Below are 288,358 nucleotides of genomic sequence, written 5' to 3'. Positions count from 1 at the left end.
GACCTGGTTACCCAGCAGGCCTTGCAGCAGTTCTGATTAATAAGACCCTCAGTCCTCCACCCCGGACGCCAGGGAGGCCTCTGCTTTTGAGGAGCTCCATTCACATTGCCCCAGAGGGACAAACAGTGTTGACAACAGTCAGACCTGTCTCCTGGCGACAGAAAGTTCCCAGCTAAGGCCTGGGACAGAGAGCTCTGCCGGCCTCCTCAGGCCTCAGGCTCATGTCTCCCCACCGTGGTCCAGGGTGGGAGGGTCAGGCCCCTGCCTGTCATCTATCTGTACCTGGCAAGTCGTCTCCCAGTGCCCTGGGAGCAGCTCCTGCATGAATCCTTCTGGCCCAATGTTGCCTATGTCAGTTACCCATCACTGTGTAACACGTTACCCCGAACAACAAACATTGGTTACAGCTTGTGTTTTCTGGGGGCCAGGAATTCGGAAGTGGCTTAGCTGGGTGCTCTGGTCTAGCGAGGTGTCTCTCATGAGATCGCTGTCGTCAGAAGGCTTGACTGGGCCTGGAGGCCCTGCTTTCCCAGTGGCCGACTCACAGGGCCAGCTGTCGGTGCTGGCTGCTGGTGGGAGGCCTCGGGCCCTCTGCAAGGGCTGCTGCCCTCATGGCAGCTGCCTCCCCCCCCGAGTAGGACGGAAGCTGCAACGCTGTGTGACTCAACCACAGAAGTCACATACCGTCATTTCTGCAATATCCTATGGGTTACACAGCCCTGTCCGGTGGGAGGGGCTGCACAAGGGTGTGACTGTCAGGAGAGAATCTCTGGGACCCACCTTGGAGGCACGTGGGCAGTCGATGGCAAGTAACAGGGAAAAACTTCTGTCTATTTGCCCACCCTCCAGTCATCCGGTGTGCCAGGCCCTGTGCTAGGCCTTGGTGTGCAGGGGTGAGGTAAGCAGAGAAAGAACTCCATCCATTCAGAGAGTTCACTAGGTGGGCAAGCCCTGTGAGCCACGCAGGATGAATAAGCTGCACAACCTCGACAGAGCCTCCTTAGCCAGGGCCTCACACACCAGCCAAGGCCTCACATACACGGCTGATGTGTCAGGAGTACTGGGACAAAGGGCAAAAGGACCTAGGAGAGAGAGAAAGCTCCCGGCCCTGCAATCAGGGAAGGCCCCAGGAGGAGGTGGCGTTTGAGCTGGTGTAGACGTCCAGGACAACTAGGCAGGTGGGGGACAATGTCACACAGGGGTCAGGGCAGATGGGGGGCTCAAGCCCACGCCTCCTGAGACACACTCCCCAACTCCTACTTGACACAAAGCAATTGTTCACGCACTGTGTTGTGTGCCATGGCCTGAGCTGGACACTGGGATCCAGCAGTGGATGAAACAGCCCTCACAGTGTTTCAAAGTATGGTCCTGTGTCAGGGACAGGGTCTGGAGCTGGCTTTGAGATGATTACTAGTAGTAAAAGGAGCTCTATTCCGGTCAAGCAATGTCCACCCATCATCTGATTGCAGTGGGCACGATCATATCCCCATTTGACAGATGAGGAAACCAAGGCTCATGGCTGGAAGGACTGGCCAAGGACACGGAACAAGGCCTACTCCCAGGCCTTGTAAGTACGTGCCTGGGGCCCAGACAGATGCGGGTGCAGCAGCCGGTGGCCTGGCTTTCTGGGATGCGCTGGGCTACAGGTGCCGCCCCTCCTACACCACGAGCAGGAGATCCCTGCAGGCCCAGGGCTTCATGACGTGGGAGGAGGGCGGTATGGAGTCGTGTGGCTCAGCCTCTGTGGTCAAGGTCAACCTTATGACCAATTAGTGGGGCCCGTGAGTCACATGGGGAGGGATTTTGGGGGATTGCAGTGGAGCAAAATGTCCCTGGGACTGACCTCCTTCCACAGGGAGAGCTGCAGAGGCCCTGGGCTACTGGGGGGCTCCTGGGGGGCTGCCCCAGCTTCAGAGCCCCAAGTTCAGAGCCCCGCACAGATTCCCCCCTCTTCCACCCCCCTACACTTGCACAGACCACAGTGGTTAAGGCCATCACGGCTGAATGAGCACCTTGGCGAGGCAGGCATCATGCTGAGTGCGTTACAGGCATTACTCCACTGAGCCCCCACGGCCCTCCATGCAGTGTGTCCCCATTTCACAGACAAGGGGACTGAGCTCAGTAAGGTCAAGTCAGTTACCCAAAGGCACAGGCAACCCAGAGGCAATGCCTGTCAAAATATACCTGCAAAACACCCGCTCTCTCCGTCCTTGCCACCATGCTGGTCCCATCTTCTTGCATCACTCGCCTGGACGAGGCACAGGTGGGACAAAGGATGCTGAGACATCTGGGTACATTGGACAAGTTGAACACACACCTCTGGGCGCCTCTCAGTCTTCGCAAAGGTAACCAAGTCTTGAACTTGGTGTTTCTCGTTCAAATGTATTTTTATTCTTTTACAATTAATACTTATGTATGTATCTACAAATAACATGTACCAAAGGTCGTGTGTGTCTTTAATCTTTCTATAAAGAGGACCACACGAACGCTCTCTTCCGGAACTTGCCTTTTCTCCCTCCGCAGTGTATTTCTGAGGTTCAGCAAACTGGTACACGTAGCTGCAGGATGTTGATTCTTCACTGATATACAGTGGTCCACGGAAAGGCTCTTACATAAACTGCTGTTCCTGCTTCACTTCCAATGGTTCAGGCAGGTGTGATTTTGGTTCTCTTATTACAGATGAGAAAGCAGGCTCAGAGAGATCAAGGAGTTTGTCTGGGATTAGCCAGCCTCTGAGGGGCAGAAACCTCCCTACTGAGCCCCAAATGATGTGGCTCACAGCCTCCTTTATATTAAGATCCACAAACAGAAGGGGAAGAGACCATGCAGCCAGGCTAGCACTGAGGCCATCTCAGCCCTCGGGGGGCAGCCAGGAGGGGGCCTTGACATGATGTCCCCTGGGAAGGTAGCCCAGGGACACAACACACAAGTCACAGGGGGACTGCCTGGCTCCATAAGACACCTCCTGCCCGGGTTGCTGAAGAAGCCGGTCCTGAGCCAGACTCCACTGGAAGCCTCAGTTTCCTCAACTGTAATTTGGGGATAACCATGGTACCTGCTCAGAGGGAGGCTTGAACATTGTTTAGAGCATCTGATATTTAATGATCCCGAGGTGCTTCTACTCCAGTTTTGTCCAGATTGATTGACTGATCCATTCATTCATTCAACGAGCATGTGCTAGGCCCCTCCCTGCCCTGGGCCAGGTGCTTAGTGCAGCTCTGAGGGCCCAGTGTCTATGAGAATGAGGGGTCAGGAGGGCACAGCCGCAAGCCATGGCAGACGGCGCTTTAGCCACGGACCGTGAGCTGGCTGTGCGACCCTGGGCCGCCCGGCTCTCTCGGCTCCTGTGGGAGAAGATGTGGGAAGTGCCCTGACATGCATCTCCCCTCCCCGGTGTGGGCAGAGCACAGCCGGCAAGGGCGCCAGGGAGCAGCCTGGAGCCCAGGGCCGCTGGCTGCTGGCGCTGTCCCCAAACTGGGAGGGCCCTGGGGTGCGGCGCGGACACAGCCGGCGGTCAGCTCACGCACCAGACACGGGGTCACGTCGCCCCAAGGATGGGGCTGAGGAAAACCCCTCCCCTGCCGTCTCCTCCGCCCTCCGCCTCCCCAGGAGAGGCAGCTGCTTCTCACAGGGTTTCCACAGCCCGCACCCCACACCCACCCACCAAAACCTTCAGCCCTTGGTGCCTGGCACAGGCCCCGCCCACCCTGCCAGGGGCGGCCGCTGTCAGGGGAGCCTGCCCACCCCCACGTCATCGCTCGGGCAGGAGACACCGGCTTGACACAAGCACGAACCGGGCACAAGAGCCAATTCAGGTCACCCTCAGAGACAGCTCAGGGCTCAGACCACAGCAGGCCCTGCTGGAAATCTTATCTGGGGTGTCACCAAGTGCCAAGGGCCCTGTTGGTCCCTTCCACCCTACCCTGTTGCTTTATCTATTTCAACCTCCATCTTTCTCTGCCTCCCATGTCCCCAGCGGCTTCAGAGTGACCCATCGTGAGGCGATTCAAGGGACCCACCCTCGAGGGAGATACGGCAGGCTGACGCAAGAGCTTGGGAATTGGGTCAGATAGCCTGGGTCTGATCTTGGCACTGCTACTCTCGGACCAGGATGGTGGTCTGCCCAACAATTCACATTAAATAGGTGGGCTGAGCTTTCTGCCAAAATTTTCCAGATTTGATTCATGTCAGAGCTGGAAGAAGCTTTGGGGTGAAATCATGTCCCAGATGGGGAAACTGAGGCACAGGGTGAGTCAGGGATTGCCTGTGGTCACCCGGCAGAGCTGGAGCGAGTGTCCAGGCCTCCTGCTCTCTGGGTGGTCCTGGTAGCAAGATCGCAGAATCAGCCATTTCTCCAGAGCAGACACACACGTAATCGGCATCTTCTCTGTCTTGCCCTGCCACTGGTCGGGTGGGAACAGAGATTATAACAGTGCCAGCAGGGAGAGAAGGAGGTCCATGGCCCCTGCTCTGTGCAGCACTGTTCTAGACACTTCTACCTTGAACTCACTCGATTTCACAGCAGCTCTAGGAAGCAGATGCCACTCTCCCCATTTTACAGATCAGAAAAGTGAGGCACACGGAGACTAATGCCAGGAACTTGGCACCTGGTGGCCCCCAGAGCCCTGCTCAGGAGTAGGATTAGCTCCATTCCTACGAGGAGGGGTCTTGCCTCGCCCAGGGCCACACAGCTAAAACTCCATGCTCCTGGGCCTCAGACCTTGGGTTTGAGAAGGACAGAAGAGCGGGATGTGTGGGGCCGCTGAGGGCGCAGGCCAGAGAGGGGCTGGGGCGCGGACATCCCAACCAGGCCCCAGCCTTGGCCTTCAAGGATGGGCGGGGTCACGGAGGCCGAGACAAGGAGGCCCACACGTGGCGCCGCCCCTGACCTCCTCCCCTGGAGGCCTGCGTGTTCTCCTGCCCTAAGGCTTCAAGGAGCCTGTTCTTCACCAAGCAGAGTCCTAGGCCCTCGGCGACCAGCCCCTCCTGCAAGCCTGGGGTTTGACTGCTGTTTCAAGGTTCTGCTGCTCTTTCTAGGTTTAGCTGCTGTGGGAACTGGAGAGAAGGAGAGGGGGTGCCAGACTCCAGAAGCCCTGTGGATGGCCCACCCCTGAGCTGGTGGCAGTGGGAGGCACTCCTTACCCCCTCGCACCTGCTGAGTGATCCTGGGCAGGACTCAGAGGCCTCAGTTGTCCTGGCTGTTGGACAAGGTGGTCTCTGAGATGTTTCCAGCTGGCTAGTCTCTGTATTTGGGATGCTTGAATGTCTGGGAGGGAAAGAGCCATTGATGTATGCCTCATTTATCTCAGAGATGGAGAGAGAGAGACAGAGGGGCAGACACAGCCGGGGACAAAAGTAGAACAGAGGAGGCACACAGGTAGAGGTGTGGAGCTGGGGGTGAGAGCCATCAGAGTTTGGAGAGGGGGGCACAAGTGAACCCGGCCAGTCCTGCCCCGCCCCGAGAGCAGACACAGGGCCCCTAACCCAGGGGCAGCTGGAGGCAGCCCAGCCTGCCAGGCCCTCTTCCCTGCCCACCACATCCGGCTTGGGCCTGGCAAGGCCTTGGGGTGGGAGAAAGGGAATAGAGGGGCAGTGTCAGCTGTGAACCACTCCATTTCCCCCAGATCTGCCTGGGGAGTCAGAATTCAGCAACTGCTCCCTTCTGCGTGTCAGCACAGGACCACCTACTCACTGGCCTTGCTGCCCACATTCTCTGCCCTTAGTGGAATCCACTGTCCGAAAGCTGCGTCCCATCTCTGGACCGACGTAAGGATGGTTTTCACTGCCTAGGATGCTTTGAACCCCTGTTCCTCCTTACGTCAGATCCTGTCATGGTTCATTTTACATGTCAGTTTGGCTGGGCCACAGTGCCCAAATATATGGTCAAACGTCATACTAGATGTTTCTGTAAGAGTGTTTTGGGATGAGATTCACATTTAAATTGATGGACCAGGAGTAAAGCAGATTTCCCTCCATAATGTGGGTGGGCCTCATCCAATCAGTTGAAGGCCTGAAGAGAACAAAACGACTGACCTCCCCTGAGCAAGAGGGAATTCTGCAGCAGATAGTTTTCGGACTTGAACTGTAACACTAGCTCTTCCTGGGACTCCAGCCTGCTGGCCCACTCTGTAGAAGTAGGACTTGCCAGCTTCCATAATCACATGAGCCAATTCCTTAAACTAAATCTTTCTCTCTCTCTATACTTTCTATTGGTTCTGTTTCTCTAGAGAGCCCTGGCTCATACAGATGCTCTTCAAAGGACACCTTCTCCAGGAACTCTTCCTTGATCCCTAAGCAGAGTCTTCGCCTTTCCTGGTGTATCAGAGCCCTTCCTGCTGCCTCAGTTCCACAGCATTTGTCACACCATATCCCACTGAATTGTAAGGCCCCGTCTCCCTCACTGGGGGGTGAGTCCTGGATATTAGGGACTGGAGACAATTCACCCAGGTTCTCAGCACAGCCCAGCACTGGGTCTAGCACAGAAGAGCTGCTAGCTGGATGCATGGAAAGATGAATGGATGAATGCGTGACGGAAGGAAAGTAGGAAAGAAGGAAGGAAAACTGGATGAATAGATGGAAAGACAGGTGGGCGGGTGGACAAAAGGTGGCGTGTGGGTAGGTGGACGGATGTGTGAATGGATGGAAAGATGGAAGGAAGGATGGGTGATGGGTGGATAGATAGGCAGATAGGTCTGCGGATGGATGGACAGATGGATGGGTGGGTGGATGGATGGGGTATGTGTGTGGATGGGTGGAAGGATGAGTGGGTAGGTAGGTGGATGGGTGAATGAGGTCAAGTCCCTGTAGTCAAGGAGCTCCCAGGTGGGTAGGAGGGTTACCCTTGCTCACGGTTCACTTCCACCCCAAGCAGAAAGGGGCCCTTGAGAAGAGCCTGCAGATTCCCCAGGAAGCGATCTCCCCTTAGTGGGAGTCCCATTCAATCCCTTCTACAGAGACTCTATTAGGTAGCTGGCCTTGTGGGTGTAGGGTTTGGAGTGTTCCATCCTTGGACTCAGTTCTGCTTTGTCCCAGCTGTGTGGACTTGGACAAGTCACTCTTGCTCTCTGGGTCTCCTCAGAGATCATATCACCCAGTGGCCAAGTGCATGAGTTCTGAAGCCTGACTGCCCAGCTCTGTCCCTCCACCTTCCCCTGCCTCGGTCTCCCCATAAGTAAGCGGGGATAATGCCAGCCCCTTGCCTATGGCGTTGTTCTGAGGAGTAAATGAGTGAATACACATAACGTGCTTGGAACAGCGCTTGGCACACAGTTGTTACCTACGTCACAGTGCAGCTGGGAAAGGAAAATGAGATCATGTGGGTGAAATGCTTGGCTGGGTGCCTGGAGTGTGGGAACCACACCATAAATTATGTTTCCTTGATCTCTAACATGATCCTGTTTTCCGGGTAGGGAAACCGAGGCTGTGAGAGGACAAGCAGCTTGGCCAAGACCAGGCAGCATGTCAGTGGTAGAAGCCAGGATCCAGACCAGGCCCAGCCGACCCCCGCCGCCCGGTCTGTCCAGAAAGCCCGAGGCTGTGAAGTAGGAGAAAGATCTCAGCGGGTGACGGGCTGGGGCTAGCACAAGAGGCCTCCGGGCTGGAGGCCCAGCCAGGAAGGCAGGAGGCATATCTGGGGAACCACACGTCACAGGGCCTGGCCAGGGGACCCTGGCGGCAGCAGGAGGGCTTTGGGAGGGACGACGGCAGGGGAGGAGCCGCTCAGAGGTGGGGTCTGGAAGCTGTGCTCCAGGGCTCTGGCCTCGGTGGAGGTGGGATGGCGGGGCACGGCTCTCAGGCTGTAGAGATGGGCACGTGGTGGTGGGCAGGTGAGAGGCACCGGGCCACCCTGCCAAGGTAGATGTGTGCAGAGAGCGAGAGATGAGGTGAATTTTTCCATACGTGCTAAGACTGAATACAGTGCCGGAAACGACGTGCAAAAGGCAGGATTGTGTCCCGTTTCATTCTCAAACAGATGATGATGCCAGTAATACAGTCATGGGGGCATGAGGGTGCACCAGGCCTGTGGCTCAGGGCACCACCAGGATAACCCCGTGAGGAAGCAACGGTTACTATTCCCACTTTGTAGATGCAGAAACTGAGGCACGCAGAGTCGAATGAGCGGGTAGCCCAGGTCTGGCCTGCCTCTGCTAGCCTTCCTTGCCCCAGTCCACCTGCCAGGTAGCAGGTAATGTTCTTGGTTCCATACTGTGGGATGTCAGAGGGGTGGGAAAGATGGGTGGACAGGAAGGAGCGGGAGGGTCCCGGCTGGAAAAGGCTGAGCGTCGGGGGAGTGAGCAGAGGAGCGTGCAGGGCACGGCGGAACCTTCTGGGGCCCTGCCGTCCAGCGTTTGAGCCACTTCTCAGCACAGCGCGATGCCCATTTCCGGGATGAGAGCTAGGTATCTTGCCCACCTCACAGATGAGGGAACTGAGGCGTAGGTGAGGGTCAGAGGGAACCCGGGGTTTTGGAGGCAGGGTGGGGGCAGTGCTGTTGGGAGGAGGGTGGTGGAGGAGAGTGAAGGGCCTGAGAACTGCTCCAAGTAACAGGACAAAGCCTGGGAAACCTGATCGCTTGTTTACCAGCCTGGAGATTAACATTGATGCTGCCAGGGAGCTTACAAGGGAGGCGGGCAGGTAGCAGCAGGCCTGCCGGAGCGGGGCAGGCTGGCGTTTTCCAGGCCGTGCGTGATGGCTGCAGTCACTAGTCCCAAGCGTGCTCTATGTCAACTTACTTCTTAAACTGTCTTCACAGAAAGAGGTAACCCTGACCGTGCCCTGGGCCCGGCCCTGGGCACTGCATACACATCAACCATCATAACAGCCCTCAGGACAGACAGGGGTCCTGGGGTCATCCTCGTGCTGTACAGGCAGGGCAACTGAGGCGGGAGCTGCCTGAAAGCACAGGGCAACGGAGGAGCGGAGCTGGGACTCGAACCAGGACCATCTGGCCCCAGGGTCCCTGAGCTCAAGCCCTCTGCTGCCCGACACTACTGCTTAGGTCAGCATATTTAGAAAGGAAAAGCCACGTCACACCTTAGAAACGGCTGCTATGAACAGAAGGTACCAGAAATACAAATAAAAGCAAGACAGAATAAGGTTTTGTAATAATTTTTTCTAGACTCTGTTACCTGGGGGAGCTCAGAGCCAGAGACCTGCTTTCGGTTTGCTAAAGGACAGAATAGCCAGTGGCAGAGAGGCATCCAGGATACCCCACCCTGCGCTGAGCCCTCACCTTGGTCAGAAGGACTGAAGGCATTAGCTTAGCAAAGGGAAGGGCTCTCACACAGTGAGATTCTTCTCGAAGGCCATGCCCGGCTCTGAATCCATAGCTTTTTTTTTTTTTTTTTGCAGTACGCGGGTCTCTCACTGTTGTGGCCCCTCCCATTGCGGAGCACAGGCTCCGGACGCACAGGCTCAGCAGCCATGGCTCACGGGCCCAGCCGCTCCGCGGAACGTGGGATCTTCCCAGACCGGGGCACGAACCCGTGTCCGCTGCATCGGCAGGCGGACTCTCAACCACTGCGCCACCAGGGAAGCCCTGAATCCATAGCTCTTTTAATCTCTGAGACAGCCCTGAACATCTCCACTTAACAGGTGACAAAATGGACGCTCAGATTTGTTGGTCACTTGCTTGAGGTTGCCTGGCCAGGGTGGGGTGAGTAGGGGCTGCCCAGCCTGCCTGGATTTCTGCTCAGACTCCCACAGGCTGGCACCTCGTCAGGACCTGTCCTTTCCGCAGGTGCCTGTGGGGCGACCGTCCCTTGCTCAGTGTAGGTGGCTAGGCCAGTGCAGCTTAACCCTAACCCTAACTCTAACCCTAACCCTAACCCTAACCCTGTGTGTGAGTCAGGGCCAGCCTGGTGTCGGGAAGCCAGCGAGGCAGGGAGGGTTCTGGGGAGCCCATGGCCAGAAGAGGGGAGACAGAAACCCACTGAGCATGGACCCTTCAGAACCACATACACACCATCTCCAGGATCTCGGGGAACCAGGCTTTCATGTGGGCCTGCCTGAGAGGCAACGAGGATTGCCTGCTTGTGACAGATGAGGAAAGTGAGGTTCGCGGAGGGGAAGTTTGCCCAGTTAGGACAGAGCAGAGCCAGATTTAGATCCTTATCTGTGTGGCTCCTGATTCTTGGCCTTTTTCTCAGCATCATCGCATCCCTTCAGGCGGACAGTGCCGAAGATCTCTTCCTTCCAAGACTAGAGCCTTCGGTGGCCTCCACTCCTTTCCTTCCTTCCGACCTTCCTTCCTTCCTTCCTTTCCCCCTCGCTCCCTTCCTTCATTCATCAAGGACTCCCTGTGCCTACATGGCTGGCACTCCATGGTGCCAGGGACGTAGCACAGGTTAGACACAGCCCCTGCCCTCCAAGAGCTGTCTGGTAGAGAGATGAACACCCAACTCCATCTTCTCATGAGAGAAGGCCATGAGTTGGCCCAGGGAGGTAACTAACCTAGCCTGAGTCAAGGAAGGCTTCTTGGAGGAGGTGGAGCCGACTTAAGTGTGAAAGGAGGAGGGAGAGCGGGCTTGGTACCAAAAGGCTGGAGCTTTGCACACCAGGGAGAGAGCGTGGACCTCAGCCTGCGGGGGAGTGGGAGGATGCGCATGGGGAAACCAAAAAGCCAGCAAGACCCACTCCCCCCTCCTCAGAAAACAAGCACCCCTCCAAGGGACTGGGAGCCCAGAGGTCCTGAGCCCCCTCCCAATCTGATATCAAGTCCTCACCAAGCACGTGGCCCTGGGCTGGGCCGACAGCAGGTGCCCATAAAAAGTCTAGTCACAGAGCCGCAGAGCTGGGAGGACCTTCGTGTGTGTCGACACGTGAACAAAGGGGAGACGGAGGTCCAGAGAGGGCACTGGACTTGCCCAAGGTCACACCGCAAGATGGTGACTGACATGGGCTCATACCCTTCAGGCCCCAGCCCCCACTACCACCTCAAGGAGATTGGCCGTCACTGTGTTTCTCCACAGAATTACTGGGCACCTGCTCAGGTCCACACGGATCTTGAGGCCTCAGGGATGAGTGATGATGATGATGATGATGATGATGAACTACTAATAATACCACTGGGAATAGTACTACTATTGCTCTCCCGGGCACCTGCCGTGCCAAATGTTTCACATGTCTGCTACCCGCCATACTCACAAACTGTATGAGGTGGAGAGAGGCCCAGAGAGGTAACGTGACTGCCCCAAGGCCCCACAGCAGGTAAGTGGCCAAGCCAGTATCTGAGCTCAGGCTGTCTGGCTCTGGAGCCCCCCATGGAATCATGACTCTCTTTGTCCTCCTAAGCCACAGTAGCCTCTTAGAGACCCCACAGTACATCAGGACAGACAGGCGCATCTACTCTCTAATTATGTGGAAGATGCCCCACTGGAGAAGAGGGCGGCTCAGGTGATGACGGCCAGCCACACCCCCTGGAGCTTGGCATCACCTCCAGGTATTGACGGTGCCGTGTCCTCAGGTTTACCTTTTCCTGAATAAGTCTTGGCCCTGAACTTGTAGATGTGCCAAAGGAGAGAAGTGACTGACAACCTTGGCCAGGCAGGGCCAGCCCCCAGCCAGCGCCCAGCTCTCAACGTCATTGCATGCACCCTTCCAAACTCCCCGCCTGGTGATGGCCTGGGGGTTGGCAGGCGGGGCTCTCAGCCTGCAGGTGTGCTCTGCCCACACCTTTCTCTACCAGCCTGTCGGAATGTAGAGCCTCGCAGGGCCAGGAGGCCCAGGTGTGGTGGGTGAGGCCTGGGCAGGGTGGGGAGGGAGGTGTCCTGTGGGGAGCTGGGGGTGGCACTGGAATCAGTGACCGCTGTGTTTGAACCCTGGTGCTAAACTTCCTAACTGGGAAATTCTGGACCAGTGTCCATACCTCTCAGAGCCTCAGTTTCCTCATCTGTGAAATGGGGATGCTGATGCCAACCACACAGTGTGTGTTGTGCGTATTGAAATGAGAGAATGTGAAAAACGAGCAGCATATGTCAATTAGATCTAAATAAAGGTGGAACTTAATTACTTAACTAATTTGAAAATTATAATAAATAAAGAGAAAAGCAACTAGCTAGTGCCAGGCATGTGGTAGATGTCCCAAAATAATGGTTTCCATCCCTGTGTGAACCTAGACTGCTTTCCAGCCTCATTCAGTATTCAGTCTGGATTAGTGGGAATAATGGCTTGTAGGCTTGGGTTGAGGAGGCGTCTGAGGACCAATCTGGGATCAACGGGGAAAAGGTCTCAGTGAATGATGTCTGTCACGGACCCAGGAGGGAGCAGAGGTGTGTGTGCCATGGGTTTCCCATTCTCTTTCCCCCCTCCCCCCGCCTCTTCATGCCTCTCTCTCGCTCTCCAGTTTCTGTTGGCTCCACTTTCAAAACACATCCAGGAACCCATCACTTCTTGCCACATCTACTTGCTGCCACCTGCTCCAGCCACCATAATCTCTCTCGCTTCCTCCCTTGTTCCTTCCTTGCCCTTTCAGCCTCTTCTCACAGAGCCCAAAGGGATATTGTTAAAGTCAGCCCTCATCCTTCCTCTGCTCAGCCGCCCCCCGCATGGCTCCCACCTCATTTGGGATAACAGCCAAAGTCCTCATAGTGGCCCACAAAGCCTGTGCAGTCTGAGCCCTGTTACCTCCAAGACCTCACCTTCCACCATGCTCCCCTGGTCTCTCTGTTCCAGTTGCACTGGCTCCTGGTTATTCCTCCGAAGTGCAGGGACATCCCTGCCTCAGGACTTTTGCATTTGCTTCCCCCAGCCTGGAAGGCCCTTTCCCCAAATACTCACATGACTCTCACTTCCTTGGCTCTGTTCAGTGCAGGCTTCCCCCTTTTTAAAATGGCACCCCCATCCCTAGCACCTACATACCCTCAGTCTCTTTCCTGATTTATTTTTCTCTGTAGCGCTTACCAAATCCTAGCATGCCATATATTTTATTTATTTATTTTTCTTACTATTTATCCCCCTCTAGCTCCACCTCTGTGCTGAAACTCTACCTTCCAGAAGCCCTTCTTCTCCCTGGACCCTGGGCCCTCACATATGCTGTTCCATCTATCAGGAAAGCAACCCTTCCCACCTCCCATCTGGATGGTTCTCCATCTTTCGGGTCTCTGCTTAGACCTCACGTTCTGTTTCTGGAACAGTCCAGATAGTGAGCCCTCAAGGGCAGGGGCCACATATATCATGGGCATCATTGTGTCCATGGTGCTTCCTGGGCCCTGGTATACAGGTGGTGCTCAGTAAATGCTCAGTGAAAGTTTCACTCACACTTGGAAGCAAAAGAGCTCCTAAATCCCTCCCTTCTCTGTCTGCACCCTTGCTCTCATCTTGGGAGGGAGCTCCATTACTACTAACCGTGAGTGCTAACTGTACAGCCTGTCAGTTTCTTCATGAAGCACTTTTGTCTGGCGATTCCCTAACTGCTCCGTGAGACCAGCAGCTCAGGGTGCTATTGGGAGCGGCTCAGAGAGGTGAGGGAACATGATTCAAGTCACACAGCTTCACCTTTCCTGGCCAAGGAGACAGAGCAGGTGTCACTGCTGGAGGCCCAGGGAGACCCACATGGCACAGCCGAACGCTCAAGGGTGAGGGAGTCCCACAGCTGTAACAGCCAAGATAGGGTGTCACTGGCTAAACCATGGGGTCTGAAGATTCCTCACACTCTGGAAATCTGAATTATCTGGGCCCAACTGGCAAAGGAAAGAGGAAGCAGAACTCAGGGTGAAAGAGAAGAGAGGAAATCTGGGTCGGTTCTGCTCACACCAGCACCCTCAGCACCATCTTACGATTTCCTTCTGTAACCTCTGCATGGAGTGTGTGCATGCCAGAACAAATTGGACCTCCCCCCGGAATATTCCAGGCCTTTCCTGTGGTTGGAAAGGTGGATGCCAGGTAGATCCTTTTCTCCCAACAAGCCTCAGAGGACGTGATCCTTAGTGGGCCAGGTGTACTTGGAAAATTTCCCATCTCTCCTGCCCCAGACCTCTTTGAAGTCACTTGTGGCCCATCTTACTTTTTCAGCAACACAGGGGAATTTTCAAGATCACTAACATTTAGAGCTTTAAATTGTAAATGTTTCCAATATACACAGAAATCTTCCCATGACACCTCATGCGCTTTGCAGACGAGACTAACACTGCTAAACTTTCCTGACTGAGTCAGAGCCATACTGCCTACCGAAGCACTAGCTGTAAGTCAGTGAGGTCATGGACACCAGACCCTGCACTGGTGGCCCCAGCTGTGTGCTGAGTTCTTACATTTTCCTTCCCCCTCTTTTTGTTTTCTGTTTTCCAAGAATAGCCACAACATCTTCCATTGCGCGGGCTCTTCTTATGATATGGCTCTGACACTCCTCTCTTTGGGGGGTAAAGTCCACATGTTCTCTTCCCTTGGGTCTGGGTGGCCTGTGGCAAAGACAGAGTGATGCTGAATGGCTTCCAGTGCTAGGTCATAAAGGCAAGGCACCATCCATCTGGTCTTCTTCCTGACAGCCACCATGCTGTCAGGAAGCCCAAGTCACCTGTGGAGACCCACATAGGGAAGATCGAAGGCTCCAGCCACTTGAGCTGAAGGATGAACTGGAGTTGACCAGCAGAGGGGATGGGGAAAGGGCATTCCAGCAGGAAAAGGGAACAGCATGTGCAAAGGCTCAGACTCAGAGGCAACAGAGAGCTTGGCACACCTGGGCAGCACCAAGAGGTGCAGGGTGGGTGGAGCATACAGTGGAGACCGGAGGTGATGAAGAGTCTGTGGCCAGGTCACAAGAGGACTCCAGAAGCTGGCTGAGATGGAGGGACTGGGGAGCCATGGAGGATGGTAACAGATGATCACAGTGCTTTATAACGATCTACCTGGTTTCGGCTGGGTGGAGAATCCACTCAAGGGGCTGAGCCGGGAGACAGGGTGGGAGGGAGGAAATGAGCACCACTGGGGGCCTGGACTACAGTGGTGGCAGTGGGGGTGGAATGAGAGAGCTTTAGAGAGGGGTGTGAGGGGCAGTGGCACCCAGTGGGTCTCTTGGCCAGGGCCAGGTTCATTGTGTTAATTACTAAAGCTGGTGTGGTGGCCTGGGGGGAGGGGAAGGGAGTGCATCAGTGGGTGTGCTGGCCTCTGACCCATAGGATGGCCACCTGGAGTCAGTCTCTGGCAGCAGGACAATGACTCAGGGTCAGAGCTGTGGGCTCTGAATCCCAGAGGCCTGCAGTCTAGGCTGCTTGCTGTCCCTCCCCTATCACAATCAGGCTGACAAGTGTCGTTATTGAGTGCCTCCTGCATGTTAGGCACTGGCAAAGGGTGTTACACTCTTCTCTCTTGCAATCTTGGCGGCCTTTCTATGAATATGAGGTAGGTGCCCATTTTACAGATGAGGAAACTGAGACTCACAGAAGTTAAGCGACCATCCCAAGGCCTCTCAGTTCGGAAACAGTAGAACCGGGATTGGAAGCCAGCATCTTACAGGGGCTGTGTAATCCGCCAGCCTCGGGGAAGGTGGATGTGCAACCAGGACCTGCGTTTGTGGATTTGGGAAGAGCTTTTGGTGGGAGGATGCAGGCTCAGAGACATTTCATTGCAACGTCAACAGGAATGGGCCTGAGTCAAAGCCTGGACAAGCCAAATTCCCCAGATTTTGTTTGAAGACATGATCCCACTGCTGAAAGAGGAATAAAAGGTTGGAGAGCCAGGCCTGTGCTGAGCTGTGAGCGGCAGAGGGGTCCAGGCCAGATCAGGGGCATGCAGCCAAGCCTCCAGCCCAAGAGCGGCTCCTGGAAGAAGTTCTGCCCCAGCACCTGCTGCCTCCTTGCTGACTCCTGGTGGAGTTGCAGCTTTCCAGAAGTTCTCAGCCTGGGGTCTGGTCTCGAATGATTACATTGTTCCTGTGGGGCTGAGGGGAGCTGAGGGGGCAAGGGTTAGAGCTGCATGGGTTGCAGCTCTCCCGTCAGATGCATCTCCCCTGGGTATGAGCCCCCATCCCCTGTACCTGTCCTGCCAACCTGGCTGCCTGGCAGATCTCCTGGGGAGCTTTTTTTTTTTAATATAAATTTATTTTTTTTTGGCTGCGTTGGGTCTTTGTTGCTGCATGCAGGCTTTCTCTAGTTGTGCCGAGCGGGAGCTACTCTTCATTGTGGTGCGCGGGCTTCTCATTGCGCTGGCTTCTCTTGTTGTGGAGCTCGGGCTCTAGGCGTGCGGGCTTCAGTAGTTGTGGCTCATGGGCTCTAGAGCACAGGCTCAGTAGTTGTGGCACACGGGCTTAGTTGCTCTGTGGCATTTGGGATCTTCCTGGACGAGGGCTCGAACCCGTGTCCCCTGCATTGGCAGGCGGATTCTTAACCACTGCGCCACCAGGGAAGTCCTTCCTCATTTGATTCTGACGTGTGGCCAGCACTAAGAACTGGTGTGAAGAGCACTGCCTTTGGAGTCAGATACGTGTAGGCTCAACTCCTGACCCTGCTTCCGTGCTGGGTGACCTTGGGCTTGTTTGGCAACCTCTCTGAGCCTTCATCTCCTCCTTCTATCAGGAATGACACTCCATTACGGGGCTGAAGGGATTTATCATATAATTTGGGCTCATCACCTAGTACTTAGGGCTCAAAAAAAAAAACAGCAGCTAAGGACTTCCCTGGTGGTCCAGTGGGTAAGACTCTGTGCTCCCAAGGCAGGGGGCCCGGGTTCAATTCCTGGTTGGGAACTAGATCCCGCATGCCTGCCACAACTAAGAGTTTGCACGCCGCAACGAAGATCGCACTGAGCCCCGACGCAGCCTAAATAAATAAATATTATTTTAAAAAGGTAAGTAAAGTAATCATGCTCATAGTAACATCGACCTTGCTGAGTAGAAGGGAACCGTTTGGGATTTAAAAGGAGCATGTTAAAAAGGCACTTCCGGAGCAGAGCTCAGAGGCTGAAACCATTAAGTTGAAGTCCCATCACAGCAAGACGTGCTTCATATTTTCCTTCTCCTTGAAGTTTCTGAAATGAACGCCATTATTGCTGACGTGGGCGGTTAATTTGATGTCTATGTGGGGTTTCTGTCTGGAGGAGCAGGAGATCCTGCAGTGTTTGATGTTTCCGGAGAGATAGGCTGAGGCTTTGACTGCTAATCAGAGCCCCCTCTGGCCCAGCTGTGTCCCTGCAGCACCCCTCCTGGGTAGCAGGATGGAGGAGAGGGGGTGGGAGAGCAGGACCCTCGCCCGTCAGGCACATACCACGTGTCAGGCGTGTCATGAAAAACCACACGTAACAAGCCCCTGTCTGGCACTCACTACGCTCCACATTCTGTTGTAAACATGTTACATGCATTTCCTCATGTGATCCTCAAAATAACCTTACGAGGAGAGCATTGTTATTCTCCATTTTGCAGATGGGGAAACTGAGGCACAGAGCAGTCAAGCATGTTGTCCAAACTCACGCATGTTAAGTGGCAGAGGCAAGATGTGAGCCCAGGCCTGCTGGCTTCATGGAGCACGTGCTCAAGCGCTCCTCTGGGCTGTCTGTCATCAGTGTGCTCCCAAACTTGCTCATCAGGCTGCACGCCGAGGGTGAATGCCAACGCTCCACGGAGGAGCAAGCCAAGGTTTGGGGGCTGAAGCCCCAGGGCCACTGGCCCGCAAGATGCAGAGCTGGGATTTGTCCAGGCCTGTCTGACTTCAAAACCTGTCTTTGATTAGTTGTCCATTTTATACACAGTAGTGTGTATATGTCAATCCCAGTCTCCCAATTTCCCACCCCCCCGCCCCGCTTTCCCCTCTGGTAACCGTAAGTTTGTTTTCTACATCTGTGACTCTATTTCTGTTTTGTAAATAAGTTCATTTGTACCATATTTTTAGATTCCACATAAGGACCTACTGTATAGCACAGGGAACTTGTCTCAGTACTCTGTAATGACCTATATGGGAAAAGAATCTAAAAAAGAGTGGATATATGTATATGTATAGCTGATTCACTTTGCTGTACACCTGAAACTAACAGAACATTGTAAATCAACTTTACTCCAATAAAAATTAAAAACAAAAAACAAAAAACCTGTCTTTGACCATCTGTGCTCCTGAGTGTATGTGTTATCATTCTTTCATTCACTCATTTGTTTGTTCATTCATCTCTCTCTAATCGACAGTTATTGAGTACCTACTGTATACTGGCCTTGGTCTGGGTGCTGGGAAGACAGAGATGAGATAGGCCCTCTGCCCCCAAGGCCCTCCCAGGCAGTGGGACAGACAAACTTCCCAGAGTTTGTCTGTCCCAAGAAAGAGACTGATTCTGTTTGCGGCAGTCTGAGAGGGCAACCTTAAGGAGGTGGGCATCAAGGGATGAACAGGAGTTCACCAGGGCCTGGCTAGGGGGAGTGAATCACCTCGCAAATCACGGCCACAGGTGGCAAAGGTGGTGAACTTTGCTAAGGGGGATGCAGTAGAGAAAGACAGCGCTGTACTTGGATCTATGGTGCTGGCTCCATCACTCCCTAGAGGAGTGACCATGGGCAAGTCACTTCCTTCTAAGCCTCAGTTTCCTTTTCTGTATAATGGGGGCCCTAATGTCCACATGTCAGGCCCACAACCAGCTGATCACCTGGCCCTGCCTTTCTTGTTTGGAAGTGCTTATCTGGTCTCTTCCTCTGTACCATGCTTGGGCTGGGCTCTCAGTCTGGTTCCCTCCCCAATCTCCCAGCTTCCATGCTCTCACCTGTCCAATCCATTGGGAGCTTTCTGGGACACATTTCTGACCATGGCACTCCCCTGCTCAACCTCTGGGGCTCCCCATCACTCTAAGATAAAACACAGGTCCTTAGTGCTCTGGGCCTTGGAAAGCTGGCCAAACCTGCCTATCTGTCTCCTCACCCATGCAGCAGGAGGCTCGTGCTTCAGCCACAGAGCACCTGTGCCCTTCTCTGAGGAGGCCACACTGTTGTCATGCCTCTGGGCTGCAGCACATGCTGTTCCGTTGCCCAAGATGCTTGTCCTTGCTGTCTCTGATGAAACACCAACCACCCAGGTTAACAGCTATGGAGATGAGATCTGAGGGGAGGGACCACGGAGTCTGGAAGGATGGGGAAAAAGGAAAGGCAGTGAATTTTGTCAACACCTTTTGCCACAAGCAGGGTTCTCATATAATCTGGCAGCCAGACCCCAGGCCTCAGGGGTGGGCACTAGGTCACCAGGAGGAAGCGAGGTGACCGGGCAGGACCCACAGTAGTTTCCCAAGCTGTCAGAAATCTGGAATGGGCGGTTCTGTCCTTGCCTGCGGTCGGGAAGATATTCAGCCAAAAACAAACACTCTCATTCCTGACTAAGGGCGACGTCAAGGACCCTCTAACCCAAAGAGAGGGCCTCGCCCGGAGGGTTGAGCCTGGCCACATCCCTCCTCCAGGAGGCCCACCTGGACCATGCTGTGCGATGCCCCATTGGTCACTCCTCTTCTCTCTGCTACTGCGTCTGTTGCTTCCTGCTCAAGGGAGACAGGACCGCACAGAGAGCTCTCCGCACACTAAGGACCTTTCCTTCAGGTTCTACTCAGGGACTGTTTTCAAGGTGCTGGAGACGTCTGAAGAGGGAAACATTCTGCAAGCAAATGGACCCCTCGGGTGGGAGTAGCCTCTTCCTGGAGCTTCATTTGATGACATCCCTCAGTTGCCAACAGCCAGGAAGGGTTTTTCCCAGGAGAAGTGGGGGCTCCTGAGAGCACAGATGAGCAGATTTGGGAGGGATCTGATCCAGGACTGCCTTTTCCTGCCTCCCTGTCCATCCTCTGCTTACATACCTCCTGGGATGGGATGCTCACTTCCTGGCCAGGAAGCCCACAATTCATTCGGAACCGGCTTCCCCATAACTCCCCCCTTCCCTGCCTCCATGCTTCTTGGGCTTCCTCACCCTGGAAACGGCTCTGCAGAGGCTTGAGGCTGGCAGCCAGCTCCCTGCCACTGCCCTGCCCTTGGGCAAGCGGTTTCCTCTCTTTTCCCTCTTCCTGGAGATCCTGATGGTTTTCCACCCTGGCCTGAGCAACTTCATGCCTAGGTATCCGGGCTGAGCTGAACTAGGAAGCCAGGAGAGTTGGGAGCGGTGAAGCATGGTTAAGGGGGCAGTTTTGAGCCCTACAGCCATGGGTTCTAATTCCTGGCTTTGTGTCTTAAACTCCCTGAGCCGCCACTTACTCATCCGTCAGGTGGGAACAATGAAGCATCTCGCTCACAGGGTCATTGTGAGGATTAAAGAAGACAAGCTGTGGGAGACTTTTCAGTGCCTCCCCCTGCTTCTGGGCCTCTTGGCCAGCCCACCTCAACCTCCTCCCCAGCCCAGCCCTCCACCGGCACTCAGCCGGAGGGGACGATCACTTCCTCCCAACATGCTCTGCTCTTTCCAGCCCCCATGCTGTTTCCTCTGCCTGGTGCACTCCTCCCCCTTCTCGGCCTGCCAACCCCCACTCATACTTAAAGGAGGGCACCAGTTCCAGAGCCTTCCTTTCCTCTCTCTCAGGCAGAGCAAGTCTCCCTCTGTCCTGCTCACCCACAGTCTCCACACTGGAGAGGTTTCCAGGCAGGATAACTGGGAACTGGGACTTGAAGATTGTCCTATGCCCAGATCACATGACTCTGCACGAGACGCTTCTGCCCCCTGAACCTCGTCTGGCCTCATCTGAGAAATGGGGTCGAGAACCAAGTTCTTGTTCTGTGCTTTTGCACGTCCTGTGAGCCACAGAGGTGACCCTGGTGTGCAGGTGCAGCTGTGCAATAGTGAATTTCCTGGAAAAGAAAAGCAATTTGGGCCTAACCCTCAGGGCCTGAGCAGTGGGGTTACGTAAGTTCCAAAACTTATTTTTCCCTGTAATTATGGCAAACTCCTGGAGCTCCGAGTGAATGGGCCCTGGCCTCAGTTCTCGCTTCTGCGCTTGTTGGGACACACCCCAGAATTAATTTAATTACTATCCTGGGCCTCCTTCCAGGTGGGCCCTGCCAGGGCACCTCCCTCTGGATTTCATTAAGTCTCTTGTCAACATCGCCCGCTCAGGGCCGCTGGCTTCCCTTGAAGTCAGCCCACGGAGCCACAGCAGGGACGGGCGCCTGCCCCAGCCCCACATCATGAATTTTGTTTACACTCTTCTTCACACAGATTCCTCCCTTAATAGCCCTGGAGCCAGGAGGCTCTCTGGCAGTGAAGTGGGAGGCTGGGGTCTGGGTGGAGGCGCAGAGGCAGCTCCCCTGGCAGTGTGGGCGGTGGCAGGACAGTGCCCACTAGAAAGAAGCTAGGGTTTTAAGGAATAGAATGCAAATTCAGCTGGTGCCACGAAGGGAGGGAGCTAAATGGTTCTGGAAGCTCTGTTCACTCTTCTGTGTCAGCAGGAATCCATGGAGGAACTTCTGAGCACAGATGTAGGCTGAGCCCTGATCGTGGTCTCACATGACTCCTCATCCCAGACACAGCCTGGTTATAATGTAGCCTCAGACATAAACTAAGCTCTGATCCTGGTCATGACCCGGGCCTTGACCCCAGTCACAGACTGAGCTCTGGTTCTGGCTCCAGAATGAGCCCTGATCCTAGTCACAGTCTAAGGCCCGAACTCGTTCCCAAACTAAGCCCTAGTTCTGTTCATAGACTTACCCCTCATCCCAGTCATGAACTGAGCCCTGACCCTAAGTTGTAGCCTGGGCCCTGACCCTGAAAACAGACTGAGCCCTGATCTTAGTTCCAGGCTGAGCCCTGATCCTGGTCATAACCTGGGCCTTGACTCTGATCATAGATGGAACTGGGTTTCAGGTTGATGCCTCATCCTGGTCACAGGCTGAGTCCTAGCTCCGGCCATAGACTTAGGCCTGATCCTTGCCTTGGATACAGCCCTGACCCTAACCACAGACTCATCCGTAATCCTGGTTCTCAGAATGAACTAAGCTCTGATCCTGACTGGATACTCAAACCTGACCTTGCTCCTTGTCTGAGCCCAAACATTAACCCTACTGAATCCTAACCCAAGTTATAGACTGAGTCCTCAGTCCTGTCCCTGATCCCCTGACCCCTAGGTGACCTGTGACCCTAGCTCCTAACTGAGCCCTGATCCTGGTCATAGACTGAGCCCTGACTCTGTTTCAAGACTGAGCTCTAATTCTGTTTCTAGACAGGGCGTGAACTCGATCCCTGGACGACTCCCAGTTCTGGTTTCAGACTGAGCCCTAGCTCCAGCCCCATGCTGAGCCCCAGTCCTGGATGCTGCCAGACCACACCAAGTTCTCAGATTCTACCTTCTCAAGACTACGCCTTCCAAAGTGCAAACCTGCCCCTAGAAGGAACCAAGGCAGACCTTAGTGCTCATCTCTCAGTCAAGAAAAGGATGTCTCTGAAGAATGGACCATGAAAGCAGCTTTGAGAGGTGAGAGACAGAGGGAGGCAGAGACAACTACTTCCCAACAAGAAACTGAGCTGGGCAGGTGGCTCTCCTGGAGGAGTAGGAAGGGGGGAAAGAGAAAATAAGGTGTTGTGGGCAGGGGATCAGACTGCTCCAGGCCTCCACTCTAATAAGGACAGGGGCCGGGAGTCCTTAAATGTATCCAATTGAGAATTTTCCACTCACCCATCCACCCATTCACTCGACAAACACTTACAGGGCACCCAATGAGTCGGGTTCATCCGTTCCACCATGCACTCAGGAAGCACATGTTATGTGCAGTAGAGCCCACATTCTGTCTGGTGGGTGTCTCCAGGGTTGTAAATCACCCTCTGCCCTCCCGCTTACACCAGCGCTCCTATGGTGGGTCCCTGCAGCTTTGGAAAATGAGTCTGAGAGTCAGGGAGAGGTGGCAAGTCACCTTCCCTCTCCGGGTCCTCTTCCACTAGATGAGCAGTTGTGCGGGGTGAAAAAGATGACAGGAACACGCCTAAAGCAGTATTACACATACAGTCAGAGCTTAATTAATGCTGCCCCTTCCTTGACTGCTGGGGTTCCCGGGAGGATGCAGTCACTAACGTTACCCGTAAAATTGTGAAATAATGGAGACAGAGGTTGCCCAGTGGAAGGCTGCAAGGCTGAGCCTCAGTCTCCCCATCTGCAAACATTAGGGTTAGACTTGACAGTTCCTCCATTCTGACCACCTTTGGATGCTGGTAGCTGGATTTCAGGGTGAAAGGCGATGGCAACCTTCAGGCCCCAGACACCCTACATGTGGGTGTGGTTTCAGTGCTCTAGATGTTAATCTGCTGCCTGCCAGAGTCCAGGACAGTATAAACCCTGCCCAGCAAACTCTCCCCATGCCGGGGGTCCACAGACAGTATCGGCACAGCACAGCTGACCAGCCTGGAAGTCACCAAGGTCATGCTGGCCTTGACCCATGTTCAGTAGATTTTGGGGTAGCCTCGGGAAGTCACTACTCCCACCCGGCTGCGGGCCGCAGTTTCTCCATGCTCTCTGGGGCAGTGGAAGGAGCACAGACCTCAAAGGGCTGACGGCCTTGGGGTGAATCCTAGACGCTGCAAACCAGCTGGGTGACACCGGCTGACTTAGTCTCTCTTAGTCTTAAGAGTCTTAGTAAGTATTGTTTTAGTCTTCTCACAGGGAAGCAGGTGGATGAGATGTCACTTTAGGACTGTGATTGACAAGTGGAGGGGATGGAGACCCCGGCTCAGGCAGTGCAGAGTACACAGCAGGCGCACTATTAATGCAGACAGGCGTCATCACTACTGGGCTCAGATTTATACACTGTGGTTCATGGGGGTGTGCGTGGGCGGCTGGAGGCAGAGGGAGGAGGACAGGCTGACAGGTTTGGGATCTTGTGCTACTTTTTCCCCAATGGGCTGCTTTGTAAGAATTTATTCGAAGAAAGAGGACGGAAGCTAAAAGTTATTATCACAAAAAAGGCCAAGACCACTGGGTTAGATGACTTTCCAGGGCTGAAATACCATGATTGACAAAAGACCTACTGCATGCAGGGTTGGGGGGCAAGGAGAGACTCCCCTGGACCTGACTGTGCTCAGGGTGCTTTGGGGCCACGGCAGAGAAACATCTCCCCACAGGGCCCACCTGGGATGGGACAACACTGGCGGCCGCCCCCTAAAATGCCTTCTCTGTCTCAGCCCCTGCTCCACGCTCCACCTGATGGGCAGACCGGAGGATTACCAGCCAGAAGGGCCTGCTTCTGCTCCCCACATCTCACAGATGGGGAAACAGGCACAGCGGGGGCTGGGGGGGGCCGGAGGGGAGGGCGTGATGGGACTCGATGACGGAAGATCAGAACCTGGACTCACCGGCAGGGCTGGCAGCTCCAGAACCCTGCACTGGCCCCTGACCCGCTCGACCCCTGATAGCTGGGCGGCCCCTGGACAGTCACCTCTGTGGCTGTACGTCAACCTCACATGTCACTCAGAGGAATCCAGGCTCAGGCGCTTGTTTGTTCTGAGTTTTTTTGTTTTTTGTTTCTTGCAGATGTTTTGTTCTTAATTGTGGCCAACTCCAACTTGCCGTGGTTAAGCCAAAGCGGGAAGAGATCTGTGGCCGGTGTTTGACCCAGGAAATGGGGGAGCAGCCATGAATGAGGAGGAAGGGAGACCATGGTGGATGGGGGTCAGGGGAACTCATGTTTATTGAGCACTTACTGTGTGCCAGGCACTTGGCACTGTGCCCTCAGGTGGGTATGACTGTCCTTATTATATGGATGAGAAAAATGAGGAGAAGTGCCTCGTTAGCTGTAGAGCCAAGACTGGCATCGAGGTGTGTGTGGCTCCCTGTCTAGTGCTTTTTGCAGGGCCTGTGAGTCCCTGTGGGCCTGGAGCCACTTCCTCCAGCCTAACATGGTGGGCGGGGTGTGGAAACAGACACCCAATTCAGTCTAAGAAGGGAAATGAACACTCCATCCATTTTAGGGTGGTGAACCCTGTAGAACAAGGCAGCTTAAACTTAGTATATGTGCAGTGGCTCAGAGTGCAGGGTGTGGACCTGAGGACACAGGTATCCCTGTGATTGGACAACTATTTATAAGGCACCTACTATGTGCCTGGCCTCCTGCCAGGTGCTGGATGGATGAATGGTGAGCTGCACCCTTTGAGGGTAGTTGGGTGCTTTGGAAATAGACAGTGAGGTGGGAGGCTAGAACACTCTGTGGGGTCCAGAATTCAGAGGGGGTTGGAACCCCTGACCCCTCCTCACAGGGCTGCAGATGTCAGCGAACCAGAGCCCCAGAATTACCCCTTTGGTCCCTTCTCCCATGATGCTACCCATGAGGACACCATATAGTCGCCTGCTATGTCACATTGCTCAGCGCTGCCTGTCTCTCTCTCTTTAGGCACTGACACTTGGAAAAATGTCTCAGTGATCTACTGATGAATCACAACCACCCCAAAACCTAGTGGCTTAAAAGAGCAACCCCTTTTTAGCTCTGCTCTCTGATCTGGGTTCACCTGGGCACTTCTGCTGCCGTCATTTGTCTCTCAGGCAGTGGTAGACCCTTGGGCACTCGTGGTGGAAGATGGGGTCCCTTAGGTTGGGGCAGTGGCTATTGGCCAAGCCACACATCTCCAGGGGGACAACCTGGGCTGCTCATTGGACGCAGCCTTCCCAGAGCAAGCCTTAGTGTGCAAGCATCTTCTAAACTTCTGAGGTCCCATTGGCCAAAGCAATTCACACTTGTTACCTCTTGTCTTTTTGACGATAGCCACCCTAACAGGTGTGAGGTGATATCTCATTGTGGTTTTGATTTGCACTTCCCTGATGATCAGTGATGCTGAGCATCTTTTCATGCACCCGCTGGACATTTGTGCGTCTTCTTTGGAAAAATGTCTATTCAGATCTCATTTGAACGTAATTATCTCTCTCAAGGCCCTACCTCCAAACACAGTCAACATTCTGTGGTACTGGGGTTTAGGACTATAGCATATGAATTTGGGGGCACACAATACCCCCTTTAAGCTTACAGTCTGATGAGTTTTAACACATGTATACACCCCTGTAGTAAATGCCACAAAGATACAAAACACCCATCCCCCCAAAGACATCACCCTCAGGTTCCTCTGCAGACAGCTCCCACCTCCCACTAGTGGTCCCACTTGGACCACTATCCATTCCATTTGCCTTTTCTAGAGTTTAAGATAAATGGGATCATGTGGTGTGTACTATTTGGGGTCTGGCTTCTCCCACTCAGCAGAATGATTTGGGGGTTCACCCGTGTTATGCACATCAATGATCTGTTCCTTACTGCTCGGTAGTGATGCTTTGGGTAGATGGACCACTGTGTGACCACTCACCAGCTGAGGGATATCTGGATGGTTTCCAGATTGGGGTTATTAAGAATAAAGCATCTATTGAGACTTCCCTGGTGGTCCAGTGGGTAAGACTCCATGCTCCCAATGCAAGGGGCCCGGGGTTTGATCCCTGGTCGGGGAACTAGATCCCACACGCCTGCCGCAAGTATAGATCCCGCATGCCACAACTAAGACCTGGCACAGCCAGAATAAATAAATTTTTTTAAAAAAGAATAAAGCCTCTATAAACATTTGGGTCTAGGTCTTGTGTGGCCATATATTTTCCTTTCTCTTGGGGATCTCCACCTACGACAGGCTGAATTGCTAGACTGAACGGTAGCCAACGTTTCACTTTATACTGTTCTCAGGGTGACTGTGTCATCTCACGCTCCCACCAGCAGCGTCTGGGAATTCCATTCGCTCTGCCTCCTGGCCAGAACTTGACGTGGTCAGTCTTTTCACTTTAGCTCCAAAAGTACTGGTACCTTGTTGGGGCTTAATTTGCATTTCCTGGATGGCTAGTGATGTTCAGCATCTTGCCATGTGCTTATTGGCCATCATATATCTTTTGTTTTGTGCATTTTTTTAACTGGGTTGACTTTTAAAAATTGTGGTAAGAGATATATAACATAAAATTTACAATGGTAACCATTTTTAGGTGTGCAGTTCAGTGGCCTTAAGGACATCCACGCTGTTGTGCAGCCATCACCACCATCATCTCCAGAACTTTCTCATCTTCCCAAACTGGAACTCTGTCCCCATTAAACACCAAGTCTCCCTCCCCCTCCCCATCCCCAGGGGGATTCTGCTTTCTGTCTCTATGGATCTGACTGCTCTAGGGACCTCCTATAAGTGGAATCCTACAGTATTTGTCCTTTTATGACCAGCTTATTTCACTGAGCACAATGTCCTCCAGGTTCATCCGTGTTGTACCAGGTGTCAGGACTTGCCTCCTTTTTAGGGCTGAATTCTATCCCATTGGATGTATGACCACATTTTGTTTACCCAGCCATCTGTCAATGGACAGGTTTTAGCTATTGCGAATAATGCTGTGATAAACATGAATGTATAAATAGCTCTTAGAGTTTATGCTAATTGGGTAGTCATTTCATTATCGAGTTATAGAAACCTTAGTCTCTAAGTAACATCCTAGTTATCAGCTATCACCTTAGTTATCTATTAACTGCTTGGTGTTTCAGCCAACACCTTAGTTATCAGCTAATACTTAGTTATTAGCCAACCCTAACTTTTAGCCAAGATCTTGAAGATGGGCTCACACCTTGATCGTAGTTAACTCCTGGCTTTTTAGAAAATGTTTTTATTAGCAACTAACATCTTTTTTTTTTTAATTGAAGGACAGTTGACATACAATATCATATTAGTTTCAGGGGCACAACATAGTGATTTGACATTTATGCATTATAAATTGATCACCAAGATCAACATTTGTTTCCAGCTAAAGCCCTTACTTTTCAAGTGAATGCTTTGGTTTTCAGCTGCCATCCTCTTTTTCAGCTAACACTGCAGCCGGGGTGAGACCCGGCTTAACTGGGAAAGGAGCACAAGGGGCTCAGTAAGAAAACGTGAGGACTTTGAAGGCAAAGCCTCCGTGTTGATGAGGGAGGTCCTCAGCATGTTCTTTCCTCAAGTGAACTATAAACCAGGGAGAGGACGAACCCTGTCTTGTCCTCTTGATGCTGTCTGCGGGTATTGAGCCCCTCGAGGGGACCAGCCCCTGTTCAGTACATATTTAATGACCCAAGTACAGGACCGTCCCTAGCTCTGCTGTGGAAGGGCGGGTAGGAGAGCGCTGAGCACCTCGGGCCTCCACGTCTCCTTCCAGCAAATGGGTGGCTGCAGCCAGCCCCACAGCGAAACCCTAACTCAGGGTGAGCATGGGGACAAACGTGGGCCCAGCCTTGGAGCTCACGGGAGGGCGGGAGGGAAAGACAGAAGCGGCAGAGCTGCCGAAGCGGGTGAGGATCCCAGGGGCTCCGGCCAGCTGGGCCATCAGTCAGGGAGCCATAACACTGGCTTCCTCGGTGGCTCTGCAGGGGCCAGGGAACAAAGTCCCCCCAGGCCTGTCACACCCCTGTCTCCCCGTCCCTCTCCTCCACACATCCCTGCCCCCTGTAATGCTGTCATGCCCCAGCCCCCGCCACTAACACTACTCTGGTGCACAGTTCTGTGCCTCTGCAGTCAGTACCCAATGTCCAGAATGCTTTTTCCTTTTCTCCAAAAAACCTTCTGCAGCCTTAGTTCAAACGTCATTATCACCTCCGGGGACCCTTTCCTGGGGCCAAGTCTCTCTTGGGAATTTTTTTTTTTTTTGGTAAGGGCCTTGATGGGATCTGAGGCTCTGCGGCTATAAATAGGATCTGACTCCGGACCGCTCTCCATTAAACTTTTTTAATGAATGAATAAGTGAGTGAATATGTGAATGAATGAATAAGAATGAATGAATGAGTGGTAAGTGAGTGGGTGGTGGGTGTAAGGCCACATGCCTTCTCCCAGGCACAGCAGACCTTGCTCTGTCCCAGAAGTACATCCTGGTGACACACCACGTGTTACACGGAAATACCTGGAACCCAGTCCCCAGGACCAGAAGTGCAGCCGGCCCTTCTGATGCTTCTGTCCTGCCGATCCCTGGCATCTGGGCTCTGCTCCCTGCTCTGGCCACCATCCCAAGGCTGCATCTTGCCGGGGTCAGATCCGGGTTCCCTGCCTTAGGTGAGCAGGGCATTGGGGGATCACGCCTTGGACCCTGACATCCTCTGGCCATGGGCATCAGAACAACAGCATCCTCCACTGGGCCCAGTCTGCAGGGACCCCGAGGGCGGCTCTGAGGACCCAGCCCAGCCTTGCATGGCTCCCAGCACAGCCTTGCATTCCAGAGTTTGCTGTGTGAGCCTGGGTGGCTCATGTGACCTCTCTAGACCTACATCTGCTTCACTCACACATCTGCATGACCTGCCCACGCATGCGGGGCTCCCTGACCTCCTCTCCTACTATTGCCCCATTGGCCTAGGGAAACATCCCACTGGTTCCCACTTCAGGGCCCTTACACTGGCTGTTCCCTCTGCGTGGAATGCTCTTCCCAGATCTTGGTCCCTCCCCGTCTTTCTGTCTCAGTCCAAAGATCACCTCCTCAGAAGGGCCTTTCCTGATGGCTCCAGAAGGTGAGAGGTCAGCCCAGCACTGCTGTACCTTCACTCCCTGGGTGGTCTCTGCGCCTGGGAGGGGACCTCTCCTATCTGTCGGGCCCAGAGTCTCACATCCTGAGCATGTGGGGAGCACAGGTCACTGGGCTTCAGGACCCTGGACCCTCCATCTGCCGTGGGCTAATGGTTAAACCTCGTGATAAAACTATCTGCCATTTATTGATGCCCCTAAAAGGATAGCATTGTAAGCCTGGTTTTACAGTTGAGGACACTGGACTCAGAGAGGGGTGTGGATTGTCCAAGGCCACCCGGCAGTCGGGGCAGAAGGCTGCACAGCCATGCTCTGCCTGCACCCCTAGCCACCTCTCCTTGCCAAGTCTCTGTCCCTCAGGCTTCCCAAAGACTTGACCTTTCCTCCATAAAATAGGCCCCAGATTCCATGAAGCAAGGCAATGGGCAGCAGAGGACACAGCCTGTGCCCAGGAGGAGGTCATGTGACTGTGAATCAAGGACCTAGACCAAGGTCCCCTTGGATTGGCTGGACTCTGAATTTCTATTCCATTCTGTGTCTGTTGTCCCCCTCCATCTGGGAGTGCCGGAGGCCTGGATGTGGTGTGGACGGAGTGCAATAGGAAGACCGTCTTGCCCTGTTTGTCCCAAACACTTCCCTCCTGGACATTCACAGTCCCAGCAGAGGCTATAGGAGGTGGGAAGGAAAGCGTGTGAGTGGCGGACATGGCTGCTTTGGCTCGTGGAAGCCCTGCTGGGCTTGAGGAGCAGGGATGAGAAAGAGGAAAGAGGGGGAATGGGATTCCAGGGGCCTCAAATGCCAAGCACAGGAATGTGGGCATCGGGAGCCATTGTGACTACTTGGTAGCTGCTTCCTGGAGGAAGGAGACCTTGGGAAAAGAAAACTAAGGCCCCGGAACTCTCTTCCCTCGGCAACCAGTCAGCAGGAGGGGAAAGGGGTTGACCCTCCTGTGCTAGCAGCCTCCAGGCATTGCCGGAAACAGTGGGTTCTTTCTTCGGGAAGAATTCAGTAACAGAACACCGAACACCACCACCCCCACCCCCACCCACACCCCCGCCCTGTACAGCCCCTGCCGGAGGGGGCTTTGTAAGGGGTGGGCAGAGAAATAAGCACAGCCCCGGCAGCCACTGCTCTGGGAGGCTCTGTAATTGGAAATATTCTCTGGCCTGTCCCAAAGCCAGAGGGCAGGGATCCTGGGGGCCGAGATAAACCTGGTCTGCTCCTCCCCACTGGGGGTGGCACATGCCTGTGGTTTGGGGCACTGGAGGGCCCAGTCCTGCTGGATTCTTGGCTATAAGTGCCAGAAGCTAACGCAGTTGCCCAAGGATGTAGGGAGTGGTCCTGACAACAGACATGCTGCTTGCACCCCCAAGGCAGCCACTTCCTTCTTGCTCACTCACGGTAACAACCCATTTCACAGATAGGGAAGTGGAGGCCCAGAGAGGGCACCTTGTGGGTCTGCACATCTGCACCCTGTTGATGTTCCCGTGCCTGACCTGGGGCTGCTTCAGCCCATGTTCTTGGGACGGAGAAGGAAGAACACACAGCGGCAGTTAACATGTCAGCTAAGGGGTGATGCTCTCAGCGCTCCCCATCGCGCCCCCATAGGAGGTCAGGAAGACAGGTTATGGGGTTAAAACAAGGCTTGAAAATCATTACTCCAGTCTATTGCTCTCAAAGTGGGGTCCTGGGACCACCACCTGCAGCATCTGGAACTTGCGGAAAATGCTCCTTCCTGGGCCCGCCTACCCCTCGGAGTCAGTGCCCTGGGGGTGGGGCCACGACCAGGGTGTTAAGAAGCCCCTGGGGCCCCAGTGCTCCTCCAGGCTGAACCCCTGCTCTAGTAAAGCTGGGGGACACGGAGGCCAGGAGGTCTCCCCTTGCTCACAGCAGATCCCAGGGTCGGCCCTGGACATCCCTGGCTCCGGGCCTCCCTCCTCTGACTCCCCTAGTGTGGACTTCTCTCTCAAGACAGTGACCTCTTTGGCCTGGAGAGTAACTCCCTGGCATTAGGAGCAAAAGCCCCCTGAGGGCAGAAGCCATATCTGATGGTCTCTCTCCTGCGTCCCCATCACAGGTGTGTGCTTATTAAACTAACTCTTACTAACAAGCTATTCTACGCACTTGCGGCACTGACCACCTCGCTCTCCCCAGCGCTGGGCAAGGTGCTCCCCGGTTCCTCCTGGGCACAAGCTGGGTGGGGAGGACAGCGCGGTCAGCTGTGCCCCTTGGTGGACACCAGGATGCTCTAGCCCATGGTGTCCACTCCCGCCTGCTATTTGTCCCTTTGTCAGGATCTCTTCCTTGAGGACCTGAGGATAAACTCAGAGATCTCTGATCCATCACCTCTGCCCTCGCGTGATAATCACACCCATTCTGCGGCCCCTCCTCTCCCCCAGCGCGTCTGCCTGTCAAGGATGTCTCCGGTTTCAAAGGGCAGCCCTTCCACCCGAGACAGGACTCTGAACCTCAAAACTCCTGGAACCATCACTTGACCTCCTGGGGGGACACCTGCCCACCTCTCTTCAGGCTCCCTTTTTTGTGGCCTCAGGGTCTCCGATGCTCTCACTCCATGAGTGGAGTGGCTTTCAAACTCAGAGCTGACTCTGGACCCTGGGTCAGGTGAGGGATTCAGAGGTGGCTGCAGTCTGGTGTGTGTGCCTACCCACCTCAGGGCCCGAGCAGTACACGAGCGCGTGATAATCCCGGAGTGTGGGGCTCGGCAGTCACTTGACCCTGAAACACCTCATCTAACCTGTGCCAGAGAAAGGGATTAGGCCGTGTGGGAACCAGCACTGGGGGCGGCACTAAACGGCTCTCTCCTCCCTGCTCACTGCCCTGGGTCTGGTCGATCGTACCAGCCTCCCCCAGGCTCTCCGCCTCCAGCCTGCCCTCAGCACAGCTGCCACCGCAGCACACCACGGCTAGGGTCCCTGTGGGGAACCTGCTCTCTCCGGGACACAGCCTGAGTCCTCAGCCCGGCATTCAAGGCCCCTGAGAGTCCAACTCGGCTGGCCTCTTCTCCCACAGGCCCTTCACGTGCCCAGGGACCCAGGGTGCAACACCCTGCCAGACACACAGGCTCATCACCTTGCAGGCCTTGCCCTGCTGCGTCCGCTACCTGGGACACACCCTCCTCCTGCTGCCCTGGGCCACTCACTCAGTCAGTAACTCATCCCTCCCCCGCCCCCCCCCCACCCCCCACTGAGCCAGCGCCTTCTGGGCGACAGGCTGTGGGTGCTCTGGGTGCTCTGCGGCTGAATAGCAGAAACCTGGTTCCTGCTCTCAGGAGCCTCCAGTCCAGGGGGCGGGACTGACGCGGGCCTCCCAGGGAAGTGAGGCAGGGGTGGGTGTGCACTGGGGAAGGAGGGGAGGGAAGAGCATTGCAGGCAGAGGGAACAGCCCTTGCAAAGGCCGTGAGGCGGGAGGGAGCAGGTCATGGCTGCCCTCATGGTTGTGCGACCAGGGCAGTCGCTCAGAAGAGCTCCGTGCTTGGGGTTTAAAGCTCCCAGTTGCTGCTTTGAAATTCCTAGCGATTTTATCTTTGAATCTGTGTTGCTGAAGTCCGATATGGAGCTTGCATTGGGGACCTACAGCCTCCTGCCACCTCCCAGGCCATTAAAGGTCCTGCCCACGACCCATACCCTGCACCCCAGGCCCCGTGCAGTGACCGCTGATGCCTTTTCCCCAGGGCCTGGGCACGGGCACAGAGAGGGTCAGGGTCACGAGCCCACAGTGTCTCAGAGAAGGGCAAAGCAGCAGTGTTCTGGCCCCAAGCGGGCAGCACCAGAAAGCACCTGGGGGACTCACTCCAGCAGGGGGTCAGGGTACCTAGTGTAGAGAACACTGCCCAGTAGGGAGTGCACAAGACCCTGAGGGTTGAGGTGGCAGCCCGGGAAGGGGAGATGTTTGGTCAACCACCCTTGGCATGGTGCGCCAGTCAGGCAGCCCGCGGGAGGGGAACCTGGGACTTGGCGGGCGCATGAGCACTGAGTTGCAGAGTGAGGCCCCAGGTGTGGGTGTGGGTCCCCCAGGAGTCTCTCTGTGCCCAAGAGAAAGCAAGATTGAGTAGCAAATAAAAAATACCATGTAGGGTCGAGAGAGAGATGGGTGAAGAGAGAGACAGAGACAGAGAGAGAGATTGCGGAAGAATGGAAAAGTTTATATCTTAGTCCCTTTAGTGATACGTTATTCCCGCCTTTGAACAGGACTCTCCCCAATTATGCAGCCAGCCCTGGGGCAGGACACATTCGAGGAGCTCAGGGCGGGCGCAGTGGCTGGACAGAGGGAGATGGTCGGGGAGCAGAGTGCTGCACACCAGGCCTGTGCTGGGGGTGCTTAGAAAATCCTCTCCCCAGGCAGGAGTGGTCAGAGGAATTCAATCCTATTTCACAAGTGGGGAAAACGGGGCCGGGGAGAGAAGGGCCTCTTTCCCATGGCGTGCTCTGGGAGCCCAGCCAAGCTGCAAACCAGATCGTGGGGCACAGCCTTTCCTGGGAGGCAGGGCGGCCTCAAACCCAGGTGCTCTTTGGGTTCCAGTCATGGTTGGGGAGTAGCAAGCGGGGGAGGGGGTGGTGGTGACACAGATAATTTGGGGTCAGGAGCCTGCCCCAAACACCCAAACAGTCATTCTGAGCTTGCCCATCAGATAAAGGCTCGTCTTACACCACATCTCTCCGGCTGGTGCTGATGCAGCCACCGCTCAGCCAAAGGCAGGGGTGACTTGCAAAACAAGAACACAGCAGGGAGGACGCTTGCGGGGTGGGGTGAGGGGGGAGATTTGTTTTCCTTCTGACCTTCCTACCCACCTCTGGCTTCCCAGGGCCACGCTTTTCCGGCGAGAGAGACCAAGACCAGCATATTGCAGGCAGACGGTTAACCTACTCCTGCTAAGGTTGTAGGTCAAACACAGGACGCCCAGTTAACTTGGAATTTCAGATAAACAAGCAAATTTTTTTGGTATTAGTGTGTCCCAAATAGTGCATGGGACATATTTATACTAAGAAAGTATTTGTTGTTTATCTGAAATTCCAATTTAGGTTAGTATTTTTTAACATTTTTATTGGAATATAATTGCTTTACAATGTTGTGTTAGTTTCTACTGTATAACAAAGTGCATCAGCTATATGTGTACATATACCCCAACATCCCCTCCCTCTTGCGTCTCCCTCCCACCCCACCACCCCTCTAGGTGGTCACAAAGCACCGAGCTGATCTCCCTGCGCTATGCAGCTGCTTCCGACTAGCCATCTATTTTACATTTTGTAGTGTATATTTCAACGCCACTCTCTCACTTCATCCCAGCTTACGCTTCCTCCTCCCCCCCCCCCCCCCGTCCTCAAGTCCATTCTCTATGTCTGCATCTTTATTCCTGTCCTGCCCCTAAGTTCATCAGATAGGTTAGTATCTTTTATTTTTATTTCCTAAATCTGGCAACTGTACGCCCACTCAACCTGCATGCTTCACCTGCAAACAGTAACCCTGAAACAATCTTATCAGCCCCCCCAGTTCAAACCCAGGCGAACACTGTCAGGAAGCTCCAGATGAGAGTGACGTAGAAATCACATTTTCCCATCAGTGACATGAGGCGCAGAGAGCAGGAGGTGTTGCCTGAGGTCACGTAGGCAGAGGGTGTCTGTCCTGGTTGCTTGGGTGGCGCTTGGCACTTTCGCACGTACCTCGGGCCACCAGCTAGGTGAGTTTGGAGTTGCTGCTTCCATTTGCAGAGAAGGAAACTGAGGCCCAGGGAGGGGGATGGGCTTCCTGGGGCTCACGGGACGTCTAACCCCCTTCTAACGCAAGACCTGATTAATTAACCCTGACCTTCACCCAAGGCTCCAGCCTCTGCTTTGGTGGCTAAGGATGTGGGGTTCAGGGACATAGATGTGGGTGTGAACCTCAGCACCTCCTCTCACTGGCTGAGTGACCCTGGCCAGGTGCTTCCTTCCCCTGAGCCTCCGTCTTCTCTTCTGTACAATGGGGATAACGACATGTGTACCTCCCAGAGGTGGTGAAGATGGAGTGAGGGAAACCTGTGAGGCCAATACCTGTGGACGGCGAGCAGTAGCTCCGTCCCTGGGTCTGGCTCCGGAGGCCTCCCCCGACTTCCAGGCTGTGAATTTCCCTGGGGGCCTGCAGGGAGAGGCCACCCCCCCACCCCCCGCCAAAGCAGACACAAAGCTAGTGCAGAGAGAGCCGGGAGCCCCAGGGTCCACAGATCCCGCCTCCCCTCTCCTCCCCGCCCCACCTCTTCTGTGTATTCCGCCCCTACAGTCACCCTGGCCAAGCTGTCCCCTCCTCTCATGCCTGTTGCCCACCTGAGCTGTCACCTCCTTCAGGCTGGAACCCAGAGCTGCACTGCTTCTCTTAGACGGTTCACATCTAGCGAAACTGCAACAGCCATGACAATCACTACCCTACACGTACCAGGCTGTTCCAGCTCCAAGCAGCTCAAGTGGACAGAGTCACTGAATTTTCACAAAAGCCCTAGAACGTAGATCCTATTTTCATCCCCACATCACAGAGAGGGTCATGCAGCTGGTCAGCAGGAGAGCAGAGACCTGAACCTGGGCAGCGCGGCCGTGGTCTGTGCACCAGTCGTGGCTCTGCTGCTTCTCTCTCACCACCACTGCCCCGCCCCCAACACAAGCCCAGACGTAGTAGGTGCACAAGAAATACTCATCAGATGCACAACCAGATGTGTCACATCAGATCGCACCTTGCCCTTCCTGGGTCTGTTTCCCTGACAAAATGTTCACTTCTCGAGGCTGGGGACTTGATCACTTGTCTCACGACCAGCACAGAACCTGGTACACAGTAGGTGCTCAATAAATGCTTGATGAATAAATGAAAGAATGAATGAACCAGAAGAGACAGTTTGGGGCCTACAAAGACAAACAAGGAGGAAGGCGGCCGAAAATGCTCCCTGCGAATGAGGCCACGGTGAGCAAAGCCTGGACCCCGAATTCATTCTGATGACCCTTCATTACGCCCCCGAACAGCTGGCAGTGCAGGCCGCAAGGGGTCTATGCCCAACTGAAGAGGCCGTGCCGAGTGTGCAGAGAGGGTGTCCTGTCCAGCACACTTCACATTCCGTCGCTTACTTTTAGTTTTTTAAAAAACAGCTTTATTGAGATATAATCATGTGCCATAAAATTTGTCCACTTAAAATGCACAGTTCAGCGTTTTTCAGCATAATTAGAGCTGTGCAGCCACCACTTCAATCTAATTGTAGAGCATTTCATCAACCACAGAAACCTTACACTCATTTGCAGTCATTCCCCATCGCTCCCTCCCTCCCCCCAGCCCTAGGCAATCACTCATCTACTTTCTGTCTCTACAGACTTACCTATTCTGCATATTTCATATAAATGGAGTCATACAGTGTGTGGCCTTTTGTGACTGGCTTCTTTCACTGAGCATGATGGTCAAGACTCATCCACACTCTGACCTGTGTCAGCACCACACTCCTTTTTATGGCTGAATAATATTCCATTACATGGATAAACTGCATTCTGTTTATCCATTCATCAGTTGATGGACATTTGGTTTTTTAACCACTTTTTACTATTATGAGTAATGCTGCTATGAACAGTCATGTACAAGTCTGTGTGGACATACGTTTTCATTTCTCTTGAGTGTCTGCTTAGAAGTAGAATTGCTGGGTCATATGGTAACTCCATGGTTAACATTTTGCTCCCTCTCAATCTGGGGGGAAAAAGAAGAATAATCTTTCTTGAACAATTTTAAAATGCACTCCAACACCTAAAGGAGTCCTGTAGCTTCTGCAAAGCTGAGCCAAGAACCCAAATAAAGTGTCTCTGAGGGGATCAGGCACCTCAGTGAGCCATGTCAATTCAGATCCCAGCTTTGTCTCCTGATATGTGACTTTGCCCACGTGTGTCCCCCTCTCTGGACCTCAGAGTCCTTGGCTACAACTGGGAGATTTTCGTGTAGAGCTTGAAGGGACTTTTGTGAGGATTAAATGAGATAATAGGTGAAGACCACCTGGCACGCTGCAGGGGCTCCATACAAGGTGGTGAATGTCAGTTAATGCAGCAAACACATGTTGGTTTGTGCCCCAAGCTGGACACAGTCATTTTATAGCTGGGAAGACTGTAAAAGGCCTGGGAAGGACTGGGATTTTCCCAGAATCAGGGCATTCAGTGCAGGCACAGAGGGCCCTCCCTCTCCCTCAGACACATTTTAGGCAAAGGAGGGGTCGGGTCAGAATGCCCAAAGACACGCTGAAGGTTTTTACCTTGAGGCCCTCTCCTCCTGCCAACTAAAATGATGAGCTGTGCCTCAGTTTCCTTATCTGTAAAATGGAACTTCCCTCATCAGGGTGGCTGTGAGGATTAAATGAGATCATAGAGGTAGAATTAAGCTCTAGCACCTGGTGTGTATACAAAGTGTTTAGCAAATGGGAGCTGTTGCTTCCAGCTCTTGGGAGGGACGCAGGGGCAGCATGGGGGGAAAGTAAGAAATAAAATGAGAAGTGTGCAGCAGTGTCATTTACAAGAATCGCAAACCCAGGCACAGCCATCACAGCGGCTACAATGAGGAAGACTGTCGGCACCACGCTGGCGAGGATGTGGAGTGGCTGGAATCTCACACACGCCAATGGGGGTGCAAAATGGGGCGGGCACTGTGGAAACCACTGGCAGAATCTACCACAGCTGAGTGTCCACGCACATGGGACCGGCGGCTGCCCCCCAGCTATTCACCCAGCAGAGACGTGTGCCGTGATCACTGAAGGTGGGCTTCGAAAATGCACAGAGCTGTCTGTACCAGGTCCAAACTGGAAACGCCCACGCCCAGTGGCAGGAGACCGTGAGCAGGTTGCTCAGAGGACTCCAGACAGCGGCTGGGACGGCTCTACACCAACCTGGATGGATCTCACAGATGTGCTGCTGGGCAAAGGAGGCTAAAGGGGAACCTGGCCCGCGTCCCATTGGTAGGAAGTTCAAGCACAGCCTCACGGACTCAAGCGGCAGAAGTCAAGAGAGCTGCCCCCAATGGGCTTCTGCAACACCCATTATATTCTGCTTCCTGACTGGAGAGACACAGGTGTGCTCCGGTTGTGAAAGTTCACACAGCTCTCCCAGTGTCATTTCTGCCCTTTTCTGTATGAATGTCTTAACTTTGAACAAGTTTGCTGAAAAATAGAAGTGTGTGCATTTGGCAAGAAGGCACCCCAAGGGGCAGGCACTCCACTCTGCAGGAGGTCACCCACGATGGGGAAGATGGCAATGCCCACAAGAGGGGACAATGACACAAGTATGGGGGCGCAGCTCGCACCCCGGCTCGGGGTGGGGACGTTCATTCGGGCTCGGCACTGGGCTCTAGAGGGACTGACGATGACATCCTAGAAGAAAGAAGAGACAACCCTTCTCTGTCCGGGCCACACTTTCTTACCCAGTGTCTGCTGGGGGGACATCACACACCTGCAGCCACAGGGCTCGCCCCGCAAGCGGGAGTCACCGTATCCACGGTGCTGATACTGACTGCGGCTCCTTGGCGCTGCTTTGCGCCGGTGCGCGGCTAGCCTGTGCACACCCAATGCTCCCTTTGTTTCCGTGGGCAAAAGGCAGGTGGGTGATGTAGCACAGTGCTCAAGAGCTTGCGCACGGACACTGACAGCCTGTGTCCTGACTGCAACGGGCAGCATCCTTGCTGTGCAAAGGTGGATACGTCGCTCGAAAACGGCCTCTGATTCATCATCTCTAAGTGCGGTCCTCGCCACCCAGGGCTGCCCCAAGGACTGGCCAGGCGAGGCATGGGTGCTCAGCCGGCGAGACCGCTCAACAGGGATGGCCCCGTCGTCATTAGCGGGACAGGGGCAGTTATTACTCCTGTTGTACAGATGGAGACACTGAGGCTCGTAGAGGGCGCATCTGCCACTGCCACACTGAAGCCGGCGAGCAGGCCCGTCTGCATGAATCCGAATGCCTCGGCCAGGCCTCCTCTGGGCACCCCAGGGAGGACCCTACCCCCCCAGCCGCCCCCCCAAGTGGCAGGGGGAAGAGTGGGACCTGATCTCAGCTGCTCCCTTGCCTCCTTCTGAGGCCCCAGGCGACCGACCTCTTCCCGCCATGTCCTCGAAGCCCCTTCCTCCGACTCCGGGTGGGGGGTCCGCACGCCTAGGGTTCGGTCCTCGGGGCGGGTAGGCTCTGCCCTGCACACCCTCATTCATCAAATGACCCAGACCCTGCCCCAGGGTTGCCAGAGACTCTCTCGGGGCCTCCCGGGGTCTCTCGGGGTCTCAGTTTCCCTCCGTCAAATGAGGTTGAGGTGTGGCCTCTCAAAGTCCCTCTGGCGTCCTCTTATGTCCTAAGCATCTCCTCAGGAGCTTAATTCAGAATTCAGCCAGCAGGAGGACCCCAAACCGCCACGTGGCCGCCTTTCTGGGGACTGGATGGAAGTTTTTATTTCCAGAGAGGAGGACGCTCGCGGGAGCTGCTGGCGCCCCGAGCGGGGCTGCAAGGGGGAGTCGGGTGGGCCCTGCTTCCGACGCGGGGAAGCGGGGAGGCAAGTGAGCCCACCTCCCACAGACAGACAGACCGACCACACGCCCAGCTCATCACCCACACCCTCTTTGCCCGTCCTACTGCAGCGAACAGAAATCTCCTCCACCCCAGGGTGGACTCGGGGGAAACCTATAAAGGGAGACCCAGACATTGCAGGGGAGGCGGCTCCCCGAGCTCGCTGAGCCAGCTCTTGGTTCCCAGGAAATGGGGCCAAAGTTACGCTAGTAGGGAGGACATGGAGTTTCCCAACAAAAAGCCAGAGGAGCGGGGGCGGCTGGTGTGCGTGTGCATGTGTGTGTGTTGGGGGGACACAGACAGAAAATTTCTCCACGTGAGGGACAGTGATCCCTTCCTTCATTTTGCGACTTTCAGGTCAGAACCAGCAACACTGCCCAACAGTCACCAGGGGGTGTGAACCCTGGACCGCCCCGGCTCCGGGATCCTGGGGAGTTGCCTCCCTTTCCTCCATTGCCTCATCTGAAAGGTGCAGACCACCACAGTGTCACCTCCCAGGGCTGCGGGGGGCTCAGATGAGCGGAGGTGCACGTAAGGTGCTCCTGGCAAGGGCGGCCTAAGGGTTTGCTGTCATGATCGTGATTACGTTAGGTCAAACATCCTCCAGCCTTGAGTGAGCACACAGCCCCCATTGACGTATGTTTATTTATGAAGCATAGACACGTGTTACTGAACTAGCACATTCCGTCCATTATAAAACACATACTCAGAATGGAATTTTTAAAAGGATCACGAGTGGATACGAGCGTTACCATCTTTTCTTTGCTCCCCCTGCCCAGCCCAGAGCTCATCCTCCACCCAGAGAGACAGCTGAGGGGCTGGCCAGGGGTTGGTAGCCCAGACCCCGTCCCTTGGGCTCTGGGACCAGGCCGTGAACCCTCTAGGACGGAAGGCAGCCAACCTCCCGCAGGAGGAGCCCAGGCAGGCGTTTGTGTTTTCTTTAACCTGTAAGCCTTGTACCAGGCACGGTTCCAAGCACTTCCCCTACATTAATTCCTCAACAAGGAGAGTTTCTATGTTAACTTTGTTTTAGCAGATGGGGAACTGAGGCACAGAGGGGTTAAGTAGCCTGCCCACATTCACACTGTGGAAGGAACAAGCCACACCTTAAGCCAAGACAGGCTCCAGAGCCCGGGCTCTCATCCACGCTAACCGTGGCCGGCCTCCCCTCGGGCTCTCCCCGAGGGCCTGCTGCCTTAACAACAACAGATGCAGAGACGGAGGTGGAATGAGCTGCCCTGAGCCCAGCTGGGAAGTGGTTGGGATTCAAACTCAGGTCCCTCAAACTTCCAAGCGGAGCTCTTCACCACCCGCTGAGCTGCCTCAGGAGACCCTGTTTTGAGAAAAGCACAGGAAAGGGAGTCCTGAGGCCTTATTCTAGCACCGACTCTGCCAACGGCTCACTCAGGCAATTTCGGGCAAGTCCCTGCAGAGGGTCTAAGTTTCCTTTGCCCTCACGGCCACACCCTGCACAGGCTGAGTTGTCGGCCCGTTTTACAGAGTGGGAAGCAACTTGCCTGAGGTTGTACAGCAAGCAACTGGCAGTCCCTGGATTTGAACCCGGGCCGTCAGAGCCCTTCTCTCTAATACAGCGGGTTGGAGGAGAGGAAGAAGCCTCCACCGCAGAAGCTTTAAGAAATGGAACTAAGATATGAACAGCAACAGTTAGGACCCAAGGCAGAGTGTGCCTGGCAAACAGTAGGTGCTCAGTAAAGGTCTAAGGAAGGAAAGCAGGAAGGAAGAGGGCCACAGTGGACTCCAGCCGGGCAGGCACCAGGCTTCTCACCAAGCAGCTGGCCCTGCCAGGTCCCTGTGAGGACAGGAACCTGCAGTGTTTGGGGGCCATCCCAGATGCACGGTTCACAGAGTGCACCTATTAGTCTAACGAGGGCAATGTTCTCCACCCTGCTGGCTGCCAGGCGGCTCCTCGGTGTGCCCAGCCCGGGCTCAGGAGAGGTCTCTGTCTTCCAAGGGCAAGGGCAGGGCAGGACTGGGCCCTGTGGAGCCTCCAGAATTCCAGGCTCAGCCCCATTAGAGGAGCCACACCTCCCGCTGTGCCCGCTGGTACCCACCTACCCACCCGGACTGCAGAAGCCACCAGCGGGGGGGGGTGAGGCGGGCTGTGGAACACGGATGCTTCCCCTCACACCGCGTGGAGAGCAGGGGGCACAGGCATCCCGGGACCCATCCCACAGCATCCTTGACCTCCTCAGTTTGCACATCCCTGGGACGGGAGGCTGGCCACCTCTCAAGAGTCTCGGTGCTGCCCTGCAGGGCAGCGGAACGAGCCTGAGTTGGCTGCCTCAGAGCACATGGAGGCTGCAGCGTCAAACAAACCTGGGCTCAAGGACTTAATGTCTCTCTTTCTCAGTTTCCTGATTTTGAAATGGGGAGAAAAATGGCATCTATCTTGAAGGGTGGCTGTGAGAATTGAACAGGTTAGCATATGCAAAGCACGGAGGACAGCGCCAGGCACGGGGTAGTTGCTCTGCAAGCGCTAGTTATCACTGCTGCTGCTGCTACCATTTCTACACGTGTGACCATCGTTCCGCTTTAGCCACTTACCACCTGTCTCCCTCTGACCCTCAGGCCTCTTCTGAGAAACTGGGATAATTACTCTTCCTGCCTCATGGGGTTGCTATGAGGATTAGACGTGCTAACACCTGCTCACTTAAACGACCACACAGTGCCGGGCATATAACCAGTGCTCCGTATCATGACCCTGGGGCCTAGGGTCAGAAGAGTTCAAGTCTCCATACTCATTGCTGTGTCACCCGGGGCAACTAACTTAACATCTCTGAATTCTGGTTCCTCATAGCTTGGGATACAGCAGGTGGTCCATAAACGTGGTCCCTTTACTGCCTTCTCGGGTGTGTTCCCACACAGAGGCCCCTGCCTGCAGGGTGGCCCCAGAGGTCACTGAGACTGCAGAGGGGCCACCTAATCCACTGGAGGCTCCCCAGGTGAAGGACGCCCCTTGCTTCCCCCAGGAAAGCCCACAGCCATGGCAGCCTCTCAGGCTCAGAGAGGAAGCACCTCCAGTACCTAGAAGAGGGCATTTGAATTAAATCCCAGTGGGGTCAGAGGGCAGACAGGACTCCGCGAGGCTTCTGTGAGGCCTGGGCGCCCAGGCTCTTGCCTGCACCTCACACCCCACCCTCACCTGGTTACCTGGCTCCCGCTCACTCCCTTCATCTGCCAGGAAGGCGTGACCCAGCCCCACTCTGCCAAGTCCCCACACTCCACTCTGCCCTCCTGGCCTTACATCAGGCACCGGTCAACGCCTTCACACACAGGACGGCGCCAAGGAGGCCCTCATCCACACTGAGACTTCCCAAGGTCACGCAGCTGGCTTCCGACCCCGAGTCATCTGCCCCTAGGTCGTTTCTGCTCTGTTAGACTCTGATCTCACCTCTAGCTCTATCCAGGGCACACAGCAACCAGTGGGGCGGACGCCAGCTGCAAACAGCCAACTGGCCGTGTCGGGACAGCCCAGCGGCACCCTGCGCGTGTGCGACACTCCAGCCTGGCCCTGTGGCTCTCTGTGGATGGTCTGGCCTCCTCTCCCAGGTCCTGTCTCCCTGAGGCCTGGGCCACGGTTAGTCCCTGCCTAACCCCACAGCCTTAGCACAGGGTCCTGCACATGGCACGTGCTGGGTCCCACACCAGGGGCAGGGGACGCTGCGGTTCCACGTCCCTGTCCCTCAGGGGGCTGACCCCGTGGTAGGCGAGGTGGTCAGCAACACGAACACAGCTGCGTGAGACGACTGAGATGGTGGAGCGCAAGGACGATGTCCGCAGGGGCTGGGAGGGAGAGTGCGGGGTGTGGCTGAGGGCCTTTGCTATTTAGATGAGTGGTCAGGGAAGGCCTTTCTGGGAAGGAGACAGTTATGCAGGTCCTGGAGGCGAAGAAGGAACCAGCCAGGGAAGAGTCAAAGGGAAGGGAGATGCAGGCAGATGGAACAGCTTGTGCGCACCCCCTGAGCTGAGGCTGAGCTTGGGGAGTTGGTGGGTTGGAGGGAAGGAGAGCCTGGGGCAAAGATGCCATGAAGAGCCCTGGGCCAGGAGCTTAAACTGTCTGTTAGGATGACTGGAGGGTCAAGCAAGGGAAGCGACAGCACCTGATTTCTATTTTGAAAGAATCCATCCGGCTGCTGAGTGGAGAACAAGTTACAGAAGGGGCCCCAGAGACGAGGGAGGGAAAGATTTCCTCCAGTAGCTTGAAGTACGTAAGGTTTAACTTCACAGCAGACTAGAGCAGCACGTGACCCTGTTCCTCTAAGACAACGGGACTTCTGGAAAACTGAACTTTTCGAATAACAAAGCGGAAGAAGAATAGTGGACTCCCGCCAATCAGCAACGACAATCTACAGAGCACATAAGCACACAAGCCACGCAGAGCTGCGATCACTGGCCAAAGTTCCAATAAGTTCTAATAGCTATAAATTCAACTGAAATAGTGGTTCACATTTCAAAATCAGATTCCATGTAAAAATCTGGGTTTCTGGCTTCTTTGGAACATTTCAGAACTCTGACAGCTGCGGGTCTGCACTTGGTCAGGGTGCAGTGTCAAGGCCACTTCTTTCAGCCGGCGCATGTGACTCAGTTTGCTGCAGTCCCCACCTCTCCTTACTGCTCCCCAGCCCAACTGCTGGTTACTTGTATGGTCCACAAGGCATCTGAGTTTGTGATTCCTGTCTTTGTTCTCAAACATTTAAAGGTCTAATAATTCCAAGGTTTGGTGAGGCTGTGGAGTAACTGGAATTTTCATCCTCAGCTGTGGCCGTGTAAATTGCAAAGAGTTGTCACTTTGGAAACTATTTGGTAATTTCTAGCGAAGCTGGAATTATTTTGTAAATTGAAGACATGCATTTAGCACAATCCAGCAATTCCTATCCTGGGTTTACACCCTAGAGGAGTTTGTACCCATGCTCACGAGAGGACACGCACAAGCACTGGGTGCCCTCACCTGGAAATAACCCAGGAGACAAACAAATAACAGGAGACAAACAAACTGTACTACAGCTCCACACCAGACACCATACAGTCATGACAGTGAATGGGGTACAGCTACGTACAACCTGAGTGAATGTCAAAGACACAATGTGAGAGGAAACAGCAAGTTTCAGAAGAATACAGACAGAACAATTCCATTCCATTTATATACCGCGCCCAAACAGAACAAGAAAAATTTAAGCAATTGAAACCAAGCAGGGTCCTATGGGGCCCTCCAGAACACAAAAGCCTTTCCGGGTCCCCCATTTCTTATTTGCACGATAAAGGCTTCGCCTCCTAGACCTTCCAGGGTACCAGAGGGCAGATTCAAACAGTTACCAATCAGGGAAGTAAGGGAATGCAGAAACAAGGGAGGAGCAGTCAAGAAACAATAGTGTAGCTATTAAAGCACAATCCTGGTTCCTCCTCAAGGGATATACTTAACAATATCTTTGAATTCTTCTGCAGGAACTAAGGCCCCACCCAGGTGGAGGATGGTAACTTCAGGCTGAGCCCAAGATCCCCGGAATACCGCCCTGCTACTTCATCACCGAACAGTCAGAAGAAAGTCACACACCCTGCAGCCCTCACCCCAAAGTTTGCTTATTAATAATTTTGCCCTGGACCGCCTGGAGGGGTGGGATGGGGAGGGTGGGAGGGAGGGAGATGCATGAGGGAAGGGATGTGGGAACAGATGTATATGTATGACTGATTCACTTTGTTATAAAGCAGAAACTAATAAAAAAAAAAAAACTTTGCCCTGAAAATCATCAGGGAGTTCGGGGTTTTTGAGCGCGAGCCGTCCGTTCTCGTTGCGTTGGCCCCGCAATAAACCTTTCTTTGCTCTAAACTCCGACGTTTCGGTTTGTTTGGCCTCACTGTACATCAGGCCCACGAACTTGTGTTCAGTAACAGAATTGGGCAGCGGTGGTATGATTAAGAGGAAAAAAAAGGAATAATGAACACAAAATTTCAGCTCCTGCTTTTTCTGAGGGAGGGAGGAAAATGCGCAGGTTCTAAGATAGTGATAACGCTGGATTTCTTAAGCTGGGCGGCAGACACGCACAGCCTGCTCTACTATCATTAGTTTAAATTCTTGTGAACCATACAAATTATTTCTGAATTTTTAAACTTTTTAAGATATATTTTGTTGAAGACAAATATAATTAGGGGAGAACGAACTGCGTGCAACTGAGGTGCTCACTTCAACGCATTTTTATATTTGTGTTTGCCTTTGTAATTATCCCTTGAGCAAGACGTGGAACGTTTTCAGCCCCCCGCAAACTTGCCTTGGGCCCTTTGCAGTTCCTCCTCATCCTCAGAGGCAGCTGCTGCTCTGCTTTGTCTCCACACAGGTTTGCTCTGCGTGTCCTAGAGTTGCGCAGAAATGGATTTGCCCAGCACGCGTGTCGTCTGGGTCTGGCTTCTCCCTCTCAGTGTGCTTCTTTGGAGAGTCACCCATGTGGTCATCAACAGTTGATGCCTTTAACTGCTGAGCCCTGTCCATTGCATGGATGTTGCACAGCGGACCCATCCACTTGCCCGGGGATAGACACGTGGGTCGTGCCCAGGTTTGTCTAACGTGAAGAAAGCCACTGCAAACGTTCTCGTACAAGTCTTTGTATACCCATGTGTTTTCATTTCTCTTGGGTAAATAGCTAGAAGCAGAGTGATTCAGTCATTCCCTGGATGTCTGCTTAGATTAAGGCAACATAAAAGTCTCCTTCGTTGCCTTGCCTTATAAGAAAGTTCCTGACTGTTCTCCAAACTTTCTGTACATTTTCTGTTTCCTCCATTAGAGGATGACAGTTCCCGTTGCTCCACACTCTCACAGCACTTGGTGTTGTCAGTTTCCACAAAAAAAAAAAATTTTTTTTTTTGTCATTCTGGTGGGTATATATCATGGTATCTGGTAATAATTTTAATTCTATTATTTTGTATTTCCTTGGTGTTGACCACGACTTTATGTGCTTATTGGCCATTAATATGTCTTCTTTTGTAGTATCTGTTCAGGTCTTATCCCATTTTTTGTTTCGATTGTTCATCTTGTTACTGTTGATTTCTAGTTATTTATATGTTCTCGGAATAAGTCCTTTGTCAGACACACACACAGAGTGAATATTTTTTCCCAGTATTTGTCTTGCCCCTATTAGGTTTGTCAATGGTGTCTTTTTTTTTTTTTTTTTTGGTCAATGGTGTCTTTTAATGAGCAGAAAATTTGGATGAAGTCCAATTTTTAGTTTTTTCTTTTAAGGTCAGTGCTGTTTGTGTCCTGAACAAGAAACCTTTGCCTTCCTAATGTAGCAAAGATACTCAGCTCTGTGTCCTCTGGAATCTTGGTTCTGCTTTTTACATTTAGGTCTATGATCCATTTCAAACTGCTTTTTAACATGTAAAAAGCTACGTATTTTAATGTATACAACTCAATGAGTTTGAGGATAAGTATACACCCATGAAACCATCACCACCATCAAGGCCATGTACATATCCATCACCTCCCAAAGTTTTCTCCTGACTCTATTATTATTACTATTTCCAAATTGACTTTTGTCTGTGAAGTGAGGTGGCAGTGGAGATTCCTCTTTCTCCACTCTGATATCCCATTTCCACATTTGTTAAAAGTGCTTTCCTTTCCCCATTGATTTGACTTAATAACTTGCTTTATTATTTAAAAATTATTGGGCTTCCCTGGTGGCGCAGTGGTTGAGTCCACCTGCCGATGCAGGGGACACGGGTTTGTGCCCCGGTCCGGGAAGATCCCACATGCCGCGGAGCGGCTGGGCCCGTGAGCCATGGCCGCTGAGCCTGCGCGTCCGGAGCCTGTGCTCCGCAACGGGAGGGGCCACAACAGTGGGAGGCCCGCGTACCGCAAAAAAAAAAAAAAAAAAAAAAAATTATTATTTTTTCAACTGTTGTAATCCTCTTCTGTATGTGCATACTTACATTACAAAAATAACCTCCAACTGAGTGCCTCCTCTGCGGAGGCACTGTGCTCAGTGCTGTGGAGAATGTAGTGACCTGATAGCCCTTCCCCACCCTTGATGAGCTGACAGTCCAGCAATGAGACCGAGGTTTCTGACTTGTGACGAGGGGGTTGTGCTGTCTCATATTCAGAAAGATACAGGTGGAGGAGAATTGATTGAAACCAGTTGCCTAAACACAGGCTGGGGAGGCCTTCCCGGGGATGATGTTCACATGAATGAGATCTGAAGATCTTAATGGGACACAAGCTCAACCCAAGTCAAGAATTTAAGGTAACTTAAGATCTCATTCACTGCCTCCATGGTATATACACAGTTTTTACTGTGTTCAGAAGAGAGGAAGGGGTCCTTCCCCTGTACAGCTCATAACTTCTTCCCTGTTCAATCTTGTTTGGGGGTCTTTGGCTCATCTCTGGGAGAGGGACAGAGCAGACAGGAAACATCAGGAAGGGGCTACAGAGCAGGGAGAGGGCTGGGGGTCCTGTCCTATGAAGGGCAGGAGAAAGGTGGGCCTGAGGCCCAAAGGATAGAGCCGGGACACTTCTATCTCCCAGGTAGGCACAGGAGAAGGACCCCAGCCCTAGGACAATAAGTTTTATCCTAGGTGGGGATTGTCCAACCTGTCGATAGGATTCCCAAGGGGAGGGGTTGGCCCTAAACCTCGACAGGGCCCCTCTCCCTGTGGTACATCATTCAAGGGCTCCCAGGCTTCCATCCCTCCACGCTAAGCTCCGCTGACATGAAAGGACACCTCTGTCCTTGAGCTCTGTGGCCACGGGTCAAGGCCTGAGATGGAGACACAGCCCTTCCAGGCTATTTACTGGAAGGACACTTGGTTTCCCTTCAGGTCCTGGGGCGCTAAGCGGGAGGCCCAAGGAAGCTCTGTGGAATGTGCCACCAGCCCCCTGGCTCTGCCTGGAATTTCATGGGGACATTTTGCAGTCACTAAACTTAGCACTGACGGCCTGTGGCCTCTGGGTAGGCCCAGGCGTGCCTGAGGCTGAGAATGAATCACAGGGAGTTGGCAGGAAAAAAATTCAATGGGCCAGGCTCTGGGGACACATCTCAGTCTGCGGGGAGGAGAGGGTCCTGACAGGCAGTCCTTAGACCCTTGGGACCCCTGGGGTCTGTCCTGTCCTGTTGCCTTTGGTCCAGAGATTCAGTCCTTATCCCCCAGAAAACAGTCCATACTCTCTGGGGAGAGGGTCTGATCAGAGTCCTTTACTCCACAGAGTCCACGTACATTTACTGAGGGCCTACCATGTGCCAGGCACCTTGCTACATCCTGAAGATACTGTGGGGCTTTGACAGAAATTGTCTTGCCCTCTGGAGTTTAGATTCTCCTGAGGCAGGCAGACAGGTTCAGCCAAACGGGGCTGTGGGAGCTGAGAGGAGGAGTCCCAACCTGGGAAATCCAGGGTGGTTTCCCGGAGAAAGTGGCATCGAAATGGAGACCTGGAGGGGGAGGGGGAGCTCGGCTGGGGAAAGGGAGCACAGGCTGCTCAAGCAGAGAGCCAGGCCAGGCTGTGGTGACAAGGGGGACGTGGGGCTGTCCTCTGATGCCCAGCCCAGTTGCTTCCCATGACAACTTGATGCCACTTTGACTTTTTGCCTGCTCCCTGGCCTGCCACGCAGGAGAAAGAGACCATTCTTTGGGGTTGGACAGGCTTGGTCTGGAATCCCGGCTCCCACTTCCTGACTGTGCAACCCTGACTGTGCACTTCCTGACTGTGCGACCCTGGGCAAGCCAGCTCATCTCTCTGAGCCTCAGTTTCCTTTTCTGTAAAATGGGGATAAAAGCAGGTCTTCTTTCCTAGGGTCGTGGTGAGCAATACTGACGTGAACATGACTGCGCAGGTCACAGGGCCTGGCGCTTAGCAGATCCTTGATAACGGCAGCTGTCTCCATCTGGCCTGTGGTCTCTACCCCCATCAGCCAGTGAGCCTCCTGAGGGGCAGAGCAGACGTCCTGGCCTAGGGAGGTGGGGGTAGATGCCTGCCGGGCAGGAAGCTTTGTTTCCCACACAGTGCCTGGCAAGTTGCTGAGGAGGTGCCCGGAGTGCAGGGGAAGGTTGTCCAAATGCCTGGATTGGAGCCACTGTCCACCTACCCAGCCTGCTCAGCACCCTGGAGGACAAAGAGGTCAGCCTCTCTTCTGTGGCCAGCAGCTGTCATTGACAGGACCCAAGAGCTGCCTTTGGCCTCTCTTAGACATGGATGTGGCCCTGGTGGCTGCCAGCCCTCCGATGGACAGGGACAGCCTTCTGCCACCCTCACTCTGGGGACTGGCATGCACCATTGACCCACATCCGCCAACCCATCCCATGGGCTTACGCAGGCCCGAGGCAGGTGTCTGGAGCCCCTTTGCTTTTGCTGTCTGCCTGCTCCAGCAGAATCTCTGGGTGGGAGGTGGGCGGCTGGCCTCGGGGAGCTCTGACTTGTCATACCTTCCCTCGGGGCTGTTAAATTTTATTTTTAGGATTGATTGAGCACCTCCTGTGTGACCCAGAGTTATCTCATAAATCTTCTTACCCCAACAAGCTGAGAGGTCAGGATTATCCCCTCAGTTTACAGATGGAGGATCACACGCAGAGAAGTGAGGCAGCTGCCCCGAGGTCACACAGCCAGGAAGGGGACGCGGCTCAGCAGGCTGTCCCGGTGGGAAATGGTCACCCCCAGCCAGTAGGAGGCAGAGACCAGGTTGGAACCCAAGCATGTGAACTGGGTCCAAGGGCTTCACAGAGCCAGGCTGCCCTTGGGGTCTAGCAGTGGAAATGGGCCAGAATGTGGACCCGGTTCCCATCCTGCCCTGCGGCCTGCATCGGCAGCACACACGGTAAATGCCTTATAAACAGGGTGGAATGAATGGAAGCCCGAGGGGGTGAGTGGAGATCCCCTGTCAGTGCCCTTGGCTGAGTGACTGGAACAGATACTGATAGGTCAGTCTGCCCCAGATGCTTTCTTACTGTCATGCCAAATGGCACCCATCCCAATGCTGTGCTGGCAGGGGTGTATTGGTCTAGGGGTTGGCACTAACTGGACCAATCAGAGCCTGCCCTCCCTGGTCACCCATGATTGGCCCAGGCATAAGCAATCAAAATTGGGCCAATGAGTCCCAACTCAGGAATGTTTTTTTGAATTTGGGACCCAGAAAGTTGAGTTCAGATGCTCTAAAATGTGAAACTCAGGGGCTGGGGCAATTATGTTTCCACCTATGCAGCTGTAGTGAAAGTGACAATTGTCTCCATTAGGACAGCTTTCACTTGCAGAGTCAAAACAAATCTGGCTTGATAAATAAAGTTATACTTTTCTCATGTAATAAGAAATCTAGAGGGAGGTGACCACAGGCATTGGTTCAGTCACTCAGTGGGATTACGGCTGGAATTTTGTGATTTTCTTGCCTTTCCCTCCTGGCTGTAAGATGGTTGCTACAGCTCCAGGCATCATATCTGCACTCAAGTAAGGATGAAGGGGAGGAAGGCTAGGCCAGCTGTATTTTATGCCTTTTATCAAAAAACCCAGAAACTTTTCCAGAACCCACAGCAGATGTCTGCTTATGTCTCACTGACCAAAACTTTGTCTCATGGCTGCAGCAAAGGAAGCTGAGAAAGAACATTTAGCTGAGCATATTGCTGAACCAAATAAGGGCTCTTTTAAATGAGAAGGGACGCTGGGTGGACAACTGCCCACCTCTGCCCTGTGACAGTCCTCAAGCAGAGATGCGTGATGCACAGAGAGTTAGAGTGGCAACTGGGTGCCTGATTCTAGGTTTTGGTTCAACCTCCCCCCGACCCTGTGGATTCTGTGATTGCCTTAAACTCTACTTTTTGGACTGAGCTGGTTCCAATGGGTTTTCAAATTAGCCCAGGAGCTAGTCTAGAAGCCAGGTCCATGGCCCCCTTCTAAAGGCAGCATCTGCCTGGGAGCCTGTGCCCATCAGGGGCCATGATTTGGGTCATGTGATCACGTTACCATGCCAACAATGGTTGGGCTACTAATCTGGGCCCTGGGACCTGGCATAGCAACGGTCCCTCTTGGGGAGGGAAATGAAATATGGTGTCTTGGCCCCTGGTTTCCTGAAGACAAAGGAAGGGGGCTCCAGGATGTGCCAGTGTGTCAGGTGGCAGAAAGCAGTCACTTCCCAACTGGGAGGAGCAAGAACTGTGAAGGACTGGAGGGGCATCACTAGGAGAACACAGGAGGGGGCCAGGCTCAGCTCTGGGAGCCTCAGTTTCCTCACCTGTCAAATGGGACCACTAACAGTTCTCATCTCTGTTGACTGAAGATTAAATGAAGTCATGTAATAAAGTGCTTGGCATAGGATCTGGAACATGATAAGTGCTCAATAAGTAGTAGTTTTAACATTACTATTATAGTAGATACTCAGGAAATATTGTTGAAAGAGAAATAAATTATACCCTAACATTAGCCTTGCTACAGCTTGGGGTCCAAAGACATGGAGTGCTGTGTGCTGGCCTGGGAGGCAAGCAGTCAGTAACCCCCAACCATCATGGGCAGGTTCTGGTCAAGGGCAGCACGATGACTCCTTGTACTCTCTCTCCGTAAACAGCAGGTGACCTTCACCACCAGGATGTGCTCCCGGAGGAGCTGTTGGACTGTCTTGGGTTGTACAGCCCAAGAGAAGCACCCCTTGACATCTGCACTCAGTGAGTGACCATCACTCAGAGAGATGGTCTCCCCACAGTGTTCTCAGTAAAAGGCACCTCCACTGAGTACAAAGGTTGGGCATGTTCGGCAGAGCCTCCTCTTCCCTCACTCCTTATCTATCACAGGTCCCAGGATTTTACCCCTGAAGAGCTCTCAGCTCTGCACACCTGTCTCTGCTTCCATCCCCCTACATGGGGTCAGGTCAGCTGCTGTAACAAACAGCCCAGATTTCATGGCTTAGCACGGTCCGATGAAGGGGGCTCCGCTCCACACAGCCATTCAGCAACCCAGGCTCCTTCCAGCTCGTGGTTCTGTCATCCCCTGGGCCTTGGAGTCCTTCCCAGAGCCTTGGCATGAGGTGTGAGGTGAAGAGAAACAACCTGAAGGATTGTATGGGAGTTTTATGGCCGGGTGGGAAGTGGCCTACATCACTTCCTGCCACATTCTACTGGCTACAAGTAAATCACATGGTCCCTCTGGACTGCAGAGGGTGCTGGGAAGTGTAGTCCAGCTGAGTGCCCAGGAGGAACAGGAAGTAAGGTGAACACATAACCTTGACTCTCCAGAAATATGCTTATCCACACCCCTTCATCTCTTGCCTGGGCTCCCTGCATCCATGTTGGCCCCCTCCAGGCTCTTCACAGGGCGGTGGGAAGGATCTTTTCCAAGACCAGATCTGATCATATCATTTGTTGGCTTCAAACCCTCCAGTGATTTCCCATTGCTATCAAGATAAAGGCCAACGCCCTTTCCTGCAAAATCATGTACGGACTGGACTGGCTGTTGCTGTCTTCTCACATGGGGCTCCCCACACTCCGTTTCTCATAAATAAAAATCTCTGATTTTTCAACATGGGAAATTAAGTGATTTTCTAATTCAAGTTTTGCTAATTCAGTAGAAATAAATGGTCTTTATTTTTTCTAATTAAGCTGAGGATCTTTTTTTTAAATTTTGGAGTTATGCGAAAGAATAGAATATGTTTGGGATTTTTTAGGAACTCAAATTCTGGGCTTGTTTCATCTTTCTCAGGTCAGGTAGTGTTGAACTAACTGTCTTTCTGAATCCTTCAGCGAACAGAGAGAACAGACTATCACCAGGCCCTGCTGCCCAAGGTCCCTTGGAATCTAACTGTAACCATCTTAGCAGCTGCAAGGGCTGGTGGGCTGGTAAACTGGCTCCCTGGAAGGAAGAAAGCGCTGACCTCCAGTGTTTGCCAATTTCCGTGGTGCAAAGACGTCCACTGGTGGATTCCAAGCTACTGGGTGACATCACTGAATGCAGAGTTGGAAAGAGACATGTACATGGACTCTCACACGCTAGTAAGATCAGGCTCTGCCACGGGTTCCAACCCAGAGACAATTCCCCAAACATGCTGTGCATGGTCTCACCTCCAGACCTTTCCTGATGCCATCCCCTCTGCCTGGCATATCCATTCATTCATTTATTCAACAGGTATCTACTGAGTGCTTTCTGTAAATCAGGCACCAGGCCTGCACCGAGAAATCGTCTCACTAAAGGCTGAGCTCAGGACTTTAGCAGGTGCTAGAGAAATTCTATTGTGCTAATGAGGTAACTGAGGCTGGATGACATGATGTATCAATCTGGATCACTGAGTTGGAGAGTGGAGAAGCAAGGATTCAGCCTTTGCCAGTGAGAGTCCAGCCCAGTGCTTAAGCGTGCTAGTCTTCTGCTCCTTCTCTGCCTGACAAACTCCTGTTCACCCCTCAAAGCCCTGCTCAAGTGTTACCACCTTTCTGAAGCCCTCCCTAGCCCCTGATAGACTTCTTATGTCAAAGCAGATTTAGACATGATGTGATAGAGAAATAAGGGGGGATGGGAGGGAGATTTGCTAGGGACTGAGGGGAGAGGGTGTACAGGGAAAGACCAGGAGGTGATGGAGGGAGAAAGCAAGGAGGAAGCAAGAAAAAAAAGCAGCAAATGAGATGTCACATGGCTGCCGAAGATGTTAAGTAGACCAGAAATTGAGTCATGGGTCTTCACCAGCCTTGTGCAACATGCTGCCCGGGAGTCGCAGACTCAAGTTGCTACAGGGGCCTTGCAGAGGACAAGAATAAGTAAGACCGACCAGATTTACAAGGCAGAAGGAGTAGTGGAGACAGTGCGCTGTCCAAAGGGGTCAGCCATTGCTCAGGTCCAGCTGCCTGTGGCTAGAAAAGCCCATTTCCACCCCTTCCCACCCCCACCCCCACCCCAAGCTCAGCCGTCTCAGCCAGTCTGTTTGCTGATTCCCTGAATCAGGTTGCATGGGGAGTGCAGCCAGCAGTCTGATGGGGCTGGAGGTGAGACAAGCGAGGGATCCAGGGCAGAAATTTAAAGAGGCACCCACCACTCCCCCTCTGATTCTGCGGGGAGATTCAGAGAAATCCAGGGTGCTTTAGGGTGCAAGTCCAATCAGAGAACCAGAAGGCAACACCTTCCATCTACACACCACACACACACACACACACACACACACGCACACATTAGGGGAACCACTGACCAAAACCACCCACCCTGACCAGGCACAATAGTAACCACTTGCATGAGTTATCTTACAACTGAAAGTCCTGGTAAGGAACGCAGAACTAACAAGCTACCACCAACCAGAAGAATTTGGGAAAGCTCAAAAGGAGAGAGGAGACATAAGTCCATATGTCCTACCAACCAACCTCCCAGAGTCCTTTGTGCTGGAATCCATCTTGGCTGAGTGATGCATGTGCCACCAGCAAGGACCCTGAGTCAGAATGATTGGCCAGAGACAACCCGGAAACTAACCATTACCATAAAACCTGACTGCGAGCCACGTGGCAGGGCAGTTCTCCTGGATTCCCTCACCCTGCTGCTCTCCGCCCGGGCGCCCCTTCCCCATAAAGTCTCTTGCTTTGTCAGCACGTGTGTCTCCTTGGACAATTCACTTCCGAGTGATAGACAAGACCCCACTCTAGGGCCCCGGAAAGGGTCCCCTTTCCTGCAACACACACACACACAAACACATTGTTGACCTATGAGAAAACTGAGGCCCAGAGAGAGAAAGGCCTTTGTCTTTGCTGTTCCCCCTGTCTGGAATGTTCTTCCAGCCTCATTGCCTAGCTTGCTCCCTCTCACCACTCGGCATCACCCCCTCCATGACTGCCCTGCCCACATGGTGCTCAGTACCTCGGGCAGCGAGGGAGAGTCAGGACTGGAGATTGCACTGGCTCTTTGCTTCCTGGCTGTGTGGCATTAGGCAGGCTGCTCTAGCTGCTCTGGACCTTGTTTCCACTTCTGCACCTTGGGTTTAAGGCATTCCTTTTTTTTTTTGCCGCGTGGCTTGTGGGATCTTAGCTCCCCGACCAGGGATCGAACCTGTGCCCCCAGGAGCGGAAGCGCAGAGTCCTAACCACTGGACCGCCAGGGAATTCCCACTAAGACCTTCTTTAAGAACACTCATCAAGATGAAACGAGATGCTTGTACAACACTTAGCACAGTGCCTGGCCCAGACTGGATGCTGGACACACGCTGGTTAAAATGAAACTCCGAGAAGTAGTGGGCGTTAAGGTCAGCCAGGTAATTAGGCTGGACTGCAGTCAACTTGGAGCGCCCAGCAGAGAGTGGGTGGGCAATGGGGAGTCATTGACAGTTCTTGAGCAGGGGAGTGACTGGCTGGCAGGGGAGTGTCACGAAGCTTATTCTGGCACCGACCGCGCTGTTTATCAGTGTTTGGGTGAGGACCTTGGCTCCAGTGGAGATGTGAGCTGCCCACGAAAGGGGCCCAGTTAAGCCCTGGAACAAAGGCTTTTCAGTAGCCTTTGTGGAGCCAGATTCCTGCTGTCCAAACCACCCAACTTCCTGCTCCCAACCTGCTGGGAGCTGCGGGAGGCGCCTTTATCCTCCGGTAATGAGCCAGGGAAGAGATGCTAATTCATCTGCACTCCCTGGGCTACTCCCGAGCCCCATGTCCACCCAGAAACCTCTGCCAAAGGTCCCTACACAGGCTAGTAGTTTAGCTAGGCAAACAAGGCCCCGAAAGGGCCCATTTTAATGGTTAAATGTGCCATTAACCCTTTGTTTGCACTTCAAGTTCCAACAAGCTTTAGACAGTCAATCTGACATTAACCCCTCATCTGCGGGTAAGGTTTCACATCCACCTGTGGGCACCTGACAGCTATCAAAGGACAGAAATTAGCTGGATCTCCAAGTGTAAAATCCCAAAGTCTCAGTCTTATCTAACCCCTCCCTTTGTTGTTAGCAAACTGCCACCTAGCGAAGATAAGGAACAGTTTCAAGGTCACCTGGCTAATTTAGGGTCAGGGTTGGGATAGAGCTGACTTACTCGATTGTCAACTTTTAAGGTACACCGTACAATAAAATTGATTTGCAATAAAACCTTTGTAGAACTGGCAGACAAAGGGGCGCAAAGTCAACGAGGCTTGTTTTCAAAGCCTATCTTTGAGTCAGCAAGATTTTAAAAAAAAAGGCTCTTTATACCATGATACCAAGTTCATAATTCAGAAAGACTATTTTTATTAATCTGGCTGGTTTTAAAGTTGAAGACTTCCATCTTCTTGAAAGTTACTATTTTTAAGAGAATAACTGAGCTTGGTTCCTAACATTTATGGCAACGGTTTGGCAAAGGATCTACAGTTTCTGTAGGTGGGCTGAAACAGCTACTCGAGGTCACCAACTGGCTGATGACTTAGCAGTTACCATCCAGCATGTCTTCCCGCCGGCCCTGTGGGGCTCAAAACACACAAGTTCAAGGGAAGAAACGGGTCCAGGGCAAGCTCCGCCCATCTCCCCACTGGGCACATGTCTGTGCTTTGCATGGGTCTTTGTGGGGCAGGAGAGTGAATAAGACTCAGCCCCAAAATCAAGAAACTCAGGACCATCTCCTTATTCAAACCAAAAGAAGCTCACATTCTATGTCCCAGCAAGTCTACCTCTGGGCCTTCTGGTCTACCCCCAGGAAATTTTGCATGGGTACACAAGCAAGTTCAGGGCGGCATGCTTGCAGTGACAAAGATCAAGAGCAGCCTAAATGACCTTCAAATGGCTTTAATAACAAAGGGTATGTCCAAACAATTCAGCGAGGCAGGCGCTATAAGAGTGGCGTGCAGGACTTCCCTGGTGACGCAGTGATTACGAATCCACCTGCCAATGCAGGGGACACGAGTTCGAGCCCTGGTCCAGGAAGATCCCACATGCTGCGGAGCAACTAAGCCTGTGAGCCACAACTACTGAGCCTGCGCTCTACAGCCCGCAAGCCACAACTACTGAGTCCGCATGCCGCATGCCACAACTACTGAAGCCCATGTGTCTAAAACCCATGCTCTGCAACAAAAGAAGCCACTGCAATGAGAAGCCCGTGCACCACAACGAAGAGTAGCCCCCGCTCCCCGCAACTAGAGAAAGCCCACGCGCAGCAATGAAGACCCAATGAAGCCAAAAATAAATAAATAAAATAAATAAATAAACAAACAGAATGGAGTGCAGCCCTGCACACCAATGCAGAAGGATCCAGAGGTATTGGCAGGCAAGAAGAACAAGAGATAGAACCACTGGGGGCATTCATGCCGGAGAAAAGAAACGTTCACTTACCTGAGTGTGTATGTGCAGAAAATATCTCTGGGAGGACAGGAACGAAACAAACGGGTGGTCTCCAGGGAGGGAGAGTCCACCTAGGGAGAGAAAGAGTCTGGCTTTTAGTTGTAAACATTTTTTTTGCAGCTGGCAGTTTTGTTCACCGCGTGCAGGCATTGTCTTTTAACTAAAAAAGAGTTACTTATCCAAGAGAATCGAAAATATATGTCAGTGCAAAAACTTGTGCACAAATGTTCACAGCAGCATTAGTCATTATTTTGTCTATCATTAGACAAAATGTAGAAACACCCCAAATGCCCATCAACATGAATGGATAAAGAATGCATGGATAAAGAAAATGTGGTCTATCCCTGCAATGGAATATTTTTCAGCCATAAAAAGGAATGAAGCACTGATATAGGCTCAACATGGGTGAACCTTGGAAACATTATGCTAAGTGAAAGAAGTCAGACATTAAATGCCATATATTGTATGAAATAACCAGAATAGACAAATCCACAGATAGAGAAAGCAGATTAGTGGTTGCCTGGGGGAAGGGGAAATGGGGAGCGACTGCTAATAGATATTGGGTTTCTTTTTGGGGTGACGAAATGATCTAAAGTTATATAGTGGTAATTGTTGCATAACTCTGTGAATATGCTAAGAAACCATTGGATTGTATACCTTTTAAAAATTTTATTTTTATTTTTATTTATTTATTTTGGGGGACACAATGCGTGGCTTGCAGGTTCAGGATAAAGAAGACCTTTGCTGGGGGAAGCAGGGATGACTTCCTGGAGGAGGCATTAGAGTTGGGCCTCTTTTCAGGTGACTATAGAATCTGTTGTCTAAATCAGGATATTTTGGGGCTTCCCTGGTGGCGCGGTGGTTAAGAATCCACCTGCCAATGCAGGGGACGCCGGTTCAAGCCCTGGTCCAGGAAGATCCCATATGCCGCGGAGCAACTACGCCCGTGTGCCACAACTACTGAGCCTGCAGTCTACAACCCACAAGCCACAACTACTGAGCCCGTGCGCCACAACTAGTGAGCCTGCTCTCTAGAACCTGTGAGCCACAACTACTGAAGCCTGCGCACCTACAGTCCATGCTCCGCAGCAAGAGAAGCCACCGAAATGAGAAGCCCGCGCACCACAGTGAAGAGTAGCCCCCACTCGCTGCAAGCAGAGAAAAGCCTGCGCGCAGCAGCAAAGACCCAACGCAGCCAGAAACAATAACAATAAATAAATAAATAAATAAAGCAGGATATTTTTGAGTCTATAGGGGATGTTATTAAAAATTACATTAGGACAACAGGTGTAAACCAGGACTGTGGTAGGTCAGTCAGATTCCATGGTCACCTTGGTCTTAAAAGATGGTGAGAATTTGAATATGCAAGGATGGGAGGGGTGGCGGTAAGAGTATATCAGATGGAGGGAAGAGCAGCTGCGGAAGCTCAGAGGTGGGAAACTACCAGATCATGCAGAGAAGGGCTGAGTCTGAAGACACGGGAGTCTTGGGAGGCTGGGAAGAGCCTCAAATGAGAGTCCGAGTTGTTAGGAGTCCTCAGCCAAAGTCCACTGAGACTGGACCCCTGTGGTCAAATCAGGGGTCTTCTGGAGAAGGGGGCTGCCCACTGTGCAGGGAAGCACAGACCATGCAAACCCAAACCAGGAAACCAACTAGAGACAGTCGCTTTGCCCATCAGCCTGGAGCATGAAGCCAGCTCAGCTTAGGAGGCCAGACACCCCACCAATTCACCTGCTGAGGTGGGCCTGCACCCCTGGGAAAGCAGGCCTTTCTTCACTCCATTGCTCAGTTCTGATTAGAATCTGGAAGCCAATGCAGGTGTCAGTTTTGTTGCTAAAACCTCAGGCACTTTTTTTTTTTTTTTTGCTTATCGTTATTTTTGGAAAGATGTGTTGAAGATATCAACTTCCGAATCAAGTAAAAGCTGGTTTTTAGTTACTTAATCCCTTGGAAAGATGTTGATCATCATTTGTTTTTCTTGTTAAAAAACATTTTAAAGAAAGGTGTACAGGGCTTCCCTGGCGGCTCAGTTGTTAAAAATCCGCCTACCAATGCAGGGGACACGGGTTCGAGCCCTGGTCCGGGAAGATCCCACATGCTGCGGAGCAACGAAGCCCATGCGTCACAACTACTGAGCCTGTGCTCTAGAGCCCATGAGCCACAACTACTGAGCCTGCGTGCCTAGAGCCCGTGCTCCGCAACAAGAGAAGCCACCGCAATGAGAATCCTGAGCACCGCAACGAAGAATAGCCCCCGCTCACCACAACTAGAGAAAGCGCACGCAGCAACAAAGACCCAACACAGCCAAAAATAAATAATAAATAGACAAATAAATTTATTCAAAAAGAAAGGTGTACATTTGTGGGGGAGGGAGTAGGAGAAGCATTTACAGCAAAACGCTGAGGTCTGAGTACCAGAGGAATCCGATGTTTAAGCCTTTACAAGCCTCTGGGGGCTGCGTGCTCCCCTCCAGGTGCTCCAGGCTCCCTGGGATGGGACCCCCCTCCTTTGCAGCCCCCTCTCCCTGCTCCCTGTCTCTCAGAGCAGCTCCGCCCCAGCAGTCCCCCAGCTCTTCCCTTCAGCTCTAGGATCGCTCCTCTCCCCCTATTTGTTGATTTCCTCTCTGCTCCTCCACTTGTCAGGAGCCCTGGCGCTCAGTCCACGGTCCTTTGCTCTTCTGTCCACGTGCACCTCTTGGTGGCCTCCTGAGTCTACATGGCGATCACCCCAAGTGTGCATCTCCTACCACCACCACCCCCGCTCCAGACCTGTGTGTCCAGCTGCCTTCAGGACATCTCCCTGCCTTGTCTAGTGGGCATCCCAAACCTTACTTGTCCTCAGTAACCCGACCCCAAGTCTACTCTTCCTTCATTTAGGTCAAAATCTTGGAGTCACCTTTGACCCCTCTAGGCCAGATCGTATCCAGTATCTGACCACTTCTCTCCTCTTCCCCAGTGACCTCCACGTCCAAGGTACCACCATCTCTCCTGGATTATTCCAACAGTCTCTTAACTGGTATGAGACAGAGATTCCAAATATGTGAGATCCAGTTCACCCCTGAGTATCCATGGAGCTATGTCAACCTCACTATGCCTCTACTGACCTATCCATAAAATGGGAAAGACACGTACTCCAGAAAACCTCTACCCAAAGAAATGTTTTAGGTCATGAAACATTGTTAAATATGGCCTGTATTCAAATAAAAGAAAAGGAAGGACTTCTCTGATGGTCCAGTGGATAAGGCTCCGTGCTCCCAATGCAGGGGCCATGGGTTGCATCCCTGGTCGGGGAACTAGATCCCGCATGTGTGCCACAACTAAGAGTTTGCATGCCGCAACTAAGAAGGCTGCATGCCGCAACTAAGAAGTCCGCATGCTGCAACTAAAGATCCTGCATGCTGCAAATAAGACCCGGTGCAGCCAAAATAAATAAATACTTTAAAAAAAATAAAAGAAAGGAGGAGAGGGAAAGAGAGAGAGAGAAAGAGATTGAAGACGGAGAAAGGGAAGGAGACAGGGAGGAAGGAAGGAAGGAAGGGAGGGAGGCAGGGGAAACTAGAACAAAGCCACTTGTTGGAACTCTAGTTTCCCAAATCCATTGCATTCCTTTCACCATCTCTAGCGTTTGGACAACTCAGAAGTCCTTCAATTTGCACACGTGCCCGGGGGCTTTGAGAGCCGTGTGGTGCCCTAACTCTGAGAGCTGTCCGAAGAACCCCACCTCCTGACCCCAGCTCTGCCGCTCCCACCGTAGGCAGTTTTCCAGGTTTAGAGAATGCCTTCTCCCTGTGGACACAGACCACACTCCCCAGGAAGGTGAGGGATCAATTCATCTACGTGGACTCCAGGGAAGAAAGACAATCCTAGGTATCCCCACGTGAGAAGGTGACCCTTAGGCACTGTCCGACCAAAACCTGAACAACAATGCACCACGTCACACCCTTGCTTGCAACTCTGCCCTGTGGGAAAGCCCACATTCCTCAGCCGGCCTCCCCAGAACCCCCTGAGCCTGACCCGGCCAGACTCAGGGTCCCACAGAGTTTGGGGTGTATAAAATGATGCTGGTTCCCATGGAGACACTGGATCCCATAGCCCGGCTCCCCCAGCATGCCAGACCGCAGCAAGGCTAAGTCTCTATTTGGTCTGCCGTGTCTCTAACCCCTCTCGGACAATCGTGGAACTATTTCAGTGGAGGAGAGGGCAGGTCTGGCTCGAGCCCCAGCAGGCAGCAGCCTCCAGCTGGAAGTTAGTAGCTTCCCTTTGTCTCAGCATCTTGACTTCCAGTCACCTCTCTTTTTCCAGCAAAGTGATGCTCACTTTCTAGTTGACATAACACCACGAAGTTTCCCTTTGAAATAAATTTATTCATTTAAAAACATAAGTGAGTTCTTGGGAGAAAATCATGAGGTCAAAACAGTGCAGGTGGCGTGTGGATGAAGTCATGGGGGCTCTTGGTGAGGCCAGCGTCTGTGGTCCTCTGCATAGACCAGGCTGCGTCCTGCCTCTCTCCCTCTGTCCCTGCTGTGCCTCCGCCTGGACCATCCTTTCCACCTCTTCCCCCGATCTCTGCTCCTTGTTACTGTTCCAGTGTCTGCTCAAGCGTCCCGCCCCAATGGGCCTTCCTCGGCCATCCCTGCTCTCCATCACCTCGTCTCTTTATCTTGCTCTATTTTTTTTCTGAACACTTGTCACTTCCTGACATATTATATACTCATGGGTTCATATGCTTGTTTTCTGTCTCATCCATTCAGCACGTAACTTGCAGAGAATGTGTTAGTTTTGCTCATGGCTGTAACCCTGGCCCCTAGAGTAGTGCCTGCTTGTAGCATGTGCTCGATAAAAGGGTGCCAACTGAACAAAAGACCAAGCAGAGCAGGTAGGAAGTGATGAGGGGCAGTGTCCACTGGCCATCTTATAACTCTTCTCCCAAAGACACCCTTGGAAAGACCTCTCCTCTCCAGCACACAAATTGAGCAGGCATACGGCTTCCTCTAAGCCTTGAGCCCTACCTTCCCCACCTCACCTCTGCAGAGCCCTGAGGTCCCTGCATTTGGCCCTGCCGTGGGCAGAAGTGGTCGGGCCTGGGGGGATGGAGGTGCTGTGACTTTGCTAAGGATGCTGCCATGAGAGGCGGGGAGGGGTTGGACTTGAGAGCTCTGAGTCAGATTTCAAGGAGCTCTTGTCTGCTTGGTTCCCACCACCATTCCCTACATGGAATGTACAACTCCCAGGAATTTTTTTCTCCAGTGAGGTGACCCCGGGAAAGGCAGGCAGAGCCTGTGGGGAAGTCATGATGATGATGATGATGAAGAGGAGGAGGAGGAGGAGGAATTATTTCTAGACAGCATTAAACCAGTGTGGTAAAATGTGTGTGGTGAAGTCTCTGCCCTGCAGAATCTCCATCTACCACTAGGGCTGTAGGACAGGGTTGGTCAAGTTGATTTCTAAGGATACTTCCAGGTCTAAATGAGGACAAGGAAGCTGTTAGAAAGACTGAGGCAGAAGAACATGTGTGAAAAGAAAAAAAAAGATGAGAGAGGGAGAGAGAGAGAAATATCATATCTCTGGAAGCACAGACATTCCACAGTTAAATCATGCCTCTCTCTCCTAATCCTAAATTCTAGCCCAACCGTAGGCTGATGCTAGAAATTCTACCACTAAAGCCTCAGCCCTCTCCCTCATATACTTTTTCTGAGGGGCAGGGCACTCATTTTTTCTCTCCCGCAGATACTTTTATCCTTAGGAAGGGTGTAACTCTAAACCACAGATGAAATAGCTTTTAACTTTGCTGTGTGGAGGATGGCTATCTGGACAACTGTGTTGAGAAGGATCCTGAGGTTGTGTTTAGACTCAATGAGGAAAAATCCTCTAATTGATTAGCAATGTCTGCTGAGGGAAAGGGAAGGAGAAGCAGAGGCATGAATACCACTCATCTGCCCTTCCCAGCTCTGAGTCAGGAGATGGGGGCAGGGAAGTAAGTGAGAAAGTGGAGAAGGGATGTCTTTTTCTCAACCTTCTCTCATGATATATAAATTATTTTATCCTGCTATCCTATACTATTCTTTCTTTCTTTTTTTAACCTTCTTGGGGAATTTAAAATAAATTTTACTTGTAGGTATTTTTTTTTTTTTTTTTTTTTTTTTTTTTTTTGCTGTACGCGGGCCTCTCACTGCTGTGGCCTCTCCCGTTGCGGAGCACAGGCTCCGGACACACAGGCTCCGCGGCCATGGCTTGCGGGCCCAGCCGCTCCGCGGCATGTGGGATCTTCCGGGATCGGGGCACGAACCCGTGTCCCCTGCATCGGCAGGCGGACTCTCAACCACTGCGCCACCAGGGAAGCCCCACTTGTAGGTATTTTTGGAAAAAGTAATACATAAATATAAATAAGCTCAGGACTGCTCAAGGTGGACAGTCTAATAGGAGACTCTCACCACAAAAAGCTGGCACCTCCCCTGCCCACAGAGGGCTATACATCAGGGTGAGTATAATGCGAAGGGGACCAGTCCTCCTGAGAGTCTGCAACCTGGCTGCCATCCCCAGCAGATGGCCTCCCAGGTTAACGTGTCCTGTGGAGACCACAGCCAAAACCTATTGGATATTCAGGAGGTTCTGGGGACACATAGCATGGGCGGGGCACACTCCCAGCTGTAACCACCCCAGGCCAGACCACCATGTGAGGGTCCAGGCTCCAGTAACTGAGGACAGGGTGGGAGTCAGGTGACCTGTGGTTGAGTCCCAGCTTTGCCATCAACTTGCTTCTTGACAAACAGGGAGACTGAAGTACAGGAGGAAAGGGCCTATTGTCCTGGGTCACATAGCAAGTTGGGTCCAAATCCTCCCAGTGCCCTCCTCTTAGGTCTTGAAGGTCATATGGATTCTCAGAGTCTCTGAGTGAATGGGAGTGAGGGTCTCTTAGGCTCAGATGGAGACACGTATGAAGAACAGCACATGTCCCTCTCACCAATCCTCCCTGGTGCACATGGCAGGCATCAGTAATCAATCATGGCAGTGTTTGCCCTTGACTCAGATACAGGCTCACAGTCCTGCTCAGAACAAGCTCTTGGGAGCACCCACCAGACAATGGGCATTGAGACCAACCTGTTTGCTATTTCTGTCTGAGTGGAAGTTGTCCCACAGGAAGGAGGAAAAGAAAACACGTGCTGGGCACTTTCTAAGTGTCAGCCATTCTACACCAAATAATGCCAACTTTCAAAAATTAATTTCAAGGCAGGGTTGTCAGTCTCATTTTACAGATGAAGAGACAGAAGCACAGGAGCAAAGAAACAACCCAAAGGTCCACCAAGAAGACGCTGGAAAAATAAACCATGGCACCGCCACAAAAATGGAATACTCTGTAGCTATGAGAAAGATGAGGTTGATTCAGATACCTGTAGGGGAAGTATCTCCAAGATACATTGTATCAGTAACCTATTACAACGACCAAGCTGCAAAACAGATCCTCCAAAACTCTGTGGCTAAAAACCACTACAAATTTAGCTAATGGTTCTGAGAACCTGAGGGTCAGCAATCAGGTTGGGCTGCTCTGGGCAGTTCTCTGGGCTCCTACACACACCTGAGGCCAGGTGTGGGTTGGGTAGGCGGCTTTGCTGGTCATGGCTGGGCTCTCCACTCTCTGGGGCCTTGACTGGGGCAACTGAGCTGACATCTCTGCTCACGTGTCTCTCATCCTCCAGCAGGCTGGCCTAGGCTTATTCCCATGGGTCAGCAAGGCTCCAGAAGAGTTAGCAGAAGCATGCAAAGCTTCTTGAGGCCTAGCTCGGAACTGGCACACCATCTCTTCCACCACATTCTTCTGGCCAACACAAGGCATCTGGGCAAGCCCAGGTTCAAGGCAGGGAGAACTAGACTCTGCCTCTTGATGGGAGGAGCTGCAAAAGCACGAGAGAGTGCACAGAGACAGGGTTGTGTGAAGGACTGTAGCCATTTCTGCAATCAACCACATCTATTAAGCCACATAAGCAAGCTGTGAAATCATGTGAAACATTGGTCTCCTTCAGGGAGTAGAAGCGATAGGGATGGGCAATTCGGATCTTCTCTTGTATTTAGCATGTGTCCTTTCATGATGTTTTATTTTTGTTTCAAAAATGAAACATTTTGACTTAAAAGAAGTTATCCTTCAGGTGTTTCTTCAGACTCATGAAATGATACATGTGCAGAGAAGAGGGCGCTGGGGGTGTCATCTAACACTGTTTGCTGTACTGAGAGGTCCAAAACCCCCTAAGTGAACACCAGTGGTTCCTGCTTCAATAGCCATCCAGGGCTCCATATAATGGAATTCTGTTCACCGTAAAACAAGAAGCAGACAGCCTGAAATGTTCTGCTAAACTGCAGGACATATGCAGTGAAAGCAGTGAGTATGTGCCCATTCATGTGAAGGGTGTATAAACTCTCTCTGGAAGGTACACAAGACAGCAGCAGTGGCTGCCCAAGGGTCAGGGGTGAGGAGGGAGCAGCTTTCTCTTCACATCCTTTCATACCCTTATGATTCTTGTCACATGAATATGGCTCCTCTTCCAAAATAGATAGAAGTTTTAAAATGATTTGTTTTTAAAGCAAATCTAGTGAACTATTACATTTACAATGGATAAACAGCAAGGTCCTACTGTATAGCATAGGGAACTATATCCAATCTCTTGGGATAAACCATAATGGAAAAGAATATTTCAAAAAGAATGTATATATGGGTAAAACTGAGTCACTTTGCTGTACAGCAGAGATTGGCACAGCATTGTAAATCAACTATATGTCAACTAAAAGTATATATATATATATGTATAAAAAAAGGAGGACTCTAAAAAAACAACAAAAAAGTAAATTTAAGTTTTAGAAAGAAATAATTCTATTTAAAATGCCTGGGGGAAGGGAGACAAAGGATGACATAGATTTTGTTCCAACCACTGACTCACTCTTTGACCCAAGGGTAGGTCATTGGCTATCTCTGAGCATCAGTTTCCACCAGCAACAGAATGGGACAAATCTCCCTGGCTCACTCCCAGGTCACTGTGAGCAGGGCCATTGTGTTAGCCAACTCCGTGGGTGCCATTCACATCACTGTCCATGTGACTGGGGCCCCTTGGCATTGTGCAGTGCACAGCATAGGCAACTGGAGGAGGCAGCCTTGATGTGAGGCTGAAATGGGCTAAGGGTGGGGAGAGAGATCTAGCTCTCTCTAGGGTGAGAAGGGTGTGCATGCTTGAGTGTTCAGAATGTGACAGTGCATTCCTATAAGACAGCGTGGACTTTCTGCTGACATATGTCCTGTGGACACTGGCTAAATAGATGGGACGATCACTCTGTGCCCTCCCAGGCTCAGGCTCCTGGGTCTTCTAGGAACCATGCCTGAGACAAGCAGGGGCCACACTGCAGGCTGCTGAGGACTCACACTCCACCTCTGGGGGCCCAGGCGAGCTGTCTCCTCAGGCCCTTCCCATGCTGGCTCGGAGTCTCTATCCCCAGGGTCGGGATGCAAGAGAGGAATTTCTCACACACCAAGATGCCTCCCACTTTTCAAACTGCAGAGATGGTGGCCCAGTCAGAGAGCAGTGGGCTTGAATCCCAACTCCAACACTATCCTTGGGACCTCTGAGTCTCAGGTAAAGGCCACAGTAGTGGATGGGGGAAGATATCTGAGTGCAGAGGACCCCAGCCAGCCAGTCCCGGGCCAGTGCCTAAGGGCCCCAGCTGACCCCCAGGCTGATCCTCAACTCGTGTCCCAGCAGCCCAGCACTGCGGGTCAGAGAGAGCCACACAGCTGATATCAGGCACACGGGAGGCTGCACAGCACTGCAGGGCCTCACAGCCAGCTTCAGGGTTAGGAGGCAGGAGCCTCCCATCCACCCCCTTCCAGGCGGCAGACAGCAGCCTCAGCCTCTCAGTTGCTGTGTGACTTTGCGTGACACCCCCATCTGTCCCAACAGATTCTGATGATCCAGTTTTCTGACAAGCCCTGGGGGCTTTCTAGGCTAGGACTGGGGCTGAGGGTCTGTGTGGCATGGGAGTGAAGCGGGGGTTTTCAGGTGGGCTGGGGCCAGGACTCGGAGACTTCGGACAAATGGGCAAGGTGTCAAACCCTCAGAAGTGTAGCAGGCCTCCCTGGGAGCCTCCTAGTCAGGCCTCCACAGTTCATGAAGGGTCGGGCCAGCAGATATAGGGGAGATGGCAAGACTGCCAGGCACCTGGTAGGGAGGGAAGACAGGTGTCTTCAGCAGGCTGACCAGCCTGAATCTACAAGAGAAGCACATTTACAAGAAGTGGCTTTTTTGGGCTCCTTCATCTGAGCCCAGAGGCAGGAAGCAGGTTCAGGACACCATGCAAGTGGTGGGGGGCTGGTCCTGAGCCCCACTTAACATTCCTCTTGTCCGCTGCCCAGCTGTGAGCCCTTGGGCAAAGCAGCCACTTCCCTGGCATAGCCTTGGAGCCAGAATGATCACCCTGTGGTCACAGACCATAACTGTCCTACCCGATTTAGGGACAGGGATGGGTGAGGAGATGCCTCATCACAGGTGAGAGACCCCTCCAGGAATGGCCAGTAGCAATCATGTCTGGGAGTTCGTTCAGTCATGGGTTCGCGTCCCGTCTCTGCCACCTGACCAGCTTGTGTCTTCACAGGCAAGTGACTTCACACCACTGAGGCTCAGTCTTCATCTGTGAAATGGGGATGATATAAATACCCTCCACAGAAGGGATGTAGGGCTTTAGCATAACCCTGCATGTGGACTGCTTATACAGAGCAAGGCCTCAGTAAGCCATAGCCCCATCAGGATCACTGCTAGCCATTGCTTCATGATTATGAGCAGTAATAGTAATCATCACATGAGCCCCTTGCTCTGCCTTCATTTCCTTATCTGTAAAATGGGGACAGTAAAAGGGCTGACATCACAGGGTTGCTGGGGGGATTCTATGAGCAGAGTGTTTGGAAGGGTGCCTGGCACAGAGTGAGCACTCAGTAAATGTCTGGCATTTTTACTATTACTGTTTCACCATCGCTGTTGTTGTTGTCATCTTCTTAGCCCTGGAAAAGCTCAATAAGCCAGCACAGTCTCCTCCAGGAAGGACGCACTCACGTGCCTACACTGGGAAAGGGAGGTTCCCGGAATAGAGGTCCCTTGACCAGGTCAAGCTCCCCCTCCTCCAGCCCAGATGCGGCTCTCCCCGCGGGGCGCATCTGCAAGCATCTGCTCGCATCTGCTCCTGCCCAGGAGCTGGCAGCGGCCGGGAGCGGGGAGGCAGGGGCTGGGAGCACGCGGGGCCGCACGTGGCCGCCCGCGCCCGGCCGTCTGCGCGGGGAGGGTGTGGCCGGCCCTGGCCGCCGCCGGAGCCGGGCCTGGGGCGCCTCTGGGCGGTCTCGGCCGGCCCCGCGTTAGCGTCGGCCCGGTGGGCGCTGGGGGACAGCAGCGCGGGGCAGCGAATCCCCGCCCCGCGCTCGCCAGAGCGGCGGTTCTCCTTCCACCTACAGCCGCCTTCCCAGAACCCCGACTCCCCAGGTCGTAGCGTCCCGGGGAAACGCGAAATCGTCTCTTTTTTCTGTCATCCCCAACATCGTCAGTTACTCCCGTTGACTCTCTTCCGAACCGAGTCCAAATCCAGCCGCTTCTCCACAGCCCCGTGGATTCTGCGTGTCCAGCCACCACCCTCTCTCCCCCGGACTATTGCAGTATTGTCCCCGCTCTCACGCGTGTCCTGCCTGCTTCGCGGCTGGCACTGCCACAGCTGCCGGTGTATTTGTTGTAAGCTACTTTTTGTGTTAAAAGGGCAGAAAAAGAGTGCGGATTGTTTGCGCTTGTATTTGCGTAAGGAAGCCACCCTGTCCTGGTAGCGACATGATGGAGACAGTTTAGAGGTGGAGCTCAAAGCCTATAGCGTTTGGGGGCCCCTTTAAGAAAAAGAATAGAAAATTAGGTACAATAGGTGAGATTTAGAATGAGAAAAGTAATCATAGAAAATTGGAAATTTTAGAAAGCCGGCAAACGCCACAAACATCACAAAACGCAGAGAAATAACACAATACTTGTGTTAGTCAACTACCTGAGATGCCTTTATAATCCTTTTCCCCCAGCATTTCATCGATCACCTTTATATGATGACACTTTCGTCATATTATCTATAAGGAATTAAAAGATAACCCAGCCTTTTCCCTAATGATGAGCCCTGTTGAATTGTTTTTATTACTACAGACTGTTCAGGAACATTTCTTTTAGTTTCACAACGTGTACTTGTAAGTGTTTTATATAAACACATAGATTTTAGCACCACTGTCAGATTTAGAAAAACGTCCAGCAGGGTCATATATGACCTGTTACAGACCGCTTGGTCGTTTGTAGCACAGCTATAAGTTTGTGCCCTAAAAACACAGAAATTCTGATAAATTGCATTTCGTGTGGTCATCCCAAAAGAGGGAAAAAAATGTACTGTGTTTTAATTGTATATGCTGCATTATCCAGTCTATTCCTGCAGGAGAGAGCTTTGGTTTGGACCAGGCATCCACAACAGCACCGAGAAGCAAATCCTCCATTTATAGTTTCACATGTCTGATGATGGGAAGAATTTTCTACAGAGTGGTTTCTGGCTCCTTGAATTTCAGGCCTGGTTTTCCTTCACCTTCTGCATGCTTTCTGTGCTGGGTGACACAGAGCATCTTCATATGGTGATACGAACTCTGGACCCGTATCTCTGAGTTACAATCCAGGCCAGTGGCCATGGGCAGCTTGTAGGGGGTTCCTGAAAGCTGTCTTCTACACCAGGATGGCCGGCAATAATGTAACCATACTTTCAACCACATACGCTTATCTCAGTAAACTCAAATTAAATGTATCTCCAACTTAACTTCCCCTAAGCTGGATCCCCCAAATACCCACAGCCTCTCCAATACCACTCAACATGAGAGAAAGAGGGATGGATGAGATTCATTGTAGAAAGAGAGGGCTTGGCTGCTTGCAGGTGAAACATATTACTTTTGCAAATTTTGCACACATGACCGGTGAACATAGCGTTGGGCCCCACCTGGGAACAAGCAAGGAGCCCGTGTACAGGAGAAACCCTGAAAACATTTTCTGAGTGCTATGGTCTGAATGTGTCCCCCGTGCCCAAATCCATATGTTGAATCCTAACCCCTAAACCTGATAGTATGAGGGGGTGGGGCCTTTGGGAGATAATTACATCATGTGGGTGGAGCCCTCATGAATGGGATTAGTGCTTTCATAAAGCAGATCCCACAGAGCTCCCTAGCCCCTTCCACCATGTGAGGACACAACGAGAGGTCTGAGACCTGGAAGAGGGCCCTCACGCGACCGTGCTGGCACCTTGATCTTGGACTTCCAGCCTCCAGAACTGTGAGCAATACATTTCTGCTGCTTATAAGCCACTTGGACTATGGTATTTTGTTATAGCAGCCAGAACAGATTAAGACACTGGGCTTTATAGTAAACCCAGCTCCGGAACACAGGCTCCTCATCGGTAAAGTGGGGATTATGATAATAAAAGTACCTGTGTTATGAACAAATTATTATATGCAAAGCACTTAGATCCATTTCTGGTATATAGTAGGTGCTTATTAAACATTTGCTGGATGAATGACTGATGAAAGAGACTTGTAAACTGTAAAGTAAATGACATTCAAGTTCTTTAGTCCAGTTAACAGTTGGCATAAGCCAGACCAATTCACTGAAGCCCTTGCATGGCAGATTTGTCAAAACCTGGTTTTAAGAAGAGAAGTACCTTTATGTACAGCAGCAGCTAGGGCTGGGGCTCTCCCAGGGGGTGGGGCTGGGAGCATCCCAAGGATGTGGTTATTTAGCCTCCATTCACAGCCTCAGGGGTGAGGATCCCACTGCATCTGGGGGCTCCTCCCACCCATGACTCCCACACCTGCTCCCTGTGGCCCCCTCCACCGTCAAAGAGAAGAGGGCCCAGCCCAACAGGCAGAGGTTCCGAAAGATGAGAAAGATGGAAGGCTCAAGTCACACTAACCTCGAGAACAGAAAGAATGAGAAGTTTTACGCTCCCCGTAGGACAAGCAAGGGAATGAAGAAAGCACATAGGAGGTCATCTAGTGGAAGAGGAGAAAAATGGACAAAAAGAGCATCAGTCCCTGGGGGAGAGAGGGAAGCGTGAGGGAGCAAGGCGGGGGGAGAGACAGGCTGGCGAGCTGGAGGAGCAGCTCTCTTCATTCTGCCCACAGACATTGTTCCTGTGCCAACAGCTATTCACTAGACACCTGTGCTTTGGGATACAGCAGTGAGCAAGGCAGACAAAACCCTCTGCTCTCAAGCAGCTTAGATTTTGGTGATGGAGACAGAAAATAAACAAGTGAGCAAAGAAATAAAGCAATAAAGACGTGCAGAAAATGAAGACAGTGAGGTTGTAGGAGGCGCCAGGGGCTACTTTACACTGAGGGGCAAAATGTGTGCTGAGACCTGACCAGTGAGAAGGAGCCGATGACGGGAAGATGAAGGAAGAGCATGTCGGGCAGAGGAACAGCGAGTGCGGAGGCCCTGAGGTGGCTGTGGCCTGGCCTGTTGAGGGAAGAACGTGGAGTGGAGGGAGCTGGGGAGACTGGCGGGGGGCGGCGGGGGGCATGGGCGCAAGCTTAGCCTGGAGGGCAGGGAGTCAGGATTTTTTTAGCCAGGATATTGACTGATTTTTGTTTTAAATGTATAGGATTTCAAAGAAAATACCGCATTCTACTGTTCAGATGGCCTGGGTACTTAGAGTGGTTCTGGGAGAGAAATCAAGCATTTATAGAGCACCCACTGTGATCCAGACTCTGGCACAGGGTCCTTCATGGCCATTTTTTCCATTTGCCTCTTAAATGGCGATGGAGCCACCTGATTTCCATTTTTCAGCTGATCCAACCGCAGCCCAGAGAGGTGACATGATTCATCCTGTGTGGGAGAGCTGGAAGGTGGCTGACCCCTAGTCTGGCCCATGTTTTACTAGAACACAATTTCATAGCCCTTCCTAAAATGGGTGTGAATTCTTTAACGTTAATAAAGTGATCTGTCTGCACTTTATTATCTCCTGTGCTACATGAATGTTATCACCTCTTTTCAATGGCCTGGGAAATATTTCTGAGACCTTGAATGACTAGTCACAGCTCTGTAGCTGCCTTTTATCCTTGGTTTCCAGCGTCTTCCCTCTGAGCAGGATCGCTGTGACCTGAACTCCGAGTTTAGATCCAGCCAGCACCAGTGGAAAGTAGAGGCCGCTTGCCCATCCACTGCCTTTGTGCAAATCAAGTGGTGCTGGGAAAACTGGATAGGGACATGTAAAAGTATGAGATTAGATCACTCCCTAACACCGTACACAAAAATGAGCTCAAAATGGATTAAAGACCTAAATGTAAGGCCAGACACTATCAAACTCTTAGAGGAAAACATAGGCAGAACACTCTATGACATCAATTACAGCAAGATCCTTTTTGACCCACCTCCTAGAGAAATGGAAATAAAGACAAAAATAAACACATGGGACCTAATGAAACTTAAAAGCTTTTGCACAGCAAAGGAAACCATAAACAAGACCAAAAGACAACCCTCAGAATGGGAGAAAATATTTGCAAATGAAGCAACTGACAAAGGATTAATCTCCAAAATTTATAAGCAGCTCATGCAGCTCAATAACAAAAAAACAAACAACCCAATCCAAAAATGGGCAGAAGACCTAAACAGACATTTCTCCACAGAAGATATACAGACTGCCAACAAACACATGAAAGGATGCTCAACATCTTTAATCATTAGAGAAATGCAAATCAAAACTACAATGAGATATCATCTCACACCAGTCAGAATGGCCATCATCAAAAAATCTAGAAACAATAAATGCTGGAGAGGGTGTGGAGAAAAGGGAACACTCTTGCACTGCTGGTGGGAATGTGAATTGGTACAGCCACTATGGAGAACAGTATGGAGGTTCCTTAAAAAACTACAAATAGAACTACCATATGACCCAGCAATCCCACTACTGGGCATATACCCTGAGAAAACCATAATTCAAAAAGAGTCATGTACCAAAATGTTCATAGCAGCCCTATTTACAATAGCCCGGAGATGGAAACAACCTAGGTGTCCATCATTGGATGAATGGGTAAAGAAGATGTGGCACATATATACAATGGAATATTACTCAGCCGTAAAAAGAAATGAAATTGAGCTATTTGTAATGAGGTGGATGGACCTAGAGTCTGTCATACAGAGTGAAGTAAGTCAGAAAGAGAAAGACAAATACTGTATGCTGACACATATATATGGAATTTAAGAAAAAAAAATGTCATGAAGAACATAGGGGTAAGACAGGAATAAAGACACAGACCTACTACAGAATGGACTTGAGGATATGGGGAGGGAGAAGGGTAAGTTGTGACAAAGTGAAAGAGCGGCATGGACATATATACACTACCAAACGTAAGGTAGATAGATAGTGGGAAGCAGCCGCATAGCACAGGGAGATCGGCGCATAGCACAGGGAGATCAGCTCGGTGCTTTGTGACCGCCTGGAGGGGTGGGATAGGGAGGGTGGGAGGGAGACGCAAAAGGGAGGGGATATGGGAACATATGTATATGTATAACTGATTAAATTTGTTATAAAGCAAAAAAAAAAAAAAATCTTTTGGGTCATGCCATATAAGTCTCTCATCCCTGATGGAGAGAATCTATTACTCTGACATAATTGTTAATAAAACATAATTTTAAATTAAAAAAAAAAAGAACCAACAGGAAAACAAAAAGCAATAGTCAGAAGCTGGAAAGGTGACTAGGATACAGTTTAAAGAACAGGCCAAGTAAAGCTACTTGGTACTAGACCCACGAACGACAACTTGGTGCTTGGCACTCTCTTGGCTGAGTTCGTCTAGAAGGTGAAGCTAGAGGCAAGAATTAAAGTTCAAACCCAGGATGTTGGGGGTGAAAGAAAAAAGGATATAAGATAAAGAAAGATGCAAATCAACACATTTGCATGCTGGCCCTGCTTCACTAGTCTTGAAGAAGTATAGCAGGCATGTCTGTTTGGCCAACAGGACTTTTTCCGGAAGAGAGGTAAGAAGGGAAAATGGATGGAAGATTTATCTGGTTCCTTCCTTTCTCCTGTTTCCTATTGGGCCAGAGCCAACGGAACTCTCCTCACTTTCAGGTTGTGTGATCCAGCCCCTTAGTTGAAACCAGATCCTGAAATCAAGAGCAACGCACCATGGATGGGGTGCTGACCAAGAAAGAGAAAGATGAATGTGATCAAGGAAAGTTGAAAGACACACAAAGTTGTCCAAAAGAGTACCCTTTTATCTGGTTTCTATCATGTAGAAGGTGGGCAAACAGGGCAGCCAGAAGAAGCCACAGTGGTCTCCAAAAGAAGCTATTGCCATCGTAAGCCTCACATATGGCTGTATTGGCTCTTTACCTCTGTCAAAGAATATAGAAGTCTCAGCATTATTCAGTCACTGAAAACACAGCACTCACAGCCTTGTTTCTTTCAAAGGCCTATAAAAATGCTTTAAGATCTCAAAAGATTTACTGCTTCCAAAATAGAAAATTGATAAACTGAAATTAATAAATGTTTAATTAAACATCTACAAAAAAAGAAAAGAAAAGAAAAAGGCTCCCTTTGCTCAAGACACTTGAATTCCAGCTTCCAGAAAAGCGTTGTAATAACAATTCTGTTAGAGCATCCTTTGAGGCCACCTGTTAAAAACTGTCCTCATACATGTGTGACTCTGTGCTCTCTTTGATGTGAGAGGTGCTCACTTAGGGGTGGTGCCCTTGTGCAGTGCACAACCTGAGTGAGGGTGGGGGGCGGCAGTTCTCCAGGCCCCTGCAGAAAGCTCTGAGCCCCAGAGAAAGGAGATCCATTTGGAAGTGGCCACACTTAACTACACATATGAACATGGCTGTAGCCCAGGGGTGACCACGACTGTCCAGGTTTTCCTAGAACTGCCCTGCCCATTGGGACATTGGGTTCTGGTTCACCTGTCATCACCACTCTGTCCACCCCGAGTGCCACACTTCCCCCACCCCGTCCATTGAGTCTGTACCTGCTGCGGGTGTCAAATGTCCTGGCAACCCTGGCTTCCCACACATTCTCCCAGCACCAGGAGATGAGGTCCCTGAGCTGCCCCCTGCAAAGAAGCCCCAGCTCGCCTGTGGGCACCCTGGGGCTCCAACACTCACTGGGCCCCCTTGTAGCTAGCACCACCTCCAAACGACATGGCTCATCTTTGAAGCCTTTCAGCTCCTAAATTTAGAAGCGTGGATTAAATCCAAATAAATGGAGAGTTATGTAACTTCACATCCCTCTCTGCTGTCCTCCGCTTGGAATAATCAGGCTTAATCGGCTAACGATGGGGTCCTGAATGCAGCCCCAATCCTCGGAGAAGTTATTAGGCTTATATAAGAAGTGACATTGGCCTGGTGTATTATGAGGCTTTAAAATACATTCTCTCTCTCACTCTGTCTTTCCTCTCTCAATCTCTCCCCGTCACGCACACATTCTAACACACACACACACATTCCCCCAAACATGTCCATCAAATGCTGAAGCTGCTTAGCTAGTCTGGGATCAAATGCATGCAAGCTGAGAGGTTTCACTCATCAGGTGGTTAAAATATATCACCTAAAAATAAATCACCTCAATCCGTAATGACAGCTAATCCAGGAAAGAAGGAAGCACTCTGCCATAAAATTATAGACTATTTAAGGGAAAAGGGAGTTGCAAGGAGGGAGATCTGAGAACTTCCTAATCATCTGAACTGTCCAGCAATAGAATGGCAAGCCCAGGTAAGTAGTGAGCTCCCTGTCACTGGAAGGGAGTAAGCAGAAGTTAGGGATATTGGACAAGGATTCCTGCACTGAGTAGATTCTGAACGGTAACTGACACTTATACAGAACATTTAAACAATTTATGTGCCAGGAATTGTGCTCTGTAGGCATTATAAGAGGGATGGCAAATGGTTTCATCTCACATGCCAAATCTTATCTATTGGGAGTAGCTGCCTGGAGCTCTGGACACAGAGCAAGATTCTGAGGCTCAGTGAGAAAGAATTTTCTTGATCAGTTTGCAACGTTTTCCATGGGAAAGGAGAAAACTGATGTTTTAATCAATTAGTAATGTCTGCCATGGGTGCAAAGGAAGAGAACAGAAGGTGTGCTATTTGCCAATGATGTATCTTGTGCTTTATCCATCCCTTTACAGATAAGGAAACTGAGATGCAGAGGTTCACAGCTGGTAAGTGGCAGAATCAAGATTTGGACCCAGAGGCTCCAGAGTCTATGCTTGCCTGCCTCTCAGCAATGGGAGGAATGGGCCCGGGGCTGAATACGCACCACCAGCCAGCAATGTACCCTCGTTCCCAAATGACACAGGCATTTGAGTTTGCAGCCTCTAAGTTGTGGGCTCAAGGAGGGCATCTTCTGGGTCGGCAGGCTACAAGGAGGAGGCACGTGGGCTACTCCCTGACCCTGGATGGACCCTCCACACCCAGCACCCATCTCTGACCCCCAGCATTACTGGAGATGATGAGGAAACTGAGGCCCCCAAGGGTGGGCATCTGTCTTCCTCAGACCCTGAGCCTGGTGGTACATCAGAACCCAACGGCCCTGGTCAGGGAACACATTCTACAGCAAACACAGTGCAGGAAACCCAAGGGGATAAAGGGGCCATGGCAGGGACCCAGCAGGCAGGATGTGCCTCTTGGCTCAGCTTGCCACAGGAGCTGGCTTCTCAGCCCAGCCTGCACCATGCCAGCTCCCCGAGGACATTCGCACCGTGCCACGAGCCTCTGGATCGGGTTTCATGGCGGCCCCCAGTCGCAAGTTGAAATTGCCCCTTCCCAGCCACGAGGCCCCCCATACCTGTCCCCCACTCCTTCAGTCCTCAGACTGTGGCTACCTGGCCAGCTGCCATCGTGGGTACTTCTCCTCTCCCAGGCCACTTTCAACAACCTCTCATTCCCCTCTCGTCACTCCTCCATCCTTCCTGTCCCAGGGCCTCTCTCTCCAGCCCTACTTTTCAGCTTCTGTCCCTACCACTTCCTGTCGGGGGGAGGGGGACATCTTTTTACCCAAATCCTTGCTAAGAAACAAAGCTACGTGACAACAGAGAAGGTTTCAAATGGGGCCATGTCAAGACCTGATGCATGTGAAGCCCTAGAACAAGGAGGAGAGCGTGGTGTGGGGCTGGTCGCAGTCCCAACTGCTGGCGTTCTCCTTGTGTGCAGATGTGGGACTGAGAGAACAAAGGCAAGGCACACACATGAAGGCCACTCAGGACCTTGGCCAGGACCTTGAAGTTGCATAAGCCCAAGGGCGTGGCTGCTTTTGTATTCTGTGCAGATGGTGTCCTGGGACTGTGCAGGCAGGAGAGGGGTCATGGCCCCGGAGACCGGTGTCCCCTCCCTTGCTGACATCTCACCTTGGATCCTCTTCAAAGTGGTCAGAGTTTTACAGACTCTACAGAAGTGCCTCTGCCTTTAAGATAACCCCCCAAGGCTCTTCATCCATAGGAGATAAGTCAGGGGGTGAAGTTTCTGGTTACAAAAGGTGGACCCTGAATGGCTGCTCTGGTTCAAGGACTTGAGCCCTTCTGCACGGCTCATCAATGGGGAGCTGCCTGAAAAGTCACCGAGACTGGTCATTTCCAAATACTTGGCATAAGGTCGCTTTTTGCAAACAAATTCTTTCTTGGAACCCCAGGCCATGAGACAAATAAAAAACATGAGGTATAGAGGTGGATGGGCCCATGACTCCTCCAAAGTCACTGGCAACATTGTGTGTGTGTGTGTGTGTGTGTGTGTGTGTTTGCTCTCTAGGTGGGAGGCCCGAGTTATCTTGATTCTTCAAGGGCTACTTGCCCCAGGAAGGGTTAAGAAGGCCTGGAAGCACCCGCTGACAGTCTAGGATACTGTGATTGTCACATCTATTTTTGTCACCTGTTTGCCTTGCTAGCTTCGTGTTGCTCCAGCTGACATTTAAATGAGTTTGCATTTGCAGAGCCCACACCAACTGGCGCTGTGCATGCTGTGGGTGTGGGGGACGCAGGGGAGGGCCCAAACCCAACAGATGGAAGGGGAGTAGATGCTGGAGATTAAAATGTGGTCCCAGACCATCAGGAGCTGCAGGGAGCATCTGAAATGCTTTAAAGGGAGAAACCAAGGCGCCACAGAAAGAGCCAGAATGTAAATAGGATGGCCCCACTCCAGCTTCTTGTTCTCTGATGTGCTGTGTAGACTTGGATAAGACGCTTTCCCTCTCTGTTTTCACCAGACATGAGGACCATGTGTCCCGAAATGTGAAGCACACAACATGGCCTTAAATGACATCAGTGCACACGCAGAGAGTGATTCTTTTCTGACTCCCGTTGAACCCTCCTTTCTGATTACATCCAGGGAGGAAGGCTTGGTGCGGTGCTGGGCATCTGGCACACTTCGCTAAACCCTGCAGACCTCCCTGGCAATGACTTGGCTAGCCTGGCGCCCTGGGCAGCCTCAGTGTCGGGTTGGACTGTGGTGCACGTGGTTTTCTGGGCACTGCTGCGTTCTACTTGTGCACAGTGTACCAGTGCCCTTTCCAGAAGAGATATGAATGAAGTCTTCTAAATTTTTTAATGACCTTAAGTAAAGAATGAATAAATGACAACTGAACACAAAATATTAAGAAAATGATTGTACAGGAGCGGCGGGGGTACGACAAAACTGTGGAGTTGGGATGAGAATGGCCGAAGCTATGCAGACAGAGCAAGCAGACCTCCTGGGTTCTCAGAAGCCCTGTCACGCTGGACCCCACCCACCCCGAGCCCTGGACAGGGTCCTGCTGGCCCTGGTTCTGCCAACGACTCCGGAGCAGTCGGGGCCTCTGAGCAAAGGTCTGGGTGGTGACAAGGAGCTAAATGGCCTTCAGGTGAGTATCTGAAACTGGGGCACATACCCGCCTTGGGTACCAGGATCTGGTCTGTGTAGTTTGTGAAGACCAGAAAACTGAGGACAATGAAAATCAACTTCTGTGTAGTTTAAGACATTTCCCATTACAAAGACAGTGTGGCTTTATTGTGGTAGGGAATGCAAATGTCACAGACACTGTGTGTGATGTCCCTGGGACCCAGGTACCTGAGAGGTCCCAGCCCAGTAGCGGCCAAGACTGGACTCTGTGTCAGGCCATCTGGTATGAGTCCTGCGCTGCCCACATGACCTTCGGGCGCGCCCTCGTATCGGCTAGGACTCTGGCCTGCAAGCAACAGAAGAGGCTCAGCTGATTCCAGCCAAAGATACGGGGCCTTCTTGGAAGGATAGGAGGTCACTCTTGGAATCAAAGTCTCAAAATCAGCAGGGCTCAGATGAGGGGGCCTAGGGGCAAGGACCCGCAGACAGAGTCTTCAAGGAGAAGACGTGTCACAGGACTCAAGAGTCAGAGTCCCCCGAGAGAGAGTCCGACCTGCCAAGCCTGGGTCACGTGCCCAGGTCCTAGATGAGAACAGGGCACCTGACTGACAGTTTTGACCAGACAGCCAACGCTGAGGGTGTGGAAATTGGGGTGCCCCTCCCAGAAAAAGGGGTAAAGAATGCTAGGCAGGCAAGGAAAGCACGCATCTGCTCTGCTACCATGCTGTTGCGTGCCTCAGTCTTCTCCTCTGCAAACAGGCATAAAAATGTTCCAGCCCTTTGAGGGTGGTTGGGGGAGTTAAATGATGTCACTGTGCGGGGCCTGCTTGCAGTAACTAACAGCCCATAAATGTCAGTAATGGGCTTTTTTACTGTTTGTTGTAAGAGGACACAGAGACAAGCCACTGTCAGCCAGATGTGAGCCTAACAGATGCCACATGCTCCTTTCGGTTACAGCCAGGGGCACTGGAGCTGGCAGGCGTGTGTTCAAGTCCTGGCTCCACCACCGAGTCGCTGTGCAGCCCCAGGCAAGTGACCTCAGCCCTCTGAGCCACAGTGGTCACATCCGGCTGCCAGCTGCTTCCTGGGCACAAACCAGTGTCTGCAGGGCAGGCGGCAGCACGCCAGGCCCAGGGACTTGGGGCAGGTGGGCGCCTTCCTGGGAGGCTGTGTTCCTGCCCTGGAGCAAGGACTGCTGGGCCCTCACACGGCAGCAGCCATGGGGGGCAGAAGCAGTCCCCCCGGAACCACATTTTCCCACCAAGGATGGCTCTGACCATGGGCCCGAATCCCCAGTCTCTAAAGCTCGCGACTCAGCCAGGGCTGCCAGGCCTGCTGCTTCCCATGGGCATGGAGGAAGAGACTTTCACCTCTATCTGGGCTGCCCTGCACACAAGCAACCACTATGGAGCATCTGCTGTGGTCTCCACAGCTTCATCCTCCTGCCATAGACTCTGGAGCTGGATGGCTGGGGTCAAACCCCACCTCACTGCTTACAATTCACATGACCTCAGGCAAGTCACTTCGGCTCTCTGCACCTTACTTGATGTTCTATCTGTAAAATGAGGAAATAATAGTTCCTTTCTCCTGGTGTGACTATGAGGGTTAAATGCGATACATTTGTAAAGCACTTAGAACAGGGCCTGGCAGTAAAAACACACCACGAAGTATTAGCTGTTGTCATCATCATCTTTATCACCATCAGCATCATCTTTGCTACCACTTCCAGCATCCCTTGACAGGTGGGTGTAGCCCTTTGGGGTTATGGGGTAACTATTATTATTATTATCATTATTATTATTATTATTTTTGGCCACACCACGTGGCTTACAGGATCTTAGTTCCCTGACCAGGGATTGAACCTGGGCCCTTGGCAGTGAAAGCACCGAGTCCTAACCACTGGACCAGCAGGGAATCCCCGGGGGTAACTTTAAAGGACACAAAGACACACCCGGCTTTAAGAACCTTAGTTTTGTCTCTCCCTGGAGCTCTCTGGAAGCCGGAGTACGTGTGAGGCTGACAGCCCATGTGTACTGAGCACTTGCTGTGTGTGGGCACTGTGCTGAGCTCTCTGCATGGACTGTCTCGGCTCAGCACTGTGAGAGAGGCACTATTATGATTGTTCCTGTATCTCACACGAGGAGACCCAGCCACAGAGAGGTTAAGTAACCCACTTCCCGTGTGCACCAGCAGGGCTCATGGGCGCAGGCAATGAGGCCAAGACTGGCCACTGTAGGATGAAAAGGAATTTATGGGAAGGGTGTCAGGTACTCATGGAATCTTTAGGAGGACTGCAGGGAAAGGCTTAGGAACAGGAAAAAGCCTGGACACGGAAAGTGGAAGGGGCGAGAACTGGACCTGTGCCACAGCTGGACCATCTCAGCCACCACTACCCGTGTGAGGGATTGCTCCATTGCCCCTGCATCTTGGCACCTGTCACTAAAAATTCAGCCTGTGATCTGGCTTCCAGAGCCAGCATTCAGTGCCTGGTGGAGGCTGTCCGTGAACATGTTATAAAGCATCGGTCCCCAACCTTTTGGGCACCAGGCACCGGTTTCGTGGAAGACAATTTTTCCATGGACGGGGGTGGGGGGCCTGGGGTGGGGTGGTTCAGGCGGTAATGCGAGTGATGGAGAGCGGTGGGGAGCAATGGGGAGCGGTGGGGAGCGACGTGGAGCGGTGGGGAGAGATGAAGAGTGGTGGGGAGCGGTGGGGAGCAGTGGGGAGAGATGAAGAGCAGTGGGGTACGGTGGGGAGCGGTGGGGAGAGATGAGCGGTGGGGAGCGGTGGGGAGAGATGAAGAGCGGTGGGGTACGGTGGGGAGCGGTGGGGAGCGATGGGGTGCGGCGGGGAGCAGTGGGGTGCGTTGGAGAGAGATGAAGAGCGGTGGGGTGCGGTGGGGAGCGGTGGGGAGAGATGAAGAGCGGTGGGGTGTGGTGGGGAGCGGTGGGGAGAGATGAAGAGCAGTGGGGTGTGGTGGGGAGAGATGAAGAGCGGTGGGGAGCGGTGGGGAGCGATGGGGTGCGGTGGGGAGAGATGAAGAGTGGTGGGGTGCGGTGGGGTGCGGTGGGGAGAGATGAAGAGCGGTGGGGAGCGATGGGGTGCGGTGGGGTGCGGTGGGGAGCGGTGGGGTACGGTGGGGAGCGGTGGGGAGCGATGGGGTGCGGTGGGGAGAGATGAAGAGCGGTGGGGTGCGGTGGGGAGCGGTGGGGAGAGATGAAGAGCGGTGGGGAGTGGTGGGGAGCGATGGGGTGCGGTGGGGAGCAGTGGGGTGCGGTGGGGTGCGGTGGGGAGCGGTGGGGAGAGATGAAGAGCGGTGGGGTGTGGTGGGGAGCGGTGGGGAGAGATGAAGAGCGGTGGGGTGTGGTGGGGAGAGATGAAGAGCGGTGGGGAGCGGTGGGGAGCGGTGGGGAGCGATGGGGTGCGGTGGGGAGAGATGAAGAGTGGTGGGGTGCGGTGGGGTGCGGTGGGGAGAGATGAAGAGCGGTGGGGAGCGATGGGGTGCGGTGGGGTGCGGTGGGGAGCGGTGGGGTACGGTGGGGAGCGGTGGGGAGCGATGGGGTGCGGTGGGGAGAGATGAAGAGCGGTGGGGTGCGGTGGGGAGCGGTGGGGAGAGATGAAGAGCGGTGGGGTGCGGTGGGGAGCGGTGGGGAGAGATGAAGAGCGGTGGGGTGTGGTGGGGAGCGGTGGGGAGAGATGAAGAGCGGTGGGGAGCGGTGGGGAGCGGTGGGGTGCAGTGGGGAGAGATGAAGAGCGGTGGGGAGCGGTGGGGAGCGGTGGGGTGCGGTGGGGAGCGATGGGGTGCGGTGGGGAGAGATGAAGAGCGGTGGGGTGCGGTGGGGAGTGGTGGGGTGCGGTGGGGAGCGGTGGGGAGCGGTGGGGAGAGATGAAGAGTGGTGGGGAGCGGTGGGGAGCAGTGGGGTGCGGTGGGGTGGGGTGGGGAGCGGTGGGGAGAGATGAAGAGTGGTGGGGAGCGGTAGGGAGCGGTGAGGAGCGGTGGGGTGCAGTGGGGTACGGTGGGGAGCGGCACACGAAACTTCACTTGCTCGCCCGCTGCTCACCTCCTGCTGTGCGGCCTGGTTCCTAACAGGCTGCGGACCACTACAGCCTGGGGGTTGGGGACCCCTGTTATAAAGGATTCAAGGCAAAGTCCAAGGCAGCAGTATTGATTAGAAAGCCGTGCTCCATGCTATGCATCTGCCACCCATTGCCAAGGGGCTGGTTCAGAGTTGGGAGGCCCTGGTTCCAATTCAGAGTTTGCCAACTGCTACTGTGTGACCTCGGGCAGTCTTCTGGCCCCAGCTCCCCAGGGTCCAGGTGTGGTCATATGGCAGGGATCAGCCTCCTGGACCAAAACATATCCTGCAATGGCTTGTCAGGCTGCCAGAAAGTCCACCATTAGCCACACTGGGTAAAGGCATCGGCGATCCTAACACAGCAAGTACTCAGCAGATATTCTGTTAATACAAAGGCGTGGGCTCAAGAGACAAGAGTCTCAGGCCTCTGTCCAGCCGAGCTGTAACCAACACGGAAAGCGCTCACACGTTCACCGCGCAACGCCCTTCACCTCCCTCACAGGCAGCCCCTGGCTCTGCTCCTCGTCCCTTCCACATCCACATCCACATCCACATCCACATCCGTCCCGTCGGCCACCACCCCACACGCTTCATGCCTCTTTCCACACACACCCTTAGTGCCAGCCCACAACTGCCCCACATGAAGGGCACCCCTCCAGGCCTTCACCCACGGTGTGTTGGCCGGGCCAGTTTCCCTCTGCGAATGGATTCACTTTCGAGGCTTCCCTCCCTCCCCAAGCCTGTAGCTCCTTTTGCATCACTCAGGTTTCAAACCCAGAACGTGGGTTTCCTTTACTTCCAGTCCCCAGAAGGCAGGACTAGTCTGATGATCTCTGCAGGGAGCACACCGGCAGCCCCCATCCCTCCGCAGTCACGAACCCGGAATTAACGGAACCCACCCTCACTCTGGCCACTCACCTGGCCCCTCCCCTTGCCCGTCAAGGTCCTCCCCAGGCTCAGACCGCCTCAGCCCACACTATAATCCCCACCCCACTCCTGGAACTGCCTTAAGGGGAGGACCAAGCAGCTCTTGGGTAACTGTGGCTGATCCTGGCCTCCGGGCACAGATTGTTTCCCAGAACCTCAGAGTTGGGAAGAACTCCCAGATGCTCCCAGGCCAGTGGTTCCCATGGGAATTCCCTGAGGCACTGGTTACAATGCAGATTCTCAGCCCCCCCTCCATGCTCCCACACCCTCCACGAGCCAGCACCTCTGGGTCAGGGCCCAGGCAGGAATCTGCACTTAAACCTGTGCCCCAGGTGATGCTTGGCCGAGTGAGCAAACTCAGACCTCTCCAAAATCACTTCTATAGGACCCTCCCCAGGGGACATCTGGATTGGGCACCTCGGTCTCTACTATGGGGGCCAGGGAGGTAGGAAACTTTTATTTTCCACTTTAGATCCTTCTGTACTGTTTTAGTATTTTACCATGAGTATTTATTGGGTCTACAATTTTTTAAAAAAACAAACAAACAAATAATAGGGCGAACATTTTCAATAAAAGTCTCTCAAGATATCTCTAGAGGCCCAGTGGCAATGGGCCAGCTTGGCTTAAAGCTCGCTCAGGGGTGTTGGGTGGCCAGGAGGAGAAAGAGGCAGGGAGTCCTTGGCTTGAATCCCACTCCACTATTTCCCGGCTGTATGCCCTGGGGCAAGTTGCTTTCCCTCTCTGATGCTCAGCTTCCCCTCTAAACAATTCGGATAATTACCCTCCCCCTTATGGGTCTCTACTGCGTATTCAGAGGGCCAGGGGAGTGAGGGCACCTGTGAGTGAGCACGTAGAGTGGACGCTCACTGGTGACTGGGGTATTCTCCAAGGGCCTTGCTGGGGAAGACGGGACCCTCCCCATCCCACCCACACTGGACAGTGATCTGGAAATGCCACACAGGTGAGCTCTTGGGTTTGGGTCTCTGTCCCTTGGCCTTCCCGTCCTAGCAATGAGCTGAGAATCCCACGCTCCTGCTACTAGCCCCCCTGGCCAGCAGCTTCTGTCACTACAGGCCACCCCCGTGGGGATCTAAGGGCCCAGGACTCTGACTCAGTCCCTCCCTGGGCCCAGCCTCAGCTTCTCCCTCCACTCCGCGTTCCACCCCGGAAATACCCAGCAGCTCCTAGCTCCCCACACAGTGCATGTGCATGTGCACGTGCAATCTCACATCTCCGGGCCTGTGTCCACCCCGGGCCCTCGCTTAGCACATCCTTCACCCTCCTCACTGCCATTTTTCTAGTGGGAATCCTTCCAGACTGTGCTGAAGCGTCCCGTCCTTCTTGAGTACTCCGCGTGACCCCCTTCCCCCCGTCCCACACAGCCCAGCCCCAGCTTGACCCGCTGTGCCCTCCTCTGCGACCCCTCCCTACACTGAGCTACCCCAGCTCTGTCCCCGGCCCACACTGAGCCGCAGTGTGTCTGGGTCTGGCTCTACCGCCTCACCACCTTGGGCAAACCAGCTCTACGAACTTGAACTTCTCCATCTGCCAAATGGCCATATACCTGCTCCCTCTCAGAGCTGTTGCGAGAATTCCAAACAAGACCAAGGTCCCTGACGCGTGGTAGGTGTCTAATAAATGGTGGCTGAAAATGCCAGCTCTGAGCCAGGGCTGCACCCCGGTTGGTGAGCTTGTGTGAGAGGGTGGTGCGGGGCTGGTGGGGACAGCCACCTCCTCCCACCTGCCCCTACCCAAGCCAGCCGTGGGGTCAGCAGAGTCCCCTTCCTCCCGGCTCCACCCCTGGGCCTCTGCTGTCCAGCACAGCCAGCCCAAGGATTCCAGCTCCCAGGGATGCCTCCCACTATGACCTCTGAAGCTGACCCCCAATGTAGCTCTCTGGGTGACTCAATCAGGGCAGCCCTCTCTCAACCTTTGCATCAGAGGTGAGTGGATGCCCCAGGTGTGACCATTCACAGCCCAGATGCCCTGGCCCATTCACTGTGCAGGGATGGCCAGGTGTCCCAAGCATGGTCAGTGACAACTCTTTTTTTTTTTTTTTTTTCGGTACGCGGGCCTTTCTCTGTTGTGGCCTCTCCTGTCGTGGAGCACAGGCTCCGGATGCGCATGCTCAGCGGCCATGGCTCACGGGCCCAGCCGCTCCACGGCATGTGGGATCCTCCCGGACCGGGGCACGAACCCTGTGTCCCCTGCATCGGCAGGCAGACTCTCAACCACTGCGCCACCAGGGAAGCCCAGTGACAACTCTTGGTGACACTTCTGCTGAAACGCCTGGGGAAAATATGCATTCTCTCTCTGCTGGTCAAGTGCAGCCTGGAGGTGCTGGCGGCTACCTTCCCATCAACCAAGGTAAGGCTTCCTGAGAATGAAGCATCGCAGAGGAAACCAGAGTGAACAAAAGGGACAGTCCTGCTGTGCACCCAGGTGAATTATATGCCTCAATTTCTTCATCTGTCAATAGGGGACATCGTTTGAGCACCTGGTTCCAGCCATACCTAAAACCCCAGGGTTTGCCAGTTATAGGAATTAATAAGTCCCTCTATCCTTTGACCAGGTCTTCTGTTGCAGGCAACAAACTGCAAGAGACTCAACTCACGCAATAGAGAAGCAGCAAACCCAACCCTTTCACTGGCTGGTAGAAGGGCCCCAAGATGCTTCTCAGATGCTTGAGTCCTTCCTGCAACTCTTGGGAATGAAGGCTCACCTTGATAAAGATGTGGCCACTGTAATAGCTTCCCATGGAATCAACCACTTGGTGAAGAGGCGGTGAAGAATTTCTGGCAAGTGAAACGATGCAGATGCCCCGTGAGTTAACGAGGCCTGGGTGTTCTCGCTGACACCCCTGGGAGAACAGAGCAGAGAGGAGATGCCAGAAAGAGCCGTTCTATTTCCAGGCTCTCGTGAAGGCAGTTTGGGAATTTCCTGGCCCAAAAGCACCACATAAGGAAGGGGCTGTGTGCCCTCTGTGGTCTGGATGCTGACTGGGGGAGGGATTGGACAGGTGGAGGGAGCAGAAAGGTGCTCCAGGTAGAGGGCACAGTAGGTACAGAGAGACCCCTCCTCGATAACCACAGCAACCGCTGCCACCATCGCCACCACCACCACTCCTAAGTGGGCACTCTCCTGGCCAGGCTAAGTATTTCACAGGCACCATCTCATTTAGTTTTCACATCTGCTCTAGGAAGCAAATGCTATTGTCAGTCTTATTTACAAATGGGGAAACTGGGGCTCAGATAGGTTAAGTGACTCTCTCAAGGTCACACAGCCAAGAGCCAGGATTCAAATCAAGATACTCTTGGTGGGGACACTGGCTTGCTTCTCCAACTGGTCCTCTCTGGGCTTCCCTTCCCTCATCTCTGGGAGGGTGAGGGGTCCAGAAGGTCACAGAGAAAAAGACCAGGGGCAGTAGGAAGACTATAAACCTCTTGCTAAGATGGCACCCAGGGCAACACCCTCACACCCAGGGACTTTCCAGAGCCCCGAGCTGCCACATCCAAGCAGCTTCTCTCCCTGGTTTTGACTATACAGTTCCGTGTCCCCGCCCTGACCTTGGTCAAGCTTCAGACAGGCTTGTCTCTGTCACAGAACTGGGCACGCAGGAGGGAGATGGCCAGAGGGGTCTCCCTTGGAATGGAGCAACTGGAAGGCCGTGGTTTACAGCCAGCATCAGGATGCAGCCTTCACAGTGGTTCCCGTGGAACCGTCTGGTGGTTGTCTGCAGACAACCTACTGGGAGAGTCCAGCAGGGGCTGGATGACCATTTCGAGGGAAGGAAGACACCTGTTTGAAGTCATGGTCCTTACAGATGATAATAAAAGAGCTACCACTTCTTTAAAAAAAAAATTGAGACATAATTGACATACAACAATGTATTAGTTTCAGGTGTACAACCTAATGATTCGAGATGTGTGTATATTGGGAAATGATCACCACAATAAGTCAGCCTCCATCACCACATACAATCTTTTTTCTTGTGATGAAAGTGTTTAAGGTCTACTCTCCTAGCATCTTTCAAATGTACAACACAGTATTATTAACTATAGTTAAGTACAGAGCTAACACTTCCATAGCACTCACTGAGCCTGGCACTGTTCTCAGTGCCTTCATGTGCACTTCATCCACAGTCCTCTGAGGAGGTGCTGTGCTTATCCCTACTTCATAGAGGGGTACACTGAGCCCACACAGAGGGGCAGACGCAGGGCAGCAGGTCAGGAGCAAGGCGTGAGTGAGGGCTGGGCTGGGAGGGAGTCCCTATGTCCCACGGCCCATCCCATTCAGAAAGTGAAGGGTGGGCTCCTCTCATCAATCAGGCCGGGAGCCTGGGAGGAAAGTGCCCACAGGAGAGGAACCAAACAGTCACAGGAAAGAAAACACAGGAAGCTCTTAAAGAGAGAGCTAAACTAAAACCACACGGAGAACCACTCTTCACTCCTCAAACCGGTGAGGACCAAACAATCTGATAAAATCCTGCGTTGCTAAGAGGTGGGGGGGAACAGTCATCAGGCAGGCATCGTAGTGGGATGGCCGGGGAAAGATACCAGGATATTACAAATGCTCGAACGCTTTGACTAGCAACCCCACTTCCGGAAGTTTATCCCGCAGGCATGTGAAGCCACAACGTAAGAATTATGTCTGCTCACAGTTGTTTACTGCGGCACTGATGCACAGCACAAGTTTGGATGGCTAGGTCCCCACAGGGAAATGGTTAAATAAATTATGCTTGATTTGTACATTGGCATACTTGCAGCCACAGAGACATACTGAGGAAGCTCTTTACATGCTGATATGGAACTACCTACAAGACACAGTAAGGTAAAGGCAAGGTGTCTAGACATGACAGCAAAGGCACTGTCCATAAAAAGATAAAAGGGATAAACTGGACCTCAGCAAAATGAAAGATGTGTGCTCTGCAAGAGACTTTGTTAAGAGGATGAAAAGACAAGCCTCAAACCAGGATAAAGTACTTTCAAAGCCCGTATCCCAAGAAGAACTCGTATCTGGAGTAGACAGAGAACATTCTAAACCCAGTAGTAAGAAACCAAACAATTCAACTGGAAAATAGGCAAAAGTTTTGAACAGAGTTCACCAAAGAGGATAGATGGACAGCAAATAAGCACAAGAAAAGATGTTCCACGTCGCTATCCATTGGGGAAATGCAAAATAGGGCTCTGATGAGATAAGCACTACAAACCTACTGAAATGGCTACAAGAAAAAAATACTAACAGTATCAAGGGCTGACAAGGACACAGAGCAACTAGAACTCTCAAACACGCTGGTGGAAATGTAAGAAGGTACAGCAGTCTGGAAAGTACATTGGCAGTTTCTTAGCCAGTTAAGCGTACCCTTACCATACAACTCAGCAATTGCACTTCTGGGTATTTCTCCTAGAAAAACGAAGGCTTAGGCTCATGCAAAAACCAGTATATGAACATTCAGATCAGCTTGATTTGTAATCACCAGAAACTGGAAACAACCCAAATGTCCTTCAACAGGTGAATGAATAAACAAACTGTGGTGCCTCCATTAAATGGAATACTACAAAGCAATAAAAAGGAATGAATTAGTGATAAGCAACAAATTAAACTGATCTCAAAGGCATTATGCTGAGCAAAAAATGCCAACCTCAGAAGGTTACACGCTGTATGATTCCACTTTTATAACACTGTCAGAGTGACATAAATATAGTGATAACAGATCAGCAGTTGCTAGGGAATAGGGTTGGTAAAGGGCGTGATTATAGAGCGTTAACATGAGGGAATTTCTTTGTGGTGATTGGAACAGTTCTACATCCTCATGGTTACAACATCTATCCATGTGATAAAATTTTACAGAACTATGTACCAGAAAACAAAACAATTACTGCATGTAAAAACTGGTGAAATCCAAATAAGGTCTGATTTTGAGTTAATAATACTGCACCAATGTCAATTTCCTGGTTTTGACAATGCACTATGATTATGTAAGATGTTATCAGTGGGAGGAGCCGGGGGAAGTGGGGGAAAGGTGCATGGGAACTCTCTGGACTATTTTTGCAACTTCTCGTGGGTCTTAAAGTATTTCAAAATGAAAAAAATTTTAAAGTAGTGTTGTTTGGGGGCTACTTTGCTCAATTTGATATTTTTTTGCTACAAAAAATAATAACAGGGTAAAGAATGTGTGTGGAGAGAGTCCTATCTGTGTGATGTAAATGCAGGGTTCCTGTTGGTGACAGAATACTGTATGTCTGGACACAGGTACAAGGGATTGGGAATACAGGAGCCACATGGGAGGGGACCGGACGGCAGGGGCACAGGTGTACGAGAGAGAGACCTGATTTTTCAATTTTCCTCTTGAAATGTTCGAATTTTGTACTGTAGGTGTCTATCATCCTTTAAAACTTTTTTACTTAACTTTTTGAAACCTAAGAGTGGGACAGGAGCGATCTGTTTGCCTCCGAGAGCCTCAAAGAACAGTCCAAAAGGGAGGGGGCAGTGTCCTGCAGACCAAGCCTTAATCAGGAAGGTAGTGTTTTACTAAGCTCAAGGGAGGCTAGAAACACAAAAGAATAATTGACGGGGCAGGGAGGGCACCCAGCTCCCGTTGGCAGGGCTGGGAGGTGATGCCGCCTTCGTGTTCATGACAACCACGAATGGAGGTACCAAACACAGCCACCATGAGAGTGGACGCTCACCCAGCCCTCAGAGGAGCACTTCTCAGGGACAAACTCCCGTCCCCTCGCAGCAACGTCATCGCATGGTGGGGTAGAGGGGGACGCAGAGGCCCAGAGGGGGAGTTTCTGTTCAGGGTCCCCCGTGGAGTTTGCAGCTCTGTAGCACCCAGGACCTCCCTGCCCAAACCAGACTGATTTCCACTTGGTTCTCCTGACCAGAATCCACAGGGCAGATGCTGGGCCAGACCCTGTGCTGGGCCCTGGGGCAGGGAGGGGGAGGTTCCAGCTTGGAGGTCTCCTGGGCTGGTGGAGAGGAGACAGAGGTGGGGTGGAGTCAGCCAGGCAGCGTCCTGGCTCTGCGCTTATTCTTGAGCCTGCTGGGGAAGGGCAGGCAGAGGACAAACAACATGCCCTGTGAAGGCGATCGTGAGAGAGGCTCCGAGCAGGCCTGGCTGAGCCGGCGGGCCGGGTGGTCCCGGGGGGAAGCCCAGCTCTGGCCGCAGCAGGGGGCTCTAGGCCCTTCTCACATCCTCCCTCCCCTCCTCTCACAAGAGGAGCGTGACCTCGCCCCCCTCCCAGGCCACTTCAGCCACCGCAGGCACAGGCAGCCGACGCCTGGCCGACGCAGCTCCAGGAAGTCGTCCGTGTCAAAACCTGGGAGGGTCCAAATGTCCATCACCAGGTGAAGGGGAACCTGTGGCAGGCCATCCATGGAATATCACAGCCATGAAGGAGACCAAGCTGCAGTTACGTGCACTGATGGCTCTCGAAGACTGAAGAGCAAAGGAAGCCGGGAAAAGAAAAGAACACACGCTGCGCCATTCCACGTACAGGGTCTAAAAGTAGGCAAAACTAATCTATGGGGTTAGAAGTCAGGACCGTAGTGACCTCTGGGAAAGAGGGGAGAGGAAGGGACTGGGAGGCGGGGGTGAAGGGGAGATAATTTTAGTCACACAGGTGTGCTTATTTTGTGATGATTCATGCTTTTGTGTTCCATGCATGTTTCTGTGTGTATGTTAAACAAAAGGTTATTAAAAAAAAAAAGAGGTTTCTTTAAAAACTAAAGGAAGGCAACCTAGATAATGGGAGAAAGTATTTGCAAATCATCTATATGACATGGGGTTAATATCCAGAATATATAAAGAACTCCTACAACTCAACAACAACAAAAAACAATCCTACAACTCAACAACAACAAAAAACAAACAACCAGATTTTAAAAATGGTCAAAGGAGTTGAATAGACAACTCTCCAAAGAAGATATTCAAATGGCCAAGAACTATTTGAAAAGATGCTCAGCATTACTATTCATTAGAGAAATGCAAATCAACCTACAATGGCACACCACGCCATACCCATTAGTATGGCTACTAGAAAAACAGAACAACCGAAGAACAAAAAACCAGAAAGAAACCATTGTTGGAAGGATGTGGAGAAATTGGAACATCTGTGCAGTGCTGGTAGGAATGGATAATGGTGTAGCTGCCGTGGAAAACAGGATGGCAGTTCCTTAAAAAACTAAAAATAGAATTATCATATGATCCAGCAATTCTACTTCTGGATATACATCCAAAAGAACTGAAAGCAGAGTCTTGAGGAGATATTTGTACACCCTTGTTCACAGCAACATTACTCATAGCCAAAAAACGGAAGCAACCCAAGGGTCCATTGATGGATGAATGAATAAACAAAATGTGGTCTATCCGTACAATGGAATATTATTCAGCCTTCAAAGAGGAGGAATTCTGACACATGCTTACAACATGAATGAACCCCGAGGACATGGTATGCAGTGAAATAAGCCAGTCACAAAAGGATAACTATTGCATGATCCCACTTACATGAAGCCCATAAAACAGTCAAATCCACAGAGACAGCGAGTAGATAGTGGTTCCCAGGGGGCTGCGGGAGGGGAATGGGGAGGTAGTGGTTAATGGGGACAGAGTTTTGGTTTGGCAAGATGAAAGGTTCTGAAGATGGATGGTGGTGATGGCTGCACAACAGTGTGAATGTTCTTAATGCCACTAAACTGCACACTCAGAAATGGTTAAAATGGTAAATTTTATGTTATATGTATTTTTCCACAGTTAAAAACAAACAAACAAGCAAACAAAAGGAATGCGGACTGGCCTCTAACTGGACCTGAGACTGGACCCTGCTGAGCCTGGGTCTCCTCACCTGGCAAGGGCACGTAAGCAGCGGCCGTGTCTGGGGGGTGGCGAGTGTCACAGAACACGCAGGCCAGCTCATCGGTGTGCGACTTAGTGAGGGGCCACAGATTTCTCAGGCACAGCCCCTGGCAGGAGGATCTGCATTCTTTCTATTCTGGACCCTTCTGTCTTAAGGCAAGAGCTGGGAGGTGGAAGCAGGACCCTCCTGGGAGCAGGGGTATCACAAAGCAGATTTCTCAGTCTCATTGCAGGTGTACCATCCCCTGCAGGCTCCATCAACGCTGTGCTGAGCGGGTGGGGATGGCCATAGGATGGTGGCTGGGCCTCTCTCCTTCTATTCTAGTCTCCCTGCCCTCTAGCTCCTCCGCCCCCACCCCGCCCCCTCTTAGCAGCTGGATTCAGGTCCAGACGCCCCTGTGAGCCTTGAGTCTCCAGCAGAAACGGTCCAGCCTCGGCCTCTTCATCTGCCTAATGAGGGTGATCAGAGCCCAGCCTCTGGGGCCACGCAGCTGTGAGGACAGGGCTGTGTCCTGTGCCTTAGGGTGTGGACTCCAGGCCAGAATTCCTGGGATTAAATTCTGGCTCCGCAGTTCCCTGGCTGTGTGGCCTGGGGAAGTTACCTAACCTCTCTGTGCCTCAGTCTGCTTATCTGAAAAATGGGGGTAACTCCAGGACAGACCTGGTAGGATCGCTGAGGATGCATTAATGAACATGCATAAGATCCTCATAGGAGTGCTGTGGCCCCTGGTAAATGCCAGCAGATGTGTGTTGTTACTGTTGTTATGTTTCAGGGAGGGAAGCTGGTGAGGTGATCTGTGTGAGGCTCACAGCCCTGGCCAGAGCTGATGCGCAGGTGTTTGCAGCATCCCGACCCAGTGTGCAAGCTCTTTCACCCCCTACCCCTATCTCGGGGACTGCGAGCAGTCCTGGTGCCAAGGGGTCTGGCACACATAGGACCTCAGGGCTTCCACTGGCTGTCCCCAGCTTCCCCAGGCCTGGCTCCCAGACCTCCCAGCCAGCCCAAGTCCATCTGCCCAGCCAAACCTGCCAGGAGAAGGACTCAGGCATCAGTGGGGATCCAGAGCCTGGGGGCTGAGTCAGAGGAATTGTGGTCAGGGGAGACTGGATGGCTGGGTGGGCAGAGGCCAATGCAAAGGCAGCCCTCTTCTCTCCACTCCCCAAAGCCCCAGCTCCACTATGTCTCCACTACATTTCCTGGGCAAGCTACAGGGCCTCTCTGACCTTCAGGTTCCTCATCTGTCAGAGGTCTTTTGTGGGGAAAGCTGGTCTCGGCTCCATTTGGTGTCAGATGGGTCCACTTAACTGGGGGCCTGGAAGATCCATTTTCAAGATGAAGTGCCTACAGCTGTTGGGGGAGCTCAGCGAGGGATGCGGGTGGGATCTTGGTTCTTCTCCGCAGTGCCTCTTCACGGGCTGCTTGGGCTTCCTCAGGGAAGAGTGGCTGGGTTCTGAGAGCCAGTGTCCCAGAAACTGGTACAGTGTCACTTCTGCCATATTGCATTGGTCAAGCAATAGAGCCCAAATTCAAGGGGGAGGAGGGTCTACTTTACACTATGTGTCTTGATGAAAGGGGTGTCAAAGAATTTGGGAGTCATGTCTTAGGACTGACAAACTTAACCTCTGCAACAAGTCTTCAATAATGTGGGGTTCCAGATGCTGTAACAGGCAGCAGATAAATAAGTGGCCAAGGCAGCCATTGTGGTTGCTAAAAACTACCTTGTCATCTATGATTACACCAACCCAAATCAACAAGGGCCTGAGGCAGAGGCCCCAAAGTATTTGTTCAGGGGCTAAATCTGTTAATGTGCTTTATTTAGCCTGAAAGGAAGGATGTTCATGTAAAAAAAATTATCAACATTTTTTGATCAGTAGGTTTTAGTTTAAAAATCCAGATTTCTAAAGCTGGGACGAAGTGAGAGAGTGGTATGGACATATATACACTACCAAATGTAAAATAGATAGCTAGTGGGAAGCAGCCACATAGCACAGGGAGATCAGCTCGGTGCTTTGTGTCCACCTAGAGGGGTGGGATAGGGAGGGTGGGAGGGAGGCTCAAGAGGGAGGGGAATTTATAAGCAGCTCATGCAACTCAATAACAAAAAAACAAACAACCCAATCCAAAAATGGGCAGAAGACCTAAAGAGACATTTCTCCAAAGAAGATATACAGACTGCCAACAAACACATGAAAGAATGCTCAACATCACTAATCATTAGAGAAATGCAAATCAAAACTACAATGAGATACCATCTCACACCAGTCAGAATGGCCATCATCAAAAAATCTAGAAACAATAAATGCTGGAGAGGGTGTGGAGAAAAGGGAACACTCTTGCACTGCTGGTGGGAATGTGAATTGGTACAGCCACTATGGAGAACAGTATGGAGGTTCCTTAAAAAACTACAAATAGAACTACCATATGACCCAGCAATCCCACTACTGGGCATATACCCTGAGAAAACCATATTCAAAAAGAGTCATGTACCAAAATGTTCATTGCAGCCCTATTTACAATAGCCCGGAGATGGAAACAACCTAGGTGTCCATCATCGGATGAATGGGTAAAGAAGATGTGGCACATATATACAATGGAATATTACTCATTCACAAAAAGAAATGAAATTGAGCTATTTGTAATGAGGTGGATAGACCTAGAGTCTGTCATACAGAGTGAAGTAAGTCAGAAAGAGAAAGACAAATACCATATGCTAACACATATATATGGAATGTAAGAAAAAAAAATGTCATGAAGAACCTAGGGGTAAGACAGGAATAAAGACACAGACCTACTAGAAAATGGACTTGAGGATATGGGGAGGGGGAAGGGTAAGCTGTGACAAAGCGAGAGAGTGGCATGGACATATATACACTACCAAACGTAAGGTAGATAGCTAGTGGGAAGGATTTGTAAATGTTCAGGACTCTAGAAGCTAATGAGCTTCACCTCCCGCGGACATCTGAACATTAAGATCAGGAAGGACATAACAGCAAGGAGTTTTCCCTGGGTTCCCAATCTCTGCAGTCCCCAGTCCAGTCACCTCATTTCCAGGTGGGAACAAAGAGCAAAAGTTGGGGCTCTAAGTAGGTAGTGACTTGAAGGACACCCAAAGACGCCAGGCCCTCCAGGTACTGTCCTCATTGACTGGCCATACTGCCTCAAATTCCACTGTCAGCACGACCCTGGCGAGTGCAACATTCTGTAGGAAGCACATGTTACTTGCGAGGGAGGACACGTGTGGACACATATCACTCATTTGCCCATTAATGCGACGGGGTATGGATTCATGAGCCCATCAGCTTAGCTAGCATAGAGAAGGAGCTCCGGGGAAGGAGGCAGGATGAGTAAATGTTGATAAAGAGAAAAGCAAGAGCTGGTTGGAGGATGCCTGGGTGGGGCTCCGCTGTTGGAAGCCCTGAGCATCGTGGGGTACACGGGGATCCAGGTCACCAGGGAAGGGAGAGGCAGAAGGTGGGAGTAGAGCCTTCGGGGCCACCATTCAGCAGGGCTCCCTGCGAGGCACCCACCTCTCGTTTTAGACTGCTATTTCCTCCTCTGCCGAAGAAGAGACCTCAGGCAGACCCCTTCACACGAGGGTCCTGGGAGTCCAGGATCCCCTAAGTCTAATCTCCCAGGATTCTCATGGATTCCAAGAATTTTAAGAATACTTTATTAAACATTGTCTTTCCATGGTATTTTTGAAAAACAATCAAAGATACCGTGGTTCAAGGATTCTACTTCTAGGCTCCAAGAGTTTAAGATTTGATGTTGTCCAGGGTCTAAGCTTTTACATTCAGTCCTTGTCAGATTTTATGAGTCCATCATACTTTCTCATCTAGACCCATAGCTGGAATCCCATAATTGCAATGAAGTCAGTGATTTATTTGTGTGCAACCTGTACTGTGATTTTTCTTTAAACTTAAATTTTAAATTAAATATAAAAACTTTTCTTTTAATTTAACCTTATTCTAAATAATAATAGTATCTGTGAAATCATGGATCTGACATACAAACTGCTATTCTTCTAAAAACATACCAGGGACTTCCCTGGTGGTCCCGTGGTTAAGACTTCGCCTTCCAATGCAGGAGGTGCGGGTTCCATCCCTAGTCAGGGAGCTAAGATCCCACGTGCCTTGGGGCCAAAAAACCAAATCATAAAACAGAAACAATATTCTGAAAAATTCAATAAAGACTTAAAAATTGGTCCACATCAAAAAAAAATCTTTAAAAAAACCCCCCAGAAACAAAGAAGCTTTGGTAATGTAGGCCCTGGCACCCCCTCAAACTGTCTCAGGCACCACCAGCAATTTGGATACCACATTTCAGAAGACACTGTCCAAAGGGCAAGCCCCTCATTCCTGCAGGGAAGGAAGCATGGAAACATCTGTTTGCAAGTGGGCATCAGTTCACCCCTAGGGAAGTTCTTTTTTAAATAAATTTATTTATTTTATTTATTTATTTTTGCCTGGGTTGGGTCTTCGTTGCTGTGCGTGGGCTCTCTCTGGTTACAGTGAGTGAGAGCTACCCTTCGTTGTGGTGCGAGGGCTTCTCAATGTGGTGGCTTCTCTTTGTTGCTGAGCACAGGCTCTAGGTGCGCGGGCTTCAGTAGTTGCAGCACGCAGGCTCAGTAGTTGTGGCTCTTGGGCTCTAGAGCGCCGGCTCAGTAGCTGCAGCATACGGGCTTAGTTGCTCCGCGGCATGTGGGATCTTCCCGGTCCAGGGTTCGAACACGGGTCCCCTGCATTGGCAGGCGGATTCAACCACTGCGTCACCAGGGAAGTCCCACCCCTAGGGCAGTTCTTTGGGCACGGAGAATGTAAGGTCCACCAACCTGTGGGTCTCTGAGGAAGGCTGTGCAGTCCTGTTCTCGGTGGAGGTCAGAGTAGGGAGTTTGGGTGCCCTTCTCCTGAGCTCTCAGCCCTGAGACTGGAGTGGGCTGGAACCACAAGGGGATGCTATGCAACAGCACCATCTAGTGGCCAAAATGTAAGACACCGAGGAGAGGAGCAGAGGGGACAGCTCTTGGACTTGAGAAAATTGTAGATGAGATAAAGGGGCAAAACACTGAGAAATAAAGCAATCTGGCAGCTGATCAAGTACTAAATGGGCAGTACAGAAACAACTTAAGTGTCCATCCGTGGATAATTGGTTTAAAAAAATCGTAGTACATTATATGGAATAGTATGCCAGCATTGCCAAGTATGCTATTAAGACATGTTATGGATACGGAAAGATACTCAGTTGAGTGGGGAAAAGAGCACTAATCCAAGCAACTCTATGCAACTTATGTAAATGTGAGTAGCAATCCACTTTGGGTCCATCCAGGAGAGAATGTCTGATACATCTTCCCCATGGCAGTAAACGTACCCCATCCACACAGCTGCTCAAGCCAGAAACTTGGCAATCGCCTCAGCCCCTCTCCCCTACCCTTACCCCCACTCCAATTCCCCTGCTCCTCTCCATCTCCATGGCCACCACCTCGGGCAGAACCAGCATCACCTCTGCCTTCTCCACTCCACAGCCAAGACAGCTGGCCCAAATGCCAGCCAGACCACGCCGCCCCGATTAAAATCCTCCAGCGGCTTCCCATCTCATGTAGAATACAAGCCGACCTCCTTGCCATGGCCCTCAGGCCTCTGCCAAGCTCCTCTAGTAGCCCTGACCCTCTATCACTCCATTCCTGCTCGCTGAGCTGCTGTTGCTTCCTCAAGCCTCCCCGAGTCATTGCACGTGCTGCTTCCCTGCCCTGAAACACTCCAGGCTCTGCTCGTCTCCTGTCTACTTTCTACTCAAACTTCAGGCTTGGGCACAGTGTCACCTCGCCAGAGGTAACGGGATTTCATCTTTGTACTTTCTGATCTGTTTGGGGAACAAGTATTATTGTGATATAACCAGAAGGAAGTCCAATTATATTCATTTAAAAATAAAATCAAATGCATAGGCTACTGGCACATGGTGAGTTCAAAGAAGGGGGAGGTCTGTGTGGACTGGAAGGCTGGGGAAGGTTTCCAGGAAGGTGAGGATCGGAGGAATGGAAACATTAAGCATGGGAAAGAGGACAACGCTCCAGAAAGGAAAACATGCGAACAAAGGCATAGTGGTGGGCAGGGGCAGCTGGAGGTGGCACCTAGGATTTTTTCTGCCTGGCACATTTAATTCTGGTTGAAAACCCTCTTCTCCTCTCAGGATCCACTCTTCCCACATTGTCAGACCATGTGTTTCCAGTGAAGCTGATTCTCAATATGGGCGTATGAATTGGTCTGAGCCAATGAGAGCCTTTCCTGGGATTTTTGCCTCATCTATTGAAAAGGGGTGTTGTCTTTGTATTGGAGCTACCAAGCTGGGAGGATGTATGACAGATCTTCTTTGCCATTGCAAAGGAAGAGCTTGCCTGAGAATAAAGCCCATACAGGAGAAACCAGAGCCAAAGACAGAGGGAATCACATTCCTGAGGACAATGTTTGAGCACCTGGATCCAGCCACACCTGAAGTCATTTCCCCCTAGAATTTTTAGATCTGTGAACCAATAAATTTACCCTCTTTTCAGGATTGGGCTAGTTTGCCATTTGTTTCTAGCACTTGTAAGCTAAAGGTTTTTAACTTCCACACTTGTCTGGCTGGGACTGAGACTTGCTGTGGAAAACAGGGAGGAAGCCTGAGCAGAGGCAGCAGAAGCAACAAATGTGGTGGCCATTTTTTGGAGGCAAGGCTTTTATTCCCAGTGGACTGAGGCATCTAGTGTGGGAATTGGACAGTCTGAACATATGAGCCAAGCCAGAAATCTGAAACAACGATAGGCCTTCTCCCCTGACTGCCCACAGGCCACAATCTCCCTCATCTATCCAGAAATCCTTTGAAAGGATACCCAGGGACAGAAATGGCCTGGGGCAGCTCCCGTTCTTGGCTTCTTGTGGTTCTGGAAGGAAACTTTATAAGTCTTCCCAGACCACATTGGGAAGGCCAAGAATCCACAAGACAACTGGGCAGGAGATGAAATGGTGAGGGTGGGATCATTTGATGCATTTTCCGCTGCTCTTTCCCTGTTTGTGCATGGCCCGACCGCTCCCGAGGGCCTTTGGTCCCTGGCAGGGGGATGCTGTGGGGGTGGAGGAGAGAGACACAGGCCCCTGGTTCCAGCCCAAATCGGGTTCCTCCCAAGAGCTGCATGAAGGCATGACACATGGGGACCCTGCGGTCCCTGGAAGGTCAGTACCAGTGTCGTGTGTTCCCCACAATGCTTGACAGAGTGCCTGGCACAGGGTTATACAAAAGGGACTAATTTCCCTTCAGAAAAAAGAGCCCAAGTCCTTACTGGGAGTGAGCAGGGCAGGAGCTCACAAGGACTAAGGTAGGCGAGCACATGTCACTGCCCTGTCTCTGCAGAGGTTCCGCACTCCCCTGCCCTCCTGCAGCTATCTCATCCGGCCCCCAGGAGGGCACCACTCCCTCTGAAACCTCTGGCCTGAGATCAGCCACAAACCACTTCCCAGCTTTTGAGAGCTGCAGCTGTAGATGTGAGCTAAAATCAACAGATACAGAAAAATATTTGTTAAAATTCAATGCCTATTCATGATAAAAACTCTCAGAAAAAAGAGTATCAAAGAGAACTTCCTTAATCTGATAAAGGGTATCTGGTAAACACACAGACACATACCGACAGAAAGACAGACACATACACACACACTCACACACATGCACACACAGAGCTAACATCATCATTAATAGTGAAATATTGAATGCTCTTCTCCTAAGGATAGGATCAAGAAAAGGATGTCAACCACTAACATTTCTATTCAAGACTGTATGGTAGGACCCAGTCATTTCAATAAGGCATGAAAAAAAAAAAAAGAATTGGAAAGGAAACAAACAAATTGTCAATGATGATATTACAGATGATAAAACTACATGGAAAAAATCCAAAATAATCTACAAAATACTAGAATGAATGAGTAAATTTAGCAAGGTTGCTGGATATAATAACATACAAAAATTAATTGAATTTCTATATACTAGCAAAAATGAGAAAATGAGAAACTTTAAAAGTCATTTATAATAATACCAAAAATCATCAAATCTTATGAATAAATCTAATCAAAGAGGTGCAAGACCCCTATGCTAAAAACTACTAAACATTGCAGAGAAACTAAAGGACACCTAAATAAATTGAGGGCTATACCATGTTCATTGATTAGTCAGCTTAATATTATTAAGATGTCAATTCTCCCCAAATAGATTTGTATACAGATGGTCCCGACTTAGGATTTCTTTTTTTTTTTTTTTTCTGCGGTATGCGGGCCTCTCACTGTTGTGGCCTCTCCCGTTGCGGAGCACAGGCTCCGGACGCGCAGGCTCAGCGGCCATGGCTCATGGGCCTATCCGCTCCGCGGCATGTGGGATCTTCCCGGACCGGGGCACGTACCTGTGTCCCCTGCATCGGCAGGCGGACTCTCAACCACTGCGCCACCAGGGAAGCCCCTCCGACTTAGGATTTCTTGACTTTACAATAGTGTGAAAGCAATACGCATTTAGTAGAAACTGTACTTCAAAATTTGAATTTTGATCTCTTTCCAGGCTAGTGTTACGTGGTTACAATCCTTTCTCGTGATTCTGGGCAGTGGCAGCTGTAGCTGCCCGTCAGCCCCGCAATCAGGAGGGCAAACAACCGGTACACTTACCACCATTCTGTACCCAGACACCATTCTGTTATTTGCTTTCAATATAGTATTCAATAAATTACATGAGATATTCGACACTTTATTATAAAATACACTTTGTGTCAGATGATTTTGCCCAACTGTAGGCTAATGTAAGTGTTCTGAGCACATGTATGGTAGGCTAGGCTACACTATGATATTCAGTAGTTTAGCTGTATTAAATGTATTTTCGACTTAACCATATTTTCTTTTTTTAAAATTTATTTTGTTTTTATTTATTTATTATTTTTGGCTGTGTTGGGTCTTCATTGTTGCGTGTGGGCTTTCTCTAGTCGCGGTGAGCGGGGGCTACTCTCCGTTGTGGTGTGCAGGCTTCTCATCGTGGTGGCTTCTCTTGTTGTGGAGCACAGGCCCTAGAGCATGCAGGCTTCAGTAGATGCGGTGCATGGGCTCAGTAGTTGTGGCTCGTGGGCTCTAGAGCACAGGCTCAATAGTTGTAGCACACGGGCTTAGTTACTCCGCGGCATGTGGGATCGTCCCGGTCTGGGGCTCGAACCTGTGTCCTCTGCATTGGCAGGCGGATTCTTAACCACTGCGTCACCAGGGAAGCCCCTTAGCCATATTTTCAACAATGGGTTATCAGGATGTAATCCCACTGTAAAGCGAGGAAGATCTGTATTCAGTGTATACTCAATCAGTATCCCAGCAGGCATTTTTGAGAAAATTGGCACACTGGTTTTAAAATTTATATGGACATTCAAAGGCCCTAGAATAGGTAAGACCAACCTCAGAAAATAAAAACACAAAGCTGGAGGACTTATACTACCAGATGTCAAGAGTTTTTGTAAATCCACAATAGGTAAGACAGTGTGGGATGGCATAACAGTAGTCAAATGGACCAGAATAGGGAGCTCAGAAAGAGCTTGAATATGTGTTGACATATTCAATCAACTGATTTACAGTAAAGACGCACTACAATGCAGTGGGGGAAAGAGGGTCTAAATAGTAATATTAGCTCAGGTGGATAACCATATGGGGAAAAAAATGAACCTACCTCATACCATACACAAATATTAATTTTATTTTATTTTATTTTTTTACAAATATTAATTTTAGATGGGCCTTAGATCTACAGTAAAATGATCATTCTCCCAGAAAAAAAAAAAAAAGAATATCTTCATGACCCTGAGGTATGCAAAAATTCCTTAAAGAAAACAGGTTGAGAGAAGATGTTTGTTTGCAGTACATCTATGAATAAGAACTCATATCCAGAATATATAAAGAACTTTTATACATCAATAATAAAAAGGTAAACATCCCAATTACAAAAATGGGCAAAAACTTGCACAGCCACCACACAGAAGAGGACATTCAAATGACCAATAAGCAGAAAAGCATCATGCATCATCATGGAAATGCTGACTAAATCTCAGTAGGATATCATTGCACCCCTCCCCACCACTGGCTAGTCTGCGTGTGGTGGACTCAGAGAGATCTCCCTTCCAGGGATGCTTGCTGGACAGCCCCAGGAAGTGCCATCTGCAGGGAGCTGTCAGCCCTGCCAACATCTGCCTGAGCTACCAAGAGCTGCCCTCTCTGAGGCCATGGCCGTCGCAGTGCGGTCCACATTCAGTGACCAAGAGAGGCAGGGTTGAGAGGTCTGCCATTTCCACCACAGTGGTCACTGTGATGGGCAGTGCTCACCCCAGGGCTCCCTGCTGGTCGACTGGGGCTTTGTTGGCCTGCACTGCAGATCAGCTTCTCCCTCTGCCCAGTTCTTCTCCTCCACTTTCTCTTCGCAGGTGCTGAGCCCTAACAGACACCTGGCACCCCAAACTCCACCACAGCACCTGCTTCTGGAAGATGTGGACACACAGCAACTGGAGCTCTCAATAACTGCTGTCTGGGTCAGAACTTACCAGCACTCCAGAACACTGTTTGGTAGCATGTACTAAAGCCAAAGATGCAAACACCCTGTGACCCAGCAAATTCTCCTCCGGGTGGACGTCCTCCCAGAATCAGTGCTCTGTCCACAAAAGCCTCGTTCACAGAAACTTTATTCCTGGCAGCCCAAACCGGCAACCTTCCAAAAGGCCACCCACAAGAGAAGGCATACATACATGGTGGCAGGTTCGTACAATGCAATACCTCACATCGACTTAACAGGAAAGAGCTGTTCTAAACACAGCATGGATGAATCTCATGGGCAATATGTTGAACTGAAGAAGCCAGACACGGGGAGTGTACGGTGTACAGCTCCACTCACGTGCCGTCCGCATCCAGGCACAACCCATCTGTGATGACAGTCAGTGAGTAGGGGAATCGGTGCTGGAGGGAGGTTCTGGGAGCTGGAGGTGCCCCACACCTTGGTATGGCCAGTGGCTACATGCATGACACACATGCAAAAACTGGTCAAGCTCTACAACTAAGATCTGTGCATTTACTGAATGTTGCATCTCAATAAAGAAAATAAGGTAAAAAAACGTAAGAAGGCACAAGCCTTCATAATGAGCCACATTTATTGAGACCTTACCATGTTCCAGGCCCAGGGCTTTATATGCAGTAGCTCATATACTCCTCACACAGACACACACTGACACACACACCAATAGGCACACCAACACACACACACGCACACACACACCCCAAACACATACTCCACCACACCAACGCATACTCCAACATACACACACACGCCTCTACACACAGGAAACCCAACACGGTACACACCAACACACATGCACGTGCACACATGCACACACATGCACACACACCAGCTACAAGGCACAGCTGAGAGCTGAGCCTTGGGGAGAAAGAAGAACCTTGGGCAGAGCCCCCAAGCCCCATTGTCTAAACTCTCTGTGCTTCAGTCTCCCCAACTTTGATGCGATCACACACCCCAGTTAACACAGGCCCCGGTGCACCCAGAACCCTCTGAATATAAGGACTGGCCATTGCAGCCAGCCCTACAGACGGAGGACATACCTGAGGAGCAGAGAGTGTTGGGGCAAACAGATGATAGGATATAGCATGTGGAACCTGGGAGAGGTTTGGGGCAGATACTGCTATAAACAATTGCATTGCCGTTTCAGTCTACAAATCCCTTTCAAACTTGGGATTTCTTCTTCTACAGCTTGTGGGGAGGGGGTAACCATCATGCTAATCCCCCCCTGCCTGCCCCCTCTCCCGAGAAACCAAGCAATCCATTCTTGTCCTTTGTTCTTGAAAAGCGGGGAAAACTATGATTTCTTCCAGAGGACTGGCAGGTTTGGGGCTCAAAGGACCCTTAGTCACCAAGCTGGAAGAGGCACAGCAGGTGAGGAATCCGAGGCACCAAGATGGCAAGTGGGTGGCCCCAGGTCACACAGTGAGTGGTGGCCCAGAACCTGCTCAAAAGATTTTAACTACCCCCAAGATAGCTGCTCAGGCAGTGGCCTGTGAAACAAAGGTAGGTAGGAAGAGAAGTAAAACCCAGCCTTGCTTCCTCCCCGCTTCTGCAAAGACCCACTTGCCTGTGGACTAGAACCCCCAGCTCAGCTCCCGTTAGAACAGACACTGAGTTCCGGCCTCCCTTCTTGCCTGAGGGTCACCAAAGATGCAAATGAGAACCACGCTCACAAATTCCTCCACCCACGCTCAGAACCACATCCCAGCCAGAGGGAACGGAAGAGAACTGAGACCTCATTAGCCTCATCCCCCGCCCTCTCCCCGGGACCCAGGCAAAACACATTCCTAAAGGTCTAGGGCTTCAGACTGGGCGTCTGGGAACAAAGAGACGGAAAAGTTCCTGAGCTCAGGGCTGCGCTGTCAGGCAAGCATCAGTCCACTGAAGAGACCCTGAGCCCCACCATCCTAGACACCAAACTGAGGCATGGCCAACATGTGGTTAGGGCAGTCCTCAAAGGAAGCTGTCTTGGCAGTGGATGAGAGAAGTTCCAGCAAAACCCAGACTTGGTGCCATCCCTTAAGACTTACATATGACTTCTTATGTAATGATTTACTAGTTAATCCACTCAGCTGAGACCCCAGGGCTTCTGGATGCCTGGAGGGAAGGCGGAGGCAGGAGGATCTTGGTTTTGGTTACTCGGCCCAAGTTCAATGACCCCTGGGAAATTGTGCAACAGACACATAGCAGGCCCACGCAAGGGTCTCTCCAGCACACCAGCCCCTGCTGGAGTGGCGGTCTCTCCCACACCTTGGCTTTAAGCAGTCTGAGCCCTCTGAGCCCTGTGAGCTCCATTTTCCAAGTGCCTCTAATGAATCGACTCACCCAATGGACCCAGGCCCACTGGGGGCAGGTGTGGAGGCTGGAGGATGAGCCTGATGATAGCAGGTTCCTGGCCTCTGGACACTCCCAGTCCTTGGGGTGAGGCCTACATGCAAGGAAGGAACGACCACACAGCTTTGGGGACACTTTTAGGGCTGTACAAGGAAGTCAGCACGAGGCAAGCAGGCACAGCTGGAGGTTGGGGAGGTTCAAGGACAAGTGTGGCATCCAAGTAACCCTTACAGGGATGTGGATGTGAGCACCGAGAGCCCAGCGAAGGGCAAAGCACACAGGAACCTGCGCTCCCGCCTCATCTCTCTCTCTGGGTCTCTGTCTCTCTCTCCCTCTGGTGTGTGTCTTTGCCTCTGTCTCTCTGGGTCTCTGTCTCTGTCTCTCAGTCTCCCTCTGTTGCTCAGTCTCTCTGTGTCTCTGTGTATCTCTCTGGCTCTCTGACTTCTTGCCCTTCTCCCAGTCTTTCTCTTTGTCTTCCTTTGTCTCTCTCATTCTATTTTCCTCCTCTCTCCCATCTCATTGTGCATCTGCTTCTCCTTGTTAGTTGACTTCTTCTGCTTTTACTCGGGTTCTGCTCCCCTCGGCCTGGCCAGTGTCCAGTGCCCAGTGCCCAGATCTCTGGACCCTTATCCTGGTGCTCTTCTGGCTAGAGGGCACTGCCTCCAAAGGAACCCAGAGAAATGAGTAATAATGAGCTGTACTCTACCCCAGAATCCTAAACTGAAGAGAATTAGAAAGACTTCAGAGAGAATCAAATACAATACATCACAAAAAAATTTAAGGTATAATTTACACACAGTAAAATGCATACAGTTTCAATGTACAGCTTGATGGCTTTTACATATGTGTACATGCACATAACTACTATCCAGCTCAAGATATAAAACACTTCCAGCTCCTCAGAAAGTTCCTTCATGTCCTTTTGCAGTCAACTCCCACCTTCCCAAAAGCAATCACTAATCTGAATCCTTTCATCATAGTTTTGTTAAGTCATCCTAGAAATTCCTTTAAATGATATCACATGATATGTAGTCCTTTGAATCTGGCTTATCACGCCCAGCATAATGTCTATGAGATTCTTCTATATTGCTGTATGTATCAGTAGTTTCCTTTTATTGCTGAGTTGCTGAGTAGTATTCTGTTAAATGAATTTGTTGTATGGGTATATCTCCACTGGTTTATTCATTTACCTGTTGACAGACACTTAGGTTATTTCCAGTTTTTAGTTATTATGAATAAAGATGCTATGAACTTTTATGAAAAAGTCTTTGTGAGGACATGGGTTAATTAACAAAGGGAATATATCCTGGTGCAAATGACTAAAAACTCCAGTGATGGCAAAGGCTTCAGGTATGGCTTGATCCAGAGGCTCCCAATCCCACCAGCCTCTACTCCTTTTCTCTACTATGCTTTTAACTTTACCTTTCTGTATACATGAGCCCATTCTCAGACTCTTTGCCCTCTCCATTCCCACTTATAGCTCAACATTTCACCTTTGCTTATCCAATCAGCACACATGTATGGAGCCAATTCTGTGCCAAGCACTGAGCTATGGGTGGGAAAACAACGGGTGAGCAAGCTCTGCCCTTGCCCTCATGGAACGTATGATCTAGTAAGATGGACACATAAGCCCACAAATAGCTATATGTAAGCCAGCTCCAAGTGAAAAGAGGGATTCTGAAAGAAGGAGAGGGATGTCAGTGACTGTCCTATTTGGGGACAATAAAATAAGGCCACAAGGGTTTTTGTTGCTTTCAGCTCTGTGTGTTTCTCTGTGAAGTCTCCCTGCTGCTGCCTAGATGAAGTCTTCCAGATGTCAGATGTCCACACAGGGGCTGTTTGTTTGCCTCTGATCACAGACTTGTTTACAAAGCAAGGCTTGGGGAAAGCATTCCTTGTTCAAATAGATGATGAAAACCCTGCAGGAGAATTCCGTGTCCTTGAAGTTGGGGAACTCAATGTTCCACATCAGTGTTGGTCTCTCCTTAAGAACCTTCCACTCAGCCACCAGGGCTGGTGGGATGGATTATTTATTAGTTGGATTAAATGTGTCCTCAGGCTATAAAACTGGTGCCGGGGTCCTGGGTAACACTTCCAGGGTGAGACCAATTTGTCTCCCGAGGGAAGAGCTCTAAGGATTGTGACCTCTCTCTCCTCCCATGTCACATCAGGATGGAGAGATTCTGGATGAGCATAGGTATTCTGCCCCAAAGGGTTTTCACTCAAGGGCATCCATTCATTTTACTACTATTCTGTTCATGCCTAATACACACCAGACATTGGGCCAGGCTCTGGGGCAAAGCAGTGAGCAAGGTGGACCCAAAAGAACTCACAGTCTGCTGGAGGAGACGGATGCCCCCAAGTCATCACTCATATATTACCTGTGTAAGTACAGACCACATAACTGCCGCAAAAGAAAAGCATAGGGTTTTTAGGTGGGTTATCAGGGTGACCCTGTTTAGATTAAGGGTTCAGTGACATCTGAGTTACAGAGATCTGAAGGATGAGCACAAGTGACACAGGAAGGGAGGGGAAGCAACAGAACAGCATGTGCAAAGGCACTGAGGGAAGACAAATCAGGACATATCTAAGGCACCAAGAGAAACCAGTGTGGTGGAGCAGAGTGAGAATGGGGGAGAAAGGTTCAATAGGGCGGGAGGGCAGTCGCACCAGGCCCTGTGGAGTCAGCTGTTCTAAGAGACATGGGTGCTATGAGAGGTGTAAGGAGGGGACTGGTGTTGTCACTCTCTCCCCTTCAGGCTGCCTCACTCTGATCCTTCCTGCTCACAGCAGGCTCTTCCTAAAATAGCTCTGATCCCATCACTCCCAGCTTAGAACCTGTCAATGGCGCTTCACAGTGGATGTGAAGTCAAATCTCCTTAGCAGGGGCTTGAGGTCATAATTGGTCAAGACTTTGAAGAATAAATAAGTGAGTGAGCATTCATTGGAAGTAATTGTTTGTTGCCTTTCTTATCCCATAAGTAATGTCATGCCATGAGCTCCTTTAGGGCAGAGGTCAGGGAAACCACCTTTTCTTATATTCCCAACAGTGGCCTGAGCTTGGACCCTGCCACCACCATCATCATCATCATCATCATGGCTTCCATTGATTAAGCCATGATTACTGTGCTAAGCATCTTACATGTTGTATTGGTTAGTTGTTGCTGTGTAACCAAACAGCCTTAAATTAGTGACTTATAACCACAACCATCTATTTAGCTTTCAATTCTGTGGGTTGGTAATATAGGCTGGGCTCAGTTGGGCAGTTCTTCTGGTACTGAGTGGTCTCTCTAATGTGTCTGTGGTTGACTGCAGGCCAGTAGGCTGGCTTTGCTTCTGGGGATTGACTGACTGTCAGCTCAGTTGACGGGGATGACTGATCCTATATCTCTCACCATCCTTCAGGTTACCTTGTGCTTCTTCATATGGTGGTGTTGGGGTCCCAGAGTGAGAAAGTACAGTCATTCAAAGTTGAAGGTATATTCAGTTGGCCAAGTCAAGTTACAAGGCCATCCCATATGCAAGAGGAAGGAGGAAGAGACTCTACAACTTGACAGGAGGTGTGGATATACGGGTGGGTGAAAAATTGGGGCCATTTTTGCAAACAATTCATCTCAAAGGAATCATCTCATTTTATCTTCAAAAATGCAAATTGAGGTCCTATTTTACAGATGAGGAGGCTGAGGCACAAAAGTAAGTATCTTGCTCAAGAAGTTAATAATTAATAGAGTTGAGAGTCAAACCCCAGGGTTTATGATTCCACAGTCTACGTGTGTTCTTAACCCACAGGATGCACTGTCCACTCCTCACTTACTCACATACAAAGACTTTAGGAAGCACCTCTCCCATGAGGCCAATAGTCGTCATCATCATCATCATCATCATCATATTTATAGAACATCTATGGTATGCAGGCACTGTTCTAAGTGCTTTACATGCATTCACTCATTTAAATCTCTCAACAGCCCTACGAGGTATGCCATGTAGCGGGTCAGGATTAGAAATTCCATGAGGGCAGGGACCACCGCACTCATTTTGAAATTCCCCACAGGTAGCACAGTGTCTGGCACACAGCACATACACTCTTTCCAAAGGTTTGCTGAGTAAGTGAAAAGAGGCCCAAGGGGGAAAAATTATGAGTCCAAGGCCACACAGGTGGGACTAGAACCCCAGATACCCAATGTCCCTCCCATGGCAGCCTGCTTATCAGGACTTCCTGCTGCATCACTCCCCCAAAACGGCTGAAAAAAGAAGAAACACAAGATGCAGGATGTCCTTCTCTGTCCTCTAGAACAGAGGCCTCCAACCTTTTTGGCACGAGGGACCAGTTTCGTGGTAGACAATTTTTCACGGACCGGGGCAGGGGGATGGTTTTGGGATGATGCTAGTTCATTACATTTATTGTGCACTTTATTTCTATTATTATTACATTGTAATATATAATGAAATAATTCTACAACTCACTATAATGCAAAATCAGTGGGAGCCCTGAGCTTGTTTTCCTGCAACTAGATGGTCCCATCTGGGGGTGATGGGAGACAGTGACACCTGAAGTATGTTGCTTATGTCCAGTGTACTCTGTAAGATGCAGCTTCACTGTCACTTGCCACTCACTGGTAAGGTTTTGATAAGAGTCTGCATGCAATTGATTTATTACGGTCTCTGTGCAGTCAGACCTCTCTGCTAATGATCATCTGGATTTGCAGCCGCTCCCCAGCACCAGCGTCACTGCTTCAGCTCCACCTTACATCATCAGGCATTAGGTTCTCATAAGGAGCATACAACCTAGATCCCTCGCATGCGCAGTTCACAGTAGTGTCCGCGCTCCTATGAGACTCTAATGCCGCCGCTGATCTGACAGGAGGCAGAGCTCAGGTGGTGATGCGAGCGATGGGGAGCGGCTGTAAATACAGGTGAAGCTTTGCTCACTCGCCCGCCGCTCACCTCCTGCTGTGTGGCCTGGTTTCTAACAGGCCACGGACCGATAGCGGTCCGTCGCCCAGGGGTTGGGGACCCCCACTCTAGGAGGTGCCCCCAAACCAGACACAGTCCCCAATATGTACATCTGAGAATATCTGGCATGCACACAGCACATGGAAAGAGCACCGGGCCCAGAGACCAAAGCCCCAAGTGTGTCACCCACATGATGTATGATCCTGGGCAAGTCACTCAGGTAACACCTAATTTTCTTCATCTGAACCACAGGGCTATAAATCCCTGCCTGCACCCCTGGGCTGTGTCACAGATCAGAGGAGCTAATGGATGTAAACTCTCTCAGAAGATGACACCAACTTAACTTACAGTCCTCTCCAGCTGTGCTCAACTTCTGTGCCCTCACCGCAGCCTCCCTGTTTGCTCAGGGGACTCCTGATCCCGCTGCCAACGTATCTCCTAACTGCTGGGGGCTCAGCCTCCCACAGTCCTGTCTGCGCTTGGGCATGGCCTCCCTTGCCCTCCATGGCAGGAACCACACACCCTGGTCCAACCCGACTGGACATGCAGAGGCTCTAGTTTGCAGACTGAGATGAAGCACTGTGCCCTGGGTTGTTGGATCTGGCTTCCCCAGCAGCTGTCCAAAGGGGCCACACAGCACTTTCAGGGGAGTTATGGCGCCATGGGGTAAATCTGGACCCGTGAAAGATGGGAGATGGAAAAGTGTCAGTGATGGGACTTCCCTGGTGGCGCAACGGTTAAGAATTTGCCTGCCAACAATGCAGGGGACATGGTTTCCATCCCTGGTCCAGGACGATCCCACATGCCACGGAGCAACTAAGCCTGTGCGTCACAATTACTGAGCCTGTGCTCTACAGCCCGTGAGCTACAACTACTAAGCCGGCGCGCCTAGAGCCTGTGCTCCACAACTAGAGAAGCCACTGCAATGAGAAGCCCGCGCACTACAAGAAAGAGTAGCCCCCACTCGCCGCAACTAGAGAAAGCCCGCGCGCGGCAACGAAGACCCAATGCAGCCCAAAATAAATAAATTAACTAATTAAAAAAAAAAAAGAAAGAAAAGCGTCAGTGATAAATTCCTCTCCCTTCCTCTCTCATCCGCTCCTCCTCCGAGGTGTTCTGGTTCCACAAGCCTCCTCTGGAGACATCCCGCGGCTCAGTGACCTCCTGCTCTTTCTGGCACAGCTGTGAGCAGCTCAGCAAGGCACACCTGTGTTTGCTTTCTCTCCTTCCTGCTTCCCTGCCCGTTTCCCTGTCTGTACTCCCCAGCCCGCCCTGCAGTGAAACAGCAATACCTAAGCTTTGCCTCCAACTCTGTCATCTAGGCAACCCAGCCCAAGAGCGGGAGAAGAAACTGAGGAAGTTGTCAAATCGCAACAACTCAAAAACTCACAGGAGGACTGGCCGCACCTAGTGTTGGCGAGGGTGTGCAGAAACTGGAACTCTCAAAGACTGCTGGTGGGAATGTAAAATGGAATGGCCACTTTGGAAAACAGTTTGACAGTTTCTTAAAAAGTTAAATATACACCTACCATATGGCCCAATCTTTCCACTCCTAAGTATTTATCCAAGAGAAAAAAAACATATGTCCACACAAAGACTTGGGCACAAATGTTTACAGCAGCTTTATTTATAACAGCTCCAAACTGGAAACAACTCAAATGTCTCTCAACTGGTGAATGTACAGACAAACAGTGGTGTATTCATCCCATGGAGTTCTGCTTAGCAATATAAATGGATGAACTATTGATACACACAACATGGGTAAATTTCAAAATAATTATGCTGAGTGAAGGAAGTCAGATAAAGAAAGAGTACATAAGGTTCCATTTACATAAATTCTAGAACATGCAAACTAATCTAGAATAGCAGAAAGCAGGTCAGGGTTGCCTGGTGACAGGGGTGGAGGAGGGATGGATTGCAAAGGGGCACAAGGAAACTTTTGGGGGTGATGGGAATGTCTGCTGTGTTGATTGTGGTGATAGTTTCATAAGAACAACTTAATAAAAATGTCATAAAAAAGGAAAAAAAAGAAAGAAAGAACCAGGCCCATAAGTGAATTCAACCAAATCCTTAGAGAAACGATAACTCCAATGCTATTTAAAGCATTTCAGCGTGTAAAAAGGAAAGCTTCCAAATTCCTTTTATGAAACCAGCATAACTTTGATACCAAAAACTTGGCAAAAATAGCGCATTAATGAAGGGTGTGCTGCTCTGTGTGCACTGGTGGAGTTATTAACTCTGTAAATCAGCTACATTGCATCTGAATAAATTTCAAGATTTTGCTTTTGTTTTGTTTTGTTTTCAGAAGTTTAATTACAATGTGGCTTTGTATGGATTCATTTAGGCTTATCCTGTTTGGGGAAACCGGCAACCAGGTAAGATGGGAAGAGGAGGCACACCGGTCTCTAAGACTGATACCAATGAGATGGCTTCTCACGGGAGGAACCCAGAGCCAGGAACGGGTACTCAGACTTCACATTGTGGTGCCTGATGCCTCTCCTGGAACATCACTCCTCACACTCATCTACCCCTGCTCCCCATGCCAACATCTCCCACCTCAACGTGTATCTCCATCATCTCCCGCGTTTTCTTTAAAAACCTCCCGCCGTCTCTAGCATCTCCCTGCAATCCACCCTCCACCAGGTGCACAAATCTCTGCTCATTTCCTACCACAGGCTCTGCTCCCCCATGGTCCAAAGAACAAGGTGCAAACTTCAGTGCACAGCCCAACAGCACAGCCTCAGATCTACACAACACCATCACCCAGGCTTACACACAATGTTCCGATCCTGCTGGGCACATCACCACATTGCTTGTGACTCGGCATCTTTGCAAGGCCATTCCCTCTGCCTGGTGGTGTTCCCTCCCTCTCATGGCCAGGCAGCAGGTCTCTCCCAACTCAGCGTAGGACCTGGCACCAAGCAATCGCCCCTAAAGACTTGTAGGGAGAAAATGCTCCCAGATCTCGCTCTGCGTGTCTCTCTGTTTGGCTGGTCCTGATCTAGATCCTTTATAGTCAACTGTAATCACAAGTATAGCACTTTCCTGAGTTATGGGAGTCATTCTAGCAAAGTATCAAACATGAGGGCGTCGTAAGAACCTCCCAAATTTGCAGCTAGTTGGTCAGAATAGTGACCTGGGGACCCCCAAAGTGTGGCTGGCATCTGAAGTGAGGGCAGTCTTGTTGATGGCTGTGCCCTTAACCTGTGGAGTCTGCAATAACTCTAGGTGCCAGAACTGCACTGTGACATTGAAATAGGCATCAAAATTTTCTAAGTGAAAAGAGCACATAAAAAGAAATCACATCCTTTTAGCAGAATGCCAACTAATAAATGCAGAGTGGATTACTGAAATGAGAAAATAACCTTTTGCAGCCATCGCAGTAACAACTGATTTGCACAAGCATCATCAATGGATGCTAAACTTGTGGGTGAACATTTGATGAGGTAGAGGATATTTACATTATGAGTGGGTACTCTCACTGTACAAATTATCTACTGTTTACAAAGGGGAAAATAGTAGCTTCACAGTGGAGAAACCTGGAAGACACCATTTTAACCAAGAGGTAAAAGTTAACATCACCAATAATGAGACAAATTAACATCAAGTGCCTCTTGATAAGATGTATAGAGAAAGACACAACATCACTACAGAGGTATTTCTGCTAAAAGGCATTATCTGAGTCAATCAGGAGGAAACACCGGACAAACCCAAATTGGGGGACACTTTGTGAAATACCTGGCCTGTACCCCTCAAGACAAGAAAGACAAAGGCTGAGGAACTGTTCCAGATTAAAGGAAACTAGAGAGAAATGAAAACTAAATACAATGCATGATTCCAGATTGGATACTGGACCAGAAAAAAAATTGTTAAACAAATATTATGGAGACAACTGGTGATATTTAAACAATGTTTGTAGATTAGATAATAATATTGTATCACTGTTAATCATACTGTAGTTATACAAATGAATGTCCTTATTCTTAGAAAACAGACAGTGAAGTATTTAGGGGTAAAGGGCATCATGTCTGTGATTTACTCTCAAATGGTTAAGAAAACACAAAATTGTATATGGCAATTTGTAATATAGCAATATATAATATCTAATGTAAGTAATGTATATTAAATATATAATATGTGCTATATAATATATACATATGTGTATACAGAGAGAAAGAAAGAGAGAGAGGAAGGAAGGAAGGAAGGAAGGAAGGAAGGAAGGAAGGAAGAAAGAAAGAAAGAAGGAAAGGAAGGAAGGAAGAAAGAAAGGAAGAATGAAAGGAAGAGGGAGGGAGGGAGGGAAGAAAGGATAAAGGAAATGGGTCAATATGTAACCAACAAATGGATCTGGGTGAAGGGGGTATGGAAGTTCTTTGAATTATTCTTGCAACTTTTTGTTAGTTTGAAATTATTTCAAAATATGAAACTAAAAAAACAACACAATGATTCTATTTCATTTTAAAAATAGATGCATATAGATTTATACTTGTGTGTATGTATATTAAAAAAAAAAGACTGCAGGGACATACACCAAAAATTTAACAGTCCTCTCTGGTGGTGGGGTTTAGGTTAACTTTTTCTTTTGCCTTAACATTAGTTTCTCATTTTTCCTATAGTGACTGAGAGCTCTTCATAATAATACCAAGAAAAAATAATAAAGGTTGGACACATGATGAAAAAAATCACTCTTTAAACATCAAAAACATACGTGAAGAGAGTACAAATTACTCTTTTTTTTTCTATCATTCATGTTGTATTCCTGTACAAACCATGGTCATCGCTCTCCATGTTCAGGAGACCCCCTGAGGCAGACAGCACCCATGAAGTCCATGCAGTCTGCTCGTCCAGGCTGCCTCGCAGTGCTGATACAGTACCCTCAAGTAATGTGGGCACAGACCTCCCAAGCTTGGATGGGATCAAAATGTCCTGAGAAGACACTTGGAATAGAAGAAGCTGGTGACTTGAAAATACTAATGGGTACAAACGAAAAAGCCCCAACAAAAGCTTGCTCTCTCTAGCCAAATGACCAGGAAAAAAGCAGCTTAGCAAGACAGAAAACCTTTAGACAATAACAGTTCTACCCCAGCTAAACATCAGAAAAACTGTACCAGGAAAGGTCTAGTGGAGAGTCAGGACTCTCACCATTTCCCTGCAGTAATGAAGCCACTTCCATCAATAGAGACCACATGGGGAGCCAGGGCCCTCACACTGACTCAGCAGCAATGAGGACCCCTCCCAACCTGGGTGTCAATGAAGGTTAAGCAGAAAACTTGGACTTCCATATCTTCCCATCAGGAATGAAGAGCTGCCCCCCGACCTTCCCCTGTGGAAATGGTGTCAAAGAAAGACAGATATACAGACGGTTTTGATAATACAAAAATGTCCAGGTTTCAATAGAAAACCACTCTTTATATCAAGAATCAGGATGTTTCCAAGTTGAATGAATAAAGGAAAACCAGTAGATGCCAACACCAAGATGGCAGAGATGGTAGAATTATCTGACAAAGATTTTAAGACAGCCATGATTAAAAAATGCTTCAAAAAGCAATTATGAGTAAACTTGAAATAAATGAAATAGAAAGCCTCAGCAAAGAAAGTGAGGATATAAAGAAGAACCAAATGGAAATTTTAGAACTTTAAGATATAAATTCAAAACAATAACTTAAAAAAATGCTGAGAAGATGGACGCAACAGCAGAATGGAGAGGACAGAGGAAAGAATGAGTGAACTGGAAAACAGAACAATAGAAATTACCCAATTTGAACAACAGAGGGAAAATAGACTGGTGGGGGCAGGGAGTGGTAGAACAGAGCCTCAGGGATCTGGGGAACTATAAAAAAAGATCTCACGTTTGTGTTATCAGAGTCCCAGAGGAGAAGAGAAAGAGGATGGGGCTGAAAAAGCACTAGGAGAAATAATGTTGTATTGTGCATTTAAAGATTTAAGAGGGTAGATCTTACGTTGAGTTGCTACCACGAAACAGACAAGTAAAGAAACAAATTGACAAAAAGGGACATGGGAAACTTTTGGAAGTGATAAATATCTTTATTACCTTGATTGTGGTGATAGTAACACAACTGTATACATATATCCAAACTCACCAACTTATACACACTAATTTTTTGATGTTTTTGTGTATCAATTATATCTCAATAAAGCTTGAAGAGAAAAAAGAATGAACGACTGAAAATTTCCCAAGTTTGGCAAGAGAAATAAACCCATAGATTTAAGAAACTTAGTGAATATCAAACAGGATAATTCCAAAGAATCCACAATAAGACACATCACAATTAAATTTATGAAAACTAAAATCAAAGAAAAATATCTTGAAAGTAGTCAGAGAAAAACTACATTTTACCTATAGAGGAAAAGGAATTTGAATGACAGCAGATTTCTCAACAGAAACCATGGAAGCCAGACAGAAATGACACAGTATTTTTCAAGGGCTGAAAGAAAATAACTTGACAACTCAGAATCCTATAACAAAATCAAGATATTCTCAGGTGCAGGAAAGCTAAGAGAATGTGTCACCAGCATACTTACTCTAAAAGAATAGCTAAAGGAAGTTCTCTAAACAAAAAGGAAATGACAAAAGAAGAAACTTTGGAACGTCAGGGAAAAGACAAAGAACAAGTAAACAAAAATATGGGTAAGACTTTCCTTCTCCTTGTGAGTTTCCTACATTATGCTTGATGGTTGAAGCAAATATTAAAACCCTGGCTGCCATGGTTCTACATGTATGTAGAAGAAACATTTAAGACAGTTATATTATAAATAGGTGAGGGTAAAGGGTCATAAAGTGTGCTAAGCTTGCTGTACTTCAACTGGTAAAATGATGACTTCAATAGACTGATAAGTTAGGTTTGTACAATTTAATATTTAGAACAACCACTAAAAAAAAATCTATATGAAGAGATATACTCAGAAACACTCCTGATAAATCAAAATGGAATTCTAAAAAATGCTCAAGTAACCCACTGGCAGTCAGGAAAAAGCAAACCAAAAAATTGAAAATAGAGAGAATAAAAAGAAAATTAAAAAATAAAATGGCAGACCTAAGCCCTATAATATCAACATTTACATTAAATTTATTTTTAAAAATATTTATTTATTTATCTGGCTGCACCAGTTCTTAGTTGTGGCACGTGGGATCTTTGTTGATGCATACTACAGGATCTTTGTTGTGGCAGGCAGGATCTTTTAGTTGCGGCATGCGGGCTCCTTTAGTTGAGGCATGTGGGATCTGTTTCCCTGACCAGGGATCGAACCCAGGCAGCCTGCATTGGGAGCGCGGAGTCTCAACCACTGGACCACCAGGGAAGTTCCTACATTTACATTAAATTTAAATGGCCTTACTATACCAATTAACAAAGATTAGCAGAGTAATTTGAAAAACAGGAACCAACCCTAAGATATCTATAAGAAACTAACTTCAAATATAATGATATAGACAGGGTGAAAGTAAAAGAATGGAAAAAGTTATATCATACAAACATTACTTAAACCAAAGCAGGAGTGTCTATATTAATATCCAGTAAAGTAGACCCCAGAGAAAAGGAAATTACCAGAGACAAAGTGGAACATTGTATGATAAAAGAGTCAGTCCACTATGAAGACATAGCAATCTTAAATGTGTATGCACCAAACAAGAGCTGCAAAATATGTAAAGCAAAAACTGACAGAACTGAAAGGAGAGATAGACAAATCCATAATAATAGTGGGAGACTTCAACTGTTCTCTGTCAACAATTGCTAGAAGTTAATGGAAAACCAGCAAGGATATAGAAGATAACCCATATCCATGGGTTAAATAGGAAGTCTCAAAGGAAATAAACACACATTGAACTGAATGAAAAAATACAATACATCAAAATTTATGGGAAAGAGCTAACAGTGCTGAGAAGGACATTTATAGCATTAAATGCATAGGTTATAAAAGGTTAAAGTTTATTAAATGCATAAGTTATAAAAATATCAATTATTTAAGCTTTTATATCAAGAACTTAGAAAAAGAGCAAAATAGACCCAAAGCAAACAGAAAGAATAAATTAATAAGTAGCAGACAACAATGATATTAAAAAGAGAAAATCTACATCACACTTCCTGATTTCAAAGTATATTACAAAGCTATAGAAGTGAAAACAGTATGATATTGGCATAAAAACAGACACACAGATCAACAGAACAGAATAGAGAGCCTAGGAATAAATCTATGCATATATGGTCAATTAATTTATGACAAAGGAGCAAAGTATATACAATGGGGAAAGGACAGTCTCTTCAATAAATGGTGCTGAGAAAACTGGACGGCCACATACAAAAGAATGAGCCTGGACCACTATCCTATATCATACACAAAAATCAACACAAAATGGATTAAAAACTTGAACATAAGACCTGAAACTCTAAAAATCCTATGAGAAAACATACGGGTGAACTCTTTGACATCAGACTTGGAAATGAGTTTTTGGATTTGACACCAAAAGCAAAAATAAACAAGTGGGGCTATATCAAACTAAAAAGCTTCTGCACAGCAAAGGAAACCATCAACAAAATGAAAAAGCAACCTACAAAATGGGAGGAAGTATTTGCACATCATATATCTGATAAAGGGTTAATATGCAAACTATATAAAGAACTCATACAACTCAATAGCAAAATATGGACAATCTGATTAGAAAGTGGGCAGAGGAACTGAATAGACATTATTCCAAAGAAGACATTCAGATGGGCAACAGGTACATGAAAAGATGTTCAACATCACTAATCATCAGGGAAATGCAAATCAAAGCTACAATGAGATAGCCCCTCACACCTGGTACAATGGCTGTCATCAAAAAGAAGAGATAACAAACGTTGGAGAGGATGTGGAGAAAATGGAATACTTGTGCTCTGTTGGTGGGAATGTAAATTGTTGCAGCCACTATGGAAAACAGTATGGAGGTTCCTCAAAAAATGAAAAATAGAGCTACCATATTATCCAGCAATTACATTTCTGAGTACATATCTGAAGGAAAGGAAATCACCTTCAAAGAGACATATGCACACCTATGTTCTTTGCAGCTTTACAACAGCCAAGACGTGGAAACAACCTAAATGTCCACTGATGGTCTACATGTAAGTGAGATAATATGGTGTTTGTCTTTCTCTGTCTGGCTTATTTCACTTAACATAATGCCCTCAAGGTCCATCCATGTTGCTGCAAATGGTAAGATTTCATTCTTTTTTATGGCTGAATAGTATTTATATACATACACAATCTCCAAAAAAAGAATAGCTGGATCATCCTTTCACCTGATATAACTATTCTGCATACAACTGAAAACACACTAACTTTCCCCAGAAGAGGATGCAAAGTCCTTGGGTGATGTCACTCTCACCCTTGATACCCTGTAACTTAAGTACTGCGATGTAACATTTATTATTAAGATATCTTATGTTAGATGATAAAGGGATAAGAGGGAAGAAAACAAAGATATCTGCTTCAAAGGTCTACACAAACATTTTCATGACAAAATAAAGAAGAAACATAACTATTACAGTCCTCATTTCTGCAAGTGGTCATGTGGTTGTAGCTGGCATTTATAACTACCTACTTCTACGACCCATTCCATATGCCCTTTGCCCTCAGCTGCTCAGGGTTCTTTATCTTTATTACTGAAAGGTCTGGGCCATTAGTAGTCCTGCCTGAATTGTGTCGCTGTAGTTTTCCATTGACTTTAATCACAGGACATGGTAGTACTAAGAGGCATCCTAATGGATCTCTTGTATTCCAGACTTATTTTTCCTTATCTTATCCAGTGGCCATATTGTGCGTATCTCTTTTGCCTCATCATGCCATCATGGACTACCAGTATCATCTTTACCACTGAAAATAAAGTCATTAGTGTCTTTAGATCTAATCATATTACAGAAGAAATTCCAGAAAAACCAGAACCAACTTATAACTCTTCCTTAAGATTCTGTCCTCAAGAATCACTTCTGGTATCAAAGTCTGTATCAGTCAGGGTTCAACCGAGAAACAGAACCAGCAGAATCCAAATATATGGATTTATTGCAAGGAATTGGCTTACACGATTGTGGGGGCCATCTAGGCAAGTCTGAATGCCACAGGGCAGGCTATCAGGACTCTTGGGCATGGACCGAAGCTGCTGCCCACAGGCAGAATTTCTTCTCTTTCAAGGAAACCTCAGTTCTGCTCTTAAGGCCTTTCAACTGATTGAAGCAGGCTGTCGTAGATGACCTAAATGACTTACTTAAAGTCATCTGGTTATGAATGTTAACCACATCTGAACAATACCTCCACAGCAACACCTCGTGTTCGATCGAATAACGGGGGACTGCAGTCTAGCCCGCGTTGACACATAAAGCTGATCACCACAAGGAGGGAAGACTTCCCAATTCATTCTTTAAAGCTAGTATTACCCTGATACCAAACCAGGCAAAGACAGTAGAAACATGTCCTGGGACGAGAAAGGGTCCATGGGGCTGGATTCCACCCACCCACCAGACTCAAGAGCAGGATCATATTTTTCACCTCAACACGTGGCTGCCCAGTTTCCACTTCATTGGGAAAATTCAGCACTTATGTTGGTTTCAAATTACTTGTGCCTAGTGTGGGAACTCCATGCTATGAAGAAGAGGGCTCCTGCGTGTGTGTGTGTGTGTGTGTGTGTGCTTATTCATTTCTCACTCATTCATTTTAGTTAACATTTATCATACCAAGCTTGTCATGCACTGGATGAAGGAATTTAGTGTCATAAGATTGTTTTATCTTTCCAATAATTTGACTCAGTGGAAACACTTGACCCCATTTACGAGTGAGGAAACTGAGGCTCAGTGAGGTTATATCGACAGGCCTGAGGATGCTCAGCAGTGGGTTTTGACTTGACGCCAAAGCCTCTTCCCCTTTACACTAGGGTTTGGTTCTGGTGCTGCCGGCTGTCACCTGAATGTGAGCACCTAAGGAGTTCTGCCAGATCTAAGTTCCTTGAATCTCTGGGAAAGGTGCCCAGAGATTTAAGATGGCCAAGAAGCACCGTCAACAACCTGGCTGTTCCAAGGTTCTCAGCCTTACCTACCTCTAGGGCTTTGCTTCCTCCTACTTTTCAAGGGCTGGGCAGCACAGTGGCAAGAATGCAGACTCTGGAATCAGTCAGAACCCCCCCGACTACTTATCTGTAAAACAGGGGTAAAACAGTCTGTACTTCCTGAATGGGGTGGGGATGAAATGCCACAATGCAGGATGCCTCAATCATTAAATGTACCCATGAGTCACCTGGCCATCTTGCTAAAATACAGATTTGGATTTAGCAGTTCTCGGGAGGAGCCAGAGATTCTGTGTTTCTGGCAAGCTCCCAGGTGATGCCGTTGCTGCTGGTCCAAGGACCACACTTTGAGTAGCAAAGAGAACATTCATGTGGTGCACTTACTGCGATGTCTTGGTACGTAATTAATGCTCCTCCGTGGTAGGTATAATAAAGAGAATAATAAAAATCCACCACCTCTGGAAACCCAGCCCAGGTATTCGCTCTGCCCTCCTAGGGTTCTCTGATAAAAGGAAATGTACCAGTTTATTAGGAGAGACAGATTTTTTTTCCTGGCACTGACTTCTACAAGAAATTGATCACCTGGATCCTCAGATAAGGGACTCCGATTAGAACAAAGGATCATGTCTTCAATGCTGCTGCAGGAGCCTGCAACGTGTAAGCCAAGAACAATCATCAGACAGGGTCTCAGGCCCAGGTCACCTCTGCAGGACCCAGGAGGGAATGTCTCTCTCAGATGCTCGGTTTCCTGCTGCCTGCACAGGACACAGGCTCCGGGACGGTGGCCGCGCTGCTTGGCTACCCCCTCGCCCATAGCACAGGTGCAACAGCGCCCTCCTGGTAAGACTGTCGTGAGGGCCACAGATAGCATGTGCCCATAGTTAACACCTACTCCGCCGCGTCAAGAACTTTAGCTTGAACCATATGAAATTACTGATAGAGCCCAATTTTGGACCTATAATGGCTGGAGCTAATATATGACCTGTGTAATCCTTACAACAAACCTTTGAGGCAGATGCCGTTTTTACCACCATTGCCCCGTTCTAAAGTGAGATCCTGCCCGTGGTCACGCGGCTGGTGGTGGGCAGAGCCAGGTTCACATGCAGGCGGCCTCGGGCTTGCGGCCGCACTGACCCGCCTTTCTCCTGATGGTGCCAGGAAGAAGACCATCGATGTGTGTTTCCTCCCCCTCAGCTGGGTCTAACGCAGAGCCCTAGAAAAGCCAAGGGCCCAGAGCTAACTGTCCTTTTCTGGCAGCATTTCTGCAAGGAGGTGAGCCAGTTCATTCTGGGAACATTGTTTTCTGGTGATTTGGCTGGAGCTTGAGAAGCTGGAGAGGGAAACAGGCTTGGCTGGGTCTTTAGAAACAGCCTCGTCCAAGTGGCTCCTCTCCCAGGAGCTCAGTGTGGAGACCTAGCATCCACTGTGCAGCCAGACCTGGCCTCATGGTTGTCAACCTGGCCGAATCGCTGGCCACCCACCGACACTTTACTCACCCTGCATCCTCGTCCTGAGAATAGCCCAGGCTCTTCCACATCCCCTCTCGCGTAAATCCTTCCCTGGGGATGCTGGGCGTCGTTTCCTGGGCCAGGCACTATATAAGCACCAGTCTACTCTTGCCTGTGGCCAGGAAGGAAGGGGCTATGAACACCCAGTTTACAGATGAGGCCCAGAGAGAGGAGCGTGTTTACTCAAGGTCACACTGTAAGTGACCAGCCAAGCCTGTTGAACTCCAATTCCACCCTCCTTCCACTATGCTAGATACCATGACCTTCCACCCAAAGACCCTGAAGAGCTCGTGCTTTTGTATCACTGGGAGGAGCGGCACTGGGGGAGCTCAGGAGACGGGGCCGAGGGCTGCCCTCAGTCTATGTGGTTGGGAGAGTTGACTCAATGAGAGTCCCACATACACAGCCACAGGGGTTGGTTCAGAGATGCCAGTCCAGTCAGAGTTAATCCTGGGGCTTTTGCTGGAACTACTGAGAACAGGTGTCCTCTTTGTGTTGAGGCTACCAAGCAGACAGAACGTTAGCCTGAAGCTGAAGGACCTATCTGTTTTGGAAGCCAAACCAGAGGAAAGCGGAGCCAAGGCATAGAGAGAGACTAATTTCTTTTTTTTTTTAATAAATTTATTTATTTTATTTATTTATTTTTGGCTGTGTTGGGTCTTCGTTGCTGTACGCGGGCTTTCTCTAGTTGCTTCGAGCGGGGGCTGCTCTTCATCCTGGTGCGCGGGCCTCTCACTGCGGTGGCCTCTCTTCTTGCGGAGCACGGGCTCTAGGTACATGGGCTTCATTAGTTGCGGCACGCGGGCTTCAGTAGCTGTGGCTCGCGGGCTCTAGAGCGCAGGCTCAGTAGTTGTGGCGCACGGGCCTATTTGCTCCGCAGCACATGGGATCCTCCCAGACCAGGGCTTGAACCTGTGTCCCCCCCACTGGCAGGTGGATTCTTAACCACTGTGCCTCCAGGGAAGCCCTAGAGAGACTAATTTCTGACAATACTCTTTGAGGCTCTTGATCCAGCCAGGCCTCCGTAAGCTCCTACTTACACACTGCCCTTGACACACAGCTCATCACCTTCCACAGTAGCCCCTTTTGTTCCTGAGCTGAAACTTACCTTGCTGGAACTTACACTGATTGGTTTTGTTCTTCCAATCGGAAGGCCAGCAAAAAGCTCTAATGACAAAGGGATATGGTTTCATATCCCAACTCCGACATTAAGCGCTTTACTTTTGTTATCTTGTCATATTGTCACTGTTATATTTGTTACCAGACTGTGAGGCTCTAGACATCAGGGACCTCAGATTCTCCAGCACCCAGCAGTGGTTGCCACAGAGCAGAAACTCAATAAATGCTTGTTCAAATAAATTTGACCTCCCACCTATAGACAGCTATTTGGGGACAGCTGATCTGTCACTCCGAATCTTCTCTTCTTGTCCCTGCCCTCGTCTTCACCATTTCTTTAAGTAACACAAATGGTTTTTCTTCTTAAAAAGTGTATTAACTCAATTATTCTGTGAATATTTATCAGTTACAACCAAAGGAATGAAAATAAGATCCCATGGTACAAAAAGCCTAGATGTTTAGGTTTCTAACACAATATTCAACTATTTTACTTATTTAATGTTTTTCTCAAGAAACAGAACAAAACCAATCTGCCCTAAAATTTGGAAATGAGATCCCTTTCTCACAGTATCTCTTGCTGTCTGTTGGGAGTGGTGTGGGCACACTTGGCAGTCACAACAGGCTGCTGAAATGGGACGAGCAGGTAATAGGAAACAGCTGCTTGGCCTGCACTGTCTCTAAGCCCCAAACTGGTGACAAGGTGCCGCAGACAAAAGACAGGCAGTTATGATTTGGGTGGAGGGCCCACAAGCAGCGATGAACTCCTTGCCAAGTTCACCAGGCGAAGCAGCATCAGTTCGGCTGGCCACTGTGCACCAGGCAGCACGCCCCGCACACGCTCTCTGTCTTCAGAGCTGTGTGCACCCAGAGATGCTAAGGGAAAGCCTCACTGTCCTCTGTGTCCTGCAGTAGCTTCATAGCTCTAGTCCAGGATGCTACCCACACAGTAGCCAGAATAACCTCTGACAGCAGCAACTAGACCAGCAGTCAGCAAACTACCCTGTATAGGGCCAGAGAGTAAGTATCAAAATACCTAAAGGCTTTGTGGGCCAGGTGGCCTCTGCCACAACTATGCTGCTCTGCCATTGCAGCCTGCAAGCAGCCACAGACACTACGTAGATGAACGGGCAAGACTGGGTTCCAATAAAACTTTATTTATAAACAACAGGCATTGATCTGGACTTGGCCCTCAGGCTATAGTCTGTGGCTCATTGGTGCCTCTGTTCAAAACCCTGTAGTGGCTCTCACCCCCGCAGAGGCAAACCCAACTCCTAACCTGGGTAGCAAGGAGTGGCCTGGGCAGGTCCCCCAGCACCACGTGAGCTCATTCGTGCCTCAAGGCCTTTGCACTTGCTGTTTCCTCCGCTTAGAACACCCCCGTGCCCACTTCTCATTGTCACATGACTCATCATTCCCGTTATTTAGGTCTCAGAAAGGCCATCCCTTCAACCCTCCAAAGTGACCCTTGCCTCCCTCCCTAGTAGCTCTTTATCAGAGCACCCTGTTTTATCTTCTGCATAGCACGCATCACAGTATGAATGGATCTCTTCTCTTTTTAAAAATTTTTTACATTTATTTTTTTATTTTTATTTTTTTGGCTGCACCACATGGCTTGCGAGATGTTCCCCAACCAGGGATTGAACATGGGCCGAGGCAGTGAAAACCTGGAATCCTAACCCCTAGGTCGTCAAGGAACTCTGGAATGGATCTCTTCCCTTTGTCTGTTTACTTTTTCATAGTCCTTCTGCCATAAGCTCAAGAAGGGTAGGGAACCTGATGTCCAGTGCCTCTGTCCACAGGGTTGGGTGGCAGCACATGCGTGGAGAGTGAGGGAATAAATGAGCGGACGGGCATCCAGTAGCCTCCTAAGCGGTTCCCCTCATCCTCTAATTCCTTCGATTCCATAGCCCTCTGATGACAGAGGTATCTTTTAAAATGAATATCAGATCATGCCCTGCCACAGCTTTAAACACTCTAGTAACTTCCCACTGCTCAAAATCCAAACTCCTCACCACTGCCCCAGAGGCCCTGCACAAGCGATTGCTGCCTGTCTCTCCCAGCCCGACTCTCTGTTCTGAAGACAGATTGCCCAGAGGGTCCACTGATGGGACCCCAAAGGATACCACTTGGCGGTAGAGGGGTTTTTGCATGATCAGAAAACAGGTTACATTCCAGGAATTCACTTCGAATCAAAGGGTGAGGCTATGAACACCTGACTCATGAGAGGCCGGGAAGTCATCCAGTTTCCTCAGATCACCCCGCCCAGGTCAGGCTCTTGCTGGGACGTGCTCTGGGCAGAAAGAGAGAACGTGATCTCTTCAGACTGCTGCCAAAGCCCAGAGGGGTTCAGCTCGGGGTGTGTGGGGTTGTGGAACATAGAGCTTTTAGTGCTCTTCTGGCCTGACTGGAAAGATGAGTGTGGAGCTGTCAGGGGAATGAGGACGCAGTGGGCAGCCTGGTGCTGTGGGCTCCTGTGCACCACGCAGATCACACTGCATCCTCCGCTGCTGCACTCAACTCCATGAAATTGGATAGCAGAGATGAGACCATGTGGGCAGCCCACATGGGTCGGATATAGCCTATTGCTTGGCTGTATTGAGATGAGAGATTAGAAAGCCACTTTATGGCTTCTTCTCAAATCAGTCTAGACAGTAACATCTAAGTGGCTAAAAGTAGTACAGATTCTCTCATGGATGCTGCATAATGTAGGTACTCGACATTAGAAGAAGATAACAAAGGTATTTTCATTTCAGGTGTGTGTCGGGGAATGAAGCATCTGTTTTTCTGAACTGACGCTCAACATGCAGTGTTAGCAAGACACAAAGAGTACTCACTTTGGGGAATTTTTAAAAGCCGGGCCAGTGTACCAGGCATTCACAACCTAACAGGCTTATAAAAGTGACTACTTCCTGTTTCTGACCTCCCATCCTATTTGATGTCTACTTGTTTTCACCTTATCTCACTGCCGTACTGTGAATTCTTATCGCCTTGCCCTGAATTCCTCCCCTTTTCTCATGATCTCTAGCTTTGGCCCCGCCCTGACTCCCGGGTGCTGGCTCTCCTTCTAAGGGTTAGCCTAGCTTGCTCACCGTAACTGCTGCCTGGTAGATAAGCCCTGGCCCTGAGCCCCTGAGCAGGGAGGAGAGGGACCGTGCTAACAGAATAGACATGGTCTCCCCACCCTGGGCATCGGCACCTCTTCTACAACATCCCAACTGTCGGTTACCCTGCTCCACCAGGACACCTCCAGGGCCAGGAAACTGACTTCCTGGGACTGCCCTTGTTGTTTTCTGACAACTCTATCAGAAAGCATGAGCTGTTGAGCTGTCGACAGGCTTTAGAGCGGCCCTGAAGCCATCTGTTTCCTGCAGGGTGCTGACGCAGGGGTGTGAGCTCCGAGGCGGCTGTCAACATCCATTTTGCCTCTCACTTGCTGAGACCAACACTGGAGCCTGCGACATAAGTTAATCACTTCCTCTTCTCTACGGCACAGGCTGCTGTGCTTTTTCTGCCTCTGGCCATTCATGCGCAGCAGATAACCACAGCCACAGCACCGTGTGGAACACGGTCAGGATTCTGAGTGAGCCAGATATAGCCCGTTATCAGTGCGGTTACAGTGTGTGGGCTCATTGAGAAGTTATGGGACATTTTATCAATGAGGGATGCTGTCCCAGAAACTCTGGTGTTGTTCATGTGAAGGAACGGAGGTGAAGATGAAGGCCGTGGAGATAGGGGGGCCGGCTTATCTGGCATGTTTTCCCAGTGAGGTCAGACACCAGTGCCACGCCATCTCCCTGGGTGGAAACAAACCATAGGATGCCAGAGCTGGACGCCCTGGGAAGCTTTACAGAGGGAGAAATGAGACCCAGCAAGAGGACAGAACTTGCCCAAGGTCCCTCAGGGAGACAGTGTCAGAGACTCAGGTCTATAAGCAGAAGAGCCCTGCTGCCCTCTGCAAGCAGCGTCAGGCTTTCGAAGGAGGAGCAGGATCTTTGAGGGTGTGAATGTTTTGCTTTTCTGCCTTTAAAACATAAAGAGGTCGGTAGGGAGTCAGGAATGAGGTGTTTCTTTAGAATCCCAGTTGGAAGCATGACTTTTCATTTACATCAAATGTCTGTATTTTTAAAAAGAATTTCACTCATTTTCAGTTTCAGGTTTTTTTGCGTACATGTGAAAAATAAAACGACAGTGATAAGTATTGGTTCCGTTAGAGGAAGCACGCTGAGAACTATTAAATAAAGATAGTTTTATATCAATGGCATTACATGATTTAAATAGAAAATTTGTTAATTCCAGTGATGTTGGTTTTTTTAAATCCAGTTCATTGAAGTTCATTCAGCCAAAGGTGATATGACATTATTGTGAAGACTACTGTAAATTTAGTTCAAAGTGCAACTCTAGAGAAAAAAAACCATCTGTTTTTGAGGTGATAACATAAAAATTTTATTGGCGTACAGCATCATGATAAAACAATATTCTACTTAAATAGAAATAAATAAGATAAAAAGCCTAAGGAACAGAAATATACTTAGAGTTAATTGTGGTACATACATACTTCATAGTTTTCTCCAAAATAAGCTGCAATATTAAATATATGAATATTTGTGTATCCCCATAATTAAAGTAACAAAAGTACAAATATTTTGATGATAAATGATAAAAACAAAAACAAAAAATTCCCAGTTCACAACTCTAATTACTAGAGAGTTCAACATATCCGTGAGATCCACAGGGAAGGAAGATACATTCCCATACTCACTGATCTGTCTATAACTATGTACTGAACACAGCCCCATCCATTCCTTCAGCAGTCCTGTTCCAGGTGCAGGGGCTGCTGAGGTGAACCAGACATGCAGCTCCCACTTCCACAGAACTCACGTTCTAGTCAGGGGAGGTGGAAAATAAACAAATAAGAACATAGAATATAGAGAATAGAGAGAAAACAGAACACTGAATAAAGAGAATTTTGGATGGTGGAGGTGCTTTGAAAAAAAATAAAGCAGATTAAGGGCACAGGAAGTTCTGAGGACATGGGCTGTTGTTGATACAGGGTGGCCAAGGGAGATATTGCAGAGAAGCTAGCGTTTGAGCAGAAATCTGAAGAAATAAAGGAGCAAGCTTCAGGGGCATTTGTGGGGAGTCCTGCAGGCAGGAAAGAAACAGTGCAAAGGGCCTGAGGCAGGAGTGAGCTTGCAAGCAGGCATCTGAATATAGAGTGTGGAGTCAGGGAGGAGACCCAAGCTGGCGATGCTGATTTGGGAGTTGTCAACCTATAGGAGGCATTTAAGACCTTCTACATGAGATAGGATGAAATCACCAAGGGAGTGAGTGTGGTCGGGGCAGAGGAGATGGGGAGAGACAGCTTCAAGGAGAGAGACAAAGCAGTGTCCACTGCTGCTGAGTGGTCAAAAAAGAATGAGGAGTGACCACCAACCATGGGAGCTAGCAACTTGGAAGTCATTGCTGGCCTTGATAGACCATCTCAGTGAAGTAACAGGTACAGAAGCCTGATTTTGAGAATAGGAGGAGAGTAACTGGAGAGAGGAGGTGAGGACAATTCTTTTGAAGACTTTTGCTATCAAGAGGAACAGAAAAACGAAGCACTAGGGGTTATAGGGTCAAGACAGAAGACAGCTGTCAAAGTTCCTGGAAATGCAGCTCCTCCCCAACCCCACATCCCCATCACCAGGAGAAAAGCCACACCCCAGAGCTCTGAGTGCTCCTGCAAGGCCCCCTCCCTACCTCTGAACACTCAGAGCCTTGCCACTGCCATCCATCTGCTTGGAGACCTTCAAGGCCCATCTCAACATTTCTACGTGGTTGTTGAAGAAAGATATTAATCATATATATAATATACAATAAATGTACCAAGACAACTTACTGTAAACAGAAAATGGACAAGCAAAGTGCCCTCTGAAAGAGAACAATGGAGGAAAATGATTTATATTAGAGGGCTTGGAGAAGGCCTTTCTGAGGAAGTGGCTTTAAAGCTAAAATCTGAAGGATAAGTAGTAATTCACCACGCAACAAATGATGGGAAGAGCACTGTGAGTGGAAGAGTGTCTGCAAAGGCTCTGAGGTGGGACATGGCATCGCATGCTACAAAACTGGAGGAAGAATGGGTCCAGTGAGAGAGGGATATGGGGCCTGAGGGGAGGATGGAGTCAGATTTTGCAGGGTCCTACAGAGGACCCCTGTGTTAAAGAAGCTTTTGGTTTTTATTCTTCTTTCCAAGTACAACGGGCAGCCACTAAATGAGCAAACCATTATGTCTATCTAAGTGCGCACTATTTTATGCTTGAGAAGAAAGGAAAACAGTCAGAAGCAAGACATGAAGCTTCCCTGAGGAAATGAGGACAGACAGGGCCTCTTCTACTTCCACTCCTTGGTTCCCATGTAGTCTACCTGGTGGGGTAGACCCATCACCATATAATGGCTGCTATTTCAAAGTGCACATTGAATCTTAAAAGACAGTGCCCCAGAGTGAAAATGGCTCATACATAGGAAAAAAAGAAATGAATAGAAGTGTTCCCTAAGGAAGCCAAGACACTGAGCTCACTTTAAAAAAAGACTATAAGTCAACTATTTAAAATGTGCCTGGGACTTCCCTGGTGGTCCAGTGGCTAAGACTCTGCATTCCCAATGCAGGGAGCCCGGGTTCGATCCCTGGTCAGGGAATTAGATCCCACATGCTGCAACTAAGTGTTCGCATGCCACAACTAAAGATCCCGCATGTCACAACGAAGATCCTGAATGCGGCAACGAAAATCCCATGTGCCACAGCTAAGACCTGACGTAGCAAAAAAAAAAAAAAAAAAAAAAAAATATATATATATATATATATATGTATATACTCAAAGAACTAAAGGAAACAATGAGAATGATGTGTTGACAAATAGAGTCTATCAATACAGAGATAGAGATAGAAATTAAAAGAGGAACTAGAGAGAAATTCTGAAGTTGAAAAGTACAGTAACTAAAATGAAAATTTTATTAGAGAGGTATACAGCATATTGGAGCTGGCAGAAGAAAGATTCAGGAAACTTAAAGACAGGACAATTGAGATTACCCAGTCTGAGGAGCAGAAAGAAAAAACAGTAAAGAAAAATGAACAGAGCCTAAGAGACCTGTGGAACAGCATTAAGCATACCAACAGATGTATAATGTAAATTCCAGAAGGAGAGCAGAGAGAGAAAGGAGCAGAAAGAATATCAGAAGTAATAATGGCCAAAACTTTTGCAAACTTGATGAAAGATATAAATATATACATCTAAGAATCTGAGTGAACCTCAAGATCCTCACTGAGACACGTTGTAATCAAATTGTTGAACGCCAAAGGCAGAGTCCTAAAAGCAGCAAGCAAGAGATGACTCATCACGTACAACATCTGCAATAAGATTAACAGCTAATTTCTCTTCAGGAATCATGAAGGCCAGAAGGCAGTGGGAAGATATATTCAAAGTGCTGAAAGAATAAAATGGTCAACCAAGAATTCTATACCCAGGAAAACTATCCTTCAAAAATGAAAGAGAAATTAAGACTTTCTAGATAAACAAAAACAGAGAGTTTATTGCTTGTAGACCTACCCTACAAGAAATGCTAAAGGAGATCCTTCAGGGTAACTGAAAGAATACTAAATTGTAATTTGAGTCTACAGAAGAAATAAAAAACACCAGTAAACATAATTTCATAAGTAAATATAAAAGTCAGTATTAAGGTATTTGTGGTTTGTAACTCCTCTTTTTCTCCTGTATAATTTAAAGGACAACTACATAAAAAAATTCTTAAAATATATTAATGGGCACACAATGTATAAAGATGTAATTTGTGACAATAAAAATGTCTATATGCTGTCTACAAGAGACCCACTTTGGATCCAAATACACAAATAGGCTGAAAGTGAAAGGATGGAAAAAGATATTTCATGTAAATGGTAACTTGAAGAGTTGTAGTGGCTATACTGACATCAGACAAAATAGACTTTAAGACATACATTGTAACAAGAAAGAAAGAAAGACATTAAATAAAGATAAAAGAGTCAATCTACCAAGAAGTATAACAATTATAAATATATGGCACCTAATTACAAAACCCAAAATTTACAAAGCAAAAACTGACAGAATTAAAGGGAGAAAAGACTGTTCTACAATAATCGTTGGCGATTTCAACACCTCACTTTCAATAAAGGATAGAACTACTAGGGAAAAGATAAACATAGAAATAGAAGACTTGAACAACACTATAAACCTTTGAGACCTAACACAAACAAAACACTCCACCAAACAGCAGAAAAATACACATCCTTCTCAAGTGCACATAGCACATCTTCCAGGAGAGAACATAGGTTAGGCCATAAAACAAGTCTCAATACATTTCAAAAGAACAGAGTCATAAAATGTTTATTCCATGACCACAATGGAATGAAACTTGAAATTAATAACAGAAGGAAAACTGGAAAATTCATGAATACATGGAGGTTAAACAACACGCTCTTAAACAACCAATGGCTCAAAGAAGAACCAAAACCTATCAGATGCAGTGAAAGCAGTGCTTAGAGGGAAATTTATAACTGTAAATGCCTACTTTATTTATCTTTTATGTTTATTTTTATTTATTTATTTTTTCTTACTGGTCATCCATTTTATACACATCAGTGTATACATGTCAATCCCAATCTCCCAATTCATCACACCACAACCCCCACCCCCCACCGCTTTCCTGCCTTGGTGTCCATACATTTTTTCTCTACTTCTGTTTCTCAATTTCTGCTCTGCAAAGTGGTTCATCTGTACTGTTTTCTAGGTTCCACATATATGTTTTAATATATGATATTTGTTTTTCTCTTTTTGACTTACTTCACTCTGTATGACAGTCTCTAGAGGCATCCACATCTCTACAAATGACCCAATTTCGTTGCTTTTTATGGCTGAGTAATATTCCATTGGATATATGTACCACATCTTCTTTATCCATTCGTCTGTCGATGGGCATTTAGGTTGCTTCCATGACCTGGCTATTGTAAATAGTGCTGCAATGAACATTGGGGTGCATGTGTCTTTTTGAATTACGGTTTCCTCTGGGTATACGCCCAGTAGTGGGATTGCTGGGTCCTATGCTAATTCTACTTTTAGTTCTTTAAGGAACCTCCATACTGTTCTCCATAGTGGCTGTATCAATTTACATTCCCACCAACAGTGCAAGAGGGTTCCCTTTTCTCCACACCCTCTCCAGCATTTGTTATCTGTAGATTTTCTGATGATGCCCAGTCTAACTGGTGTGAGGTGATACCTCATTGTAGTTTTGATTTGCATTTCTCTAATAATTAGTGATGTTGAGCAGCTTTTCATGTGTTTCTTGGCCATCTGTATGTCTCCTTTGGAGAAATGTCTATTGAGGTCTTCTGTCCATTTTTGGACTGGGCTGTTTGTTGTTTTAAGATTGAGCTGCATGAGCTGTTTGTATATTTTGGAGAGTAATCCTTTGTCTGATGACCAAAAGCAGGAATGGTGGAGACAACATAACACAGTTGTTGAGAGTCTGGACTGTGGAGCTAGACTCTGCCAAAAGCAAAACTAGAAGTGGGGACATCCTAATGACCTCGCAGAAATAAACAGGGTTATAAAAGATGGCTACGGACAACTACATGCCGACAAATTAGATAACCTAGATGAAATGGACAAATCCCTAGAAACACACAAACTACCAAAACTGGCTCAAGAAGAAACAAACTTTTACAAGACCTACAACAAATAAAGATATTAAATCAGTACTCAAAATCTTCCAACAAAGAAAATCTCAGGACCACATGGCTTCGTTGGTGAATTCTACAGTGTTAAAGAAGAATGAACACAAACAACCCTTCTCAATTCTTCTAAAGAACAGAAGAGGAAACACTTCTTTTTTTTTTTTTTTGCGGTACGCGGGCCTCTCACTGTTGTGGCCTCTCCCGTTGCAGAGCACAGGCTCCGGACACGCAGGCTCAGCGGCCATGGCTCATGGGCCCAGCCGCTCCGCGGCATGTGGGATCCTCCCAGACCGGGGCACGAACCCATGTCCCCTGCATCGGCAGGCAGACTCTCAACCACTGCACCACCAGGGAAGCCTGAGGAAACATTTCTTAACTCATTCTATGAAGTCAGTATTAATCTGACCAAAGCCAGACATAGACATCAAAGAAAAGAAAACTAAAAACCAATATACCAATAAGACTATAGATGCAAAAATTCGTCAACATAATACTAGCAAACAGATTCTAGAAGCATATTAAGAAGATTATATATATAACCAAGTTGAATTTATCCCAAGAATGCAAGGGTGGTTCAACATACAAAAAGTAATCAACCAAATACACAATATTAATAGAATGAAGGGGAAAAAAACCCAACTGTGATCATCTCAATTTATGCAGAAAAAGGAGTTTACAAAACCCAACATCTTTTCATGATAAAAAATGCTCAGCAGGGCTTCCCTGGTGGCACAGTGGTTGAGAGTCCGCCTGCCGACGCAGGGGACACGGGTTTGCGCCCCAGTCCAGGAGGATCCCACATGCCGCGGAGCAGCTGGGCCCGTGAGCCATGGCCGCTGAGCCTGAGCATCTGGAGCCTGTACTCCACAGCAGGAGAGGCCAGAACAGTGAGAGGACCGGCGCACCTCAAAAAAAAAAAAAAAAAAAACTCAACAAATTATGAATAAAAGGGAAATTCCTCAACATGGTAAACGCCACCTATGAAAAACCCACAGCTAACATCATAGTTAATGATGAAAGACTAAATGCTTTCTAAGATCATGAACAATACAAGGCTGTCCACTCTTACCATTTCTATCCAATATTGTATAGGAAGTCCTAGGAAGTCCTAATTGCCTAGGGCAATTAGTAAAAAAAAAAAAAAGACAGCTAAAAATGGCAAGACTTCCCAAAGTGATCAACAGATTCAGTGCAACCTTTATCAGAATTCCATCTGCCTATTTTGCAGAAATGGATGAACTGATCCTAAAATTCATATATAATTGCAAGGGACCTTGATTAGCCAAAACAATCTTGAAAAAAATACAAAGTTGGCGGACTCACACTTTCCAATCCCAGGACTTACTAAAATGCTATGATAATCAAGGCAGTATGCTAATCACACACAAAGGAGTGAAGTTAGAACCTTACCTAATAAAATATTTAAAAATGAACTCAAAATAGATCAAAGACCTAAACATAAGAGCTAAAACTATAAAACTCTTAGAAGTAAACATAGGATTTAATCTTCATGGCCTTAAATTTGGCAATAAATTCTTAAATATGGCACCAAAGCACAAGCAACAAAAGAAAAATATGTAAATGGGACTTCATCAAAATTAAAACTTTTGTGTAAGAAAGGGTTCTATCAAGGAAGTGAAAAGGCAACCTATAGAATGGGAGAAAATATTTGCAGACCATATATCTGACAAAGAATTAATATCTAGAATAAATAAAGAACTCCTACAACTCAACAACAAAAACAAGAAAACAACCCAGTTAAAAAAATGGGCAAAGGACTTGAATAGATAGTTCTTCAAAGAAGATATAGAACTGTTCAATAAGTACATGAAAAGATGCTCATCATCATTAATCACTAGAGAAATGCTAATTAAAACACCAATAAGATATCACTTCACACCCACTAGGATGCCTATGATTTTAAAAAATGAAAAATAACAAATGTTACTGAAGATATCAAGAAATTGGAACTCATATTACACACTACTGGTGGGAATGTAAAAGGTGCAACTGCTGGGAAAAAGAGTTTGGCTGTTCCTCTAAAAGTTAAACACAGGGACTTCCCTAGTGGCACAGTGGATAAGAATCCGCCTGCCAATGCAGGGGACACGGGTTGGATCCCTGGTCCGGGAAGATCCCACATGCCACGGAGCAACTAAGCCCGTGCGCCACAACTACTGAACCTGCGCTCTAGAGCCCACGAGCCACAACTACTGAAGTCTGCATGCCTAGAGCCTGTGCTCCACAACAAAAGAAGCCACCGCAATGAGAAGCCTGTGCACTGCAACGAAGAGTAGCCCCTGCTCGCCGAAACTAAAGAAAGCCCGCACATGGCAACGAAGACCCAACACAGCCAAAAATAAATGAATAAATTTTTAAAAATTAAGAATAAAAACGTTAAACACAGAATTACCATGTGAACCAGCAATCCACTTCTAGGTATATACACAAAAGAACTGAAAACAGATGTTCAAGATAAAACTTCTACAAGAATTTCATAACAGTACTATTCACAATAGCCAAAAGGCAGAAACAACCCAATATTCACTGATGGATGAATGGATAAACAAAATGTTGTATATCCATACAATGGAATGCTATTTGGTCATAAAAAGGAATGAACACTGATCCATACTTCAACATGGATCAACCTTGAAAACACTGTGCCAAGTGAAAGAAGCCAGATACAAAAGGCCATATCTTGTATTATTCCTTTTATACAAAATATACAGAATAGGTGAATCCAAGGAGACAAAAAGCAAATTAGTTGTCAGGGGCTGGGGTAAGGAAGAAATGAGGATTGACTGCTGAATGGGTATGAAAATGTTCTGGAATGAGATAGTGATGATGGTCACATAATATTAGGAATGTACTAAGGTCACTGAATTGTAACTTTAAAAAGGCTAAAATGGTGAATTTTATGTTATGTGACTTTTACCTCAATTAAAAAAAACAGCACCCCAATCCCACAGAATATCACCCCTAGGCTGGCATCTTAATTTTGCTTCAAAGAGGCCCTTCCAACACTCTAGTGGGCCAACAGTAGCTTCTGGTGACACATTCCCTGGGAAGATCAGTGGGTCCTGGGATCACGTGCCCATTGCCATACATCCTTTGTCATTAAGTGAGTCCCTTGGTATAAGACAAGGTAATGTGGGATCTTATGAAGATAAGTCAGACTCTTTGTAAGTTCTCAGATGGTGGTGCTGGCTGTCACCCTGTTGGCAGGAGAGGCAATGAGAAGCAGAAGCTGGCTGCCGGAATTTGGGTCTGGATACAGTGCACTGTAAAGGCCTGATGGGATAAGGGTGAGAAACCAACAGTGCACCTTTCAAAAACAGAAGTTCAAAACAAATGACAATGAAAACACAATGACTCAAAACCAATGGGATGCAGCAAAAGCTGTTCTAAGCGGGAAGTTTATAGCAATACAATCCTACCTCAAGAAACAAGAAAAATCTCAAATAAATTACCTAACCTTACACCTAAAGCAACTAGAGAAAGAAGAACAAACAAAACCCAAAGTTAGTAGAAGAAAAGAAATCATAAAGATCAGAGCAGAAATAAATGAAATAGAAACAAAAAAATAGCAAAGATCAATGAAAGTAAAAGCTGGTTCTTTGAGAAGATAAAGAAAATTGATCAACCTTTAGCTAGACTCATCAAGAGAAAAAGGGAGAGGACTCAAGTTCATAAAATTAGAAATGAAAAAGGAGAAGTTACAACTGACACTGCAGAAATACAAAGGATCGTAAGAAACTACTATAAGCAACTCTATGCCAATAAAATGGACAACCTGGAAGAAATGGACAAATTCTTAGGAAGGTACAAGCTTCCAAGACTGAACCAGGAAGAAATAGAAAATATGAACAGACCAATCACAAGTAATGAAATTGAAACTGTGATTAAAAATCTTCCAACAAACAAAAGTCCAGGACCAGATGGCTTCACAGGCGAATTCTATCAAGCCTTTAGATGAGAGCTAACACCTATCCTTCTCAAACTCTTCAGAAAAACAGAAGTTCAAACCCATGTAAATCTTCCTAACTGAGGTAACTTAGGCAATGCTAGCGCTCTGGGCAGCGGACCCCTGGAAAAGTGAGATGTCTTTCTACTTCTAAAAAAACCAAAGCTCCATTTATGATGCAACATGGTTAGCACCTATCTATGTACACTGTCTCCACTGATTCTTTTAGAAGTTCTTCAGGATGAATGTCCTCACTGTGCAAATGCGGGAACTGCTGCCTATAAGTCTAAGTAACTGCAATGTGATCACAGGACTAAGAGGTGGAGGTGGAGGTGAACAGGGCTGTTACACTCCATGATCCATGCTGTTTCTTTAATGAGGTTTCGCAAATACATGGCACATCTGCTACCATCACCTGCTCCAGGGCTCCTGGAACATATTATTAATCAATCATGGCTTCCTTTCCCTCTGAGTCTGGACTCAGCTGTACCATCCTCTGCAAGGCAGCCACTCTAAAAAACTGGCACTTAGGATGAAAACTCCTCTACTGCCCTAGCATCACACACCACACTGCCTCCTTCTGTCTGAACTGGCATCTCCTGAATCTACTTTTGAGCCAACAGAAAGTCCCAGGTCTATACAGAAGACCCCTCTAGGATGTGGCCACTTCTTACCTGGGGCCAGAATGATGTGTGGTTGTGAAGCCCGGGAAGCAGTGGGCCAACTGAAGACAGAGACAAGGGTCAGGAACTGAAAGAAACAGGGGGAAATAAAGGCAGGAGGTGAGGGTCCCAGCCCCATGTCTGCTTCATTTCCAGGAGGAAGCAAGTGGCTCAGGCCTGGCCAATCAGTCCCAGGAACTGAAAGCAGCACATGACCTGGGGCCAGGCCCATCATAATGAATCCTGGAACTCTGTTTGAAATTTTGGGAAAGAGGTAAGATGGCTAAGTTGTAGAATGTCCCCTTGGCGCTTCTGTGGCCATCTTGCCAGCATGAAGGGAGCGCCTGGCTGAGAACAGAGTCAGCAGAACTAAAGCAGAGCCAAGGGATAGAGCGAGAGAGTCCTGCTGAAACGGCTCGAGCCCTGGATGTAGCCATGTCTAGTCAGCTCCTGCTGCTCCTTGCTTTTTCCTAAGCCAGTTGGAGTTATTTGTCAATTGTCAATGAAAAAAATCCTGGTTAAGACAATCTATTTGTCTTCCATAGCTGTTCTTTGCCTCAATTATTGTTAAAAAATATGCGCCTCATCTTCTGTGTGGATTGAGCATCTCTTCACTCATCTTTGCCCAAATCACTACCCCTGCCCCACTCTTACTGCTGTGCGCCAACCTACAGGCCCCTCCTGGGCTATCTGCTCAAACTCCCCCAGGTTTATGAGATAGCTGCCTGGTGAGCCTCTGTGCGTCTTTTGGAAAACCTCCTTCTTCTAAGACAGGAAACATTGTGTTTGATACACAATGTTCCCGATGAAGAAATCATGACATCAAATCCTCTCAGACTGCAGTGCCAGGAAAATATAGGTACTATTAATCACACAGTTATTCAGTGATGGGGCCAGGATTCAATCAGGGTGTGTGGCTCCCAAGCTCACTGCCACCAGTGAAGTATCCTGTCCCTATTCAGTAAGTGGCTATGATTGTTGTTACTAACAATGATAATCAGTCACTGCAACGTAATGGCCTGATCACCGGCCCTACCCCATCTTCCAACTACTCCAATTCGCTTTATAAGAAATAATCTACAGCTGGATAAGAAGTGAAGTAGCCATGTTAGGATCTGTACTCCAGAATGGAGAAAGTCACCTGAGGCAGACACAAAGTTTCCTTGTTCCATAGCTGTCTTTTTCAATATAATAAGTTTCAAAAAACCAGTTTTCCTGGGCATATATCTGGAGAAAATCAGAATTTGAAAAGATACATGCATCCCAACGTTCATAGCAGCACTATTTACAATAGCCAAGACATGGAAAGAACCTAAATGTTCATCAACAGAGTAATGGACAAAGAAGATGTGGTATGCATATACAATGGAATATTACTCAGCCATAAAAAGAAGGAAAAAATACCATTTGCAGCAACATGGACGGACCTAGAGATTATCATACTAAGTGAAGTAAGTCAGACAAAGACGAATACCATATGATATCGCTCATATGTGGAATCTAATTTTTAAAAAATTATACAAATGAACTTATTTACAAAACAGAAACAGACTTAAAGATACTGAAAACAAACTTATGGTTACCAAAGGGGAAATGTGGCAGGGGGAGGGATAAATCAGGAGCTTGGGATTAACATAAACACACTACTATATATAAGATAGAGAACCAACAAGGACCTACTGTATAGCACAGGGAACTCTACTCAATATTCTGTGATAACCTATATGAGAAAAGAAGCTGAAAAAGGGTGAATATATGTATACGTATAGCTTAACTGAATCACTGTGCTGTACACTTGAAACTAACACAACATTGTAAATCAACTATACTCCAATAAAATAAAATAAAATAAAGTTTATTTGGTACAATAAAAGCTGGGTCAATCCATACTTTATTACCTGGCTATCTCTCGTCTACCAATCTTACCTGGGCATTGTAGGTGATATGAATTATGAACCTAGGAGCTAAGAACTGTGTGGGTTCCAGGCCTAGCTCTGCCATGAGCCGTGTACAGCTTCAGGCCACTTTCTTCTCTTCTCTGAACATCACTTTCCACATCTGTAAAATTGGAAGGTGGGTATGTGTGCATGTGTGTGCGAGGTCTGACTAGAGTGATATTTCCCAAAGTGTTTTCCAGTAGGCATTTTTCAGAAGTTAAAAAAAATCCCCCCCCTCCCCCTGGCCCATTAATTTTGGGAACACTGGGTGGGACCAAGTTAAACAACAGTATATTTACTGCAGGGCTTCTTGGAAACTTCAGTCTGCTCTTATGCATTGTGACTCTGACAGGAAGGCAGAGCACACAGCAGTTCCCAAACTTACTTGACAGAGGAAATTTTTCTAGGTACACTCTCTTACGGTGGAGTTGTTTTGTGAAACAGAATTTAGGAAAAGTTAGATTAGGGGATCTGTAGGATCCCTTTCAGCTCTGAGAAGTTTTAACTCAAAATTCACTATTTTGGCCTAGGGCTCTGTGAGATGTTAAGCTACATCCTGAATCATGAAAGAAAAAAATAATTATGGTCAGTAAAGTTTAGATGGAGTTCAGTTGTAATTTATAGAATTCCAGTTGCTGAAAATGAGAGAACCCATAAGTGGATGGATGGTTACGATCCAATAAACCAAACATTCAATGAACTTGGACCATGCCAGTCAACAGAGGGAGCTATATTGTAAGCTGACCTCGTTACAAGTTTCCCTTTTGGAAATTCGAGGATATACAGGTTACCCTTTCTGTACTCCCAGAGTCTGGAAATATATAGTCACAAATTCATGGCTTGAGGAAAGTGACTTAGAGACTCTGAGTCGTAAAATCAAAATGGCTTTGAACCATTTCAAAAAGGCACCATTTCAGAAAGGAAAAAGAACTACCTGTTAGCATGCATGTTGTCTGCAGGAAAGCAAAGAAGCAAAATGAGCTAACGAGCATCTCACTGAACCTGCCTGGGGAAGAAATTAATTCTGTAGCATCCCTGATTACTAATTGTAAAAACGTGCACAATGCAATTTACATTCTATTCAGGGAGCTTTCTTCATTGTCTTATTTTGGTAAGTATAAAAAGAACTCATAGAAAAGGACTTCATGGATTCATTCTTGACTGAAGTCCTCTAAATCTATTTTCACTCAAAACTGAATTCTCCCGTCATGGGGGTTTTCAAGAGGCAGCTAGGTGTAGGGCAACGGGCGTGGCACTGGAGTCAGACATTTACTCGATGAATCTGTACTGGGTGGTCACTACGTGCCAAGCACCAGGAATACAGAAGTGACCAAAGCAGCCAGAAATCCCTATCCTGATAGAGTTGCCATCCTGGCTCTGTCACTTATCAGCTGTGTGAGCTTGGGCAAGTTATTTAATATCTCTGAGCCTTAGCTCATTATAGCATGGTCACAGGATTGCTGGGAAAGCTATATGTCAGATTTTGTACGTGGAGTATCAAACCTAGGGCCAGGCACCTAAATGTCTTCTAGAAAGGGCAGTCAGGATAATGGCTCTTGCAGCCAGAGGGGGAGAAGGGAGTTCAGATAGATCCAGGGAGGCCTCACACTACAGGCAGATCCTTTAAAGAAGGTGCAGGATGAGCAGGGGCATCTGGGAATAATGGCTCACCTCCCCAAAGAAGCCCCACTTGTGTTCCTCGCCTTTCAACCGATCCCCTCACTTTCCCCAGGTTTGCCAGCATGAGCAGCTGCTGGGCTTGGTGACCTCTTAACCCCAGGGCCTGCCTGCTGGTCCACGTCCTCACACAGGGAACCAGCTTCCCTGACAGAAGTTCAGCCCTCACTGCTCTAGCCCCTTGGATACTCTCCAAGGTCACAGGCCTCACCGCAGCCTCACTGCCAGGCCAAAGGCATCCAGGAGGTGGTCAGCACAGATCCAGTCCCACTCCATCTGAATGCCGTTCACCCGCACATCCTGCCCAGCCTGCCGCCGTCTTGCCTCATGTCCTTGAGCTGCTAGCTTCCCCCTCTGAGTCAGGTTCTCCTCTGTAGACTGAAGGGATTTGGTCAGACTGCCCTATGGATGTCCCCCAGTTCTGGGGTTCTACAAGGTTCCTCTCACAGGATACCTGGCAGAGATCTGGAATTAGTCAAACTTCAGTTTTTCCATTATTACTTGCACTTTCGGAGCTCAGTTTTTCTACCTGTAAAAATGGGGTTAATAATGCCTACTTCTAAATCAAGACTGTTGACATGGTAGAGAGAACATGGATCTTGAATCGGACAGACTTGAGTTTGAATATTGGTGTCACTATTTGCAAGGCAGGTCACTTCTGCTCTCTGGAAGCCTCAGTTTCTTCATCTGCAAAATAGGCATATGGCACCTACCTTGAAGAATTGTAGAAGTGAGGCAAACTATGCATCATACCTGCACATAGTAGATGATCAATAATTGGCAGCTCTTATTATTATTGTGGTTGTTATTTACTCTAAAATAAGTGCCTGATTAAAAGCTGGTACCATCCCCAATTTCCACCACCGTGCTCACCCTCTCTGGGTCTCTGAGGCTGGGGTTACTCCTGCCTCTAATCAGTGATGGGGCTTCTATGGCTAAAAGCTACATCCAGAGGGGTCTCAGTGGCTGCAACAAATTCCTTTTAGGCTGCAGAGTCCATGGTCCATGTAACACTTCCTGTTGAAAGGTGTGTTCTCAAATACATATGATGTGCCCTCAAATACACAATACCCTACTCAGCCTCTTCTTCTGGGATCCTAATTCTGGTTCATGCTTTGTAGTGGATATAAAGCCATCCTTTCTTTAAGAGATTTGAATCTCAAATTTTCCCATGACCTCACCCATCGCCGCCATTTGTCCCATGCTCTGCTGTACAGCCGGGAATGTCGTTTCAGAAGAGCACGTGACACCGAAAGGGACTAGAATTCCTGAATCTCAGGGTCAGAGGGGGATGAATGGTACTTAGTTGAAACCCTCTTCTGGTGCTTGAACTTCCTCTACTCCACCCTCTGATGAGGGGTCCTTCAGCCTATCCTTAGTTACCTCCAATGACGGGGAACTCACTAAACACAAAGGTGGTCGCTTCATCACCTACCCGGTTGCCAGTTAGCTGCCTGGCTTGCTTGAAAAAGCATCGATCAACAGTGAAAGAAAAGCTTCTCTCACAGGTAAGTCATCTGTGAATTGTAGTTCCGAAGAACAATACTGTTTTCTTGTCCACCCCCCTCTCTAACTCTGAACTTTGTGGCCACAAGAAATAGAGATATGACATTTTTCTCTAGAATAACAAAACTCTGTTAATGTGTCTCTTTTATTCACCCACCCGCTAGACATTCCCACAAGGAATCTACTTTAGATGCCCAGAGAGAACGCATTTCAACTCTAAACATAATTAGCTTGCTTCCAGAAGGAGGAGGAGGGGCATTTATGGGCACAGATAAATCATATCCTTGGCCAAATACCCTCTTCTATTTTCCAACAGGGAACCCAGAGCAATTTCAGAACACAACACTGTTTTCCTTGTGCAGCTTCAGAAACCGAGGTGCAGAGAAGTGAAAGTCACCCAACAAATCAAGGGCAAAGGCATGAACTAAATCCCAGGAATCCAAGACCTCCCAGCATAGTAACTGATTCTCTAAGATAAATGTTTGTCTTGCTAACCAGGGAAATTTATTGTGGTCTTTACAGAGGGATTCTTGAGGCTCAAAATTATAAACAGGGAAACAGGGCCTGGTAATAAGTTGAGTGATTAATTGGCAGAGAAAGCTTTCAAGGAGGGAAAGGATCAATGAGCTGAAAAAAAATCAAACATCTTTTAGGAAGTTTCCCCGCTCTCTTACATTGTTTTAATTCTTCATGCTCGGTCTCATCATTAAACATTTTTGAAGTGGGTTTTTTTTTTTTTTTTTTTTTTTTTTTCTTTTTGCGGTATGCGGGCCTCTCACTGTTGTGGCCTCTCCCGTTGCGGAGCACAGGCTCCGGACGCGCAGGCCCAGCGGCCATGGCTCACGGGCCCAGCCGCTCCGCGGCATATGGGATCCTCCCAGACCGGGGCACGAACCCGTATCCCCTGCATCGGCAGGCGGACTCTCAACCACTGCGCCACCAGGGAGGCCCATTGAAGTGGGTTTTTATTTTGTTTCTTGTTTTTTGCTTTTTCAGTTATTCTTCTGGTAAGGTTATTTGATTACATCTCCCACTTAGATTATTTCTTAGGTTAAATTGAACTTAACCTTTGCCCAGTGAAGCAGAACAGAGCCTTGCTTATCTGAAGTAAATGGGACCAAAAAGCCATGGAAACATAACCAGAAATGGCTGAGATACAGCACATTTTGTTTATTTGCTGAGGAAAGGGGCACAGTGAGGGTTAGTGTCGAGGTCACGGGCCATAGGAGCTGTGACAGCTCTGAGGGAGCCACCTGAAGAGTGGACCCACTCACAGCAGCAGCTTCTTGGAGGCAGCAGATCCCCAGCAGCAGGAGAGTATGGGCTCTGGGCTGAGATGATGGTTACCTTCCCAGCTCTGCCTTGCGCTTGCTGTGTGACTTCAGCAAGCTGGGCAACCTTTCTGAGTCTCAGTTTTCTCAGCCAGCTCTGGCTAACCTGGGAAGCTCCATGGGGGTAAGGGCTGTGTCTGCTGTGTTAATCAGTGTTTTCGTAGTGCCTAGTGGATAACAGGCCCTTGGTAAATGTCTGCTAAATGAATGAATGGAAAAGGGTCATCGTGAAGATTAAATGAGAGATTTTAAGTAAAAGCCTAGGACATTTTAGATGCTCTTTAAACAGTAGTTCTTACATTGCCAGACTCCTTCCATCAGTGTCTAGGCCGGAAGGAGTCTGGTGTTGCATCGTAGAGCAGCCCCTTGTCCTGCGGGTGAGGAAACTGAGGTCTGTCTGTTCATTCATTTAACACACACACGTGAGGTGCCTCCTAGCTGTCAGGCACTATACTGGGGGTATACCAAGACAGATAAAATCTCTGTGATGATGAAGCTCACGTCCGAGTGGGAAGAGACAGTAAATGAGTAGACAGGTGTATCAACAAGAATACTTTTACATGCCAACCAAGTGCTAGGAGAATAAGAAAGCAGGTGACGTGATAGAGAGGGTCTGACAGGGGTGGCTGGGGGCTGCATTAGATGGGGTGACCAGCTGGGGCCTCTCTGAGGAGGTGACAGAGCAGTAGAGACCTGAATGACCAGAAGGAGACAGTCAGACTTAACTCGGAAGCCAGAGTGCTCCGGATCACTGCTGCTTCCTTGGTTTATTTTGGTGTTTGTTCTCATAGGTCTTTTTTCGAGGGGAGGGGACATGACTCTTATTCTGATATAATTTTAAATTATAGAAAAGTTCTGAAATAGAATAAGAAACTCACATCTTCTAGATTCACCAACTGTTAATGTTTTGCCCTCTTCTCTCTACTCTCTCTCTCTAAACATATTACGTTATACACATATACATACACACTCACGCACGCATACTTTTTTCAGACCATTTGAGAGTATATATTGCAAACATACTGCCCCATTACCCTATACTTCAGTGTGTATTTCCTAAAATAAGAACATTCTTGGGACTTCCCTGTAGGTCCAGTGGTTAGGACTTCGCCTTCCAATGCAGGGGGTGTGGGTCCGATCCCCGGTTAGGGAGCTAGGATCCCACATGCCTCGCCGCCAAAAAACCAAAACATGAAACAGAAGCAATACTGTAACAAATTCAATAAAGACTTAAAAAATGGTCCACATCAAAAGAAAAAAATAAATCTTAAAAAAAAAGAACATTCTCTTACACAACCACAGCCCGTATTTAAACTTTGTCAATTGCTCCTACAATGACCTTTTAAAATGACATATATTTTTCTGGGTCCAGGATCTCATACAGCATTTAGTCCTTACATCTCTTTAGTCTCCTTTAATCCGGAACACGTCCCTAGCCATTCTTTGTCTTTCTCGAACCTTGACATTTTTTAAGCACGCAGGCCAGTTACTTTGTGACCTGTTGCTCTTATTTGGGTTTCCTGATGCTTCCTGAGGAACAGATTCAGGTATGCCTTTTTGGCAGGAACGCCACGGAACGTACACTCTGCCCTCCTCAGCACCTCACAGCAGGAGGCACATGGTGCTGGGCTGTCCCAGAGTGGGTGATGCGAACTTTGACTGCTGGGTGAAGGTGGTCTCTGCCAGGTTTCTCCACTATAAAGTTACTATTGTCCCCTTTGTAATTAATAAATCATTTGTGGGGAGGTACTTTTAGAATATAAATATTCTGTTCCTCAAACTTTCACCCATCAGTTTTAGCATTCGTGGCTGATTTTCTTACTCCATCTTTCCTTCTATGCTTATTAGTTGGCATTCTACTGCAAGGAAGTTTTTCCTTCTCTTTCATTTATTTATACAATAATTTATTTCCTTATAGCACTACAAACCCATTGGCTTTTATTTTATTCAACAGGTTACAATCCACTACTGCCAGATTTGTCTCCTACTTGGCCAACGAGAGCCCCTTTATCCCAGCCTCTGTGTTTTTTTGACGTGTCCCCATCATTCTTCAAGCATTTCCTTGCTTTCTGGCACAAGATGTTTAAGACTCATCTTGCACTTTCCCTGCACGAGCCATGGAATCAGCCTTTTCTCCAACAAGCCTTTTGGTATTAAAAGACACTTAGAATCCAAGCTCTAGGTGCCAGGTAGGCTCCTGCTACCAGCGCATTACTGCTCTTAGGCTCTCGCAGGGGACAGAGCTAGAAAGCTTCTCAAATGTTAATGTGCAGGAGGCACTGGGATATTGTTAAAGTGCAGATTCTGATTCAGTTGGTTGCATTTACCAGCTGGTGTCAGGTTCTGCTTTTCTAACAAGCTTCCAAGTGATGCTGACGCTGCTGGCCCACAAGCCACCTCTTGAGCACCGAGGATATAGGACAATGGTTCTCAAACTTAGGCACGCGACAGAACCTGCAGGGTTTGTTCAAATGCATACTCCCAGGCTCTACTTTTAACGTTTCTGATTCAGTAAGTTTAGGGTGGGGTTCCCAGGTGATGCTACTATTTCTGATATGGGACCACACTTTGAGAACCACTGATCCAGGACATTGGTTCTCAAACGTGGCTATATTGGAATTCCTGGTGAGCTTTGTTTCGTGTTGTTCTTTTTTATTTTGTGGCTGCGTGGCATGCGGGATCTTAGTTCCCTGACCAGGGATGAAACCTGCACCGCCTACAGCGGAAGCGTGGAGTCCTAACCACTGGATGGCCAGGGAAGTCCCCTGGTGAGTTTGTTTGTTTTTTAAAAATACTGATCATTAAGGCCCCAGAGATGATGATTTAATTGGTATAGGATGCGGCCTGGGCACTGAGAATGTTATGACTTGCATAAGTGTTTCTACTGCTCAGCACAAGTTGAGAAGACTGTTCTAGAAAGAAGTAGGAGTAAATACAAAGGCCTTTGAGAGGGAATGAGCTTGACATTTTCAAGGGTCAGCAAGGAGGCCAGTGTGAAGGCCAGAGGAAGTGAGGTGAGAAAGGTCGGCAGGGGTAGGATCAGGGCGGGATGAGATGGGTGAGGTATGCAGAGGTCACTCTGGTGAGATGGGAAGCCACTGGAGACTTTAAGCACAGACGACATGACGTGAATGCCTTAACCATGACCCTCATCTGACAGTCCCGAGGCCAGCCCTCCTTATGCAGGTCCACAGGCTTTGTATCCAAATGAGTTAGAAGTGTGACAAATAAAGGATGAATCATCTTCACGGCCTTCTCTTAGTGTTCCCTATATTTTAAGTACTGCCCATGGATTTTGTTCAGAATTACTTTCCAGAGCTTTGAAATCCTGAAAAAGTAAGTGTAGGCGTAGTAATAAGGTATTACCTCATGGAAGAAACACTTGGCAGATAGGGGACATCTCTAATCGTTGATAAACACACCCCAGAGCGCTTTGCTTTAAGAAAACACAATGTGTGTGGCACGATGTCAACATACTTAATGTTACTGCACTGTACACTTAAAAGTGGTTAAGATGATAAATTTTATAGTTTTGTACAATTAAAAAAAATAATATTCATCATATATGTGAAAGACAAATCTACAAAGCTCTGAATTCTCTAATTTAACTTTTTTTTTGTTCTTCAGGAAAGTTACCATAGGTATTTCACTGCCATATGGAAAACTCTATCATACCATTAAGAATAATGAAGAATCTAAGCCAAGAAAAAAAAATGTATAAAACCATGAATTTGGGAAATGGATAAAGTTGAGAGCAACCACTCACTTTAACAAAAGGATTCTTCATGTGAGGGATTTTGCCTCAGGTTCACCTAAGTAACAGTGTCCCTCCAGGGCACTAAAAACAGGATTCACTTGACATGCAGCAACTGCGGAAACATAACCAGCCTGGAGAGAGAAGCTGATGAGAGGCCTTCCGTGATGTCAATTCCAACAAAGTGAAAATAACTTTGAGATTTCGCTTATCTGCTCTATCCCCTCAAGGTCATTGCACAATATGAGTGTGCTTGGATCCGACAGGATTCCTGGGACACAATTCACATTCTATTTTGATTCTGGCAGTTGGTAACCTTTCTTCTAGGAAATGGAACAACAACAAAAAAAACACCTGTTGGTGATATTCATGTCCTGAGCAGGCGAGGGCAGGGAGGCTGCCCAGCGCAAACTGAGCAGGGGTGGGTGTGGCCCCGTGGAATTTTTAGCAACACTCCCGGGCCTGATAGTTGATGGCGGCCTGCAACCAGCTCTGTCAACCTGCCATGAAGATGACCTGTCCTTTCCCTCGGTTATTTGAGCCCTGGGTTTTTCCTGGGCAAGAGCTGACAGTGATGTCATCGTCTCGTGATGCTGCTGGGTGACCTTGTTCACAGACCTGGTTCCACTCATTTCTCTTGTACCCTAATATTGAACTGAGAAAAACACTGCTGAGAATCAAGGAGGGAGAGGGTCGAGACTGTGCACAAGGGAAGACCCCTTGACCTCTCATCTGATTTCCAAATCCTTTTCATGATTAGCTTTTATCCGACCCACTTTCTAGCAGTCCTCAGACTGGAAAAGCCTTTAAGGAAAAACAATGCAAAAAGAGATCAATGAGATTATTATTTTTTTAATGCTGTAGTAGACTCAGCCAGGCAGAAACTATGAACTCATAAAGAACAGCTTTGATCCTTATTATAAGAAAGAGAAATATTTACGACTGGTCTTTTGTACTATGGACCAACCACAGAGGCCTGAAAGGCAGACAGGAGGAGGCAAGAAGAACAGTACATGGAGCTGCTGGCTTAATTAAGGAAAACAAAGATATTCTGGGCTGCTACTGCATGCAGACCCTGAGCCAGATCCTGGGTGGATGCCAGTGAATGCTTAGCCTCTTCATGAGGTGGGCATGGCTACCATCCTCGGTTTATGGAGGAAGAAACTGAAGAGCAGAGGCCAGACCTGTTGTTCACCTAGTAAGCAGTGGTGCGGGGAAATGAATGCAAGGCTTCTTGACTCCAGGTCTGTAACGTTCACCTAGCACACAATTGTTGGCTTTCGAATACTATAACCAAGAGTTTTTCAAGAACTCCAAACTGAGGCTCTTTTAATCAGTAACAGAATGATCGCAGCCTTCCCCCCAACACACAATGCTTAAGCTGAAAGGACACTGCACAGATGAAGGCACTGAGTCTGTGAGCAGGTAAGAGGATCTGTTCAACAGCGGCAGCATCTGGACTCAAACCCTGACAAAAGCTCTCTCCGACCACCTGTCGACCACATGCACACACAGGACAGAGTGCTGACAAAAGGCATGTTGTTTGGGATGTGGTCTTGTCAACAATCTCATTTTAATTCAGTAAGATGTGGGCACGAGGGACATTTCACCCTACAACTTAGCCCCTGGGGCCTAACAGCACGCTGTTTTCTTTCCTTCTTTGATCCTGGCAGCAACAGATATTGTTGGGTTAGAGCTCCACAAACTGTGTGGATTTAAGGAAATAAGTGGCGCAGACTTTGCTGGCCAGCACGAATCAGCGCTGACTGCAAACCAAGAAACGTGGAGGCAAAGTAGAGAGCACAGCGCCACCTGCTGCCGACACCTGAGATGGCAGCGGAGGCACGCTCTGAGCTGGACGCTGGGTTAGGAGCACAAGCCCATGGTGGGGGCGTCAAATTCTCCCTGCATCTCCCTCATGTGAGGCCAGAAAGGGTGCGCGGCTTGCCAAAATTCACAAAACACGGATGAGAGATCTATTTCCACCTCTGTTCTTCCCACCAGGCCACCTGAGGGGAGAGCAGTCATTTCCCCTCACGGGAACGGACTCCCAGCCGTCCCCGGCCTCAAGGAGGAAGATCCCTCCCTTTGAGAAGGGAAGGCCCTTACCGGTGGTAACACCTCCCACGAGAGGGAACATGCCTGTGGCTCAGGCCCGCCATCTCTCTCCAGAAGAGAAGAGGAAACACAAGGAGAAGTGCCTGGTGCACAGCCCCAGGTCCTGCTTCATGGGTGTGAGATGCCCAGGGAGCCACGAAATCACCCACTGAAGCCACGCACATGGCAGCTTTGCACGTTGGCTGCTTCACTGTCCTCACCAGGCCACAGGAGGAGAAGCAGAACTTGCAGACGCAGACAGCACTAAAAGCACTCTGAAGCAAGATGAGTGCGAAGCCGTATCAATAAACAAGTGTTGGATTAAACAAAATGAGAGAGGGAGGGAGGGAGGAAAGAAAAGGAAGTGAAGTGTTACTGTGTGATCAGGAGGGGACCGTGCGGACTACACATCACGCAACGCCAGGGGCTGCGTGTGGGCCCTCAGGTCTTCCCCCTCCTGCTGTTGGTCTCCCTGCAGACCCCTGACCAGGCAACACTGCTCTCACCTCAGAGCTTCTGCACGGCTCCCAGGGGCCTGGACTAAGGCTCCTTCCTGCTGCTCAGATGTCTGTTCAAACATTACCTACTTAGACCACCTTCCACTGAGTCGCGCTGTGTGCTCAACACCTGACCCTCCATGTGCCTCACGGCACCACTGTGCACTCAGCTTCTGTTTTCAGTCCTCCATGGACGGAGCCTGGCACTGAGAAGACATTTGAGAATAAATTTTAATTGACTGAATTAAATTATTTCACATTCATGGTCCTCCTGGAATCCATCTGGGGAGAAAGAGTGGGGATAGTTGAAATAAGATGAGTGAGTGACCAGAGCAAACTGAACAGGCCTCCCAGTACTTCCTCCCTTTCTGTGACTTCTGAACCCGGGGTCTGTGATGTGTCTGCAACACTCCAGGCTCCGTCCTGGGCTTCTTATAGAAAAGCTTTCCAACCCTTACAGGCTGACCTTAGGGCATAAGTAATTTGCCCAGCTGGCCCGTGGCACAGCTGGGATTTGTAGCCAGGTTTATCTGACTTGACCACATCTCCAGACTCTGTGGTCAGTCTTCCAACCCACCAAGGGCAACTCCAGGGGTCCTGTCAACAGCTAGAGCCCAGATCCCCATACCACTGTAGGTGGGTAGGATGACTGCCAAGAAAAAAATTCCTCTGTTGTAATCAATATCAGAAACTGCGGTGGGGCGCTACTTCCACGTGCAGGAAACTTCTAGAAGCAGCCAAGAAAATAAGAACCTACGTGCTCCAGGTATTAAAATTGAGCAATGGATCTAAAAGGAATTAAAACACTTGGCAGACTTCCCTCGTGGCTCAGTGGTTAAGAATCCACCTGCCAATGCAGGGGACACGGGTTTGAGCCCTGGTCCGGGAAGATCCCATATGCCGCGGAGCAACTAAGCCCATGCGCCACAAATACTGAGCCCGCGCTCTAGAGCCCGTGTGCCACAACTACTGAGCCTGCGCGCCTAGAGCCCATGCTCCACAAAGAGAAGTCACCACAATACGAAGCCTGTACACTGCAATGAAGAGTAGCCCCTGCTCGCCACAACTATAGAAAGCCCGCATGCAACAATGAAGATCCAACGCAGCCAAAAATAAATTAATTAAAAAAAATAAAACGCTTGGCTTTCTTATTTTCTGGTGTTAGTTTTCCATGTAAATTGATAATTAGTTAGGTATCTACTGTTGGCATATACTGCTATTCTCAGGTAAATGGTAATGGGGGCAAGATGGCTAGAAGGGCAAAGTGTCCAGTTGTGGGCAGGACATCACAAGTATCTGGAAAACAATGTGCAATGGTACTTTGAAAGTACCATTTGCCCTGAATGGATAAAGAAGTTGCAATCTACATATATATATATATATATATATATATATATATATATATATATATATATTTAAATGATGGAATATTATTCAGCCACGAGAAAAGAAGAAATCCTGCCATTTACAACAATGTAGATAGACTGTGAGGGCATTATGCTAAGTGAAATAAGCCAAACAAAGACAAGCACTGCATGTATCATATGTGGAATCAAAAAAAAAAAGGAAAAAGTCAAACTCATAGAAAAATGGTTTTCAAGGGCTGGAGGGTGGGAGACACAGGGAGAGGTTTGTATAAACATACAGACTTTCAGGTATGAGTAATATCTGACAATTTAATGTAAACCATGGTGACTAAGCTGACAACACCGTATTACATAATCTAAATTTGCTGAGAGTAGAACTTAAAGTTCTCATCACACAGACATACACACAAAAGATGAATATGAGGTGATGGATGTATTAACCAGATGGTGGGAATCCTTTCACAACGTATACTTAAATCACCACAATGCCTACTTTAAATATCTTACAATTTTGTCAATTATCCAATAAAGCTGAAAAAAAGAGTACCATTTACCCTTTCCACCCAGTGTTGTCACTGGCTTTCTTACGGTTTAATTACTCAGTCATTCAGCATTTATTGGGGACACACTCTTGGCCAAGCCCTTGGGCCAGGGTTGTGACGATGGTCCCTGCTCACAAAAAGCCACTTGTTGGGTGGGGCTCGCTGTTTCTCACTCATATCATGCAAGTATCCCACCCTCCTCAGAGCTCTGAGGACTCCAATACCTACTCTCAGCCAAATACCCTCTTGTGTTGCAGGTCCCCCACCTTGGACCCCCAAGAGGACTCGTTACTATCAGGCCCAGTCATGGAACACATCTAAGCTCCTTCCACACTGACTGACCCTGCTCAGGGTGCTCGAGGGCCTCTTACTAGATTCCAGAGTGATGGTTTCAAATCATGTCTGCTATGAGGTGTGTTCCAAGAAATTTGTTACTAATAATCAAGTATCAAAAGGGCTTATTTTTGTAGAAGTTAGAGGAGACTACAAATTACCCTTACGTAGCAGGCATTCTTTGTCTCCAGCTCCCATCCACTCTTTCCCCTGGTTCCCTTTAGAGAAGCTACCCCTCTCCACCCTCAGACCACATGGCACAGGCAGGGATAATCTGACTCTTAGTTCCAATCAGGACCCTGCATTCTCTTGGCCATGATGACTACCCATGGATCAGCACGTGAGCCAATTGAGAATGAGATCACTGCAGCTGGCAAGCAGGTAGGTTGTAAGCCTGGATCTGCTACCGGGCAGGGCTTGCCCAAGAATGAAATCCACATAGCTCAGCAGAGCTGAGGGACACAAACATCAATGAGTCTCTGGTTTCTGCCAGGATGACTCCTGGAATTTTCAGTGACTCTCCCTGTCTGGTGCAGGTGAGCATTGCTCACAGCTGGCAACTGCTCACATAATGGAACATTCCTCCCCTCTGACTATAGGCTAAAATCAGTGTAGGTATATATTACAGGCATTTCTTGTTTATTGTGCTTCACTTTATTGCGCTTTTTTACAAATTGTTTGTGGCAACACTGCATTATTGGCGCCATTTTTTCCAACAGCATTTGCTCGGTTCATGTCTGTGTCACATTTTAGTAATTCCTGCAATATTTCAAACTTTTTCATTGTTATATTTGCTATGGTGATCTGTGATCAGTGATCTTTGATGTTACTGTTGCAAAAAGATTTAGACTGGCTGAAGGCTCAGAGGATGGTTAGCATGTTTTAGCAATGAAGTATTTTTTAATTAAGGCATGTACATTTTTTAGACCTAATGCTGTTGCACGCTTAATAGACTACAGTATAAACATAACTTTTACATGCCCTGGGAAAACAAAAAATCTGTGACACACTTTATTGCAGTGGTCTGGAACCAAACCTGCAATAGCCCCACAGTCTGCCTGTGTATGTAATAAAAGGAAGTGTGAAAACAGCCTAGTCTGGGCAGATCTACAAAAAGCACTATTTAAAATGTGTGAAAATTGCCCACTTGTAGCTAATGCTTTTAGTCTTACTTGCGATACTCGTTACTCAGATTTCAATTTGGGCACATTTCATCTCAAAGCTGAGTGTGTAGTTCCACGTTCTGTCTGTCCATCTTTCTTTCTGGGAAGCCGTGACAATTCACGACAATCTCTTTCAGGAATCCACCAACACGGGGATCCAGGTATGGCATCTGCTTGAGAGGTTTCCAAAGGAAAAACGTGTAGAAGGCTCCCCTTGAGTTACGTGACACCGCGTTGCAGAAACCACGTCACTAGCTCCAACGACAGGCCGTCCAGCTGGCCAGAGCTCGGTATGCTATGTGGCACCAGAAGTCCAAGGCATGGCTCCGGGGGCCCTCTCAGAGGGCAGCGCCCCTCCAGACCTGGAGAGAAAGCCTTGATGGGGGTCTGTGGCAGGACGCTGCTTGAGCGGCCCCTGCCGTGGACCGGGTCCCAGCTCCAACCCTCCAGGCAGGTAGCCTGAGCTCCAAAAGGGCTCGCAAAACCCCCATCTGGTAACATGCAGATAGTTATCCTGCAGTTAAATCTTTTGTTGCCCCCTCCCTGTATCTTAGCAGCCAGGAGTAAGTGGACATTTGTACGGGGCTGCTGAGTTTTATGTGCACGCGATGGCAACTGTGTCCAATTGTTAAGGTTCATGGTTTTCAGAAATGTGTGCATGTATACAAGTCCTCACAGCCAAAAAAAGTTCTGCTGTAACCTATCAATTTTAGGAGAAAAAAGAGAAAGATGACCAAGAACAGAGTAGAGGAAGTACTCAGGAATTAGGCACAGATATCAGATGCCACTAAAAATAAATGCAACGTGGAGAGAATCGCAGAGTGGCCCTCATGGCTGTGGTGGACATTAGGAGCCAGAGCTGCACCACACACCTGGCCCGCTCACTCACACAGGTACTTCCTCAGACCCACAGACAAGCAACGAAAGCTCGTGGAGCTTCAGTTTCTCGTAACATCCTGCAGGAGAGTTGTTGCAGGAATTAAATAGGAAGACATACACAAAATGCCTTTGCCTGGTGTACTCTGTTCTACAAAAGGTGGCAATTATTACATGTATCACCATCAGCAGCACTTAGGCAAACATTCTACTCAGAAAGGGTGATCTAAAGGATCAACCACTTGCTACCATCAAACCACAGTCCCATTCCTTCAACAGTGAACAGGCTGCTGTAAACAGGTTGTGTCCTGGGACTACTGAAGCCTGTGGACAAAGTGCGGGGTGGCGGGAGTGGTTCTCTCCTGTCTACTCACGTAAGGTAAGGCATCTGTCAGCTTGCCCACACTAGTTTTTTTCTTCTCCACGAACTTGCAGGAACAGGCACAATAAATACAACGAAACTTATTACACAACGTCTTAACGAAAGCATCTTTCTTGCATGTGGCTTAAAATATTGTGCATATGTTAGCATATTGTGCTAGATAATGGATTAACAACCACTGAAGCCTGGCCTTAGAAATAATCCGGCCAGAGAGAAGAGAACCAGGCTCCCATGTTTCACTGCAGTGCCAGTGTTTACAACGAGAGCCCCACCACCACGCCCGCCCACCCACGGTGCTCTTCTCTGTGCTCTCACGGCATCCCATACATGCACGACGCCATCAGCCCTGACCTCACTGTCCTGCAGTTACTGGCTTCAACAAACAACTGCCTTTCCAGAAGACTCCAGGGAGGGAAGCAAATGGACAAAACTGTCGTTCCCAGGACTCAACTTGGTGCCACAAACACAGTAGATGCAACACAAAAGTGTACAAATAAAGTGAATGGAACACGTGCTTATTTGAAAGAATTCACAAGACAGGAGACTGCGTTAAAAATCAAAAAAGGAAACATCAAATTTAATTTAAAGAAAGAAACCCAGAAATTGTCTGAAAAAACAATGGAGCAAATCAACTCCTGAAAAAGTTCTGCTTCTCGGTGATCACATTTATTGGAAGGGTTGGAGAAAAATAAAAATGCCATTTAGCGTAAGAATGTGTGAGTTATCTGCAAATCAACTTATTTCAGAAGTGGAAGAATTCTTGGTTATTTCTTAAAACCAAAACGTACGCCGGTTTCTCTTTTGAATATCTTCTACATTTAAAGAGGCAATCATACAAAATCTCCTATTTTCCACACAGGATAAATTCTTTGTTTCAACCAACTCTCAGTGGTGGGGCAACAAGCACAACACCGTCTCCCCGGACAAAGAGCATCGGAATATTCCGTTTTGTTGACTGGAAGAGGAAAAAAAAACACAGAACACATTTATACAAATTTGTAGTAGTATTTATTTTCCGAGAGAGAAATTTGAAGACAAAAAACCATAGATTCATCATAACACAAACAAATTGCTTAAAAAACCTGTTCACTTACCTTTGTGGCACAAAGAACCACCTACTAACTGTTTCTTTTCCTGGAACACAACTGGGGCAGAGGCGTCAGCTATCCACCCAGCCCTTTCTGCCCCTCTTCTTGGCACACAGCTAGACCACATTTCTCATGCTCCCTGCCAACCAGATGGTGCCGCGGACTGGGTTTTAACCAATGGAAAGTGAACAGAAGTGATGACCAACCTCCCACAAAGACGCCCCTGTGTTCTCCCCCAGCCATGGACTCAGATTATGGAGAACCCTGGGGATGGCAGAGCCAGGAAGCCTGGGTCCCTGACTGAGCACCTGCAAGAAAGCTACTGCACTGACCGAAAACCTCACCAAAGACTGTTGTGTGGGTACAAATAAAATCCTACTGTGCTAAGCCCTCATGTGTTGCCTCTATGTGCTACTGCACTCATATACAGAATGGATACCTTTTGCATTAGCCTAGGGGACAAGCCTTAGGCTGTAAGGAAACAGATATGGAAGGTCTGAAATTTTCTCATGCCTCAGCAAAACATTAAGTAAAACTGTTGCCTGCAGTGACTCCAAAAGTAGCCTAAAAGATGTCCCAAACCTATAGGTTCTGGGGAAGAGGTTGGAAAAGGCCAAACATTAGTAGTGTTGCTGTTAACCTGATGCACTGGGCAGGGCAGTGTAAGGAAGAGATGAGCTTAGTTGAGAACTAGCTGGTTTTCAAGCAGAGATTATAAGAAACAGCATTCATGAGGTCATAAAAGCCAACTGTTTTTAGACTCCAAACTGTGGACAATAAGCAGGAAAAAAAGCTTTGAGGAACAAAGCAGCCCTGTAAATTTTCTCAGTTAAACAAACTCAGCCCTGAGGGGAAAATCAGATTAAGAGTGTGCCTTTCCCACCCAAATTTACTTTAGCAAATGACCCAAGGTAGTCAACATTAATTTGTGCGAGAGGAAGTTACACAAATTAGAGGTGAGGAACCGAAGAAATAAAGGTGTCTACAAGTTCTGTACAGAAAAAGACTCTGAGGAACTGGCCCAAAGAACTGATTGGAAATAAACAGATCAGAGATATGTGAAGTCATAAGTTTTTAAAGAAATGGTATTGCCAAAGAACCCATACATAGCCTGGCTAAAAAAAGCCTTTGACAATTTGAGTCTTCCAGCATAAGTGAGACATTTCTGTGAACGTTCTGCAGCCCCCAGATTTACGAAATAAAAATACAGGTCGCCCAATTGAATTTGAATTATAGATAAACGAAAAAGAATTTTTTTTAGTATGTCCCAAATATCGCACAGGACATACATGACCTAACCAAGGGATTTCTTCTACTACTCATGCCTCCCCAGGGGATCCATCACTGCGAAGGACCAGTAACTGCTCTACGTTCCCGTTCTTTCCTTTTCTGAAAGGGAGTTTTTATGGCAGCAGATATCCTGTCCCTGCTGTGCTACAGTGGAGGTGGGAGGGGCAATGACAATTAATTTATCCTTTTTAGCTTACAGGAATCTGTACCACAACTGAGCACATGTAGATCCAACAGGGAACTCCCTCTCCGCCAGGCAGAAAATATTGGTAATAGCTATGTCTTCAGAACTTTTTTAAAATGTAAGAACCATGTTTTATGAGCTTCTTGGGTACTGGAACTAACATAAAAGGAGAACCCCCAACAGTAAATTCAAGTAGTACCTATAAATGTAGTATGCTAAATCAAGTACACTTATGTGTCATCCATGAATGTATCTAACTCTTTCCCAGATAATACACTCTCAGGGCAGTGGTTCTCAAGTTTCAATGTGCATAAGATCACCTTTAGCGCTGTTTCCTGGCTCCATGCCCAGAGATCCTCACTCAGTAGGCCAGGGTGTGGCCCATGAACCTGCATTTCTAACACACTCCAGGTCTGCCCATACTCCTGGTTTGAGGAACACACTCTGAGAATCACTCTCAGAGAAACAAGGATCATGTCTGCTGTCTGCTACTAGGGAGCAGCACTGCCTTCTGGTTTCCTTCCAGTTGCAAAAGGCAACCTAGTCTTACCATAACCAGTTAGTGAAGGAGTCAGCGCTCATCAAAATAACTGATATATTTTACTCAAATCCCTCACTCAGTGGTCATACTTCTGAACTAAAAAGTTCCAACCTTACCTTCATTTGGAAACCACTTCATCCGAAATGATTCTCTATTAATTCAATTATAGTTTTCTGGAGATACAAGTAAGCAGCTTCTATGATCACCCCCAAAGATCCCTGCCTCGTGGTGTTCACCCACTTGTGTAACCCCCTCCTTCTGAGTGTGGGTAAAATTTGTGCCTTGCTTCTAACCAGTACAATCTACAAAGTTAGTGGGATGTCACTATCATGATCAGGTTACCTAAGACAGTTACTTCCACCTTGCTAGCCAGCTCTCTTGCTGGGTTTGATGAAGCAAGCTGCCAGTGGTAGAGGCCCTGCAGCAAGGAACTGAGGCGCTCTCAGTCCAAAACCCTCGAGGAAATGAATCCTCTCAACAACCACGAAAGTGAGCTTAGAAGCAGAACCTTCCCCACTTTAGCCTTCAGATGAGACCCCAGCCCTTGTGCAGCCTTGAGAGAAACCCTGAAGCAGAGGACCCAGCTGAGCCTGGACACCTGACCCACACAAACTGTGAGCTAATAAATGTGTGTCCTTTTAAGCCACTAAGTTTTCGGCTGACTTGTTATATAAAATTCTGAGATATAAGGTCCAAATAACTGAGAAAATCATGAACAAAAACAGGGAACTGAGAATGGCCTCATTTTGAAGGTGAAGAACACCAGAAGTTTAGTTTTAAACAGACTGAGTTTGAGATAACATCCATCGTGGATATAGTTTCAATAAGAACATTGGAAATGAGTGAAGCTCAGAAAAGAAAAAAGCTGGAGACACAGATTTATCCATAATCATAATGGCCACCAATCACCACCTGCCACCAGCTTTACAAGCACCAAATTCAGTGCAACCTGTGAAAATCCTGGGAGGAAGGCACAATTATTGTATTGGCATTTTACAGAGGAGGTCCCTGAAGCTCAAAAAATTTCTAGAACTTGCCCAAGGTCCCATAACTAATCAGCAGCAGCCAGGATCTGAACCGAGATCTGTTAAGCCAGAGCTCAAGCTTTCATGCTATACTATTATTACAGATTGATGGCTTATAACAAACAGTAATTACTAAATGACATCTGAGGGGGAAAAAGAAAGCAGATTAAAAAAAAAATCCCACGTTCAGAGGGAGACAGAAAACTAGCCACGGAGTCGGGAGTGGTTGAAAAGAGGAGGAAAGCCGGGATAAAGCAGAACCACAAAAACCAACAAAGGCTGACATGTGAACACTTACTATGTGCCTGTCGCCACCTGAAGGCTTTTCACGGAATCTCTCAATGAATCCTCAATAGCTGTATGAAGTGAGTCGTATTACCATCCCCATTTTACAGATACAGAAACTTAGTCACAGAGAAGTTGGGTAACTGGTACAATTATATAGCTGGTAAGCAAGGGAGTCAAGATGTGAATCCAGGCAGTCCTGAGGGCCAGAGTGGCTTCTCAATACTTAAAAGACTGAACAACAAAATGTGCCAATATCTGGAAGATCTGCATAATTCAGTGAACCAATATCTTCCAAACGACCAGAGCTTGATGTTACAAAATCATGCATGTATTAAAAAATCCATTCCAAGCGCAAGGTAGACCAATGAATTTGCATATAACAAGAGTATGAAAAGTTCACTGATATAGTTTCAGATTCTACACTACAACTAACCTTTAAGAAACTACCGCTTGCTGAGTTTTGGTGTAGTATCAAAGGCAAGTATCCACAAGAAATACTCCCCCCTTTCCAACTACCTAGCTGTGTGACATTCACAATACAGCATAACAGATTAATGCAGAAACAAAGATGTGAGTAACTAGCTGTTGTCTATTAAGCCAAGCATTTGCAAAACATAAAACAAAGACACTTCTCACTGAATATTTTGTTTTAGAAAACATAGCTATTATTCATAAAAATGTTACTTATGTCAAAATGTAATAGATTATTTTTAATGAGTTAAATATTTTTAAAATTTGTTTTAGTTTCTAGTAAGTATTGATACATAAGTCCACATCAAACAAAACATTGTCCAGTATTACTGTTATACACCAGCACACAGAGGTAGCTTACACAGCCGTATCTCAACGAATCTTGGCAACCCTACGACAGAAGTGACTGTATTCCTGCTTACCAGCGAGGAAGTTACATCTGCAAAGGTACTTCCCTTGCCCAACGTACCCCAGATAGGAAGCGGTCAAGCCAGCACTGGAAACCAGGTCTGTCCAACCCCAATGCCTTTGGTTTTTTTAATTGCTACACTCTACTGAGTCCATGAATAGGTATCAAAACACGGAAGGCTTTCCATAAATAACTGTTGGATTCTGAGAACAACTGGCATTTTAAAAGCGATGAATGGAACTGCATGACTTACTTTATATATCTCTTCATATGTTTCTTCATCAATTTCTATAGTTGTCACAGTTTCTTCCACATCTCCCAATATCATATTTAAATGCTGATCATAAGCCTGAAGTGGGAAGGTGAGGGACCAAGAAATGTAATAAGCAAATTAGGAAATAATAAACAGGGGCTATAATATGCAAATCACTCAATTACAAGTAAAACATAATACTTACACCACAAACTTTTACATGCAAATAAAAAATAATCCTGCTGTGCTAATATACTGTTTCTCTGCCAATCATCTCCAATGATAACTTAATTGACCTGATACAAATATAAAACTGTTATGGTCAAAAATGAATTACTCAAAATAATTTGAAATTATTTTTTAAAGTGCCCACCCTATTTGTTATCTAAGGCAGTCACATAAATATTTATAATATTTAATTATGATAAAAAGCCAGTTCATATACCTTTCAGTCTACTTCTTTCAATTCCATCTGTAATAGTGTGACAAGAAAGATACAGTAAAGGAAATAAAATTCTTTAACTGCTAAGATGACGGCAATGCAGTCTCCTAAAAGCACAAGATCCTGTCACTCAACACGCCCTGTCCTAAACTAAACACCACAAAGTAAAGTAAGTAGAGCAACACCCTGCACATTATAGCCTCACCAGAACTAGCTTTTCGGCACCTGTGGGCTTGATCAACAAATACTGCAACTCAGATATTCAGGGATGTCCTCAATCCAAGCTCCAAGGCTCATGCATTTTACTAAAAGGTGGAGCTCCAGGGGGTGGAAGGGAGGGAGTGGCTTGTTTAGAACGCACTTATGCTTACTTCTAGTCAAGTGTTAAATGGTTCACCAGCTCACATCAAAATAAAAACAGCCAATTAGCAACATGGGGAACTGCTAGGCAAAGCAACGAGCGGGGGCAAAGATCTACAGATGAGGGCCAGAAAACAAAGGGTTGAGGGTCATTCAGTACAGAGGCAATTGAGTGTAGGCAGGGAACTGAAGAAGCCTCCAAGAGTAAAGGCAACACATCTGTCCTGGGGTGTTTGTCTACTTGCCCCTGGCCCATGTGATTAAGTTCAATTCTATTTTTCTCTGCGAAGTTGCCACTATTCCATTACCTGGGGTTCCTGTTCCTTTCTGTAATTTAAGACTACTAGGTCCCCACTTCCTTTCCAAGCACAGGAGGTTCTTTACCTTTAGGTTTCATGTTAGGTAGAATCATAGTACTTAAGAGGGGGCTGAAGTCAGACTGCCTAGGTTCCTAGTCTGGCCCTCTTTTTACTGGTTGTGTCACCGTAAGCAAAGTAACTTCATCTTTCTGAGCCTGGGCGTCTTCAAACGTAAAATGGGATAATGAGTATCTACCCTCATAGAGTTGTTACAGAGATTAAATAAGATATTACATGCCAAACACTTAGAGTAACAGTACCTGGCATATAATTAATGCTCAATAAAAAGTAGCTATTTTTAATCACTTTAGGGTAGAATGGTAGTAATAAAAACAACTTACTCAGGAAAGTAACAAGTTATCAAGAAGAGGCAAAACCTTTAGTATACTCTATGAATAAATGGGACCACCTCAAGGGACCAATCCCATAGAAATATTTGCAGATATACACAAAGGTCGATGTATAAAAATGCTTAGAGTAGTAAGAAATGGAAAACAATCCTAATATCACTGCTACCATATACAGAATTCTACATAATCATTTAAAAAAATAAAGATTTATATGCACTCATGATCAATAATTTCCAAGAATAATTAAGTGAAGAAGAAAGGTGTCCCCAAAAAGTATAGCAAGATCCCATTTATTTTTTTTAGAGGTGGTGTATATGGTGCAAATATATACATACAGACACACATTCTTGTATATATGTGTAAATATACAGAAAAGACCTGAAAGACTATAGACTCAAAAGAAGAAATGGCATTTCCCCTTTTACTCTATGTATGTCCGTGCTGTCAAATTTTTCACAACAAAACACAAATTTATATATATGTCAGTAATTTAAAGAACACTTAAATAAGAATGGAGGACAAATAAATGTTATTTACAAATAAACACAGGAAAAAATGAAAGAAATGAAAATATTCTTTAATAAACACACCATTTCCGTTAAGAGAAATAAATGTTAACAATATGAATAAAACACAGCTGCATTTGGCTTTTGGAAATATGGCTGAGTTCCCACCTCCTCCTTGTCTACATTCAAACACTCTTCCAGAGCGGACAGTTTTTACATTTCAAAGGGGTGGGAGGAGGGAGCAACGGTAAGGAAATAATCTGATTTCAAGGTGATTTAGTAACTTTACTCACATGTAACCTGCCTCGAAGCTCTCTGTCGTTTCTCATTTTCACATAGATTCGTTCATCCAGACTGAGCCTGATGAGATCCAGAGGCTCTTCTACAGTGTTGGTAGTTTGTTGCTGATAAAAGAAACAGGCTTAGTAATACAGTATTAGAGAGTGAAGTGTCTGAACCATCGGTGCCCTGCATGACTGTGGGCAAATTACTTAACCCCTCTATGCCTCAGTCTTCTAATCTGCAAAATGTGTATAAAGACAGTGCCTACCTAACACTGTTGTTGTGAGGCTTAAATGACACATTGAAGGCATAGAACAGTGCCTGACACAGAGTAAGTGCTAGATAAAGGAGGGCTCAAACATACGTGCACAGGAAGGAGTTCTATGACAAAATAATCATGACGGCACCCCGTCCCCTCAAAATCCAAACTGTCTGACCCCATTTCAGTGTGCAGGGAGTCACTCTCTCAGAGACTTCAGCTTTATCTCAAATATCATTTAGTAATCTGAAGAACTTACATTTAATGACTACCACATACTAGTCAGAATGCTAAGCAGAGATGAATGTTTGAGGGAGGATTATGAGTTCAGTACAGGGCAAGTTGAGTTTAGGGTGCCATTTGGTCAGTAAGATGAATATATTTAGCAGGCAGTATAGAATACTGGTTGAAGCATTGGCTTTGGAGTCAGGCAGTGTGGGTTCAATTCCTGACTCTGAGACTTATGAATTGGGATTAAAAAATCATGCCATCTCTAAGTCTCAGTTTCCCTGTTTACAAAATGAGGAAGCCACAATCTTCCCTTCATAGTTCTTGTGAGGATTGGAGCTAATGTATTTAACTGAAGTATTTGATGTATTTTAAATAGTATCTGGCAAACAGAAGAGTACTTATAAATGGTTCTTTTTATTACTATTAAAGAACTGTTGGAAACAAGTCTCAAAGAGATCAGGGCTAGGATGACCGGGGTCCATATGGAAGGGATGCTGGAAGCCAGGAGAGTTGATAAGATTATTCAAGGAGAGCTGCTTCAGTAAGTACATAAGGCCAGTGGAGGAAGGTGACTGAATATTACAGGCTCTACAGCCCTAACATAGAGTAAAAGGGGGGGGGGGAAAAGAAGAAAAAATACTGACTCACCTAGTCCCCATCCCCAGTTCAATAGGTGTTTGTTAAGGACGAGCTAACCAAATACTAGATTACAATGATACAGAAGTCAGTCCCTGCCCTCAAGCAGTTCATTCTAGTGGAGAGAGGCGTATAAATAAGTAATCATAACACTGTAAGGATATATACGTGACTGAGCCCTACTACCCACTGTCCACCCTTTTCATCCCGTAGTTTTAAACACTGCCTTCTCAAAGCGGACTCCCTGATCATTCGATTCATTCACCCAATAAATATCCGTTGAGTGTTTCCAGCACCGTTCTAAACCCCGAGGACAGAACAGTGAACAAAACTCTTGCTCTTAAGGAACTCACATTCCAGTTGGGGGATACAGGCGTTAAACAAAGAAGCATATGCTTAATATGAACCAATAACATGCTATGAAGAAAAATAAAGCAGACTGGGAGAGTGCCGTTTGATGCAGGTGGCCAGAGAAGTCCTCTTTGAGGAGGTGAGATTTCAGTAGAAAGCTGAACAAGCTGTAACCTGATCCACAAAGATATCTGAGGAAGAGCATTTTGGAAAGAAAGGAGAGCGGGTGAGAAAGCCTGCAGGACCATCAGTTATTCTGAATACCAGTTCCCTGCTTGTTGCCTTCATACCACATCACAGCCCCGTATACCGCGCACACTTATGTTTACTTTTTACCCGTCCTTCCCCGAATATAAACTTCAAGTGGGGCCAGGGACCACGTACGTCACTGCCAGTGTCCCTGGTGCTCAGAACAGCGTCCAACCACACAAAGACGATGCTCACTAGGTGTTTGCTGACTGTACAACTGCTACGCTCAGTAACGATAACAACTCCTTAACTGTACTATCAGGCTTTCTATCAGAATCCCGACAGGTCCGTGAGGCAGGCAAGGATAATTATTCCCCACCCTACAGAAAAAGGTGAGACTCAAGAGAAAGGAAGTGACGAGAGTGAGGAATAACTAGTTTCCAGCGGACTTCGAACAGAAAAAAAATCTCAGGGCCTGAGGCAAAACTGGGAAGAGGCGCGGTTAACCAAGAGGCAGATTAAGGCCGTGAAGACCCAGAAAGAGGCGGCGTAATTGGCCACCTTGCCGTGAGCTTGGAGAAAGCAACCCTGACAGGCAAAGTGGGGTAGAGCCTGGCCTGGGCGTGGGGAAGCCGCTCCGAAGCGAATTCTTCAGAAGACACTCACCTGATCCACGTCGTCCGCCATCTTTCAAACCCTGCGCTCTTTCCCGCCTCTCGCGAGAGCATGAGAAACCCCTGCCGTCTCTGGAAAGGCGAGGACGCAATGCACCGGAAGTAGAAATAATAGGTTTTGTTGCTTCTTGCTTCCTGCAGTTGGCATTGGTCCTTTGGGGCTGGGGCGGAGCTTTAGCAGGGGCGCCGACGTTGGGGCGGGGGGAATTGGGTACCTGGTGTCTCAGTGAAGGGGCGTGGCCCGCCTCGCCCCGCCTAGGGGCGGAGCCAGCGCGCGGCAGCGTCCCGGGGAGGCACGGTGCGTCAAGTGTCCGGCCAGTCCTGCCCAGGCAAACATGGCTCGGAAGCGCACGGCGGGCAGGGAGCCGGGGGGACGCGAGTTGCGCGGCCAGATGGCCGCGGGCAGGGAGCCGCGGGGACGTGAGTCACGCGGCCAGACGGCCAAGGGCGAGAGCAAAGCCAGGCGCGAGGAGAAGGAGGCGGGTGAGAGCGAGGCCGAGCCGGGCTTAGGGGGAGAGGCTGGAGGAGGGCGGGAGGCAGGCCGGGTGGGGGAGGGCGAGGCCAGCCTCCTGCAGGTGCGGGCGAGGCAGCCTCGCGCCCACCTGGGCCAGCGAGACGGCGTTCCGGTGACCGCGGGAGGCAGGCGGCATGCGGCTGCCCGGGGCCTCCCCGACGTCGCTGCGCCTTTGCCCTCCGTGCCGGGAGCGATGCGCCCTGAGCGGTTCCGCGGAGCCTGGCCGGACCGCGAGCTCCCCTGCTCAGCCTCTTCCTGCTCCGCGTCACCCGCAGGATCAAGTCCGGCCTCCTGGTAGATGCAGAGGGTGAATAGGCAAGAGGCACTGCGGTTGTTTTTTGTCCCCACAAGACGAACGGACCAGGACTTAGAGTGCTGGAGTGTGCTGATCTCCTGAATAGTACCTTCAGCCAAATCTCACCTCAGAGCCCCAGCTTCGGATCCCACCTGACTTCTTCACGTGCATATCGAATAGGCTTCTTATATTTGCCCTGGGCAAAGCAAAACTCTTGATTTTCCCCTGTTAAACCCGCCCCTTCCCCACTTTCCCCCTTCTCAGTAATTGATCCCTTCACTTGTTAAAGCAGACCCCTCGTTTTCCTTACACGCACACCTCCAGTCCTTCAGCAAGTCCTGTTAGTTCAACCTCAGAACCATATCTCCAATCTCTCCACTTCTCTTTATTCCCGTGGCCACACCCCCTGCCCAAGCCACCCTCACTTTTCAGTTGAGCGACTGTAGTTGCCTCTTCACTGGCCTCCTTACTTCCTTTCATCCCTCACCACGTCAAGAGTGCTCCATGCAGCAGCACAAGTGATCTTAAAAAAAATTCAGATCTTGCCATGCTCCTACTTCAGATCCTCTGTGGCTTCCCATTGCTCTTGGCATAAAATCCATTTTCCTCACCATGGCCTACAAGATCCTACGTGATTTGGCTCCTGCTTCTTCTGTTGTCTGCTACCACTGTCTTCTTTGCCAGGTACCCTCCTTGTTGGCCTCCGTTTGGTTCCTCAGATACGCTGTTATTTTTCACCTGAGCCTTTGCCTTTGATGTTCCTTCTCCCTAGAATGTTCTTCCGTGGCTTTTGCCATGGCTCACTTCTGTTCCTCCAAGTCTCAACCCAGGCACTCAAGTATCCTGCCTAAGGTGGTCTCCCCCAGGTATCCCTCGTGACAGGCTCTGACAGCCTATGTCACATCTGTAATGATCTTGTTAATTTATTTGCTTCCTTTTTGACCTGTCTTACCAGAATCTAAGCTTATGAAAACATGTTTTATTTTTTTGCTGTATCCTATCTTGTCGTCCCCGCCTTCTCTGCGTATAGTAAGTGCTCAATAAATATAAATAATTGCATAATGCATGCTGTAGAATGGATTTCTGGGGTACCTGATATAACTGGGTAGACGATTAGCCTAGGTCACCAGCCAGGGCTCCTGTGACAGATTCAGTAATTCTGTGATTCTGTACATATTTTAAGGCCATCATCCATTAGGAAATAGTCAAATGCTAACCATTTCTAAACTTAAAAGGTGATTTACCTCACAGTTAATACTACAAGTTCCATTTTATTCGTTGACTCATTCCTATAACATTTTTTGAGTACCTAATGTCTGCTGCACACGAGCTAGGTGACATGGGAGATAGAGGTTTCTTGGAGATGAGAGTAGGGTAGTGTTCACATTTACCAAAAAAATATCCAAGACAGCGTGTGATTTCATGGGAGAAGGTATAAGGCTTTCTGACTTCTGAAGGAATAATCAGGAGAGATTGGGAAATGCTCTCTGAAGAAGTTATGTTTGGTCTGCAACTTGAAGAATAGGTAATATTTCAGCAAACGACTGAAAAGGGGTTGTCATTCTAGTCAGAGGGAATGTATTCTGAATACGTGGCAATTAAAATTGTTTTTTGAAATCAAAAGGTATTGGAAATGCCACCAGCCTGGGTAGCATTCCTCCCTGCTAAACACTTCACCTTGGCACCAGGTTGGTATAGCTCCAGCATTTAGTAGTTATATGTGTTTGGGTTGTATATGAGAGGCAAATAATTTAGCCTCTCTGGACCTCGTCTGTGAAACTTAATTCTAACCTGCTGGGTGGCTGTGAATTTTCATCCCGTAAGGCTCCTGGCATGGTCCAGGTGAGGTAATCAGATAGGCTAGCTCATATCAATTCAGCCTACACGTAGGCAAGGATGCACTTCAGCTTCACTCACGCTCTGCGAGCCAGTGGAGCTGCAGTACGTTTCCAAGGTAGCTTCTGGGAAGACTTATCAGCTTTGATGTGGTTGGGTGGAGGAGCAATTTGGTTGTGGTTTCAGCCACAGGTGACACTGATTTGGTGACTCTCCAGTGTACTGTCTAACAGCACCATAGTGTGGGTTTTACCAGAACCTCAGTGCATGCACATGAACGTGACACTTGGCTGCTATCCACAGCTGGGGACAAAGAAAATAGTCTTCCACGTTATATCTTTGTTTCCATTAGGGCACCTCTGGTTTCTCCATATTTCATCTCAATGTTAAATCCTTCATCGATGTAGTTCATTAACTCCTTCAACAGATACTTACTGAGCACTTGCTATTTTCAGGCCCTGTGCTAGGCACTGGAATTATATCAGTGAACAGGATAGGCAAGGTTCCTGCTCTCATGATGCCTGTAATTTTTGGGGAAGGGTAGGTAGGACAAGTAAGTTAAAAAATAAATTCATATGGTGATAGGAGCTATGAAGAAGGTAGAACAGGTTGCTGTAATAAAGCTGACATGGGGACAGGGAAGAAGCGGCTGTCAGAATCAGTGGTCAAGGAACTCCTGTGTGAAGACGTGGCACTTTGAGCCAATTACTGTAATGAAGGAGCCTTTTGTAGGACGTTGTGGGGGAAGAGAGCTCTGGGCAGAGGAATCAGTACGTTTAAAGACCCATAGGAGGGAATGTTTTGGAATTGAGGTGAGAGACGTGAGTAGGACCCTTAGGTTGGAGACCAAGCTAAGGAGTTTGCATTTTATTCTTTGTGCTGTGAGGTGCTGCTGGCAGTTCTAAGCAGGCGGTTTTTTTTAGTAAATCAGTGGCTGGCCAAGCAAGCCCCAGTGGTTAATTCATGCCCTGCTGAAATAACTTGGTTAAGGTCAAGGAGGCCGGTTAGACAGTTGTCCCTCGGTATCTGCAGAGAATTGGTTTCAGAACCTCCGTGTACACTAAGATGTGCGGATGCTCAAATCCTTTACGTAACAGTGTAGTACAGTCAGCCCTCCACATCCTCGGGTTCCACATCTGCAGATTCAGCCAATCCGAGGTTGATTGAATCTGTGGATTCAGAACCAGGGGGGTACGGCGGGCTGACTGTAGTAGACAGCTCTAGATCTTGGAGAGTCCTGGAAAATGTCCTCTTTTTTTAAAAAAATTATAGTTGACTTACAATATTAGTTCAGATGTAAAATGGTGATCTGATATTTGATATTGGACTTTACTCCATATAAAGTTATAAAATATTGGCTATATTCTCTGTGCTATACATTGCATCCTTGTAACTTACTGATTTTATACCTAGTCCTTTGTACCTCTTAATCCTCTTCCCCTATCTTGCCTCTCCCTGCACCCCTTTCCCCACTGGTAGCCACTAGTTTGTTCTCTGTATCTGAGTCTGTTTCTGTTTTGTTATATTTGTTCATTTGTTTTATTTTTTAGATTCCACATATAAGGCAAAACAGAGTATTTGTCTTTCTCTGTCTTATTTCACCAAGCATAATACCCTCCATGTTGTTGCAAATGGAAAAACTGCATTCTTTCTATGGCTGAGTAATATTTCTAATTCCTTTAGATTATAGGTTAGGTTGTTTGAGATTTTTTCCTGTTTCTTGAGGTGGGCCTGTATTGCTGTAAGCTTCCCTCTTAGAACTGCTTTTGCTGCATCCTGTAGATTTTGTAAAATTGTGTTTTTCACTGTCTTAAGGTATTTTCTAATTTCCTCTTTGATTTCATGATTCATCCATTCGTGTTTTTGTTTTTTAGTAGCATCCTGTTTAGTCTCCATGTGTTTGTGTTTTTTTCTTTTTTTTCTGTGACTGATTTCTACTTTCATACTGTTGTCATTGGAAAAGATGCTTGATACATTTTCAGTCTTCTTGAATTTGTTGGGACTTGTTTTGGGGCTAGCATGTGATCTATCCTGGAGAATGTTCCACGTGCACTTGAAAAGAATGTGTATTCTGCTGTTTTTGGACAGAATGTCCTGCAGATATCTATTAAGTCCATCTGGTCTAATGTGTCATTTAAGGTCACTGTTTCCTTTTTTTTTTCCCCATTTATTTATTTATGGCTGTGTTGAGTCTTCATTGCTGTGTGCAGGCTTTCTCTAGTTGTGGCAAGCGGGGGGCTACTCTTCACTGCAGTGTGTGGGCTTCTCATCGCAGTGGCTTCTCTTGTTGCAGAGCACGGGCTCTAGGTGTGTGGGCTTCAGTAGTTGTGGCACATGGGCTCTAGAGCACAGGCTCCGTAGTTGTAGCACACAGGCTTAGTTGCTCCGTGGCATGTGGGATCTTCCTGGACCAGGGCTCAAACCTGTGTCCCCTGCATTGGCAGGCAGATTCTTAACCACTGTGCCCCCAGGGAAGTCGCAGGGTCACTGTTTCCTTATTGATTTTCTGTCCGAACGATCTGTCCATTGATGTAAGTGGGGGTGTTAAGGTCCCCCACTATTGTACTGCTGTCAGTTTCTCCCTTTATTTCTGTTAATATTTGCTGTATATATTCAGGTCCTCCTACGTTAGGTTCATATATATTTATGAATGATATCTTCTTGTATTGACCTCTTTATATAATGTCCTTTGTCTTTTATTATAGACTTTGTTTTATAGTCTATCTTGTCTGATACAAGTCTGGCTACCCCAGCTATCTTTTTGTTTCCATTTGCGTGGAATATCTGGATAATAGCCTCTTGATACTGTGGCACCAAAAAAAAAAAAACACAGCAAAGAGTAAAGAAAAAAATGCCATCTGTATGTCTACCATCCAGAAACCGCCACCACTAAATACTAGTGTATTTCCTTCTAGTCTGTGTATTTTTTTGTGTAGTAGAATGTATACTATTAAAATAATTTTGCATTCTTAGCATTTTATCATATATCATTTTCCTTTGTCTTAAAAGATGACTGAATTATATATCATTGTGTGACTGTACCATAATTGATGCTTATCTAATGGATAGACATTCAGATTTTTAAAATTTCGGATATTATGAATAATGATACTATGAACAGTTTTTTGATTCACAGTTTGTTTCCCTTGTTCTCACTTTTAACTCCTCACCCTCTCTCTTCAAAGCACAAAAATACACAGCTGTGCCTTTTAACCAACCAAGTGATTTTGGTGAGGAAGAAATAGTGCTTCTGGAGCAACCTCCCACCTGCATCTTTAGATTAGTAAAGTGAAGTATTTAACATCTTTGCCATTAACAAAGGGCTAAAAACCACTGTAAGATCTAGAAATTCTGATTTTAAGGGTGCCCTACCAAACTGTCAAGTCATAAATAAACTTTTAAACAAATTCTGGCCTTGAAATAAGAAATCTGTTTCCAGATTATAAATAACTAATTTTGAAATATTTTGTTTCTATTAAAATGTTTAAAACCTGGGAATGCATAAATTTCTTCTTTTATAAAACATTTTAAAGAAACAGAACTGAATCAGTGATTTTAACCAGCATTAAAACAAATGCTGTTATAAGGTGAAATTTATTAAAATTAAGTTATGATTTTATTTAGATCAAAAGGGAGAGTCTTTTTCCCCCATGCAAAATTGTATTCTTGGGGAATATAAATACCTATGCAGAGAGTCAGCAGGACAAACCATAAATGAAAGGAATGAATTAATTTGATATTTTAGGTTGATATTGCAGCTCCTTTTGGAATCTCAGTAAAGGCTAGGGTATTTTTGTTTTCCACAGTTAATTGAAGCAGAGTTGTGCAGCAGCAAAAGATGATTTATTTCAGATTCAAGATAATTTGCATGAATATATTTATAATAGAATAGAAAATATTTCCCTGTCACATTAATGCATATTATAAATATATATAACAGTAATATATGTTAATAAGGAGACCATGCTTTTAGATACCCTAGTTGAACTAAAACCAACAGTTTATGCATTTTTTATATTTCCCTTTAACAAAAAAAAAAACAATAATTATTTTGAGAAAATAAAGTTATTTTTGAGTTACTGCTAACTCATTCCAACCCTAAGTTTGCTGAGAGTGGCACTGAGGTAAGACTGGAAAGATTTCTTAATGTATGTGTTTTGAGTAGTGTTTGGGTTTGAAAGATGACAGAAACTTAGATCAGGAGAAATCGGTTGTGGTAAAACTGGAAACTCGGACGTGTTTATGAACTTGAAACATTTCACTTAATAGGAGTGGATCATCCCTAAAATAAATAATGAGTCTTGGTAGGTAGTAAACAAGCAAGGTGTTAATTAATGGATTGATGCATTTTCCTTGCTGGATATTAGCTGAAATTTAAGGTTTGCAGTTTAGGTTGTATGAGTCACGTGGTGGTGTGTCTGTAGTCTTAGGAGGACGAGAATACAGTGCTGATAAAGGAAGAGTGTAGAGTGTAGACCAGCTGGAGGTGGGAAGAGTCTGCAAGCTGGTTGCTGACCCAACATGGGATGGTGACGGAGGTTTCGAGGGAGGTTACCAGAGAGGACTTCTCATGACCCTGCCCATGAAGCTGCAGTGTCTCCACCTTCCCTATTGTCCCTTATCTCATGTTCTGTGTGGTCATCTAGATGTCTTCGAAGATGAGAAACCTCTAAAGAAGAGCGTTCCCTCAAAAGTTTCACGAGGAAAGAGGAAGAGAGGCTTCAGTGATTCTGGGGGCCCAGCAGATGGTCCAGCAAGAAAGAAAGCGGCCAAAGTGACTGTTAAATCCGAAAACCCTCAGGTTATTAAGGATGAAGCCCTCAGTGATGGGGAAGATCTCAGGTGAGATGGCTGAAAACCTCTTGACCAGGTCTTGATTGTTCCCATCAGGGAAGTGTGACTAAGAAAACCTGCTCTTTTTGCTCGTCACTGGGATGCGTGGAAAAGGTGGGATCTTTAAACTCTTCTAGGTAGAGCTCAGACCACTAGTAAGAGCTGGAAAGAGTCTTGGCAATTATATACTTTACCTCCCAGACTTTTCAGATGAGGACGACAGCTTTCAGAGAGTGGTTTATTCGTGGTTACACAGCTAGATGGTGGCCAAAACCAGGACGAGACCTCGGTCTTCGGACTCCTGGTCCAGTGCTCTTTATACCACACGAAGACGTTTCATACACGAGGCCTTTCCCTGACGTCTGGCCGTGTCCTGTCCTGCTCTCCTCGGGTGCGCTCCGCCCCTGCCCAGCTGGACTTCCCTCCTTCACTTGACAACGTGCTCACGCTCTTCCTTCTGCCTGGAACGCTTTCTTCCACCTTCAAGATGCAGAGCAGAAGTCATCCGCTCCACAGCCTTAATTGATTCCTCCCCCTTTTCCTCCTCGGACTTCTTGCTGCATCTCTTAAGAGTGTAACTGATCCGCCTTGTGTTACACTTACTTGTGTCCGTGCCATATACCACTGTGAGCTCTCAGACGGCTGGATCCACACTGGTTCATTTTTGTATGCCCCGTGGTGTCTAGGGCAGGGCCTTTGACAGTGAATGAACATACTAATATGTGGTGAACAATCAACACTTGATCAGCTGCCTCCTAGGGAAACTGGGAGGGGGGAGGAAGGGGACAAACAGAGACACACTAGTTTCTTCTTTGTTTCAGAAATAAACCCTCACTCTTTGTGTCAGCTTTTCCAGCAACCTCCAGTCCTGGCTCAGGAAGTAGGCCAGGACAGGGCAGCTGTGGGAAGGAGCACAAGGAAGCACGCGGATTTTGCACCATCGTTCGTCTCTTCTTTTCCCTAAGACTTTTCCTGCGAATGCCTCCGAGCTTACTGCTTCCCAGTTGCCTCTCCCCACCTGTTGAATTCTTTCTGCAGAGAAATTCACAAACAGATAGACCAGGATGTTGCCAGGAGAGCTCTGGTCTCCCTTTCCTTCTCAGTTAAGAGTTGCCATTTCTGCCACTTTTACCCTAAGGGGACATTTTTGTTGCTATGGTGTTGAGAGGAAGTGGCAGGCCAAAAAGGAAGTGTTTATCTTTTTTGAGCTGAAGTCTGAGGCTTGTTATTTTAAATGTCTGTGCTAAAATCTTGGGTCATATTCTCACTGGATACCATGTGTCCAGTCTTACAAAAACTGTAAGTAACTCAATTCCCTGAACATATTTTATGTGTGAATTTGCAGAATTTTATTGCATATTAGCAACCGTTGACTCTTGAGCCAGTATTTAGCCAGCTCCGTATCTACGTAGTTCTCTCCTTACCCTTCCAGCTGTCCATGTTCCTTATGACACACGTGTTCAGTCACATCCCCACTTACTTAGAAGTTAAAATTCTACCAACCTCAGTCTCCTTTCATCTTATTTCCCAGAGGTGGGGAAAGAATCTTCTGAGTCGGCTCATGGTAGGATCCGCAAATGTGATTTCTGTCCTCTTCTTTCTGGCGTCTGGCTGCACATGTGTGCACACAGACATCGCAGCTTTTACTCCTGGGACTCACGTTATTTTTGTGGTTTTTCCTGACTTTCCCTGTATCATTTACAGACACAGCTGTTTCCCTTCACACAGCTCTAGGTTGTAGGTTCATCATGTTCCTCCTGTTTTGACAGCACATCTAGTGTGCGACCCATGATCAGAGCACATCTTGATGGGAACTTGAGACCCGGGCTAATGGAGGAAGTGAGGCTCAGAGCTCACAAATCATCAACTAATTGCAACAGTTTCTCAGTAAATAGGAGGAGTCCTTAAAGTTGAGTTTAGTTTAAACATAGCCCTAGGATGTCTGAGCTTTTCTTCATCTTCCCTCCTGTGATCTCTACACAGGGACTTCCCGAGTGCCCGCAAGAAGGTGCACCGTCCAGAGAAAGAGGCTGCTGCAGACAAAGGTGGGGGTGAAGGGGACGACGAGGAAGAGAGTGAGGAGGACTGGGAAGAGGTGGAAGGTAAAGTGTCTCCCTCTGTTCTCAGAACTGTTTGAGCCTGTTTTTCTGTTTGATTCTGTTTGGAGTCATGTCACTGCAATCCTGTCCTTTTCTTTTGAAACTAATAAAGACAAAGATAAAGTTGCAGTAGGGGACTTGCTTTTGATATAAGGAAAAAGTCATGACCAGGTTAGCAAAGAACGTTGTATATTCTCTTCCTCTGGCGGTGCTCCATGGAGGGGATCAGGAGATAGAGAAGCCGCATCATCTCATAAAGAGAGCCCGGGCTTTGCGGGTTCTCATACCTGGCTCAGACGCCAGCTTTGCCACTTGTGCGGCTGGGTGAGTGAGTAACTCCAGCTGTCCGAGCTGAGTTTTTCCACTGGTGACAGTTGGTAAACATTGAACACTTACTGTGAGCTGGGCACAGTCTAGGCTCCAGGGTTGTTGTGGGAAAATGTGACGGGCCTGGTGCATCACATACTCACAATACATAGCCCCTAATGTCACCATCCCTAGCATGACTTTTCTTTCCCAGCTTTTTATTTTGAAAGTGTTCAAACCTACAAAAAAATTGAACATGTAGTCCATACACTGTTCACCTAGACTCACTAACTTTACCATTGTGCCGTTTGAATGTACCAGCATCTTTCCTTCTGTAAATCTGCATTGTGGAACCACGTGAAAGTAAGTCGCAGACATCCTGACTCTTCACTTGTAAATGCTTCAGCATGCGTCTCCTAAGAGTAAGACATTCTCCTGCATGATGAAATACCATATCACACCTAAATCAGGTCCCTAATTGTTATAAAACTATCCTTTATGACTGTTTTTTCCTTTTTTTTTTTTTTTTGCTTTTCATAGCACTGGGTTTTTTTGTTTTGTTTTGGTGGAGTCCTGGCCTCTTGTTTTGTAGAATGTCTTATATTGTGGTTTGTGATGGTGGTAAACTTGTTTGAATGCCCCCTGGATTTCTTACAAACTGTAAGGTGAGTCCAAAGACTTAGTTATATTTAGATTAAACATTTTTTGGCAGGAACACTCCAGAGCTTTGTACTTCACAGTGCATCCATTAAGAGGCATCTAATGTCAGGTTGTACCACCGCTGATGCTAAGTTTGACCATGTCTGTGGTACTGCCTGATTGTGCCAATGTAAAGGTACATTTTCCTTTTGTAATTTACCATCTCTAGTGGGACTCTGATTCTGTGTGAATATCCTGTTCCCCAGTCACTTTCTACTTAATGGTTTTAGCAAGCGTCAATGGTCTTGACTGAATCAAGGATTATTATATTGAGCATTGCAAAGTGGCAATATTTTGATTCTGTCATCTCATGTATATTTATCAGCTGACTTTGATCTGTAAAGAAGAGCTCTGCCTTTTAAGAATTGTATTTATTTTGGGTATCACTATGGACTTAAAATTTCAAATATGTTATCAGTTATCATCATTACACTTTCTGATCTTTGGATGGTCCCACATTTGGCGAGCAGGAGCCCCTTTAAGCTAGCTACCCTACAGAGTCCTTTTGACGTGGCTTCATTAGTTTCTGAGCATGTTTTTGTTCTTTGGCACAATAAGATGTTCCAGGATCTCTCTATACTCTCCTTGCTGCAGACCTGGAATTGGCCTTTTTTCTCTCTAAGAAGCCCTGGTTCATTTTAATAGGAACAGGTACATAGAAACCAAGGTCTTCGCACTGGGTATTGTCATTGCCAGTGGGGTGTCATTGCTTCTAGGCCCAGAGCTGCTTTGAAAGGAACTCTGCTAATGAAGTTCACAGTTCAGCAAATTTAATTTATTTCAGCTGGTGTTTATAAGCAGTGTAGCTGAGAAAGAGATGAAGATGCATGCCTTGCCGTGTATTCAGTACAAGTTTACAGTTGAATGGGGAAGTCATGCCTCTCTACAAAGCAACTTTTTGTGAGCGTTACCATAGTGATACAGAGAATAGGAAATTGCTCCGTAAGTCTCTACTAAAACACACACAGATGAGCATTAGCTCCATGATACCAGGGGTCTGTATCTAATTCACCTCACTATCTCTGTGCCTAAGGTTCTTCCTCTGAGGGCTGTTTCTCTGGGTTCTTGTGCAGGTTAATGAGACAATTAGATTGTAAGAGCACAGGGCCTGGCACCTCCTAGGAGCTCAGAGCGTGGTCTCTACGGTTTCCTACCTCACACCCATTCCTCACTTGCTCCATCCCAGCAGAGCCTCGATTTTGTTTGGTACAGTATCTATTATAACGATAATTATTATTATTGATTTTAAAAATTACTGTTTGTAGAAGTTAGTGAGCCCGTGCCGGGTGACGTGGGAGAAAGCGCAACCTTCTCTACGTCCATTCTGCCTGTGAAGCCCGTGGAGATAGAAATTGAAACACCGGAGCAGGTGAAGGCAAGAGAAAGAAGGTACGATTAAGCACTTGCTTCTAGTTTCTGTCACGTATCATCACCGGCAGCTGCTCCTCAATGAGAAGCACACAGGAGACCCGGGCTGGGTGTTAGGGCCGTCAGGAGCGTTAGGTGAGAGAGCCCCGGGCTCACCTTTAGGACTGAAGGAGACACCTTTGTGTCCTGGCTGGGGCAGGAGGTGTGCCAGGGGCTCTGCAGGTTGCCCGTCATCTTACTCCGTCTTTAGGACAGTGTGCGAATGGGGAGCTGGAGACTCAGAGAGGTTAAGTAACATTTCAGCTGTGAGTGGATGCGCCACGATCTGCGTCCCTCAGGCTGACCCGGCATTGCCGCTCGTTTCCCCACGTCACTGCAGGGCCTGCGGCAGTGCCCGCCGCGGCTGGGGACCCCCACTCCTCTCCAGGGTCCCCAGGCCCTCGGCAGCCCCTGGCGGCCCGGCCATACGGAGTGCGTCTCCTGGTAGTTAATTGGTTCCTGAGTCCCCCGTGTGATGGGCACGTTATTAGGCCTGAAAGAGGGAGACTGTAGCAGTCCAGAAGCCTCAGGATGCTTGGGACACAGACATGAGAGAGATTTTACAGCAGGACAGCATGGCACAAACGAGCGTGCGCTAACTTGACATAAGGCAGTGTGTGCCGAGAAGCCAGTCCGTCCCGGGGGCGGGACACTCAGAGGGGACGTCCTGGAGGGCGGGCCCTGAAGCATGCTTGGGAGGCGTCACGGGTGCAGGTCGAGCGAGCGGAGGGAATGTCCTGGGCCAGGAAGCGCGGGTGAGGAGGAGCGGGAACAGCCAGACTGCAGGTAGCACAGCCTCAGTCATTGCAGCTGAAAGGCGTTGACGGGAGAGTGGGGTCGGCCTCCACCCTTCATCCTTGGAGTTTTCAATGTGCATTGCAGTGAAAAGATAAAAACGGAGCTGGAGGCACATCTTCGGAGGATGATGAAACGTTTCAATAAGGAAGTCCGTGAGGACACACACAAGGTACGGCAGGGAATGCGGGGGAATGCGGTACGGCTGGTATGCGGGGGAACTGGGCTTTCCGTCAGCCCTGCCTCTGGGCTTGCACTCACTGTGTGACCTGGTGAGTTTCTGACTCGCTCCTGAGCAGGGGTGATAACAGTGTCTGCCTGGGGGGTGCGCGTGAGGAGTAAGCAGACAGCACGTGTAAAGCACGGAGCTCAGCGCCGGGCGGGCAGCAGGGGCTAACACCAGGCACTCTCCTCCCACCCCTTCTCTCAGCTGTTTAATAACGTTGGTTCTGATCTCAGCTAAAGTTGCTGTGGCTTCTGGCTTCAGCTGGTACTTTCCGAACACACACTGGGGCCTTAGCGAGGTGCTTGGCATTGTGGGGAGAGAGACTTGTATGAAGCTTGTTTCCTACCATTCAGGAGTTTCTGATCTCACACACGGAACAGGAAAGACATCAAAACAGGGAGACTCGAGACGTAGAACAAGGAAAGAGATCAGTGTGGGCCTCAGTAGCTGAGGAAGGCCTCATTTAGGAGAGAGGATGGGGCGGGTCAGGAGGAAGGATGGCACAGGGAGACGCAGAAAGGCCGAGTGGTGGCCGGGCTGGTGGGACAGCCGGGGGGCCTGCATCTAGGAGGCAGCACGCGCTGGAGGCCCATGGAGAGTGAGGCAAGGGCAGACTTTTGGTTTTCCTCTGACCGGCAGCAGGCAGCGAGGGAGAGTGTAGTGATGCGGAGGGTGGAAGGGGCACTGCCTGCAGCAGCTGCAGAAGCCGAGAGGTGCGAAGAGCACAGAGTCAGGGTGGAGAGACGAGGGGAGAGCTGGCGTGGCGCCCTGACGGGCCTGGGTGCCGAGCCAGGTGGCTGGGTTTCTTTTACCCCTTGGTGTTGGAGGTGAAAGAAGGGCGAGGATGACTGTGCCTCCGAGATGGGAAGCTTCAGTGAGGGGAGGAGGGCGGAGCATGGGCTTCAGCAGGCCGGCTGTAGGCAGGAAGGGAGGGGGACTGCCCTGAGGGGAAATGATGCAAAGCTGAGCGGGAGGAGGCGCAGACAGCCGCGTGGTCGTTTCCGGAGGCTGGGGAAGGCGGGGGTGGCGCGCAGGCTTGGGGACACGTGTGGGCCTGCGGCGGAGGCATTACACACACCGGGGTGGGGATGAGGTGCACATGGCCTGTCCCATCCCAGCTGCGACAGCGGCTCTCCCCCATTCCGTTTCCTCCTGATCTTTTTGGAGCAAACACCGGACTTTGTAACATTTCATCCACAAATCCTTCAGGATGTATCAATACCTCTAAAAGATAAGACCTCTTGAGAAAAAGGAAGTTTGTATTTTGCAGCTTTGAGATGTGATTGTTTCTTTGAGGGAAGGAGTACCTAGAGAGAAGAGGGGATGAAAAACAGTCTTGGGAGATGGCAGTGTTAGTATTTTTACTTTCTTGTATGTAGAAATGACAACAAATATTTCCTGTCCACAAAACGTCTTTGAATTTGGCAGCAAAAATCCCACTGGTTTTCAGCCTTCTGTTTTCCCTCTCCCCAGGTTCACCTTCTGTGTCTGCTGGCAAATGGCTTCTATCGAAACAGCATCTGCAACCAGCCAGATCTGCGTGCCATCGGCCTCTCCATCGTCCCAACTCGCTTTACCAAAGTGCCACCTCAAGACGTGGACGTCAGCTACCTGTCAAACCTGGCGAAATGGTAGGGCCCTCCGGCCTGTCCTGCAGAGCATAGTGTAGGATTTGTGTCTCAGAGGCTGGGTGCAGGTCAGTTCCACAGACCCTCCTTGAGGGGCTGGGAAGGCTTCCCGGGGCGGGGGTGTGAGTTGGGTCTTCAGGAGTTGGCCAGACAGGCTGGGAAGAGGAGCACTGACAGGCGGGGCTCCCAAGACACCCCGCTCTGTGTTTTGGCTGTAGAAGAACAGAGTTCCTCTTTGCCCTGACCTCTGACGCAAAGGAATGCCTGATTTCTCTCCAGGTTCATTGGAACATTTACAGTTAATGCAGACCTTTCAACCAATGAGCAGGATGGCCTGCAGACGACGCTGGAGAGAAGGTTTGCTATTTACTCTGCGAGAGACAATGAAGAGTTGGTCCACGTGAGTGACTCCTGGCAGCACTGTTTTCATTAGGTCTGTTAGCTGGGGAATATGGCAGTCATGTGCCACATACCATTCCAGCTGTTTTACATATATTTCCTTGCTCAGTTCTCATAACAACAGGTACTGAAGCTCAGAGAGGCTAAATCACTTTCTTAGGGTCATTCGGTTGGTAAGCACTGGAGACAGGATTGGGCCCACGCGTGAGGTGAAAGCTGCCCTCTCTCCTGTCTCTTACTTGGTGTCCTGGTATATTAAAGCACTTAATTTTTGGTCAGCTGCCCTCGAGTTGTTTGCAGTATTCAAAAATCGTGTTTAAAAGTCCCAAGGAAATGTTTTTTCAAATTGGCTGCTGAAATCCTTAAGAAAGTGTTTCCTTACCTTCCAAGCTGGGTGATGATGCTGGCAGGTGGCCGTGCAGTGAGTAGGGTTCTGTCCAAAAGGAGTCGTGGCGAAGAGTCTGTGTGTAGACAGGCTTTGTCGCGTGCTTAAAATACCCTTAGGTAAGGGTCTGTCTCAATAAAACAAAAATAGGTAGAAATGTGGTTTTATCCCTGGAAGATTTCTGTTGATGCATATACTTGTGTCTGAGCTTCAGATTCTGTTTAGGGAAAGAGACTTTTTGTATCATTAGAGACCAAATGACTGGCATCTTACTTCTCTTCCAATTGGGCTTGAAAAAGTGTGGGTATCTGGACAGTAATTGTGCAGTGATATCACTACCCAGAGAAAAACACTCATATTTCAGTGTCATCCTCCCAGACTTTGTTCCCACGTATATCTGTGCATGTACATATTTGTTTTGTTTGTGTAGCTTTCTTTTTTTTTTTTTTTTTTTTTTGCGGTACGCGGGCTTCTCGCTGCTGTGGCCTCTCCCGTTGTGGAGCACAGGCTCCGGACGCGCAGGCTCAGCGGCTATGCCTCACGGGCCCAGCCGCTCCGCACCATGTGGGATCCTCCCGGACCGGGGCACGAACCCGTGTCGCCTGCATCGGCAGGCGGACTCTCAACCACTGTGCCACCAGGGAAGCCCTGTGTAGCTTTATTAAGCAAAGAAATAGTTTTTTTTAAAGAAGTAAACAATTCAGTGACACTCGGTGCATTTTCAGTGTTGTGCATCCACCACCTCTATCTGTTTTCAAAACACTCTTACTATCCCAGAAGGAGACCCTGTACCTATTACACAGTCACTCCCATTCTTCCTGCTTTTCCCACCTCCCCACGTATCTGGCAGCCACCAATTTGCATTCTCTCTCTATGGATTTACATATTTTGGATATTCCATATAAAAGAAATCACAGTACAGTCAGCATTCCTTATCTGCAGGTTCCACATTCACGGATTCAACCAACTGCCAATCAGATTTATATCTGCAGTTGGTTGAATCTGCAGATGCAGAACCGGAGGATAGAGGGAGCGCCAACTGTACTCTGCCATTTTGTATAAGGGACTTCAGCATCTGTGGATTTTGGTATCCGGCGGGGTCCTGGAACCAGTCCCCACAGATAACCGAGGGACGACTATATGTGACCTTTTGTGTCTGGCTTCTTTCACTTAGCATGCTTTCAGGGTTCATTCACGTTTGTAACATGTATCAATGTCATTCCTTTTTATGGTGAATAATATCCATTGTATGGATAGACCACATTTCACTTATCCATTCATCAATTGATGGGCGTTTAGGTTGTTTTCCATCTTTTGGCTGTTATGAAGAGTACTGCTATAAACATTGTGTGTACATATATTTATTTGGGTACTTGTTTTCAGTTCTTTTGGGTATATACCTAGAAGTAGAGTTGCTGGGTCATATGGTAATTGTATGCCAAACTGTTTTACATAGCAGCTACACCATCTTACCTTCTCACCAGCAAAGTACAAGGATTCCAGTTTCTCCAAATCATCACGAACACTTGTTATTTTCCATTTTTTGGATTATAGTCATCCTTACAGGTGTAAAGTGGTACTCACTGTGGCTTTGGTCTGCATTTTCCCAATGATTAATGATGGGTTAATGTCTTTTCATGTGTGTATCGGCCATTTGTTTATCTTTTTTGGAGAAATGTCTATTCAGGTCCTTTGCCCATTTAAAATTGGGTTCTTTGTCTTTTTCTTATTGAGTTGTAAGAGTTCTTTATATATTTCAGTTACTAGACGCCTGTCAGATGTATGCTTTGCAAATATTTTCTCCCATTCTGTAGGTTGTCTTTTTACTTTCTTCATGAAGTCCTTTGATGCACAAAAGTTTTAATTCTGACAAAGTCCAATTTTCTATTTTTCTTTTTTTTCTTAATGAATTAATTTATTTTTGGCTGCATTGGGTATTGCTTGCTGTGCGCGGGCTTTCTCTAGTTGCGGCGAGTGGGGGCTACTCTTCGTTGCAGTGCGTGGGCTTCTTAATGTGGTAGCTTCTCTTGTTGCGGAGCACGGGCTGTAGGCATGCGGGCTTCAGTAGTTGTGGCACACATACTTAGTTGTTCCGCGGCATGTGGGATCTTCCCAGACCTGGGCTTGAACCCGTGTCCCCTGCACTGGCAGGCAGATTCTTAACCACTGTGCCACCAGGGAAGTCCTCTTTTGTTTCTTGTACTTTTGGTGTCATATCAAGAATACATTGCCAAATCCCAGATCATGAAGATTTCCTCCTGTATTTCCTTCTAAGAGTTTTACAGTTTTAGCTCTTACGTTTAGGTCTTTCATCCATTTTGAGTTAATGTTTTTATATGATGTAAGGTAGGTGTTCAACTTCATTCTTTTTGCACGTGGATATCCACTGGTCTGAGCACCATTTCTTGAAGAGACTAGTCTTTCAACTCTTCATTGTATTTGTTGTATTATTTTCAATATTTGTTGAAAGTTTTTCAATGGGGATGAATGGTCTTGGCACACTTATCAGAAATCAATTGGCCATAGACACTTGGGTTAATTTCTGGGCTGTCTGTTCTATTCCATTGGTCTACATGTCTGTCCTTAATGCCAGTACCACACTGTTTTGATTACTGTGAATCTGTAGTAAGTTTTGAAATCGGAAGTGAGTACAACCTCATAATGCTATTTTGGCTATTTGGGGCCCTGTGCAATTTCATGTGAATCTGATGGTCTGCTTTTCCATTTCTGCAAAAAGGCCATTGGAGTATTGATAGGGTTTGCATTGGTCCTGTACATTGATTAGGGCAGCATTGCTATCTAGTCAATATTAAGTCTGTAAACATGGCTTTTTCCTTTTATTTGCTTTTTAAATTTCTTTTAGTTGTATTTTGTAGTTTTCAGTGTACCTGTCTTTCATCTTCTTTTTTTTTTTTTTTTTAATTTATTATTTTTTTTTGCGGTACGCGGGCCTCTCACTGTTGTGGCCTCTCCCATTGCGAAGCACAGGCTCCGGACGCGCAGGCTCAGCGGCTATGCCTCACGGGCCCAGCCGCTCCGCGGCATGTGGGATCCTCCCGGACCGGGGCACGAACCCATGTCCCCTGCATCGGCAGGCGGACTCTCAACCACTGCGCCACCAGGGAAGCCCTCATCTTCTTGGTTAAACTTTTTTCTAGGTATGTTATTCTTTTTGATGCTATTGTAAATGGTATTGTTTTCTTAATTTCCTTCTCAGATTGTTCAGTGAAGGTGTATAAAAAAATGGCTGATTGTGTTGATCTTATACCTTGCAGCTTTGCTGAATTCATTTAGCAGTTTCTTGTGCATTCTTTGGGATTATCTATATATAAGATCTTGACCTCTGTGAATAGAGGTAGTTTTACTTCTTCTTTTCCAGTTTGGATGCCTTTTGTTGCTTGTTCTTGTCCAGTTGCTCTGGCTAGAACTTCCAGCACAGTGTAGAATAGCAGTGGCAAAAGCAGGCATCTTGTCTGGTTCTTGATATTGAGAGGGAAAGCTTTTCACTCTTTCATGACTGAGTATCTTGGTAGTTGTGGATTTTCATGTACATTCTTTATCATGTTGAAGAAGTTCCGTTATTTCTAGTTTTCTGAACGTGTTTTAATCATGAAAGTGCTTTGGATTCTGTCAGATGCTTTTTCTGTGTCAAATGAGATGATTTTGTGATTTTTCTCCCCTTCATTCTACTAACGTAGTTCATTGCATTCATGGATTTTCTGTTGATTGATTGATGACGTATAGTTGATTTACAATATTGTGTTAGTTTCAGATTACAGCATAGTGATTTAGTGCTTTTTGCAGATTATATTCCATTATAGCTTATTACAAGATAATGGGTATAATTCCCTGTGCTATACAGCAAATCCTTGTTGCTTATCTATTTTATGTATAGTAGTTTGTATCTGTTAATTCCATACCCTAATTTGTCCCTTTCCTCTTCTCACTCCCCCTTGGTAACCACCAGTTTGTTTTCTATATCTGTGACTCTGTTTCTGCTTTGCATGTACTGTCATTTGTATTTTTTTTTTTTTGGGTTCCACGTATAGGCGGTATCATTACCGTATTTGTCTTTCTCTGTCTGACTTATTTCGCGAAGCATAATATTCTCTAGGTTCACCCATATTGCTGCAAAGGGAAGTATTTTACTGTTTTTTGTGGTTGAGTAATATTCCGTTGTATGTATAGACCACATCTTTCTAATCCAGCCCTCTGTTGATGGGTACTGGGGTTCCTTCCATGTCTTGAGTATTATAAATAGTGCTACTGTGTTCACTGGGGTGCATGTATCTTTCTGGATTAGAGGGGTTTTTTCCAGATATACCCAGGAGTGGAATTGCTGGGTCATATGATAGTTCTGTTTTTAGTTTTTTAAGGAACTTTCATACTGTTTTCCATAATGGCTGCACCAATTTAAATTCTTACCACCAGTGTTCGGGGGTTCCCTTTTCTCCACATCCTCTCCAACATTTGTTATTTGTAGGCTTTTTGATGATAGCCATTCTGACAGGTGTGAGGTGATAGCTGATTGTGCTTTTGATTTGCATTTCTCTAATAATTAGCAATGTTGAGTATCTTTTCATGTGCCTGTTAGCCATCCGTATGTCTTCTGCCCATTGTTTGATTGGGTGGTTTTGTTTTTTTTGTTATTGAGCTGTATGAGCTGTTTGTATATTTTGGATATTAACCCTTGTCAGTCTCATCATTTGCAAACATTTTCTCCCATTCAGTAGGTTGTCTTTTCATTTTGTTAATGGTTTCCTTTGTTGTGTAAAGCCTTTTAAGTTTAATTACGTCCCATTTGTTTATTTTTGCTTTTATTTATTTTGCCTTAGAAGACTGATTCAAGAAAATATTGCTACAATTTATGTCGAAGAGTGTTCTGCCTATGTTCTCTTCTAGGAGTTTTAAAATTATTTATTTATTTATTTATTTATTTATTTATTTATTTATTTATTTATTTTTGGCTGTGTTGGGTCTTCGTTTCTGTGCGTGGGCTTTCTCTAGTTGCGGCAAGCGGGGGCCACTCTTCATCGCGGTGCTCGGGCTCTCACTGTCGCAGCCTCTCTTGTTGCGGAGCACAAGTTCCAGACGTGCAGGCTCAGTAGTTGTGGCTCACGGGCCTAGTTGCTCCGTGGCATGTGGGATCTTCCCAGACCAGGGCTCGAACCCGTGTCCCCTGCATTGGCAGGCAGATTCTCAACCACTGCGCCACCAGGGAAGCCCTCTTCTAGGAGTTTTATGGTTTCAGATCTTACAGTTAGGTCTTTAAGCCATTTTGAATTTATTCTTGTATGTGGTGTGAGGGAATGTTCTAATCTCATTGTTTTACATGTAGCTGTCCAGTTTTCCCAGCAACACTTGTTGAAGAAACTGTCTTTTCTCCATTGTATATTCTTGCCTCCTTTGTCATAGATTAGCTGACCATAAGTGTGTGGGTTTATTTCTGGGCTCTTTATTCTGTTCCTTTGATCTATATGTCTGTTTCTATGCCAACACCACACTGTTTTGTTTACTATAGCTTTGTAGTATAGTATAAAGTCTGGAAAGGTTATGCCTCCAGCTTTGTTCTTCTTCCTCAGGATTGCTTTGGCAGTTCTGGGTCTTTTGTGGTTCCATATACGTTTTAGGATTATTTATTCTAGTTCTGTGAAAAATGTCACGGGTATTTTGATAGGGATTGCATTAAATCTATAGGTTGCTTTGGGTAGTACGTTCATGTTAACAATATTAATTCTTCCAATCCAAGAGCATGGGATATCTTTCCATTTCTTTGAATCATCTTCAGTTCCCTTAATCAGTGTTTTATGGTTTTTAGTATATAGATCTTTTTACTTCCTTGGTTAAGTTTATTCCTAGGTTTTGTGTTTTGTGTTTTTTGGGGGTTTTTCTGGGGGGGGGATGCAATTTTAATAAATACGATTGCTTTTTTTACTTTGTCTGATATTTCATTGTTAGTGTATAGAAACACAGTAAATTTCCGTATATCAATCTTACATCCTGCTGCCTTGCTGAATTCACTTATTAGTTCTAATAGTTTTTATGTGGAAACTTTAGGGTTCTCTATATAGAATATCATGTCATCTGCAAATAGTGATAGTTTTACCTTTTCCCTTCCAATTTGGATGCCTTTTCTTTTTCTTGTAGCTAGGACTTCCAATATTATGTTAAATAGAAGCAGCGAGGGTGGACATCCCTGTCTAGTTCTTGAATTTATTGGGAAAGCTTTCAGTTTTTCACTGTTTTTGTGTATTATGTTGGCTGTGGATTTGACATAGTCGGCTTTTATCATGTTGAGTTATGTACCCTCTGTACCCACTTTGGTGAGAGTTTTTATCATGAATCGTTGAATTTTGTTGAATGCTTTTTCTGCATTTATTGAGATGATCTTGTGATTTTTATCTATTCTTTTGTTAATGTGGTGTATCCCATTGATTGATTTACATATTTTGAACCATCCTTGCAACCCTGGAGTGAATCCAACTTGAGTGTGGTATCTTTAGTATGTATTGTTGGATTCAGTTTGCTAATACTTTGTTGAGGATTTTTGCATCTATATTCATCAAAGATTTGGGGTTGTAATTTTCTTTTCTTGTAGTGTCTTTGTCTGGTTTTGGTATCAGGGTAATGGTGGTTTCATAGTATGAATATTGGAGTGTTCCCTCCTCTTCATTTTTTTGGAATAGTTTGAGAAGGATAGATTTAAGTTTTTGTTTTTGTCTTTTTGTATGTTTGGTAGAATTCCCTACTGAAGCTCTCTGGTACTGGACTTTTGTCTGCAGGGAGTTTTTTAAATTACAGATTGTATTTCACTTCTAGTGAATGGTCTGTTCAAATTGTTTCTTCTTGACTCAGTTTTGGCAGGCTGTATGTTTCTAGAAACTTGTTCACTTGTTCTAGGTTGTCCAATTTGTTGGCATATAACTGTTTGTATTCTTTCATGATTTTTTTTCTGTGGTTTCAGTTGTTTCTCCTCTTTTATTTCTTATTTTATTTGGGTCCTCTCTCTTTTCTTCTTGGTGAGCCTCGCTAGAGGTTTATCAATTTGGTTTATCTTAAAAACAAAATCAGCTCTTGGTTTTATTGATCTCTTCTATTGCTTTTTTGATCTCTTTTATTTCCTCTCTGATCTTTATTATTTCTTCCTTCTGCTGACTTTGGGGGTTTTTTTTTATAATTTATTTATTTTTGCTGTGTTGGGTGGGTCTTCGTTTCTGTGCGAGGGCTTTCTCTAGTTGTGGCAAGCGGGGGCCACTCTTCATCGCAGTGCGTGGGCCTCTCACTATCGCGGCCTCTCTTGTTGCGGAGCACAGGCTCCAGATGTGCAGGCTCAGTAGTTGTGGCTCACGGGCCTAGTTGTTCCGCGTCATGTGGGATCCTCCCAGGCCAGGGCTCGAACCCGTGTCCCCTGCATTGGCAGGCAGACACTCAACCACTGCGCCACCAGGGAAGCCCTGACTTTGGGTTTTGTTTGTCCTTCTTTCTCTCATTCTTTTAGGTGGTAGGTTATCTTGTTTGAGATTTTTCTTGTTTTTGTGGAAGGCCTGTATTGCTGTGCGCTTCCCTCTTAGAACTGCTTTTGCTGCATCCCATAGATTTTGTAAGATTGTGTTTCTATTTTCATTTGTCTCAAGATATTTCTGATCTCCTCTTTGATTTCATCATCAACCCATTTGATTTTTAGTAGCATGTTGTTTAGTCTCCATGTGTTTGTTCTTTTCCTGTTTTCCTTTCTATGGTTGATTTCTAGTTTCTTACCGTTGTGGTGAGAAAAGATGCTTGAAAATATTTCTGTCCTCTTAAACTTGTTGAGGCTTGTTTTGTGACCTAGTATGTGTCTATCCGTAAGAATGTCCCATGCTGGCTTGAAAAGAATGTGTATTTGGTGTTTTTCTTATTTAGTGTCCTGTACATATCTATTAAGTACAGTTGGTCCATTGTGTCATTTAGGACCTCTGTTGCCATACTGATTTTCTGTCTGGATGATCTGTTCATTGATGTAGGTGGGATGTTACAGTCCTCTATTATTATTGTAGTCCTGTGAATTTCTCCTTTTACGTCTTTTAATATTTGCTTTATATATTTAGGTGCTCCTGTATTGGAAACGTGTATGTGAACAAGTGTAATATGCTGTTGTATTGATGCCTTTATTTTTATGTAATATCCTTGTCTTTCTTTATGGTCTTTGTTTTGAAGTCTACTTTATCTTTTGTTAAGTATTGCTATGCCCGCTTGCTTGTTTCCATTTGCATGAAATATCTTTTTCCATACTTCACTTTCAGTCTGTGTGCGTCTTTCGCCATGAAGCGAGTCTCTTGTGGCAGCATATTGTAGGTTCTATGTAAAATTCACTGCTTAGCTGCTGCACGTTGTTGAGGTGCCACGTGTGGCATGCACTGACACTGTCTTCCCAGCGTGCCCAGTGGCCCCTGTGTGTGCACTGAGGGGAGACTTCACAGTCCCACCTGGATCACATCCCAGGCACCCCGTTTGCCTCTGCGCAGCTAGACCCAGTCTCTGCACTGATCTCACGCCAGGCCGCGGTGTGGAGTGAGCGGGGCCAGGGCATTCGCCCCTTTGAATTGGGAAGTGTGGGGAGGCAGCTGCCACCAGTGCAGGTCTCTCTGTCCTGGTTGTTAGCAAGCCAGCCCGCGTGCTCCTCTTGAGTAGAGTCTAGGCTTCTCCAGCCCTCCTGTCTGTCTCAGTGGGCTTCCCAGCAGGAAGGGGACTCCCCAGGGCAAGCAGAGAAGGTGTGTGCCGGTCCCAACCTGGTACCTTTCTTTTTTCCATCCTACCCGATTACATAGAGATCTTTCTTGCAGCTTTGGTTATGGGAGATCTTCTGTGAGTTTCCAGTTAGTTTTCTGTGGGAGTTGTTGTTCACGTAGATGTGTTTTTGGTGTGTTTGTAGGGGGAGGTGAGCTCCACGTCCTCATACTCTGCTGTCTTGATCCCCCTCTGTTGGGAGGGCTTGATTTTTGACTCAGTCTCTCATTATAGGTCTCTTCAGAGTCTCTATTTTCTCTTGAGTTAGTTTTGGTAATTTGTATGTTTCTAGGATTTGTCCTTTTCACTTGGGTCACCTTGTATTTAGTGTAGGGATCATACAGTTTTGTAATTTAAATTTTTTCTTCAGTGACGTACTTGTGAAAGGTGGTGACCACGCGTCTTTGGGAGGCACAGGGTCGCTTCCAGAGCGCTGTCGTGTACCTGACCTTATCCAGTCTTCCCTGTGGTCTTGTGAGGAGGACGAGATGGGGATGTTCCAGATGGAGGTTCTAGGTTTAAACCGTCATTCTGCCAGCCACCTGCTGGTGCTCGGTTTCCCTGCCTTTTACACCCGTGCCCTTGCGCCACCCACACACTGAGAAAGTGAGGAGCCAAGCAACACTCATATGGTGTGCACTGTGCCAGTTAATAGTGTGTTGTCAGCCACACTGTAGGGGTGAGTTCTCTTTTCCACGTTTTCCCACTGATGCCCTTTTCCTGTCCCAGGATGCAGTCCAGGCATTAGTGATCTTGTCGCCCCAGCGCCCCATCCTCTCCAGGCCATGATAGTGTCCCAATCCTCCTGGACACTCCTGAGGAGTGCTGCTTAGGAATTTTGTAGAGTTCCTCAATTTGGGTTTCTTTGATGTTTTCTCATCCCCCGTTTTTAACTTCAGAGAAACAAGGCAAAAGTAGTTATTTTTTTCAATATAACTGGCTTTTCACAGAAAACCTGCCTCCTTGTTATTGACTTTTGCTCTTGCTTTCCGAGGAGAGAAAAATGACTGTAGTGATTCATGAGGACGCCGGGACCCTGAGGTCTGTGTGGGAAGATCTTGCTCACGTGCTGTCCCACTGTTGTTGTTTTGGAGGTTAATTCCCATGAGGAGGCTCCTATCCTTCCAAGTTCACAGAATTTTTAGAGCTGCAGCCTCTGGTTGAAAGATTCGCTCTGGGGAGGTTGAGTGCACGGGAGGGATTCTCGGGCCTGATGATGATGATGCCTTTTCTCTCAAAGTGGTATCTTGCTTTATTGTTTTATCACAAACACAACACATGTTGAAAACAGGACAATCAGAAGATAGGTAAGCCGGAAAAAAAACAAACACCTATAAACACCCATAACCCAATATGGATGCTTTTCCAAATATACATACATGTTTATGTCTGGATGCGATTTTTTCTTACAAAAATTAACATAACTCCTTAAAAAACAAACATTTCTTTTCCTTTAATATATGGTTACCTTTCCCCATTTTTCTACAAAGATAAATCTGTACAGCATCTTTTTTTTTTTTTGCGGTACTTGGGCCTCTCACTGTCGTGGCCTCTCCCGTTGTGGAGCACAGGCTCCGGATGCGCAGGCTCAGCGGCCATGGCTCACAGGCCCAGCCGCTCCGCGGCATGTGGGATCTTCACAGACCGGGGCACGAACCCGTGCTCCCTGCATCGGCAGGCGGACACCCAACCACCGCGCCACCAGGGAAGCCCCTACAGCTCATTTTAAGTGTTGAGGGTTCCAGGCTTCTACTGTTAGACAGTTTGGTTGTTTCCCTTTTAAAAACAGGCACCACAACAAACAGCATGGAATTATGCAAATCCTTAATTCTTTCCTGAGGATAAGCATGTTGTTCTTTTCCATTATAGATATTTTTACTGATTCTCCGGGCCCTGAATCTCCCTACCCGACTCGTACTGTCTCTACAGCCAATTCCTCTGAAGTTATCAGCAGCGAAGGTGAGGTTCCCAGGGCTTCCAGAGAAAAGAGTAGTTGGTCAGGGAGGAGTGAGAAATTATGAGACTTAAAGCAAACAGATCTGCTCATTAGACGATTTTTAAAAATCCGTCTTCGTGGAGCACGGTTCCTCTGAGCCTGCCTGGCACAGGCCCTGTGCTGGGAAGACTGGGCGCCTGGGTGGGCATCTAGCAGCCGGGCTTTGTGTGCGTAGAGGGGCCTGCGAGAGCCTGGGCTCCTTCGTGCTCTGGTTTCTGTTCTGTAAATGGTAGAATAAAAAGGTCCTGGTCGTCCTCAGCGGTGTGGAGAGAGGACGGTGAGGACTCAGAACTCTGCCGTCATCCAAGGAGGCTGAACACTGCTCCTTGGGGTGCTGGCATCGTCCGAAATTCGGTCCAGAAGTCAAGTTTAATAATTTCTGAATTCTTAATGCTGTGACTTTGTTTGCAAAATGCCTTATATGCAAGGTGAGTACTATTGCTGAGGAAACTGCGACTCAGAGGTTACATAATTTATCCGAATCACATACAAAATGAGAAAGCAGAAGTGGAGTTTGAACCCGGGTTTGTCTGTTTCCACATCCTGTGCTCTTTTCCCTGTGCTACACTTTGTATTGAAAAGAATTAGAGTGTGGCCTTATTTAAGGTGCTGCAGAATTTAGTGACTGCTTTCTTACAACCCTGGAGGGTAGCCAGCCTGTCACTGTCTGAGCCGGGAACGTCTTGTGTACACGGGTGTTCCAGTGTGGCTTAGCCCCGTTAGATGCCAGAGTCTTTATTGTATCATTAGCAAAACAAGAAAATGCAGATACTTCCTATTCTGTTTAAGGGAAAGAAACCTTCCAGGGAGAGATCCTCAGAAGCTTCCAGCCAAGTTCCTGGAAAGCCAAGCAAACCAGAGACCAGCAGAGGAAGCAGACGAGAGGACACGTCTTCTGAGCGCATGGGCAGTGCACACGCCACAGCGAAGGGGAGCAAGGCGGCTGCCGTGAGGAGGAAGCGGAGAGAGCCCTCCTCCAGCGGGGAAGGGGGGGGCAAGGCCGGGGGGCAGACGGAGGGGACCCAGAGGCGTTCGCGGGGCCGGGAGCGGCGGGCGGCCGCAAGGGTGTCTTACAAAGAGGAGAGTGGGAGTGACAAGGCCAACAGCGGCTCTGACTTTGAGCTCTCCAGCTCAGACAGCCATCGCCCATCCGACGAGGATTCTGAGCCAGGCCTTCCAAGGCAGAGGAGGGCCACCGCCCCTCAGAGGATGAAGGTGGGGTCCAAGAGGGAGTCCAGGTCCCCGCGTGGAAGCCACCGTCAGCCCCCTGGCTTTCCAGAAGCATCTGCAAGCGCTTCCGGCAGCAAGCGTAAGAGAGGCAAGCATAAGATGCCCGTGGATGGTGAGGAGGCAGACGGCCGGAGAGCAGCTGGTGTGGACCAGTGGCTGGAGGTGTTCTCTGAGCAGGAGGAGAAGTGGGTGTGCGTGGACTGTGTGCACGGTGTAGTGGGCCAGCCCCGGACCTGCTACCAGTACGCCACCAAGCCTGTGACCTACATCGTGGGCATTGACGGCGACGGCTGGTTGCGTGATGTCACACAGAGGTACGACCCTGCCTGGATGACGGTGACCCGAAAGTGCCGGGTTGATGCCGCGTGGTGGGCCGAGGCCCTGCGACCCTACCGGAGCCCGCTGGTGGAGAGGGAGCAGAGGGAGGACCAGGAGGTGAGGCCTTGCGCACGCGCACCTGCTGGATGCCCAGCCCCGTGTTGTATTTTTACCTCATTTAATTATCACAGCAACAGTACAAAGCTGGGGTTATCGTAGCCTTAATTTTACCAGCTAAACATTTAGAATCTGAGAGATGAGCCAACCTGGTATTTGAACCCAGGATGCTCTGGCTTCAAAGCCTGTGTACTTTCAGTTATTGCCCAGTTATAAATTTGGAGCTTTAAGTCAGGTAAGTAGTCCTGAGTGAAAGAGGAAAACACGCAGTAATATAATTGTGCCCCCTCTCAGCGTGAACACGCACAGAGGTGTGCACGCCAGCACCCCTGCCCCGACCCAGAACACTCAGCTCCCAGGAGGAGGGCTGAGGAGATGGCCTGTCTGTTGAGGGGCGCCCTGGGGGGCGGCTTCTGGAGCAGCAGCGCGTCCCTGAGTCGCGGGACAGCCATGGGCCCGGAAGAGGGCCCGGGACTTGTGCAGGGCTGCCCGCAGGGTGGGCAGACTTGCTGGAGAATTATTCCTGGTTCCCTGGGGCAGGGAGTCGTCCCTGTGCACTGCATCGCTCAGGGTGTGGCTCAGAGGTGACAGGGTCGTGGGAGTCGTGCAGAGCGTATTGTGACTCACCTAGTTCAAGGGCGTGTCATGCAAGCTGGCCAAGCGGGGTCCCTCCTGCTCCCCACTTGCCACTCCTCCCTTGTCTGTCAGGCTTTGAAGAGACGCTGCGGGGAAGTGCAGGAGACCTGGTGAGTGGGATGCAGGTGAGAGCAGTGGGGTTGCCTGCGGGGAGCTAGGCTCCTCGAGGCATCAGGGAGAACAGGTGTTGATCGTGGTGGGCGGAGGAGGTGTGAGTGCTCCTTCTGGTTTTCGGGGCAGCCGAGCCGCTGAACCCGTGTCGCAGAATTGTGGTGTCACTTGAGGTGAGGCCTCCTCCCGAGGAAGGCTCTGCTCAGGCCGGCCGAGGCGTCAGAGGGCAGGGATGACTTTTCCGTTGCTGCGAGCCGCAGGATTACCGGCCCCTGCGGAGCTTCCGAGGCACCTAAACCCGTGGGACAGAACGCCAGGTCACAGCGTGGTGCGGCGGCCCTGGGGCCCCGAAAGCCCCACGGCACCGTCAGTTACCTGGGCAAGTTCGGGGGTCGCCGCCCACCTCCCTCCCTCTCCGAGCACCACGCCCAACATCGTCTCTCGGCCTCTGCAGTTTCAGGCGAGGCACCTGGACCAGCCTCTGCCCACCGTCATAGGCACGTACAAGAACCACCCTCTGTATGCCCTCAAGAGGCACCTCCTCAAGTACCAGGCCATCTACCCTGAGACGGCTGCCATCCTTGGGTACTGCCGCGGAGAGGCTGTCTACTCCAGGTGAGGAGACGCCCGGCGGCCCGGGATTAGCAGCCTTCGCGGGGCTGGGCTTCGAGCTTCACGGTGTGCGCAGGCCGTTTGTGGGTGGGGGGCACGGCAGAGAGGTTGTGGCCTGGAAATGAAAACCACGGGGATTAAAAGGTCAGCAGGGGGAGAAAAGTTATAGGGGGAAAGATACGTAGGACAGATAAGGTTTATATGGGGCAATAAGAAAACACATCCCAAAAACAGAAGTCAAAAAACATGCAAAAGGAAGGAATAAAGGATTTGATAATGAAACTTAAAATGAGCGGATATTTTAATGGGGACAGAGTTTCAGTTTGGGAAGAGGAGAAAGTTCTGGAGATGATGGTGGTGATGGTTACCTAACAGTGTGAATGTACTTGATGCCACTGAGCTGTAGACTCGGTTCAGAGGGTAAATTTTATCTTACATGTGTTTTTTCCCACAGTAAAAAGAAATTGCCAAAGAAGTGGGGGAGGGGAACAGCATAGAAAATAAACATAAAATATATACAAAGTTAAAACTGAGAAAAATGTAATAAACTTGAGGTGAGTCAGAATTAACAATGGAAGTAGAAATTTAAGAAATGTTAATATAAAGAAAATAAGTGATTTTTAGAAACTCTAAAAGACCAACACCAAGATGCAAGATCACAGAATAGAGGATGTTCTTAATAAACGGGAAAAGAAAGACAGAAAAGGAAACTTAGGGAAACTCACAGGAGTAGGTGGCTCAACTCCTCTGCCTGAGGGCTACTTCCTGCAGCTCAGCCCCGAGGGGAGTCATCCCCGACCCTCCGGTTAGGGTCACTGTGGGAGCTTTCTGTCCCCTGGCTGGTCAGGCAGGGGCCCAGCTGCCGACAGTCAGCGTCCAGGGCCTGGCGACCTCAATGGAGGATACAGCACAGGTGTCCTCACGTGCAGACGACATCTGGTGGGAAGGGGGTCCCTGCCTGGAGGAAGTTTTAGAGGCAGACTTTTTTTGTTTTTAATGTAATAAAATATACAGAACAGAATTTACCATTTAACCGTTTTAAGTGTCCAGTAGTACTAAGTACATTCACATTGCTGTGCAGCCATCACCACCATCTCCAGAACTTTTCTGTCGTCCCAAACTGTCCCCATCAGCGCTAACCCCCCTCCCCCCACCCAGGCCCTGGTAACCACCCTCTAGTTTCTGTCTCTGTGAGTCTGACTCCTCCAGGCACCTCATAGAAGTGGAACCTACAGCATTTGTCCTTTGTGACTGGCATCCCTTGATGGACACTTGTGTCGCTTCCCCTTTTGGCTGTTCTGTTTAGTGCTGCTGTGAACATGGGTGCACAGACATCTCTTGAGACCCTGCTTTCAGTCCTTTTGGATGTATATGCCCGGAAGTAGGATTTCTGCATCACATGGTGATTGTTTAGCTTTGTAAAGAACCTCCACACTGTTTTCTGTAGCGGCTGCGTCATTTTACGTCCCCCAGCAGAGCATGAAGCTCGCAGTGTCTACATTCTCGCCAGTTCTTGTTTTCTGTTTCTCGAGTAGTGTCCTCATAGATGTAAAGTGGTTAGAAGCTGAGATTTATTCTGAACGGGCTGTCTGTGCCCACTTCCCTCTGCTATCCTTGTGAATGTCCAGACGATGCCCACCTGCTTGCCCCTTCTCCGCTCCTACCGGAAGACCACGACCGTGACAGTCACTCCTTCAGGCAGAGATGTGCCCCTGTGGTGGGCACGCGTGTGGAGCCCTTGGCTCTGGTCCCCCCAGCAGCTTGTGAGGCAGGGAGGCAGCGCTCACCGTTCCTGATGGATCGGGGGTCACCCCGCTAGGAAGGGGCTCAGAGGAGGCGTGACCTTGTCCGGTGCGCTGTGCTGGACGTCAGCCTCAGCCCGGGGGCAGGCGAAGGGCCGGATGTCCGCACCAGAGGAGCTTAGTGCCCTTGCTCCTTGGAGCCCTACTGAAGGGCGGCCTTGCTGAAGGCTCAGCAGGAAGCAGCTGGAATGTGAGGCGGGGTGTGGCTCTAAGCTGGCAAGGAGAGCGAAGCCAGAGCCCGGTGGAACCGATTGTTCTGTGTGCGTTCATCCTAGCCTGTGTACTTTGTCAGCTTACTGTCGTCTCCGTGTTGTCCTCTTCTGGCTTCCCCACCCCTTCTCTGGACGCTCGTCCCTCCCTCCCCCTCTCTGGTATTCAGGAGCAGACCAGACCCCGGGTGAGGGCTTGCACCTGTGCTGCTGGGCCCTTCCGGCGGGAGGAGGGGGAAGGCACGTGGGAAGCCATTTAGTTTGGGATTTGTGAGTGGATGCACCCGCCCCCACCGCGAGACAGCAAGTGTCTGTTAACTGTGGGCCTGAGGTGGGCCCCTGGTGCCCGGGGAGACACTCCAGGGCCGAGCTCCCCCTTCTCCTGGGGGGGCCAGAGGAGGCAGCCAGGCCCTGCAGGCTACTGGGCACGGGGTGCTTCAGTGGGTGTGAACCCTGTCTTGTCTCCCGTTGGCTCCGTAGGGACTGCGTGCACACCCTGCACTCCAGGGACACGTGGCTGAAACAGGCCCGAGTGGTGAGGCTTGGAGAAGTGCCCTACAAGGTAACAGCCGCGGGACTGCGGGCTGCCGCGCACGTGTGGGGACAGACTGTTCTGGCTTGAGAGGATCAGAGGAGAGCATCTTAACTGAGGGCTTTGTTAAGAGATGGGCCTTCCCGAGCACGCAGGAAATCTAGGCCGGCAAGCAGCCCTCCAAGCCCCGGTGTTGTGCGTCAGAACCTTGGCCCTGTGGGTCAGAACCGTGGCACCCATTTGTTCTGAGAGGCCGGAGCCCTGCCTGGCGTGGACAGGCCCACCCGCCCTCACTGTCCCTTTGTTTTGCATGTATGTGATCTTTGCTGAGTCTCACAGGAGTTAGCATCAGGGTGCCCGTTGTACAGATGAGAAAACAGGAGCTCAGAAAGGGAAACCTGTCCAAGGCCTGAGCTAGTGAGATGGCAGCGTGCAGCCCCAATGCCTCGTTCCCTCTCTGGCCGGTCAGCTGCCCACAGACGTGTGAATTCAGCGCAGACCGCACAGGCTGTCACGGGACACAGGGCCCGCTTCAGCCGGCGGAGGACACCGGCCAGTCATGAGACACAGTCACTTTTCTTTGTCAGATCCCTGGGAGGAGCCCTTCGCGTTGTGAGACCCAGGGAGCTGGGCCGGGGTGCAGGGGCCTCTGGTTGGTGGGAAGGGGCTGAGGCATGGGGAGCTGGTCACTGCCCAAAGCAGGCCCGTCCCTCACCGGCCACAGGAACATCTCTTGAGTCCCAACTTCCTCTTCAGTGATGGACGCCAAACACAGCATAGCTGTTCAAGACACAGGCTCTGGCCTCTACAAGCTGTGTGACTGTAGGTGAATTGTTTACACCTCCTAGGCTGCTATAAAATGGAGGCGATAATAGACTCTACCTCCTGGGTTTGTTGAAAAGATTAAGTTATCAATACACAGAAGCACTGAGAACAGTGCCCGGTGTACAGTGAACGCTCAGGAAGTGGTCACCTTTGTTATAAACTGTGGCTGTCCCCTCGGCTGTAGGTTGTAAAAGGCTATTCCAACCGGGCCCGGAGAGCCCGCCTGGCTGAGCCGCAGCTGCAGGACCACAACGACCTGGGCCTGTTTGGCAAGTGGCAGACCGAGGAGTACCAGCCGCCGGTGGCCGTGGACGGGAAGGTAAGGGCCGCGCTCAGTGGTACCAGGCCACCTGGTAGGTAAGGGCCACGCTCAGTCGGTACCAGGCCACCTCCCTCTGCGGCCAGCCAGACCCAGTGTGCCACCCTCCGCAGGTCCCCCGGAACGAATTTGGCAACGTGTACCTCTTCCTGCCCGGCATGATGCCTGTTGGCTGCGTCCAGCTGAACCTGCCCAACTTGCACCGCGTGGCCCGAAAGCTGAACATTGACTGTGCCCAGGCTGTTACGGGCTTCGATTTCCACAAAGGCTACTCCCATCCCATGTGCGTGAGGGGCCTCCCGTGGAGGCCAGAAGGGGTGGGGGGAAGTTATGGAGAAGGGGCGGGAGGTTGGTGTGGGGCTGGCGGGGGTTGAGGCCCAGTGGCTCTTATTTTTAAGGCCTTTTTTTTTTTTTTTTGCGGTACGCGGGCCTCTCACTGTTGTGGCCTCTCCCGTTGCGGAGCACAGGCTCTGGAAACGCAGGCTCAGCGGCCATGGCTTACGAGCCCAGCCACTCCGTGGCGTGTGGGAACTTCCCGAACCAGGGCACAAACCCGTGTCCCCTGCAGCGGCAGGCGGACTCTAAACCACTGCGCCACCAGGGAAGGCCTAAGGTTTTACTCTGGATTTGCAAGATCAGCCTTAACCCTCGATGTTTTATACTTTTACTCTGGCTTCCAACCAGAGGCTGCGAAACCAGCATCCTAACGACGTGGATTAACACACTGTTCTGGGGGTGGCCAGGGTGACTGAGTAGGGTCAGCATCCTTCCTGGTTGGTGACCTCTGTCCTGCCCTGCAGTGGGGGTGGGGAGGGGCTGGGGAAGAGCTCACAGCCTGGGGTCCACGGGCCTGCCTTCTGCATGGGTGGTGTCTGCCAGCAGCTGTGGTGGGATTGTGGACTGCTGACCTTGGAAGTACTTCAGGGCCCCAAGTGCTTAGGAGCAGCCCACTGTCCCCCGTGGAGGGGAGTGGAGAGGCCAGAGCAGACCCAGACTCGAGAGAGACCATCTGTGTTGATCCCCACAGAACCGATGGCTACATAGTCTGTGAGGAATATAAAGATGTGCTCCTGGCCGCCTGGGAGAACGAGCAGGCGCTCATTGAGAAGAAGGAGAAGGAGGTGAGCAGGCAGGGCCTGGGTGGGGCCAGGACGGGGAAGCACAAAGGCGGGGAGCACACACAGCGGAGGTGGTGTTTCCTCCAGCCTCCCTCACGCCACGTGTAAGAGGAGAGGAGAGCCCAGACTCAGCCCTCCTTCTGGCTCTCTCTTCCTGGGAGGCACCGGGGAGCCAGCACTGAGCAACGACCTGCCTGCCCCTCAGAACCCTGTCTCTGTCCACTGCCTGGATCCAGGCTCCGGGGCCGCTACCCCTGCTGCCGACACCTGCCTCTGTTAAAGGGAGCTGCCCGTGCTCCAGGTCCTGGACCCCCTCCTCCACTAAACACTTTACAGTTGGTAACAATTAAGAGGTTTTTGGTTTTGGTGCCTTTTGTGTGTAGCGCTTTATGAATCACACCTGATATGGTTGAGAAACTATTTTAACCTGAAGCGTTACCTGTATCTTTATGTTCCTGAAACGGCAGCCTACGGTGTTTTTCCATTCTGTTTGCTTCTGCAGAAACGGGAGAAGCGGGCTCTGGGGAACTGGAAGCTGCTGGTCAAAGGGCTGCTCATCCGGGAGCGGCTGAGGCTTCGCTACGGGGCTCAGGTCAGGGTGGTCCTTGGAGGATATGCCAGGTTTGGGGGGCGGGTAGGGAACCAGAGGCCGATTCTGCTCAAAGATCAAGTCAGCTCTGTTCTGGTACCACAGACCTGTGTGTCTCAGGCCCTGCGTCCTGTCCACGTTGAGAAAGGTGCCCAAGGTGTCCTGGAGTCAGGCTTCGGCTGCTCTGCCAGCCCCGCCCTGTCTGCACGAGAGGGTGCCCGCTATGGGTTGGATCTGGTGCTGAGCCCACTCAGGGTGGGGGACAGGTGTCTGCATCTCCTGGCCTTGTGCTACCCCTGGGGCTGTGACCACCCCCAGGCCCACAGGTGCTCATTCAGGCCCCTCTCACAGCCCCTGCAGGCTCCCATGGGGGCACAGAGGCCCCCCCCAGACATAGTCACGTGGAGTGGTCAGAGACGCACAGACACCCTCTGGGGGCAGCTGCGACCCCACGCACGGCTCTCCCTGCCCTCCCCAGCCTGTCCTCGCAGCAGTGGGCACAGAGCGCTGGTGCTGTGCGTTCGTGCACTTCTTCTGTTCAGAAACGAGCAAGAAAACGCAGTTACCTCCTGGATTGGTCGTAGCTCCTCAAGGGCAGTTTTGTGTCTCCAGCCCTATGTGCACAGCAAGCGCTCTAGGACCTGCTGGGCTGAGCCCTGTCCTCCGGGTCACAGCTCGGCGCTGCTGGGGCGTTGCTGCCTCTTGACGCAGCTTCCTCCATTGTCGCCCCCAGAGTGAGGAAGCCGCTCCCCACGCAGACGCAGGAGGAGGACTCTCTTCAGACGAGGAGGAGGGGACCAGCTCTCCAGCGGAAGTGGCCAGGATCCTGGCGGCCTCCTGGCCCCAAAACCGAGAGGTAGAGGAGAAACGGAAGTGCCTCCGGAAGAGCAGGAGGGAGGAGAAGGAGGCAGCTTCCCACCTGTTCCCGTTTGAGAAGCTGTGATGTGAGTGGTCACCTCCTCAGTGGCTCAGCCGTGCCCCAGACCTTGCTCCCGGATAGATCCCTCCTGCGTCCGACAGTCGTGCTGTTGCAGACTCGGGCCCCCTTCTCTGCAGGCCCCTCGTTGCCCTCAGTCAGGTCCCGGATGCTGCCTGACGCTGTGGGGGGAGAGCAGGTCAGTGCAGGCCGTCTCGGGGTGACACGGCCGGACCTGCTTTCCCAGGTAACACTTAGTGGTGGCAGAAGACTAGAACAAAGAGCTGAAGTCAGGAAAGAAAAGGAAAGATGATGAGAATTAAAGAAATGTCAGGAAGAGTGGATCAGTGTTAAAACTAGATTTTATCCATTACTGGATACATTTATAAAGCCCTATGCACTGCAGATATTTAGGAGAAATAACTTTTATAACATTTTGAGGAAAAAAATAAAGCATTTCTCTAGAAAGACATGACTCTACGTTTTCTTTCAGATTTTACATCAGATAAGAACACAGATGACTGATTTGTATACAGGTCGTGACTACATTAAAGATCAGATCTTGTTTTCCCACAGGCTGGGAACTTACCATTACACACATGAAATTTTTTTCTTTCCATGTTTAATCCAGGAGATATGACTTAATCTTTGACAGGAGCCATTAAAAATTTGAGTCAGTTTTATCCAAGGGAAACAAACAAAACATTTGGGGTGTGACTCATGCAGCAAGAACTGGCAGGCAGGCTCCTGTTGTGAAACACATGGGGGTTGCCATGGAAACCGCCTGGTCTGCGTCAAGAGCACTGCCCCGTCTCTGCAGGAATAACTAGTTCTTCAGGCAGATGGCACCTCCTAGGATGCACCTTGGAAGTGGAGTGAAACCTCAGGTTTTGAAAAGTTACCACTCACTCACCTGCTTCAAATCCTGTAACAAGGGGAAAGAAGTTCAAATTGCAGGGTGGACACTTCGCGGCCGCCCACTTCTTCAGGCGCTCGTGGGCTTTATCTCACTCCATAGAGAGGCACTGTCCCCGTGTCACAGATGAGGAAGCTGAGGCTCAGGTCACTGCCATGCCTAGCGTCACACAGCTCATCAGCGGCAGATGCGGGATGCCTGTTGTGCCGGGCCCCGCCGGCTCCCTCCCACCTCTGAGAACAATCTGAAGACCGGCAAAGGTGGGAGCCGCTCTTAAGTCCACACAAGCCAGAGTAGGTTTCTAAGTGCTAGAGATATTGAGGTGCCTTCTCAAAAAAAGTGAAACCAATTTTAACCACTGAAAGCAATTTAGAACCTAAGTTCCAAAAATTCATAGGGTTCTTAATAAATTCTATGGCTGAATTCTTTCAGACAGAAATTTCAGACAGAATGCAAAAAAGGATAATGGCAAGTTCCTGTATCAAAAGATATTTAGAAATTTATTTTGAATTTTTATCAAAAATACAAAGATAATACAAGTTTCATCATGATTTCCCAAAGGCTTGAAATATTTTCTTAACATGATTTTGGTCTTTAAGAACACTTGAAATTGGCAGTAATTTAAAATCTGTACCAGAAAAATATTACACAAACCAAACATCAAGGATTTTGTATTTAGCCATCATCTCGTCACTGTGCTTTCCAAAAGCATCTTTAAGAGTTGAGAGATCGAAGAAACTGTTCATTTAACAAGCAACAGTGAACACCTTCAGTCCTTAAACCCAGATAACTCATCACTGGGGCTGGCTGTTTTGAACATGAAAAATCTCAGTTTATACCACAAATGCCCCAGGACAACGAGAGGTTATTAGCTCTTGAGTTTCAGAAGTTCTAAGCCCTATTCAGCTACCAAATACTTATTCCACTAAAGCAGCCACTCCCAGCAAAACACAACAATTTCCAAATAGTTGAAAGATAAAGGACACACAAGTCTTTTAAGACATCAGTGTTACAACATACTTTATATCTTTCAAAGGGTGTTGAGAGTAGTTGGGAAACTTATACTCTGTGAATTAAATAAGCATGGGTAGATTTGATTTAGGAATAAAGCTGTGGACACTGAACACATAAATCACCCAGAAGCAGCCACTTGAGGCCCAGATGCTAATGTCAAAAGCACACCTGTGATGAACAGAGCCAGGCCAGAGAGCTTTCAAATCTGCAGCCTCTGATGCCTGATTTTGGTTGGTGGGTGGGGTGTCACCACGAAGGAGCCCACTTAGGATAACTGACTAAAAACTCAAAATCATCTTCAAGAAAATCTGGGTTTTGATGCCAGAGGATGAAAGGAAATGCCTTTCTCTCCCGGATAGAGACCCCCATCTCCTCCCAGAGGGAAAACGAGCCTTCTGCTAACACTGGTTTCAAAGCGCCTGAAGCTTTGAAAAGCTGCTCAGGGACCCAGAATACCGACAGGTAACTTTCTCAACCAGGTAAGTAACAGCCCCACTGAACTTTCTGTGCTCTGAACTACCTTCAACTGACAGATGAAAGGGGATTTTTCTGTAACAGTCTGAGAAGTAAATCATTCCAGAGGTGTTTGTTTTCTAGATCTGACTTGAAACCGCCCCCTCTTAGGGCAGGTCGGGGAGCTATGTGCAGAGAAATGAAGTGGCAAGAAACAACCAGGCCTGTGGGGGTCCTACACGCCACAAAGATTCTGCCAAATGGTAACGTGTGCAAAGCCCAGCAAACGTCCACCTTCCTCATCACCACACCCCCTGGTTCTCTTAAGTACCGAATCAAGCTCCATGCACAGAGTGGGTTTGTGGCGCCCCTGCCGCTCTGTCCTGGGACGCGGGCACGGCGGTGGCTGTGCTGGAGCCTGACACCGTCCCCAAGTCTGAGTGTCACCACTGCGGCAGACATCAGCTAAGTGAAACACGTGAGTGGCCGCACGGCCCCAAGAGAAGGAAAGGAAACAAGCAGGAGGGCGCGTGTCACGCTGCCAGACAGGAGCCGCCTCCTGCCACCAAAGCTGCCCGCTGGCAAGAAGGGGTGCGAAGTGCTGACGGACGCCAACCCGACACCCATGCACACTGCCAAGGCTGCCACCCGAGTGGGGCGCGTGCGGAATCCAAGACCGACGTGGGTTTGGGGGAGGGGATGACCTGGGTCCCGAGGCACAGGCAGTGTCCAGTGGGTGCCGGAGCCCAGGCTCACTCCAGCTTTTTGGCCGGTACCCGTGTCCGAGCAATGATGATGGGCACCAGGGCCAGGCAGCTGATGACAAGCGACCACAGGGGCCGGTAGAAGAGCCAGCCAGCGGCCACGGTCAGCAAGGTCAGCGAGGTGGCCACGCAGAAGGCAAAGGCCTTCAGGCCAATGTTGACCAGGTCTCGGAAGATGGGGAACCAGTCCACTGTGGGGAAGAGAGAGGTAGTGAGGCTTCCCAGGCCCCCGGGCTCTGCTGTTCTCCCCGCCCTGCCATCCAGCAGCCTGTCTGTCTCTGGACCAGGTGGGGAGGAAGAGGAAGTGGTGGGGGGTAATGTGGCCTGAGGGAGCTGGGAGGTCACACGAGGAGGAACCCTGCTCCAGACTGCAGCCCGTCCCAGCCCCAGGGAGGGCGCGTGGTCACGCTCTGAGACCGCGTGCGCTGAGGGCAGAACAGAGACTCTCCGGGGATGGTGGTGAGCACCTGGCTGCCGCCCCTCACAAAGCAGGCTGGGCCAAACCCCCTGGGGGGCTTATTGGGCCCCTCAGCCCTTCCTGGAGGGGCCTGTTCGGTCACCCAAGCCGTTACCAGTTACCTGTGCACCCAGCTCCATGGAGGGGCTGAGGGGACTCAATGGGCCCGAGCCACCCACCTCGAGGACCCTGCAGTCTACCGCCCAACGTGATACAGTCTCAGATCCATCAACCCTTGTGGAATTACCCGTCCTTGGCCTCCTGGCCTCTGCAGGCAGGCGTTCCATAGCCATCATCCACTGGGGGGGTCTGCACTCAGTTCCCATGAGCCAGGGGTCTGGTGCCGCTGAGTCTGCACGGCCGGCCCGGGTGTCTGCCGCGACGGCAGGGCCCCCACTCGGCCCCCACAAGCACGCGTCACGTTTGGGCACTGACCGTGGGACCATGCGTCGCACCACACCACGCCCACCCTGTAAGGCCGGTACTGCTCTTTTTTTTTAAACATTTCTTTTTTTAAATTTATTTATTTATTTTTGGCTGCGTTGGGTCTTCGTTGCTGCGCACGGGCTTTCTCTAGTTGCGGCGAGCGGGGGCTACTCTTTGTTGCAGCGCACGGGCTTTGCGGGCTTCTCACTGCGGTGGCTGCTCTTGTTGCAGAGCACGGGCTCTAGGCACACAGGCTTCAGTAGTTGTGGCATGCAGGCTCAGCAGCTGTGGCACATGAGCTCTAGAGCGCAGGCTCAGTAGTTGTGGCGCACGGGCTTAGTTGCTCCGCAGCATAGGCCGGTACTGCTCTTAACCTCAGTTCGCCCACAAGATCACTGAGGCCTGGGAGTTAAACTTACAGCTAGGAGGTGGCATAACCAGGATTTAAACTTAAGACTGTCTGAGTGGGACTTCCCTGGTGGCGCAGTGGTTAAGAATCTGCCTGCCAATGCAGGGGACAAGGGTTCGAGCCCTGGTCCGGGAAGATCCCACATGCCGTGGAGCAACTAAGCCCGTGCACCACAACTACTGAGCCTGCGCTCTAGAGTCCGTGAGCCACAACTCACAGAAGCCTGTGCACCGTGAAGCTTGTGCACCTAGAGCCTGTGCTCTGCAACAAGAGAAGCAATGGGAAGCCTGCGCACTGCAGTGAAGAGCAGCCCTGCTTGCAGCAACCAGAGAAAGCCTGTGCACAGCAACGAAGACCCAATGCAGCCAAAAAAAAAAAAAAGACTGTCTGAGTGCAGAACCTCAGGTCTTAGTCTCTGCGCTAAGCCCAGAGAGGACAGCGACCTTGTCCGTACTGTTGGCTGTGTGGCCTCCGGGGCCCGGAGCAGCGTCCTCCGCACAGCAGGCACTCAGAAAGTGCTCATCACAGGAGTGGAGGTGTGAACGGGCGCCCTGCGCTGCAGCTTCCCGAGTCCCTCCCCTGCACTGTCCCTCTGTGCTCTCATGTCTGTTCTGACTCTGGAGGATCAGCCTTCCAGGGTGGAGAGAACCAGTCGGAGAGTCAAAGGAGGGCCCTCTGAGACAAACTTGACGATGGTGGAACTGGGCTCTGAGAGGGAAACAGCCTGTCCAAGGTCACAGCGACGATGGACTTAGCGATTGTGCCCAAGATGCGGTTGCCTTTCTGAGCACAGTTCAGCTGTCCAAGGGAAGCAGCCTTCCTTTCCCTTCACCTCAGTTTTCCCAGCTGTAAAATGATCTGACAGTCTGCGTGTACTGCAGCCAGACTCTCCCCAGCTGGAGAGGGTAAGCAGGGGACGGGTTTCCGGGCCCAGAGACGGTGGACAGAACCATCTCACTGGACGGGGCATCCCCCAAGAAGCCCCATCCTCCCGGAGAGCGGCCAAGGCCCAGCACTCAGTCACCCCGGGCACTCGGTCCTCCTGAGCCAGGCTGGGCCGCTCGGGCAGCTCTGGGGCTCAAGCGGGCCAACCTTGGGCCATGGGCAGCCCAGCACGCTCTCCCTTGCGCTCCAGACTTGCCAGCGGCCGTGCCAAGTCTAGCCCAGGATTTGGGGTGGGGGTGAAGCATAACAGTTCCTGAATGTTTCCTATTTGCCAAACATTTCACAGAACTCTGCAAATTAGGTGTGAGGAAACCGAAGCCAGGCCAGGAAAGGAATCCAGAGCTCTGTTCAGGCCTGGTACGAGCCAGCCAGCCTCCTCAACACGGCTATTCGGTTGTGCGATGAAGGGGTGAAGGGCTGAGGGGATGGGCGGGTGGACGGAGCGGGGGAACCCGCAGCCTCGGGGGTCGGCATCCACCCGGTCTTACCCTGGAAGCATCCTGACCCGCATCCTGCTTCCCCTGCTCTCTCGTCCCAAAGCCTTGGGGGCACAGGATGGGCTGAGTGCACCCCACCAGGCTGGGAGAGCGGCGGTGGGAGAGGCCGAGGAGGCCCTGTCTCTCCCCACGTACCCAGAGTGTAGAGGATCCGCGTCATGAGGTTGAGGCCCACGAACATGGCTGCCCAGCCGGCCGCCCGCAGGCCCCACGTCTTCATGGAGTTGCTCTTCTGTTCCCGACGAAACACCTCCTGGAGGACAAGCGGGGAGGGGCCGTCACGTCTCAGCTCCGGGGGGTCACCAGCCTACCCAGTTGGCAGGGCCAGAGCCGAGGGGCCCGGGCTGACCCAGGAGCCACTGCGTTTCTGGACAGACCAGAGGCAGGAAAGGGCACCACCCAGGCCTATGTGCCTTGCCCACCTGGCAGCACAGAGCAGGCAGGTTTGGGCCCTCAGATCACAGCCCGCCTCCTCCAAGAGCCGCCAGCCCACTGTCTCACCAAATAAACCTGACCCTCCTGCCGCAGCAGCACCTTCCGGGGGTCATCTGTCCCCACGCGGCGTCGAGCCACGAGCCCCAGCACTCCTCTCTGGGGGGCAGCTCTGAGACCGGGGCCCCACCTGCGGGAGACTGGAGCCCCGGGACAGAGGCCTGGGCTGGGCCTCCTAATTCTAGAAACTCCCTGGGGCCCTGAAAGCTGCCTGAGAGAGGGTGACTCACAGTCGCCAGGCTGGGAGGGGCCAGCCATGCCTTGAGGTTGGTAACTGGCTACTGGGCCGCAGCCTGACCACACCCTCGTCCCAAGCTCAAGAAGAAGGCACAGCCCAGCACCGCCTGGACTGGGGGCCGAAGGGAGGGGCCGAAGGGAGGGGACGACAGCTGAAGGTCCAATAAGCGGGTCAAAAGGTCACAGCTAAGCCCTGCCGCCTGCCCACTACCTTAACCTCCCAAACCCTTATGGGTTGAGAGGGCAGGTTCAGAACAGCTCTCCACGGATACGCTGTGCTCGTCAACAACATACAAGCGCGCTTTCTGCTGAAGAGAAGGATTTCCTGCCTGGAGAGGAGAGGCTAACTTCTAAGGCAGGCCCTGAACTAACGGCACATCTCTGCACCCCTTCTCCTCGGGGCTTGGGTGAGGCGTGACCCCGTTTTGCGGATGGGGTGGGTGCCCTGGTCTCTCCGGAGGCGCTGCCCTCACTCGCCTGGTCCTGGGGCCGCACAGCTCAACCCCTTCACCCCAGCTCACACTCAGCCTTCACGGGCCTCTGCCCGCCCCTCCCTGGGTAGGGCCACCCGGCGTCCTGGCCCCGACAAGGAGGGCCCTGGCCTGCCAGCGCGACTGACTGGCCCCTTCTCTTCACTTGGGACTCAGCAAAACCGTGCCCTGCGGCCCGCTGCCACAGGAGGTTGCCGTCTCCGTGTCTGTGAGCTCAGCGTCTGCCCCTCTCACCAGGCTGCAGGGGCTCTGCCCGCTGCTCCCCGCTTCGGGGACGTGGGCTGCACACACAGGGAGACCTAACCCCTCTACAGCTTTCTCTCGCCTCGGGGCCTGGGTCTACCTCCGTGGTGGCAGTGGGTGACACGCCACTGGAGGGCAGGGCACAGGTGCACAGTGGCCACTCACCTCCGCTGAGATGTCCCCGTGGTGCAGAAGCAGCAAGGTGTCCCCGGACTTGGTGGAGTACGGAACCAGCTGGTCACCCCGCTGCCGGGCAATCACGGTGACCTGGTCAGAGAATTCAGGCTTAGAGCTGCGGGGCGACCACCCGCGGGCCCAGCTCCCCTCCTCACCGTGTGCCAACGAGGCAGCAAGCGGGGACACCCACGCCACCCCGAGCCTCTGCCTCCACGTCGGCCCGGGGGATGGCGGCTCCCGCTTTGCTGCTCCATCCGAAGCTCCAGGGAGGACCCCGGGCAGAAGCGTGTGTCAGGGCTGAGCAGGGGCTGGGGGCGGGGTGACGGGGTCAGGAACGCGGGACCGAGTCTCTACAGAGCAGAAGCCGGGGCTGGGGGCAGAGGGGCTGCACGTGATTAGAAGAACCGCATTGGGCCCAGCTGCGAGACCCCCAGCACCGCGCCCTCAGCCTGAGGCCCATGGATGTGCACAGGGCACGTGTGCACACGGGGTTGGTGGGGGGGCGCCCATAGCCTTTGCTTGGGCCCCAGCGTCTGCGCCCAGGAAGGCCCCCCTGAGTCAGCCGGGGGAGCTGATTACCACGTGAGCTGGGCCCAGGTCGGGGTCATTGCCGCTCAGCCCTGCGTAGGAAAACGAGACGCGCAGGTCTCCGACCTGGGGTGGAAGAGAAGCAAGTGAGGGAGCCGGGAGCCGTCAGCTGGGCCCACGGCGTGCCCCACTCCCATGACCTCCGCCCTTGCCCAGGTGGCTCCAGCGCCCGGAAAGCCTCTCCCCTCCAATTTCACTGGCCGAGTGTAGCTGTGATTCACCAGAACCGGACCAGAGTCTGACGCTGGGCTCTGAGTCCCGCGCGCTGTCGGGTGCGAGACTCTGGGGCCCTGACCTCTGCCATCTGAGCGCCCAAGCCCGCTGGGTACCTCGGGGTACTTGGGGTTTTCACTGTGGTAGAAATAGTCCCCCCGGCGAATGATGTCCACGTGTGGGTCCTCCAGCTTGGACAGGCTCAGTGGCTTAAAGTTGTCCACTTTGTCGATGAGGCCTGAGAGAAGCGAGCAGTTAGAAACAGTCCTGAGGCCACTGCAGCTCCTGGCTGCAAACCCTCAGCCTGACGGCCTTTCCAAGCACCCTCACAAGCCCAGCCATGCGGCCACCTCCTGGCTCGCCCCCTGGGGACCGCACACACCCGGGGCGTCCACCCACGCTGTCTCCCACCCGGAGTCCCTCCTCTGACTCCATCCTTCTGCAATGCCAGCCCCCTTCAGTCTTCAGCTCCTCCAGGAAAGCTTCCCTGTCCCCTCCTCCCCATCAGAGTGACCACAGCTCTGCAAGGGCCTTAGCCTGGCAGCCACTCCACCTTGGGTCTGGTCACGTGTGTCCAGGCCTGGCTTCCCTGCTGCAGCAACAGCACGAGGCTGGGGCTGGCTGGCATGGCTGGCACCAGCTGAGCACCAGACAGCAGACAAGCCAGGCCCTGGCTCACGCAGTCTCTCCCCCGTCCCCCTGGCTATCTGCCATCTAAGTGTCTTCTCTCCCTCCTTCCTGGGTCAGGCCCAGGGACTGAGACCCAGGGACAGAGCCCCAGGAGTTTCTGCGGCCAGTGGTGCCACCCTGTCCCTTGCAAGCCTCTCTTTAGAGTCCCTTCGGGGCCTGTGATGAACCGGACACTCCCGGACACAGGGCTGGGTGACAGTGGGGCTCAGAAGTGGAGTCCTGGGCCTTCTCTGTGCTGCCGGCTCCAGGGCTGCCAAGGAAGGGCTCTCAGCTCTGCCAGGTCAGCCCGATAAGGACGCAGCACCTGGCAGCTGCTCCCTGGTATGGGTTTCAGGAGGGCTTCTACATGGTTCCCCACCTCCTGGGGACACACCTGCCCTCTGGCCTCGGCCCAAAGTATGATGCTGGAAAAGCGCCGGCTGACCCCATGCCCAGGACAGCAGGGGACCCCTTTAAGCATCTGAGGGCTGAGTGCTAGGGCCCCGGCTCCTGGGAGGCGGCCAGGTGGAAGTGCAGGGCCCCGGGTCGATGCTGGCTCATCTAAAGGGGCCTGAGACTCACCCGCCGAGAGGAAAAACCTGCCGATTTGGACGAAGGGGGCTGTTGCGGTGAATGACTCCACGGCCATTGCACTGTGGGAGAGGGGGAGCTGCTGGTGAAGGAGGGCACTGGGCAGGCGCTGCTTGGGTCCCTGTGGGTTGTGCTGGGCAGGGTCCCAACCCACAGGGCTCCTGCACGTCCGGCCCAGCCCCACAGTCTGGTCTTTACCCCCCTGCCTCAGCCTCTGCCCGGGAGGAGCAGCCTCCTCCGGCCTCCTGTCCCCCAGAGCTTCCTACTCTCTTGCCTGGACCCCTCCAGCGTGTCCCATCCTGCCCCCCAGCCTTCAGATGGCCCTTCCACGAACTTCACACCCTCCTGACCCTTTCCAGCCCGGCTAGCACCCACCCCACTGTGCACATTCAAGGCCCTCCCTGGCCCAGCCCAGCGTCACGCCTGTCTGGCCACCCCCACCCCTGCCCGAGCTAACCTTCCTCTGCCGGAACCCCCGCAGGGCCGGGTCGAACACTGCTGCCTGCGGAAAGCCCCTGCTGACTGTCCTCCCACCCACGCCAACCGCTGACGACCCCTCCAGGCACTCAGTCCAGCCTTACACCCGTGACCTGTTTGAGGGGAGGTTGCCTGGGGCCAGGGGTGTCAGGTTTCGCCTCTGTTCTGGTGCCCAGCACAGGACCTGGCCTCGGAAACCTGTCTCACATTTTCATCCGCTCACGAGACAGAAGCAACTCGATTCCATTACTCAGATGAGGAAGCTGAGGCTGGGCACTTGCTAATGGCCGACAAGGCTACGTTCAGGCCTGGGGACCCAGCCCTCACCTGGGGTTTTTGTGGCCAATCTCTCGGTCAAAGTTTCTGCTGTTGACGATTTCTGACCTCCATTCAGTGTCTGTTTCAGGTAGAGGGAACAATGCAGAAACCACAGTAAACCTCAGGTTTGAGGCCCACTGGCCCCACGTCCTCTTATCCAAGCCTGCGACCACTCGGGAGCCAAAGGGGCGGCTACTGGAGCCTTGCTGGATGGATGGGAGAGCAGGGCTCTGAGGACCAGCACCCAGGGAGCCGGATGCTTGGTGAGGACAGAGACCACAGGTGTGCAGGGAGGTGCCCTGTCCGCCCGCAGGCCCGGGGCCGGGTACTCACTGTAGGAGTATCTCCTCTCTGTCTTCACCTGCCCGTCCTCGGTGTACTCCCTGCAGAGAAAGCGCAGGCAGCACCAGAGTCAGCCCATCACTGCTGAGGCATCCCCGTCTCTAAGCATCTCCGGCTGGAAGCAACCTCGGGGTTCCCAGGTCAGACTCCCCACATGGAGCAGGCTTGGTCCACACCAGCCCAGAAACAGGGTGCTCCCTGGCAAACAGCCAGCTCCAGACCTCAAAGGCACTCACTAGAGAAAAGAGCTTTCTCATCCTGAGCTGAAACCGGCCTCCCCTGGCTTGTGTCCCAGCCCTGCCCTGTGGGCTCAGCTATCTGCCTGCACCCTCTGCTCTGCGACAGCCCTGTGGAGGGCCCTGAGGCTGCCCTGCCCCAGACTGAGCCACCTGGGCTCCCCGAGTCCCCTCTCCACCCTCACTCTTAGTACGTGTGGTCGATGAGAGCCTGCCTGGGGCTCCTGTTAGATCTGATAGCAGATGACCCAGGAGCACGCCCCCACCCCCCCGCCGCCCCGCACACCATGGAAGAGAAGATGGGACACAACCTGGCCCAGCTCCATCTGAGCCTGAGCTGGGGCAGCCCTAGACAACTTCCCCGGAAGAGAGCCAACCAAGCCCGCTTTTTCCTCCGAGCCCCTCTGCAGGAGATTCCTGCCGCCTCCACACAAGACCATGAGCCAGTAATTGGGGATAATTCGACATTTCTCTGATAGGAAGATTTTATACTTTAAATTTCAGAAGTGTCAAAGTGAGCGCCACCTGCACGTCACCCTAATCCCCGCGCCTCCTTCAGCCCCAGCCAACTCTTCACCCGCCGGCCCCTCACCTGGACTCCTCGGTTTCCACCCATTGGTACATCTCCACGTGCCGCCGCAGCTTCACAGCCGGGAGGTGGACCCCGTAGTTTGGATCAGACAAGAGCTTCAGATAGAATCAAACAAACAAGAAAAATAAAGGACAAGAATGCCCGGCTCAGGGGAAGCTGGGCTGGAGGAGAAACAGGTCCAGAGGGCAGAAGAGCACAGAGAACTCCGCGGCTGCTCTCATGGGGACACGAGGGAAGCTGCCCGTCCCGAGTGCTGAACCTGCAAGCCTGTGACACGAGCCGCGCGCACAGCTCAGGCTGCTCGGCCCAAGGGCGCGGTGCCCACACAGCAGTGTGTCGGGTGTTCAGACAGAAGACCTGGCACCAGACACACAAACCCATCATCACTGTTAAAGCGCCTCTTTGTGAGGCTCTTGCCTCGGGCCAGAGACTGTGCCGGGAGGGTAGCTACTGTATCCCGCCCAACCTTCAGAACCAGCCCCTGGTCTGTTACAATTATTCTCCCCATTTGACAGAGGAAGACACTGAGACTCAGGAAAGATGGGTCCACACGGCTGCTGAGAGATACAGCAGGAGTCACACCAAGTGTCCCCGTCTCCATCAGACAATATCCTGTGATGTGTCCCGGCCTCCTCGGGTCAGCAACCACCGCCAAGCCTACCTTGGACGTCCGCAGGGCCCCGGGGATGTGCACCAGCCTCCCCTCATTCTCCGGAGCCACACTGTGGATGCTGTCGGGGGTCACCACGAGCGAGAGTCCCTCAGCCAGCAAGGTCGCCACCTTCACTGTGCGGCCCTGTGCACAGCGGGGAGTGAGGATTTCAACCACTGGACACAGCTGTGCCCTCTGCCCTGGGCAAGAGGAACCCAGGACGTGTGCTCTCCCAGGAAGGCCACCCAGCACCCATCTCAGCACCACCCGTGCCAGAAAGAGCTGCTGCTTCTTCTGCCCTGCACCCCTCCCCCATTTTCCTCTGCCTTCTCTGCCCCTCCCCTCCTGCTTCACTTGGGGCGATCCCACGCCTGTTCAAATCATGTGACCCCGGCCTCGGCAATCACATCCTGTGTCCACTGGCCACAGGCAGCAGTTCAGAGAGAGGACTGAGGCCACTGAGGGATCTCCCTACGACTTTTGTTAAACTGATTTAGAAAGAGATGGCTCCTCTTTTCCCTGGGGATGCTAAGCTGCTTGGATGTGACCCTGGAGTTATGGGGCCACCTTTGCCACCACAAAGGAAGAGCCTGCCAAAGAAACATCCACAACAGAGAAAAATGGGCAAGAGACGGAGAAATGGAGATTCCTAGTAACCCAGCATGAATGCCTGGATGCAACCATGCCTGAAACTGATGCTACCCAGGATTGCAGGTGTGTGAACAGAGCCATTCCCCCTCCTGCTTACATCAGTCGTGAGGTGGGTCACAAAAGAAAGAACTCTGATTAATTCAGCTCCCGCCCCCATAAAATCTAGACCCTTATTACCATATCCAGCCTCCGAATTCACAGCCTTTGCTCCCTGATACTGCAGGGACCCTCATTCTGCACAGAGGGACCCCAAACATCATACCTCATTGGTAAAAATTAAGTAGAAGGAGAGCAGGAAGGTCATGAGCCCCACAAACATTCCACCCGAGGTCTCGCTCAGCCGCTCCAGGAAGCCTGGCTGGGACTTGGTTGTAATTTTGACATGTTCTTTCCTGTTACTCATACTGGAATACTGAAAAAAGACATAAAAAAAAAAGAAAGAAAATTGGTTTTCAAAAAATAAATTGAATTTCGCTATTTATTTATACTTTTTTTTTTTTGGCTGCGTTGGATCTTCGTTGCTGCGCGTGGGCTTTCTCTAGTTGCGGCGAGTGGGGGCTACTCTTCATTGTGGTGCGCGGGCTTCTCAATGCAGTGGCCGCTCTTGTTGTGGAGCATGGGCTCTAGGTGCGCGGGCTTCAGTAGTTGTGGCTCATGGGCTCAGTAGTTGTGGCTTGTGGGCTGTAGAGCGCAGGCTCACCAGTTGTGGCGCACGGACTTAGTTGCCCCACGGCATGTGGGATCTTCCTGGACCAGGGCTCGAACCCATATCCCCTGCATTGGCAGGTGGATTCTTAACCACTGGGCCACCAGGAAGTCCTATTTATACTCAGTTTTTATTGAGTTTTAATTCTATATGTTAAAAATGCACAGACCAAGTGTTTTTGACAAGTGCATACCCCATGTGTCATGACACAGAACACGTCTATCACCCAGAAAGCTCCTTGTGCCCCTTTCCTGACAGTGCTCCCTCTCCCCACCGCCCAGAGGTAACAACGATTTGAATCCGTTATCACTACGGATTCGTTTTGCCTCTTCTAGAACCTGGTATGAATGGAATCACCACACAGCATCAACTCCTGTCCAGATTCTTGGACTCAGCGTAACGCTTTTGAGGGTCATCTATGTCACGGTATCAGTAGTTTGTTTCTTTTTACGGCCAAGTAGTATTCCACCCACGAGCATATCGCTTCTGTTGATTCACTCACCAGTAGATGGATACCTTGGTTGTTTCCAGTTCCTAGCTATTATCAACAACACTTCTGTGAACACTCACGTGCAAGTTGGTGAAATAACATTTATATTTTAAGGCAGGACATGAAAATTTAAACATAAAATTCTGTGTCCGCTTGGGCCTCTTCTCTCCCTCCCAACGTGCAGTCTGCATCTGCATTCCACTGACCAGACCTTCTCAAAGACAGGAGCGCCTGCTCGACTATAAAAGCCCATTTTTTTCCTTTCTTCTGATGCTAGCGATGTAACTTCTTAAAACAACAGCCTTGGGCCTCCCTGGTGGCGCAGTGGTTGAGAGTCCGCCTGCCGATGCAGGGGATACGGGTTCGTGCCCCGGTCTGGGAGGATCCCATATGCCGCGGAGCGGCTGGGCCCGTGAGCCATGGCCGCTGGGCCTGCGCATCCGGAGCCTGTGCTCCGCAACGGGGGAGGCCACAACAGTGAGAGGCCCGCATACCGCAAAAAGAAAAAAAAAAAAAAAAAAAAAAAAAAACAGCCTTCTTTCCCAGCCCTGCAGGGGGTCATGATGACTTGCTGCTCGCTTTGTACACGTACCTACTTGGACTATGTATCTTTGGTGAACTTTATGTAGATCAGTATGTCATTTTCATTTACGATCCTTTGTCCCAAAAACGTACATGACTATGCCTTCGACCTCTAGCAGGCGAAACAGTTCTCAGAGCTTCTGAGAGTCTGGGTCTCAGAAGTCCTGGGTCATAATCCTGTTTGGCTCAAATAAAATGCCCTTTTTTCTTTGTCACTGGATTGTTAGTTGAATTTTCATGGACATTTGCTTGGCGTAGGTGGCGGGATATCAGAGACAGACAGCAGAGGACACCTGGAGTCCACCCCAAACGGGTGCTTGGTGCCAGCACAGACCCTTGGAGCCCCACTGCTCGGTATTCCCCAGGCACTTTGGTGGGTTCTCCTGGTACCTGGACAGCACTGCTTTAAATGACATCCTGAGTTTTACTTGAGCTGTTTTTCTTGGGACTTGGAGTCCTAAGGGGGTACTGGAACATCTCCTAGGCAGGGACCTCGGAGGAGCTGTGGAGTGAACGGGGTTCACTGGTCTCTTTTAAAAATTGACTTATATTGGAAAGATTATGTATATACGGTCTGAACAAACTGTTAGTGAAATGAGAGACTGAGCATGCTCAGCTCCGAAGTAAAGGGACACTTGCTCCTTCCAGCCACGAGCCATTCTCAGGCGACTGAGAACCTGGCGGAAGTGTCTGAGGATCAAGTCTCTTAATGTGCACTGGTCGCACAGGAAGTCCCACCACAACCACTGAGTAAGTTCTGCTCGCCAGGTGCGCATCATAAAGGCTGATCGCCCTGCGCTCTGAGCATCCACGGTGGTTTTAGACTGTCAGAGGGAGAAGCCAAGACGCGTGAGAGTCAAGCTGACCCAAGGGGAAGCCCTTAGGGAGACAGACACACATCCGATCCATCACACCGCCCTCAGAAAGTTGTTCAGATACTATCTGAATTGGGCTACCAAATTAATAATGGGAAACCTTGCTCAAAGGCCGAATAGCCCCCGGAAAGGCAGCCACTCTGGCTGGCTTCATGAAGAAACCGATGCTTTTTTTTTTTTTTTTTTTGCGGTACGCGGGCCTCTCACTGTTGTGGCCTCTCCCATTGTGGAGCACAGGCTCCGGACGCGCAGGCCCAGCAGCCATGGGTCACGGGCCCAGCCTCTCTGCAGCATGTGGGATCTTCCCGGACCGGGGCACGAACCCGTGTCCCCTGCATCGGCAGGCGGACTCTCAACCACTGCGCCACCAGGGAAGCCCAAGAAACCGATGCTTTTGCAAACACTTATCTTAACTCTTAAATGGCCAGGATGGAGCTCTTCTGACATTCCGACACTGTAGAGAAAGCTGGCTTGATAAAACATCTTTTCAAAATTCTGACCCTGAGAGAACAAAAGTATTCCTAGGAGAAAGCCTGAAGTTACAACTCTTCATGTCCCTGAAATGTAGACACTGCCCACATCGCCTGAGTCTACAACCTTGGCTTAATAGACTCTAAACCTGGGAAAAAAACGGAGGTTGGGGGGCGTACAGTGTGTGCAAAGAGGAGGCCGTTGTGAAACTCAAGCAGGAAAACCAGGAGACTTCTGCCCGAGTCTGGCTGGATGTGTGCATGTCTGCATGTATGTATGATCCGTCTCTAACTCCAAATGGTATTATCAATATTAATTGGTAAAAGAGGTTTACTTAATTGACTTAAAAGTAAATGCATACAAATCAAATATTTCTAAACGTAATTAAACTAGCCCGAATTTTTAAAGGATCACATAATCTAGGCTTAATCTTTAATGAATGAAAATGAGTCAGAATTGATGGTTTACTAATACAGACATGTCTTTAGAGTCAAACGTTAAGTGTAATACTTTAACTGTACCTAGGTTTACTGAAAGTTAATAAGCTCATGTTATCTCTGTTATAAAAATTTGTCAACCAGAAAATTAACTTGGTATGATAATATTTTCATAAGTAATAAATAAGTTTTGGGGTGAACTCTTTAAGAATAATTTTGTTTTATGGTATGTCTACCTAAAAACAGTTTCTCCAGATTTTTGGTGACTTGAAACTTTAGCGTTCTGCTAAATTAAGTCAAATGATGCGATTCACTGAATGTCTAGATCATTTTCTTAATAAGAAATACTGAAACATTAATTGCTAAAGAAGTCTATGTTTACCTACTTTGATCTCTTATTACAGAGAGATTAAATATGTTTGAGACTATCAGTAAATATATTCTGTGCTTTGTTGGAAGACTGAACTATAAAGTGGCATACATTTCTAAAAATTAATTTTAAAAAGGGAACCCTGAGAAAAGAGTTTTATGCATGGCCAGGACTTACTAAGATCAGATTGAATTTAATTAAATGAATGAAATTTAATATTAAAGATGAAATGGTGAAAACTAGAGGGTTTTTTTCTGTTAAGAGGACAAAGTTTTCTTGAAATATTGATCTGCTTTTGATAACAGACTGTAAAGTTTCTTTACCTCTTAAGTAATCTGCTGTAACTTTCTGTATTTGCTTTTGAAATCTTTTATTATCACTTTGGTTAAGTGAATAAATATTGTTTCACAGTGACTTATGATTCTACTTAGCCAAACATTTAAAACCTCTTGATATCGTTCACAAACTTCCTCAAATCAAATTCTAAATGAAGTTCTTTTGGCCTCCAGCTAACTTTGGAAAGCTTCAGAAGGCCCCTAAGCAGCTCAAAGAGAAATATTTAAACTAATTAGGCTCATTTGGTATGTTAAATTACATGGGAAACATTGTCAAATGAGTAATGATAAATCTTGTTAGGTTATATTATATGGCTAAATATATTACTATAAATATTCTAGAAATTATATGAAGTTCCTAAAATTTGAAATGTCCTGGTATGTTGTCAGTCACGATTTACAGTATCTTAAAATGTTGTATGCCACAGAAATAGCCAAATTTCCTTGATAACTACACTGTAATCAGGTCTTTAACCATGCTTTTAAGTCTTTTGTCATTTATACACAGTTATGCCTACACGATAACTGATGCTTTTACAAAAATGTTTGTAGATGACTTGCTATTATGCTCCGAAATTAAATTAGACTCGGTAGCAAAAGGACCTCCTCCTTGTATGAGGGCTATTTCAGCCACGGCTCTCACACAAAGCCACTGAAGAAACAGTAATGGGGTCTCCTTTAACTATTTATGTCCCACACTCGGGTGAGTTTCTTCTAAACTCTCACCACCCTCAGCACTATTCTATAAGCCAGCTAGCTTCCTATGAAGTAGCGTTGCTTTATGCTACCTTGGTTCCATGTAATAACCTTAACCCTGCAACTCTGCTTCCAGCACCACAGGAAGAAAACAACCACGACTGCATTTTGTTAACCAATTATCTTCTTGCTTCCAGGAAGCCCATATAATGCTGATCTAATTTAATTTATAGATGGTCCTACTTAAGGGATGAGCACGGACATGACTGAGCTGGATATGCAGTAACGCCCACAGTAGACATAATTGAAAACTTTTACTTACCAGGAACAAAGTCAGCACAAGCTGAATTAATTGCCTTAACTCTAGCTACAGACCAGGTAACACATATTTATACTGACGGTCACCATGCCTCTGGAGTGCACATGACTTTGGAACGTTATGGAAACAATGAGGTTTTTAAGCTCTTCAGGACAACCTAATAAAAAAATGGAAAACAGGTTGCAGAGTCGTTGTTATACGACTGCCAAAATGCTTAGCAATTATTGAAACCGTAATTTTCAATAATTTTCAGTTTTCACCTTCGCCAGGCATTCCAAATCCGACGGTATGCAAATTAGAGGAAATCAGCTCGCTGATGCTCCCGCCCATGAGGCAGCTTTAAACACTCATCCTATCCAGCCTCCAGAATGGCCACTGCTCTGTTAACCCTGCTAACCCAGTAAAAGATTTCCTTCTACAGGCTCAAGAAATTGCCACTAAAGAAGAGAAACAAATATGGCCACAAAAAGGGGAATTCTGACCCCACCACAGAAATATGGTTTAGACCTGATTGAAAAAAACCCACCTAGTGTCTGGAGCACAACTGCCATCACTCCAGCATGCACCCCCTTTAACTCACTGTGTGCCTGAGAAAACGGTTTCTGGGGAAAACAGTATTCTTGGAAACTAGCCTCCACGGTGGTTCAAGCGAAACATTACGTTATTGTCAGGGTCTCACCGAGGCACTTAGAAAACAATCGGTAACAAACTCTTTTTACAGCGAGCTCCCAGAAAACCCTACAGATCATGGATTATAACCTAGTGATTTTGTTTATTGGAAAGGACATCGAATAAATGATTCTTTCCAGCCACAAGGGAAAGAACCTTTCCCGTTATTGTTAACTAATCCATGCTCAGCCAAACCGAAAGACATTAATTCATGGATTCATGTCTGTCTCTCATTTTAAAAAGGCCCCTCCACCTAAATGGACTTCGACCCGTTTCTAACACCCTGCTTCAACTAAGACGAGCACCACCAAGCTAGGATGAGGGGACAACAGCAGCAGACAGCTGACCCAAGAGTCCAGACCAGGCCTACAAGACCCATCCTACCAGTTCAATTGTACTATTTACCAAATGTCTGTCTGTCAAAATTGACAGTTGCTGTTTTACTTCTAGCTGTGCTTTTGCCCCAGTGTTTAAGATGGAAGGAAAATTCCGTAATACAGCTGTTGCAAAGTACAGCTACTGGAGGCAAATTTAACCGATCGTTGGATCTGTCATCCAACTCTTCAGACAATACAAGGCCGACACAGGCCCTCCTTACTCCTGTCATTGACTTTTCAGATGTTCCCAATGTTACCACTTACTTAGATCAACCTCCCTCTGGCCTAACCTTTCAGGTCCAAATTTTCTAATGTACTAATGTGTCCATGCCTTGTCTGACACTACACTACCCTCAGTCCTTAGGGACCAGACACAACTTATGCCAGTACCCACACCCCAGCCACCCCCGCCCCGAGCTCCATCTCTTACTTAACTTACAAATGTCTTGAAGAGAAAAACACAAGGAACTTGTGCCCGCAACTCCCCCATGTCAAATACCATACAGACAGCTTTTGGAAAGCCTGCAAGAATGACCATGGTTTAATACCGTGTTAGCAAAACTTCCAAGCGATGCGGCTATTCATGAGAGCTCTCTGGGAGGGAACACTTGCATCCCCAGGTTTTATCTTCTTATATGGTATTGGAATTGACACACCTACCCAAGGATGGGCACATAAATGTCTTAACAGCTGGCAGGTAAAAGGCTTATGTTTGTTGGGCATTATGTTACCCCACTGTCTCTACAATGAGGCAGATGAACCTCCTTTCTCTCTCCATGACAGAGCCAAGAGATCCATGTTAGCAGGATATCAAGATATCAGGTGGAAAGTCTTTTGGGAATCTTGAGTCCTAGGGCAGGAATATATGTAAACAGAGATACACTCAGAAATCTATCAGGCACCATTGGTCAAACATCCAGAGAGACTGCAAGCAGCATCGCAGCCCAACAGACATCCCTAAGTTCCTTAGCCCATGTAGTATTAGATGACAGTGCTGCCTTAGAAAACGTATAATCTACAAAATGTTTCCCCATCAGCATACACCTCTATGTTTGTTTACTCTAAAGGATTAATTTACTCAATTCTGAAGTTTCTACGATGGGAAAGTGATGTTGCAAAATCGAATAGCTCTTGATTTTTAACACCACCCTGCAAGGAGAAGCTTGTGCTATAACCCAGGCTAAATGTTGCATTTCCATACAGGATGAGTCCTCTAATACAACTCATCTAACAGCTCACACACCAAGTACAATTTCCGTACTGAAGGATCCCCTTCCTAGTCCAGGTGAAATCTCAGAGAAACGGCTCAACTCTGTGGATTCATGGCTTAAAGCTCTGCCTGTGACTTTGTTATTGTCGTTGGCTTTATTGATTTCATTTACAGAGTAATAATCTCTGTGCCTCTTGTATATTCAAAATTCCAGGGACTTCCCTGGTGGCGCAGTGGTTGAGAATCCACCTGCCAATGCAGGGGACACAGGTTCAATCCCTGGTCTGGGAAGATCCCACATGCCACGGAGCAACTAAGCCCATGCGCCACAACTGCTGAGCCTGCGCTCTAGGGCCCAGGTGCCACAACTACTGAGCCCACGTGCTGCAACTACCAAAGCCCGCATGCCTAGAGCCTGTGCTCCGCAACGAGAAGCCACCACAATGTGAAGCCCGCCCACTGCAACAAAGAGTAGCCCCCGCTCGCCGCAACTAGAGAAAGCCTGCAGGCAGCAACGAAAACCCAACGCAGCCAAAAAAAAAAAGAAAACTCCAACTACAATAACGATGTCTAACGACTTGACACTATTGATCACATCTGTAGTTCTATATAAGATCATAGGTATGCACAACGCATGTGCAGGGTAAAACTGGCATAAGTCCTATTGGACCATTGACCATCAGTCCTTGCCAAGCAGTTCACTAGCCTAACCCCCTAAAACGAAAGAAAGAACCAGGCTATTAAGATCTGTCATCAAGGGACAGGATGCAGGGCAGGTAAGCAACCACCAACCCCATCGAGGGACCAAATATTTGATCACCTAATGTATTCTACCAAAAGATTAATGATCAAAAGGGGGAAAATAATGACATGAAATTTATATTTTAAGGCAGGACATGAAAATGTAAACATAAAATTCTCTCTGTGTGCGTTTGGGCCTCTTCTCTCCCTCCCTAACATGCAGTCTGCATCTGCATTACACTGACCAGACCTTCTCAAAGACAGGAGCACCTGCTCGACTGTAAAGATTTTTTTTTTTCCTTTCTTCTGATGCTAGCAATGCAACTTCTTAAAAGAAGAGCGTTCTTTCCCAGCTCTGCAGGCAGTCATGGTGATTTACTGCTCCTTTGTACGTGCCTACTGGACAATGTGTCTTTGATGAACTTCATATAAAATATCAGTATGTCACTTTGATGTCCGATCCTTTGATTTGAAAATGTACATGACTGTGCCTTTGACTTTTTTTTTAATATGTAAGATACATTTATATAATGATAAGTGCAACGAAGAACATACTACAGGATAATGGGATACAATGATGGGGGTGGGGAGTGGGGTGGACTGGGGATGGCAGTTGAGACTTGAGTCAGTATACACAGCCTTGGGAGGAGGTTGACTTTTTTTTTTTTTTTTTTTTTTGGCTGCGTTGGGTCTTCATTGCTACATGTGGGCTTTCTCTAGTTGCGGCAAAGGGGCTTCTCATTGCGGTGTGTGCCTTTGACTTCTAACATGTGGAACAGCTCTCAGAGCTTCTGAGTGTCTATCTCCTGGGTTATAATCCTGTTTGGCTCAAACAGAATTAACTTTTTTTCTTCTTGACTGTTAATTGAATTTTTGTCAGAGTCTTCATGGAAACATGTGTTTTCATTTCCCCTGGGCATTAGGTACATACCTAGGAGTGGTACTGATGGATCATAAGGAAGATGCATGTTTTTTAAGAAACTAGCAAATTGTTTTACAAACAGGTTGTTAGAGATATATTTCTAATTCAGTTCAACAAATAGTCACTGAGTTTCCTTAGGGCAGTGCCAGGCCTCACAGGGGTGAGAATGTAGGGGTGATAGGCTTTAGGGCCACTGAGTCAGGGTGACAAACAGTGCCAGACCTTGCTGAGTGCCTGGTGAGAGGGGCAGATCCAGTGTTAAAGGAGTGACCCCTTCCAGCTGGGAGGGTCAATGCAGGCCCCCTGAAGGAGGGGGCATTTTGAGTGGGCTCTCAGAGGCGGACCCTGGGGTGAGGGCATCCCCAGCAGGGGGAACAGTGGCTTCTCTGCTCTGGCTGGGTTGTGGAGGGCATGGGGAGGAGAGGAGGGCAGCTAGGCAGCTCTAGGTGGGTCACGGTAGGCTGTAAACTCCAGAGTCAGTGGGTCAGGCTTTGTCCAGACGGTAACAAAGCACAGTTTAGCATGTCCGCTGCTGACCCAGAGTGTCATCATCCAAAGCAGGACTCTGGAGCCAGAAGGCTGGGTTTGAATGCAGGCTGTGCTACACAGCAGCTATGAGACCTTGGGCAAGCGATTTAACCCCTCTGTGCCCGGCACTTCCTCATGGGTAAAATGGGGATAATAATCCAGTACATAGGGTTGTGGTAAGAGCCAGAGGACATAATTGTTGGATGCTCAGTGCCCAGGGCACAGGGAGCCCCATGCCGGTGCGGGCTGGTAGGAATGCAGTCAGTTTTCTCTATCACTGATACCAAGGCTGGGCTGGGTTGAGCTGACAAAAGCCACAAAGATGTAAGCGGTTCCCAGATGAGCACGCAGGGTAAGCTAGCCCATCCTGGCACTGGGGAGTCAGAGGAGAGTCAAGTCAGTCTCTGCTTAAACGAAGCTGGTGCCATGTTCTCTGACTGTCGCTGAATGCCACCAGCCCAGGCCTGCCAGTGCCCAGATGTCCACTGCGTTCAGAAATGGTCTTGACTTTCCAGGCCATTTGGAAGCATCAGTGGAGCAATTTGCTGCAGGCAGGTAGGTGACCATCAACCATCATCATGATGACAATGGCAAACACTCTAGTCTATCACAGGCCAGACACGGACAAGCCCAAGGAGGTGGGCACTATCACGACCCCATTTCGCAGACGGGAAAACAGAGGCTCAGCAGTTACACCACAAGTCCAGATCACACAGCCTCTAAGAGATGGACTTAGGATTCAAATCTGGGCAGACTGGAGGCCACTCTCCTACCACTCTGCTCTGGACTGCGTTCCTTACTCCTTGGGAGCTCGCTGCAGGCAGGCAGGCAAGACAGGAAAAGAAGCCAGTCCCGCTACAGCCAGTGCAGTCCCCAAGTCGATGGCTGGAAGGCCTGGCTTCCTCCTGGGCCTCCCCTCAGCACACAGCTAGGAGCCAACGTCAAGATAAGGGGCTCAAAGATGGCCCCTCAGGCTGGCAAGCGTGCAGAGTGGCATGACACAGCCAGCCCACATTCTGGACCAAATGCCCAGTAAACATGGATGGTCGTGGAGATTTCCTCCCTGCCCACTCCCCTACTCCAGGCTTCGAATCAATGAGCAGTGAGTGGTGGGAACAGGGGTCGACATACAGGCCCTGAAAATCACCTGCTGTGTAACACTGGGTAAGCTGCTCTACCTCTCTGATCCTGTTTACTCATTTATAAAGTGGAGATGGTAACAGTAACTCCATCAATGGACAGATTTTACAGTGATTAATAATCCTGTGGCCTCCCTGCTCCACCCCACCATCTTCAGATCTTTCTTCTTCACGGGGTCTGGTGGCCCCTGTAAATGTGCACCCCACTGCTGGGTGAATCAACAAAGGTTTGGCAGCAGAGGGAACCCTAATTCATCTACATTCCTTGGCAAAGGTCAGGACCCAATGTATCCAAGGTCTCTGCCCACCAGGACTGAAGACAAACTGTTTTCTTTTTTATGTATTCAGTACCTACTATGCCCCAGACACTATGCTAAGCATAGTCTCCCTTAAACTTCACAGCAACTGCTCCCATGAGGAAACAAAAATCCCAAGAGATTATGGTCATACAGCTATTGAGGAAGAATCTGCATTTTCCCCCAGGTCAGCCTGACTCCAAAACCTGCCCCACATCCTCCCATGACCTGCCAAGCTGGCTGTGAGACCCTGGGCAAGTTCCCCATCTGTAAGACATGGTAGTGGCGGTATGGGGGCAGGCCCGTGTCCTGCCACAGCCTGGGTCTCTCCCGGCAGCAGACCCTGCGTCTCACGGACCACCTCTAGGTGCACCACGTAAGGCTTCTCGGCCTCCCAGACAACTCTAATTCAGGCTGTGGGAGACACAAGCCCTGGCTTCTCAGGGGGTGTGGGAGGCAGAGAGGACGCTTGGGGACAGAGGAGGTGCCTGAAAAGAGCGGGTAACAGACCAGGGGAGAGTGGCTAGACACTCCACCACAGCAGTAAGGAGGAAGGGAGTGCCTGGGCTGGCAGGGCTGTGAGCTGGCTCCACACACACTTTCACAGAGAAGGAGAGTGTGAATCACCAGCTACTCCCATGCCCAGCACCCTGGCAGGAGGTACCCCTCTGCTTGTTGAATGAATGTTGGGCTTAAATAGAAGGATTCCTGAGATAAGGCTGGCTGCAGGAAGAAGCAGCCTGCAGCCGTTCCAGGGGCACCACCTTCGGCCAGGGCCTCTGCAACCAAATCCATGCTAGGAGGCCGAGGGCCCGGCCGTAGGTAAACGCCCCCTTCTCCCCGTCGTCCTAACTCCTCCGCTCCCAAACTAGCCCACGCCCCTTTGCAGCATCACAGCCAGCGTTTACATACCCCCCTGGGGCGGGGAGCTCACCGCCCGCCCGGACAGTGCGTCACGGAACAGCTCCGCCCGGGCGGATCGGCTTCGCCACCGCCCCAATGGACTGGCCCCTTCTCTGCGGCCCCGTCCAGCCCTCAAGGTCCTTACATGGGAGAAATTCGAGGGCCCAGGCGAGAACTGGGAACAAAATGAGGAGCTGCGGGGAGCCGGAGCCACACGTCCCGAGGCCCGGTCCCCGCCATCGCGCGCCCCAAGGAGTCCGGCCGGGCTGGGAGAGACGGACAGACAGCTCGGCAGCCGGAAGGCCCGGATACGGGCGCGAGAGGGAGGGGGGCAGGGGGCCGCGGCGCGCCCGCGGGGAGAGAGGGCCGGGAGACGGGGAGGCCGGGGTGTGGCCGGCGAACCAGGAGACACTCACGTTCGCGGCCATGCCGAGGCCCGGTAGCCGCCCGCCTCGCTCGACTCAGCTCCTAGAGGGGCTTACGGCCGCAGCGCGGAGCCCCGCGTCCTCTCGCCTGCCGGAGAGTGGTAAACACCCGGCCGAATCCCAGAGCCCGGGACGCGCCACAGTTACCACCCCGCGGGCGCGAGCTTTTGGGCTCTCGCTCGCCGCGCCGCCTCCTGGGAAATGTAGTCCAGGGTCGGGTGCGCTCTCCAACAGTTGCCACCTACCTACCTCACTGATGCGCCTGCGCACTGCAAGCAATGCTGGGAAATGTAGTTCCTATTGCCTGGGGGAGTGTCCGGGCTGCATGCGCCCTGCTGGGAAATGTAGTTCCCGACTGAGAGGGCCGGACTAGACCCGCCGAGGCAGGCGCGCGGCGGGCAGGCCTGGAGGGGGCGGGCCCACGCGGGCCTCCAAGCCGCCAGCCCCGCAGCGGAGAGGTCACGGCGTGAGGCCGCCGCCACAGTCGCCGCGAAGTCGGAGCGCCGGGCTGCACCATGGCCTACTGCCGGCAGGAAGGTAGGAGATTGGGCTGCGTGGAGACGGCCTACGAGGGCCTGGAGGGGACACGCGGTCTGTGCAGCCCCCCGGACCCCCGCGCCCCCACTGCAGGCGCGGGGGACAGTCCTCGGGACCCTCGGGTTGGGCCCGGCGGCGGGGTCGCCATCCCCGGTTTTCAGATGAGAAAACCGAGGCGCGGGTGGGAGCGAGGCCGGCCGAGGTCACCGTGAGGCTCGAACCCGGACCTCGCGGGGAACAGCACATGGGGGAGCTCGTAAACTAGGCCTGGGGGTCAGGGCGGTAAGAGCGCCCTGCCTGCGGCTGGTAACGGGTAATTTATTGATACTAATTATAATGATACTATGGCGCTCACCACACACCACGTGTTCCCGTTTGCACCGCCTTCAACTGTCCCGGAAAGTCGCCCCTCGGTGGGCGCTGCGCTGGGGGTGGGAGTGCCGCCCGCTGGGACGGATCAGGCCCTGGTCCAGGAGTTTTGTGTGGCGTATCTCGCGACGACCTTCCTAAGTCAGGCCCTGCTTTTATCCGGAGAGTAAACCAAGACCCAGAAGTGACTTGGGTAAGCCACACGGCCGGCAAGTCGCAAAGCTGCGGTTGGAGCCCCGTGGTCTGATTCCAGAACTGCCCAGTCTGGTGCCCAGTGGACTCCAGGGAGCCTTGCGCTCAGAAGACACCCTGCGAACAAAACAAAACAAAATAAAACAAAGTTGGTCCCCGCCTACTGTCTCTCTGCTCGTTACCTCTGCCCGGGACCTCAGAAGTCTCCAGGCCGGGTCCAAGGGTCTTCCTGCACAACCACTAACCGGCTCTGTCCCTGAGCTGCCACCCAACTCCTCCAGGGCCTAGTGTCCAGTCTTGTAAAATGAGAAGTTGATCTTCATTTATTCCGCGCATATTCATGAAGCACCTTCTCGGTGCCAGGTGAGGGGAATGATGGACACCTGAGACTATAAAGTTCCAGAGAGAGAGTTGGAACTCACCCAGAAATCCTTTAGCGAATAGTCCAGCTCCCTCAGTTAATTAAGGGAATCTTAATTCCCAGAGATGGAAGTGACCCACCCAAGGTCATGCTTCAGTTAGGAGAACAGCTCAGTCTAAAATGCTAAGCCTTTTCCCAGTACCCAATTCTGCTCCTGGAAATCTCCTTCCCAGGCTCATAAAGCTGTAATACTCACTGATGTCTCTAATGAGTAGCTTCCATTGATTGATATTTAACTCTGCCATGAGCAAAAGTCCTCTGCCCTCACCACTTTGTTAGACAGCAAGTCTCGTTTTTAATTTCCTTCTTCTAAGTCTAATTTACTTCTTCATTTAGCAAATTTTTTTTAACCTTTTGGGTATAATGAAGCTATAATCCTCATTCTTGAGGGTTTCTAGGGGTTGCAGGTTCTCTGGGAAGCAGAGGCAGGTGTTTAGATCCCTATCTTTTCCTGGGTCAAAGATCTCTCTCTTAGTTTGGGAATGAGAATTAAAAGCACTCACTTTAGGCCTTCCCTAGTTTTTATCTTATCCATGCCACTGTCCCCTAAGGCCCCAACTTCTTGTTTTTCTACCCACCGATTCTTTATGCTTCCCATGGGACTTAGAGAAACGATCCCAAACTCCTTCCAGATTAAGGCTGATGTGAGTGAGCCCCTTGCCTGATCTGGCTCCTGCTAGCCTCTAACCACCCATCACGGACCAGCCGCACTGGCCTCTGGCCCTTCCCTTTGCCTGGTGTACCTTCTTCCAGTTCTTCCCATGGCTACCTCCTCATCCTTTAAGATTCAGCTCATATGTCACCTCAGTGAGGTCTTCTCTGGGCCTTTGTGTCTTTCACATCCTAAACTCTTTGAAATTACCTGGTTTATTTTTGTCATTTTCCTTCCTGTCTATGTTCTTGCAGCAAGCTGGGAGCATTATGGGCCATGTCCCAGGCACCTTTATACCCAGTGAACCCATACACATGGCTGCCTTCTGTTCTGAGTCAATCACTTGCCTGTGCACATTTACTTCAGGGGTCCGCCCCCCAGCCTTGGGGTTAAAGGCCTTAGCTGGGCGTTCAAGGTGTTGGGCAGCGTGGACTCAGGCTCGCTCCCTGGCCCAGGGCCACACTGTTCCTGTCTTTGTTCCTCCTTTTCTAATGCTGACCGTGTTCTCTCCTCTTGTGTCAACAAACGTTTATTGAGTACCTGTGATATGCCGGCCACTGATCACATGGCAGTGGGCACAGGTGGGTGGTCTGCCCTTGTGGCATGGTGGAGGTGGCGGGCGCCCCTTCTGGGTTGGATGTACCAAGAGATTCTGCTGTGTAAAGACCCACGTGTGTTCTAGGGGGAATGAGACCACCCATCCAAGGTTTTTTTTTTTCTCTAACCTACTTCATAGTGATAGCCGTTCTGTCTTCCGCCCTCTGCTGGGTCTGGGGTCTTCATATCTGAATTCAAGTTCATTCCTCCATTCACTTTTTCAACAAATACTGATTACCCACTATGTCTTGGGCACTGTTCTAGGCTCCGATGATACTGCAGTGAATGGAATAGACAAATCCTTGCCCCTGAGGAGCTGACATTTCAGTGGGGGAGACAGGTGGTAAACAAATACATAATTGTTAGGTGAGAAAAAGCAGGTTAAGGGTGATGGGGAGTGATGAAGGAAGGTGGCATCTGAGCAGGAGGTGTGAAGTCGGGGAGAGGGAGGCTGTGAGGGTATCTGAATGTGCTCCTTATTTTCCCACTGCTACGATATGAATGTGTCCCCCCAAAATTCATATGCTGAAATCCAAACCCCAAGGGTGAATGGTATTAGTCGGTGGGGCCTTTGAAAGGAGCTTAAGTCATGAGGGTGAAGTCCTTATTAGGTTGTTTTAAAAGGTTGATTCTCCTGTAGTGAGTCCAGCATCAGGGAATCCCTGCTTCCTGAATTTGAGAAATATATTTTTGTGTTGATTTTTAAATTTTTCTTTTATTACTGTCATGTAAACGTCTAAGGAACCTGCTCTTATAAACATGTGCCCGTGGGCTTCAGTGACTCTAAAGCCAGACAGATGAGTGGATTGAATTCTCACAGCATTCAGTTTACAACATTAATTCAGTCTCGTAGATGATATTTGACTGAATTGCCCCTTGCATGGAGAATGTGCTTCTGTGCCAGTGGTGGGTCCTTGAGGTTAGTGTCCCTGTGCCACCGTCTGATGGCCAAGGTCGTCCAAGGCCAGTCTCTGACTGAGGAGCCTTTGCTGTGGAGACCAGGAAGTCGCTGGCCCTCCTTGGCTGGGAGTTAAGTCCACCCCAGGCCTTTTCTCCCATCGGCCGTGATCATGAAAATCTTGACTTGGAACTCTAAGAGGGCGTAAGGTGGTTATCCACATCCTTCTGAATATGCTTGTATCGACTTTTTAAGGTTATCTTGGAAGTGAAAACAAGCATTTTTATATTTTCTCCAGAGAAATGTAATGAGACTTCCAGTCTAGCTGGTTACCCCACTAGTTGGCAGTCATGATGAGTTCTTTTTTCACAGTTGGGACTCGGAGATCGGTGAACACTGTCCTTTTGTCAGTCCTGTGTCCAGTCTCAGACATTCCTGCTGGGACAGGTGTGCAGTGGACAGGGTGACACACTCGCAATCTTTCAGACCAGAGTTTGTGTTCCTGCTCTGCCTTCACGTACTATGTGCCTTCAGTCTGGTTTCCTACCTTCTCTGGGCCTCCCGTTTCCTCTCTCTGTAAAAAGGAGGTTAGTAATACCCACCTCACAGTGTTGGTATAAGAATTAGATGAGCAACAGGTGGGGAAACTCATCGAGTAGGGCCCAAGCGTGTAAAAGATGCAGTTATGTTCTGCCGTTAACGATTCTGATTCCAATTCCAGTGTGTGGCTATTTCCTCCACATCAAGCAATTCTCTGACACCAGCAGTATGTCCTCCAATTCAGCTCAATCTGTCACTGTTTACCTGGAGATGGTGTCAGATCCCACAGTTTAAGGGCTCAGTCCTGCAACACCCCTCCCCCCAGCCCCAACTGCAGGTGCCAATCACAAGTCCAGGTTGTCATCTGTTCTTCTTAACCACTGGCTGTAGATCAGAGGTTCCCACGACCTCCTCCTAGCATTGGATTAATTTGCTAGAGCAGCTCACAGAACTCAGAGAAACAGTTTACTTACTAGATTGCTGGATTATTATAAAAGGATAGAATATTATGTTATAAAAAGATATAACTCAGGAACAGCTGGATGGAAGAGACGCACAAGGCAAGGTGTGGGGAAGGGGCGGAGCCTCTATGCCCTCTCTTCCGGAACCTCCACGTGTTCACCTGTCCGCTTGGGCTTTTGCGGAGGCTTCATTACATAGGCATGATTGATTAAATCATCGGCCACTGGCAGCTGATTCAGCCTCCAGCTCCTCTCCCTTCCCCAGGGTGGGGTGTGGGGAGGGGGTGGTGAGACTGAAAGCTCCAACCCTCTAATCCCAGGGCTATTACTCCTGGCAACCAGCCCCCATCCTCAGGCTCCCCCAAGTCATCCTATTAACATAACAAAAAGACCTTTATGCTCTCATCACTTGGGAAACTGAAATTTTAGGAACTCTGTGCTAAGAATGGGGTCAAAGGCAAAATATATATTTCTTATTCTAAATGACAGTATCACATCCTTCGATCCAGTGTAACCAATCTCTCTGGGGGATGTCCAGGAAAGTGCCTGGGAGGACTCGGCCTGTGGGAGGGACCTGGAACATTCTGGGTGGGGTTGTGCATCAGTCACTTGGGAGCCCATCAGTGGTGTGGACGTGCAAAGAGCTTGATTCAGCTTCTGTTCTGTGAGGCTGGGCCTCTGGGCCTCATAAGCCCCACAGGTGCCTCCCGTACCCAGCAAGCTTGGACGCCTTGCCTTGGCCTGAGACCGGCCTCCCCATTCAGCTGGGCCTGGCTGAGATCTTGGTAAACAAAACTGTCAGAGCTGAGCTGAGCAATTGTGTCCGCTTATTTATTTTGCTTAGCACGCAGCACTTTTGCAGGCTGCTTTCAAGTGTTCTGAACACTGGCCAGAATTACCAAGGTCTTTAGGTTCTTCAACATGCCCTGGCTGCCCAGCCCCAGTCCTTTCCCGGGCCACCTGGGACAAGCCACCTTCTCTGAGATAGAATGGGAGGTGTTGGAGCAGAACCCTCAGGTGTTCTGAGCCGGCCGTGGTCCTGAGCGTGCCGAGGGTCAGCTGCCATTACTGTCACCCCTCCTGGGGGACCCTGTACAGCTGTGGGGAGGGTGTAATCACCAAGTACCTTCCGTCTGTCCCCTCTGCTGTCCTCACTGGCACGTCTCTCTGGTGCTTACTGTCACCCTTGTGCTTTTCCCAAGCCTCTTCCGGAGGAGCCCGATAGGTGAAATATTATCTGAAGGCACCTGCTGGCAGGTCCCGAGGGGCCTGGAGCAAGTGGACCAGGTGCTCACAGGGACGGGAAGTGACAGAGCCGTCAGAGCTCATCAGAGTTCTGAGCAGAGGAAGAAGACCCGTTTGTTAGATTTCAGCAGACTTGGGGACTGAAAACAGCTGCATTTGATGGCTTGGGGCGTCTCGTCTCCCACCCGAGGATGCACATGGCTCCAGCAGGAGCCGTCTTCCTCCTCCCCAGTCCGGTCACAGGCACATGATGCACAAGCGGCTGCTAGACCTTCCCCCAGAGTCAGCAGTGAGCGAGTCCCCAGCCTGGGGAGCACCACTAAACTCACTTCGGGGTTCCAAATGGGACAGTCTTCAAACAAGGTTTTCGTGGCTGCTTGGGTTTAGGACTGATTCACAGCTCCTGGGTGAAACATTTCTCCCTCTGTTCTCCAAACACTAGGGAAGGATCGAATCATATTTGTGACCAAAGAAGACCATGAAACTCCAAGCAGTGCGGAGCTGGTGGCCGATGACCCCAATGATCCTTACGAGGAGCACGGTGAGTGCCGGGCGGGGGTGGGAGTCCAACGTCCCTGGCCGCGGCTGGGTTTCCAGGTGTCTGCCTTGGACACCACTGCTGCTGGGACACTGAGCGCAGCTCCGTCAGGTGTGAGGGGCTGTGTGCTTGCCAGTCCTCGTTCCCACGCACTTCCCTGGCCATCAGGCTGAACCTAAGAGTTTCTTCTTTCTTCTACCTCTCTTTCTTCTGAGTTCTTGAATGGTTTTCCGTTTTTACAAGAACGGAGTGCAGTGCTCTGGCACGTCACTCGCTTTTTCCTGCCCACCATGCCTTGGACATCTTCCAGCCTCGCTTTTACCAGTCCTCACACTGTGCTGAGCTGAGAGCAGCTGAGGAGCGGGAGGGGCTTGAGGAGAAGGTCCGTGGCGCAGGGGGTCCTGACCATCTGTGTGAAAGGAGGAGACCAGCACCTTGACTCCTTCAAGTGTTTGGGCTTTCACAGCTTCTCAGTAACCATCCGAGCGGTTACTTCCGCTTTGGGTTAAACGGTTTCCCTGCGTAGTTCTTGGAGCACAGGCACAGCCACAGCACTGGGAGGCGGCTTAGGACACAGAGCAGTGCTGCACACGGAGAGAGTCGCTTGATGGTGACCTTTCCGACTGAGGCGGGAATGCTGGGTTTGTGCCGGGCATTTGAACCCCATCCCGAGGGAGTGGCAGGTCCACCGGTGAGTGCTGGCCAGGCAGTGGTTCATGTTACCGTTATGCCTATGAGGGCTGGTCTTGGTTTTGCTTTTTCTGAAACCTCAGGCAGCAGCTCTCACACTTCCTTGCTCACCTTCCTGTCCCAGGACTGATCCTGCCCAACGGAGACATCAACTGGAACTGCCCGTGCCTGGGGGGCATGGCCAGCGGCCCGTGTGGGGAACAGTTCAAGGCGGCCTTTTCCTGCTTCCACTACAGCACAGAGGATGTCAAGGGGTCGGACTGTATAGACCAGTTCCGGGCCATGCAGGAGTGCATGCAGAAGTACCCGGACCTCTATCCCCAGGAGGAGGAGGAGAAGCCAGCGGATCAATTAGAGGAAACGGCTGTCTCTGAAGCCACCACAACCAAAGAAGAGGAGGGGTCTAGCTAATGAGGGCCCTGGGCACTGGGCTCCAGCCTCCTTCAGAGAGGATGAACCTCTCCAAGAAAGTATCTCTCCCTCTGTAGTTCTGTGCACTGTAATGTACAAAATAACTTATTGAGTTGATCAGGGGTCTTGGCCCCTTGACATGTACACTGAAATATGGGTTGTATGTATGTGTGTCTCACATAACCTGTCAGTGAATGTAGCTGCCACTTTTTTTTTTTTTCCGGTAGGCGGGCCTCTCACTGTTGTGGCCTCTCCCGTTGCGGAGCACAGGCTCCGGACGTGCAGGCTCAGCGGCCATGGCTCACGGGCCCAGCCGCTCCGCGGCGTGTGGGATCTTCCCGGACCAGCGCACAAACCCGTGTCCCCTGCATCGGCAGGCGGACTCTCAACCACTGCCACCAGGGAAGCCCTAGCTGCCACTTTTGAATTCTCAGATTGTCCTGAATTTTGCCATTTTGAAATAATGTTCTGAATAATCTCAGCAACCAAAAATCTTTATCTGGGAGTGTCTCTTGTGAGTGAGCTGATTTATTCTGATTCATTGTATCCCTTTTAGTAGATTTTATACCCAGTTGGAAAGTGAAATAGAAACAAACATCTTCCTTTAAAAATGCTGGGGGGTGGTATTCCTTATAGAAGAGGTGGGATGATCAGACCTTGAGTATTTGACGAAGCACTATGCTTCATTTCTGATATATTTTGGTTTCCAGTTTGCATTGAGCTCCAGGTTTTCTACGTTTGGAAAACAGAGCTTTGGACCCTCTGAGTGACCCCCTTTGTAAGTGAAGAGAAAGGCTGTTTTTTTCTCTTCTTGTTACCCCAGAAGCCCTGCTTTGGGGCCTGTGTGCACACTGGCTCTGTCTCAGCCTGTTCAGATGCAACGGTCTTGAGAGGTGGGGACCTAATCATTACCAAAGTAGCACCTGACAGAGGAAACAGTGTCAATTAAAAGGAAAACATGATTTTTGTCTGATTTTTGAGTGGGTTTTAATTTGCTTTTCCTAATTAAAAATGTTGTGATATAAGGAAATATAAATTATGAAAAATTCAATTGAAATTCTCCTTTGAAGATACTGGTACATCACTCTGAATCTGTTAAAATTTTCTGTGTTGCGTCCATACGGAGCTCACTGATTCTGTCTGTGAGCAGATGCCTTCACACAGGCGTCGCTGTCAACATTAACGTGTTATGTTTGTTAGAAATGAGTCCCAGCCCACACTGCCCAGGGGACATGAAGCATGAGCACAGGAGGCTGCCTTCCACCCCAGAGAGTGAGATGTTGGCTCTCTGAAGCCTGGAGGCCTGGCTCAGGGTGAGGAGTGTGGTTCTGAGTCTGGGGTCAGGAAGCTGGAGCCACCAGCTTTGGAAGCCGTGCAGCCTGGAGGAGATCTGGGACTTCTTTGAGCTGCAGGCAGAGCCTTGCATGTTTAACAAACATACTTTTTCAGGAAACGTTTTGATCAAGATGTCACTGACCTGTGACTAGTCCTGGATCCCATTCATTTGATACATTCAGGGAACCTCTACCATCCATGTGCTAGGGACACGGGAAGGTGACTTATCTGGCCTCTGCTTGTATGAAGCTACAGTCCAGCCAGGGGTCAGCATTTACTAGAAGGCAAGAAGAATCAGAAAAGCAGATCCCAGGGGCAAGGACAGGATGGCAGAGTAGAAGGACCTGAGCTCACCGCCTCTCACGAAAACACCAAAATCACAACTAACTGCTGAACAATCATAGACAAAAAAGGACTAGAACCTACCAAAAAAGATATTCTACTTCCAAAGACAAGAAGCCACAACGAGAGAGTAGGAGGGGCGCATTCGTGATACAATCAAACCCCATACCCGCCAGGTAGGCAACCCACAAACTGGAAAATAATTATATTGCAGAGGTTCTCCCACAGGAGTGAGAGTTCTGAGCCCCAAGTCAGGCTCCCCAGTCTGGGGCTCTGGCATCAGGATGAGGAGACCCCAGAGCATTTGGCTTTGAAGGCCAGTGGGACTTGATCGCAGGAACTCCACAGGACTGGGGATAACAGAAATGCCACTCTTGGAGGATACACACAAGGTCTTGTGTGCACCAGGACCCAGGGGAAAAAGCAGTGACTTCATAGGATCCTGGACCAGACCTACCTGCTGGTCTTGGAGGGTCTCCTGGGGAGGTGGGAGGCAGCTGTAGCCACTGTAACTCACTTGGGGACAAGGACACTGGTGGCGGAGGTTCTGGGGCATACTCATCGTCGTGAGCTGTCCTGGAGGTCACCACTTTGGCACTGAGACCTGGCCCCAACCATCAGCCCTTTGGCTCCAGTGCTGGGATGCCTCAGGCCAAACAACCAACAGGGCAGGAACATAGCCCCACCCATCAGCAGACAGGCTGCTTAAAGCCTTCCTGAGCCTGTAGCCACCTCTAAACACACCCCTTGATATGGCCCTGCCCACCAGAGGCAAAAGACCCAGCTCCACCCACCAGTGGGCAGGCACCAGTCCCTCCCACAAGGGATCCTGAACAAGCCTCTAAGACCAGCCTCACCCACCAGGGGACAGACACCAGAAGCAAGAGGAACTACAGTCCTGCAGCCTGTGGGACTGCAAACACAGAAAGTGAGACAAAAAGAGGTGGCAGAGGAATATTGTTCCAGAGGAAATAACAAGATAACCCCCCAGAAGAACAACTAAGTGAAATGGAGATAGGCAACCTACCCAAAAAAGAATTCAGAGTAATGATAGTAAAGATGATCCAAAATCACGGAAAAAGAATGGAGGCACCGACTGAGAAGATAGAAGAAATGTTTAACAAAGAGCTAGAAGATATAAAAAACAGAGTTGAACAATAAAATAACTGAAACGAAAAAATACACTAGAAGGAATCGATAGCAGAATAAATGAAGCAGAAGAATGGAAGCGAGCTGGAAGACAGAATGGTGGAAATCACTGCCACAAAAGAGAATAAAGAAAAAAAGAATGAAAAGAAATGAGGACTGTTTAAGATACCTCTGGGACAACATTAAATATACCAACATTCACATTGTAAGGGTCCCAGGAGAATAGAGAGAGAAAGGGCCTGAGAAAATATTTAAAGAGATAATAGCTGTAAACTTCCCTAACATGGGAAAGGAAACAGTCACCCAAATCCAGGAAGCACAGAGTCCCATACAGGATAAACCCAAAGAGGAACATGCTGAGGCACATATTAATCAAATGGACAAAATTTAAAGACAAACAAAATATTACAAGCAAGAAGGGAAATGCAACAAATAACATACAAGGGAATCCCCATAATGTTATCAGCTGATTTTTCAGCAGAAACTCTGCAGGCCAGAAGGGAGTGGCACAATATATTTAAAGTGATAAAAGGGAAAAACCTACAACCAAGAATACTCTACCTAGCAAGGCTCTCATTCAAATTTGATGAATAAATCAAAAGCTTTACAGACAAGGAAAAGCTAAGAGAACTCAGCACCACCAAATCAGCTTCACAACAAATGCTAAAGGAACTTCTATAGGCAGAAAAGAAAAGCCTACAACTAGAAACAAAATTACAAACGGGAAAGCTCACTGGTAAAGGCAAACATACAGTAAAGGTAGGAAATCATCCACACACAAATATGATATCAAAACCAGCCGGAGAGTACAAATGTAAGATATTGGAAATGCATTTGAAATGAAGAGACCAGCAACTTAATCTTGAATATATATAGACTGCTATATCAAAACCTCATGATAACTGCAAACCAAAAGTCTACAATAGATAGACAAAAAAGAAAAAGGAATCCAAACACAACACTAAAGACAGTCATCAAATCACAGGAGGAGAGAACAAAAGAGGAAGGGAAGAAAAAAGACCTACAAAAACAAATCCAAAACAGTTAACAAAATGGCAGTAAGAATATACATATTGGTAATTAGCTCAAATGTAAATGGATTAAATGCTCCAACCAAAAGACATAGACTGGCTGAATGGATACAGAAACAAGACCCATATATATGCTGTTCACAAGAGACCCACTTCAGATCTAGGGACACATACAGACTGGAAGTGAGAGCGTGGAAAAAATGTATTCCATGAGAATGAAAATCAAAAGAAAGCAGGAGTAGCAATACTCATATCAGACATACAGACTTTAAAATAAAGACTGTTACAAGACACAAAGAAGGACACTACATAATGAGGAATCCAAAAGGAAGATATAACAATTGTAAATATATATGCACCCAACAAAGGAGCACCTCAACATATAAGGCAAATGCTAACAGCCGTAAAAGGAGAAATTGACAGTAACACAGTAATACTGGGGGACTTTAACACCCCACTTACATCAATGGACAGATCATCCAGACAGAAAATCAATAAGGAAACAGGCCTTAAATAACACATTAGACCAGATGGACTTAATTGATATTTATAGAGCATTCCATCCAAAAGCAGCAGAACACACATTCTTTTCAAATGCATATGGAACATTCTCCAGGATAGATCACATGCTGGGCCATAAAGCAAGCCTCACTAAATTTAAGAAAACTGAAATCATATCAAGCATCTTTTCCAATCACAACACTATGAGATTAGAAATCAACTACAAGAAAAAAACTGTAAAAACCACAAACACGTGGAGGCTAAACAATATGCTACTAAACAACCAATGGATCACTAAATAAGTCGAAGAAATAAAAAAATACCTAGAGACAAATGAAAATGAAAACACAACTATCCAAAATCTATGGGATGCAGCAAAATCAATTCTAAGAGGGAAGTTTACAGCAATACAATCTTACTTCAGGAAACAAGAAAAGTCTGAAATAAACAACCTAAACTTACACCTAAAGCAGTTAGAGAAAGAAGAACAAACAAAACCCAGTTAGTAGAAGGAAGGAAATCCTAAAGATCAGAACACAAATAAATGAAATAGAGATGAAGAAAACAATAGAAAAGATCAATGGAATCAAAAGCTGGTTCTTTGAAAAGATAAACAAAATTTAGCCAGACTCATTAAGAAAAAAAGGGAGAGAGCTAAAATCAATAAAATTAGAAATGAAAAGGGAGAAGTTACAATGGACACTACAAAAACACAAGCAACTATATGCCAATAAAATGGACAACCTAGAAGAAACGGACAAATTCTTAGAAAGGTACAGTCTTCCAAAACTGAACCAGGAAGAAATAGAAAATATAAACAGACTAATCACAAGCACTGAAATTGAAATTGTGATTTAAAAACTCCTAATGAACAAAAGCCCAGGACCAGATGGCTTCACAGGTGAATTCTATCAAACATTTAGAGAAAAGTTAACACCTATCCTTCTGAAACTATTTCAAAAAATTGCAGAGGAAGTAACATTCTCAAACTCATTCTATAAGGCCACCATCACCCTGATACCAAAACCAGACAAAGATACCACAAGAAAAGAAAATTACAGGCCAATAACACTGATGAACATAGACGCAAAAATCCTCAAAAAAATACTAGCAAATCGAATCCAACAATACATTAAAAGGATCATACACCATGATCAAGTGGGATTTAACTCAGGGATGCAAGGGTTTTTCAACATACGCAAATCAATCAGTGCGTTACAGCATATTAACAAATTGAAGAATAAAAACCATATGATAATCTCAATGGATGCAGAAGAAGCTTTTGACAAAATTCAACACCCATTTATGATAAAAAAAAAAACCTCTCCAGAAAGTGGGCATAGAGGGAATGTACCTCAACATAATAAAAGTCATATATGACAAACCCACAGCTAACATCATACTTAATGGTGAAAAACTGAAAGCATTTACTCTAAGATCAGGAACAAGCCAAGGATGCCACTCGCTCTACTTTCATTCAAAATAGTTTTGGAAGTCCTAGCCACAGCAATCAGAGAAGAAAAAGAAATAAAAGGAATCCAAATCAGAAAAGAAGTAAAATTGTCACTGTTTGCAAATGACATGATACATATAAATAGAAAATCCTATACATAGAAAATCCTAAAGATGTTATCAGAAAACTACTAGAGCTCACCAATGAATTCAGTAAAGTTGCAGGATACAAAATTAATGTACAGAAATCTGTTGCATTTCTATACAATAACAACGAAAGATCAAAAAGAGAATTTAAGGAAATAATCCCATTTACCATCACATCAAAAAGAATAAAATACCCAGGAATAAGCCTACCTAAGGAGGCCAAAGACCTGTACTCTGAAAACTATAAGACACTGATGAAAGAAATCGAAGATGACACAAACACATGGAAAGATATACCATATTCTTGGATTGGAAGAATCAATATCATCAAAATGACTGTACTACCCAAGGTAATCTACAGATTCAATGCAATGCCTATCAAATTACCAATGGCATTTTTTGCAGATCTAAAACAAAAAAATCTTAAAATTTTTATGGAAACAAAAAAGATCCCAAATAGCCAAAGCAATCTTGAGAAAGAAAAATGGAGCTGGAGGAATCAGGCTCCCTGACTTCAGACTATACAATAAAGCTACAGTAATCAAAACAGTATGGTACTGGCACAAAGACAGACTTACAGATCAATAGAACAGGATAGAAAGCCCAGAAATAAACCCACACACCTACAGTTAATTAATCTACATCAAAGGAGGCAAGAATATACAATAGAGAAAACACAGTGTCTTTAATAAGTGGCGCTGGGAAAACTGGACAGCTACATGTAAAAGAAGGAAACTAGAACATTCCCTAACACCATACACAAAAATAAACTCAAAATGGATTAAAGACTTAAATGTAAGACCGGATACTATAAAACTCTTAGAGGAAAACATAGGACACTTTTTGACATAAATCGCAGCAATTTTTTTTTGGATCCACTTCCTAGAGTAATGAAAATAAAAACAAAAATAAACAAATGGGACCTAATTAAACTTAAAAACTTTTGCACAGCAAAGGAAACCATAAACAAAAAGAAAAGAAAACCCACAGAATGGGAGAAAATATTTGCAAACAATGCAGCTGACAAGGAATTAATCTCCAAAATATACAAACATGCAGCTCAATATCAAAAAAACCCCAAAAACCAAAAAACAAACAACCTAATCAGAAAAAGGGCAGAAGATCTAAATAGACATTTCTCCAAAGAAGACATACAGATGGCCAAAAAGCACATGAAAAGATGCTCAACATCACTAATTATTAGATAAATGCAAATCAAAATTACAATGAAGTATCACCTCACACTGGTCAGTATGGCCATCATCAAAAAGTCTACAAACAATAAATGCTGGAGAGGGTGTGGATAAAAGGGAACCCTCCTACACTGTAGGTGAGGATGTAAATTGGTGCACCCATGGTGGAGAACAGTACAGAGGTTCCTTTAAAAACTAAAAATAGAGCTACCATATGATGCGACAATCTCACTTCTGGGCATATATGTGGAGAAAACCATACTTCAAAATATACAGGCACCCCAATGTTCACTGCAGCACAATTTACAATAGCCAAGACATGGAAACAACCTAAATGCCCATCGACAGATGAATGGATAAAGAAGTTGTGGTACATATATACAATGGAATATTAGCCATAAAAAAGAATGAAATAATGCTATCTGCAGCACATGGATAGACCTAGAGATTATCATACTAAGTGAAGTAAGTCAGAGAGACAAAGAGAAGACAAATAGCATATGATATCACTTATGCATGGAATCTTTAAAAAATGATACAAATCAACTTATTTACAAAACAGAAAGAGACTCACAGACTTAGAGAACAAACTTATGGTTACCAAAGGGGAAAGGTGGGGGAGGTATAAATTAGGAAGTTGGGTTTAACATATACACACTACTATATATAGAATAATCAACAAGGACCTACTGTATAGCACAGGGAACTCTACTCAATACACTGTAATAACCTATATGGGAAAAGAATCTGAAAAATAAGTTATATGTATATGTATAACTAAATCACTTTGCTGTACACCTGAAATGAACATAACATTGTAAATCAACTATACTCCAATATGAAATAAAAATTTTTTTTAAAAAAGCAAGCAAGCAGGAGGAGTGTTTGCACAATGGCTCTGGATCCCAGGGCAGACCATTTTCTTCCAGCCATGTCTGAACGAAACTGTCTCTGCCCCAGTCCACTTGGTTAGAGGAAAGATTCCATCCTTTCCGCTTTTCAGAGGGAAAACACCATGGTGATAAGAGGGTGGGTGGGGGTTGGATGGTTCATTTCTGAACTGTCATGTATTTTTATAAGCAATAAACCTTCAACAGGCTCCAGAGAAAGAGACATGCCGAGGTGATGGTTTCTAGAGAACGGCAGCTCAAGATCACTCTGACTTGGAAGTGCCAGCTCCCCAGTGTTTTGTGTCAGTTTTGTTATTGTGTGACGCAGGCAAGTACACCAGCCAGGCTTCTTAGCAGGATGCTGAATTTTAAGTCCTCAGGAAGTTCTGTGACAGCACAGATTTTAACTTAGTAATAATATTTTTAGTAACCCATAGTGTCTTAAACAACTAGAAAGTAGAGACCGTATGTAAAAGGTTCCTCACTCACCTGGAAGAAGCAAAGAAAAGTCATGCGTGTCTGCATAGTTTCACCAGTAACTTTCAGGATCCACTGGGCCTGGGAAGCTTCTGGAAAACACCTGTCAGTGTGATAAGCAGACAGACTTTGCTCACCTGAAGAGTGGAGAAAGGGGGCACTTAGTTCATCCAAACAGGGCAGGAAGAAGACAGAGTAGGGGCACCTATGAGCTGGAACCTGAATCATTCTACTTTCCTACACGTGTGGAACTTTCCATAGTAAAACGTTAAAAAGCATATGCTAAGCAACAGTGTCTAACCATGTCTCATTGCCTCACGCCGGTGGAGGCTCAGAGCTGAGCTGCTCTGTCCCACACGGTGGCTACAGTGTCTGTGTGAGGCTCGGCGGTAATTAACACTCCACGCTTCAACTCAAGGCTGATGGGAGAAGTGGTTTAAAAGGATACTGATCAAGTTGACATCCCTCTTGTTCCCATTCCTGTCCTCTGCATCTTCCAGAGGTTACTTATAATTTAGTCTATCCTTCCACTCTATATTTTTCTGATTTTTAAAAAATTGTGGTAAAATATACATAATATAAAATTTATCATTTTAACCTTTTTCAAGTCTGTGGCATTACGTACACTCACACTGTGTAGCCGACACCACTATTCATCTCCAGGACTGTTTCATCTTCCCAAACTGAAACCCTGGCCCCATTAAATACCAGCTCCCCTCCCACCACCTCCTACTCTCTGTCTCTAACTTTGACTCCTCTAGAGACCTCGTATGAGTGGGATCCCTCAGTATTTGTCTTTCTGTTCTTGGCTTATTTCACTTGGCATGAAGTCCTCAAGCTTCATCCATGTTGTCATGTGGACACTTGCATTGTTCCCACCTTTCAACTACTGTGAACGATGCTGCCATGAACATGGCTGCACACTGTCCAATCTATTTCTTTTTCAATAAATTATTTATTTATTTATTTAATTTTGGCTGCATTGGGTTTTCATTGCCGCACGAGGGCTTTCTCTAGTTGCAGCCAGCAGGGGCTACTCTTCGTTGCGGCGCGCGGGCTTCTCATTGCAGTGGCTGCTCTTGTTGTGGAGCACGGGCTCTAGGATTCAGTAGTTGTGACACGCGGGCTCAGTAGTTGTGGCTCGCAGGCTCTAGATAGAGCGCAGGCTCAGTAGTTGTGGCGCACGGGCTTAGTTGCTCTGCGGCATGTGGGATCTTCCTGGACCAGGGCTCGAACCTGTGTCCCCTGCATTGGCAGGCGGATTCTTAACCACTGTGCCACCAGGAAAGTCCCTGTCCAACCTTTTTTTTTTTTTTTTTTTTTTTTTTTTTTTGGCGGTACGCAGTCTTCTCACTGTTGTGGCCTCTCCCGTTGCGGAGCACAGGCTCCGGACGCGCAGGCTCAGCGGCCATGGCTCACGGGCCCAGCCGCTCCATGGCATATGGGATCTTCCCGGACTGGGACACGAACCCATGTCCCCTGCATCGGCAGGTGGACTCTCAACCACTGTGCCACAGGGAAGCCCTGTCCAATCTATTTTTAACGCATCTGTCACCAATATTAAATTTTTAAAAATCTGACATAGTAACATGCTAGACACAATCAATGTTCTATAGCCAGCTCTTGTCATTCACATTATTTGTGAAGTTTATGTAGTGCTAGGTCATTTTGAGTAATGTATGGCATTCTTACAACATGATGTAAGTATATCTTATTTTATTACTTTAAAAATTATATTTATTTATTCTCTTGATGGCTTTAGGTAGTTTCTAACTTATTTCTAACCTACTGAAAGTAATGCTGGTGGGAGAAACCTTGTATATTCTCCCTGTGCACAGACACCTACGCTGGGGAACAGATCTAGAAAGATAATTACTCAGCAGAATGTGCACATTTTATTTGATTTTCTGAATTTCTCTCTAAAGGGAAATTTCATGGATATTTACATATGTCAAAACATCAATTTGCATACTTTAAATGTGTGCAGTTTCTGGTATGTCAATCATAACTTAATAAAGCTATTTTTTAAAAAAAGATATTTTCTCCTAGGAAAGAAAAAAAGCAGGCAGAGATAAATCAAGAATAAGTAGATATGGAAAAAATGGAAAACTTAGAAAAAGATCATCGAAAGGAAAAATTCCTTAAAAGTTGAGAATAGGTTTAAACTGGTCATATGACCAATGGCCAATGCTTTAATCAATCATTCCTACATGATGGAACCTTCATAAAATTTCCTAAATGGTGGAGTTTGGGGAGGCTTCCAGATTGGTGAGCACATCCATGTGCCAGGAGGGTGATGCACCCCAACTCCCTAGGGACCAAAACTTCTGTGCTCAAGACTCTTCTAGACCCTATGCACCTCTTTGGCTGTTCACTCATATCATTTATAATATCCTTTATAACAAACCTGTAATAAGTTTTTTAAAAAGTTTAAACCAGTCTCAATAGAAGGGAATAAACTTGAAGATGGTGCTTAACCAAAATGCAGCACAGTCATATACAGAGACCTTTTAAAAAAGAACTACTATTAGATACTGAAAATAAGTTGGGCAATTTCAGTAAGTCTAATATGGACCCAAAACAGAGTAGAGAAAAAATAATTGGGAGAAATATCCAGAGACAATTGCTGAGGATTGCCCAGAAAGGAAGAAAGACTTTGTCCTCAGGTAGAAATTGCACACAAGTAGAGAAGCCACAGATAAAGGATAAAGAAAAAAACCTCAAATATCTACCTGGGAAAGAGAATTTGCTGAAAATGAGTAATAATAAAAAAAAAAGACAGTGGGTTTCTCATCAGGAAACTAGATGACAGAAAATAAATTTAGAATACCTTGGAAATGCAGAGGGATCATCGTTGGTCCCTCAGTAGAATCCATATGCAATTAAACTACGGTGGGGGAAGCGCAAGGGTATTTGCAAATATACAAACAATGTGAAATCTTATCACTTAAGAGCCTTATTGAAAATTAAAAAACAAATTCTAAAGGAAAAATGTTCAACAAGAATAAAAATCCATGCAGTCAGAATCAGCTTCTCAGCCTCCGTGTAAGTATGCCAACTACTTGGCTATGGTTTCGAGCTGGTGGCAGCACAAACCAGCAGTGTGGTGAGTCATGAGGCCCCTCCAGGCCCAGGTCGTCCGATGGGACGAGGTGTGTGGGGACCTGACAACGTCCATCCGGGCTTGCTGCATCCTCACCGGTCGACGCTGCACAGTGGGGCAGGCCAATCTCACAGCCATAGGCGTGATCGCTGTGGCCCTGGCGGCTTGACTGCTTGGCGGTGGGGAATGCAGAATGACAGGTGACCGTAAGTACAGTCACGCACTGATGCAATTTGTAGCTATGATTCTGGGTACCTGGCACAGGCTTTCTCTTCTGGTAGGCTTTATTTTCCATTCTAACTGATAATAAAATAAAAAATAGTTTGTGTTTCTGTGGCAGTACCAACAACCACCTTTACCACCTGCCATGTGCAATCCATTATTCTCCTCTCTCTCATCGTGAAGCCTGGAAGGACCAGTTCATCTTTCCAGGCTCCAGGTCCTCACGTGGGTACCGGGCACCATGCTAACAGGGTGCGGGGAGCCGCATTAGGAAGCACCCTGAGGGTCTTACTAAGACAGTTAGGTGGCAGGAGGTAAATCCTGTAACAGTTCGGTGGCAAATGGTCGGAGTCTAAGGGTCCCAAAGTCCAGAGCACGTGGGATGTTCACCTGAGAGGGACGCGCTGCATTTTGTACCACCCACAGCAGAGAAAGAGACACAGTCTTGGGGGGACTCTCAGGATCTTGAAGGCAACACATCTCACTTTGGGACATCATCCATTTACTAGGTGATCCATGAGGTGGCCAGTTTGGAGTGGGACTTGGGGCAGGACGTCTCTGCAACAGGAAGAGCTGCCCCCACAGAGCCAGCTGTAGGAGAAGCATCCATGGCAGACAGACTGCTGTGGGTTCCAGCGGTCGACCACGCACTGGAATCAGCGTGCTGACCAGAGGGAGTGAGCCTTTCCCCGCTGAGCCCTTTTCTCCATTTTAAAAGTTATCCCTGCTGCCTATGAACACTGGGAGTGACTAAACACCTGGTCAAGGGACAGCAAGTAAACTGAACTTCTTGTCACGAACTGGGTACGATGGGATCCACAGAACCACGACACTGCACGTAAAAGAAATATCAGTTGATTTGGCACATACAAGTTTGGGCCCAAGTCCTTTTGAAAGGCACAAATAAACCTGATGGGCTGGGAGCTCAGACAATCATGGTTCTTTATCTACCGCTTTACCTTCTCTCCCTCAATTCACATGTACATTCGGGAGTTCCCAATGACCAGCTAAGAGTAAAGGAAAAAAGCCAGAGCATGATTTATAGAAAGATTTTCATGGTTTGGCAGCGCCAGCTGGAGGTGACCAGTTGTACACCCTCACACAGGAGCGGCCTCTGAAAGAGAGTGGTGAAGAGGGTGTACAACTCCCGGTGGACAGAACTTGTGTGGTACACCTCGCTGGACACCTTGATGGCCTGAGGGTAGATTTGCAACGATTCATGGGCACTGGCTAATAGTTTGCCATTGTTGATCAAGGTCTTGGAAGAAACAGACTTGGAAAATTGGTGACTAGGAGGTCTTAGGGAGGGTATGAGGGTCAACCTCACAGCATAGGTAGAATACGAAGATAGCATTACTACACAAATGCCCACCAGAGGCACCTGCACCAGAAGGGACTCTCCAGAATCAGCAGACATGATGACATGTCCTGTGGGTATCACTCAGCTGCTCTCCCAGCCTCCTTCATGTTCGTGACCACACACACAACAGCCAGGGCAGCAGGGGTCGGGGCTCAGCATGGTGGCATCATGATCTGAAACTCATCAAGGCTGATCTGGCACCACCTCTGCCATGTGCCCAATCTCCCAACCACAGGGGTTGAGATTGAGTCTTTGATGTGGAAATAGTCCACGGTGACAGGTTGACTATATCGAAACTCTCCTGTCATGGGGGAGGGCAATGGTGTCTCCACTGGAATAGACATTCTGAGTATGGATTTGACTTCCCTGCCCACAGCTTTTCTGCCAGCAAAACCATTCATGAACTTCCAAAACCCTCTGGGCTTGGGATGCTGCCATACAGTCTTGTATCGTATTCAACACATGGAGCTGCGTACCCCAAAGCCAGGATGCAAGATCTTGAATTCAGTGGTGGAGTCAGCTCTACAGAATTACGTGGAGTTGAGGAGAGGAAGGGGTTGTTTCTCAGTGGGAAACTGAGATACCTTTCACCTATAGGTATCTACTATACTCTGACTCACTTTTAACTTCTGTAAAATGGCATAGCCTATGGTTCCCTCTTCAAATCATCTATATTTGGGCCCCATGTCTATGTGGGCACACACTTTCTGGGATGTCCAAAACCACATTCTGCATTTCTACACACGTCTCTAATCCTCACAGGCCTTCATTCAAGATTTCTACAACACCCTTGACATAACCTGCCTGTTAAATTGTGCATCTTTACTTCATGGCATTCATCAAACTTATCTTTTATGTTATTTGTGTGAATATTTTATTAATGTCTGGCTCCCATATTAGGCTGTAACCTTTATGAGGGCGGTGACTATGTGTGATTTGCTCATAAATTTATCCTAGTTCCATGGATATATGCATATTCTAAACCATCAAACTGTATGTATTTAATATGTGCAGTTTTGTGTTTATCAATTATACCTCAATAAAGCTGTTAAAAAATGAAAAACAAAATAAAAAACAAATTTGTCCTTGAAAGCCTTCCTCAGCAGCTGGCACATATTAAGGGCTCAAGAATAGTTTTGGATAAATACTTATGTAAATGAAAAAAACATGAAAGACTGAAAACAACATATATTCAGAGTGAGTAGGGAAGTAGGGAAGAAATACAGAGGAATAACTGAGTTATCAGGTTCTGCAAACTACAGAAGTACAGATCAAAGCACGCAGCCCAGAGAAATAATCCAAAGTAGAGTCACGGGGCTCAGAGCTTCTTGGACATACAGCTACAGCTAAGAGTACAACTGACCCTTGAACAACGCTGGGATTCGGGGTGCCAGCTCTCTGTGCAGTTGAAAATCCGCCTCTAATTTATAGTCCACCCTCCCTCCATACCGACAGTTCCTTCATATCAGCGTTCAGCATCTGTGGATTCAACCAACCATGGATCGAATCCTGTAGTACTACAGTATATATTAATAATCATGAAAAAAATCCACGTATAATGGGACCCGCCCAGTTCAAACCCCTGTTGTCCAAGGGTCAGCTGTACTTCTTGGATTCTCATAGCAGAACCAGAAAAGTAGAACACTCCCTTCTTGCCTTTCTGAACTTCCTGAAGTAACTGGTCCAAGGTCGTGCTGTTAATGGATAAGATTATTATGTGGGATAGTGAAAATGAGAAATGATGGTGGTGTTTTTGAGAACCAGAAATTTGGAAAATTTTTGGAAATATTAATCCTTTACCAATCATATGTTCTACAAAGATCTCCCAGTTTGCAACTTGTTTTTTACGCTGTTTATGATGTCTTTTTCCAACTTTAAACTCTTTACTATTGAAAATTTGGAATAAACAAAACCAGAAAGGAGGGTATAATATCAGAAAGAAAGATGTAAAATTGATGAAGTGTATAGAATAAATATGTAAAATTGATAAGTATAATAAAACCCTTAGTTCTCAATTTAAATTTTAATTATCAGTAAACTCTTATGTATTTTTCTTTAATAAGATAATTTTAAGTTTTTCCATAGAAAATGCCTAGAAATAACTACAAACTCAATAGTAATAAATTTTCTAGCACCCAGATCGTGGTCTGTAGAAAGTTTTTTCTAAATGTCTCAGGGATTTTTTGGAGAAATGGCTGACTTCAAGTCTGGGGAGGAAATGCACAAGACAGACCTGGAAGCTCTGACATGAGGAAGGTGGATGCAGCGCTATCAAACACCATGAGATTCAACGTTCAAGACTTGGGAACCAAAACAAATGGACGCCTGTCTGCCAAAGACAGGACAGTTTGATCATCAGTAAGGATAATGATTGCAATATATTTTTACACACGTTAAATATGTTTAAATCTATGAATTCTTTTTTTTTTTTTTGCGGTATACAGGCCTCTCACTGTTGTGGCCTCTCCCGTTGTGGAGCACAGGCTCCCGACGCACAGGCTCAGCGGCCATGGCTCACGGGCCCAGCCGCTCCGCGGCATATGGGATCCTCCCGGACCGGGGCATGAACCCGCTTCCCCTGCATCGGCTGGCGGACTCTCAACCACTGCACCACCAGGGAAGCCCTATGAATTCTTAATGATACAAAAAATAATTCTTTGGCCCTAAATAGACATTTCTCCAGAGAAGACATACAGCTGGCCAATAGGCACATGAAAAGATGCTCATCATCACTAATTATTAGAGAAATGCAAATCAAAACTACAACGAGGTATCACCTCACACCGGGCAGAATGGCCATCATTAAAAAGTCTACAGGGACTTCCCTGGAGGTCCAGTGGTTAAGACTCTGCACTTCCACTGCAGGGGGCACGGGTTTGATCCCTGCTTGGGGAACTAAGATTCCATATACCACATGGCATGGCCAAAAAAAAAAAAAAAGTCTACAAATAACAAATGTTGGAGAGGGTGTGGAGAAAAGGGAACCCTCCTATACTGTTGGTGGGAATGTAAATTGGTGCAGTAACTATGGAAAACAGTATGGAGCTTCCTTAAAAAACTAAAAATAGAGCTACCATATGATTCAGCAATCCCACTCCTGGGCACATACCTGGAGAAAACCATACTTCGAAAAGATACATGCATCCTTATGTTCATAGCAGCACTATTCACAATAGCCAAGACATGGAAACAACCTGAATGTCCATTGATAGATGAATGGAAAGAGAAGATATGGTAGTACATATATACAATGGAATATTACTCAGCCATAAAAAAGTATGAAATGACACCATCTGCAGCAACATGGATGGACCTAGAGATTATCATACTAAGCGAAGTAAGTCAGAAAGAGAAAGACAAATACCACATGATATCACTTATATGTAGAATCTAAAATAGGACACAAATGAACCCATATACGAAACAGAAACAGACTCACAGACATAGAGAACAGACTTGTGGTTCTCAAGGGGGAGAGGGAACGGAAGAGGGAAGGATTGGGAGTTTGGGATTGGCAGATGCAAACTATTGTATATAGGATATATATGATATATATATATACTTAATATATATATATATATATATATATATATATATATATATATATATATATAGCACAGGGAACTATATTCAATATCCTGTGATAAACCATAATGGAAAAGAATACGAAAAAGAATATATATATACGTATAACTGAATCACTTGGCTGTACAGCAGAAATTAGCACAACGTTGTAAATCAACTACACTTCAGTAAAATGTTTTATAAGGTTAACTTCATAGGAAAAGAGAAGTTTACTGTGTAAAGCTTAGGCTACTGGTATCATTTGCATTGCAAAAAACTCTTATTTAAAACATTCAATATTAAAAATACGTGTTTTTTTCATTTAGCAGTTCAAAAAACGCAATAAGAATATATGTTTAAGCTAGCTTAAAAACTGGCTACTCCACGACTATTTTTTTAATATAAATTTATTTATTTATTTATTTTTAATTTTTGGCTGCATTAGGTCTTTGTTGCTGCATGTGGGCTTTCTCTAGTTGCGGCGAGCGGGGGCTACTCCTCCTTGCAGTGTGCAGAGCACTGTCTCTAGGCACGCGGACTTCAGTAGCTGTGGCTCACGGGCTCAGTAGTTGTGGCTCACGGGCTCTAAAGTGCAGGCTCAGTAGTTGTGGTGCATGGACTTAGTTGCTCCGAGGCATGTGGGATCTTCCCAGACCAGGGATTGAACCTGTGTCCCCTGCAATTGGCAGGTGGATTCTTAACCACTGCGCCACCAGGGAAGTCCCTCCACAACTATTTTTTAGCCTAGTATTATGATCAAATGTTGATCATAGTATTAATGATGTGGTAATTATGTAGTTTCTATAACTTTAATCAAAAACTGAAATGTGAGCAATGAAAACTAATGATACAATATGTAAACATTGACGTAATACTGAATTTCCTGATTAAAATGTTAATATATCTGAAATATTTTTTTAAAAAAGAATCTTTGGTCACTATAGATAGTGCTAGGAAATAAAGTAAAATGGTGAAAACCAGGACTATCCAAGAGTACTTGGGATGTACAACACCCTCTCAAAATGCAGATCAATAAATCAAGCACAATGTTATATACTTTATTTGGACCGGATTCAAACAAACTGGAAAAAAAAAAACAATCTGGAAAATGCAAACATTGGCTACTTGATAATATATCTAATTACTGTTAAATTTGGGGGTGTGATAATGATATTGTGATTATGTTTAAAAGGGGAAGTTCCTATACTGAATAGAAACTTACTGATGAAGTGATATTATTAATGAGATTTGTTTCAGCATAAAATGGGGGGAGTAGTGGGTATAAGTGAAACAAGATTGGCCCTGAGTTGATGACTAAAGCAGGGTAATGAGCACATAGCTGATATTATGCTACTCTCTCTGGTTTTGTTTATATTTCAAACTTTGTGTAATAAAAAGTTTACAAGTTGAAAGAAGGTACCATAAACAGGGTAAAAACCAAGTTACAAACTGGGAGAAAATACTTGTAGTATAGGGCTTCCCTGGTGGTGCAGAGGTTAAGAATCCATCTGCCAATGCAGGGGACACGGGTTCAAGCCCTGGTACAGGAAGATCCCACATGCCGTGGAGCAACTAAGCCCATGCACCACAACTGTTGAGCCTGTGCTCTAGAGCCCGTGAGCCACAGCAGCTGAGCCCGCGTGCCGCAACAAGAGAAGCCACCGCAATGAGGAGCCCGGGCACCGCAACAAAGAGTAGCCCCCGCTCGCCGCAACTAGAGAAAGCCTTCGTGCAACAACGAAAACCCAACACAGCCAAAAATAAAAATAAATAAATAAATAAAAAATACTTGTAGTATATAATTGGCTAATGATTAATATACAGAATATCTAATGGACTTCTAATAATAAAACTACAAGCAACCTGATAGGAAAAATTTTGCCACTGGGCAAAAGACATGAACAGGCTATTCAGAGAAAAGGAAATGAGCATGTTTAATATGCATTTGAAAATATATTTATCTTCATTACTAATCAAGGCAATACAAAATCAAAATAAAATAACATACAATTTCAAGCTCACCAGATTGGAGTAATTTTAAAACTTTGATCACAGTTTAGCTAGAATGAAAACTCTTACATACTGAAGGTGCAGGAGGTAAATTTATAGAACCATTTGGAAAACAGTTTAGCATAAGTGAATATAAATCAACAATGGCATAATTTAGGAACAAGCAAATTCTCTCAGTGGTATTTACCCTAGAGAAAATATTGCACATGTGACCAGGAAACATCTGGAGTCATGTTCAGAGGAGTCTTGTTACATGCACATAGTCAGAGGGTTGGAGAAAGACATCTTGTTGTATTCACGTGATGTCATTCCATGAAGTGCTGATGAACTAAGCTTCACACATCAACAAGGATAACTCTCAAACCAGAAGGCTTAGCATAGGAAGCAAGTCACCAGAAATGGATATAGAATGATGCCACATATATAAACTGTGAACTTAGCAAAATATCTTAATGATATATTCATATACATGTATGGCAAGAACTTTAAACAGAAAAGTAAGGAAAATGATAATAACAACCAAGATAGTGATTCATTTGGGAGAAGTTTTTTGTTTGTTTGTTTTTGGTTTTGTTTCAATACATTCAAAGAAAGATACACAGGGGCTTCAAATATATGAATAAACAAACTCCCATTTTAAAAATAAGCTAAATGGTGGTTTTTAAAAGGTTAATTCTATTTACTATAATAATAATAACATTGATAATTTAACATACCAATTTCCCAAATTTAAAAGGAAGCAGGGATCCCTTGGAATTTATTTTGAAGCATTTTAAGGACATCACAAAATCAGTATTTCTCATGAGACACTATGGCCTAACATAATGTATTAGTCTAAAGAGTTTTACCCTCATATACACAGTAGTGGTTCTTCTGGTAATAAAGCCAACTAGAGACACAGAAAAACTTCCCAGTACAAATGTGTTACAAGCCACGTATAAAGCAACCTTTATAATGTATAACTGAGTTTACAAAATAGCATGGGAAATCCCTGGAGGTAGAAAGAAGAGGGAGCTGAACCTGGGATCAGGTTCCCCCTTGGGCTGTTTACTGATAAACCCCGGATCTCCACAGCTATGCAGGGACAGGAGACAACGTCATGAATCCACATGGGGAGAGAGAGGGTCAAGGATTCCACACAGAGCCAGTGCTCATGAGAACCAATGTCTTGGGCAAAAATTTTGAGTTAGAAAAATCTGGCAAAGGAAGTCACCAATGAAATTTCTCTGCTACTTCCTTGGCTTCTTCAGGGGAACAAAATCTTGCTTCCATGTTGGTTCGGAGTTCACATTTATCCCATGCATAGAGTCCAGAAAAATCTAAACAAAACGTCAGTCTGAAAATTCCCCAGATTTCTGCCATATAATAGGAGGAAGAAAGTCCAAATCCCCTCTGGATAAAAACTTCTCACCCAGGATGCTCAGTTTCCCTACGTATTAAAATTTGCCAACAGGAACCCATGATACAAAATTAGACAATGCTAAAAGCAGCCATCAGAAACTACAGTGGAATTATACTTCCATGGATATCAGCTATTGGCTAATAGGTAGAGAAGATACTTTTAAATGTTTAAAGACATACAAAAGTTAATAAAATATGAACAAAATATATAATTATAAAGTATTACCCAGCAGATTTTTTAAAAAACAACTGACATTATTAGAAAGAAAAATAATAAAATAAATGTAATACACTATTAAGTGGATGTATGAAATAGCAGTTTGTGGGCTTCCCTGGTGGCACAGTGGTTGAGAGTCCGCCTGCCGATGCAGGGGACGCGGGTTCGTGCCCCGGTCTGGGAGGATCCCACGTGCCGCGAAGCGGCTGGGCCCGTGAGCCATGGCCGCTGAGCCTGCGCGTCCGGAGCCTGTGCTCTGCAACGGGAGAGGCCACGACAGTTAGAGGCCCGCATACCGCAAAAAAAAAAAAAAAAAAAAAGAAATAGCAGTTTGCACACAGCTGAAGAGAGAATTAGTGAATTAGAATATTAGACTAACTTATTCAGGATGCAGTTTAGAGAATAAAGAGATGGAAAATATAAAAAAGATGATGAGATATAGAGAATAAAATAATAAGGGTTAACAAATACTGAATTGGAGTTTCATAAGTAGTGAGTGGGAGAAAGGAGAACAAGTATTTGAAGAGATAAAGACATAGAACTTGACGTGGATTGGATAAAGGATAATTTACGTGAATTGAGGCTTAACAGGACACATTATATATCAAAATGGATGCAGAAAGACTATCCACACATAGATACATTTTAGTGAAAATACAGAATACTTAACACTAATACAAGAAATTAAAACTAGCCAGGAGTGGAGGGAATTTTCCTAAAGAGGACAATATCCAGAATAACTACATAATTCTCAGTATCAACAATGAGGGCCAGAAACCAATAATAATTTCTTCAAAGTGTTGAAAGAAAATATCAGTCCACATAGAATATCTTTCAGGAAGATATATTTCAAGAAAAAGTACATGAAGATATTTTTAGACAAAAAGGAAAAATGTACTTTGAATAGAAGTTCACTAAAAGAATTTTCAAGGAATATAATTCAGGAAGAAGGAAAATAATCCCAGAATAAAGGTCTGAGATGAAAAAAGAAATGGAAAGCCAAGAAATTCATAAATATACAAATGAATTCTACTGATGCAGATATAGGGAAAATTATCCTCAATGTACTTCCTAGATTGATCTATCTATCATCTATCTCAAGACTACTCTGTCATGACAGAAGATGTATAATCCCACGTTAATCAACTGTTTTTCAGAGAGAAAATTCTGTGAAACATAAAATGGTTTCTAATGAGGGCAGAAACAGTCTTTCCCCAAGATATTTCTATGGCTGTTTTGTTAAACACTGACCTTCCTTCCCCCTTGTGTTTTTGCATAATTTTTAATATTTGTTTCTCAGTACTGATTAGCAAAGGACTGACTGTGCCGTAGCCATTGGTCACAAGCATCTGGATACAGACCAGGATTGGGTCATTTGTCCACATCACGGCTACAGAAAACAAAATGATGAAGTCCACACAGTATATGATCACAAAAGAACTCGAAGGCAGCAGAATTGTCTGAGTAGCCCTTTTCCCTGGGGAGCTTCTTGGAGAAAGGCTTTTGCTGTGAAGATGCTGGGACTGCCACTTATGTCCGTACCGGAAAATCACATGTATCCTTTTGACAGGACCATGAACCCCACGAAGAAGACATCTCTAAATAACATGAGTGTGAAAAATGGGCCCCTGTGGGTGCAGCTCAGGCGAAAAGGAGCAGTGCTCAGTGAAGAACAGAGGTTGACCCAGGTCTCAGTGGCTGTGGCCTGTCGTAGAGGAGCGGGTTGCTACAGAGGGACACGCTTAGGACCCAAAAGAAGAGAAATAAACCCAGGATGGGATTGGGAGATTTAAGCTGGAAGTTAGCCAACCAGGAGCTGCTAGGGCTGACGGTGGTGGCCTGAAGCACTCTAGCGGCAAGTGGTACAAAGGGAGAGGCCCCTCAGCACCTTGCTAAGGAAGACAAGCACCTTACTGTTGAAGTCATTCTGAATGTCCTGTGCCCCCAAATGTCCAGAGACACGAAGAAGCCCATGGTGAGGAGCATCACTGTATGTACCACAGCCAAGTGGGTGCCAGTCACGTCAGTGAGCTTGGCCTTGGATCCCACAGGAAAGTTGAAATATGGAGGAAAAGAAGAAAGGCGTTTGCTGAGATGCCAATGCCAGCTTGGGGATAAAAGGCATTTTTTTATAGCAATATAACTGGAATGTTTGTTCATTTTCATGGAAATGTTAAAGCAAATAATGTATTTCTGGAAAGAGAAACAAGAGATTCTGACAACAGCAGCGTTGCCATCGACATGCTTCCAATCATCACATCACCCTTTTCAACCTCTACAATCATTATTCTTCACCAAAAAGTAACAATTACCAAAACAATTCTATATAAATATGACCTCCTCTTATTCAGCACCGAAGTTTCAACTCGTTGCTCACTCCTGCAAGGAAATCGTGTTTGTGTATCTCCTGTCCGCCTCATCGTGGCACTCACATCACAGCTTCTCTGTGAGACTGCGGTATCTGCCTTTAGGGCACAGCCTACCCTATCTAATGGGGAGCTTTGGTTTACTTTTCTATCTCCCCTGCAGGTTCCTCAAGGGCAGAGATGCTGTCTTATGCGTCTTTGGATCCACAGCATTTGGAGCACTGCTGCTTACATAACAATTGTTCACTAAAGCCTGGTGATGTAAATTTTGGACAAGTGGAAACAAGAACCTTCTGGTTAGACAATCCCAACAGGACCACTCTTGTGGTTTATTTAGGGACAAGCAGAACCGTGAGGGATTCCATAGTTTGCACCCTGGACCCACACAGCCTTTGTCTAAACCCAGAGTCCGCCCCTCACTAGCTGGGTGAGCACGGTCACTCACTTAACTACTTTGATCTCAGTTAACAACCTGAGTAGAAGGGGGATAACGGCAGTACCCGCAGCACAGTATTGTTGGAGGAATGCCTAAGTCAGTCTATGAACAGCATTTAGAAAATGCCTGACATACGACACACTAAAAAGCGCTCGTTACTGATTATTTATTGCCACCTAACATCGGCTTGAGAGAGCGAACGGCGTGTATGGAGGATTTCATCGCTCAGAGAAGAAAGGACAGCACTGGCCTCCTTGACAGACTTTCACCCTTGGATGCTGGCAGTATTCTATCTTCTTTTATTTTCCAGTGTCCCCAGGAGATAGCTCTGGTGTTTCCCACATTCACAACCCATTTCAGGGAAACAGGGAGATGCCTGACAGGGTCTCCTTCTCAATGATCGGTAGTAAGAAATGCCGCATTTTATGTTCTCGTCTCTTCTGAGACCTGTGGATTAGAGAGAATGCCTCCACCGTGTGGATGATGCCGGGCATTTTTCACCTATGACGTCTCTCAGGTACCCACCCAGGCCTGAGAGACACTGAGCTGGTGAGGAGGAGGAACCCACACCTTCAAGTTTCCTTTAATTGATCTGTAATATTTATCCAGAGTTCTGTGCTACAGGTTAACAATCACACTGAAGGACTACTGACCGACCTGAATTCAGGCATTTTACTCAATCTCTTTAATATAATCTACGCCTTAAAGTTTTTGATCTTTATCGCACCACGAAAGTGCTCATGTTTCCCTCAGAACCTCCATGTGAATAGTAAGAATGATGGAATAAATGATTCTAAAGATCTATTGTAGCTCTGATTTTGTCAATACATATACATTTCTAAGGGACACCAGAGATACTGAATCTGTGTCCTTGACGTAATGTTCACGAAACCACTGCCAACACCATGGCGAGAAACATCTGCATAGTCAAGGGAGGCTGAGAGTCCCTTCTGCGGGATAGACAAATGCCATGGGACCGAGGAGAAAGATGCTTATGTTTGTAGGAAGACAAAGATGCTTCCTTTGTCTGTCAAACTCTTTTATAGAATATATCTTTCCATTTTTACTCCTTTATGGAATATATCTCACATTTTTATGGAATATATCTTTACATTTTTACACAAAAAAAGTGATATGCCTTTGGGTTAAACAAATAAAGCTGAATCCAGTGAAAGGTGGAGCTAACATTCATTCTTCTGCAAAATTTACTACCCGTAGGCATTTATATGTGGCTTGTGAACAAGCAGGAGGAGGGAAGTGGTACAGCAGATTTTCCCAAACACCGTCCCGCTCCCTCCTGCCCAGGATGTGAATCGTCCCTTTGTGTAGCACATCCATGCCAGTCGTTTAGTGGTCTCCGTTATCAGATCCACGGTATGGCAGTGCTTGTGTTCAAGTAACCCTTATTTTACTAAACAATGGCCCCAAAGTGCAAGAGCAGTGATGCTGGCAAATCGGATACTCTCTTACTGTGTCTAATTTATAAGTTAAACTTTATCATACTTATGTTTGTATATATAGGGTTCAGTGCTAATCATGGTTTGAGGCATCCACCGGGGGTCTTGGAACATTTCTTCCCCCACCCCCTTAAGAGTGGGACTACTGAATCATACCCTTCTCCTTCAAAGTCACTTAATGGAGAATACTCTTAGTTTACCTTATTTATACACCCCAAATTTGAAATTCGTGATAATTCAATGACTGCATTAAAATTCTACTTGGCCAATATTTTGGGAAGAAAGTTCTCAATGAGAACATCATCACTTGAAATGTGGGAGGAAGGAGCAGTGAAAACTCCTTTAGAAGATAACATATTATTGATCAAAAGATAAAATATGCTTCTCTAAATTATTATGAACTTTTCTTATTTATTACAGAAAATTCAGTGAGACTACAACAAAGAAATTTCTTATCTTCATCTAGAGGCTTTAATAAATTTAATGTAATGAAATATTTAAAAGTAATATCTGGAATTAAATTCTATATCCTCTCCTCCATGATTATGAGTTAGCAAAGAATAACTCTAAGGTTAACATATCAGCTGGGAGAAGATGGTGATTCCAGATATATGTCAGATATCAAGGAAGAAAATTCCTCAACATAAGGAGATGTAAATTGTAGTCAGATAAATAGGCCCCTGTGGTTGTCTATGATAATATGCCTATGCTGAACCATGAAAAGTGCCATGTTTTATTTTATCACAAATTTAAATTTATTCTACTATTTTAGTTGTCTCTTTACATCCTAGAATGTTTTAAAAAGCATAAAATGTGCCTAAGTTTCAAAGAATATCTATGTGGTAGTGAGAAGGAAGACGAAGTCATTCTGATATAGAGTAGCCAAGAACATTTTACAAGAATGCAACGTAGGGCCTCCCTGGTGGCGCAGTGGTTGAGAGTCCGCCTGCCGATGCAGGGGATACGGGTTCGTGCCCCGGTCTGGGAGGATCCCATATGCCGCGGAGCGGCTGGGCCCGTGAGCCGCTGGGCCTGCGCGTCCGGAGCCTGTGCTCCGCAACGGGAGAGGCCACAACAGTGAGAGGCCCGCATACCGCAAAAAGAAAAAAAAAAAAAAAGAATGCAACGTCAGTTTCTTGTAAATACATACTATACATTTTATTTGAAATTCTAAAAATCAGATATTAATAGAATTTTTAGTATTCAGATTTATCTCTGAGCTTGTGAATTACAGGATATGAAAAGTTTTAAGTCATAGAAATAAATGTAAGCCTAGGAATTCCTGGCTTTTTGAAATAGTTTTACTTATGTGAATCTTTATTCAAGAAGAATCATTCATTTAAGATAAGATTCACTAAATAATAATGCTATGAAAGTTCAAAGACGTTCTGTAGTGCATTTAGAGATAAATACCTGTGTCCTGGTTCTGATTCAGTGCAAGTCAGAATTTAGGATACCTCCTCCGCTTCCTCTTCCACTCAGATTTTTCGAGTCTGAAAAATCAAGAGACATTTATTCAGCTGGATCTCTGCAGTGAGTCAGTGTATCTGAGGTGAAGCCACCAGGTGTGCTTATATGGAAAGACCCCTTTAGCTACTCTCTCCATAGACCAGTAATTTTGCTGTTGCATCTAAAATCTGACAGTACCTGTCATGTCATAGGGAAAGAGGGAGTCCCCAAAGTAAAAGAAAAACACTTCTTTCATTCTCAGAAAATGGTAAACAAGCAACATCTGGATGAAAACTTTTTTGTGTGTAGTTCTCAATTTCCAAAGCCAAATGAGCCTCTTTTTTTTTCGTGTGTGTGTGTGTGGTACACAGGCCTCTCACTGTTGTGGCCTCTCCCATTGCGGAGCACAGGCTCCGGATGCGCAGGCTCAGCGGCCATGGCTCACGGGCCCAGCCGCTCCACGGCATGTGGGATCTTCCCTGACCGGGGCTCGAACCCGTGTTCCCTGCATCGGCAGGCGGACTCTCAACCACTGCGCCACCAGGGAAGCCCGAGCCTGGGTTTTTTATGAGGTGCCAATCATGGAAACTAAGTCCCCTCACATTGATCCAAAATTGATGGTGCTGGGTCTAAAATACAATGAAGTCTAAAAGCCACACAATGTTATATGTGAGTGGAAATACATTTAAAAAATATATTTCTTTCTCAAGATTGTTTTGGAAATATATATTTGGTGTATATATGTATATATATATATTTGTTTGGTATACATATATATAATGAAATACTAATCAGCCATAAAAAGAATGAAATCCTACCATTTGCAACAACATAGATGGACCTTGAAGGTGTTATGCTAAATGAAATAAGTCAGACGGAGAAAGACAAATACCATATAATTTTGTTACCTAACTAGGTTTGTTTGCCCAATGCATAGCAAGTCAAAATGCTGAGACACCAAGGTTTGCAAACAGAGGGTTTATTTGAAAAGCAGCCAATCAAGGAGAACAAATCTCAAATCGACCTCCCAGGAAGGCAAGGGGCTCTGGGTATTTATGGGATAACAAAGAAGCAGGGGGGGTCTGAGGCATGGGGGTTGTGGGGAGCATGGGGAAAGGTGATTGGAAACAGGTGTGATAACCATGGTTCTTCGCAGGTATAGCTAAGCTACAGGCCTCTGCAGGTTCAAAAGGTCGCCTAGAGGACACTCAGGCAGGCCGAGCTGAAGGGTCCGTGGTTTTATCCAGTCTTAACCAGCTCAGCTTGAACTAGCTGCAACTGACTGCAAGTTTCTAGGAAACAACTCGGGCAAAGATCTACGTGCTTGGAAGACATGCAAGTCTTTTTTTTTTTTTACATCTTTATTGGAGTATAATTGCTTTACAACGGTGTGTTGACATGCAGGTCTTAAAAGGACCTTGATTAGTGAAGGCAAGTGAAACGGATTTAACCCGTGGTTTCAACTTCACTTATATGTGGTACCTAAAAAGACAAAACAAACCAACAAACAAAATAAAACAAAAACTCACAGATACAGAGGACAGAGGAGAAGGGGGGTGGGGCGGGTGAAATGGGTGAAGGGGTCAACTGTGTGGTGAGGGATGGCCATTAGACTTGTGGTGGTGATCACTCTGTAGTGTATACATGTGTGGAGTTGTAATGCTGCATACCTAAAACATATATCTATTTATTAGCTCTGTCTACTGAAACTAGCTAAAAGCAACGGCATCCCAGCATCAGTGAACAGAACTCACAGCCAGGTTTTGATTTCTAAATTCCCTGGTTTTGAGCAGGAAATACACAGATTGAACTGGGACATCCTGTGCTAAAAGGAAAGAAAGCCAGCATTCAAAGACTAATGGGATTGTCTCAGGTGGACATGGAGACGGATGAAAGGGGCTCCCACAGACCTAATCTGGGGAAATCTGAAGATTATAAGGAAAATGACTATAATGAATCAACATTGAATACATATTTTCTGAGGTCCATATTAAAATAATTTCCACAAAAAGACATGAAAGAAAGGAAATTAACTGACCATAATTACATGTGAATATTACACCAGTTCTTTATATTTAAAATTAGTAAGTAACAGAAAGTATTAGATATTTATGTTACCTTTTCAGAGTGAAATGTACTTCAGGATAACCAAATAGTCATTGCTATCAAGGAAAAGCTCTTAAAAATCAGTGTCATCTATGACCACTTGGCAATCTCTAATGAAAGAATTATTCAGATTGGGGGCTAAAATAGGGCCAAAGTCTCCAGCTGCAATGTGGATGGGAAACTGGAGAACCACGGCCCTCAGGCATCACAAGGCACATGGCCAGCTGCAAGGGGAATGAACGGCTCTGGCTGCTACCACCCAGCGGAGCAATCCTAGCCCCAGAGTGTGGGGCAGCCAAATGCCACGTAGATTCCTCGTGTGAGGCATACACAGCCACCATGAAGCATTCTTGCTTGAAGGGGTTTAGCTTGATCCAATTAAGGCTTTAGCTAGACCTTTAATTGTTTCATCTTCTTCCAGAAGATACAGGAGATTGATTATAGTAATTAGCTGTTATATTTTCATTATTAAAGAGAAAAACCATTATGGAAACCACATCAGCCAACTCTGTTCTTTGAGATAATTTTGCCAGCTCCCGGAGACTCCAGCTTAGCCCAGAGATGTGCGGACACTGGATGCTGGTCACCCGAGATTCTCTCCCTACCAGCGCAGTCATAGCATGAGAGAGTGCCTTACCTGTTAATTTTGGCTAGAAATTTAAGGGAAGCTAATGACTAGCCCTTGCCAAGTGCCCACTCTTGATTAACATTATTTTGAGGACAAAGTGGAATTGAATGGGCCAGAGTCGACCCACAGGCCTCTATCCTTCTTCTGGTAGCTTAGTGTTAGCCACAGCCAAGCCCCTGAAAAGGTGCCCCCCCCAGGAAGAAGGGTTATGTCATTAGAAACACTGAATAGCTACTTCTCCTACTCTGCTCAGCCACCCTATGTTTCATAATAATATTAAGCACAATTTATTTTAAATATTTAATGTGTACCAGCTGACCTCTTTACATGAATTATTTTGTGGAATTCCCACAAAAGCTTTGTCAGGTAAGCAAAAGTATTCTCATTTTATACGTAATGCAATGGAAGTGAGATGGACTATTTAACAAACCATCAGATCATCTTCTCAAAAGGAAGGAGTAAAATCACTTTGAAGCAAATTTTCTTTGCTGTTTAAGAAATCACCAGTTATGGAAATGTGAGTTAAGAAGTTCCTCTTGTTCAGTGGAAGAGTGTATCAAAATCCATGGGGACTTAAAGAACTGTTCCCTCCCTGAGGCCTTTCGTTCACTGATCCCTATAAAGAGAGTGGAAATTGTAAAAATGGACTTGGTTGACCTGCTGATTGGAAAGAGCCACCAAGACCTCAAAGGGAAACTAAAAAGAAGGTAGAGTTTGTGCAGGTAACCAAGGCTCTATACAAAGTCACCTGTGTTCACTGAGCGAGAGCTGGTCCGAATTGTGTGTGGCCGAGCTGGGAATTCCCCTGAACCTGCTTTATTTGTTTAATTAATAGACTTTATTTTTTATTGAGATATAATTGACATATAACATTATGTTAATTTCAGGTATACAACATAATGATTCGATATACGTATATACTGTGAAATTATCACCACAGTAAGTTTACTTAACATCCATCACCATAATAGTTACACATTTTTTTCTTGTGATTTTAAGTTCTAAGATCTACTCTCTTAGCAACTTTCAAATATGTAATACAATATTATTAACTATAGTCACCATACTCGATGTTACACCCCCTGGATCTACTTATTTTATAACTGGAAATTTGTGCGTTTTGACCCCCTTCACCAATTTTGCCCACCCCCATCCTCACCTCTAGCAACCACCAATTCAGAAAGCTCAGTGAATCCCACACAGGATAAACCCAAGATTATTCACACAAAAATACTTAACAAACAAACTGCTGAAAACTAAAGGCAAAGAAAATATTCTGAAGTCAGTCAGGGGAAAATGATGCATTTTGTGTAGGGGAAACAATATTCAAATTACAGTACATTTGTAATCCGAAACCACGAGGCTCAGAAGAAATTGGAACCACATTTATAAAGTGTTGGGGGAAAAACCTCGCAATCCAGAATTTTAATTCTGGCAAAACATTTTTTGGAAATGAAGATGAAATAAAGACATTCTCATATGAAGGAAAACTAAGAGACTTCATTGTCACCAGGCTGAGTCTAAAAGAATTGCTAAAGGGAGTTCTTCAGAAGGAAGGGAAATGATATCAAAAGAATATTTGGAACATCAAGAAAGAAGAAAAAAAGATTCAGAAATGGTACATATTGGTAAACTTAATAGACTATTCTTCTCTAGAATTTTTCAAAACATGTTTGATGGGGGAAAGCAAAAATTATAGCATTATCTGATAGGTTTTTCCATGTACATGGATGTAAGACTGAAGACAACTACAACATAAGGAGAGAAGTTAAAGTGACCTATACAGTGATAAGTTTTCTACATTCCACTTAAAGTGGTAAAATACTGATTTTAAATAGACTCTAAAGACTCAACTATGTATACTGTAATCTCTAGAAAATCTACAAGAACAACTATAAAAATATAGTCAAAGACAGCGGTAGATAAATCAATATGGAATACGAAAAAAATGTAGAAATAACACAAAAGAAGACAGGACAGAGGAAACAAGAGGAACAAGAAGTAAGAGGAACAAACAAACAAAAAACAAATGAAAAACATAAACCCTAGCATATCATTAATTACAATAAATATCAATTGTCTAAAAACACCATTTAAAAACAAAGATTGTCAGAATAAAACAAACATGATCCAAATAATGCTGTCTATAAGAAACTGACTTCAAATAAAATTATATATATATGTATGTGTGTGTATATATATATATATATACATATATATATATATATATATATATAGTGAAAGGATGGAAAAAGATATACCATTCAAATACTAATCAAAAGAAAGCTAGATTCAACATACATTTGTAATAACAACTCTCAACAAAGTGAGTATAGAGGGAATATACCTGAACATAATAAAGGCCATATATGACAAGCCCACAGCTAAAATCATACAAAATGGTAAAAAGCTGAAAGCTATTCCTCTGTATCAGGAACAGACAAGGATGCCCAGTCACCACTTTTGTTCCACATAGTACTGGAAATCCTTGCCAAAGCAAGTAGGCAAGAAAAAGAAATAAAAGGCATCCAAATGAAAAGGGAAGAAGTGGAACTGTACCTATTTGTAGATGACAATATATTATGTATAGAAAACCCTAAAGACTCCACCAAAATACTGTTAGAACTAATAAATGAATTCAGTAAAGTTGTAGGACACAAAACCATTATACAAAAAAATCAGTTGTGTTTTTATACACTAACAACAAACTATTAGAAAGAGAAATTATGAAAACAATTCCACTTACAATTACATCAAAAAGCAGAAAATACCTAGAAATAAATTTAACTAAGGAGGTGAAAGATCTGCACACTGAAAATTACAAGACATTGATGAAAGAAACTGAAGACACAAATAAATGGAAAGATATTGTGTGCTCTTAAGTTGGAAGAATTATATTGCTAAAACGTCCATATTACCCAAAGCAGTGTACATATTCAATGCAATCCCTATCAAAATTCCAATGGTATTTTCCACAGAAATAGAACAAAAAAAATCCTACAAATTGTATGGAACCACAAAACATTCCAAATAGCCAAAGCAATCTGGAGAAAAAACAAAGATGGAGACATCATGTTTTCTGATTTCAAACTATATTAGAATGCTATAGTAACCAAAACAGTCTGGTTTTGTCATTAAAAATAAACACAAAGCTCAATGGAACAGAATATAGAGCTCAGAAATAAACTCATGCATATGTTGTCAATTAATTTACAACAAAGGACACAAGAATTTACAGTGGGAAAAGGATAGTTTCCTCAAAATGGTGTTGGGAAACTGGACAGCCACATGCAAAAGGATGAAACTGGACCGCTACCTTATATCACAAACAAAAATCAACTCAAAATGGCCTAAAGACTTGAACATTAGACCTGAAACAATAAAACTCCTAGAAGAAAACATAGTGGTAAGCTACCTGACATTGGTCTTGGTGATTTTTTAGATATGACACCAAAAGTAACAAAAGCAAAAATAAACAAGTGGGATTATATCAAAGTAAAAAGCTTCTGCACAGTAAAGGAAACCATCTACATAATGAAGAGGCAACCTATGGACTGAGAGAATATATTTGCAAATCATATATCTGATAAGGGGTTAATACACAAAATATATAAAGAACTCATACAACTCAATAGCAAAAAAAAAAAAGCAAACAATCCAATTAAAAAATGGACAGAAGATTTGAATAGACATTTTTCCAAAGAAGACATACATATGGCCAATAGGTACATGAAAAGATGCTCAACATCACTAATCATCTAGGAAATGTAAATCAAAACCACCATGGGATATCATCTCACACTTACTAGAATGGCTATTATCAAAAGGACAAGAAATAACAAACGCTGGCAAGGATGTGGAGTAAAGGGAACCTTTGTGCACTGTTGGTGGGAAGGTAAATTGGTACAGCCACTATGGAAACAGTATAGAGGTTCCTCAAAAAATTAAAAGTAGAACTACTGTATGATCTAGCAATTACCCTTCTGGGTATTTATCTGAGGGCAATGAAAACACTAACTTAAAAAGATATTTGCATCTCCATGTTCATTGCAGCATTGTTTACAATAGCCAAGACATGGAAACAACCTAAGTGTCCAGTCACAGATGAATGGATAAATAAATGTCATATATATCTATAATCTATATATATTATATGTATTATATATATATATATATTATTCATCCATAAAAAAGAAGGAAATGCTGCCATTTTTGACTACATGGATGGACTTTGAGGGCATTATGCTAAGTGAAATAAGTCAAGCAGAGAAAGACAAACACTGTATGATGTCACTTATATGTGGAATCTAAAACAAATGCGAGCACATAGATACGGCAAGCAGATTGGTGGTTGCGAGAGGCAGGGGTGGAGGGGGGGCAAAATGCATGAAGGGGTCAAAAGGGACAGACTTTCAGTTTTAAGGTAAACACGTCCTGGGGATGTGAGGTACAGCATGGTGACTCTAGCTAATAATACTGTGCTGCATATTTGAAAGCTGCTAAGACAGTAGGTCTTAGAAGTCCTCATCACAAGAAAAAACTTTTATAACTATGTGTGGTGATGGATGTTAACTGGACTTATTGTGGTAATCACTTCACAATAGATACAAATATCAAATCATTAAATTGTATACCTGAAACTAATATAATGTTATATGGCAATTATACCTCAATAAAAAAAGGTAGACCTGGATTAGTTGCAAATGTATATTGCAAACTCTAGGGCAACCACTAAAAAAGTAAAGAAGTGTAACTGATATGCTAAAAAAGGAGAGAAAATAGAATCATATAAAATGCTCAATGAAAACCAAAAAAAGGCAGAAAAAGTGTGGAAGACAAAAATAGAAACAAAGAACAAGGGCAACAAATGGAAAACAGTAACAAATACAGGAGATATTAATCCAACAGTATCAATAATCACTTCAAATGTTAATAGTCTGAATATACCAGTAAAACGACAGCGATTGGATCAAAAAACAAAACCCAATTAATTACATGTTGTTGACAAGAAATCTACTTTAATTACAGAGACACATATAGATTAAAAGTAAATGGATGGGGACTTCCCTGGTGGTGCAGTGGTTGAGAATCCGCCTGCCAATGCAGGGGACATGGGTTCGAGCCCTGGTCCGGGAAGATCCCACATGCCACGGAGCAACTAAGCTCGTGCACCACAACTACTGAAGCCCATGCGCCTAGAGCCCGTGCTCCACAAGAGAAGCCACCACAATGAGAAGCCCGCACACCGCAATGAAGAGTAGCCTCTGCTCACCGCAACTAGAGAAGGCCCACCCACAGCAACGAAGACCCAACACAGCCAAAAATAAATAATAAATAAATAAACTTATTAAAAAAAAAAGTAAATGGATGGAGAAAAACATACCATGCTAACACTAATCAAAAGAAAGCAGGAGTAGCTGTATTAATTTCAGACAGAGCAGACTTCAAAGCAAGGAAAGTCATCAGGGATAAAGAAGGCATTACATAATGATAAAGGGATCATTTCTCCAAGAAGTTTCAACAATTCTTAATGCCAGGTACCTAAAAATGGAGCATCAAGTTACATGCAGCAAAAACTGGTAGGGCTGCAAGGAGAAACAGATGAATCCTGCATAATAGTTGGAGACTTCAACACCCCCTTATTAGAAGTAGACAGATCCAGCAGGCAGAAAATCAGTTAGGACACAGTTAAACCCATCAATACTCAATCAACAGGATATAATTGACATCTATTGCTTCCATTGCCCATCTGTTCTTACAAATTGTCTACTTTATCCACTAGAGCCCTTAGCATATGTCATAGTTGTTTTAAATTCCCAGTCTAATTCCAACATCTCTGCCATGTATGCTTCTGATGCTTGATTTGTCCGTTCAAATTATGTTTTGATATGCCATGTAATTTTTCTTTGATAGCTGGACTAGATGTACCTGATAAAAGGAACTGCTGTGGAGGAAAAACAGCATCTTTGGCAGTGTGAGTTTTTCGTTTTTTTCTCTTCCCCCCAATTTACAACTAACTGGATGTCCATAACCAAACCAAAGTGCCTCTGCACATTACGCCAGGACATCCAGGAGTTTCTACCACCTGTGCATCCAGCATGGCAGACAGGCCTTCAGTGGGGCTGTGGGTCCACGGGAGTTGGTGAGCCTGCCCCACACCCACTTTTCACACCAGGAAAAGGGAAACCTGGAGAGTGTAACACAGGGCACCATTCGTGGGAGATATCGAGAGTCTGTGGAGGTCCATCCAACCCGATGGGAGAAAGTGGTGTGCCATCAGAGCAGGACAGAGATGAGTTTGGAGGAAGAGAAGACAGAGGAACTCACCAAGCAGGTCCCCCTCCCCAGGGTGCCACTGTGAGGTACTGCGCTTTTTGCTGGTAACGGGGACAGCCGTGACCTCCCTGGCAGAGGAGTCGGATGCAAAAGCGGTGAGTGACTCAATGCCCGACTGAACACGCTGCAGCTGAAGGGACCCGTTTCTCTGCAGCAGCACCTGGATTGCTGAGGAGAGACCTCTGTGAGGGGGACGGGGGTGGGGGAGTGAGAGAAGAGGGAAGGAGGCAGACAAGAATATCAAAGCGCGTTGAAGGAATGCACTTCGTGCTGCCTGCTCCAGGATTTCAGCAGGAGGTCTGCCTATGAACCTCTGGAGTCTCCCATTCGATCCCCCAACAGAGCCAGGGCACCCACAGCCCCAGGTGCTAAGGCCACACCTCCTTCCACTCTGCTACCACCTCTTCCTGCATGCTCAGGAGTACTGCTCGGAAAGCCAGAGCCAGTGAGAGAAACCAGAAACGTGAGCGACAGTGCCACCTTCTGAAATACAAAAGAAAGGTTTCTAACTGCCAGCCTGCTGAACTGTAACAGCTAAAAAAGCCCAAATCCTTGCCAAGGGGAGTGTTGGCTGCTTCGAATGTGAAAGCAGAAGTGCATATCCTCAAACACTATGAAGAATCAGGGGAATACGTCATCAAAAAAGAAAATGATCATTCTCCAACCGTTGAATTCAAAGGCATGGAGTACTGCAATCAAACTGATAAAGAATTCAGAATAGCTATTATGAAGAAATTCACTGAGCTACATGCAAACTCAGAACGGAATTCAATAAACTCAGAAATAAAATCAATGAGCAGAGGAATTCTCTACTAAAGAGATTGAAATTTTAAAAAAGGAACCAAGCAGAAATTCTGGAGCTGAAGAATTCAGCGATTGAGATGATGCATACATTAGAGATCATAGGTAATGCAGAACAGATGGAAAAAAAATAAGTGACTTATAGGAATTTAGAAATGATTCAGTTGGAAGAGGAGAGAAAACTAAGATTTTTAAAAAGTGAAGAAATTTTATGAGCACTATCAGATTCAATCAGAAAAGAAAACATAAGAATAACTGGTGTACCAAAGGAGAAGATAGGGGGAAGGGGGCACAGAGTTTACCTAAAGAAATTTTTTAAAATAAATAAATATATAGAAGAAATAATAGCTGAGAACTTCCCAACCTGGAACATACATGTCCACAAAACCAACAGAATACTCTATTACCTCAATGTAGAAAGATCTTCTCCAAGACATAATATAACGTAGTATAACTGTCAAAAATCAATGGTAAATAAAGAATCTTAAAGGCAGCCAGGGGAAAAAAGAAAGTAACCTATAAGGCAACCCTCATGAGGCTATCAGCAAATTTCTCAGCAGAAGCTCTACAGTTCACGAGAGAATGCAATGACAAATCCAAAATGTTGAAAGATAAAAATTGCCATCAGTAATTCTTCATCTCACAAAGTTATCCTTCAGATATGAAGGATAAATAAGGGGTTTCCAGACAAACAAAAGGTTTGGGAGTTCACCACCTCTACACCTGCCTTGCAAGAAATGCTAAAAGGAGCTCTTCAAAACAATGTGAAAAGACATTAATTAGTGACACAAAGCATATGAATGTAAACAACATGCTGGTTAAGGTGAAAAATAGACACTTAGTATTAGAAAAAGTAACTCCATTAGAATACTGTGTTAACCACTTAATTATAGTATAAAGTTTAAAGAAAAAGAACACTGAAAATAATTACAGTTATGATAATTTTAAAAATTCACAGCATAAAAAGAGGTAAATTGTGACATCAAAAATAAAAGGAGGGCTTCCCTGGTGGCACACTGGTTGAGAGTCCACCTGCCGATGCAGAGGACACGGGTTCATGCCCCGGTCCGGGAAGATCCCACATGCCGTGGAGCGCCTGGGCCCGTGAGCCATGGCTGCTGAGCCTGCGCGTCTGGAGCCTGTGCTCTGCAACGGGAGAGGCCACAACAGTGAGAGGCCTGCGTATTGCACAAAAAAAAAAAAAAAAGGAGTAAAAAGGTGGAGTCTTTATAGGTGAATGAAGATAAGCTGCTATCAGTTAAAAAGGGACTGTTTTATCAATGAGAAGTTTAATGTAAGCCTCATGGTAACCACAAAGCAAAAATCTAGAGTAGATTCACAAAACATAGAAAAAGGGGAAACTGAGCATATCACTACAAAACACCACCAATTACAAAGGTAGGCAAAAACAGAGGAGAAAAGAAATGGTGGAGACACAAAACAACCAGAAGTCAAATGATAAGATGGCAAAAGTCAGTCCTTACATACCAATAATCACTTTAAGTGTAAATGGATTGAATTTACCAATCAAAAGGCATGGAGTGGCTGAATGAATCAGAAAAATAAGAACCCACTATATGATGTCTATGGGAGACTCATTACAGCTGTCAAGACATACATAGGCTCAAAGTGAGAGAATGGAAGAAGACATCCTAGCCAGTGGGAACCAAAAGAAAGTGGGGACAGCCATAGTAATATCAGACAAAATAGACTTCAAACTGATAGTAGTAACAAGAGACAAAGAAAGTCATTACATAATGATAAAAGGGTCAATATGTCAAGAACATATATCAACCATAAATATATATGCACCCAACATTAGAGTACCAAAATATATTAAGCAAATACTAACAGATCTGATGGAGAAATAAACAACAATACAATAACAGTAGAGGACTTCAATATCCTACTGTCAGCAATGGATGAATCATCCATACAAAAAATCAACAAGGAAACCTTGGAATTGAACCATGTTTTAGACCAACTGGACTTCACAGATATATAGAGAGTATTCCAACCAACAGCAGCAGAATACACATTCCTTTCAAGTACACATGAAACATTCTCCAGGATACAGCATACGATAGGACACAAAATAAATCTTAGCAAACTTAAGACTGAAATCATACCAACTATCTTTTCTGACCACAATGGGTATGAAACTAGAAATCAACAGCAAGAGAAAAGTTGGAAAATCTACAAATATGTGGAAATGAATAACACGCTTCTGAACAAATAATAGGTCAATAAAGAAATCAAAAGAAAAATAAAATATCTTGAAACAAATGAAAATGGAAACACAACATATCAAAACTTACAAGATGCAGCAAAAGCAGTTTAGAGATGAAAGTTTATAGAGATAAATGCATATACTGATATATTCGAAAGACCTCAAATAAACAACTTAACTTCACATCTTATAACAATAGAAAAAGAAGAACAAATTAAGCCCAAAGTTAGCAGAAGGAAGGAAATAATAAAGATCATAAAGGAAATAAATAAAATAGAGACCGAAAAAAAAAGACCAATGAAACTAAGAGTGTTTTTTTTTGAAAAGATAAACAAAATTGGAAAACCTTTAGTTAGACTCACCAAGTAAAAAAGAAGACTCAAATAAATGAAATCAAAAATGAAAGAGGAGACATTACAACTGATACTGTAGAAATACATAGGGTCATAAGAGACTACTATGAACAATTATATGCCAATAAATTAGATAACCTAGAGGAAATGGATAAATTTCTAGAAACACACAACCTACCAAGTCTGAATCAGGAGGAAATAGAAAATCTGAACAGATCTATAATGAGTAAAGACATTGACTCAGTAATCAAAAGCCTCCCCACAAAGAACCCCAGGACCAGATGGCTTCACTGGTTAATTCTACACAACATTTAAAGAGGAATTAACACCAATTCTTTTCAAAAACTTCTGAAAAATTGAGGGGGAGGGAACAATTTCAAACTCATTCTACAAGGCCAGCACTATCCTGATATCAAAGCCAGATAATAACACAAAAGAAAAAAAACTATAAACCAATATCCCTGATGAATATAGATGCGAAAATTCTCAGAAAATATTAGCAAACTGAATTGAAGACTACATTGAAAGTGTTACACACCACGACCAAATGGAATTTATCCCTGGGATTCAAGAATGTTTCAACATATGAAAATTAATAAATGTAGTATATCACATTAATAACATGAAAGATAAAAATCACATAATCATTTTGATAGATGCAGATAAGGCACCTGACAAAATACAACATCTTTCGTGATTAAAAACCCTCAAAGAGGGCTTCCCTGGTGGCGCAGTGGCTAAGAATCTGCCTGCCAGTGCAGGGGACATGGGTTCGAGCCCTGGTCTGGGAAGATAGCACATGCTGTGGAGCAACTAAGCCTGTGCGCCACAACTACTGAGCCTGCGCTCTAGAGCCCAAGAGCCACTACTACTGAAGCCCGAACGCCTGGAGCCCGCGCTCGCAACAAGAGAAGTCACCGCAATGAGAAGTCCGCACACCACAATGAAGAGTAGCCTCTGCTTGCCGCAACTAGAGAAAGCCCGCATGCAGCAATGAAGACCCAATGCAGCCAAAAATTAATTAATTTTAAAATTTACTATATGATCTCTCTTGTACGTGGAATCTAAAAAAAAAAAAACAACGAAACAAACAAACAAACAGAAACCAAGACCTCAGCTTACAGATACAGAGAACAGATTGGTGATTACCTGAAGCAAGAGGGGGGGCAAAAATGGGTGAAGGCGTTCCTACATTTATTACACTTATAGGATTCTTTCCACTATTAATCTCTTGAGGTCTTACGAGGTTTGTTATGACTGAAGGTTTTCCCACACTGATTACATCCCAAAAGTTTTCCTGCTGCACAGGTTCAGCTATTGTAGAATACTTTCCCTCACTCATTAAGTTCATGGGAGTTCACGCTAGCACAGGTTCTCTCAACTTTGCCTAAACTACATGAGAAATGCCCTCAAACAACTATGGGATATTTTTCTTAGAGGAATAAACTCTGAGCTTACATGAAATTGGCTTCCAATTTTACTACATTCGTTTCCTTCCTACACCACAGTCAATGCTTTACTGAAAATGAATGTGACGGGTTGAGATCTCCTTTTTAAATAAATAACACAAATAACTATTCTTTGTGAATATTCTTATAATCTACCTAGGTGTATCCTTGGTCAGAAGTGTCCTATTGTGTGTATGACATTCTGGTTTCATGTCTACTTTTCCAGAACCAAAGAAAGCTTAAGTGCAAATAATCCTTTCCCTATCTGAAAAAATACCTGACAAAAGACAATCGGTACAAAAAAATTTTGGACAATTTGGGGAGGAGAACATATGAATTACTTCACATATGAACTTATATTATGCAGAAAACCCAGAAAGTACACACAAGAAGTAAGCAGAAAAGAGTAAAAGAGAAAATGCACAGATTGGAGAGTTACTAGAAACTAAGGAGCTAGGGAGACATCAGGGGGATGACATAGTAAGTGCCCCCAACATCCCTGCTTCATAAAAGTGACGCCAACACCAGCAAAAATAGTCAAAATCAACTCTTTCCGAACTCTTGACATTAACAAGGCTTGTAACAATCAGGAGCGCATTTATTCAAGAAAGGTAAGAACAGCCAGCTTTGTGGCATTTAAATTGCTCTAGGGCTTCCCTGGTGGCGCAGTGGTTAAGAATACACCTGCCAATGCAGGAGACGTGGGTTTGAGCCCTGGTCCAGGAAGATCCCACACGTCATGGAGCAACTAAGCCCGTGAGCCACAACTACTGAGCCTGTGTGCCACAACTACTGAAGCCCACATGTCTAGAGCCCGTGCTTGGCAACAAGAGAAGCCACCGCAATGAGAAGCCCGTGCACCGCAACAGAGTAGCCCCCACTCGCCGCAACTAGAGAAAGCCCGCGCACAGCAACCAAGACCCAATGCAGCCAAAAATAAAAACAAATAAATAAATAAATATCTCCCTTTACTCCACCTGTGGGTATCTTTGAAAATCAAGAGCCAGCAATCAGGGTGAAAATCTACAGTCCAGCAGCCACTGAAGGGGAAGGACTGGGCTGGAACACATTCAAAGCCCCGTTCCAAGAGAACTGTTATTATTTCACCTGTCTGGAAGTTCCCGAGATAACCCCACTCAAGGGCCTTCTCTTATTTTACCTTACTCAGAATCACCCACTGTGAAAAGCATTTTCTCCAGGTGCATCTGTCAAAAAAAATCAGCAGCAATTGAGCTAGCTGAGATGGTGATAACAGGGTAAAAAACAAGCTAACCAAAAACTTTAAAAAAGTAAAATCTGGAGAATGAGCTGTCCCTAGGGGGCTTTGAATTCCTGGGGGATATAAAAGGCCACAAGCACACACACGGTAGTGAGCGTACTCAGGGCTGTAGGTATGCTAGAAAAGACATTTTGCACAAACAGGAAGCAAAGACTAAAAGTTATAAACTGCCTCACCACGTTGAAGGCATGTCCCAACACACAGAGCGCGTCTAAACTACAAGACATATTAGCTCCCTGTTTTTAAGCAAATCTCTCTCCAGTTATGAGCTGACCAATATGCTAACACAGCAGAGATTTCAGTGGCCACAAATGAGGAAAAAAATGCAGATTTTACAAAATTACTTGAATCCCACAGCTCCAAGATCAACAATGTTAACACCCTGGGCGGGTATCCTTTTACCTCTTCTCCTTCATCAGAAAAATATCACGTGTTGCCTTCATGTCCTCCACCCACATTCTTCCATCAACTCACCCAACTGGCTTCTGCTCCCAACACCTGAAGGACACTGGTTCCATCGAGAGCATCCGTAACCTCGTTGGTGCCAAATCTAATGGTCTCCTCTCCATCTCCCTCTGCCCGCTCCCAGTGGTCCTGGGCTTGAGGTGGCCCCACCTGTCTTCCTGAAATCATCTCTTCTCTGAAATCCATGCCATTACGCTTACTTGGTGTGTCATCTACTGACCGAACGTCCGTTCTCTGTCTCTTTCAGAGACTTCTCTGTCTCTAAGTGTCCTGTGCCCCAGGACTCAGGGCGAGGCTCCCCAAGCTTCTCTAATTGGTCACCCTGTGTTGACCCTTGAACAATGCAGGGAGTTAGGGGTACCGACCATCCACACAGTCGAAGATCCACATGTAATTTAATAGTCGGCCCTCCCTATAAGTGGTTCCTCCCTATTCGACATGCAGCCTCTGGGGATTCAACCAACCAGGGATCATGCAGTACTGCAGAATTTACTATGAAAACAATCCAAGTAGAAGTGGACCCATATGGTTCAAACCTGTGTTGTTCAAGGGTCCACTGTAAATATTATCCAATGCCCGTGACTTCCTGCCGCCCCGCTGACCTGCAGTCCTGGCCACACGGATATCTAATAGTATCTCAAACTTAACAGTGCAAACACAGAACTCTCCAACCCCAGGAAAAACCAATAATATTTTTCCTGCCCCAAGTCTCCTCCCCTCTCTGTCCAGTATCAGGTGGCATGAACCACCTGTGTTGCCCAAACCAAAAACTCAGGAATCAACTTTAGTTTCTCTTATCCCTTATTGGTCACATCCATCTCTCAGCAAACCCTGCCTAATCTAGAGCTAAAATAATCTATATCCCAGATCCAACCACTCTTATTCTTCTCTCAGCTAGTCATGCCGTTACAGAATACAATATATATTCTACTGATACCCAGGACTATTCTGGCGAGATCTGCTGGATGCTCACAAATCCCCCCCACTGCCCAGATTTCATTCCCAGTCTCTCTTGCTATTACTTTAGACCATATGACTGAGTTCAGGCTGCTGGAATCTGGGGAAGGAAGTAGCATCAACTGCCTCCAGCCTGGCCCCTAAAATGTCCCCCTCAATCTTCCTTCCACAGGACAATTTCTCTTTGGAGAAAAACCACCTAAAAAAGCATGGCATGTTTCCTCATGAGCTGGCAGCAGAGGCTAGGTCAGGACCACTTCTGAATTTCGGATGAAATTCCATTTTGTGGTCCCTCCTAAGATAGGGAGGGGCTTGCATGTTCACACATTTGAAATGAAAGAAATTTTGGTGAGAAAGCTGCGCAAGTAATATCTGTTTTTTACCTAATACTAGCGTGGGTGGAAGGTAAATGGGATCGGGGGATGGGGGGGGAATCCTTATGATTGAACTGTGTTTCCTGGCTTATGAAAAACAGCCGGGGCTTCCCTGGTGGCGCAGTGGTTGAGAGTCCGCCTGCCGATGCAGGGGACACGGGTTCGTGCCCCGGTCCGGGAGGATCCCACATGCCGCGGAGCGGCTGGGCCCGTGAGCCATGGCCGCTGGGCCTGCGCGTCCGGAGCCTGTGCTCCGCAACGGGAGAGGCCACAACAGTGAGAGGCCCGCGTACCGCAAAAAAAACACAAAAAAAACAGAGCCGGACAAAGAGAAGGGAATGTCCCCAACCTTGGCCCAAGTTCCCTAAATCATCCTGGCAACGGAAGGTGCGGGAAGAGGCTGTGAGTTCGGACTGTGGGCCAGGTTCTGAGTACAATTACATGGCTCGCTCTCCGAGGGCTTTGTGATGGTACTGAAACAGTGCGGGCAGGTAAGCTGTATAATACTCCCATCTCTGTTTATCTCTGGAAAATTAATTAGATACATAAAATTCATTGACAGCTGTGCTAAAAATATATAAGCTGTTAATAAAACAAGTTTTAAGTGGCTTCCTAAAAGGTCCAACAACCAAGCCGGTTTCCAGGAAGCCCGTGCTCAACGGCCACTAGAGAAAGCCTTGAGTACAGTTCTGGCGCCACCTCGTGTCAGTATTGAGCTCAGCACTTCTAAACAAGAACAAACAAACAAACAAACAAACAACCCAGAGCAAAGGGATATAGCAAAGCGTTGCGGAGGGAAAGGAGGTGCCACGGGAGAGGTAGGCTGGGGGAGCCCTGAGGGAGGCCTTTATCTCATAGCACTGAAGGACTCTTAGCACCTAAGTGACACGATCAGATGTGTGTTTTAGAACAATTCAGGTGTAGGAATACAGGCTGGGACTGCGAGAAGGGATCAGATGCCTACGGGGACAGCGTATCCAAGACTATGCTTCTGCCTGAATTGGGGGGCCAGACCACAGGAATAGTTGCCTCCTACCAGGATACAAGCAGGGATTACTGACTTGTTTGTTCGCGTCTGTGTCCTCACTGCTTAGAACAGTGCCTGGTACATAAGAGTTTTTATTAAAAATCAAAAGGGGTGGTATTTTACTATATAAAAGACCACAGGATAATACTGTCAAAATCCTGATCCCCTACCCCAACCATCCCCAAAGCTCCTTTCTGAAAATTCCGAAGTTAGCTCCGGGCTGCACACCAGCCTGAGAGGCAGGGGTGTCTCCCCACCTTGCAGGCGAAAACTGAGGCTCGGGGCGGCTGCCCACACCTGGGACTCTTTTACCGCCCAGACCCCAGGGAGCGCCTCCTGCTTCATGTCAAAACGCCGGCCTTTGGGCGCAGCCCAGGCTCAGCTGGTGTCGGCTGTGTCCCACTCCCTGCTCCGGACCGGGGACAGTACCCGCCGCACGACGAGGCGAGGACACGCTCTCCGAACAACGTGACGGAGAATTTCTGCCCCAGAGAAGCAGTCTTTTAAGCGACATCCCCAGAACCCTTCCCAGGTTAACTGGACCCAAGGGACCCCACCGAGAGAGGTGACAGCCAGTCCCACCAGAAAATGGGAAAGGTCTACACCATCCCGTGAGTCGGAGAGAGGCTGAGCCCCCAGCGGCTTCCGCCCCCATCCACGGCCTCAGCTGTGCAAACAGGGAAACTGAGGCCTCCACAGGAAAAGACTCCTCTGACGTTACCTCGCAGGCTTGGCAAACGAAATGCCCTGCTTTCCCCGTTTAGCCTGAAAAGACGGGGTCTAAATGCGAAGGACCACAGGACTTCCAGAGCAGCCTCACCTCTACCAACTCCCGCTGCCTCCGCTAGGCGGGACCCTTTCAGCTTCCTGGCGGTCACCAGCTCTGCTCCGCGGGACGAGCTCGGCCCCGCTCGCCTCCGCTCGGCTCCACTCGGCCCCGCTCGGCTCTGCCCGACAGTCTCTGTCCACGGGCTCGGTCCCGCTCGGCTCCACTCGGCCCCGCTCACCTCCTCCCGACAGGCTCCGTCCACGTGCTCGGCCCAACTCGGCCCACGTGCTCGGCCCACGTGCTCTGCTGCTCTCCAACCATAGGACAAATTCGATTTGCACGCTTGCCGCGCTGGGCCTTAAGGTCGTGGCTGGGTCCGGCTCGGTTTTCTTCGGCCCCCCTCGGGTTGTGTCCCGCACAGCCGCCTCCACCCGCAGCCTTGCCGCCTTCTCCAGTCACCTGAGAAGCCCCCCGGCACCTTCCCACCAGTCACACCGACCCGGCCGCTCCGGGGGAGCCTGTCGCACAGGACCTGCAGGGTTCCCCCGGCTTTACATCATCGCTGAGGCCGCGCGGGCTGAGGGGTGGCCCTGGGTTCTGGACCATCGCAGACTCGACCCACATCGCAACTGGATGACCCTGGGGCCTCTGAATCTCCGTCTCTCCTTATGCAAAATGAAGCTGCTGATAACCCCGCTCTCCCGGGGCTCGTGACGGAGCTGGGGAGCAGTGAGTACGTGTTGCGCGCTGTCGGTGTGCCAGGCCGAGGGTGGACGCAGGAGAGAGCCTGGGACAAGAGAGCGAGAGGCCTGGCCCTCTAAGCCTGTCCATAGCTGTGTGGCTTCGAGCACGTTGCTCAGACGCACTGAGCCCAGTTTCCTCTCAGTAAAGGCCTAACTCCTGGGCAAGCAAGAACTATCTGTGTGCGCCCTGCCTCCAGCCCCAGACATCACAGAATGAGGCTGCACAGGTGTCAATCCCATTCGTCGTCCTTCAGAAGGTTGGGTTGAGGGAAGGACAGCCTCTTACAATGACTTCACTGTGACTGAGGTTCACCCACAAACCTTTAATAGCCTGGAACTCAATGTTGGGGAGACAGGGCAACAGTTGGGTACTTGAATTGCAAGCTGCAGAAACTGACCTTAGGAATTTAAATGAAAACAATTGTTGAAAGGATAGTCAAGAGATAAGGAATTAAGGGAGGCCTGAAAACAAGCGTCAACAAGGCAGCAGCTGGGCTGCCCCAGGTGGTCTCACTACCCCAAACCTCTCAACAGTCACCCCTGGACACTGGGCTGCCACTGTTCAGACTATGTGTCCAGAGAGAGGATCTGATTAATGTGGTGTCAGGAAATTCTTCACACTGGAGTAGCTTTTGAAGGATAATAGAAATTTGCCAAAGGGAGAGGGAAGGCCTTCCAGGTAGGAGAAGCAGGTCCAGGGCATGTCCATGAGAGGGCAGGGATCTTGGGGCCATCGCAGAATTCTGCTTGCCACACTATGCCAGATGCTTTCCCGGCCCTCTTGTTCAGTGCTCACAAAACCCTACAAAAATAGGTGCTATTAATTTTGGGAAAATGATTTTATTTTCTCTATAAAATTGCTAAATGCTTTCAAGCTTTATAGCAAAATGCTGCAAAAACGAGGGGTGGAGAATCACTGCGAATATTAGTACCCCAAATATCCAGTATTAATATTAGCAGCGTCATTCCAGATATCTTTCTAGGCATGTATATGACAGGAGGCAAGGAGGAGAGAAGAAAGGAGGAAGGCTGTGTGGAAGGGAGGGAGGGAAAGTAAAAGGAAGCAAGGAAAAGAAAGAATTCTATAAAGTGGGATCACACTCTATTTGCTAAATTTTAAAATACATGGAGCTTATTTATACTTGAATTTAACAAAATAAAAAGAATTTAAATGAACTGAAAGCAGTTGCTAATCTTACTTATTGTTTGTTACCATGACATGTTATTTCCTACAAGACTCCCCCAAGATTATGAAGAACATTGAGAGGTTGGGGGTCATTTATTTTCTTAAATTACATGTTTCGCTCTTGGCTCAATTTTTCCCTACTGTGGAGGATGAGAAAAGTAAGTCTCTCACATTCTCTTCCGTGCCCACGCCCGACATTCGGCCGTTGGGCTATTGTTTTCATAATGCCAAGGTCTTCAATATCTACATGTACTCTGCCACCTCCCTTCCCTGGGATGTTTAGCCCTAGTTCTGGGTTTATTTGGAAGCATTACTCACCTCTATCCCTGTTACCTTGGCTTTTCCCTCTCCGAGTTCCGTGTTTAGATTTATCTCTTGGTGGCCATAGCTTCAACTGACAAATGTGAACATCGCGATTTGTTCAAAGACACTTTGCCCACGGCAGATCAGTGCAGGAGTCAGTCCAGTGCAGGATTCAAGAGCCTGAGCTAGATTTTCCTGACTCCAGAGACTGCTCAGGAGATGGGAGCTTTTGGTATGAGGCTGGCCTCTGGGGAATGAGACAGTCACTCTCTCTTCCTGAACCTTCTGGGAGGCCAGAGGAGTCTGGACAGGACACAGGGCTAACTCTGCCCAAGGGGTCAGATTTGGGGCAGGGCTCCAGGGGTTTGAGGAGGGAATTAGTGACATCGGCTGCTGATCTTCTTGTCCTACATTTACCTGGAGGCTGAGGACTGTGGGCAGAAAGTAGGACAATGAGGAAGTTCAAAGCATCTGTTTTCCTTCTACTAGAAACAAAAATTCCCAACCAGGGGTCTAAACAATGACAAGTTTCTTTCACTTGGGGGGGAAAAAAAATAAAGCCCAGAGGTGGGCAGTCTGGGCTGCTGTGGCAGCTCAGCCATGTCCCCAGATCCTTCTTGTTTTCCATTCTGGCCTCCTTCTCAAGATGGCGGCCAGAGGTTGGGGAGGAAGACAGAACCCCAGGGACTAGGAGCCCGGAGACTTGAGTCTCATTGGCCAGAGCAGAGGCCTGCAGAGGATGCTGGGAAATGTAGGTTTTTAGGTCAAAAGACAGAAGCCTTATCTTCATGATAACTGATATTTCATCATCACTTTTTGTGTGTGTGTGTGGTATGGGCCTCTCACTGTTGTGGCCTCTCCCGCTGCGGAGCACAGGCTCCGGACACACAGGCTCAGCGGCCATGGCTCACGGGTCCAGCCGCTCCGCAGCATGTGGGGTCTTCCCGGAACGGAGCACGAACCCGTGTCCCCTGCATCAGCAGGCGGACTCTCAACCACTGCGCCACCAGGGAAGCCCTCATCATCACTTTTTTTTTTTTTTTTTTTCTTTTTGCGATATGCGGGCCTCTCACTGTTGTGGCCTCTCCCGTTGCGGAGCACAGGCTCCGGATGCGCAGGCCCAGCGGCCATGGCTCACGGGCCCAGCCGCTCCGCGGCATATGGGATCCTCCCAGACCGGGGCACGAACCCGTATCCCCTGCATCGGCAGGCGGACTCTCAACCACTGCGCCACCAGGGAGGCCCCATCATCACTTTTTAATATACAGTAACGACAACAGCTGCATTTATTCACTCATAGATGTTTGTTTGAAGTGCCAGCCGTGGGTCAGGCACAGAGCCAGCTGTTGGGTATATAGTGGTGACTAGACAAGGGTCTGTCCGCACACGGGTCACTTGGGGGCTGTGTGCTGAGCACCTGATAGTGATTCCTCCCTTTAATTCTCCCAACAGCAATGGGAAGTAAGCACTATTTTCCCCATCTTATGTACAAGTAAACGGAGTCTCTGAGAAGCTAATGATCTATTCAAGGCTCCGTAATTATATAACAGAGTCAGAATTCAAACCCATGTTGGTTTACTTTAAAACTTCGGCTCTTTACAATTTTTCCATTCCTTGCTGTGCCCAGTGCCTGGGACCTGCCCCTCAGAAATGCTGACTTAATTGGTTGGAGGGGTAGAGCCTGCGCATCAGTGTACTTGTATTACCTCATTTAGCCCTCACAGCAACTGGAGATGGTATTTTTGTCTCTGTTTAAAATTGGGGAAACTAAGATCCAGAGAGGTAGACTCACTTGCCCAAAGTCACACAGCAAGTTCACGGTGGAACTGGGATGTGTGTCCACATCTCTTTACCTTCTCCAAAGAGCTGTCCTTGGCTCCAGAAGAAGATTGCTTCCATAAAGTTGGGGGGTACACTGGCCAACCCCTCTGCCCCAGCCAGCCCAGAAACCTCCCTGGGAATGTGTGTGCCCGAGGGGCAGGGCACCACGTGGCAGCCGGGTGATAAAGGGCCAGGCCAGGCCAGGATGTGCAGCGGAAGCCCAGCCCGCTGAAGGCAGAGGTGTGGCTGGGCCCAGGTCGGGCCGGACGTGGGGATGCACTTTTTCCCCAGCACAACAAGCTGTGGGTTTCCTCCTCCCTAGCTGAGCCCTGCCTGATATGTCAGGCCCAGAATGGGTCCCTAGTGAGGGAGTGGAGGGCTGGCAGGCGGGCAGGGGCCCAGGGCCAGTCCCCGGAGGAAGTCACGTGGTGGGGGTCACAGGCCTGACCCAGGAACGGTGGAGGGAGGGAGATATTTCAGGCCTGAGAGGAAGGGCCCAGCCCACGAGATGAATCACCAGGGACAGATTATCCTGAGGAAGACCTTGGGGGTGGAATTGTGATAAGCACCCTCCTCCCAAGGTGACCAGAGCCCACGTCAGCCGCCAGTGATCAGTGAGGCCACGTGTGGCTCGAGCACTCAGCTGTGTCTAAGAATAGTTCCAGGTGCTTTCCAGAAGAGGCTTCTCGGTGACCTTACACCATGAGGATGAACACCTCCACGTTCGAGGTGAGGAAAAAAAAAAAGACAGAGACTTGGGGATAAGTCACTCGTTCAAGGTCACATGGGCAGAGATGGGATCTGAAGTGGGAGTCTGCCTATCTGTTGCCGCCAGCTCCTCCCAAAGCAGGGAGCTCCTGCCCTCCCGTTCCTGCCGCTCCCGGCCTGGATGTGAAGTCTCACAAATAAAACCACAAGCTCTAGACTCCTCATGGCAAACCAGGCCTCGAGTCTTATGCTTGCTTCTAGAAGAGGCACTAGACTTGTCCAAACCCCTTGACGTCCACATGGGAAGGGTAGAGTCCAGAGGGGGCAAAGGGGATTCTGATGCCACTGAACTCCAAGCTCCCCATTCCCCCACCCACACTATAGTTAGTGTAAAATGGCCAAGTTCAGTGGAAAATCCCATGTGATGGCCCACCTACGGGCTCACAAACCATGACGGTCCTTGGAAACCAACAGGGACAGTGTTTCTCGAATTTGAGAAAGCTGTCTGTGTGCTCCTCCCCTGGACCAAATGGTGGTTTGACCAATTTTTATTACAGGCATACCTCATTTTATTATGCTTTGCAGATATTGTTTTTGTTTTGTTTTTACAAATTGAAGGTCTGTGGCAACCATGCGTTGAGTAAATCTGTCAGCGCCAGTTTTCCAACAACATTTGCTCACTTTGTGTCTCTGTGCTACATTTTGGTAATTCTCGAAATATTTCAACTTTATTATTATATTTGTTAAGGTAATCTCCGGTGCGTGATCATCGGTGTTATGGTTGCAAAAAGCTCATGACTCACTGAAGTCTCGGTTGATGGTTAGCATTTTTCAGCAGTAAAGTATTTTTAAATTAAGATGTGTACTTTTTTTAGACATAATGCTATTGTACACTTAACAGACTGTAGTGTAGTGTAAACGTAGCTTTTACATGCACTGGGAAACCAAAAAATTCTTGTGACTCGCTTTATTGCGATATTTGCCTTACTGTCTGGATTTTCAGTGGTCTGGAACCGAACCCACAATAACTCAGAAGTCTGCCCGTATTCCATTGTTTAATATACACTATCATAAAACTAAGCATAGGCTCTTCTAAAATCAGCAAGTTCCAGATTAAATATAGACAACTACAATCAACACAGAGACAAATTCAAGCAGGGAACTCAGCAGACGGTGGCCCTCAGTCAGAAAGCTGTCATCCCAATCGTCCAAGATACGTGGATGTTAGATTCACATTGAACTGAAACGACAATTTTAAAATTCTCACGCTTGGAGCCTTGAGCCTGTCTCTGGAAAGCGAAGGGCCTGCAGAAGTCCCTTCTGGGGAGACGCAGACTTGGGGCAGCCACAGCTGGCCCCATGACTGAGCTGGAAAAATCAAGGCCCAGAGAAGGTGGGGACCCACTCTTCCCTTCCCTGATCCCTCTGACCCCCATCAGCTGCTTTCCCGTTGGTTTGACGAAGAACCGTGAACCCGCCACTGCTGTCCTCGAATGCCAGGCGCTCACCTGAAGTGAAGTAAGCTGCGCTCCCTGAGAGAGGTCTGAGCACAGTGGCCGCCACTCAGTAGGGATGGCACTGAGGGAGGATGGGCGCCGCGTTAGGACTGGGCGCAGCAGGGCTCCCGAAGGCCCAGCTCCCCAGACGTGGCTGGCACCTGGGGAGCTGGTTATAACCAGAGAGGTGACAACCTCCGCCAGGAGGGGGACCTGGGCATCTTTTTATTTTTGTAACTAAGTTATTCTGATGCCACGGAAGTTTGAGAAATACTGACTTAGATGACCTTTAAGATTCCTGAAGGTCCTTAAGGGCTGGATTCCAATATCCATGTTACCCCCGAAATCATCATCATCTTCTTCACCTGCATTGTTACCATCATTATCGTCATCAAGTAGCTGTCATATGTCGCACGCATGGTATATAACACACTCTGCTAAATGCTTCACACATACGACTGCATGTAATTCATGAGGTAGCCTTATTATCATCATCCCAGTTTACGGAGGAGGAAGCTGAGGCTGAGGGAGGTTAATCACTTTCCTGAGGTCACACAGCAAGTGGCAGAGCCAGGACTCAAGGCTGGCCTGCCGCCCCAATGCCCTCAGCAGCGTTTCACATCTGACCCTGCCTCAAGCTGGCCATGTGTCTTCGGAGCCTCCTGTAGCGGCTTCAGTATTCAGTCTCCTCAAGTATGGGATGGACCGTCTCTTGCATCCTTTGTGCTCCACGATCTCTGTCCCAAATCTGCAAACAGGCCTTTTGGGTTTTCTGCCTAGGTGGGCAGTCAACAGGACTTTGGCAGCAGGAGTGAGGCGCTGCTTTTCCACGTTCCAACTCCTCCAGAAGAGGATGCTTCTGCCCTATCGTCCTGGCCCCCTGTGCTCATCACTGAATCACTCACCGGAGAGTGGGAGGGCTGGGATGTGGATGAACACGGCGTGGAGGCCCCCATTCCTGGTAGGGGTGGGGAGATGGGGAGGGGGAGACAGAAAGGGAATTGACAGTTAACTATTAAGCACTGACTGTGTGCCGGGCACTCAGCTAGGTGCTGGGCAAGGGACTTAGCCACTCAGCAGCTCAATGTTCTCTCCTGGAAAATGAGGGTGTTATAAGGAGTAAATGCGATCCTCTCAATTACTAATTTTCCAGTGATCATCCAGTGAGGTCTGACCACGTGCCAGCCATCGTTCTGGGAAATGCAGCAGTGAAGTGACAAATATGCCTACCTCACAGGGCCAGTAGCGCAGGGGAAAACAGACAAAAATAAGTCAACAAATAAACATACCATGTAAAGTTGGGGGTGGTGACAATGAATGCTAGGAAGAGAAATAAA

At 47.9% G+C, this 288,358-nt stretch overlaps 4 protein-coding genes and 1 long non-coding RNA gene across 7 annotated transcripts; 2 read left to right on the top strand and 3 right to left on the bottom strand.

Moving 5' to 3' along the window:
- Nucleotides 1–57,136: 57,136 nt before the first annotated feature.
- On the bottom strand, nt 57,137–167,630 carry LSM3 (LSM3 homolog, U6 small nuclear RNA and mRNA degradation associated). 2 transcript variants are annotated; one of them, XM_082637522.1, is made up of 5 exons: nt 167,472–167,630; nt 165,151–165,261; nt 162,841–162,936; nt 58,153–58,232; nt 57,137–57,286 (listed from the first exon to the last, which is right to left on the bottom strand). In XM_082637522.1, the coding sequence occupies exons 1-5, from the start codon at nt 167,490–167,492 to the stop codon at nt 57,232–57,234; spliced, it is 363 nt and encodes a 120-aa protein (XP_082493648.1). In that variant the 5' UTR covers nt 167,493–167,630; the 3' UTR covers nt 57,137–57,231. The 2 variants fall into 2 exon arrangements, with proteins under 2 accessions (XP_082493648.1, XP_082493649.1); XM_082637523.1 differs by lacking the exons at nt 57,137–57,286; nt 58,153–58,232 and adding an exon at nt 157,841–158,246 and having other exon boundaries at nt 167,472–167,629.
- A 134-nt stretch (nt 167,631–167,764) lies between these two features.
- On the top strand, nt 167,765–204,282 carry XPC (XPC complex subunit, DNA damage recognition and repair factor). 2 transcript variants are annotated; one of them, XM_082638102.1, is made up of 16 exons: nt 167,765–167,899; nt 174,771–174,966; nt 176,941–177,059; nt 179,327–179,450; nt 180,351–180,435; nt 181,963–182,120; nt 182,397–182,517; nt 193,537–193,626; nt 194,453–195,328; nt 196,530–196,690; nt 199,179–199,260; nt 200,240–200,374; nt 200,488–200,657; nt 201,402–201,495; nt 201,995–202,084; nt 202,815–204,282. In XM_082638102.1, exons 1-16 carry the CDS (start codon nt 167,815–167,817, stop codon nt 203,022–203,024), a joined length of 2,796 nt encoding a protein of 931 aa, XP_082494228.1. In that variant the 5' UTR covers nt 167,765–167,814; the 3' UTR covers nt 203,025–204,282. The 2 variants fall into 2 exon arrangements, with proteins under 2 accessions (XP_082494228.1, XP_082494227.1); XM_082638101.1 differs by having other exon boundaries at nt 167,765–167,962.
- LOC309813329 lies at nt 196,692–202,040 on the bottom strand. Its single transcript, XR_014295485.1, has 3 exons — nt 201,932–202,040; nt 197,413–197,645; nt 196,692–196,802 (listed from the first exon to the last, which is right to left on the bottom strand). It is a non-coding gene; the product is annotated as an uncharacterized lncRNA (long non-coding RNA).
- Nucleotides 204,283–204,386: 104 nt separating the features above from the next.
- Nucleotides 204,387–228,542, bottom strand: TMEM43 (transmembrane protein 43). Its single transcript, XM_082638103.1, has 12 exons — nt 228,330–228,542; nt 216,110–216,259; nt 215,206–215,340; nt 214,545–214,639; nt 213,708–213,757; nt 213,384–213,453; nt 212,571–212,641; nt 211,436–211,557; nt 211,098–211,172; nt 210,507–210,608; nt 209,014–209,131; nt 204,387–206,335 (listed from the first exon to the last, which is right to left on the bottom strand). The coding sequence occupies exons 1-12, from the start codon at nt 228,339–228,341 to the stop codon at nt 206,133–206,135; spliced, it is 1,203 nt and encodes a 400-aa protein (XP_082494229.1). The 5' UTR covers nt 228,342–228,542; the 3' UTR covers nt 204,387–206,132.
- A 157-nt stretch (nt 228,543–228,699) lies between these two features.
- CHCHD4 (coiled-coil-helix-coiled-coil-helix domain containing 4) lies at nt 228,700–236,940 on the top strand. Its single transcript, XM_082637116.1, has 3 exons — nt 228,700–228,875; nt 234,693–234,791; nt 235,603–236,940. Exons 1-3 carry the CDS (start codon nt 228,854–228,856, stop codon nt 235,887–235,889), a joined length of 408 nt encoding a protein of 135 aa, XP_082493242.1. The 5' UTR covers nt 228,700–228,853; the 3' UTR covers nt 235,890–236,940.
- Nucleotides 236,941–288,358: the final 51,418 nt, after the last annotated feature.

Source organism: Mesoplodon mirus (genome assembly GCF_964341445.2).
Source record: "Mesoplodon mirus genome assembly, chromosome: 12".
Classification (NCBI taxonomy): domain Eukaryota; kingdom Metazoa; phylum Chordata; class Mammalia; order Artiodactyla; family Ziphiidae; genus Mesoplodon; species Mesoplodon mirus.
The sequence above is the reverse complement of the archived record's forward strand: the minus strand, read 5'-3'. Positions and strand labels throughout refer to the sequence as shown.

Excerpts from the sequence above, each read along its gene's own strand:
- LSM3 (XM_082637522.1), bottom strand. The coding sequence starts at position 167,492 with ATGGCGGACGACGTGGATCAG. Across the intron at positions 165,262-167,471 it reads TGGCGGACGACGTGGATCAG|CAACAAACTACCAACACTGT; the intron begins GTGAGTGTCTTC and ends TTCTTTTATCAG. Across the intron at positions 58,233-162,840 it reads CATATGAAGAGATATATAAA|GTGGACTCTCCCTCCCTGGA; the intron begins GTAAGTCATGCA and ends TTCTCTCCCTAG.
- XPC (XM_082638101.1), top strand. The coding sequence starts at position 167,815 with ATGGCTCGGAAGCGCACGGCGGGCAGGGAGCCGGGGGGACGCGAGTTG. Across the intron at positions 167,963-174,770 it reads GCGCGAGGAGAAGGAGGCGG|ATGTCTTCGAAGATGAGAAA; the intron begins GTGAGAGCGAGG and ends GTGGTCATCTAG. Across the intron at positions 195,329-196,529 it reads AGCAGAGGGAGGACCAGGAG|TTTCAGGCGAGGCACCTGGA; the intron begins GTGAGGCCTTGC and ends CGGCCTCTGCAG.
- TMEM43 (XM_082638103.1), bottom strand. Across the intron at positions 215,341-216,109 it reads ACTTAATTTTTACCAATGAG|GGCCGCACAGTGAAGGTGGC; the intron begins GTATGATGTTTG and ends CGCTGTGCACAG. Across the intron at positions 214,640-215,205 it reads GGGCCCTGCGGACGTCCAAG|CTCTTGTCTGATCCAAACTA; the intron begins GTAGGCTTGGCG and ends TTCTATCTGAAG.
- CHCHD4 (XM_082637116.1), top strand. The coding sequence starts at position 228,854 with ATGGCCTACTGCCGGCAGGAAG. Across the intron at positions 228,876-234,692 it reads GGCCTACTGCCGGCAGGAAG|GGAAGGATCGAATCATATTT; the intron begins GTAGGAGATTGG and ends TCCAAACACTAG. Across the intron at positions 234,792-235,602 it reads TGATCCTTACGAGGAGCACG|GACTGATCCTGCCCAACGGA; the intron begins GTGAGTGCCGGG and ends TTCCTGTCCCAG.